The following is a 288,358-nucleotide window of genomic DNA, read 5'->3' as shown; positions in this document are numbered from 1 at the left end:
TAGGCTAATAATGAATTGTCTTTGATTAGAGATACAATAAGATAGGACATGACCCCATATCTATGATATATTACAAGAACAAAAAACAAAACAAAAAATTAATATATTTTAACGTTTGACTTTAGGATTTATTTATATTTACTTTTGTTTAATGAACAATTTGTCTTGGGTTGCCATTTGAAATGAAATGAAAAATCTGGGTCCTTTAGAAAAATGAATGGAGAACCACTGGATTTTAGGTCCCTATTTATAAAATGGCATTTATGTTAAAGCCTGTACAGCCGAGCATTTTCTATGAAACATAATTTGTCCTTGTGCACCACTGCTATTCTGGTGTCTTAATCATAGACCTTTCAGATGTACTGCAATGAAGCATCAGATATTACACAGAGCTGTAAAAGCCAAGAGCCTATAAGACAGGCACAAGACTCTATCTTGACACACAGTATAGAGTATCCATCTATCTCCAATCATGGTTCCTTTGCCTTTCTGCCAGGTCAAGGGCTTTCTACTGATGACTGGGCTGCAGGAAAGCAGTGCTAAATCAGGGAACGTATGGACAGCAGTGGGCAACTCGGATGGCTGTTGAGCTCAGCAAAACATAGAGTCACACCAACACATACACACATGCTGACACATGCACACATACGAGTCAATGCAAACCCCAATAGCAAGAAATCTGTGTTCTCATTACCTTGAGCTCAGCAGGACTTGGAGAATGTGGTGGGGTGTCAGTATTGTGCTCTGGACTGCTTGCATCGTTCCCTGTAAAATAAAAATTATTTAGCAAGTACAGTTAGTTCCAGTCAGGGTAACATATTAACCAGGGTGCAGTGCAAAAATGCCATCAAAAGTGACAAAGATGCCCCCATAAAGAATTACTCAATGTTCTGTTTTGTAACATTTTATACATTTTATTTCATAACAGTATTCTACAAATGTTCTATTCTATTCTAAATAATCACATTCTATTTTAAACCCAATTTAGTTATGGGTTTAGTATGAGTTTAGTGCCTCTGCATTATTTATAGCTACTTTTGTATTAGATGTCAGTTTTATTTTATAGGTAACAGTCATACATTTTCAGACTGGGAATTTATTTACATTAACAGATTCAATTGAAATCTTAAAAAAAAATGGACGAAACACTATGACCTTGATTATGACCAAAAAATTTTGCAAACTTGACTGCACACGCAAAAAAGTCTACTAACGTAGTCTTTTGAGGATTGCGTCTTTCAGATGAGCAAAATAGCACTTCTCGGCAATTTTTGCGTGTTTCCCCGAAATTAATATGCAATTTAGGAAGTGCCTTCAAATGTGCATAATAAAGAGAGGCGATGAAGCAAATTAATCAAATTGAAGCAACAAAGTGATTTATCAAGCCTGAAAGTCATTTCAGAAACAGAAAGAGTGAGAGCAAATTAGCATGAATGAAAGCCAGGTGTTAATTTGATTCGCACTGTGCATCATGCTGTAATTGTGGCAAGAAAAAGATACTTTCAGAACTGAGAAATTTTTTTATAAAACACATAAAACTATTTCTCATGAAAAAACATTTTATTCTGTTATTTTAGAACTCGATATCATTCCTGATAACATTGCTACTGATGATCATAAAACTCTATGACTTAAAAAAAAAAAAAAAAAGAGACTACTTACAATGCATGCCCAAAATCTCTATGACCATGGACACATTTCACTGTTGCACACTGTGTTTTCATCCTGCTTATGTTTACTGAGTACGCTGAACTGTGTGTCTGGGTGCCGCAAAATGAACACCAGTCTGGCACTGGTTCTGGTCCTCCAATAGTGGCAATATTTAGTACAACAGCACTGAGGTATTTTACTATTTCTGTCACTCCACTTGTCTGTGTTTGCAGCATTCCAGATGGATCAGTCTGTGCATTGTTTGGTGACACAATGATTGGTACTATTTTGGTTTCGTTTGAAACTATTTTCCAAGTGGAGTGAAAGTAGATAAACTTATTGGATTTATTGTGTCTAATCTGTAAGTTAGTCCTTCTTGTTTACAGGACTTTCATTTACAATCATAGCTATGCTGATATTTAGTACAACAGCATTCTACCTTGTATGGTATTGCTTGAAGTTGAAAAACAATTAGTGGGCTAATGCATTTTTAAAAAGCTATTTTCAAAATACTTTTTGCACTCAAGCTCAAAATTATGCACTTCTATCGAGCAAAAAAAAAAAAAAAAAAAACATTCAAATCCTGAAAACAGTACAATCCTTACTTGATTTAGTCTGTGCCTTGTGAGCCAGAGCCACGAGAAGTTCATTCTGCACCTATTAAAAGAGAAAATTGTGACATGGTTCTTCAGAAAATCAGACGTCATGTCTAATTATCTGATCAAACCTTACTGAAACCAAACCTGACAAAAACCAAGCTGAACATGTAATAGAAGCAGCCTAATCTCACATAAAAATCGGCAAATGTGTGCCGATGTTTCTTTAGCCGAAATGGGTATGAAATCGGTTGACTGAATTTAAAAACCAAAGAAATTCTGCAGTGAGCTCTGAAAGCACAGTTTTTGAATGTAGCTTGATCAATCTCTGAAGATATCTCTATAGTTTAAAAAGCTATATGGGGTGGGGGGGGGGGGGGGGTGTTGCAGCATAAAGCATTTACATATTTCCATTGATCATGGTATAAATATTGGGGGGGGGGGTTGTACTTGCTTGTTTTGATTATTGGAGGGGTTACCTCCCCCATCCCCCCTGGAATCTATGCCTCTGCATATAACAGCATTATAACCCCATAGAGCTATACAGTCAATCATCCATTAAGCCAATTATTTTCATTTATCTTTACAATTTTTTTTTATTTTTTATGTGACTTGGTGAATTTATCATCAATCACCGTGCCTTCCCGTTTGAAAACCGTGGGTTTAAAGCAATAATTTACAATCATATGCTCAGCACTGCATTTCAGATCTATTTTACACAGGGTGTTGTCTTGTTTGACTCATACTTGGACATTTTTAGCAGGAGATATAGAGGAATTTTCTATTCCTATTTATTTTTTTGTTTACCTTTACTGCCTTTGATTTCCAATCTACCATACAATATATTTGAGGATGAAGACTCAGGACCAGATTATGGATCCACAAGGCCCAGGGGCAAATGTCTTTGGAGGCACATGTCAGTCAGAGGCCCCTGGGCACTGGCCCCACTGGCCAGTGCATAATCCACCCCTGTGAAAACTGGACCCAAACCTCTAAACAGATCTATTAGAGATCTGACTGCACTCTTGTCAAATCCATGTATTTTGAAGTAGTGACAAAACTCTGGCTCTAAATCCCAGAGTACACAGCATATTATGAATACAAATGCATCCTATCCATCAAGCACCTCAAAGGAAATATCACTCAGTTATGTAGGGCAGTCCATCTGCCCTCTGACAATGGGAGGTATGTGCATTAGTAAACCAGGTGTGTATCAGCAAGTAATGGAGGTGTTTAACTGTGCTTAGTGGCCCATAAACACTACATGTCCTATGAGGCCGTCTGATGTGGCAGCTCCTAGCCAGATTGTACAGACTCAGGGCAATGAAAAATGAAGCTGGACTGGGAAATGTGCCACAGTGACCCTGCACAGGCCAACTACAAATGCTCGCTTTAACCATCAGAGACCCACTGTAAAAAAAAAAAAGCATATTAGAAATGGTAAAAAATAAAAACACAAAACAAATACTTCAATACACCTCTCCTATGATAAATATGTTTTCAATTACTGAGTTCAAAAGTCATTTTGGCATTTCTTTCTGGGGCTTAAAGTAAAGAGTGTCATGTGGTGTAACTGTCTGGAAAAAGAAAATAAATAAATAAATAAATAAAAAATCTAAGTCTAATTAAAAGCTTAAATTTTTGAAAAAAGAAAAGTTGGCATGGGTAGTGTAGAATATGTTATTATAATTATTTATTTTATATATATATACAAAAAAAGCAGCAATTCTGTTTTTAAAATATGATCAATACTTTAAAAACTTTTGTCAACCAAACCAAAGTCATGTGGTGTAACAAACATGTATGTAGCCTTTATAAATAAAACAGAGAGGACCCTGTCAGACCCTGAAGACTGTGAGTGAAATTTAATATACAGTGTGTGTGTGTGTGTGTGTGTGTGTGTGTGTGTGTGTGTGTGTGTGTGTGTGTGTTATACATACAGTACTGTGCAAAAGTCTTAGGCACATAAGATGTTTCACAAAAACATTGATCTTAAGATAGTTGTATATCTTCAGCTTTAGTGTGTCAATAGGAAATATAAATGTTAGACTCCCAAACATTACTTTTGCAAATAGAAAAGATTAGAATAGAAGAACAGGGGAGCCCTACAACAGATGTCATGGCCCCCACAAAGACCCCCTACTGAACATCGAGTCAGTCTGGGATTAAATGAGACAGCCTAAACAGATAGAAGAACTGTGGCAAATTCTCCAAGAAGCTTGGAACATCCTATCAGCCAAAAACCAAGAAAAACGTTGTCCAGGGGTACCTAGGAGAATTGGTGCTGTTTTGAAGGGAAAGATGGTCATATCAAATATAGATTTAGCTTTTTTTCAGTTTACTGGGCTTTGCATGACATTAATTGATAAATGAAAACTATTTATGGCAGTATTTTTGAAGATATCCTTACTATGCAACGTTTTTCACCAGTGCCTAAAACATTTGCACAGTACTGTATATAGTTGAAGTCAGATGTTTACATACACCTTAGCCAAATACATTTAAACTCAGTTTTTCACAATTTCTGACATTTAATCGTAGAAAACATTCTCTGTCTTATGTCATTTAGGATCACTACTTTATACACCTCACCCTTATTCCTCCAAACATAACGATGGTCATTATGGCCAAACAATTAAATTTTTGTTTCATTAGACCAGAGGACATTTCACCAAAAAGTAAGATCTTTGTCCCCATGTGCACTTGCAAACTGTAGTCTGGTTTTATATGGTGGTTTTGTAGCAGTGGTTTCTTCCTTGCTGAGCAGGCTTTCAGGTTATGTCGATATAGGACTCGTTTTTACTGTGGATATAGATACTTGTCTACCTGTTTCCTCCAGCATCTTCACAAGGTCCTTTGCTGTTGTTCTGGCATTGATTTGCACTTTTCGAAGCAAACCACGTTCATCTCTAGGAGACAGAATGCATCTCCTTCCTGAGCAGTATGATGGCTGAGTGGTCCCACGTGTTTATACTTGCGTACTATTGTTTGTACAGATGAACGTGGTACCTTCAGGCATTTGGAAATTGCTCCCAATGATGAACCAGACTTGGGAAGGTCCACAATTTTTTTTTTCTGAGATCTTGGCTGATTTCTTTTGATTTTCCCATGATGTCAAGCAAAGGGGCACTGAGTTTGAAGATAGGCCTTAAAATACATCCACAGGTACACCTCCAGTTCAGTACACCTCCTATCTGAAGCTAATTGGCTTATTGTCTAAAGGCTTGACATAATTTCTGGAATTTTCCAAGCTGCTTAAAGGCACAGTTAACTTAGTGTATTGAAACATCTGACCCACTGGAATTGTGATATAGTCAATTAAAAGTGAAACGATCTGTCTGTAAATAATTGTTGGAAAAATTACTTGTGTCATGCACAAAGTAGATGTCCTAATCGACTTGCCAGAACTATTGTTTGCTAATATTAAATCTGTGGATTGGTTAAAAAATGAGTTTTAATGATTTCAACCTAAGTGTATGTAAACTTCTGATTTCCTTACAGGAAATACTGTAAGACTTTCTTGTGACATTTCACTTTCCAGCTCAGTAGGTGGCAGTAATGCACCATAAACTGGATTGTCCACCGGCAATAAACATCACCAGAAGAAGAAAACTTACTTTCCTGTAACAGCACTATGAATCATGAAAAACATTTAACTAAACAGTACATAAATAAACATCAATAGTGTTGATGTCGGAGTTGTTGTGTTCAGTCGACAGCTGTTGTATTGCATTGTCAGTGCTGTCTTGTTCGCAACACAATGATATTAAATTAGCCGGACAAAGCTTTGAATGGTCTAGTTCCGCAATAATTAAGTGACCTTCTACCACACTATATTGCATCACGTTCATTACAATCGCAAAATTCTGGCCTGTTAATAGTACCTAGAATATCAAAATCCGCAAAAGGAGGTAGATCCTTTTCCTTTTTGGCTCCTAAACTATAGAACAGTCTTCCTAACACTGTTCAGGACTCAGACACACTCTCTCAGTTTAAGTCTAGACTAAAGACTCATCTATTCAGCCAGGTATACAACTAATTTATCCAACAACTCATAGTTATTCTGCTTTAGTTATGTCTACCGGAACCGGAAACATTTCTGTTAATCTATAACTTTGCAATAAATTAAATGGCATCTATTCTAATATTATTCTATTTGTTTTCCTGTCTCAACCTCTGTATTCATATCCCAAGGTTACCAGAGCCAGCCGGATCCAGCTCCATTCATGCTTGGTGTCTGACTCCACTGCTACATGTCGCTGAGTGATGACGACTAACTGCAGCCGGTGCGAGCCAGACATCACTTCAGTCTACTAAGATGGACTTCAGAGGATGAACTGATGCCGACTCCAACCTTAAGACATGGGATACTTCATGTGCCACTGCCTGAACATTGGACTTAGGATGGACCTCAACAAACCTCACCAAAATGACCTGCCGGTTCAACTACGATGCACCTCACTGATCTCTGCCTGCATCACCTTGGTCTAATGATGGACAACATTCTTAAAAAGGAACACACAGACTATCAATTAAAGGTGCAGTATGTAAGATTCAGAAACCCTTGTTATTAATGACACCTGTGGCCGTTAAGTGAACTGCAGCCTGTAGCTCGTGATTGTGCGCACTCCATAGGGAACAAAACAAAGAGACTAAATGTGATTCACCGGCTTCATGGTGACAGATGAGGTAGCATAATTAAAATGACACAGTTATGATTGTTTTACTACAAACTTTGAGACTGCATATTATATTTGACTCTCCAGTGCTGGAACAGGGCTAAAACAAAGTGTGGATATAGGTCTGACTATGCGAGACTGTAGATTGAAGTAATCACTTTTCTTTGCATGATACATTGACTGCATTTATATGATAGCCTATGTCGGCGTTAGCTAGCTAGCCAGCTTTATCAATAGCTGCTAGCTAAATTTGGTGGATGATGACAAATCAAATCAAATCAAATCACTTTATTGTCACACAGCCATATACACAAGTGCAATGGTGTGTGAAATTCTTGGGTGCAGTTCCGATCAACATAGCAGTCGTGACAGTGATGAGACATATACCAATTTACAATAACATCAAATTAACACAACACAATTTAAACATGTGTTATACACATAATTACACTCAACAATATACAAATAATAACATACACTGTACAGTATAAAATACGCTGTTTTTTTTTTTTTTACTATATAGATACACATTATTCAATAAAAATTAAAAATAAAAAATATATAAAAAAAAAGTACATATATATATATATATATATATATATATATATATATATATATATATAGAATGTACAGTATTGTACTGTATTGACATTCAGGCTGTCGGTTGATAGTCAGTTGTTAAGAGAGAATAATAATAATATAATTTTTACTATCCGGTGTGAGATATAAGAGTAAGGGTAATAAAGTGCAGTGCTGATGTATTTTGATCGTGGGAGATCAAGAGTTCAGAAGTCTGATTGCTTGGGGGAAGAAGCTATCATGGAGTCGGCTGGTGCGGGTCCTGATGCTGTGATACCACCTACCTGATGGTAGCAGTGAGAACAGCCCATGGCTCGGGTGGCTGGAGTCTCTGATGATCCTCCGAGCTTTTTTCAAACACCGGATTGTATATATTTCCTGGAGGGAGGGAAGCTCACCTCCGATGATGTGTCTGGCAGTTCGCACCACCCTTTGCAGTGCTTTGCGGTTGTGGGCAGTGCTATTGCCGTACCAGGCGGAGATACAGCCAGTCAGGATGCTCTCCACAGTGCTGGTGTAGAACCGTGTGAGGATGTGGCGGTTCATTCCAAAATTCCTCAGCCGTCTCAGGAAGAAGAGGCGCTGATGAGCCTTCTTCACAACAACTTCAGTGTGGACGGACCATGTGAGTTCCTCAGTGATGTGGACACCCAGGAACTTGAAGCTGCTGACTCTCTCCACTGGTGCTCCATTGATGGTGATGGGACTGTGTTCTCTCTCTTTTCTTCTGAAGTCCACCACAAGCTCCTTTGTCTTACTGACGTTGAGGGAGAGGTTGTGCTCCTGACACCAGTGTGTCAGAGTGTGCATCTCCTCTCTGTAGGCTGTTTCATCATTGTCAGTGATCAGACCTACCACCGTCGTGTCATCAGCAAACTTAATGATGGCACTGGAGCTATGTGTTGCCACACAGACATGTGTGTACAAGGAATACAGTAGTGGGCTGAGAACACAGCCCTGCGGGGCTCCAGTGTTGAGGGTTAGTGATGAGGAGATGTTGCTGCCTATTCTAACCACCTGGCGTCTGCTTGACAGGAAGTCCAGGATCCAGCTGCACAGCGAGCTGTTTAAGCCCAGAGCCCGGAGTTTCTCATCTAGCTTGGAGGGCACTATGGTGTTGAATGCTGAGCTGTAGTCTACAAACAGCATTCTCACATAAGTGTTCTTTTTTTCCAGGTGGGAGAGAGCAGTGTGTATTGTAGATGCAATGGCATCATCAGTGGAGCGGTTGTTGCGGTATGCAAACTGCAGCGGGTCAAGATTGAGTGGCAATACAGAGCAGATGTAATCTCTGATTAGTCTCTCAAAACATTTGCTGATGATGGGGGTCAGAGCAACAGGACGCCAGTCATTTAAACAAGTTATTTTTGATTGTTTTGGTACAGGCACAGTGGTGGATGTTTTAAAGCATGTGGGGACTACAGACAAAGAGAGGGAAAGGTTGAAAATGTCCGTAAAAACACCAGCCAGCTGGTTCGCGCACGCTCTGATGACACGGCCCGGAATGCCATCTGGGCCCGCGGCTTTGCGGATATTCACCCGTCGGAAGGATCGGGTTACATCCGTTACAGAGACGGAGAGTGAACTAACCTCTGTAGCTTCAGCCGCGAGAGCTCTCTCCGCGAGGGCGGTGTTATTTCCCTCAAAACGAGCATAAAAAGTATTTAGCTCATCCGGTAGAGAGGCAGCGGTGTTCATGGCGGAGTTTTTATTCCCTTTAAAGTCCGTGATGATGTTAATTCCCTGCCACATGCTTCTAGAGTTGGTGGTGTTAAACTGTCCTTCAATCTTGCTCCTGTACTGGCGTTTTACTGTTTTGATAGTTTTTCGGAGGGCATAACTGGCTTGTTTATGCTCCCCCGCGTTCCCGGAATTAAAAGCGGAGGTCCGCACATTAAGTGCCGTGCGAACATCGCTATTGATCCACGGCTTCTGATTCGGATAGATTCGTACAGTTCTGGTCGGAATCACTTCCTCTACGCACGTTCTGATGAAACACATTACGCTATCAGTGTAAAGCTCGATGTCGTCATCAGAGGCGGACCGGAACATCTCCCAGTCCGTGTGATCAAAACAGTCTTGTAGCATAGAGTCTGATTGGTCCGACCAGCACTGGATCCTTCTGAGGGTGGGTGCTTCCTGTTTCAATTTCTGCCTGTAAGCGGGCAGAAGCAGAATGGAAGAGTGGTCCGATTTGCCAAATGGTGGGCGGGGGAGGGATTTGTAGCCATCCCAGAACGGAGAGTAGCAATGATCCAGAACCCGGTCCCCTCGTGTGTTGAAACTAATGTGCTGGTGATATTTTGGTGCGACTGATTTTAAACTGGCTTTATTAAAGTCCCCGGTCACAATGAACGCGGCCTCAGGGTGCGCGGTTTCCTGCTCACTAATAATCCCATACAGTTCCTTGAGTGCCCGGTCTGTGTCGGCTTGTGGGGGAATGTACACAGCTGTGATAATTACCGCTGTGAATTCCCTCGGTAGCCAGAATGGTCGACACAGAAGCATAAGAAATTCCAGATCAGGAGAGCAGAAAGACTTGATAGAATGTACGTTCCTCTGATCACACCAGGATTTGTTGATCATAAAACATACACCACCACCTCTGCTTTTACCTGAGAGGTCTTTCGCTCTGTCCGCTCAGTGCACGGAGAACCCCGCGGGTTCAATGGCTGAGTCTGGAATCTCCGCAGACATCCAAGTTTCTGTTAGGCAGATAATGCAGCAGTCCCTCGTCTCTCGTTGGAAAGAGATCCGCGCTTTCAGCTCACAGAGCTTGTTATCCAGAGACTGAACATTTGCCAGTAGAATAGTGGGTAGCGGGGGTCGATTTGTGCGGCGTCTTACTCTGATGAGAACGCCGGCTCTTTTTCCCCTCCTGCGTTTCCGCGGCCGTGCTGCCCAGACAAAGGGCTCCGCTTGCGTGTTTGTAAACAGCGGGTCGGCATTGAGGAATGTGAAGTCCGGTTTTCGGTGTGAGATCGCTGAACCAATGTCCAAAAGTGTTTGTCTGTCGTAGACAATAAGGCAGACAACATCCAAGACAAAAAACATAAGAATTGTGAACAAAACAAACAAAACATTGCTATGTTGTGTCGGAACTAGCAACGCAGCAGCCATACTCGGCGCCATCTTGAGTCCAGACAGTAGCTGTTTATAAAATAGATTGTACATTATAAATATGTTGACACAATTCAGTATTGATGTGATTCCATCACAACTGTCATTTTAATACATCGATGCGCTATTGTTTTATAATAATAGGATGTATATATTTTCTGTATAACCAAGTTATGTTACACTAATAAATGGAGCTTTTTGCATTGTCTTGAACATTGTCTAGAATTCATTTAATGTATTATTGTAGTTTACCTTGCTGCATAATTACAGATTAACATTATGTCAGTTACTGTCAGTTACAGCATAGCTGACTTTTGGTATAAAGAGAAGATCGTTGAAATTATTTGAAAGTTACGAAGCAAGGTAGCTTGCAATTCATCAGCGTTAGCAGGCAAGGTCAAGTTAGCTAATATTACACAGATCAATCCTTATGGCACTATATTTCACATGCTTTGCAGTTATGTAAGCTTACCTGTCCAATAAGAAGAATGCCAATTCAGGGTCGGTTTTGATCCTCAAAACCGAACGAATGTCCCTCCAGGAATCAAATACCCTGCTGATGTTCACTCTAGTTTTCGCTCAACCACGATCACGTTTCTGATTAGCCAGACGGGAATGTTTATTTTTTTTTTTTGCGCATAAACGTCACATCCTTTGGATTTTCCCGGCAAAAGCGACCCGCTCCCTTCGCATGAAAATCAGTCCACAAGCTTTAATAGGCAACCTAGGAAGACCGGGAAGGGCTCATTTTTTAAGTTGCGTTACAAGCCGTTCACACATTGGCAAAAAAAGGTGAATATTACATGAGAAAAGTTACATATTGCACCTTTAACTGCCAACAAAAGCCTTCATCAGTCAACAAACAAAGGACAATGCATCTTTGTGAACTTCTGCAGTTAATCAAGGATGGACTTCAAGACATTAGTCATTAATCTTACAGTTCATAAAAAATATTTGTTTAAACACTGGCCCTTAACACTTACTTATTATACAAATTTTAAACAATGACTTGCACTACACACACAAAAAAAAACAAAAAATAAACAAAACAAAAACAAATATTATATCCATGTTGTTTAGCCAGAGGGGAACAGAGTGAGCCTGGTTTCTCCCAAGATTATTTTTCTCCATTATCCGCAACAATATATTACGGTTTTACATTTAACTATTCAGATTTTATGTAATTATTTATTGTTTGGCCCCCCATAATATACTGTATTTGTATACCTGTATATAGTTTGTGATATCATTAAATGTTAATATTTTGACATTTTTATGAAAAGGCCCATTTTGTTCAGGTCATTGTAACCCTGAGGAACCTTGATATTCTTTACACAGAAATGCATGATAATTGTAATCTTTTTTTACCGTAATGATCAAGCTGTGTACACATGTATTCAAGGTGCAAGGAATGTATTTTAATACCTTTTACTGGACGATTAAACTACATTACATTTTAAAAGTCATTGAATATGCAGTATATATATGTATATGTAAATATATTTGTGAGTGCCAAATCTTTGAAAATGTCCTTTTTAAGTGGTCCTCGCTAGTTAAAAAAAAAAAAAAAAGGCTCATAAATAGGCCAAATCATGTGTAGCTTTAAATCTACTGATGTGCACAGGTTTCTGTGAGGGTTAGGTTTAGGGGTAGGGTCAGGGGATAGAAAATACAGTATCATTAGCTGGCTATAAAATGTTTTAAACTAAATTTTTACAAGATTTCTAATTTTTATCACCTCCTCTGGTGAAAAAAACAGCATTACTGGTCACCTGCTTATGTTGTGTTCTGGGTGCTGGTCCCCCAGCGTGTGATGCCGTGCTTTTAGAAGAGCTCAACCAGCTACGTCAGAAAGACCATGCTGGTCAACCAGCTTCACAAGCTTGGTTTTGCTAGTGGAAAGCAGGGCTAGTGTATGCTGGTCCACCAGCTAGACCAGCACCAGACCAGCACCAAACCAGCACCAAACCAGCACCAGCCAGCATAAACCTGCCTAGACCAGCATGGGAATTGCATGCTGGTTGAGCTGGTCTTTTCAGCAGGGTCAGACAACATTATTTGTCTTTAATCAAAAAACATGATCAAGGAGGAAAAAAGAAAATGTATAATCAATATCAATGCTTGTGTCTCTGATGGTTAAAGATGTTCCTTTTCCTACAAAAGGTTTTTCACCTAAAGAAATTATTAGTACTTTTGACAAATATGTTAAAATTATATGACTCTAGTCTAGATTGCCAAAAAATAAAAATATTATATTTTTATTTTATTCTTAAACTGTATGTATTTGGATAGTGGTATTGCTCAAAAACCTATATCTACTGAATGTGTTTAGTTGTAGGACAGCCACAACCACAAGCTATACACTAAAGGTAAAGCCCATTGATGAAGCTGTCTAATTGAGCATGTTAACTCTTTAGCTGAACACAAGATTCAGGTGAAATTTATAGTATGCATCATCAGTTCCCCTGGGTGTCCGATGCAAATGCCAACACTCTCAGAATCACAAGAAAATTACTTCATATTTCTGTTGCCAAGGTGACTGCAGGTGTTCAGGCCATCTTGAGGAAAGGTTCTGCAACATTACCTTAATAGCCGGAAGCTAAGCATGCACCGCATGGCAATAGTAATGTACTGATACAGTCATTACACCAGAGCTGCTGGCTCTCAAATGGACAAAGCACAGGTGTGAGAGAGTTTGCATGTGAAAGGTCTCTGCACCAAACCACTAAACATGTATACTGTGGTTCAAAGAGTGCTTAAAAGCAGGGAAACATCTAGTGTCATTAGATGTTTTGATTTGAAACCTTCAAATGAAATAACAAAATGAAAGAGTTGTAAATGATAAAAGCTCATTAGCAGCAGTTAGTATGGAGATAGTAATAGTAATAGCTTTCTTACCGTTGAGGTGAGATGCTCCAATGCTCTCATTTGAAGAACAGGATTACAAACATCAGAAGTATTCAGTGTATCTTCTGTACAACTACAGACCAACATAAAGCACAATTTAATCTCAGTCAAAAGTGCAGTTTAAAGAACAAACAACTCATTATCATGGTATTACCATATTTTTTTTATGCTATGTTTTTTACACACCACACAACTGTGATGGTAAAAACTTATTAATACTATAGTAGATGAACAAAGTAATTATGCAGCACCATGGTGGTAAATATTAAACTATCATGGTATGACCATCTAATAACATATTGTCCCCTGGTTGTTCCACAGCACTTTTTTGTAAAGGTCAAAACAATCTTTCATTGTGGTACTGAGCAGTTAAAACTGAAAATCATTAGCTACTCTGGACAAAAGAGATTTTCTGACATTGACTGTGTTGGCTACCAATGAATATCAATCTAGACAATCCTGGGAAAATAAATAAGTATGAAATTCACTGAGTGAATTTTGCACTATCCCAGAACTTCAATTGGGCCATTTGGAGGTGCAAGCAGAGGGGCCTTATAACAGATTTCATCTCTCTAAAGATGAACTTCCTATTCAGACATTAGGATAGCACCTAACTGACAAACTTTCCCAGCAGACAGGAAATGATGCAGAGAGACACGGCCTATAGACTTCAATTTACATCCACTGACACCCTGCTTACGTACTGTTTACCAAAGAGCTAAACATTATTGAATTGGGGAAGTGAGGCCACATACTCTGGTTTAGCGGTAGCCATTAAGAGGTAAAAATATTTTAATTTTTCTTTGTTAAACATATAAAACAGAAATGATGACTTTGATTATTATACTGGGGTGATCGAGCTGACAAAATAATAAAATAATTGCTATCACTTTACAATAAGGTTCTATTTGTTAACATTAGTAAATATATTAGGCATCATTAACTAACAATGAACATTATATTATACAGCATTTATTAATATTTGTTAATGTTGATTCATAAAAATACAATTGTTAGTTTGGGTTAGTTAAAAATGCATCAACTGTTGTCGCTAATGTTTACAACTTCATGATAATATGTACAGTATATGTTGACATTAACTTTAACCAAGATAAATAAATGGTGTAAAAGTATTGTTCAAAGTTAGTTCATGTTAACAAATGTAGTTAACTAATGTTAATGAATTCAACCTCATTATAGTGTTACCATACTACCATCTTATCATATTCAGTTCCATTTTGAGGAAAGAAAACAAAATGTGTAACAAAAAGTGCCAGGTTTGGTTCACTTATATACAGTACATTGATAGTTTTTAGTTTAAAATTGCATCAGTAAAATACTGTCATCATGTATTCCCCTTCATTATATTCAAACCTGTATGACTTTCTCCTGTGGAACAAAAAAAAAAAAAAAATACCTTACAGCCTCAGTAACCATTCACTTTAATTTCCAATTATTAAATATATATATATATATATTTATATATATAATATTCTGCCCTTTTGTGTTCCATAGAAGAAAGTCATATAGGTCTGGAACCTGTATGAGGGTGAGTAATTAAGGAGTGTTAATTTTGGGGTGAACTATTCTTTTTATACGATAATGCTAAATTATAATATATAATATATTAATATATAATGAGTTAAAGGAATACATTTCTGGTTTGTTGTTGATTAAATGGGTACTTGAGCCTTACTGATGGGGCTGTGGGGGTACATGAGACAAAAAAGGTTGGGAAACATAGCCATCAATGACACTGCAAAACTTTTGAGAGACCTAACGAGACCGACAAAGCACCAAAGAGAAAGAGAAAAAGTGCAGAGCCAGTGAGCAAACAGACAGATAGCCTGCATCATATACTGACATGTCTGTGAGCTTAAGAGATGTGCTTTGACAGACAGTGGAAGGTCAGAGGGAAAGCTCTGTGCAGTGGGGCAACACTCAGAACAGGTTGGGTATGTCTAAATATCTGAGAGTCAGCCAGACAGAGACTGGAGCAACATCACTCTTCTCTGTCCTGCAATCTGTGGTGTGTTGTCACATAGACATCTGCTGGTAAATGTGGGATCTGCAGATCGCATTACTGAATTGGTGTGCTCATGGAATGCTCCTGAATGATGATTCTAAATTAGATTTCTCATCCACATTTAGCCTTTGTCATCTAGAAGCCCTCTCCAAGTTTTGTAAAACATGCACAAGAACATGCATTACAAATTTCGTCAAACCTGCATTGATTATTGTGATTAGTTGTGCTTGGTACGGCAAGCATCACTATTATTATTGCATATGGATTATTGCTTTGGATTAGGGTCTGTTTAGGGTTACTAGGGGTCAGGGTTAGTTTGGGGTTAGTGTAACTTGGGGTTAGGGTTAGTATCACAGTTGGGTTAGGTTAGGTTAGAAATTTAAACAAACCCCTAACCTCAAGTATTACATTTCAGCTTGTAACTAGTAGTGTCCGAACGATTTATCTTTTTGCAGCTCAGCAGACAACGGTGTGGTGGTGGATTGTGTCTGCAGAGTGTTGATTTCACGCTACGTTGTTACCTATTTGGTGAGACGCAATGCTGGAAAGTAAATAATGTCCAACTTTAACTCTCCGTGACAATGAGCATATAGCTAACTAGCTAACCACATAGCTTCTTTCATTGCTTGTCAGCTGACTGGAAGCTAATGTGTAAACATGTATTCACCAAACTGTTTTGTTCAGGATTCACAGTTTGGTACCCCCTTCAACCGAACAATTCCAGTCATTGCATTTACAAAATGTAATATTTAAACGGTTTTCCACCGTTGATAGTTTCCCCTGAATTTGAATAGCAGAATATGGTGTAACACCGCTGTTGCTGTTTATCTCATCCCGGCAGGTGTTAATGCTTCTCGTTTTACATCCTGCCTCTAATTGACTGGCAGTATTAAAATAGTCTGCATTTGACTGATACTAAACAGTACTATTAATGTTTATTTAGCTATTTATTTTATATTTATTTATTCTTTATTTAAATGGTCAGCAACTGACATACTAAACATACAGTACTGATTTTTATTTAGCTATAATTTTTATTTATTATTTATTTAAATGGTCAGCAAGTGACTGATATTGAACATACAGTACTGATGTTTATTAAGCTATTTATTTTATTTGTATTATTCTTTTTTTAAATGGTCAGCAACTGACTTATACTAAACATACAGCACTGATTTTTATTTAGCTATAATTTTAATTTATTATTATGTTAAATTGTCAGGAACTGACTGATACTGAACACACAGTACTGATGTTTATTTAGCTATTTATTTTATTTTTATTTATTCTTTATTTTAATGGTCAGCATTTGACTGATACTAAACATACAGTACTGATGTTTATTTAGCTATTTATTGTATTTTTATTTATTATTTATTTAAATGGTCAGCAACTGACTGATACTGAACATACCATACTGATGTTTATTTAGCTATTTATTTTATTTGACTTTATTCTTTATTTAAATGGTCAGCCATTGACAGATACTAAAACATACAGTACTGATTTTTATTTAGCTATTATTTTAATTTATTCTTTATTTAAATTGTCAGCAACTGACTGATACTGAACATACAGTACTGATGTTTATTAAGCTATTTATTGTATTTTTATTTATTCATTTCTAGAATTTGTTGACAATGTATAATAATATAATATTTGTTTGAGAAAGCAGCCTTCTGAATACCTTTGCATAGTCATATCAGTTCACATTGGTGAAAAATCCACATAGAAAATGTCTGTTTTCATTCCAACTAAAAAATTACCTATATCGGCCACCATATCGGTAATCGGTGAATTTTCCCCCTCTAAAATCGGTATCGGTCTCAAAAACCCCATATTGGTCGGGCTATAGTAATTAGTCCTACACTGCTTGGGTTGCCGACATAAATGATACCTCAAATCAAGTGTTTTGTTATTTTTTGAGCTATTAGTTTTCTAAGCAATTAGACTTATAATTGTCTCCAAGCAGATGATAAAATTCCAGTGAATTCCAGTCATTTTTATTTGTATAGCACTTTTCACAACAGACGTTGTTTCAAAGCAGCTGCACAGGAAATTATGCTATAACAGAAAACAAAGCTGTAATATCTTAGTCATCATTGTGCTATTTGATAAAAATGTGATTGTAGATTGTGCCTTAATAAGTAAATAATATTTGTATTTAGACCCCCGGTGAGCAAGCCATAGGCGACCATTGAAAGGAACAAAAAACCCCATAAGATGCTGGTTAATGGAGAAAAATAACCTTGAGAGAATCAAGGCTCACATTGGGGGCCAAAAATGGGTGAAAAATAAAAAAATCCCATGGACCTACAGTAAAGAAAGGACCAGGATAAAACATTTTAAAAAAACATAGAGACTTAGGCCAGTAAGCAATCACCTACTGTAGTAACCACCCAGAACACCCTAGCAACCCCATCGCAATGGTATGGTCACTGAAACTGGCTTTACCATCTTTCTGTAAACATGTGAGACACATTGTGAGAGATGTGAACTACACTGAAGGGTACCTTCTTTTTTTAGTGTGCTTCAGAACAGTGCAAATGGGTTCCAAGTCAGGAAATCTATCCATGAGGTACAGTGCGTGATCACAACTTACATAGTTATTAAAAGCATTTTTATATATGTTTGTTTAATTTGAACTCAGTTTAGGTAATCATTAAGGTCTGTTGAAAGGATCAGGCAAGTTCTGTTAGGACTGCATGGTAAATCATGGTAAAAGCAATACACTTTTACAATACAGTGAGACAAGGTTTGTGGCAATCTTCAACATCAGAAAACAACAGCATCAAGCTTTTTGTGTAAACATGTGCTCACCGTCTCTGGGTTCCAGCTCGGAGCTGAACATGAGGCAGCTGTTGCAGGAGCAGATGCACTGCACTCTGCCAGTTTGCCTGGTTTCTGAAATCACAGCTCTGAGCCTCACATTCTTCAAAAGTGAACTGGTATAAAGACCTGGAGTCCTCAAATCCATCCTGCTGCTCCACTAGACACAACAGGGTTTAAAGTTAAAGATCTCCCTGCTGGATAATACAAATAAAAATAAAAAAACCCAACTAAAACCAGCATAAGATGGTTGGCTGGACTTCCAACCTGGTCAGACTATTTTAGATGGCATGTTTTAGAGAAGTTGTGGGTGGTTGTCAGATGGCCAGGCTGAGAGACCAGCTTAAGCCAGTGAAGACCAGCTTAGGTTGGTTTTTGCTGTTTTTATTTTCAGCAGGGCTGCCCTATTAAAATCTTTAAAGCAAGCATAGACAAGCCATTTTAAATGTATTTATCACAGTGGTTTAGTGATGAATTTCATAATTTGAGTACCGGATTTTTTTCTTGGACACTCCATATGATGCTCTGTAGTATTACAGATTCAAAATGTATACAACTCTTTGTCAATAAATCATCTTAACTATGTCCACACCATCTGCTTGGGGCTCAATCCTGAAAGACCATTCCTATTATTCACAGCAACAGTGTTGTCTCATCTGTGTACCTGAGAGCAGAATACCCAAGTCCAGAAGAATGTTCCAGATTCTGGAAGCTATTGCCCTGTTCTGTATAAATTCACAGTGATCCATCAGCCATTCCACCAGCTCCAGACCGATATATGTCCTCCTAGTGGGCCAGATAAGCACAGGAAGACTTTAAAAAAATTATATGAACAAGATACAAACAATAATGTTAAAGGTTTCTTTGTTTAACCAAAATAAAAGTGATCAGAAAATATCAATGCTTTGCTTTGATATTTCCATTTCCATTATATTAAAAAAAAAAATTATTCATTATATTATTTTAAAAAAATTATAATGCAAGGGATAATGTACAGTCAGCTGACCGTTATTGCAAAATAACCCTAAAAGGGTGATTTGCAGGACCCCAATCCAAAACGGAAGAGGCAGTTCCAGAGAGCCAATAAAAAGCAGTTAATAAAAAGTTGTTTATTTACTGTAGCATCCCATTTACTGTTAAAGGGAGAATTATGCTGTAAGTCACTTTTGAAATTTCAGTCACTTCGTAAGCCTCATGTTACATTGCTAACTCATGTCTGAATTATTTATATTCAAAATTATTTCCTATGTATTTTTGATTAGTACATCTATGAGTAATTCAGTAGAATCACAGACTTGCATTTACTACATGTTATGTAAGGGACAATGTACAGTCAGCATGTTATTATTGCAAAATAAACCCTGACAGGGAGATTAGGACCCCAATGCGAAACAATGGCTCACAATACCTGAATGAGTGGTCAGATATGTGGATGTGCGGTTGTTACTGAGAAATATCAGAATGCTAGATGGTGCCATTGACCAATCAGAATGGAGTATTCCAGAGAGCCATGTAACAAGGTAATAAAAATGATGTGACACAATCCCCTCGTATTAAAGGGATAGTTCACCCAAAAATGAAAATTCTCTCATCATTTATTCACCGTCATGCCATCTAAGATGTGTATGACTTTCTTCTGCAGAACACAAACAAAGATTTTTAGAAGAATATCTCAGCTCTGTGGGTCCATGCAATGCTAGTGAATGGTGTTCAGGCCTTTGAAGCTCCAAAAAGCAGATAAAGTCAGCATAAACATAATCCATCAAACTCCAGTGGTTTAATCAATGTCTTCCAATTGAGATCCAGTTGGTTTTGGGTGAGAACAGACAAAAATGTAACTCCTTTTTCACTGTACATCCTGACATCAAGCTCAATTACACTTCCTACAGCACCATCTAGCGCTCTGCACATGCATCAAGCACTAGGAAGTTTAATCGAGGTTGAAATCATGATCATGCCTAGAGACTGCAATGGTAAAATGTACAGTGAAAAAAGGAGTTATATTTTGGTCTGTTCTCACCCAAAACCAACTGGATCGCTTGGAGTCTTATAGAATACCTTTATGCTGACTTTATCTCCTTTTGGAGCTTCAAAAACCTGGTCATTATTCACTTGCATTGTATGGACCTACAGAGCTGATATTCTAAAAATCGTTTGTGTTCAGCAGGAGAAAGACTTACACATCTTAAGTGGCATGAGGGTGAGTACATGATGAGAGAATTTTCATTTTTGGGTGAACTATACCTTTAAGCCTATATTTGATCTATAACAGGAAAACACAGCATATTATGGTGAAATTACCTGATGATTCTTGCCAGTTTAATATGTGCTTTCCAGTTATCCAGGCCATTGGATAAGAAAGCATTTCTGAGTGCTCGGCTAGCACATGGCACATTTTTCACGCAAGCCTTAATAACACACAAATAACATTCTTAAAGTCGTGATTAACTGGAAAGATTTAGTTACAATAAAATATGATAATGCTGCCAGCAATAGGTACAGGAACAACACAGGAAGTGCACTGTAAGTGCAACAAGAACCAATGATGATACTACCTTTTTGAACTGTTGCCTTCTGGATGGCTCTACAGAGCACTGAGCACCAGAACCGTCAGGCACAGGAACAGATTTTTTCTTCAGGCTATCCATCTCATGAACAGTTAAAACTGCCCCACTGAGCAAGAATTATGTGCAATACACAGCTTAGTCTATTTATATTTATCCAACATACCCTACCTCTTCTGCCATACATTCCCTTGCATCTATATATATATATATATATATATATATATATATATATATATATATATATATATATATATAGTCTTATTGCGTATTTCTATTTATCCTTATATTTTCTATTTTTTATTATTCTATTTATATTTATTATATTATATTATTATTTATTATTGTCTTGTTGCTGTATTGTTTGTGCACTGGAAGCTTCTGTCACCAAGACAAATTCCTTGTATGTGTAAGCATACTTGGCAATAAAGGTAATTCTGATTCTGATGCACACCACCAGCAATGTGAACATGAAAAACTATTTGTCTGCATGGTCTTAAAATGTTACATCAAAGCTTACATCCTGAGCACATAAACAGGGCAAATACAGGACCAGTCAAAAGTTGGAACACACATGACTGAATTTATGTTAATCATGATCTAAACCAAAGGTTCCCAATCTGGAAGAGGGGGGTCGATAAAATGCGCAATTCAATTAAGACAACATGTCAGCTTCCTTGTCTAACTCAATGTGATAAGCAAATCTCAACATAAAAAACTATGCAAAGACTTGACACCCTGGCAACTGTAGTAAAACTTCATGAAATGTCAATCAACCAACCAAAGCCTCTTTACACAAATGAGGATGAAGCCCATCAAATCAACATAAAATATATTCTGCAGAGGTGCGCTGACTGTCGCATGGCCAAGTGCTTGTGAGTTTATTTTTCTTGGATCTTAAAAATTCATGCAATAACTGCAACATCATAACCATGCACTGCAAGACTGCAAAAACGCATTAAAACTGCATACCTTGTTGATGTGTTAACGCATTATAATAAGACCATCAAACGGCTGCAGGGCTCTGCATCGGGGTGGACGAAATACCAGAAATGTGTTAACAGCAAGAAATGTTAAAGTATCGTGTCTATCGCGGTTATGCAAAATCCCGCCACGTCAAAAAATGCACTTTCCAAAAAATCATTATTTTGTAATCATCATATTATTTTTATCAGCTGCTATACTTTTGCGTTAATTTTACATTTCTCACGGCTTTGGATGATAGCACGCACGCACGACCAAACAGTGAGAGATGAGATAGGATACATAACCCCACTTCCCTTATTTACTGACGCCTTCAAGTTTTCCTGTCAGCATTTGTTTTGCCAGAAAGCACAGAGAAGCAATCGCATAAGTAAATTAGCTCAGCAATTATTATAAAACACATTCGTCAACCATTATGTATAAATGTACACTGGTGGCCAAAAGTTTGGAATAATGTACAGATTTTGCTGTTTCGGAAGGAAATTGGTACTTTAATTCACCAAAGTGTCATTCAACTGATCACAAAGTATATCAGGACATTACTGATGTAAAAAACAGCACCATCACTATCTGAAAAAAGACATTTTTGATCAAATCTAGACAGACCCCATTTTCAGCAGCCATCACTCCAACACCTTATCTTTGAGTAATCACGCTAAACTGCTAAATATGGTACTAGAAAATCACTTGCCATTATATCAAACACAGCTGAAAGCTATTTGGTTCGTTAAATGAAGCTTAACATTGTCTTTGTGTTTGTTTTTGAGTTGCCACAGTATGCAATAGACTGGCATGACAATATTAGGTAAAAAATGGCAAAAAAGAAACAGCTTTCTCTAGAAACTCGTCAGTCAATCATTGTTTTGAGGAATGCTTGAAATTGCCAAAAAACTGAAGATTTCATACAAAGGTGTACACTACAGTCTTCAAAGGACAACTGGCTCTAACAAGGACAGAAAGAGATGTGGAAGGCTCAGATGTACAACTAAACAAGAGGATAAGTACATCAGAGTCTCTTGTTTGAGAAATAGACACCTCACATGTCCTCAGCTGACAGCTTCATTGAATTCTACCCACCCAACACCAGTTCCCTATCTGTCACTCACTCGACGTTGGTGTCGATGTAGTGACACTAGGGGTCACTCTTGGGAGCCCGAGACACCTCTGGTCTTTGATAAAAGGCCAATGAAAATTGGCAAGTGGTATTTGCATGCCACTCCCCCGAACATACGGGTATAAAAGGAGCTGGTATGCAACCACTCATTCAGATTTTCTCTTCGGAGCCGAACGGTCATGCTCACTGAGCTGAATAGCACTGTTCATTCACCTCTGCTGGATCTGACGGCGCATTTCAGCGGCTTCTCCCTCCTCTGCACTGGTGCACTGCAGAGAACGCCCCTGGGCGCTTCGGCAATAAAACTAGAGAGTATATTTTCTGAAAGAGCATTTTTCCCCTCTAAAAGAGTATATATTTCTCTAAAAGAGCGCACACACGGAACGTCTTTTTAAAGACGCGTCTTTTTAAAGATGCCTTTCCGTTCGTGTGTTATTCCTGGTTGCGGTCGTTTTCTCTCAACTTCGGATGGTCATGATCGCTGTCTCTAGTATCTGGGCGCGACCCACACGGAGGCAGCGTTTATGAATGGCTCATGTTCTCACTGCGAGAACATGACCATGGCAACGTTGCGGTCGCGGCTTGCTTTCGTAAGAACAGCGGCTCCCCGCCTTGGTCCTCCTACCTACGGGTTTGAGGTCAGCGCGGCTGGCGCTGGGGGCGATTTAGGGACCTCAATGGGATCGCCTCCGCCGGGTATCCCCCCGCGGACCTCCCATTCCCCAGCACGCTCGTCTGCCCCAATCGGGCTTCCGGATGAGTTCGCCGGCTCGTCGCACAGCGAGTCTGGCTTCTCGTTCGAGGCCCGCGAAGATGATGAGCTTTCGAGCGCAGCATCGGAGAGCGGGCTTGTCCAGTCGGACGCAGAAGCCTCAGCTGGGCTTCCCCCTTCGGGGACGGTCGCCCAGTTACAGGCCGACGCCAAAATGACGGACATGCTTTCCCGGGCGGCCGCGAGCGTCGGGCTAGAGTGGAACCCTCCGCTCTCCCCTGAACCCTCGCGGCTTGATGATTGGTTTCTGGGCTTGCGGCGCCGCTCAGACCGGCCGCGCCCCGCTCCAGTGCCATTCTTCCCGGAGGTGCATGAGGAGCTGACGAAGTCATGGGAGGCACCTTTTACTGCCCGACCCCGACTCCGCAGTTCCCCCGCTCTCACTACCCTCGATGGCAGGGCGGCCAGGGGCTATACGGTGATTCCCCCGGTGGATAAGGCGCTCGCAGTGCACTTATGCCCGCAGAGCGCCGCCACCTGGCGTGGACGCCCTAAGCTCCCCTCCAAGCCCTGTAGGCTCACGTCGTCCCTGACGGCCAAGGCCTACAGCCCTGCTGGACAAGCCGCCTCTGCCCTGCACGCCATGGCTCTCCTGCAGGTCCACCAAGCCAAGGCACTGAAAGAACTGCACGAGGGTAGTTCCGCCCCAGATTTGATGCAGGAACTGCGCTCGGCGACCGACCTCGCCCTCCGGGCGACGAAGGACACAGCGCGGTCTCTCGGGCGGACGATGGCCACACTAGTGGTCCAGGAGTGCCACCTGTGGCTCAACCTGGTCGAGATGGGCGAGGCCGACAAGACACAGTTCCTTGCTGCCCCCATTTCCCAGGCGGGCCTATTTGGCGACACCGTTGAGGACTTTGCCTAGCAGTTCTCGACGGTAAAGCAGCAGACGGAGGCAATCCGGCACATCCTGCCCCGGCGCGGCTCAAGACCCCGCACCCCGTCTGCGCCAAGGGCGTCCCCCTGCGGTGACTGCACCGGCTCCGCCGCAGCCTGCCCCTCCGGCCCGGCCCCGGCGTGGAGCCCACCGCAGGAAGCCGACGCCACCCGTCTCACAGCCGGCACCGAAGAACCCACGGAGGTCTTCGAGGCGCCCCTGAGACGGGCAACCCAGGGACGAGGGAACCCACTCACCTGGAGCTGGTAGAAAGACCACTCCATCCCCCGGTGGAGGGCCGGGTGGAAAATCTTTTGTTGCCTTTTCGTTTGATTTCGCCGCACGCCCAAGTGGCTGCGGTACCCAACAGTTCAACAAAAGAGCGGCTTCCTTCCTCCCTGGGTCACATAACTGGTGTGTACGGTCGTCACCACGACTACCGTCCACGGGTTTTATCTTGCAGGATTGGCGCTCCAACGGTGCCCTTTTCGCCCCTGAGCGCCCAGCTGTGGCACAAATCCACCCCCGATGTGACAGCCTCCACAGGTCGCGAGGACAGGCCTCTTCCTCCCCCGTCCCAGGCTGTTCCGGGGGTGGTCACAAGGAGCCAGGTAAGTGCTTCGATGTCCCTAGACTCAGCACGGCCACGACGTGCTGTGGCACCTCGCGCTCCGCCCCGCCGCGAGGCCCCACCTGCCGGTACGTCCGATGACGTTGTCCCCTTGGTCCCCCTTGCACAGAATTTGGACGCATGGCTTGCGCTTCCCAATCCGTCGCGGTGGTTGATCCGGACCGTCCGACTCGGCTACGCGATTCAGTTCGCCAGGCGCCCGCCCAGGTTCAGCGGTACTCACTTCACCTTCGTCAAGGGCGAAAACGCTGTTATTCTGCGCGCGGAAATCACTAAACTCCTACGGAAGGGCGCGATAGAACCTGTCCCTCCAGCCGAGGTGAAGAAAGGGTTTTACAGCCCCTACTTCATCGTACCAAAGAAAGGCGGTGGGTTGCGGCCAATCTTGGACCTGCGAGTACTGAACTGGGCTTTACACAGACTCCCGTTCAAGATGCTGACGCAAAGACGCATTTTAGCAAGTGTCCGGCATCAGGATTGGTTCGCGGCGGTAGACCTGAAGGACGCGTACTTTCACGTCTCGATCCTTCCTCGACACAGACCCTTCCTGCGGTTCGCGTTCGAGGGTCGGGCGTATCAGTACAAAGTCCTCCCTTTCGGCCTGTCCCTGTCTCCTCGCGTATTTACGAAGATCGCAGAGGCTGCCCTTGCCCCGTTAAGGGAGGTAGGCATTCGCATTCTCAACTATCTCGACGACTGGCTAATCTTAGCTCACTCTCGAGACGTGTTATGCGCACACAGGGACCTGGTGCTCTCGCACCTCAGACGACTAGGGCTTCGGGCTAACTGGGAAAAGAGCAAGCTCCTCCCGGTTCAGAGCATCTCTTTTCTCGGTTTGGAGTTGGACTCGGTCTCCCTGACGGCGCGCCTTACGAACGAGCATGCCCAGTCGGTGCTGGCCTGTTTGAAGGCGTTCAAACAGAAAACAGCGGTTCCACTGAAACTTTTTCAGAGGCTCCTGGGTCATATGGCATCCTCGGCGGTGGCCACCCCGCTCGGGTTGATGCATATGAGGCCGCTTCAGCACTGGCTCCAGACTCAAGTCCCGAGACGGGCATGGCGCCACGGGACACACCGCGTGGCCATTACACCGGTCTGTCACCGTCTTTTCAGCCCTTGGACTGACCTCTCGTTTCTACGAGCAGGTGTTCCTCTAGAACTGGTCTCCAGGCGCATTGTGGTCACGACAGACGCCTCCAAGACGGGCTGGGGCGCTGTTTGCAACGGGCACGCAGCCACCGGCCTCTGGACGGGTCCGCGGCTGCATTGGCACATCAACTGCCTCGAGTTACTGGCAATTCTGCTCGCCCTGCGGAGGTTCCGGCCGTTGATCCAGGGCAAGCACGTGCTAGTTCGGACAGACAGCACGGCAGCGGTAGCATATGTCAACCGCCAAGGCAGTCTGCGCTCCCGCTGTATGTCACAACTCGCCCGCCGTCTCCTCCTCCGGAGTCAGCAGCACCTCAAGTCGCTGCGAGCCACTCATATCCCGGGCAACCTCAACGTTACAGCGGATGCGCTGTCACGGCAGGTTCCCCGCAGGCGAGAGTGGAGACTCCACCCCCAGGTGGTCCAGCTGATTTGGAGTCGATTCGGTCAGGCTCAGGTGGACCTGTTCGCCTCCCAAGAATCCTCCCACTGCCCGCTCTGGTACGCCCTCACCGAGGCTCCTCTCGGCATAGACGCACTGGCACACAGCTGGCCCCCTGGCATTCGCAAATACGCGTTTCCCCCAGTGAGCCTACTTGCACAGACACTGTGCAAAGTCAGGGAGGACGAGGAGCAGGTCGTCCTGGTAGCACCCTACTGGCCCACCCAGACATGGTTCTCGGACCTCACACTCCTCGCGACAGCTCCCCCCTGGCAAATTCCCCTGAGGAAGGACCTTCTTTCTCAGGGACGGGGCACCCTCTGGCACCCGTGCCCAGACCTCTTGAATCTCCATGTCTGGCCCCTGGACGGGACGCGGAAGACCTAGGTGGCCTACCACCTGCGGTGGTAGACACGATCACTCAGGCTAGGGCCCCCTCTACGAGGCGCCTGTATGCCTTGAAGTGGTCTCTGTTCGCTAAGTGGTGTTCTTCTCAACACGAAGACCCCCAGAGATGTGCAGTCAGATCAGTGCTTTCCTTCCTGCAGGAGAGGTTGGAAGGGAGGCTGTCCCCTTCCACCTTGAAGGTGTACGTTGCTGCCATAGCAGCACACCACGACGCAGTTGACGGTAAGTCCTTAGGGAAGCACGACCTGATCATCAGGTTCCTAAGAGGCACTAGGAGGCTGAATCCCTCCAGACCGCTCTTCGTTCCCTCATGGGACCTCTCCGTAGTTCTTCAGGGCCTACAGAGAGCCCCCTTTGAGCCTTTGCAGTCAGTCGAGCTTAAGGCACTCTCCCTGAAGACTGCCCTCCTGACTGCGCTCACTTCCATCAAGAGGGTAGGTGACCTACAAGCGTTCTCTGTCAGCGAAACGTGCCTAGAGTTCGGTCCGGGCTATTCTCACGTGATCCTGAGACCCCGACAGGGCTATGTGCCCAAGGTTCCCACCACTCCTTTTAGGGACCAGGTGGTGAACCTGCAAGCGCTGCCCCAGGAGGAGGCAGACCCAGCCCTGGCGTTGCTGTGTCCGGTGCGCGCTTTGCGCATCTATTTGGATCGCACGCAGAGCTTTAGAATCTCTGAGCTGCTCTTTGTCTGCTTCGGTGCACAGCGGAAAGGAAGCACTGTCTCCAAGCAGAGGATCGCCCACTGGCTCGTTGATGCCATATCTATGGCATATCTTGCCCAAGACATGCCGCCCCCGGTAGGGCTACGAGCCCATTCTACCCGTGGTGTAGCGGCTTCTTGGGCCCTGGCCAGAGGTGCCTCTCTAACAGACATTTGTAGAGCAGCGGGCTGGGCAACACCCAACACCTTTGCAAGGTTCTACAACCTCCTGGTGGAACCGGTTTCGTCCCAGGTAGTGGCACGCAACACAAGCGGATAAGCCCGGGATAGCTGGCCGGGTGTATCGCTTGCACATAGCGCCTCCCACCTCCTTTTGAGCTGAAGATGTGCGCTGTTAATTCCCAGTAGTGTTCACAAAAGTTGTTCCCTGGTTGATTTCCTCCGAGCCCTGTGGCAGTCGAGTCTTCGGAGAAACTCACTGCCGGCCCAGTACACGCGCTAGCTAAGAGCCCGGTGCTGGGGTAGGTGCTCCGCATGTGGCGGTTCCCTGTAAGGCTAACCCCATGCGATCTATATCTTCCGCTAGCTCGTTTCCCTGCTGGCAAACTGCGTCTTCCTTGGGCAGAGCCCCTCTGCCCCAGTCTCCATGTTGTAGTACCTCCTCCCCCATTGGGCAGGATCTACCTTGAAGGCTCTCCACATGGTTGGAAAGACCATGTGATGTATTTTTCCACTTAAATATCCCCCCCCTCTCTGGGGTTGGGTGTGGTCTCCGCGGTGTCCTCCCCTTGGGAGGGACACCCCCCGACTAGACCTGGCAGCCCAGTCAGATAATCCCCCTTCTTTTTTTTAGGGAGTGGAAAAAGAGAAGGGGAAAAGAGGCCACGACTGGGTTAAGCCTGTCTCTATCTTTGGGTAGTCGACTTGTCCCCAAAAAGGGCCGTTCGACACTCATAACTATGTTGGGGGAGGTTACGTGTCGACCTGGTGTGCTGGCTATGAGGCACACAGCAAGTCTGCCCACCACACACCGCCAGTTCACGTAACACAGTTCAGCCTTGTGGCGTTTTGTATAGGGACCCCTAGTGTCACTACATCGACACCAACGTCGAGTGAGTGACAGATAGGGAACGTCATGGTTACTGGTGTAACCTCCGTTCCCTGATGGAGGGAACGAGACGTTGGTCCCTCCTGCCACAACGCTGAACTACCCGCTGAAATGGCCGGATCTTATATCGGCTCCTCAGCGTAAAACCTGAATGAGTGGTTGCATACCAGCTCCTTTTATACCCATATGTTAGGGGGAGTGGCATGCAAATACCACTCGCCAATTTTCATTGGCCTTTTATCAAAGACCAGAGGTGTCTCGGGCTCCCAAGAGTGACCCCTAGTGTCACTACATCGACACCAACGTCTTGTTCCCTCCATCAGGGAACGGAGGTTACACCAGTAACCATGACGTTTCATGTACAACAGTAAAGAGAAGACTCAGGGGTGCAGGCCTAATGGGAAGAATTGCAAATAAAAAGCCACTTTTGAAACAGAAAAACAAAAAGAAAAGGTTAGAGTGGGCAAAGAAACACAGACATTGGACAACAGATAATTGGAAAAGAGTGTTATGGATCTTAACCCCACTGAGCTTTTGTGGAATCAGCTAGACTGTAAGGTGCGTGAGAAGTGCCCGACAAGAGAGCCACATCTATGTCAAGTGCTACAGTAAGTGTGGGGTGAAATGTCACCTGAGTATCTGGACAAACTGACAGCTAGAATGCCAAGGATCTGCAAAGCTGTCATTGCTGCACGTGGAGGATTTTTTTTATGAGAACTCTTTAAAGTAGTTTAAATTTTTTTCAAATTGTAATAGTAATTTTTCACATTATTAATGTCCTGACTATACATTGTGATCAGTTGAATGCCACTTTGGTGAATAAAAGTACCAATTTCTTTCCATAAGAGCAAATTCTGTACATTATTCCAAACTTTTGGCTGCCAGTGTATATATTTAGGTAGCAGTCAGCCACTTCAAATCCTTCAGAGAAGGGGTGACATAAATGGAGACGGAAAAATTATTAAAATTATGATACACACACACACACACACACACACAGTGATGATGTGCAGTATAAATCAAATACAAATCAAAACTAAAACAGTTTTGATTTGTTTAACACTTTAGCTCATATTCTTATACTTCTATTTGTGTTTTTCATAGTTTTGATGACTTTATACTATCATTCTAAAATGAGGAAAAGTGATAATAAAGATGACTAGTTGTGTCCAAACTTTTCACTGGTTGTGTATAAATTTATCAACATGTATTTTAGGAGGGGAAATAAAATCTTGGTCTCAAACTCACAGTTCGGAAACTGCAACTTAATGCATATATCCCACCCAAAATAAATGTCGATTGCAGACAATAACAATAATGTTCTATCAGTCTAATGAATTGCATTTCAACACCATGAGACAACCAGATTTTCAAGTCACTAAATGATTGAGAGTTATGACAGGGGAAATAAATGCCTGATTTACCTTTTGTCTAGACTGTCCTGCATTTGAACTGCGGATGGACTCAGGTGGCGTCTTCTGAGATATTATCTAGCAGGGGGGAGAAATAGGTTAAACATCTAAAAAAAATAAAGCTCTGTATCTTCAGACAAAACAATCTGTCTACTGTTTCTTATCTAAAGACATCATCAGTTATATGAAGATTACAAACAAGTGTTCTTTAAGATCACCATCATGTCTAGCTTTTCTAAACTGTCTATTTCGACAACAAATTTTGACACAAAAACAAGAAGTCAGTTTGGGTGAAACATCAATTGAATAGTGATAAAACCTGCTAGAACATCTACAGAATCAATTACTATGTTTTGGATTTGCAGGCCAGTATAAAGATGAAAGAGTGATCTATGAAAGGAAACAAATGACCACACAAGTAATAAGCTTTGTTTAAAAGTGAAACAAAGGCCTGAGACGTAATTGTGTGTTATACAGGCTATACAAGACTTCAAAAGCTGCCAGCATTGTGCCTCCAAAGAATCCACAGTTCAACATAGCAATGCGGACAGTAGTAAAAGCCTGACTACCCATTACTCTTTGTGTACTTTAGCTAAATGGCTCATGTGGGTTGTTGGAGAAACACAAAATGAGTCATTTGTGTTGACAATGTCAACTGCTGTTCTTAACCTCCAATGGTGGAGCATTTTTAATTATGACATAACACAGATATCAGCACTACTTCATGAACTGAAAGCCGTTTTGGTTATTTACCTGTGTATAAGACAGATGTTAGAAAATTACAAATATAGTTTGGAAACCAATAAGGAGACATTAAAGAGAGTTTAACGTCACCACATAATTTGAGTACCAATTCCTCTAAAACGTATCCCTCTCTTCGAGAGAAAAGCAGACAACATTTAATATCATAATATTTGTATCTTATGTGCAAGACAAGCAGCCAGTGACAGCAGTGTGACATCATATATTTAAATTAAAACTTTTTCGTATAATTAATTACTACAGTTTTTATGACCTCATTTTCATTTGAAAGAAATTGTGACCACTTATAACACCTAAAAAATATGCACATTTTTATCTTAGACAGACAGTATATATAAAAACGTTCATGATCGTGCTATTTATCAGCTACCCATATATTCAGAGTCGTTTATTTTTGTAATGGCAAATGGTTTTCAGTGGCTATGATACAGCAGTTCAGATTTACCATTAAACTTATAGCTAGAAATTAATCTAGACAATATTTATTTCACATTTGTTATTTTTAAATAGGTCTATATCTTTTAATTGTCACTGTCTTTGTCCTGCAGAAACATTCGCCTCATTCAAGGTTTAAAATCCCACCCAACCCAACAGGTTTCACTTCTCATATAACAGCCTGGCCAATACAATTATTTACTTCAGCACTGTTCTCAAAGTCAGAATTGCGAGCATTTTTTTATTTAAGAGACTTTATACAAATACTAACTTTACATGTATCAAAAGTACAATGTAGCCACTTTTAAATGTCTCAAAGTACACCTACAACTTCCAGGCTCTTCTTGAACTGAGTGCCATTCTTCATTAGTAGAGGAGGGTCATTTATGCTGCTGTGATCTTTAAGGTGTTTTCTCCAGCGCCACTTCACTGGACCATCCTTAACCACAAGCGGGCTGTCAGCCACCTCCATACCCGGGGGTCCAAGACACAAGAAGGTTCACAACAGGTTGAGGGAAAGCTTTGATTCATGTGCCGAGAATCCTTTAGAATCTAAAGTTTACATCACGGACGAATGAAGACTCGTCACAAGTGAACACATGAAATCGACATAAGTCTATAACCGGTCCGTACAGCGTTAGATCAGTAAATGTGCAGAGAGTGTGTAAAGACAGCGGACATCATGACAGTGGCAGACACGTGAGTAAACATAGGTGCGGTGCTGTAAAAGGTATCACATGACCTGAGTGGGCTGTACCTGTGAGATCACTGATAACACCTTTTGTTGTAGTGTTAAAAGGATATATAGTATAAAATAAGTGTTATAAGGCACATTTGTGTTGTCTAACCGTTTCAAACTCAGACGCGAGATTATCTAGTCACACTTGCATTTTTATGTAAATGGGACCGTATTTATAAATATGCCACTGTAACTACGGGTATAAACCTTATTCACGATAGTGCCATCTTTGGATTGTTCTGCGGACAACACATTGATAAAATATCTGTCCAAGAACATTCAGTATACAAAGAACTCCAGACAACATGAGCTGTGGAAAATCAGATGTGATCTATGAGCTTTATGCAGCTTTATACCGTGTGTGCCATTGAAGAGAAAAAGTCTATCCCTCACAGCCTTGTTGTCATTCCCATTAAAAATCAAAGAAGGCGCTAGCGTGAATAAGGTCTATAATTATGTAAACTATGACTCTACTTTCTAACAATTCTAGTCCATGTAAAGTAGTAAATTAACTATCGGTGATTTTAAGTTTTGTGTGTGTGTGTGTACTATGTGGCGATAATGTTCTTTGGCTTTGGTTTACAGTGACATCTGGTGGACACAGGGTGGAGTTACACACCAGCCTATTTAAAGGAATAGTTCACCCAAAAACATAAAATGATCATATACTCACCCTCATACCATCCGAAATCTGTATGACTTTGTTTCTTCTGCAAAACACAAACAAAGATTTTTAGAAAAATATCTCAGCGCTCTAGGTCCACACAATGCAAGTGAATGGTGACCAAAACTTTAAGCTCCAAAAAGCACATAAAGGCAGCATAAAAGTAATCCATATGACTCCAGTGGTTTAATCCATGTCTTCTTAATTTATCTAATTGGTTCTGAGTGAGAACAGACCAAAATATAACTCCTTTTTCACTCTAAATCTTGACATCAGCAGTCTCCTTGGTGATCCTGATTTCAAGCCCAATTACACTTCCTAGCACTTTCTAGCACTCTGTGCATGCATCAAGAACTAGGCAGTGTAATCAAGCTTGAAATCATGATCGTGCCAGAGACTGCAATAGCGAGATGTACAGCAATGGCAAGATGTACAGTGAAAAGGAGTTACATTTTGGTCTGTTCTCTTCTCACACAAAACTAATCGGATCACTTCAGAAGACATGGATTAAAACACTGGAGTCGTATGGATTGTTTTATGATGCATTTATGTGATTTTTGGAGCTTCAAAGTTTTGGTCACTATTAATTTGCACTATATAGACTTACAGAGCTGAGATGTTCTTCTAAACATCATGATTTGTGTTCTTCAGAAGAAAGAAAGTCATACACATTTGGGATGGCACAAAGGTGAGTAAACGATGAGAGAATTTTCATTTTTGGGTGTCCTTTTAGGTAATTGACAAATAACATGGACAGTAACTTTTTTCAACATCAAGATTTTATGTTAAAATTTGTCATATCAACTACCCGTTTACTTTGCAATTATGCAATGGCTATTTTTTGGTGAGATTACAGATTACCCCATTAAATCCATTATCTGAAAGCGCTTTGTTTATCATTGAACTTTCTAACACTGAAAGAGACCTAAACAACATTTAACGTAATAATAATGATCCATGAAATAAAGATGTTTAATAATCCATATAATAGATTATTAACACAATTTAAACAGATGCAATGCAGTCTGAGTACTGTATACGTATATGTTAACCATTACTTCTAGAGTTACCTTTCACAAATAAGTTCAAACTAGAGCTCAAAACAAAACAGTTAAGTGCTGAGGTAAGATTCTGTCTTCATCCATTTTGAACTCAAAGAAAGTTGAAGTAGTGAATTTAAGACTTTGGTACAATACTTATATAAACAGCGGACAGGGAAAGTCTTGTGAAAACTCACTAATTTTTCACCTGAAGAGTTAGGCATAAACTAAGTGATTAATCAGTCAGTCAAAAGCACAAATAATAAAAAGGGCTGAGTAATGAGAAGTAATGCTTTAAGAAGCAGTTTAGAGAGGATTGTTCTCTCTTTTTGTTGGATGAGATGTATTGCTTGCTTGTGTGCTTTATTCTGAAACCAAGTAATCTTTACAGTATAAGTGAAAGGTGGACTGTTTGTCACTTATATGATTTATAATCAACTGTAGCTCAGGTTACTGATGTTTCATTAAATTTTGGTTGTAGCATCTGTTTGTCAGCATGCTGTTTCTGGCTGCAATAGGATAAAACTGAGAATGCTTTCAAGAAAAGTGTTTGCTTAGGTAATAATCCATAAAAAAATATGTTTTGTCAGCTATGTTCAACTATGTTCTTGTAGAAATTCTGTGCGTTTTAAGACACTTATTAACTTCCAGCGTGAATGTTGGCTCTCTAGGTGCCAACTTGTCAATGATGTTTGCGGTTCCCTTTACTGTCAGCAAGAGGTGCTATTTCCTAGTCGAATTCACCTGAGTACTGTGCTGCTGCCAAACTTTTTTTCTTTTTCTTTTTTTCACGCAGAGATCAACGACATCTTTTTGCTGAAAAATAAAGAGCTTCAACCAGCCTAAACCTGTTCTTAGCTGATTTAAGATGTCCAAAATGGTCTCACAGCCTGGCCAAGCTGGTGTTTAGCTGTTTTAAGCTGGACTCTCATTTTGACCTGCTGTAAAGTGCCCAAAACCCCTCTAAAACCAGCCAACAGAGCAGCCTGAAATGAATCAGCAGTCAAAAGAGTAAAGCAGTTTTGTATGAATCCAAGAATTGCTGCAACAAACAGCACAGGGATGGAGACACGTTCACAAGCTGGTGACAGAGTCTGTAACAGAGAAGTCTGCAGAACAGTACATCTGTGTTGTTTATGTGTTTGTACGTTGTTTCCTCTTAGCCTTCCTGGCGTACAGAAAGTACATGGTGTGTCCTGTGAAAATGAACAGGATGGAGATAATGACAAGGATGCCGAAGTGTTGTGGCTGAGGTGCAGATATGACCATGAGGAAGTGCAGCAAGTCCATTAGGTAGTTCATGGAGCTCTGGACTCCATTGACCACCCCACGCTCTGATTCACTTATCGTTTCCTGCAAGAGCTGAGTCACTGTGAGGTCGAAGGACCAGAGGCCTGTAAAACATTGGAAAAGCATCAGTGGTAGTATCTCTAACTTGTGTGTTTTTGATTATTATTTTATTAAAGGTAAAGTGAACCCAAAAATTAAAATTCTGTCATTATTTACTTACCCGGGTGTCATTCCAAACATGTATGCTATAATTATTTCTATGGAACCAAAAATATATTTTTTTCACACAGCTCTTATCCATACAGCGACAGTAGTCCCTACAACTCAAGTGCTATTTTCCACATTTTCTGAAGCCAAATGATAGCTTTGTGAAGTGAACAGATCAAAGTTAAGTAATGTTTCACTGATCAGCTTCCACTCTTAATTTAATTTATTTATCATACATTATATGTTTGCACATATACAGTGAAATTCTTTTCCCCCCACATATCCCAGCCAAGCTGGGGCCAGAGTGCAGGGTCAGCCATGATACAGCACCTCTGGAGCAGATAGGATAGGGTTAAGGGCCCAACAGCGGCATTTTGGCAGTGCTGGGGCTTGAACCCCCAACCTTCTGACCAATAACCCAGAGCCTTAACTGCTGAGCCACCACTGCTCTGCAGCAGCTCTCAGATCAAATATTGTATGACTTCCAAACTGTGCCATAGCAGACAGATTTAATTTATATCTGTGAATAAGGGAAGGTTATTCGTGAATAACAATGACTTAAATTTCAGTCTGTACACCACACACAGCAGTATATATAATGTATGTAACACGATGTAACACTCGCTGTATGTAACACGATGTAATCACCCAGGTCGAACAACACTCCACTTGCCCCCACCCCCGTCAGACGATATAACACTTGCACACAAAATTTTTAGATATAAAATTATCTTTATTTGAGGGCCTTTTTCAGTAAATATTGATATGCGATTAATTGCGATTAATTCATTTAATTAAAGGTGTACTCAGTAATTCTAATCCAATACACTTTTTGTAAAATTCTGCAAATATCTCCTCACAGTCTGCTAGCTGTCCGTTCTGTGGGTGGGCTGAAAAAAAATTTTAGTATTTGTACAGAGCCCTGGCTCTGTAAATGGGACAAAAACAAAGTGGATCGGTCCGATCCACGCAACACTACTTCAGCCAATCAGAAACAGGGGGTGGTTCTTGCGTGTCAACAGGATGGGGGGTGGGGGCAGAGCAAGAGGGAAATTCATTAGAAGAGTGATGGCAAATCTGGCTGATGTGAACTTTCTAAACTACAAGGAGGACAAATGGCTGAGAAACAGACCAAGAGAAAAAGGTCAGACGAATATAAACTAAAAAAGAAGGATTATGATAAGTTGAGGGCGGAGCTTCCAAAGGAGCACTGAAGGGAGTGATGTGTTCGATTTGGCAGTTGAGTTTGAAAATCAACAGTGTATCTCAGGAATTGCTGAGTGCACCTTTAATTGGCACATCATGTAACTCATTTGATTTAAAAATATTATCGATTGACAGCCCAACTAGAAATACAGTCAATAACAATAGTATAAATTATAAAGTGTATTTACTAGTTACATAAACACATTAAAGTCGAACCTATTACTCTCATAATAAAAGTTTTTGGTCATGATGTGCACAATTTATAAGTGTAAGCTATTCTGAAGAAAATAGCTTGTGTCAAAGCCTTGGCCAGGGTGATAAAATTTCGTGTTCGACTCAGACTCGCATAATTTCCAAATCCCATTCCCCAGTCCTTCATCATTTCTTGTCTCCTATCTTGCTGTCCCTATCAGTGAAGTGCCCCCAAAAAGCCAACAGATGCTTTATTTTCCTAATCTATTTTTCAGTTGTATTAACTTTCTCTGGCTCCAAAACTGTTCTTTTCTGGTGATGAATTCAAGGCCGCATTCTATTACTGACCATTTATTTTTCATGGCTCTCTGGAAAACTTGATTCAGATCAATATTGGTTTCAATTATGACATTCTACAGTCAAATATTTTTGTATATTTACTATCATTAAACTGCATAATTGACCATTTTTTATTATTTGACAAGTAGCCATGTAAAAAATAGGATAATTGCCAGCTTACGCTACATTATCCCTACATATCCTAGCCTAACAAGCTTCATCCTCTCATAATCCAATCAAATCCAGATGGATATAATGAACTCTCGCTCTGCATTGTTTCCTACTGAATGTTCTGTTTTGCTTATAAATACAGTGCATCCGGAAAGTATTCACAGCGCTTCACTTTTTCCACATTTTGTTATGTTTCAGCCTTATTCCAAAATGGAATAAATTCATTATTTTCCTCAAAATTCTACAAACAATACCCCATAATGACAACGTGAAAGAAGTTTGTTTGAAATCTTTGTAAATTTATTAAAAATAAAAAACGATAAAAAATCACATGTACATAAGTATTCACAGCCTTTGCTGAATACTTTGTTGAAGCACCTTTGGCACCAATTACAGCTTCAAGTTTTTTTGAGGATGATGCTACAAGCTTGTCACACCTATTTTTGGGCAGTTTCTCCCATTCTTCTTTGCAGGACCTCTCAAGCTCCATCAGGTTGGATGGGGAGCGTCAGTGCACAGCCATTTTCAGATCTCTCCAGAGATGTTCAGTCGGGTTCAAGTCTGGGCTCTGGCTGGGCCACTCAAGGACATTCACAGAGTTGTCCCATAGCCACTCCTTTGTTATCCTGGCTGTGTGCTTAGGGTCGTTGTCCTGTTGGATGATGAACCTTCGCCCCAGTCTGAGGTCCAGAGCGCTCTGGAGCAGGTTTTCATCGAGGATGTTTCTGTACATTGCTGCATTCATCTTTCCCTCAATCCTGACTAGTCTCCCAGTTCCTGCCACTGAAAAACATCCCCACAGCATGATGCTGCCACCACCATGCTTCACTGTAGGGATGGTATTGGCCAGGTGATGAGCAGTGCCTGGTTTCCTCCAGGCATGACACTTGCCATTCAGGCCAAAGAGTTCAATCTTTGTTTCTCATGGTCTGAGAGTCCTTCAGGTGCCTTTTGGCAAACACCAGGTGGGCTGTCATGTGCCTTTTACTGAGGAGTGGCTTCCGTCTGGCCACTTTACCATACAGGCCTGATTGGTGGAGTGCTGCAGAGATGGTTGTTGTTCTGGAAGGTTCTCCTCTCTCCACAGAGAAATGCTGGAGCTCTGTTAGAGTGACCATCGGGTTCTTGGTCACCTCCCTGACAAAGGTCCTTCTCCCCCGATCGCTCAGTTTGGCCGGGCGGCCAGCTCTAGGAAGAGACCTGGTGGTTCCAAACTTCTTCCATTTACGGATGATGGAGGCCACTGTGCTCATTGGAACCTTCAATGCTGCAGAAATTTTTCTGTACCCTTCTCCAGATCTGTGCCTCGATACAATCCTGTCTCGGAGGTCTACAGACAATTCCTTGGACTTCATGGCTTGGTTTGTGCTCTGACATGCACTGTTAACTGTGGCATCTTATATAGACAGGAGTGTGCCTTTCCAAATCATGTCCAATCAACTGAATTTACCACACGTGGACTCCAATCAAGTTGTAGAAACATCTCAAGGATGAGTAGTGGAAACAGGATGCACCTGAGCTCAATTTTGAGTGTCATGGCAAAGGATGTGAATACTTATGTACATGTGATTTTTTTCATTTTTGTTTTTTTTTAATACATTTGCAAAGATTTCAAACAAACTTCATTCACGTTGTCATTATGGTGTATCGTTTGTAGAATTTTGAGGAAAATAATTAATTTAATCCATTTTGGAATAAGGTTGTAACATAAAATGTGGAAAAAGTGAAGCGCTGTGAATACTTTCCGGGTACACCAGAAGTAACAGAAGCATAGTTAAATGCCGTAAATGCCATTACATGTTGCCTTTTCAGTACAAGTTGTTCATTTGTCATTCTTAGTCCTTACTAGTGTATTTACAATGTAACACACATGTATATCAATGTAAAAGTCTGACCATACTTAAAATGTAAGCACCTTTCTACTTACCAACTCTAGCCATAATGACTCCAAGGAACAGCAAGATGATGGAGATGTAAGATTCAGGTTCAGTCCCTGCTGGTGCATTCTCAAACAACACAGTGTTATTAGTCCAGTGAATGGAGGAGCGATCCGGCAGCAGAGGCTGGTTGCTGCCTCCACGCAGTGGGTATCCATGCCTCTGGTGACCTCCTGTCATCCCACCCACATCCGATGCATTCCCCATATATAGTATACTGAGGTCCATGGGGCTACCGGGGGCAAACACAGAGCACACACAAAGCAACAGGCAGCCAAGGTGCAGACCGCTGGAAATGACCCCAGTGTTAACCAGGCCACATGCTTTCCGCAGCTTTGTGAAAAGGACAGTGCCCAAAAGCCCTGCTACAGCTGACACGCCCATTAATATGCTGAGTAGTGAGCCGCTGATGCCCTGGGTGTAGGCGTAGCCTGTGGTGATGCAGTCAAAGCCTAGCACTGTTGTGTACAGGAAGGCCAGGCCCAGGCCGGCGAGGAAAACAGGTTGTTTGTAATATGCCCTCCATCCCTCTTGGCAGGTGCTGAGGAGCCTGCGCAGGCGGTGGAAGCACACTGGTATTCTAGTTATCTCTTGTAAATGCAGGCTACTGGTGATCTCTGCAGAGATGGCTGCAGTTGGACACACTGAGGTCGTATCTGAATAAAAGAGGAGAAATGGGATATTTGGCCATCATGCAATGTTATACAATCATACTTATCAGAAATAGTAGCAAGACTTTTCAAGAGCTTACAAATTAAAGACCCCATATATTTAAATTTTTTGTTAGTTTTGTGGCTTTTCATTCATGTCTGTTATCTTTGAGGCTGACAAAAGTCGACAAAACAATCTTTATTTCTCTCCTAGAATGGACCAAAAAGATACAATGACTCATTCTGATGCTTGTTGATTATTTGAGCGCATTCTCAGGGGTGTATAAAACAGTTTGTCCAATAAAATACTTTTATAAAATGGTTTAAGGACGAGCCCTTCGATATGTCTTGCCCCAACTTCCTTTTTTAATAGGAAATCTGTCAACACAGGAAAGAAATTGAGTTTGTCAAACCATTTCATGGGGTCTATAATATCTATTAATTATAAATGTATTCTCCAGAATATTAATCGTTTGACTTTTGATCATTTTAAACCATTATCAGTCTTTGTAATTAACCTAATATCAGTTTTTGCTCAAGATTAACTTTACCTTGTGAGCGTTTACTTTCTCTTTTCTTCTCTAAATAGCTTTGATGTTCCATTGTTGGCGGTTTGACAGACAGTTCTGGTACGATACGGTAGACTCTGGAGAGGAAGATGAACTCTACAATGAGGGACACCAGATTCCATCCCAAGATGAAGCCACAGCCAACCACATTAGAGGCTAGGGTCATTACTTGACCCACTGCCAGCGGAGCCAGAATATTAGTCACCTGATCGATCCGTCTCATTGTTGCATTCATTCCTGCATTAGGAGGGAATCAAAACTTATTTCTAGAATGATCTTGTAAAAGTAATAAAAAAATTAGTTTACCAAAGAAACAAGCATGTATTTTATAAGTATTTCTATTTGTTGCACTATGCTGTTAAAGAAGTGTGTGATTTTTTCGATGTTTAAATGCCTTCTACTGTACCAGCTTAATATGCAAAGACAACTTCAGCCATTCATAAAACCAGCCATTTATAGGTTGATTTCCCAGAAAAGTGTAAATACTGTGGCTCTGTTGCATTATTAAAACATTGCTCTGTTTGTGTGTGCACCCCGACCAGCCTGACACAGTAACTCAACCAATGGCGTGAGTTTGGGGCGGGACTACTCGGCCAATGGCAGTAGAGGGGGAGTGTTCAGGAAACACGTTTGAAAATAGTCATTACTTTTGCCATTCCATTTGATAAAGCAAGTGGCGCAGACATTACACATTTTACCTTTTAAAACTAACACCTAGTGATGATGTCCATCATGCAGATAAATAATAAAAAATATACTCAAATAGACCATGATGATTCTACACTGAATACCCCTTTAAACTTAATCAGAAATAACAGTCATACCTGCGAGGTGACCACGGTTGTAGCCTGTGATTACCACTATCCAATCCCTCTGGATGGCAATGGTGAGAGCTGTGCTGGCAAGGTTTGCCACATCTGCCAGGACGATCACCACCGTATAACAAACCACCTTGTGTGAGTTGTGTAATGCAACATGTTACTATGTATGCTATGTCATAACAGCAGGAATGCTAATTTTCAGCAGTGACTAGCCAGTAGCAGAGATAGCATTCAAAAATGTTACTCTAAACACATGGCTGTATTCCTATAAGAACTGAAGGGATAGTTCATCCAAAAATGAAAAATCCTTTCATCATTTACTCACCCTTATGTTGTTTCAAACCCATTTGACTTTCTTTCTTCCTTGGAACACAAAAGAACAATGTTAACCTCAGTCACCATTTACACTTTCATTGTTTGAAAAAAAAAAAAAAATGCAATGAAAGTGAATGGTGACTTAGGATAACATTATGCCGAACATCTTTCTTTGAGCTCCACAGAAAAAAGAAAGTCATACAGGTTTGGAACAACATGAGGGTAATTCAAGGATCAAAATTCAAGTTTTTTTTTTTTTTTTTTCTTTTGTGAAATATCCCTTTAAGATCAAATGCAACTTAAATCTTTTAGGTACAGGTGAGAGTACAAACAATGTCAGGGGGACTTACAGTTAACCACCCATCCCAGATTTCCTCAATCCACTTTTTGTAAGAGAACACCAACATGAGCACGATGCTGCAGACAGTCACTGAAACATTCTGAATGAACAGAGATGCGTGGGCCACTATAGTGAGTGATAGAGAGGAGATTAGATTATGATACTTTGCTTGAAATAAATACTGGTAGGATAACAGGCCTTCAGTGATTGAAATATATTTGAAACAAATCTTCAAACCAGCTGCTGGCATAAGATGCTTCTGCTTATGTTATTTAAACTATCATGCCGTTCTCAATCATGTTTATTGAGATTATCATGTAGGTGAATTTCTCAAAAAAACATTTTCGAGTCATATTTCACACCAAAAAATATAAGTATATATTTTTACATTGTAACATTATTTTCATGACAATCACACACATTTTCCCCTAAAAATTGCATTGCACTTCTCAGGTTTTTTTTTATTTTTTATTATTATTCTCAATCATTATTTTCAATCGATTTTAATTACTGCAATAATTGTTTACTGTATTTTTTTTAATTTTTTTTTATTTTTATTTTCTCCCCTTTTCACCCAAATTTGGAATGCCCAATTCCTAATGCACTCTAAATCCTAGTGGTGGTGTTGTGACTCGCCTTAATCTGGGTGGCAGAGGATGAATCTCAGTTGCCTCCGCGTCTGAGACAGTCAATCCGCGCATTTTATGTATTGTTGAGCGCATTACCGCGGAGACCTAGCGTGTGTGGAGGCTTCACTCTATTCTCCGTGGCATCTACACACAACTCATCATGTGCCCCTCCGAGAGCGAGAACCACATTATAGCGACCACGAGGAGGTTAACCCAACATAACTCTACCCACCCTAGCAACCGTGCCAATTGGTTGCTTAGGAAGCCTGACTGGAGTCACTCAGCATGTCCTGGATTCGAATTTGCGACCCCAGGTGTGATAGTCAGCATCTTTACTTGCTGAGCTACCCAGGCCCCCCAATTGTTTACTGTATTAAAGTAAAAATGGAATACAATGGGGTTTTTTTTATTATTAGAATTAGCATAAATTAAAGTCTGTACAGCAAATACTGCCATGATGTAAATAATACATTTAATAACTGGGTTGAAAATTGTCCTTTATTGTCATGGAAATTATGTCACAATGCAAAAGAAATCTAATGGTCCTAAAAATATGCTTCATTTAATAAGGTAATTTCTTATTTTTATTATACTGAAATGGCGGATTTCATGTAATTCACCCATGTATAGGCTACAGAGTTTCAGTCATTTCAGAGAAATCATAGAGAAGGATATTTTTGTACCCAACCCAGTGATCATTCCATAAAGAAAATACGTATGTGGTAATACTGTAAGTCTTTCACCTTTGTTTCTTGGATTGCGGTCAACCCAATCTCCAATCAATGCTCCTAGAAAGAGCACCGATCCAGCCACCACAAGTCCAAAGATGGCCGTTAACAGCAGGTTATGCCCATACAGCTCAATCAGGAAGACAGAAATGGCGAAATGCCACATACGATCACCCTGGCACACAAAGAGAGAGACTCCATTCAAAATATCATACTTCATATATCATATTTCACATCTTTTGTATGCTTTTACAAGCATCATGAAAAACATTTAATGCTGTGCCAGCCTGCCATGGCATATGCCCTGCTTACTGAGTACCATCCCAGCATGGAATATATAAAAAGGCTCCTTACCCACATAGATAACGCTCCACTGACATAGATGAGAAACTTCGGGCCCTTGAGGTAGATGAGGGCTGATCCTAAGAGATAAATGTTATCAGAAGATTTATTGCTTGGATGCACTGTAATTATAGAATAATACACAATTTCATGCCAGCCAGCAAGAACAAGCAAGATCTGCAGACTTGTTTTAAGCATCCTCTAAAATAGCAGATATAAAACGGTTTTCCCGCTTCTATTTTTTTATTGTAGTGAAACTATTCCAAATTAGAGGCATAGTTCGCCTAAAAATTATAATTCTGGCACCATTTACTTGCCCTCATGTTATTCCAAACTCTGAAATTTGAGAGCTGCAGCAAAGGGGAAGATTAACGACTTCAGTTTCTGTCTGTTCTTCACACAAGTTTGGAATGACATGAAGGTAAGTAAATGATGACTACATTTAATTTTTGTTGGGGGGGGGGGGGGGTGGGCGACTAATCCTTTTCAGCTTAATGGACTTTTAACTTTTAGTTTAATGGAAATTCCACCATATAAATTCTATGGCAATATATTGTCTAAAAGGTGAACACTGTAAGTTTTTATGGTCCTTCAAGATTGAGGCTTGTCCTGGAGTTCGCTAGTTCGAATCCCAGGGCGTGCTGAGTGACTCCAGCCAGGTCTCCTAAGCAACCAAATTGGCCTGGTTGCTAGGGAGGGTAGAGTCACATGGGGTAACCTCCACGTGGTTGCTATAATGTGATTCGTTCTCGGTAGGGCGCGTGGTGAGTTGAGCGTGGATGCCGCAGTGGATGGCGTGAAGCCTCCACACGTGCTATGTCTCCGTGGCAACGAGCTCAACAAGCCACGTGATAAGATGCGCAGGTTGAAGGTCTCAGACGCGGAGGCAACTGGGATTCGTCCTCCGCCACCCGGACTGAGGCGAATCACTACGCGTCCACGAGGACTTAAAAAAGCACATTGGGAATTGGGCATTCCAAATTGGGAGAAAAAGGGGAAAACCCCCCCCCCAAAAAAGATTGTGGCTTGTCAGACTGTACAAAATGATCCCAGTGAGATCTTGGGTAAAATCCATGGCACACTGTGCGACATCATGTCAAACTGTACAATGCAAATCGTAGCCAAGACTTTGGTCCCAGTCGTCCTGATTGACAGCACTGACTGGGTGTTTTATGTCTTCTGGCCGTAGCAGTCTCACTGCATGTCTGTGACAAAAAAAGTTTACACTGCCGGAACTTGCTTGGAGGCTAAGATTCATTTAATCAGCCATCTGTGGTCATGTCACACTAAGGGATCAAAGACTGCCGATTTTGCCTTACGACAAAATTAATTTTGTCTCAGACGGCAAAATCTTGTTCAAAGTTATACAGTCTGAATCCCACTTAAGGTGGATGGTTGGGAAGAGCTGTTTCCGATCTCTGTCACCTCAGGGTATTAAACCACTTGGTATACTGTACTTCAACTGAATGAATAGTTAGATACAAGTGAAGAAACATACTTGGTATGCTCCTGGCTTTCATCACAGGTGAATCTCTGTTATTATCACCATCAAACTCCACAACACCACCACACTGGGCCCCCTCTGTTCGAAGAGACATCCTGCATGAAGAGCATGACTCTTTCTTAATCAAGTGATTCGATGATTTCACAAAATCTCAAACCCACTTTCTTTAAATTCTCTGTTTGAAGAAGATTTAAATTGTTGTCATGGTTGCCATACTCTACAATGAGGCCTACTGTATGCACCTGCAATAAAAGACAACTTGAAGTATACAGCTCAAAAATATCACAATATGATGATGCAAGTAAATTATTAATCAAGTAAGGGATAATTAACAGTAGTCCATCGATCATTATTCATGACAAAATAAACCATCTGGACCCCGACTTGAAGTGGTGGGGTCTTGTATTACCCTGAAGGACCGATAATGACTGTTTAATTGCACATTAATTCACTTATTATGGTGCTATTTACCATATAAACAATGGACATGAAATACTGATTTGAGTTTAAATTTACATGAAAAGAAAGCAACAGAGTGACAAGAGAAACATACCTAGCACAGCTGTGTAGGAAATGTGTTGCCTTGGAGAATGGTTACTCATATAATTTAGTGGTGAATGCAATAACTGACCAGAATTTATCAGAATCAAGTATTCCAAAGAACTGTGTAATAGTAATTAATAATAATATCACAAATAATCAACGCTATGTGTATTTACAGTGAAGGTTTAAAAAATATTTTGCATAATCCCTGACATTGAATTTTGCAATTCAGCATTTTTACGTTTTTGTAATGTTATTAAATAAATATAATTTACAAAAAGCGAGCCTAAATAAGGTACAATGATTATATTCACATACACAGAAAACCAGAGAAAACCACTCAACTATAAATCAGCAAGCCACAGAAGACAGACAGCAATGAAATTCACCTGCTATTTGACACCTTGAGGTCCTCCTTGTTATGAGAGCTGGCTGTGTCTCAAGGATGTGCTATCCTTTGCCATTTGTCCCAGGTAAGGATGCTTCCATGCACGCCTGTACTCCAGCAGCCGTACTTTGAAGGGCTTGATAACATCACAGTGCATGAGGGCACCATTGTATGAAACTGCCAGAAAAGCAGAACGAGCCCAAGCTGACAAAGGCAGCCAGCATATTCCACAGCACGGGACAACAAGGGGGGACAATGTCACGGTTCACCCCCCCACATCACAAAAAAGGACCACTCTGTCACTCAAATCACATACACACACATGCACACACACACACACACACACACACACACACACACACACACACACACACACACACACACTCACACACTGTTACCAAGCACTTGACATCCTTATACACCAAAATATGTTTTTTATATATGTTAATTTAATTGCAGTGCCATAATTATGCCTTTGTTATAATTGTAATATGTACCATACAATTTTACAACAATCAGACAGTCACACAGTACTGCCTAAACAATATTATTCACAGATAATATGACAGAATGCATGCAGCACATTGAACCCTTTAGATCTAAGGGAAAATAATGTTCTTTATCTTACATGACACATCAGAAAACAAAACAATGAAGGTTTAGCTCACAAGCAAGCCTTGCTTTATTATTTAATGGCTCTGTACTTTTCATTCATGAAAGCTACCAATTGCTGTTGAATACTTATAGTGACATACCTGTTCACACCATAGATATAAACCATGGCTTTGATCTCGAAAAAGGCAACGACTAGCAGTGGCACAGACTAGCCAGTAGTTCCCAGACAAAATATCAATGCAATACTGAAGGAGATCAGGCATGTTAGACCTAGGAGACGAATCTATGAATTCTATGTCATTCAGTGGGCATACTGTACATATACAAGGCCAAAAGTATGGACAAAACCACATTCACACCCCATTAATATGTGCTTAAAATCACATGGCTGAAATTTCACAAAAGGTCACCTGCCAAAATAATTCTTACCAGTGTCTCACCAAATGAGTGAAACCTTTTGACTCCTACCTGTAAACAGCTCTTTGGGCATCCATTTGGGGACAATGTGCAGGTCTAACAGAGGGGTTAGGACCCCTTCCAGATTTCCAAACATGGAGGACATCCCCAAAGCATGACAAAGAAAAAGCACAGCCCAAACCTGAGAGCCTGGCATCTTTGTCACTGCCTCTGTGAACACAATGAATGACAGGCCAGTGCCTGAAGCACTCTGAGTACAAAATGAAGACACATAAACACATATTAAATGATTAATTATTTGTTAATGCTACTGTATCTTCCATTACACATTCAAAAAATAAAAGGAATGTTTGCTAATTTGCAATCAGTTCGGTACATTTAAAATTACTGTTATGATTTAACCAAAATTAGGAGGAAGTACTGCCATTACATTTTCTGATAGTACGACTAATCAAATGCAACTGTACCTGATTAAGAAATGTAGGAATATCACATGTTGTCAAGTTAAGACTTGCAACAAGCCCATAATTTGTAGCAGTCAGATATGTTAGCCGCTCTTTATAAATTGTCTCTGTAATGTTCTGATCCAAAATATTAAAAGTATTTCAAGTTGTTTACATTACTAAAAAGAAATAAAAAAAACAAGGTTAAAGATTTTGCACAACACCATAAAACTTTTTATTGTGGTCCTACTGTTGTGCTTACCTGTACTACATGCACTCTCTGTAATTGGTTTGTGCCTTGAAGCCCAGGATTGCAAAGATTGGAATAGATGCATAGGTCGATGTTGCACTACTGATGCAACCACCGATGACAGCATCTCTTTCACAGTTGTTCCTGAGCAAACAGACAGATATACAGTGAAGCTGAAAATGCACATTTTGTTTTATAGCCTGTAGACAGTGTTAGAGGCTTTGGGTGATAACAATTTGATTTTGTTCAGTTATGATTTTTTATGAAATCATGCGCTGCATCATGAAATATGAAGTTTGGTCATGATTAGGTTTGATTTTGGTGTAAATTATAATTCATTTTCAAAAATATCCTAGACATTAAATGTAACTGGAGAGAAATTCAAATGTGTATCCACTAGCAGATTGGGGATCTGGATTTGGTGGATTTCTACATGGAAAATTGGTAAAGAATTGTATTTTGGATATTAACTGAATGAGTAATATATTGGGTATTTTTATAGTAATTATAATTTATTGTTAAATTCTATGATCAATGCATGTATTTTTTTTAATTACATATTGATGCATTGTGATGCATTGTGATGCATTGTGATGCATTGTGATGCATTTTTTGCATTTTTACATCCCTTTTAGTGGCCAATATTAATAATTTTAGATATGATGTGTGACATTTGATGCATACAGGAAAAGTCTGTTTTGACAAGTAACATACATTTTTTTTTACTGGTTTTATTGAAGTCAGAAATATAATTTAATATCACTGTATCAACCTGAATACATTAGGTTACACCTACAAATGCATATTTTATACAGTAGGTTAAATCAAATAGAAATCCTTGAGATAACAATTGCAGTTGACCACTTTTTCAGTGTAGTATTATACCATAGAAACCAGGACTTCACACACTATATAGTTAGTTTCATATACAGTATTTATTCCAGAGGAGGGAGATTGACAGTTTTTCACATGAAAAACATGCATGTTTGTCACTTACTTTTCTGGGTTATAACTGGAAAATGCAATAAGCCCACCAAAGGCTAATGACAGAGAGAAGAATATCTGAGTTGCAGCATCTAACCACACTTTTGGGTTCTTCAGTGTTTTCCACTGTCAGAAGAAAAAGACAAGTTAAATTTTATTCACATAATTTACATTCACATAAATTGTCAGATTTAATTTTGTGTTGGATTTGGACCTACATTAGGGATGAAGAGGTGCATTAGTCCAAAAGTAGCACCTGGGAGAGTCAAGGACTGGATCAGGAAAATGGTGAGCACCACAATAGGAAAAGTGGCTGTCAAATATATTGCCTGCAGAATCAAAAAGGTAGGAGGTTTCTTAACCTAGAGTGTGTTTCATTGAACAAAAATGTGTGTAGTGCAAGATGAGTCACCAATATTTTTTTTTTTCTTTCATTTTCCCGGATGAAAGAGACTAGGTACAAATTCATTTTGTACACTAGCATATACTGTAGATGGCTTTAAAGCTGATCTATCATGGACTAAAAGCCACAAAACTCCAATTTTGATTGCATGGGTTCTTTAACAAGGAAGAACGAGACAAAGGCCATAGTCACCATACATAAATGTGTAGTGTGTAGCTTTCCAATGGTCTCAATTCCACAGATAAAGCAGACATAGACTATACACCAGGCTATGGCCAGACACATCACCAGCTTCCATTGTATGATTCCACTGCTCTCAATGTTTGGAGAGATATTTAGAGTCTCTCGGTACCAAAAATAGTGGACAGGTGTGCTCTGTTTGCACTCTTCATTGTGTTCTGTAGCAAAAAGTCACAGTGTATTAAGTTGCAATATACCCCACATGCTCATTGAATATTACTATTGGTTTATTACTTGCCTGTGTGGTTGGTTTTAGTAGGACAGTGATGCCAGGGATGTGGGTTATAGAATGAATGAAAGGAGTACCACAAGACCCATGCCAAGATGGTGTTGTAGAATAAACCCATTAAGAAGGACACTGTCATAGAGGCCAAACCTGCATGCACAAAGAAAGGTCTTCTCAATGGTCACTTCTGTGTCAAATTTAAATTAAAATCCTAAAATTAGCTAAATCCCCAGGGATTAGATTAGTGTGATAATTATTATTATGGGTTGAGTTAGTAGGCTATAGACATGAAATGCACACAGTCTATTTGTCATGGTTTGGGCAAAGATTTTTTTTCCCATTTCCTTGTGTTTCCTTGTTTTCCCTTTCCTTGTGTTTTTTGTGTTTGTCTTTTGTTATCCCCCCGTTTGTTTGTGATTGTGGTTTGTTCCGGGCATGGGGCTCCACTCGGCTTCTCCTGATTCTATCAGCCAACTCATCTGTTCCTCATCTTCTCATCAGCCTGCAAGTACTTAAACCCTGGGTCTTCAGTCACTCGTCGCAGATCGTTCAGTCAGTCAGTGTGGTACTAACATTTAGGCCTCCTAGTGATTTTTGCACAGCTCTTTCTACCTAGAGTTTTGAACCCCCAGTCTCTCCTATATTCCAGGACCACAACTCAACCGGCCTGCCTGCAGCTCCACTCAGCCACTCACCGCCAGCCCAGTTAGTCTTCTGCCTCCTCCTTTGCCAGCCCATTTTCCGCTACCTGTGTCTACAAACATCTTGTAATAAACCCGTTGATCCAACTTGCTTCTCCGTGTCTGTGTTCTGCTTTTGGGTACAGAACTGTCGTTGGTCATAACACTATTTCAAAATCTAAATAAAAATGTTGTGTGACCCAACTAATTAATTTAATTTATACATTTATACTGTACATCATTCACATGTAAAACAGCAATGGATTATAACAGCAATTTACTGTATTGACAATATACTATACCATTTTCAAAGATGATTCTGGGTGTCTATATTACTTTTGCACATACTTTATATTTTAACCTACAGATTGCAGTAATATATAACAATAACTTTTAATTTTTGATTGGACTTTTTTGTTATAAATGATGGGCACTGAACAGTCGCTTGTCCCATTACCCACCTACTCCACCAAGGTATGGTGAGATCGAGTTCCAGACTCCAGTGCAGCCGGTCCGGAGCTTTTGTCTGATTGCAAGCTCCAAATGAAGCAGAGGCAGACCTTCACAAACCAGGGCTATGAGGTATGGGATCAGGAAGGCACCTGTGTGTCCAAAACAACATCCATATTTACAGCTTGACCCTCTCATAATGTGTTATGTAAACCTCAACCAGGTACCTTTTCAAAATACCTCAAAGACACCAAAAAGGCAATGATTAGTTTGTAAATTAACCCCACTGATAATGTCAAATAGAGAATAGGTATAATGCATCAGTAACAATATTGTATTGTGCTTTGCATAATGAGCCATTTCGCATATGATACACCACAATGGAAAAAAAGGCTGTTTATCTTCACCCAAAAATGAAAATTCTGTCTTTATGTACCCACCCACATGGCTTTCCAAACCTGTAAGATTAAGTAATTTTTAAGTGATTTTTCATTTTCTTTGCACTAAAAATCAATGCAAGTTCTCACGTGAACACGCTATCCACTGTGAACAATCTTTTCCCATACATTTGATCGATGCAAAGGCGAGAAGCAGCACAGTCTTAAGTGAGAGTATGCGTAAGCTTACTTGCTCTAATGGATCAAACGGGAAACCCGTAAGCGCTTCCAACACAAGCACTAAGTCCCAGACCAGGACAGAAGCGGGTCCAAAGGGTCTCAGCCGTCTCACACCCTGCAAAAATTGGTTGACCAAAGGATGTTTGCCTACAGACAAGTCACCACAGAGGTAAAGTGATGCTGCTATAGCAGCCAAATATACCTTGAGCGTGGGTAGTGTGAGACCTGCATCCAGTCACTCCTGTATGAATCAAAGTATCGTCTGCATGGAGCAATGCTTTCATTTCATTTATTTATTTGTCAGGGACAATACGCATTAATCAAACATCTCACTGATGTAAATGTACCAGATTTAGCCAGTGGCTCATTTTAATCTGCTGTCACTGGGCAGGTTGTTGTTAATGGGCAAAATTACATTCAAAAATCATAATTTTAAATATAAAAAATGCACACTATACTTTGGGTCCTCACCAGATTGTTCTTCATCACAGGCCATTCTTGAGGTTCGCCTTCAAGGATTTGGTATACCAGTTCAACGTCCTACCCTTTGAGTTGTCCCTGTTTCCTCGCAAATTAATTAAATATGTCACTGCAGCGCTAAATTACTGAACAACCTCAATGATTGTTGCTCATGGCTCAGTCGCAGGAGTTAATGTGCGAACACAGGAATCGGTTGCTAGCACACTTAGAGCAGTTGGGATTCAGGGTCATCTGGATGAAGAGTGGTTGGTACCCAGTCAGCAGATTGCATTCATAGGTTTGAAACTCGACTCCATAAATGTGTCCATAAAAGCTTGACTCACTGATGAGTATGTTCAGTCCATTCTCTTAAACTTCATAGGGCTCAGTTTAGGAGAGACCTGTCCATTGCAACAGTTCCAGCAGGCGCTGAGCATTCTGGCAGCAGCAGCTTTGGTCACACCACTGGGCTTGCTGCAGATGAGACCTCTCCAGTGCTGGCTCAATTCGAGAGTTCATCATCATGCTTGGTGACACTTTCCATTCTAGTGACGTGTTGCTGCCTAGCCATGTTTGTGTTTGGAGGAGACCCAAATTCATTCGGGCAGGTGTTGCACTGGGCCAGGTAGGCAGTCGTGAGGTAGTTAATGCGGATGTATCGGGCACAGGCTGCGTATCCCTGTGCGATGGACACCCGCCGTTTGTCAGATGGACAAGTCTTTCTGGCTCTAAGAGCATTTTGAGCAGAAGAGAAGAGGAAGAGAGAGAGAGAGAGAGAGAGAGAGAGAGACCCTCACACTGAAGCAGTATCAGGTACAAATAATTAGCTAAATATATGTTGCCATATGCCCCTAAAAATAAGGAATCATCCCCTAATTGAGGGAAAAAATTGCGTTCCTTATGACATCCATAACGACACACCCAAACTGCTGAGAATGTTTCACAAATTGAGAGAAATTAACACACCTTTCACGTGAGTTGTGTGAGATATCAAATGTACATGGATGCTACACTTGAAAGAAGCGGCTGGGGGAAAGATCAGTGACAATCAGTGGATGTCTTCTGTCGTGTTTTCTGTCAGAAACAAGGTAATTTTTTCAAAATCATATAGCATTCGAGTGCATGTTAATTGATTTCCATCATTGGGATTGTAAAACACCAGTAAATGCACCTATTCATGACATGCCATTACATTTTATTGCATGTCAGAGCTCGTTCTGGAAGAGAGAGAGAGAGTCTCACTTACTCAGACTGCCTGAAAAAGTACAAAAGACTCATATGCAACAAAAGAGAGAACTATTTTAAAGTTAAAATTAATGAAATTGATCAATCAATAGACCAAAACACATTTTGGAGTCTGTATAAAAAAAAATTAAAGACCCAAATCTGAAACACCACTCCAAAACACCAAAATTTGGAAATCTTACTTTAAAAAGCTATATAAAAAAATAAAAAATAAACCAACAGGCCTCAACCAGTCCCAAAAAATATAAAGGAAAAATTTGAAGATTTCATGAAAACAGCACTTTTAATTCAAAATATTTCATGATTTTCTTTAATTTCCCTTGTACTACCAGAACAAAGACACTAACGCATTTTTTTTTCTTCTGTCTGCTCTGTAATTTCACAATTTGGTGACATTTAAGTCCCCAGTACAAGTGTGTGTGGAATTTATATTGTTTAATTTCAACTGATTATCATTTTAATAGGCTTGTTATAAAGAATAAAGACTATTTATAATGTGGGCTTAAAAGCTAAATTTTAAATAATTGAATTCCTTTTCAACTATTGCACTGTGTAATTTCCTCATGTCCCCAAAACTGCACATCAAATATCTTTGACAAAAATAAGTGCTAAATCATTGTATTTCTATTTTTTCCCCATATATTAAGAGTTTAGTATTACATTCTATCACTAAAATGTATTAGTTTGTGGTAAATGTCATGATACTATGACCTTTCATTGAAGATATATGTTATGAAATTACATCACACACTGGAGGTGGACATCAGCCATTCTGCAATTTTTTTATTTTTTTTTCATTTTGATATTTTATTTTTATTTTTTATTTGACGTTTGTAACTTTTTGGTTTTATTTATGTTGTCCTTCATTTTGTGGTTGTCAAGCATAACACTGGAAGATATGTGGGAAATTAATGTAATTTTAAAATTTCAATATACAGTCATAATCAATATTTTTTACAAATATGTTTGCTAGATATCAATCACAGACCATGTAGGGGCTCATTTATCCACTGAATGTCCACCCTGTTATGGTCCACCCTGACGCTGCCCATTTAACTGCATGTACTGCATGAATTTTTAAGTCAGTTAGCTTGACCAGTATGACTAATACAATCTTTAACATGTCCCTGTAATGATGAAACATGAAGATACTTGTAAAAGAATGTTTAATTTTTCAAAAGTTTCAAAGCCGGAATATCACCGAATTGTAGGAATTACCTATATATGATATTTACAGAGTTGCAGTTTCGCCGCTCCTTATACACAGATTACACAGTGTATAACAGATCACCATTTATTTAGTATTGCCTATTTGTTCATAGGGAATCAGAGAGTGCGAGAGGGCATGGAGAATCTGAGGGGTGTTGCCAAAGGTTGTTTGCAAACATTCTTTAATTTGTAATTCAGTTCAGTGCCACTAGTAGCGAAGAAATAACACACTTCACCTTTAAAGATAATGAAGGATAGTCACTTGTCAGGGGCACAGCATAATAAATAGACAAAGATATTTCTCCATATAGCATCCATGTAATAACTTTACAACTGTTTGATTGTGAGCTTACACATATTTTTAGATAAATAGATGCAAAACTACGTGCATATTAACTGCGTGCACATTCATTAACCTCTCGCAACAGATTAGTTCTAAGATAAAAGATGATTTAATGTTAGTAAATTAGGAGTATCAACAATAATATATCAAAGAAGAATTATATTTTACCATTAATGTGAGGTGAAAATGAGGATTTACTCTGCCAGTGTCACTCAGTCACCGTCTATATGTTCTTTCAGAAAACAGCATGTAGCACATTCGGACGTGTTTAGATCTGGTTTGGATTATTTATAAAAACTGGGAAAGATAATGAACTATGTTGCGCTGTGTCACGGCAAACATTTGAAAATGTTTCTAGTATTGTAGTTTTGATGAAACACCAGGGGACCTCCCAAGTTACAATATGTTGGTTTTATGGGGGTCCCTAGACTCTAATTGTGGCCATAAGGGGGAGGTAGCTTGAACCCCCATATGGTATACAATCCCCTAGCCTCAGCTTCTGACGCAGCGTCGAAGGTCTCAGTTACTCATATAAACTTGGTTCCCTATCTGTCACTCACTCGATATTGTGTCGATGTAGTCACACTAGGGGCCACTCTTGGGATCCCGAGACACCTCTGGTCTTTGATAAAAGGCCAATGAAAATTGCCGAGTGGTATTTGCATGCCACTCGGCATTGAGATGGTATTTGAGCTGGTATGCAACCACTCATTCAGATTTTCTCGTCAGAGCCGAACGGTCATTCTCACTGAGCTGAATTCCCACGACTGTTCATTCACCTCTGCTGGATCTGACAGCGCATTTCAGCAGCTTCTCTCTCCTCTGCACTGGTGCACTGCAGAGAATGCCCCTGGGCGCTTCAGCAGAAATAAGAGTATATTTCTCTAAAAGAGTATATTTCTCTAAAAGTGCGGCACACACGGAATGTCTTTTTAAAGACGCGTCTTTTTAAAGATGTCTTTCCGATTGTGTGTTATTCCTGGTTGCGTTCATTATCACTCGCTTTCTGACAGTCACGATCACTGTCTTTCGTGTCTGGGCACTGCTCACGTGGAGACAGCATTCGTGGATGGTCATGTACTCATTGCGAGGACATGTCCATGGCAATGATGCGGTCGCGGCTCACCTTCGTAAGGAAGCAAGCCACCCCAGAGGCTCCCCGCCTCAGTCCTTTTACCCACGGGTACAAGGCCAGCGCGGCTAGCACTGGGGGCGATTTGGGGACCCCAATGGGACCGCCTCCGCCGGGTATCCCCCCACGGACCTCCCATTCCCCAGCACGCTCATCTGCCCCGATCGGGCTTCTGGATGAGTCCGCCGGCTTGTCTCACAGCGAGTTCGACCTCTTATTCGGAGCCCGTGAAAGTGATGAGCTCTCGAGCGCAGCATCGGAGAGCGGGCTCGTCCAGTCGGATGCGGAAGCCTCAGCTGGGCTCCTCCCTTTGGGGATGATTGCCCAGTCACAGGCTGATGCAGAGATGACGACATGCTTTCCAGGGCAGCCGCAAGCGTCGGCTAGAGTGGAACCCTCCGCTCTTCCCTGAACCCTCGCGGCTCGATGATTGGTTCCTGTGCTGCTCAAAGCCACGCCCTGCCCCCGTTCCTTTCTTCCCAGAAGTGCATGAAGAGCTGACAAGGTCAAGGGAGGCACTTTTTTACTGCCCGGTCCCGATATTTTCAGCTTCCCCGCCCTCACTACCCTCAATGGTCGGGTGGCCAAGGGCTATTCGGCAAACCCCCGGTGGATAAAGGTGCTTGCGGTGCACCTATGCCCGCAGAGCACCGCCACGTCGTCTCTGACAGCCAAGGCCTACGGTGCCACTGGACAAGCCGCCTCCGCCCTGCACACCATGGCTCTCCTGCAAGTCCGCCAAGGTGCTAAAGGAACTGCACGAGGGTAGTTCCACCCCAGGATTGATGCAGGAACTGCACTCGGTGACCAACCTCGCTCTCTGAGTGACGGAGGTCACGGCGCGGTCTCTCAGGCTGACGATGTCCACATTAGTGGTCCAGGAGAGCCACCTTTGGCTCAACCTGGTCGAGATGGGTGAGGCCGACAGGTCACGGTTCCTTGTTGCCCCCATCTCCCAGGCTGGCCTATTCGGTGACACCGTCAAGGACTTTGCCCAGCAGTTCTCGACGGTGGAGCAGTAGACGGAGGCTATCCAGCATATCCTGCCCCGGCGCGGCTCAAGATCCTGCACCCCGTCTGCTCATCGCCAAGGGCGTCCCCCTGCGGTGACTGCACCGGCTCGGCTGCAGCCCGCCCCTTTGGCCCGGCCCCGGCATGGAGCCCACCGCAGGAAGCAGACGCCACCCGTCTCGCAGCCACCAAGAACCCGTGAAAGGCTTCAAAGTGCCCTTGAGACGGGCGACCCAGGGACGACGAAACCCGCTGCTCTGGAGCTGGTAAGCAGACCTCTCCATCCCCCGGCCAAAGGGGTCTCCCGCCCCTGAGCGCCCAGCTGTGGCACAAATCCACCCCAGATGTGACAGTCTCCACGGGTCACAAGGACAGGCCTCTTCCTCCCCCGTCCCAGGCTGTTCCGGGGGTGGTCACAAGGAGCCAGGTAAGTACTTCGATGTCTCTGAACTCGATGGCGATGGCTGGTCCGGACCGTCCGACTTGGCTACACGATTCAGTTCGCCAGGCATCCGCCTAGGTTCAGCGGTATCCACTTCACCTCGGTGAAGGACGAAAACGCTGCTACCTTGCACGCGGAGATCGCTACCCTCCTACGGAAGGGCGCGATAGAACCTGTCCCTCCGGCCGAGATGAAGAAGGGGTTTTACAGCCCCTACATCATCGTACCGAAAAAAGGCGGTGGGTTGCGGCCAATCTTGGACCTGCGAGTACTGAACCGGGCTTTACACAGACTCCCGTTCAAGATGCTGATGCAAAAACGCATTCTGGTGAGCGTCCGGCATCAAGATTGTGCAAGCATATGTTCAGACAGACAACACGGCAATGGTAGCATATGTCAACCGCCAACGTGGTCTACGCTCTCATTGTATGTCACAACTCGCCCGCCGTCTCCTCCTCTGGAGTCAGCAGCACTTCAAGTTGCTGCGAGCCACTCACATCCTGGGCAACCTCAACACTACAGCGGAAACGCTATCATGACAGGTTACCCTCAGAGGAGAGAGGCGATTCCACCCTCAGGTGGTCCAGCTGATTTGGAGTCGATTCGGACAGGCACAGTTGCACCTGTTCACCTCCCAAGAATCCTCCCCACTGCCCGCTCTGGTACACCCTGACCAAGGCCCCCCTTGGCATAAATGTGCTGGCACACAGCTGGCCCCCTGGCATACGCAAATATGCGTTTCCCCCCAGTGAGCCTACTTGCACAGACCCTGTACAAGGTCAGGGAGAATGAGGAGCAGGTTGTCCAGGTAGCACCCTACTGGCCCACCCAGACGTGGTTCTTGGGCCTCACGCTCCTCATGACAGCCCCCCCCTGGTGAATTCCCCTGAGGAAGGACCTTCTTTCTCAGGGACGGGGCACCATCTGGCACCCGTGATCAGACCCCTGGAATCTCCCTGTCTGGCCCCTGGACCTGCGGTGGTAGACACGATCACTCAGGCTAGGGCCCCCTCTACGAGGTGCCTGTATGCCTTTAAGTGGCGTCTGTTCGCTAAGTGGTGTTCTTCCCGATGGGAAGACCCCCAGAGATGCACACTCGGATCAGTGCTTTCCTTCCTGCAGGAGAGGTTGGAAGGGAGGCTGTCCCCTTCCACCTTGAAGGTGTACGTTGCCGCCATAGCAGCACACCACGACGCAGTCGACGGTAAGTCATTAGGGAAGCACGACCTGATCATCAGGTTCCTAAGAGGCTGAATCCCTCCAGACCATGCCTTGTTCCCTCATGGGACCTCTCTGTAGTTCTTCAGGGTCTACAGAGAGCCCCCCTTTGAGCCTTTGCAGTCATCAGAGCTTTAGGCACTCTCCTTGAAGACTGCCCTCCTGACTGCGCTCACTTCCATCAAGAGGGTAGGAGACCTGCAAGCGTTCTCTTTCAGCGAAACGTTCCTGGAGTTCGGTCCGGGCTACTCTCACGTGATCCTGAGACCCTGACCGGGCTATATGCCCAAGGTTCCCACGACCCCTTTTAGGGACCAGGTGGTGAACCTGAGAGCGCTGCCCCAGAAGGTGGCAGACCCAGCCCTGTCATTGCTGTGTCCGGTGCACGCTTTACGCATCTATTTGGATTGCATACAGAGCTTTAGGATCTCTGAGCAGCTCTTTGTCTGCTTTGGTGCACAGCAGAAAGGAAGCGCTGTCTCCAAGCAGAGGATCGCTCACTGGCTCATTGACGCCATAACTATGCCATATCACACCCAGGACATGCCACCCCCGGTAGGGCTACAAGCTCATTCTACCAGGGGTGTAGTGGCCTCCTGGGCCCTGGCCAGGGGTGCCTCTCTAACAGACATTTGCAGAGCAGCAGGCTGGGCAATACCCAACACTTTTGTAAGGTTCTACAACCTCTGGGTGGAACCGGTTTTGGCCCAGGTAGTGGCATGCAATACAAGCGGAAAAGCCCAGGATAGCCAGCCGGGTGTAATCCCCCCTTCCACCTCCTTTTGAGCTGAAGACATGCGCCATTAATTCCCAGTAGTGTTCACAAACTTTGTTCCCTGGTTGATTTCCTCCGAGCCCTGTGACAGTCGAGTTTTCAGAGAGACTCGCTGCCGGCCCAGTACACGTGCTAACTAAGAGTCCTGTTCTGGAGTAGGTGCTCCGCATGTGGCGGTTCCCTGTAAGGCTAACCCCATGCAATATATATATTCCGCTAATTTGTTTCCCTGTTGGCAAACTGCATCTTCCTTGGGCAGAGCCCCTCTGCCCCAGTCTCCATGTTTGTAGTAACTCCTCCCCCATTGGGTAGGATCTACCTTGAAGACTCTCTACATGGTCGGAAAGACCATGTGACGTATTTTTCCACTTAAATATCCCCCCCTCTCTTTGGGTGAGGTGTGGTCTCCGCGGTGTCCTCCCCTTGGGAGGGACACCCCCCCGACTAGACCTGGCAGCCCAGTCGAATAATCCCTCTTCTTTTTTAGGGAGTGGAAAAAGAGAAGGGGAAAAGAGGCCATGACTGGGTTAGCCTGTCTCTATCTTTTGGGTGTCGACTTGTCCCCAAAGGGCCGTTCGACACTCATAACTCTGTTGGGGGAGGTTACATGTCGACCTGGTGTGCTGGCTACGAGGCACACAGTGGTCTGCCCACCACACACCGCCAGTTCACGTAACACAGTTCAGCCAGTTGTGGCGTTACGTATAGGGACCCCTAGCGTCACTACATCGACACAATGTCGAGTGAGTGACAGATAGGGAACGTCATGGTTACTCGCGTAATGAGATGTTGTGTCCCTCCTGCCACAACGCTGAACTACCTGCTGAAATGGCCGGACCTTGTCTCGGCTCCTCAGCATGTAACCTGAATGAGTGGTTGCATACCAGCTCCTTTTATACCCGTGGCATGCAAATACCACTAGCCAATTTTCATTGGCCTTTTATCCAAGACCAGAGGTGTCTCGGGCTCCCAAGAGTGACGCCTAGTGTCACTACATCGACACAACGTCTCATTCCCTCCATCAGGGAATGGAGGTTATGCAAATAACCATGACGTTCTCTGAAAAGAGGGAACAAGATGTTGACTTGAATGTTTAATCACTCACACATCACACTGCCCACCACAAGTATATGTACATTACCTGTTTGCTGCTTAGAACAAGAAAACATGTCAAATGAGCCACCACATCAATTTGTTATGTAATATAATCATTTATCGCTTTGATGACATTTAAAGTTTTGTTCTATTTTGTTTATCTGCATTCAGAGAATTGTGTGGCTTCCTGTGCAACACCTACAACACGTTTAGTGAAAGGCAACCTCAGTAGTGTCCTGTGTGTTATTGTGCCAAAAATGAATTTATCCTCTCAAGCATGTTCATCATTCATATACAAATTGTACTAGGCAGCACATTTTGCAATGCAAATCTTCTTTTCTTTGTTTAATTTAAATCAGTGTAACTTTCCAATGGCACTAGTAAATGCTTATCACTTCTATAGGTTTGACATAAGTAGGGGAATCGCCATACATTTCCTAGACCAACAGCAAATTCAATACAAGTCAGCAGGTACTGAATTTTGTTGTCCCATTTGGGTCTTTCATCAGCATTCTTGACCTCTGTTGTCTGGATGTGGTCTGTGCTCTTTTTGTCAATGGCATCCATCATTTGTGTCTAAAGTTGGACCAGATATCAAACCTTTCTTTCCTCTTCACACTGTGGTTATGCTTGACTCTGCCTGTGTGACATTTTCAGAGTTTTGAAGATGAGGAGGAGTTTAAGTGTGCGTGTCAAGTGAGAGCTTTCTTTTGGCTGGTGGTAAATTTAACCAGGAAGCAAATGTCACTGTTACAGTTTATGCTGCATCCATTGATTTCTATGTTAAAGATTGCTCAGTTCTAGTAGCATCTTTTTAACAGGTTGAATGATTAGCCATTGCTATGAGAGCAGTGGTGTCTCAGAGCTGGATGTTGGCAGGTGTTTGTAAATGGCCAGAATGTACAAAACAACCTGATTTTGAGTAATTACTTGGACTGTCAAAAAAAAATTAAAAATTAAAAAAATAAAGTTACATGAGTTGCTGACTAATTTACCTAAATAATTAGTATATTTTACTGTATATATAATTTAAAGACGTTACATGATTGTGATAGATGAGTAAAGCATTCATTAGATCAGGGGTCGGCAACCTTTTTGACATGGAGTGCCATTTTTTATGGCTGTGCCAATGTCCACAACTTTGCATGCTTTCCACCAATCTTTCACATTGCTGACTTTATGCCACTCCTGGCACAAAGATTCAAGCAGGAATTCATCAGATACTGGATTGGAATATCGCATATCACGGTGCCATTTGCGGCCCTCTTCAGCCTGTCATGACCCGTTCAGCTTATCACGGCCGTTCGCACTGTTTCTCGGCCGGCCCACCAGGAAAAGTTCCGGTTCTCCCCATGGCCAGTCCGGCCCTGTGTAGAGATACTGTTTTTAAGAAGCATTTGGAGTGGTCTCTTAATTTTTTCCAGAGTTGTATATATATGTGCATGTATGTGATTTTCCGAAGTTTGAGTCCACTTGTGAAAATGTTTCTATTTTGCATTTTTCTAATTTAATCATTTTTTTTTTATTATTTATTACAAATGATATTATCAGCATAATAGTTTGAGTGAAAACCCGATGATTATGATACAATCATGATCCGGCATGTGAATTTTCACAGAGCATCTTAAATGCTTTAATGAAATAAAACCTGTCCTTTTGTACAAAATGAGTTAACACAGTTAATGTCACAAATATGCTTATTTGATTCCTGATCACGAAATTGTGTAGAATCTTAAATATTTCTTATATTATGTCATACTACTTTTTTCAAAATCACACAGAGGGGTAATTACTAGCACGCAATCAACAGCGAGAGAGGAGCAGGCTATTTTACTTGTATGAAGTTTTTTGCACCTGCATTCCAATCTACATCTTGATGTAATCCTTCCTCATGATCACGCAGTGTGTATTCATCAGCTGAATGGGAGGCTAAACACTATTAAAGTGCGAGGAGACTCGTGCTGCACGTGAAAGCCATTCGTGCATCACAAGCCGATCAACTATTTAGCCATTTTCAGTGAATTGCACCTGCAAAATCCTAAAACTTTATTTCCAGGTTTAATTTATATTTTATGTTTTCTCTTTTAATAGTTTAATGTAATTTTGAGTGTGACTATGGTTTAAGGAGGGTGTACCTGTATGCTGGGTTGGAAATCTCAAGTTTTAATAGTGGTGTTTTCCTTATTACATCACATGTTGTTCGAAAGCAAAAAAACAAACAAATGAATGCAGGCTGTCATCCGCACAGCCTGACCGAAGCAAAGCGGGCACGTTTCTAAACTTTCTGTTTAGTCTCCCATTCAGCTCATGAAAAAATTTTGTGTGATCATGAGGAAAGTTTACGTCAAGATGTAGATTGGAATGCAAGTGCGGAATTTCATCTAGTCAGCTCCTCTCTCGCTGTTGCTGGGGTGCCAGTGATTACCCCTCCATGTGCCATAGGTTGCTGACTCCTGCATTAGATAATATAAAAAGTGGCTTTAAAAGTAAAAATATTTTTTTGGTTTTCCATCCAGCTGTCAATGCAAGAAAGTGTCTTGCTGTGTGTGGCTCATTTTGTGCAAGAAAGTGTCTTTGCTGTGTGTGGCTCATTTTGTGCAGAATAGAGTATTCAAACAGACCATGGTATAAAATTAATTTAATCCAAGAGTGAAAGTGTCCAATAACAAGCCGGTTACTGAGATTAAGTGAGTAGTATTTATCTGATCATATTATTCTAAAATGGCAGCCCCCAAGAGGAGACCCTCTCCATGTAAAATAAAACAGCTTTTATAAGACAAGATAAGTGTGATTTGTTGCCTGTACAACTGGAGTTGCACCAACTACCCCTGCTGATTGTGGTTCGCAAAAACATAGAGGTATTTTAAAGGTGCACTCAGTAATTTTTTCCCCATTAAAAAAGTTTTACTCCTAAAGAAATTAATTGTAATTTTGAAACATATCTGTAAAATCATGACCACTGACATGAGATGAGGACTCTAGTCATATCAGTAACTTTATAAAAGCTGTTTTATTTTACATGGAGAGGGTTTCCTCATGGGGGTTGCCATTTTAGAATAACATGATCAGATGAATACTACTCACTTATTCTCAGTAACCGGCTTGTTATTGGACACTTTCACTCTTGGATTCAATTAATCTTATACCATGGTCTGTTCGAATACTCGATTCTGATTGGCTGGAATCCGTGTGGTTCAAACCGTTGAATGCACAGGTAGTTCCGGTCAGTTTTAACCACCGTTCAATATTAATGTACTGTTTGTAACCCTAGGAACATAACATTACAGAGCAATCAGACTGAGCTATAGCAAGTGAAAACATTACACGCTGCATTTTGCAGTAAATTGCTACCAATCAAGAACAAATTGCGATTTCATTCTTAATTCAGTCAACCGTGCAGCCTTGATGGATACCATACCGATGTCTCAGATGTCAAAATCTGCAGGTTTCAGAGTGTTTTGAATGGTTTTCCCCTTATCATTCAGTAAGTGCTACTTTTACTGTCAATGACACATTTATTATGTCAGTTTTTCCACATTTATGTGGAAATGACAATGAATAAAAATGAAATAATACATTTTCTCTGTAGTTCCAACACCTATACGTTCCGTGGATATTATTATTTCTGGATTGTGCATTTAAATTCACAGTTTTGACCAAGTGTGTGGTCTCTGTGCCTGAATAGGAAGAGCTGTAGATCTAATGACCCTTAGATAAAATTAACTGTTTTTTTTTGTTCTTCCTGTCAAAAATTGCACTGCAAAAAATGTATGACAGCTGTAACTAATCAATTCTGGCAAGGAACCATGATATAAGCGGGATAATCCACAGCTAGATGTGCATCAAACGGTTTTAAATGCCCTTCGCTGAGGCAACTACAAGACGCGAAGCCTCCTCGTCATGCATTTGAAATCGTTTAACACACACCTAGCAGTGGATTATACCTTAAATGGCTTATTGTGAATAGTGAATTTCTACAATGGCATTTCTACCTGAAAACTATTGACGTTGAATGATGCTGCATCCACAGTCCAAGATGACACAAACTAAAAGTTAATGAGTGCACCTTTAAGCTTAAACTCATCTCATTTAAACTCATCTTATTTAAAGTTCAACAACAACAAACCGTGGTTTACAGCAGAGCTCAGGCAGCTTCATCAGGCCAAAGAGGATGCTTACAGGGGTGGGGATAAAGCCTTGTACAATCAGGCCAGGAACACACTGAACAAGGAAATCAGAGTGGCTAAAAGAAGATACTCTGAGAAGCTGAAAAATAAGTTTTCCGCTAACGACCCTGCATCGGTGTGGAGTGGCATGAAACAACTCACAAATTACAGGATTCCTACCCTCAACCCTGTGGTGGACCAACAACTGGCTGACGACCTGAATGTGTTCTACTGCAGATTTGAAAGGCCCAATCTCACACCCCACACCCACTCTGACCTTCACTTCACACAAACACCTCCTGCAACCTCCCTCCTCCCCCCTCCTGCTACTCAACCTGCACTTAAGATCTGTGAAGATGATGTGAGCCAAGTCTTTCGGAAACAAAAGACGAGGAAAGCTCAGGCCCAGATGGTGTCTCACCAGCGTGTCTTCGATCCTGTGCTAACCAGCTGGCCCCCATCTTCACACAGATCTTCAATAGATCACTGGAGCAGTGTGAAGTCCCATGCTGCTTCAAATGCTCAATCATTATTCCTGTCCCAAAGAAACACAGGACTTAATGACTACAGACCTGTCGCCCTGACGTCTGTGGTCATGAAATCATTTGAGAGACTGGTGTTGGCCAACCTGAAGAACATCACTGGACCCTTTCTGGATCCCCTTCAATTTGCTTATCGAGCAAACAGGTCTGTGGATGATGCAGTCAACATGGGATTGCATCATATCCTGCATCATCTGGACCGACCAGGGACATATGCAAGAATCCTTTTTGTGGACTTCAGTTCGGCTTTCAACACCATCATCCCAGCTATACTCCAGAATAAATTACACTAACTCTCTGTTCCCATGTCTGTCTGTCAGTGGATTACCAGCTTTCTGACAGACAGGCAGCAGCTTGTGAGACAGGGGAAACTCACTTCCAGCACCTGTACAATCAGCACTGGTGCCCCCCAGGGACGTGTGCTCTCCCCACTACTCTTCTCCCTCTATACCAATGACTGCATCGCCAAGGACCCCTCTGTCAAGCTCCTGAAGTTTGCAGACGACACCACTGTCATCGGCCTCATCCAAGATGACGATGAGTCTGCATACAGAAGGGAGGTTGAACAGCTGGATGTCTGGTGCAGTCAAAATAACCTTGAGCTGAACACACTCAAAACGGTGGAGATGATTGTGAACTTTAGGAGGAACACCCCAACACTGACCCCCCTCACCATTCTAAACAGCACTGTGGCAACAATTGAGTCATTCAGGTTCCTGGGCACTACCATCTCACAGGACCTGAAGTGGGAGACACACATTGACTCCATTGTGAAAAAGGCCCAGCAGAGGTTGTACTTCCTTCGCCAGCTGAGGAAGTTCAACCTGCCACAGGTGCTGCTGATACAGTTCTACTCAGTGGTCATTGAGTCTGTCCTCTGCACTTCAATAACTGTCTGGTTTGGTTCAGCTACGAAATCAGACATCAGAAGACTACAAAGGACAATTTGGACTGCTGAGAGAATTATTGGTTGCCCCCTGCCCCCCTTCAAGAACTATACACTTCCAGAGTGAGGAAAAAGGCTCGAAAAATCACTCTAGCCCCACTCACCCTGCCCACTACCTTATTGAACTGTTGCCTTCTGGCCGACGCTTCAGAGCTCTGAGCACTAGAACCATCAGGCACAGGAACAGTTTTCTCATGAACAGTTAAATTGCCCCATTGAGCAATAACTATGTGCAATACACAGTTTAGTATTTTTTTTATATTTATCCAACACATCCAACCTCTTCTGCCATTTCATTCCTCTGGGAAAAAGAAAAAAACGTATGTGTGTGTCTGTGTGTATGTACGTATGTGTATAACTATTTTTTATTTTTTATTATTATCTATGTCTTGCTGCTGTATTTGTATTGTTTTTGTATTGTTGTACACTGGAGGCTCCTGTCACCAAGACAAATTCCTTGTATGTGTAAGCATACTTGGCAATAAAGCTGATTCTGATTCTGATCTGATGGTAGTAAAATTCCTTTTTATAGAATTTACGTATGTTCAAGGGGAATGATTAATTTCACAAATTTTAAAGGTGTTATTTTTTAAATAATTTATTGCACAAAATGAATGCTTTAAATTGACAGCCTTAATAATTACAAATTATTCTAATAATGAATTGGCTAATTATGTTCAAATTGTTTTCTGAGGTTTCTGTATGTATTGCACAAAACAAGCCCAAAAAATCTTTCAAAATCCCAAAATATCAATATCATCATGGAACATACTGTTTGTCTTAGCAAAAAAAAAAAAAAATGTTTCTGTATAGTCAAAATACAATATCATTAAAAGAAAAAAAAATTTTAGTTACAAAATAAATACACAGATCCATACATTTTCCTGCCAAATGCCAGTCCTAAATATGATATAGAATCTTCATATAATTATATTCTCCAATAGCATTATATAGCAAATATATTTTTTGTAATAAAATGTATTAAAATGTACATTATTTTAAACAATATATTGATAATAAAATAAGAAACTTAAACTCTTGTCATTTCATCAGGCTCTAAATTATTACCTTCTTCCATACACAGCTTTTAAAGGTTTTTGAAAAGTTGTGGTTATTAAAAAATGCTGGAACTACCTTAAAATTAGGACAAAAAGAAACAGAAAATATTGCAATATTCTCACAGTTCTGGAAAGGGCAGTTAGTTAACCCCTGAATGTTTGCATTGGTCTACTGTATGATATTCTTTTGAACTATGTTTAAATTATTTCTAAGTCAGATCTTATTTGTGGGGGTTTTGGTCAGCCTTTTCTGACTTGTGGGTCTTCTGTTCTTCATCCTGCATATGAATTTTGTAAGATATGGAATTGAGTTCCTGAACTGGAGCACCACGATCTTTTCTGCAGCAGAAGTCTTGTATGGCTCTAAAAATCGCTGTTCCAGGTACAGCCAAACTGGGGATCCCAGCCAAGAAAAAGATAATCACATAGATCCATGAAGGATAAGGTTTCTTCTCGAGGGTTGGGAAATTTTCCTATAAATGAGACAACAAGGTTATTCAGTTATTGTAATTGCTAATGTCTTGTGGCGCAGTATACACTGCAAAAAAAAAAATGTGTCAGGTAACCTAAAATGTGTTTAGTTACATCCAAATTAACTGGTTTTATTCAAATATATTAATTAATATACATTGTTATTTAATTATCAACCTGACTAAGGCTACACCAAGAAATTTTAAAGGTCAGACCAGGTAGAAATAGTTCCTTTTTATGGCCCTTAAATAGTTCTTGTTTTTATGACCCAAATGAATCAAAATAGCTTTAAGAAATCTATGGTAAATTTTGCCTTGCATATTACAATTCATGAAATGAGAACCAAATTGTGGTTCATGATTACTGTCAATTATGTGTGCATTTAGGTGTCCTCACCGATTCAGGGTCCCAGGCACTGTAAAAGATCTCCTTAGTGATAGTAGTGGAAAAGTAGAAGATGAAGATGGCTAACATGATTAGGGGACTAATGACTCTCCATGTGGCTTGCCAGAATATGTTAGGTTTGTGTCCAATCATGAACTTCAGGTCTTCATTGAACCTGTTGATAAAGAGGAGAAGATAGCAGTCATTTGTGGCTGATACCAAATCATTGTATCTAATTAGCACTGTATAAACTCATTATCTAGACTCTGTGAACACGTCTGTGAATTACTCACATGTGCTTAAATTGTTCTTTATGAAATAATTTATCTTCTTTATCCAGTCTTGTTTTGTCCTATAACCAATTCCCAACATTATCAAATAGTTCCATTCAATCTAATCCATATTTCTTTGACCCATTGAGCATTGTTGTTATAGTTAAACAACATTTCATTGCATAACTGTTGGGCTCCAACCTACCTGTCAATCCCATAGACGTACACAACTCCAAACATCTCAGAGAAAGCTATGATGAGGAGTGGGATTGAGCCAGCAAAGCTGTCAAACAGGGCTAGCCAGTAGTTCCCTGAGCCCTGCACAAATATCAGTCCAACCAGGCAGCACACCAAACACACCAGTCCTGCAATGAACAATTAATTTAAGGTTTAAACTACATAGATGGAGAAAGATGGAGAAAAGTGGAATCCACAATCAGTCACAAAGTGATTAGACATAACACCTGAAAGGACCTCTTTGGGCCAGCTTTTAGGAAAGACCTTCAGGTCCTGCAGGGGAACAAGAACACCCTCTATGTTGCCAAACATGGAGGACAGGCCGAGGCAGAAGAGCATGATGAAGAACAGGACAGACCACAATGGAGACAGAGGCATTTTAGTGATGGCCTCAGTGAACACAATGAAGGCCAGACCTGTTCCTTCCACACCCTGTGTAAAGATAACAGCATGCAGGTTTGGAACAATATGATAGTTGCAGAATTTTCATATTTTGGGTGAACAATCGCTTTCAGTTCAAACCTTATTTGCAGAAAAAATCTAAAGATCTAAAGCTAAAAGATTACTGTACCTCACTGAGGAAGCTGTTTAGATCACAGGCCTTCAGGGTGAGGTTGCCGATGATGTCAGGGTATGTGGTGTTAAGGCTCTGAAAAACAGCTTCGTAGTTGCTCTCAGTGATGTTTCCCTCTGGCAGTTCAAATGTGTTCAGAAGAATCAAGATGTTTCTGCAGGGCAGTGATAAGATTAGTGCATACGATTATACCATAAAGGAATATTGCACTTTGAATACAAGTTAAGCTCTATCAGTTTACAACATATAATGTGCAGTGATTTCCCTATAGACTTTCATTGTAAGTTGCACTTTGGTTCAAGCATTTATTTTTTTACCTGAGGAACATTAACTTTTATTTAAAGAGGAATATTCTTTTAATTATAATAATCTCATGATTGATTCTCATTTGATCTATCTACGATAGCTTTCCCAACAATCTGAGTCACTCCTTTGTCCATCTTCACACACCTTATCTAATATGCAATGAATATTGTTTTCAACAAAACAGAGGGTCAGACGTTGTGACCATACTAAGCACTTACCCATTTAAACAGTCATCAAATCTCTCTGTAGCTCTAAAGCCAATGATGCTATAGATGACAGTGGCAGCATAGATTGAGGTAAAGGCATTGATGATGGAGATGATGACTGCATCCTGCTCACAATTATTGCTGGAAAAGAGAGAGAGAGAATAATTAGATTGTTGATCCTTGAAGAATTTGCATTGAACCTTGTGTGTAAATCTCTATTGCACTGATTGAGTTGACTGTAAGAATGCACTTTTCAGAGTCAATGTAATCTGCTCCATAATTTTGAGTCACTTTGACACAGAAACTCATTTTGGGTTTTTTGCACTAAAGTAAAATGTTAATTGTACAGAAACGATATCCATATTTCTGTCTCCAGTATTTGCAGTAAGCTTACACCTTAAAAACACTGTTCAGGCACAATTTATTTGCATACTTTAATAAAATAAGATGATCTTTGAACAAATATACTGATTTGAGCCATGAATGATGCAATATTTGTTTTTAATCTATATAAAATTCCAAGTACCGTAAAAGTGCATGTCCCTGAGGTCATGCATTGATGTTTAAGGGGCAATTTTGAGTTTAAAAATACATTTCTCTCTCATCTAAAATATGAGAAACAAAATACAAAAAAGATACATTTGTCCTAATGTCCTAATTTGTCTCATAATTTACTTTGACGCTTTTAGGTGAAGTCACTGCTATTTTATTTTAAGGGAATTGTAAAAAAAAAAAAAAATACAAATGGATTAAACAACATGATTTATAGAGTACAGCATGATTAGCAACATGTGCTTTGAGGTATTTTAGCTGCCTTTTTATAAAATTTATATTTCATGAAAATTGTTACTGGTGTTGCCGCTCCTCAGTTATTATGACCAGTCACAACTTTGTGTAAATAAGCTTTAGGAAAAGTTGTTCATGGAGTTATTATGCATATAATAGTACTTACGAATATATATTTCATGATTATAACTTGCCTTTGTTGTTCTTCCCGTAGTCAGGAATGGCCAAACATGGTATAGAAGTGTTTCTGGCCAAGATCTAGAATTGATGTTTATCAGTATGGTAACAAACAGATTATTTGCTTAATTCCAGAGTCCCTGGCACTGATTAAGTGATCATTTCAGATTGAGCTGGGGTTCTGGGAGTTCAACATGGGGCACCTGGACATTTAAAGTGAGGTGGTGGATAGGCACCTTGTGCAGAGGAGAGCAACAATCTGTCAACAGTTTCACTAAATAATACTTTAGATTTCGGTTTGTTTCTTACCAAAGCTCATAGTATGCTTTCATTACAATCATGAGTCTCATGGAATAATTTATTAGACTTCTGAATTATATTTTTGCATGCTTTTGAAGCATGAAGAGGTGGTCACCATAAACCACCATTTATTTGTGTTAAGAAAAAGAAAGAAAGTCATATGGGTTTATAATAACACAGGGGTGAGTAAACAATGACTGAATGTTCATTTTGGGGTGAACTATCCCATTAACTGGTCATATATCTGCAGCGGTTTGGAGTAAAAACATAATTATTATATCATTAAAAATCTGAAATGTTCCTTTTTTAGAGTAACAGGGCATAAAAAAAATTTTTAAAAAGTGTTTCTGGGTCAAACTGAGTCAAAATAATGGAGTGGGACAGAAATGTTTCAAAAATATTGAACGATGATGAACAGTTTTGTTTTAGAAAAAGAATCAAAACTGATGTATGTGTGTGTGTGTGTATATATATATATATATATATATATGTATGTATATGTATATGTGTGTGTATATTGTAAAAAGGTTCCACCCACTAAAATTGAAAACTTAGGTTTAATTGTTGTTTTAAACTTACATTTAATTGCAGTTTTAAATAAAATCAAGGTAGTGCAAGGTTACAGGTTACAGTGATAGGTTTATTGCACTTTATCCAACCGCTTTCAATTTATGAAGAGTTGACATTTTAAAACCTAAAAAAGTATAGCAATGACAGAAAATATTGTGACACATTAAATCGATGAAAAGGTAACACTTTACAATAAGGTTCCATTTGTTAACATTAGTTAACAATATTAGTTAACATGAAGTAACGATGAACAATACTTTTAAAGCATTTAGCAATCTTAGTTAATGTTAATTTCAATATATACTAATACATTTTTAAAATCAAAATTTTTATTTGTTAACATTATTTAATGCACTATGAATGAACATGAACTAACAATAAACAATTGCATTTTTATTAACTAACATTAACAAATATTGATGAATGCTGTAAAAAAATATATTGTGAATTGTTTGTTCATGATACCTAATGCATTTACTAATGTTAACAAATAGAACCTTATTGTAAATCGTTGCTGTTAAAAAAAAAAAAAAAAAAATGATGATGATGACAATTTTTACAGTGTATATTGCCAAAAACCAACCCCCTTCAGAAAATAAATAAATAAACTACATGAACTTACTGTACAGAGTTATAGCTGGAGAAGGAGATCAGACCCCCGAAGGCAAGAGAAAATGAATAAAACACTTGTGCACCTGCATCAAGCCATGTGGTGGGGTTTGCTAACTCATTTATCTGCACACACATGCATACAGTTTGTATTTTCTGACAGTGCTAAATGTTGTAAAAACTTGATACATTATGAAAACAAAGTCACTGTTTTGATTTTGGCACTCACATCTGGGGTGAAGAGGAACTTAATGCCATCAACGGATCCTTTTAGAGTCAGTCCTCTGATCAGGAAGATGGTAAGAACTACGTAGGGCAATGTGGAAGTCACATAAACGGCCTTTGAGGAGAAGAGACACTTTTAGCACATGTGAACCTACCACATGTTTCTATTTGCTATTTAAATGTTTTAAAATCAACAATTTTTTTTTCTTGTGAAATATATATATATATATATATATATATATATATATATATATATATATATATATATATATATATACAAAAAAATCATATACTTTGGGTATGTCAAAATGGTTTCAAACTTAGGCAATGTTTTGTGGCTCTTGAATTAAGAGATTAACACTAAGGACATTCTGGAATAATAACTCTTTTATTGCACTAGTTGAAACTGTCTGCTTCATTGTTCACACAGAGTTGTAAAGCTGTAAATTTGTTCTGTTTCAGATATCTTTACAAGCATATTCCTTTTGATATGTCAGCATAATCTTTATTTATTTTTTTATGACTAAGACATTCATTTATAACATTCCTATGATATTGAAAATGTACCCTTATTGTAAATTACTCCAGTTCATGTCCTCCTGTCTTCCCTGAACACTGTTTATTATAAGTTAGCAGATTAATAAAAACTATGAGTGTGCCGTTATTCTTAAATTCAGTGCAACTATAATAATGAGACTGAAGTATAATTGGTTTGTGTGTGCAGCTGCTGTAAAGGCTGTGAACCAAGCTATTACATTACTAATGCAGTCAATACTTTAAAATGGATCATTCCTTTCTTATTTAGTATTATTGAAAGTGTTTATGTATAGCTAGGTAAGGCTTTAAACAGTAGTTGTTGTTGTGTAGCTAGTGCATTGTACCAGAGACATTATAAAAGGAAGGATATGGACAACTCATCTAAAAATTAATGGGAGAAATTGTAATGCTCAAAATAAAGGCTGTAAGAATGGAAGTTCCACCTTTCACTGAAAAGAGTCATGATTTTAATATTCAAACCAGTCTTTTAGCATGATTTAAGCTAAAGAATTTAAACATATCATACCATTGTTGTGGAATGTTGAAATGAAATCTTGACAGTATGAATATACAGATTTGAAGATTTTGGTCTTTATTCAAGTAGATAGGGACTATGCTAGTTGTACTTTATGCCCATTACCTTCATGGAAAATAGCTGCCAGAGGGTGTTACTGGTGTGCCTTAAAGGGACTTTGATTGTACAGCTACAAACAGTGGCAACATTTGTAACACACTCGAACAAAGAGTTGCCTTATACCTTTCCAGTCGTTTCTATTCCACGGATGCAGCAGACATACAGCAAAGCCCAGGCAGAGGCCAGACAGAGTATCATCCACCACTGCAGACCCCCTGTTTCATCTATGGCTGGAGAGGAGTTCAGAGTCTCTCTATACCAGAAATAATCCACAGGGGAGCTCCTCTCACACTCTGAAATGAGTCCTGCCAGCAATCGACAACAATCATCAGCTATGTTACTCTGAAGAAGTCAAACTTTATTTACAGTCATTTTTTAAAACAGTGGATTTTCCCAGTTCCAACATTCAGGAAAACTGCCCATAGTTGCACATAACTGAATCCCTCATTAGGGTGTACTGTATGAGCAACTCATATGTATACCTGTCCTGTTGGCATTGACGGGGCACTGGCTCCAAGGCAATGGCTCCTGGAAGGAGTTGAAGAAGTACCACATGACCCAGGCCATAATGGTGTTATAGTAGAGACTGACCAGAAAGGACACAGACATAGATGCAATACCTGTGAAACAAAACATGTTGTTAGTTTGTAGGCTACACTGAGGTAACCCCCCCCCCCCCCCCCTCAGTTGCTCACCAACACCAAGCATGTAGGGGTTAATTGTTCTCCACACTCCCACACTCCCTTTCCTTAGCCGCTGGCCAATGGCAAACTCCAGATGGAGGAGAGGGATGCCCTCAAAAACCAGAAGGATGAGGAAGGGAATCATGAATGCCCCTAAAAGGAAAGGGATGGATTAGTTACAGCTTGTATTTCTATTTTTAAAAAAATAAGAAAAAACATGTGAGATATGTCGTTGATGCTTGTCACATTTCCCCTTACCTAGACTTTGAACTTCCCCCTCTATAATATGTTTGCACACCTCAGATCAAGTCACAATTTGAAGATAAATGAATTTTTTACATTTTGATCTGTAAGAGGCTTTATTATTATTATTATTTTTATTTTTAAAGAATTTGAAGTCAGAAACAATCCATTTCTTTTTTAGTTTTATAGCCTAAAATCAAAGTTTATTGACAGCTAGCTAGTTAGTGTTAGCAAGTCCAAAGCTTGCCCAACTTTCTCACCAAAAAGTGAAAAATGTCCCCATTACACACAATATCAAAAATGTAATTTTATTTATTTACTTTTTATTTTATTTATTTTATTATAATTTTTTTTTAAAGAATTAAACTGCTCAAAACTGCCCATAACTGAGGAATCACATGTTCAGTTGTAAATTTCCATTAGGATTTTTGTTACACAAAGGCAGTAAAGTAATTTCCAAAACAAATGCCACTGTCAGCAATTTTCACCACAGCTGAGTTAATAGTTGGCTGGGAGACTGTGACACTTCACACTTGAAGTGATATTACCATGCTGTCTAGTTAACCTTGAGCTGAGGTCTGTGGTAAAAGAGTTACGTACATTTATTGCACTTGCAGGAAACCTCTGAAAATTAATATCAGGCATTAGGATTAAGGGCTAGGCAGGTAGATATCATCTCATGAAAGAAGATATATATATATATATATATATATATATATATATATATATATATATATATATATATATATATATATAGATGTACTGTGTTTAAGTGTACACACACACACACACACACACACACACAGTAGTATAGTCATATTTATTCAAATTTCTACAGTCACTTCAATTACTGTAAAGCCATAAGGTTACTCCATTCCTTAACGGTGAAACAGCTTACATTTCCTCCCCAAATTACTATGGAAACCATAGTTTCTGCTTAAATACCACTGCAGTCTATATTAATGTTACTCCTTCCAACAGTGTAAGAAACTTTCAGTATCATAATTTCTTTTGCTTTTCTTTTATTCTTTGGTAAAAATGTGAAAGTTCTATGTGTGTTTTGTTATCTTTAGTGTCTGTTCAGTTGTATTAAAGGCTGTTTGCAATTTATATTTTAAATGGGACATGCACATAATGATCAAAGGCAAGACTAATTTCATATTCTTCTCTGTAACTCTGTCTCTCTTTAGTTCTTTTCTTTACCAATCTTTTGAAACTTGAAGTTTACAGTGTTACTTAAAGATGCCGTGTTTAAAAAGAAACTGCAAAATACATACATCTTAAAATTCATTTGTACAGTTTCAGCTGCATGAAAAACTGCTGAACCATTTAACAAACTGTACATTTAATTCAACTTGGGACTGGGAGAGACCAAACGCATGCAGGGGACTGAATCTTGCCAGAAAATGTATTACCTCATTTCCTCCTTTTTAAAATACTCTTCAGAACAATAATTCACTTTATCTTACTTAAATTACTTTTAATTTGAAAATATCAGTCAACAACTACAGTGAATATTGGTGGAAATAAGCGTCATAAGTGAGGGGGCTTAAAAAAATAATTTAATATGAAATACTTCAAATAAGTATTTGAATGTTTGATAATCAACTTGCACAATTATTGTAAAATAAGTGTTTGTCTAAAATGCTGTGGCAAAAATCATCAATTCACTTTTTTAAATTATGGTCAACCCACGTAAGTCATGCCTTCCACAAATAATTTGCTTTAAACTGAAAATGTAATCATCCACTTCACCATGCATAAAACTCACATTAATTTTTTCCTGTGTAACACAGTTAATATTATCAAAAGGGATGCTATTAAAATGTTAAAGCTGCTGCTCTTTTCCATACAGTGAAAATGCATTTGCAATAACATATGCAATAACTGGCTGTCAAGCTCAGCTTAGTTTTTGCTTGGTTTATTAAAACAAGACACCAATATACAAACATGTCTTGCATAAAAATCACTTTTCTAATTGTTTTTTACTTCTTCTTCTTTTGTCATGTCTTATTTTGTCTAAAGCACCAAGTGAGTCAAGACTTATGCCACAAAATAAAATAAAACTAAATAAAGTGCCCCTAAACTTTACTTTTTTTTACTTAACGTGCCCCTAAACATCACTTTTTGCGGGGCAGGGAATTTTGGCTAGTGACTTTGCAATAGCACAAGCCACAGTGTCTGGTGAGCCAAAAAGTTAATGTCAAGCCCTGGTCATGTAAACGCTTTAGTCCAACTGAAATTTTACCAATCTGATTTTCAGGGTTGGGGAGTAACGGAATACATGTAACGGGATTACGTATTTAAAATACAAAATATGTATTATATTCCACTACAGCTACAATTTAAATAATTGGTATTTAGAATACAGTTACATTCAAAAAGTATTTTGATTACTGAAGAGATTACTTTGCATTTTATTGTCATTTGTTTCGTTTAATATTTAGTCCTTTCAGATGGAAAACATTTATACATTCACACAAGCAGACAGAGAAGTAAGTTTGAAGTAAGTTTGGAGCAGAAGAAATAGAAACAAACCTTGTGTAAATTGTCAGCTTTACGCTAAGCTAAAATGATATTTCTAGACATTTTACATGCACGTTACCAGGCATGATCATATTTTCTTATCAAGAAAATTCACGTTATCTCATAATTTCTTTTTTTCTAGTAAGACCTTTGATATAAGGGCAAAAACCATATTCTTGATTCATATTTTTGTATTGTTTTCCTGTAAAAATATATAAAAATCCTTAAAACAAGATCAATTTGATTTATCTTGTTTTAGAAACAAGACTGCATAAGATATTTAGGTTTTTCAGAGAATATATTTTTAACATGTGTATTTTGTCTTACTGTACTGGCAGAGTTTTTATAGTCAAAACAAGTGAAAAAATCTACCAGTGCTGAAGAAGTAATCCAAAGTATTTAGAATACGTTACTGACCTTGAGTAATCTAACAGAATACGTTACAAATTACATTTTTCAGCAAGTATTCTGTAATCTGTAGTGAAATGCATTTCAAAAGTAACCCTCCCAACCCTGCCGATTTTTCAGAATCAGATGTTTGTATATATGTATATATGGTTGCATTCTCTTTGCACTGAAAACTTCTGTCACCATTACAAATTCCTTCTGTGTGTAAGCATCCTTGGCAATAAAGCTCATTCTGTTTCTGATTCTAAAGGACTATGGTTGTTACAGCAGGGGGTCACCATAATTCGACCCCTCATAATTCCAAGCAAGCACTCACCTCCTCCATGGCTCTGGCACAGGTAGGGGAAGCGCCAGACATTGCCCAGTCCCACACAGAAGCCCACGCAGGTCAGCATATACTGGGCTTTGTTGTCCCACTTGGGCCTGTCACCTGCCTCCTCCACCTCCAACTTTTCCAGCTCCTCATGGTTCAGAATCCTGTCCTCCAGGCCTGGATTCGGCAACTTCAGATTCCACTTCATGATCTCCTCTGCTCACTGCTAGCTCACTGATGCTTTCCTTGGCAGTGGGTGTCTTCGGGAGAATCTCTGTGAGTTAGGGTAGGTTGCAGGGATCAGAGCAGAGATAAGGATTTCCTGCATGGATGGGATGAGTATATGTAGTGAACTTTGGCATCCCTCCAGATGCTAGGGTCATGGTATGTGTTGGAGAAGGGAAAAATGTCTTGTCAGCTTAATAATGTGAAAAGAAAGGCTGTGACTCAGAAGGTGTGTATGTGAATAATGAATGTCTTATCGAGATTATCGGCTGATATCCACATCCACAAGCATACATGCACACATTCTCTTCTATTCATTCTTGTATTTAATAACTAAAGATACTGATCTTTATGGCACATTGAAGGAAACTTAATACGCTAACAAGGGTCCAACATTCAATGTCAAAGATCCTTTTGAGTTCCGAGAACACTGTACATGACAGTAGAAAAAATTCAGATCACTGATAATGTACAGTATGTTCTGAATAAAAACACCATAATTTGCTCCACAGTGACGATTTTCGATTTGAGAAATGAGAGCAAACACTGAATGAGAGGTCTAGGCTGTAGTTCTTGTTTTTACATGAAACTATTTGTTCTCACTCATACTAACTCTTGAATGAGATTATATAATATTTGTTATGCAGCCATCAAGTCATCATTAAAAATCACTTTAAACCAACTTGATAAGTGATGATGTTAGTGTCACAGAGAAACTCAGAGGCAGAGAGATGGACTCAATCACGGGGTTAATTAAACTGGTGAATGAAGCAGTGATGTAAACAACAGGTGAGGCAATCCAGAAACAGATATAATGCAAACAGCAGGTGAGTAAAATCCAAACAGGGAAATATTGCAATGTGCAGATGAAAGGTTAACTCACAACAGTCTTTTGATCTTTGCAGGAAATGTAAACAACACAGGAGATTCCAAGCATTGGGGAATAAATGGAGGATGAAACAACACAAAATTCAGATGAGGAGAACAATAACAAGGTAAGTAATTAATCAGGTAAGTATAGATAAAATTTGGGAGTCTGTAGACTTATGGAGAACATAGACGAGAACAGACAATGACTGTGTGTGAGAGTGGGGTATAAATGCAGTCCTTGATTAGATACTGATGATGTGCAGGTGCGTGTAATCAGAACTCAGGGGAGAGTGAGTGCTGTGTTGGCAGTGAGGGAGAGGGAGAGCCTGGTGGATCTGTGACAGTACCCCCCCCCCCACCCCTTTTAGGGACCGCTCCTGAGGGCCGGAGTCTCTGATGTCGGGGCCGACCACGTCCACGTGGAGCTGGGTGAGTGGGATTTTCCGTGTGAAAGGTGGTAAGTAAGGTCAAATCCAGGATGTCATCTCGTGTAACCCAGGACCTCTCCTCATGACCATAACCTTCCCAGTCTACCAGGTACTCCAGATATCCTCTCCGATGGGAGTCTAGGATGGTTCGAACCTTGTAAGCCGAACCATCCTCCAGGAGTAAAGACTGAGGGGGTTCCTCAGTCACACCAGGGAAGAAGGAGACAGTGAAGGATATTGAGGTTTGAGGAGAGAAACATGGAATGGAACATGGGATTAATTCTGTAATGTGAGGGTAGTTGTAACCGGTATGTGACTGCATTTACTTGATGTTGTATTGTGAATGGACCAATGTATCTGGGACTTAACTTTCGACAAGGCAGCCAGAGCCTGATATCCTGAGTGGAGTGTCAGACCTTCTGCTCAGGACTGTAAGTAGGAGTCTCTGATCTCCTAGTGTCGGCCTGGCTCTTCTGGCACCAAACTGCCCATTGCAGATGGACATGAGCTGAGTCCCAAACCCTCTCGCTTTCCTCGAACCAGTGGCTCACAGCTGGAATGTCCAAGGATCTCCAGACCAGGGAAACAGAGGGGGCTGAAAACAGAGCATGCACTGGAATGGGGAGAGTCTGGTGGCTGGTTGATGAAAAGAGTTCTGTGCGTACTTGTCCCAGGGTAGGAAACAGTTCCAGCTGTCCTGGTGGTTGTGGCAGTAGGTCCACAAGAAACTACCAATCTCTTGAATCTTCTGCTCCATCTGCCTGTTAGATTGTGGATTATATCCAGAGGTTAAACTCACTGATACACCCAGGAGGGAGAAGAAAGACCTCCATACCCATGAGATAAACTGGGGACAGCGGTCAGACACTGTGTCTTCTGGGAGGCTGTAGTTCCAGAAGACATGATGGAATAAGGTTTCTGCAGTCTCCAGCACCGTGGGGAGGCCCTTCATTGAAACCAGATGACATGCCTTGGAGAATCTGTCAACAGCAACTAATACACAAGTGAAGGAATCCGATGCAGGTAAGTCAGTTATAAAATCCACCCCCAGGTGTGACCAGGGGCACTGAGGAACGGGCAGAGGGAGGAGCTTACCAGATGGAAGATGGCATGGAGATTTGGAGATGGCACAGTATCGATTCTGGAGAAACGAGAGGGTTTGATGGTAGCCAGGATGACAAGAGCCCAAAAAGGAGTGGACAGAAGTGATGAGGGAAGTTCGAAGGCGTGAGGGGATGTATTTGCGTCCCTCAGGACACCCCGGTGAAGCAGGTTCTTCCTGGGTGGCCTCTTCTATTTGGTCATCCAGGTCCCACTGGATGTGGATTAACGCTGGTGGTAGAATGGACTTAGGTGTTCCATAAGTAAGTTCTGCAGCATGCAGTCAAGATAAAGCATCCGCTTTGGTGTTAAACCATGTAAAGAACAAGGCCCACCGGGCCTGGTGGGGGTTCAACCGTTTAGCTTCTCTCAGGTATTCAAGGATGCGATGATCCATGATGACCAGAAATGGATGACGTGATCCCTCCAGCCAGTGGCACCACTCCTCCAGCAGCAGCTTGATGGCGAGTAGCTCCCGGTTGCCGATGTCATAATTTTGCTCCGCCGGAGATAGCTTCCACGAGAAGAAGGCACATGTGTGAAGCTTGGGTGGATTCCCCTGCCGCTGGGATAATGCTGCTCCTACGCCGGAGGTGGATGCACCTACTTCCACAATGAACGGTCTTTCCGGATCAGGATGAAATAATTTGGGAGCTGCCGTGAATGCTTCTTTTAGGTGTTGGAAGGCCTCCAAGGCGGGCTGGTTCCAGGACAGGGACTTAGGCTTAGACTTGAGAAGAGAGGTTAAAGGAGCAGACATAAAACTGTAATTGCATATGAAGTGTTGATAGAAGTTTGCAAAACCTAAGAATCTGTGAAGCTCTTTAATTGTGGTGGGTTTGGGCCAGGAGTGAACTACACTAACCATCCCTGGTCCATTTCCACCCCTCTGGGACTGATGATGTATCCAAGGAACCAAATTGATGGTTGATGAAATTCACATTTCTCTAGTTTCAGGTACAGTTGGTGCTCTCTAAGCTTCTCCAGTATGAACGCCACATGCTGACAATAGTTGGTCTCATTCCGGGAGTAGATGAGGATGTCGTCGATGTAGACAATGATGAATTGTTGGAGATACTCCTGGAACATCTCATTCATAAAGTTCTGGAATATGGAGGGGGCATTTGCCAGGCCATAGGGCATGACACAGTATTCATAGTGGCCAGTTGGGGTCATGAAGGCGGTCTTCCACTCGTCCCCCCTCCGGATACGAACGAGGTTGTAGGCGCTACGCAGGTCAAGCTTAGAGAACACAGTGGCTCCTGTTAGGCGTTCTAGAGCTGCTGGGACCAGGGGAAGGGGATACTGGAACTTGACAGTAACTTTGTTCAGTGCACGGTAGTCGATACAGGGCCACAAGCCTCCAACCTTCTTGGCCACAAAGAAAAAACTGAAAGCAGCAGGGGAAGTGGATGGGCGGATGTAACCTTGCTTCAGAGCCTCATCGATGTAATCCTCCATGGCCTTTTGTTCAGGAAGTGAAAGTGGATAAATCCATCCCCTGGGCAATGGTGCCCCTGGCATAAGGTCAATGGCACAGTCCCATGGTTGATGAGGAGGTAAGTTAGCTGCTTGTTGTGGACTGAAAACATCTTTGAATGCATGATATTCCAGGGGCACGTCTACTTGAATCTCACTCGCAGGAATCTCTACTGAGGTGGCAAACACAGACACAGCTTTGCTGGAACATTTAGGACAGGGAAGTTATAAACATCCATGAAAACATTCCTTACCCCAAGCCATCACTTCTCCTGTAGTCCATTCTGTTTGCTGATGCAGGTCTTCATTCGCTGGGACACACATATGGAGAGTTGAATAAAGCTTTCAAGGCCAATGGAGTCATCGTGTGCCGCCAGCTGCAGCTGCAGAGAAGGTTCTAGCTCCTGTCGGTAGGGCGTTAGAAGAGCTGGTTCATTCCAGCCACTCGCGGCTGCAAGCGTGTGAAACTGCAGGGCATAATCTGTGATTGACTTCTTTCCTTGTTTGAGATGATAAAGTTGTTCACTCACCGATGAATCACCAGTGGGTAATCCAAAAACCTCCTTAAAGTGTGTGAGGAAAGCATCCAATGACTGAGTGACTGGGCCGTCCTGATGCCACAAGGTGTTTTCCCACTGCAGTGCACATCTGGTAAGTGTCGAGATGATATAGGCGATCTTAGCTCTGTTAAAAACCTCTGAGACTGCGTCTCGAGCATCAGCGAACACTGCATCAGGAATCCACTGCAATCCTCCGCTGCACCCGAATAAGGAGATGGATTGACCATGGGACTGGCCAGCAGAAAAACCGGGGATGGAGATGTGGATGAGGAAGGAGAAGCGGAACTGGCGTTCGAAGCTCCAGATGGTGAGATGACCCGATGAAGCTCATTCACCAGCTCCTCTATGATTGTCTTCATAGTGTTGGTGGAAAATTGGAAGCCCCCGCTGAGTCCATTTAGGTGGTCTGTTCTTCTGTCACAGAGAAACTCAGAGGGAGAGAGATGGACTCAATCGCGGGGTTTATTAAACAGGTGAATGAAGCAGTGATGTAAACAATAGGTGAGGCACTCCAGAAACAGATATGATGCAAACAGCAGGTGAGTAAAATCCAAACAGAGAAATATTGGGATGTGCAGATGAAAGGTTAACTAACAACAGTCTTGATCTTTGCAGGAAACGTAAACAACACAGGAGAGTCCAAGTGCTGGGGAATAAACGGAGGATGAAACAACACAAAACTCAGATGAGGAGATCAATAACCAGGTAAGTAATTAATTAGGTAATTATAGAGAAAACTAGGGGGTTCTGTAAGTCTTAGAGAGAACATAGACAAGAACAGACAATGACTGTGTGTGAGTGTGGGGTATAAATGCATTCCTTGATTAGATACTGATGATGTGCAGGTGCGTGTAATCAGAACTCAGGGGAGAGTGAGCGCTGTGTCAGCAGTGAGGGAGAGGGAGAGAGAGAGAATCCGGTGGATCCGTGACAGTTAGTGTCTCAACGTGATTATTTCCGGTGATTCATTTTTGATAAATGTTTCCATTATCAAAACACAAGAGACAAATTTGATTCATCATTTTTATTTAGTGCAGGGTCTGCAGCTGGTCCATGTTCATCAGCAACTTTCAAAACATCTTTTTCTCACTCAGTTGTGAAGAAATAAAGGAGAGAAGTTTTATTTGTTTTATATGAAAATATTTCTATTAAATGTGAGTTTGATGTAATAACTCAAATGTAATAACACAGCAAAATATTAAAACTGATTGGCATAAGTTCTTTGTTATGCATATGGTAAAAGACGTGAGAACACACTCAAACATTCACACTCACCCACCAACCCACATACACACTTCAAACCTTTTTACTATAAAAATACAGAATAAAGGACACAAATAAAAAATAGGCCCTACCACATACAGTATTTATCCTCAAAAGAATTGTGTGGCTCCATATCCTCATTTGAGAGTTTTGATATGGTTGTCGTGGTCACTCTGTCATGTCTACATTGACTGGTGATTTGTTCTTTGAACACAGAAAAAGCAAATGGCAGGGAAGCTACTATTATTATTTTATTGTATTTTATTTGCATATACATATATATATATATATATATATATATATATATATATATATATATATTTAACAGACCATTCTGAAACAAAAATGTGACATTTCTTGTTACTAGAGGAACAAATTTTTTTTCTCCCCTTTTCTCCCCAATTTAGAATGCCCAATTCCCAATGTGCTCTGAGTCTTGTAGTGGTGTAGTGACTCGCCTCAATCTGGGTGGCGGAGAACGAATCTCAGTTGCCTCCGTGTCTGAGACGTCAATCCGCGCATCTTATCAAGTGGCTTGTTGGGCGTGTTACTGCGGATGATGTATGTGGAGGCCCGCACTATTCTCCGCAGCATCCACACACAACCAGAGGCGGGTTTACGATTTCTGAGGCCCCAAGCAACTGACCAAGCTGGGGACCCATTTTGAACATTTTTGCATATAAAATTACATACAGTTTATTTTAAATCATAATTTTAAATTCATCCTATCAACCACTGTAGCCAAATACATTAAAAATGTTTAATGAAATAAAAATCTAGTTAAAGATAATTAATGCATGTTTTCCAGTTTTTCCACAATACAGTAATAAAAAAGCGATATTTACCTACATAAATTTGTACAAAACGATTTTTTTGAACAGGGTGTGCAAAACCTATTACTTCACCCAGTAACATTTTGGAATTCAATTGTTATTTATTAATTTTATAACCCAACAATTATTTATTGTTGTCCAGATTGCCATTATAATATGATACAGTATTTTTATTATTTTGAGGATTTGTTGTATACAATAGTAATATATTCCCATCTTATTTACTTTACTTTCACCTGGAGCTTATATTCTGACGCTGAGGCTGTATTTTATGTAAGCATTGTAGGCAACATTTGTAACTAACAATAAACATACAAAGCACGGCGGCCCCTCAGCACACTAGAGCAGAAGGCAAAAAATCAAGGGCTGAAATTTGCTTGTTGCAGAACAATCTGGAATGATTGTTACAGTCCCCTCTATGCAACCTGAACTTGTTCAGAACGTTAAATCTTTGTGACGCCTGTGCTAAAAAAACAACAACAATCTAGACAGAACGCAGGTGTCTCGGCATGCATTTTTTAAATCTGAAGCTCTTATTAACTTGACACAGTGTCTAAAAATGTGCCAGTCCTCCGTGAGATATTGAAAAAACAGAGAGACGTGGTGCAGCAGGTATGGATGTTCGTCCAGCACGTGTTTACACAGGAAAACAATGGCAAAACAGAGCAGACACAGGCAAAAAAACATTTAGTGTGAACAGCCCCTAACTCATCCGTTTGCGTGTATCTGTGAGTGTGAGCACGTGCACAAAACAATTTCAGACGGCCTATATATTTTTTCATAAATTACAAACCCGAACTCTACTCAGAACCCTACCCTAAAACTCAGCTGTCCCGACCCCGGCGGCTTCTAACGTGAACTGCTCTAAGAGCGCTGACAACAGCGTATTCGCGCGTGTACGCAGAACAACATGTCACCCCTCAAGCATTTTTTGCAGAGCTTTCCTAACGGGGCGGGGGCCCCCCAGACATCCGGGGCCCCACGCAATTGCGTGGTTTTCGTGGTGGTTAAAACCGCTACCGCCCACTAGAGGAGCAAAGTTGAGATTAGTTTACTTCTCTTTTGATCATGAAGATAACAAACAGCATTTGTGTTACTAGTGTTAGCCTACTTCAATTCAGCAGTGACTTAGTTATAAACAGAATATTATTTTAATGAGTGATGTAATCTAACTGGTCTAACAGATTACAGTTTACTGATCAACTGCAGTTCATATAAACTGAGAGACAGAGGGAGGGTGCATACTACAAGACTTGCTAATATTTCAAATATTTTCAATATTTTTGTGTATTTATGCTGCCCCTAGTGTTGACTATTGGCGGAAACACAAAAAGCCACTGGAATTATAGGATTGACAAAGAAACGATAACACTTGGCAACATGAGATAAAGTTGCAGTCATACAGAGTTCATGGATGTTTCCTTGCCTGACGTTGAAATACTTTAGCGTTCACAACACTAAAACTAAGTTCACCACAGTAATGCAGCTGGTTCAAGGAATAGGGAAATAGTTCACTCAAAAGGGATAGTTCACCCAAAAATAAAAATTATCTCATGATTTATTCACCCTCATGCCATGCCAGATGTGTATGACTTTATTTCTTCTGCAGAACACAACAGAAGATTTTTAGAAGGATATCTCAGTTCTGTAGGTCCATAAAATGAAAGTGAATGGTGACCAAACATTTAAAGCTCTAAAAAGCACATAAGGGCAGCAAAAAGTAATCCATATGACTCCAGTGGTTTAATCCATGACTTCTGAAGCTATCCAGTAGGTTTTAGGTGAGAACAGACCAAAATGGAACTCCTTTTTCACTGCAGGCTACATCTTGCTATTGCAGTCTCTGGGTACAATCATGATTTCAAGCTCGATTACACGTGCTTGTCTTGACGCATGTGCAGAGCACTAGATGGCGCTAGGAAGAAAAGAAAGAAATTTTGGCTCAGGGTGAGTAAGTGATGACAGAATTTTCAATTTTGGGTGAACAATCCCTTTAAGCAATGGCCCCTTGTTGTAACAATATCTGTAGTAACTGTGGTATTTTAGCGATTAACAATAGTTACCACGGTAATTTCTGTAAGGGTTGCTGTTTCTCGTGAAATGGACCCCTTGGCTTGTATACTTTACTGTTAAGCAAAACAGCGTTATTTGTGCTGTAATATACATTTCACCACTAGAGGTCGCCAAAACTCCTACTTTAGCACTAACACCTTCACTGCTGTGGAGGAGTTTTAATTTGAGCCGGAGGGAGTCCCCCAGTCCTGCTCACGTACTGCAGAGCTCTAGACATCAGACACAGGCAGTAGCTCACCCGTCCCGTCTGCAGCAGTCTGCCTCAGCACCTTGCCTGCCCGACATGACCTTGGATATTAGCGACCCTCCTCTCTCAAGAAACTATTGTAGAAATACAGAAACCACTAAATACTCGCATTAAACACTAGAGGACATCGGGGTACGGCGGAGTGTATCTGGATTATTGTCACTTTTACATTGCGTTTGAATCTAAAGGATTTGTTTGGCCGCTATATACACTTTTTGTTGTTGCTGTGCCGACTTTTCCTAAACCGACGTGTATGGATGTATCATGGCTACGTTTGCATGCAGGGTGCAGTTCTTAGATGATACTGATCCATTCAATAGCACCAATTTTCCGGAGCCGACCAGACCCCCGTATTTCACATTCAGAGAGGATATTCCGCTCATCAATCAGATCGCTGGAGTTCACAGACTTTTGAAAGCACCACACAAGGTATGAAACCCCTTAATGAAGAAAGACATGAAATTCAAGTGAAATGTGTGCTTAAATCTGCTGCAGTGCACTAATGTTTTTATATTGCAGTAATTCTGGAGGGCATCCTGCATTTATGTGAAGTGATATTTCAGGAGACTTGGGCTGCACTGCGCTAAAATTTGCGCTGTTCTGTGTACCCAGTGGATTGTTTGTTATTGTCAGTACATCTATCTATCTATCTATCTATCTATCTATCTATCTATCTATCTATCTATCTATCTATCTATCTATCTATCTATCTATCTATCCATCCATCCATCCATCCATCCATCCATCTTGTATGCTGCTTTATTCATACAATAAATAGAACTGAATTTCACTTTTATGATGTCATAATGAGATTTGGGGTAGATAAATGGTGTTGATAGTATCCTGACTCTCCTCACAGCCTGAAATAAACCTTACCTCTAAATGACCATGCTCTCCTTCATTATAGGCCTGCAAGAGCCAAAACAACCGAGGATCTTCTCCAACTGAATAAGATATAATTGTTGTCTTAAACTTGGTTCATTTCCACCACATAAACGGTGTTATCCCCTGAGCAGGCTTTTAGAAGTGCTGTTATTGTGGTCATTAGAGGAATGCACAGCAGCTGAGGGCCATTCTTGGGTGGACTCACTGCTTGAGCATGCCATGTCCATATACTCAGCAATCTACAGCTGTCATTGGCACTGTCAGTGATGACTGTGCAGATAAAAAAGGGTTCTCCTGGGGCCAAAGCTCCCCAAATGAAGCCCGTTTGGTGTAGCTGATCCTACTGTTGTTTGCATAGGGACATAATGGCTCTCCTTTGTTCTCCAAAGCTAGATTGTATTTTCCAAACAGGTGAATGTTAGTTTTGTGCTTTGTTGGTTTGTGAATGTAATTTCTCCATCATTGGGTGAGTGTAATTTTAATGCAATAGAACTTTTAGAGCATCACAAAGATGCCATGACAAGACTGCTTTATTATAAGTGGACCATTATTGAGATATGTTAAACTAATCCTTCCAAAACTGACATGTATGGACATATTTCTTGAACTCCAATTCAATCCCCATCATCAAACTCTTAAAGTCACTCAGATAAATGGTAAAACATCTTCAACTGATAGATAAAAAAGTCCAGAGGCTCATTCATTACTTGACTTTTGTATTAGAAGTAGGCCAAATAAAATGTCATACTTTCTATTCTAAGATGATCTAATGACCGGCAGAATCTTCATAGGCAAACAGGATTTCCTGTGACAGACATCGTTAAGTGTTTATCGTTCAAAAAGGGGACAAAATTCATTGACCATCATATGCTCTGATCTCTCTCTATAAATGCTGAAAATGTTTAGTTATGCTATACGACATGTTTATAATTTAAACATGTATGGCAAACATCTGTGTTTCCAAAGCTCCAGAGAGCAATAAGCATGTTTTAATCTGTCTTGACCACAAAATATGTGCAGTTTAGACACACAGGCACACCATATTGTGTTTAGCAGTGTCCATCATTAGCTCTTGCTGTCACCAAATAAGTAAATACACAAACAGGTAAATAAGTAAGTGACTAAATAATAACACAAATATCAGTTTAAACTTTGGGGACATGGTTGCTTTATTAAACCATTTATTTTTTATTTTTTTTTGTACCCAGTACAAAGTGTAGCCTACTGTCTTCAGCCTAATCTCATAAAAATTGTGTGACTGTGACACATTTTTGCAAAATGATACTATGTGGTCTCTTACATGTATTGCAGCAGTTCAGACGTCAAATGTCCACTGTGTGGGGCTAAAATCTAGTTTAATTTCTACCAAACAGATGAGGTTTTTGAGTTTTATGTCAAGTTTATCTGTAAAGTTTTAAAGAAAAAACCTACCTCCCAACCCTAAACCTTAACCTAACCGATAGGGGCAAAAAAAGCAAAAGTGACATGAAAAATTAAATTGCTGAGCCAACCACATAATTTTATAGTGCTTTTATGACACTTTCAGCTCACGTGCCAACTCACGTGCTCTTCAGGACTCGTACCCCAGCCCTTTGCATCACAAGTGCAGTGGTCTATCAGTTGAGCTGTGCAATTTAATCACGTTCGTACAAGCTTGTAAATGTAGTTGGGAATGAAAGGCAAACATTAAAGGTGCACTCAATAAGTTTTCCTTCATGTTGTCTTGGACTTACACTGACACCTCGGGCGTGGATGCAGCATCATTAAATCACAATCGTTTTCAGTTAAAGATGCCATTATAGAAAATCACTTTTCATAGTCAGCCATAATTAATTTAATCCATGAGTGAAAGGCGGCTACTGAAATTAAGCGAGCTGTATTCGGCTGGTCATTTGATCTCAACATGACAGCCCCCATGAGGGGACCCTCTCCATGTAGAATAAAACAGCTTTTATAAGGTTACCAATCTGAATGGAGTCTTCATCTCATGTGAATGGTCATAATGAGATAGGAAATAATCACTTAGTGCACCTTTAAAATGTACTGCCTTACAAGTAATAATATATTAGAGGTGTTTAGATGTCATAAAATAGCATTGTGTGAAGGACAGGGAGAAAAGTAGTAGTTTATGAACTGATAATCTGCCGTTTTACTTGTGATTTGTGTGAAAGGGAATAAAAGTTGTTGTAGAGCCTCTACTGTTCATTTCACCAGGAAACTGCAGTGATACGTACAATGAGCCATGTAAAATAATTTTGCAAAAATGTAGGTATAGTAATGTGAATAGAATTTGCTTACAAATCTCTCTTAACCTAAGGCACCAGATTTCCAAGGCAGGATAACTGCAGTCATTGCTATAATTTATACAGCTCTCATCGGAAAGTAAACTGTGTATATCCCTTATCCAGCAAGGGATGAATCCTCAGAGTTTTCAGTGGTAAATCACAGGTTCCCAGCAAACTCTCTCTTAAAAATAAATAAATAAATTAATAAATCCCAAGTGACAGGTTTTAACTGTAAAACAAACCAATTTGTCAACAGCTTGTGTGAGAACACTGACACAAATGCTGTTTGAGCAAACAATTTGTTTTCTCCAGATCTAGTATCAATAAACAGAACCACAGTTCTAATAGGAAGCATCAGAGCAGGAGGGAGCTGTATGTTGTTCTGTGAGAGAGAGAGAGAGAGAGAGAGAGAGAGAGAGAATAGGAGGTGATGAGCTGGCACATTATTTAACATCAGAAGCAAATGAGCCAGTTGACCCTGTTTGTTCAAACACTGTCCTTCATTGCTTCATTGATATATGGGTGGTGGATATGATATGCTTAATTATGTGTCCTGGGCTATGTAGTTAAAAAAAAAATAATAATAATAATAATAATTTAAACATCATGTATGTCGTTATCTGCTAACTATTCCAATAATATTCCATTGAGATTTTTCAATTTTTAATAACTTTAAAATGCTTATTTAGTGTGACATCGACAAATATGTCTGTTCACACTTGAATAAAATCAAGAAGGCTGTAATATTTATGTTTTGAAATATACAGACACACATTTTTGTTACATTATAAATTCTGAAGTCCATGCAGAATACAGGGGAGTGAAAAGGATTTTGGCTGAGAAACATGAACCATTTAGTGCGACACTATATTGTCAACTTTGAATGGCCAGTTATTTGGACCCCTTTGTGCTCTTTGCTCAACTACAGAGAGAACAAATAATGTTTTTAAGGACATTAGAGGGTCAAGATGATCAGTTTTGGGGTCGTATGATATGACATCATTTACACAGAAATGCAATAACTTTAATACATAAGATATGGTCAAGTGTAGGGAGAGCAAGAAAGTACAGGGAAAGAAAGACTACTGGTAGTAAGGGATAGGAGCGGTTTTGCTTTGTTTTGTGTTGTTTAAAACAAATCAATGCACATATAAGTTAATATATGCTACTTACAGTCTTAATTCCGTAGTCTGTATGCTGTCCTTATGGTGTCTTTTAAATATTTGATTAAATATATTACATATTATTATTATTATTATTTTGTTTTTTAATTTGTATCCCCTTTTCTCACAATTTGGAATGCCCAATTCCCACTACTTAGTAGGTCCTCGTGGTGGCGCGGTTACTCACCTCAATCTAGGACAAGTCTCAGTTGCCTCCGTTTCTGAGACAGTCAATCTGCGCATCTTATCACATGGCTCGTTGTGCATGACACCGTGGAGACTCCGCATGTGGAGGCTCATGCTACTCTCCGCAACCAATGCACAACTTACCACGCGCCCCATTGAGAACGAGAACCACTACCCTCCCAAGCAACCGGGCCAATTTGGTTGCTTAGGAGACCTGGCTGGAATCACTCAGCACACCCTGGATTCTAACTCGCGACTCCAGGGGTGATAGTCAGCGTCAATACTCACTGAGCTACCCAGGCCCCCAAATATATTCCATATTATTAATTTTATAATTAATATTTTATTCCAGCTTTAGTGGATGCTGTCATTGAAGTAAAATGGGGGCATAAATAAATACAAAGAAATTCTGAAACTTTTTTCACTCAAAATGTTATGCTGATAGTGTAATTTGTAAGTTAGCTATATCCAGTGTTGGGGGTAACGTGATATAAGTAACGTGTGTTACATAATCAGATTACCTTTTTCGAGTAACGAGTGCAGTAACACAATATTTGTTATTTTAGACTATAATATCTGAGTTATTTTTTAAAATAAGTAATGCGTTGCTTTTGCACTCCTCTCCTTTCCCCGTATTGTGATAAATCAGGAGTAAAAGTGTGCAAACTTGAGGAGAGGGGCATGATGGGCATTGCAGTTCTAGACAGTGGGAGGTTTACCAGAGATGTTCAATGAAGTTGTAGTATGTGTGTGCATGATGGGCATCTTAGTTCTAGAGAGTATGAGCCATGCTTATCAGTGATGGGCAGAGCACAACAAGTCTTCTTTTAGCCCACCCTGAGATTTATGTTTTAAAAATGGCAAAATATTGCTGGTAAAGGAATGTAAATCTAAACACTTCAGTGGAATCCAGTTGTACTCATAATTTGCAGCAGTGGATTTTTTTGTGCACTGGAGCTTAAATGAGCAGCCGTCATAAATGTTGCCATTGTCACTGCAGTCACAGCAAGAGTTAAGAAATGTGTTCTCATAAGGTAACATTTTGTCAAAAATGTAATATTCGGGTAAGTGATACTTTGATTCTCACGAATGATTCATGTAGGCTGCGTTTAAAAGTGTGTAAACACAAATTTTCGTGGTATAATATAGCACAGGCATAAGCCCGGAGAAGTCCTCCCGTGGCCACGGCATGATTATACAGATACATACAACGTGGAATTATCGCTGACTGTTTGTGCATCCGAATGCTTTGTTTTAAAGCTGCCCATAACTACTTCTCCAGGATCAGTTTGCATCAGAACTGCTCTGTGTTAAAGCATTTAACATTCAACATTCGGTTGAGTTAAACGTGATTGATTCATGTGTAAATACATGCTGCATTAAAAAAAATCAGTAAAAACATTTTGGCAGAGGGATTATAAGACTAGCATTCCACTGACCATGGCGTGATATGCAGGGTTAAATACTCGCTCAATTCACTGACTTATGTAGCCGAACTGCTCCGTGTTAGAGCTCCCTGTAACTGGGAGAATGGGATGAGAAAAGCTGTTTCTGGATCAGCAGCTGCAAGCAACATTCTACTTTGATTATGTACGCAGAGAAAATGTCTTAATTTCTTAAAAGATTCAACATTTTTGTTCTATAATAAACAAGTAATTTGATTCGTGAAACAAAGTTTTCAAGACATTTTGGTAGCATTAAAAACAATTCCATTCATGTTGTATCAACATGCACGTTTGCAGTTGTATGCGATCAATCAGTGGCGTCTGTATGCACCGTGGATCAACACAAAACAAGCGTGCACTGAGATGACTTAAGTGAAAAATATTCATTTATTCATCAGACTTATTCCTTGAACATGTTAGACTGGCATTCCCCACTGAATTTTATCCTGAAAAACTTCAAACTTCAACTTTCCATAAAAAGAAACTTTTTAATTAATTTAGTTACTTTTTAAGGAGTAATGCAATATTCTAACAAGTTACTTTTAAAAGTAACGTTACCCAACACTGGCTATATCAGAAAAAGAATGCAAAATGTATAGGCATTTTCACTAGTGGTCTCAGACTTTAGGACCCCACTCTATGATCCACTTTAGTGGTTGACCGATATATCGCCGAGGCTGATATTCTGACTTTTTTAATTATCGCATCGGCCGATAAATGTTCCCGTTTGGCCTATTTTTTCTTGAGGGTGCCAAAAATCGCCTGCTTGCATGTGAAGCCTCTGAGAAATGTCAGCGATCAGTCATGGTTTGTTTTGTTGTTACATGCCATTGTGTTACTACAATAATAAACCGGTGTGCATCACAGTGTCATTTAAACAGTCTGCATATCAGAGCTGCGGCAGATGCATTTGAGCTCATTATGTTAAAGTGCTCATCTATTTCATTCTCCCTCTCTCTCTTCAGCAGTTTCCTGTAACTTTTAACTGTCTTGTCTAATGATAAAAAGGCAAATATCAATAAAACTATTATCATATACCGTCTGCAAATATGCGCATATCTCGTTTAAACAGATGTAATAAACCAATCTAACAACTTGAGCAGATCCAGCATCCTGTGGAGCGCTCATAAATCTTCCTCTGAAGCACGTATTCTAACAGTCTCTCCTAAACAGTTCCCTTTAGAGCCCGACCGATATGGGATTTTTGAGACCGATACCGATACTGATTTTAGAGGGGGAAAATTCACCGATTACCGATATGGTGGCCGATATAGTTAATTTTTGAGCTGGAATGAAAACAGACCTTTTCTATGTGGATTGGTCACTGACTTTGCACCGATATGACTATACAAAGGTATTCAGAAGGCTGCTTTCTTAAACAGATATTTTTATCAAAGAATATTTGACATTATTATTATACATTGTCAACAAATTCTAAAAATGAACATTGAGAAAATAAAGAATAAATAAAAATACAATAAAAAGCTTAAAAAACATCAGTACTGTTTAGTATGTCAAATGATGACCATTAAAATAAAGAATAAATAAAAATACAATAAATAGCTAAATAAACATCAGTACTATTTAGTATGTCAAATGCTGACCATTAAAATAAAGAATAAATAAATATAAAATAAATAGCTAAATAAACATCAGTAGTATGGTTTAGTATCAGTCAAATGCTGACTATTTTAAAATACTGCCAGTCAGTTTGGGGCAGGATGTAAAACAAGAAGCATTTACACCTGCCGAGACAAGAGATAAACAGCGGCAGCGGTGTTACACCATATTCTGCTATACAAGTTCAGGGGAAACTTTCAACGGTGGAAAACATCATGGTAACTTGCATAACCTCCATTCCCTGATGGAGAGAACGAGACGTTGTGTTGATGTAGTGACACTAGGGGTCACCCTCTTGGGAGCCTGAGACACCTCTGGTCTTTGATAAAAGGCCAATGAAAATTGGCAAGTGGTATTTGCATGCCACTCCCCCGGACATACGGGTATAAAAGGAGCTGGTATGCAGCCACTCATTCAGGTTTTATGCTGAGGAGCCGAGACAAGGTCCGGCAATTTCAGCGGGTAGTTCAGCGTTGTGGCAGGAGGGACACAACGTCTCATTCCCTCCATCAGGGAACGGAGGTTACGCAAGTAACCATGATGTTCCCTATCTGTCACTCACTCAACTTTGTCGATGTAGTGACACTAGGGGTCCCTATACAAAACGCCGCAACTGGCTGAACTGTGTTACGTGAACTGGCGGTGTGTGACGGGCAGACAACTGTGTGCCTCGTAGCCAGCGCACCAGGCCGACATGTAACCTCCCCCAACATAGTTATGAGTGTCGAATGGCCCTTTGGGGACAAGTCGACTACCCAAAAGATAGAGACAGGCTAGTCCAGTCGTGGCCTCTTTTCCCCTTCTTTTTTTCCACTCCTTAAAAAAGAAGGGGGATTATCCGACTGGGCCGCCAGGAGACCACACCTCGCCCAAAGAGAGGGGGGGATATTTAAGTGGAAAAATACATCACATGGTCTTGCCGACCATGTGGAGAGTCTCATGCTCTGCAAATGTCTGTTAGAGAGGCACCCCTGGCCAGGGCCCAGGAGGCCGCTACACCCCTGGTAGAATGGGCTCGTAGCCCTACCGGGAGTGGCACGTCCTGGGCGTGATGTGCCATAGCTATGGCGTCAATGAGCTAGTGGGCGATCCTCTGCTTGGAGACAGTGCTTCCTTTCCGCTGTGCACCAAAGCAGACAAAGAGCTGCTCAGAGATCCTAAACCTCTGCGTGCGATCCATATAGTTGCGTAAAGCATGCACCAGACACAGCAACGACAGGGCTGGGTCTGCCTCCTCCTGGGGCAGCGCTCGCAGGTTCACCACCTGATCCCTAAAAGGGGTTGTGGGAACCTTGGACAAATAGCCCGGCCGGGGTATCAGGATCACGTGAGAGTAGCCCGGACTGAAGTCCAGGCACGTTTCACTGACAGAGAATGCTTGCAGGTCTCCTACCCTCTTGATGGAAGTGAGCGCAGTCAGGAGGGCAGTCTTCAAAGAGAGTGCCTTAAGCTCAGCTGACTGCAAAGGCTCAAAGGGGGCTCTCTGTAGACCCTGAAGAACTACAGAGAGGTCCCATGAGGGAACGAGGCGCGGTCTGGAGGGGTTCAGCCTCCTGGCGCCTCTCAGTAACCTGATGATCAGGTCGTGCTTCCCTAAGGACTTACCGTCCACTGTGTCGTGGTGTGCTGCTATAGCAGCAACATACACCTTCAAGGTGGAAGGGGACAGCCGCCCTTCCAACCTCTCCTGCAGGAAGGAAAGCACCGATCCGACTGCGCATCTCTGAGGGTCTTCCCATCGGGAAGAACACCACTTAGTGAACAGACGCCACTTAAAGGCATACAGGCGCCTCGTAGAGGGGGCCCTAGCCTGAGTGATCGTGTCTACAACCGCGGGTGGTAGACCGCTTAGGTCTTCCACGTCCCGTCCAGGGGCCAGACATGTAGATTCCAGAGGTCTGGTCGTGGGTGCCAGATGATGCCCCATCCCTGAGAAAGAAGGTCCTTCCTCAGGGGAATTCGCCAGGGAGGGGGGCTGTCACGAGGAGCGTGAGGTCCGAGAACCACGTCTGGGTGGGCCAGTAGGTTGCTACCAGGACGACATGCTCCTCATCCTCCCTGACCTTGCACAGAGTCTGTGCAAGTAGGCTCACTGCGGGAAACGCATATTTGCGTAGGCCAGGAGGCCAGCTGTGTGCCAGTGCGTCTATGCCGAGGGGTGCCTCGGTCAGGGTGTACCAGAGTGGGCAGTGGGAGGATTCTTGGGAAGCGAACAGGTCTACCTGTGCCTGTCCGAATCGACTCCAAATCAGCTGGACCACCTGAGGGTGGAGTCTCCACTCTCCCCTGAGGGTAACCTGCCGTGACAGCGCGTCCGCTAGTGTTGAGGTCGCCCGGGATGTGAGTGGCTCGCAGCAACTTGAAGTGCTGCTGACTCCAGAGGAGGAGATGGCGGGCGAGTTGTGACATACAACGAGAGCACAGACCGCCTTGGCGGTTGACATATGCTACCGTTGCCGTGTTATCTGTCCGAACTAACACGTGCTTGCCCTGGATCAACGGCTGAAACCTTGCCAACAACTCGAGGCAGCTGATGTGCCAATGCAGTCGCGGGCCCGTCCATAAGCCAGCAGCTGCATGCCCATTGCAAATAGCACCCCAGCCCATTTTGGAGGTGTCTGTCGTGACCACGACGCGCCTGGAGACCTGTTCTAGGGGAACACCTGCCCATAGAAACGAGAGGTCAGTCCAAGGGCTGAAAAGACGGTGACAGACCGGCGTAATGACCACGTGATGTGTCCCGCGGCGCCATGCCCATCTCAGGACTTGGGTCTGAAGCCAGTGCTGAAGCGGTCTCATATGCATCAACCCGAGCGGGGTGGCCACCACTGAGGATGCCATATGCCCCAGGAGCCTCTGAAAGTGTTTCAGTGGAACCGCTGTTTTCTGTTTGAACGCCTTCAAACAGGCCAGCACCGACTGTGCACGCTCGTTCGTGAGACGCGCTGTCAAAGAGACTGAGTCCAACTCCAAACTGAGGAAAGAGATTATCTGAACTGGGAGGAGCTTGCTCTTTTCCCAGTTGACCCGAAGCCCTAGTCGGCTGAGGTGTGAGAGCACCAAGTCCCTGTGTGCACACAACATGTCCCGAGAGTGAGCTAGGATTAGACAATTGTCGAGATAGTTGAGAATGCGAATGCCTACTTCCCTTAACGGGGCAAGGGCTGCCTCTGCTACCTTCATGAAGACGCAAGGGGACAAGGACAGGCCGAAAGGGAGGACCTTGTACTGATACGCCTGACCCTCGAATGCAAACCGCAGGAAGGGTCTATGTCGTGGTAGAATCGAGACGTGGAAGTACGCGTCCTTCAGGTCTACCGCTGCGAACCAATCTTGATGCCGGACTCTCGCCAGAATGCGTTTTTGCGTCAGCATCTTGAACGGGAGTCTGTGTAAAGCCCGGTTCAGTACTCGCAGGTCCAAGATTGGCCGCAACTCACCGCCTTTTTTCGGTACGATGAAGTAGGGACTGTAAAACCCCTGCTTCATCTCGGCTGGAGGGACAGGTTCTATCGCACCCTTCCGTAGGAGGGTGGCGATCTCCGCGCGCAAGGTAGCAGCGTTTTCGTCCTTCACCAAGGTGAAGTGAATACCGCTGAACCTGGGCGGACACCTGGCGAACTGAATCACGTAGCCGAATCGGACAGTCTTGACCAGCCATCCCGATGGATTGGAAAGCGCCAGCCATGCATCCAAGCTCCTTGTGAAGGGGACAAAAGGGACAATCTCATCGGACGTACCGGCGGGTGGGGCCTCGCGGCGGGGCGGAGCTCGAGATGCCACACCATGTCGTGGCCGTGCTGAGTTCAGAGACATCGAAGTACTTACCTGGCTCCTTGTGACCACTCCCAGAACAGCCTGGGACAGGGGAGGAAGAGGCCTGTCCTCGTGATCCATGGAGACTGTCACATCAGGGGCGGATTTGTGCCACAGCTGGGCGCTCAGGTGCGGGAAGACCGCCGCTGGAGCGCCAAACCTGTCAAATAGAGTGGTGGACGGTGGTCGTGATGACGGCTGTGCACACCGGATACGTGACCCAGGGAACAAGGAAACCACTCTTGCTGAACTCTTGGGTACTGCAGCCACTTGGGCATGCAGCGCAATTAAATGCAAAGGTAACAAAAAGATTCTCCTCCCGGCCCTCGACCGGGGGGATGGAGTGGTCTGCTTACCAGCTTCAGAGCAGCAGGTTTCGACATCCCTGGGTCGCCCGTGTCAGGGGCACTTTGAAGCCTTTCACGGGTTCTTGGTGGCCGCAAGACGGGTGGCGTCTGCTTCCTGCAGTGGGCTCCACGCCGGGGCCGGGCTGAAGGGGCGGGCTGCAGCAGAGCCAGTGCAGTCACCGCAGGGGGATGCCCTTGGCGACGAGCAGACATGGTGCGGGATCTTGAGCTGCGCCGGGGCAGGATATGCCGGATTGCCTCCGTCTGCTGCTTCACCGTCGAGAACTGCTGGGCAAAGTCCTCAACGGTGTCGCCGAATAGGCCAGCCTGGGAGATGGGGGCAGCAAGGAACCATGTCTTGTCGGCCTCACCCATCTCGACCAGGTTGAGCCAAAGGTGATGCTCCTGGACCACTAATGTGGACATCGTCTGCCCGAGAGACCGCACCGTGACCTTCGTCGCTCGGAGAGCAAGGTCAGTCGCCGAGCGCAGTTCCTGCATCAATCCCGGGCCGGAACTACTCTCGTGCAGTACCCTCGTGACGGACTTGCAGGAGAGCCATGGCGTGCAGGGTGGAGGCGGCTTGTCCTGTGGCACCGTAGGCCTTGGCCATCAGAGACGACGTAAACCTACAGGCCTTGGATGGGACCTTTGGGCACCCGCACCAGGTGGCGGCGCTCTGCGGGCATAGGTGCACCGCGAGTGCCTTCATCCACTGGGGGAATTGCCGAATAGCCCTTGGCCACCCCACCATCGAGGGTAGTGAGGGCGGGGAAGCTGAAAGATCGGGACCGGGCAGTAAAAAGTGCCTCCCACGACCTTGTCATCTCTTCATGCACTTCCAGGAAGAAAAGAACAGGGGCGGGGTTTGGCTTTGAGCGGCGCCGCGAGCCCAGGAACCAATCATCGAGCCGCGAGGGTTCAGGGGAGAGCGGAGGGTTCCACTCTAGCCCGACGCTCGCGGCTGCCCGGGAAAGGATGTCGTCATCTCTGCGTCAGCCTGTGACCGGGCGACCGCACCCGAAGGGAGGAGCCCAGTTGAGGCTTTCCTCGACGTGAGACAAACCAGCGGACTCATCTGGAATCCCGATCGGGGCAGACGAGAGTGCTGGGGAATGGGAGGTCCACGGGGGATACCCGGCGGAGGCGGTCCCATTGGGGTCCCCAAATCGGCCCCAGTGCTAGCCGCGCTGGCCTTATACCCGTGGGTAGAAGGACTGAGGCGGGGAGCCTCTGGGGTGGCTTGCTTTCTTACGAAGGTAAGCCGCGACTGCATCGTTGCCATGGACATGTTCTCGCAATGAGTACGTGACCCATCCACGAACACTGTCTCCACGTGAGCAGTGCCCAGACACGAAAGACAGTGATCGTGACCGTCAGAACGTGAGAGATAACAAGCGCAAGCAAGAATAACACACATAGGAAAGGCATCTTTTAAAAGACGCGTCTTTAAAAAGACGTTCCGTGTGTGCCGCTCTTTTAGAGAAATATACTCTTTTTTTCTGCTGAAGCACCCAGGAGCATTCTCTGCAGTGCACTAGTGCAGAGGAGGGAGAAGCCGCTGAAATGCGCCGTCAGATCCAACAGAGGTGAATGAACAGTCATGGGAATTCAGCTCAGTGAGCATGAACGTTCGGCTCCGAAGAGAAAATCTGAATGAGTGGTTGCATACTAGCTCCTTTTATACGCGTACGTCCGGGGGAGTGGCATGCAAATGCCACTCGCCAAATTTCATTGGCCTTTTATCAAAGACCAGAGTTGTCTCGGGCTACCAAGAGTGACCCCTAGTGTCACTACATCGACACAACGTCAAGTGAGTGACAGATATGGAACCAGACTTTTAAATATTACATTTTTATAAATGCAATGATTGGAATTGTTCGGTGTAAGGATGTACTAAACTGTGAATCCTGAACAAAGCAGTTTGGTGAATACATGTTTACACATTAGCTTCCAATCAACTGACAAGCAATGAAAGAAGCTATGTGGTTAGCTAGTTAGCTATAAGCTCGTTGTCACTTAGAGTAAAAGATGGACCAGCATTGCATCTCACCAACTAGGTAACAACGTAGCATGAAATAAACACTCAACAGACACAATCACACACAATCCACCACCGCACCGTTGTCTGCTGTGCTGCAAAAAGATGCTCTGATGTTTACCTTTTAATCTGCTACATTACTTACTGCACTGACAAACTATAGCTGGCTTAGCTAACATAACAAACAGATGTGATAAACATGAGTGACATGGTCAGGGAAAGGGTTAACGTTATATTAGTTATATTGAAAAGGGAAAATGATGGGGTCATTGTTTATTAACTTTCCAGTATGTATTTCACAAACTAGTTAGCAACTTACAGAGAAGACACTGCTTAACTCCACACCACTTAATTCCACCCTGTCTGCAGAGCCAATTCAGAGTCAGCTCTGTAAACAGTGGAGTCGGAGCACGCTCTGCTGGACAAACTACATTATGACACCAATTCTAAAGCATTGTTTTCTGCATTATATGTTCAGAAAAAAAAAGTTTTCATATCTGCGCATATCGGTAAACATATACGCTGATACTGATATATCGGGGAAAGGCTAATATCGGCCTATAATATTGGCCGACCAATATTATCAGTCGGGCACTAGTTCCCTGTAACTTTTCTAATGATAAAAGGCAAACATCAATAAAACATCTATTATATACCGTCTGCAAATATGCAGATATCTCGTTTAAAAAGATGTCATTCACGAACCTCATGAAAATCCAGTGTTTTCTTCCCATCGAGCGCTTATCTAATATCTTCCTCTGAAGTGTATATCAGCCAGAATCAAAAACTTCAGGATCAGGATCAAAAGTTCCTCTCATTCACAAATCATGACAGTCCATCTGTGACAATCCATGTAGGCGATCCAGGCCGTATAAACTGTCAGGAGATCTGCACGAGCGCGTGAGAGCAACTTCAAGGTTGTGTCCGAAACCAGGAAAATGCTGCCTCCGGAGGCTGTATATGGAGGTACGATGAAAATAAGGGGCTTTTCAAACTGTTTGGAGACCAGTTTCCTTAAGAGTTCCATTCATTCAAAACATCTGTCAGTTAAGCCATTAACTGATTAGGCAGCAAGGTAGCAAGTCAACTGCCTACGTTTTCGGATGCAGCCCAAGGTAAAAGTGATTCATGTGTGCTATGAATAAATGTCTTATTCACTTTACACTGTGTGTACAATTGGATTGATTCTATATTTTTTTAGTAAATGCGATTGCTAACGCGGACATGCCATCCGTGGTTGCTGGACTACTGTGTGTACTGTTATTTCCTTCTTCCTAATATATTAACAATTTCTTCATGTGCAAATAAATTACTAATATTTTATGACTAAACAGAAATTTGAAGAAACTGCTATCTACCATTTAAAATACGATATTATTTTTTTGTTTTGTGTGAAATTGAGTAAATATAGTACTAAATAAGAGTTTATAATTTTTTTTAGCAATTCTATGTTTATGTTATTTACTATATTTAATTGTGTGATATATCGGCATTCAGCTTATCGGCCACCTTGCTCTCTGGATAACGGCATCGGCCATTAAAAAAACCATATCGGTTGACCACTAATCCACTTTGTCAAAAAAGCCAATGGTCATATATTTTTTCTAGGTATGCACTATGTGAAGTATAACTATATGATATATCATGCCTTACTGGCAATTTGGCAAAGATTTTCCTTCTGCATTCTTTTTGCTTCCATTCCCCTGATTTCCCCTAAATAGGCGTAATGTTGTGTCAACGTAATGTAGCTGTTGTTCCAGCTCCAAATTCTAGTAGTGATATGGTTTGGCATATGTGCTGACCTTATTGAATAAAACGTATTTTAGATGGTTTAGTTATCATCTTTCTGGATTGATTAGTTTCAGTGAGGGATGTGCTGCATTTCTAAACATCTATTATCTAACATCTGGGCCAGAAGATGCTACCCTTGGTGCTGTATTATCTTTCAGATTAAAACATTCGACAAGCTGATTCATTGTTTTAGACAGAGCCTGAAAGGCCTTGATAGGCCTTTAGCTGAGAGGCCTGTATCCACTGCCTTAGACCTCTGACTGGTGACGCACAGGTCAGACTGGAATTAAGAGTCCGCTGCTGAGATTGTGCTTCCACGTGAGAAGACTGAGATAAACTAAGATTGAAGAGCACAAGTTCTTAAACTCTAGTCTAGACCACTGAAACTTTGAACCATGATGACGATTTTTTTTTTTAAATGTGTTGTGTAATTTATTTGTGTTGCCTTTGCAAAATAAAAAAGCTCTTTCACATGTCAAAATACAGTGAAAATCAATATATATCAGCTAGATGTGTATTACATGCATATGGGATATATACTGTATAATAGGGATTATCCACTGTAGGTTGTGATGGGCCGGTTTAGGTCCAGGGCTGTTTTTTTAGTCCCAGTCCATCCCTGTGTATACACATACATCTCTAACTTGCTTATGCTTGATGGATGTGGCGCTTCACTGAGATACTTTTTCGGGAAGACTTTTCTGTCTGCACATGAATTTTGCCGAAATTACAGAGTCTGGTAATGAGAAGTTATGCTAATGCTGTAAAATATAGGCTAGCCCTTCATGTCTGTGGTTGAACTCTGGATTAGCCTTACACATTGTTATGCAGAGTTGAGGCTTTTGCAGCCCTGAGACTTCCCTCTGTATTTTTCAGCACTGACTGCAAAAAAAGCTCCACGTTTCTAGTTGGCTTCGCACGCCACTGAAATGCATAAAATTGCCGTTGTGGTCCATATACATGCATCAAACCCTTTTTAATGTGTTCGCTAATTGCGCTCTCCATATTTAAGGCGACCACAGACACTGTTCTATTTGTAAATGAGCAACAAAGTGGGCGAAGCGTGTCAACGAGAGATTAATTTAGCTACTTCACATCGTTATGTTATTTAATTGCGCCTTTGATGTAGAACTAGAGACGCATACTTGAACTCTTTGGAACGCAGGCCGCACTGTCTGTTTTACAGTTCATGACTTTAATAAAAGCAGCAAGGTTAATATGCTACACTGCAGTTATGAGTATGTTGTTTTATATATATTTTTTTCCCATGACCTGAGGTGTTCTCTCAGACAACCCTGCTGAAAAGACCATCTTAGACAGGAATGAGAATCATGTGGAATTTAACGATTACAGTTCCGGCTCTGATTCCTCTTTACGATTCTGGTGGATTAAAGGTTTTAGTTACTTAAGAAATATTTGGAAATAAGAAATGCAATTATTATTTAATTTACTGCCCTCAGTAGCCTGTGACCACATGATGAGATTATTTCTTATTTTAACAAAACAGATTCTTGCAAAAGGTGTTTTTACATTTACTTTTTAATTAAGATATTTTATTAATTTTTATATTTGTATAAAATACCACTAATTGCTACATGACTCATAATATGTATCTATCCACACATTGTTATGTCACACATGATGAAATAAATGACTTGTAGTTAAGTAAGTTTTTGATTCACTAAAAAGAATGGGCTGATAAAAGTAATTAGTTAGGAAACGCTGTATGTTTTGCATTGTAGATTCAAAGGAACTGGCCAATAAGAGGAATTCATTCGAGAACCGGACTGCACTGGTCGCACTGTATGTTTTGCACTTTAGCTTCAAAAGAACCGTCTCATAAGAGTCAATCATTGGAAAATCAGACTACACTGGTTGCTCTGTATGCTTCTTTCTGTATGAGAACTGGCTCATAAGAGTCATTAATTTGGGAATCGAACTACACTGGTCACACTGTTTCTCTGTGCCGCTGAGTGGTTGCAGGAAACAATTTATTTTTCAACAGTGTTTAGCATTGGTGGAAGAATGTACGTTTGAGAACCATTAACAGAACCCAAAATCACAAAAATCATTCTGTTCTGGTATTTAAAAAAAAAGAAAAAAGGAACCTGTTTTGAATATGAGCTGGTTCTTGGTTCCCAACCCAAATCTTATAACCCATTTCCACCAACATGGTTTGGGGGGCCCCAAAAGCTTGCTGGTCTCCACGTAGGAACCGATTACGTCAGGGGGCAGAGGGCGGGATAATGTTTCATCACCAGGTAAAGTTTTCCCAGACAACAACACCGTCTGCAGCAAGGAGAACTCCTTCGCTCTATAACAACAATAAAAAAGAAACTACAAAATTATCAGACATCAAAAGCTTTCTGTTAACGCATATGAAACGAGCACTCTACTTGCGGTCTTTACGGAGATCCGAGATAAACTAGAGCAGTGGTTCTCATCCTTTTTTGATGAACGATACCCTTCCCCAAAAATAAAGAATTAATGCATTGCATAATTTTAAAGTTTTGTTAATACATTCAGCAGGCTTACACGCCATGAATGGGAGACCATGCCATGTTTAAATGTTTTAATGTTTTAACTGATGTTCTTCATTTAGTCATGTCTTTTATTTTAAAATTTTGTCATCATGCTTCCTGTTTCATGTCATGTGGTCTTTGGATTTGTCTTTGGATTTGTAAATAAACTGCACTTGGGTCTCACATCATCATTGTCCTTGTCCGTTCCTGTCTTCAGCCTGTCCTGCCTGCAATGTTACAGAGCAGGCAGGAAAGGCTGAAGACAGGAACGGACAACGATGATGTGAGAACCCAAGTGCAGTTTATTTACAAATCCAAAGACGTGAGTCCAAAGTGAAAACAAGTCAGAATATACAGTAAACCAGAACAAACTAAACTTGAATAAACTTCACTATAAACAACAACTTGAGTTGATGATCAGCATGAAGACTAACAGCAATACTCAACCCTGGACAAGAGAACATGAGGGCTATAAATACACAGACAAGGGTAACATGACAACCAATGGGAAAACTGAACTAATAACAAAATAACTTGGCAATGAAACAAGAACCAATGATAAAACAGAACTGATAACAAGACTCATAAACATAAACCAATGAAAAGACAGGACTAATAAACATGGTGAAACAAGAGGGTCACATGGCAGTCACATGACATGAAACAGGAACAGGAAGCATGACAACAAAATAAAAAAATAAAAGACATGACTAAATGAAGAACATGAATCAAAACATGAACAAAAACACTTTTAAATGAGACAGACCAAACCTTGCGTTTCTTGAATTCAAGCAGATGGAGGGCTATATCTGGGGCCTATAAAATGAAAATGCGAAGACAGAAACTAATAATAAAAGTGATATTGTTCATATATTTCAAAAATAGGTGAAAAGACCAATAATATTGCATATTTTGTCCCACTGAAATGCTCATTATACATTACATTATTGATTTTGAGTTGGATGCAGATGTAAATGTATTCGTATCAACAAAATTAAGGTTATCTATAACATCTATAAAAAGTAAACTAGTTATTTTTTCTTACACTTAAAAATATTTTAGCCTAGTTTTTAGGATTTACACATTTCTATTTCATCTTTAAAAGAATAGTGAATTTTGCATTTGCCCTTTTGAATTTTTTTATTTATTCATTAATTATTTTATAGTTTTAACAATGGTATTTGTAACAAGACCATAGTAAACACATGGAAGCATGGATCTTCATCACTACCATGGTTAGTTGTAATATGATTTCTATCAAACAAACTATAGTGTTACTATAGTAAATTCAAGGGTGGTGATGTAGGATTCTGTGCCGAATTCAAATGGTTTCCACTTCTTGCGCCTTGCTTCCCACTGATTCTCGCAGAGCTGTGCGTTTAAGAGCTTGAAACCGGTCTGAGAGTAAAAACGCACCTGCTTTGCGCTCGCGCTGCTCTGTCCATTGAGCCGTATCCACCTACAGAGTCATACAGGTGCATTAGCGGAGGTTGTGACTTTGCCTGTGTATTTGACGCTGCTAAACCAGATACTTCAGACGCGTCACTAGACTTCAAAATCAGTTGAACCGTGGTACAAATGCGTATAATTAAGAACCAACTGATGTACTCCAAGTCTAGATAAACGTTTAAATGCAAAGAGGAATTTGACAATAGATTTGATTATTATGAGTGATAAACGCCCCCCATTTGTAACCTAACGCCCCCCTCTCTACTAATTTGCTCTCAGCGCCTCCTGGCATCCTATTGAGAACCCCTGACCTAGAGAGATTGCAAAGGAAAAAAATAGTCTACGAGGAGATCCTGCATGAAATGATGCATGCCAGCTTAAATTGGACAATTGACCAAATCATAAATAAATTGAAAACATTGGGAGTACATGGACCATAAGAAGGACCTAAGCAAAATTGAAAGTGGACGGAGCAATGATGACTTGGTCTCAGACACCAACCAGCCTGCTATCTAACCGGGGCATTGAATTCAGTCAATAATACAAACACACATGAGATAAACACCTAATTACCTGTGTCCTCTGCAGCCGATCTCAGTAAGTTATAATATTTGCCCACTTTGTTAGCTTTCCTTACACTGTTGTCATCTTATTTTGTGCATTGTTTTGTTCAGTAAGGGGATTTTTGACCAGCTACTTGCTAAATTTGGAAGATCATGGCTATCTGTTCAGTAAAGTGGTGGGATTCTCAATCAAGATGTAAACATAATATAATATACTTTGGCAAAAATCAAAATATAACCATCTGCTACACCAATGTTTATAACGATTCTACTGTTACAGTTTACAGAACTTAGCAAATTAAGTGATAGTTCATAAAAATAATGTAATTACATTAGCTGTTGTCTTGGGCCTATTGTCATATCTGACAATCTTGTTGAGCAATGTAATAACGTTGGATTGTTTAACCATATGTTTAAATATGTCCTCAAAAACAAGAATAAAAGTTGTATTCAAACACTGTGACGTAGCCTGTTACGTCATCGTTCAGTTCTCAAGTCAGTAGAAAAGATAGCCGGTTTATAATAGGCTCCAGATTGCCCCGGCCATGAACCAGCGGAGCACAGGCTCGGCACGAGTTTCCATGATGTTGAGTTAATGCAGGTTAGTGCTGGCTTGGTGCTGGTCTAGCTGGTAGACCAGTGTAGCTATCCTGTTTACCAGGGAAGCTTGACTTGTGATGCTGGTCGACCAGCATTGTATTTCTGATGAAACTTATTGACCAAGGTTGTCTTGCTGGTTAAACCAGTTAAGCAGCACCAACATCCAGAACTATATGCTATGAGCTACGCTGGTCTTTTCAGCTTCGAAAGAAAGGCACAAGTGCATATTTCAAAGGCGTCTAAAAAGAAGTAGGCCCGGCTACTATTCTGAATGAGAATTTTATTCTTTCCAACTACAACTATACCCAAGCTGGGAGATGAAATTGAGGATGATGTTGTGTGTGTGGATTTGGAGAGCAATGCTTGTTCCCAGTGTACTCTTATTTTTAGGCCATCTCCAGATCTGTGGTTGCTTGCCAGTGCTTGATTCTGTGGTTGGAAGAGGAAGGCCAGGCCTGGCTTTCCAGCCCCATGACCACAGGGTCACAGGGTCATTGGCTGGGCGGGGACCCATCAGTTGTAGTGCTAATCCAGGAGCTCTGTGCTCAGATTAGCAGTTCTCCATGACCTGGAAACCTTTGCTTCAGCTCTAATCCTTGCACTACAGTATATTCAAGAGTTTGTGTATTTATCCCTGCCTGTATATTCTGTTTATTCACAAAGATAGTTTAATACTGTATATTAGGGTGAATTCAGGTAATTCTCCCTACATGCATTCTGTGTATATTGGTCTCTGAATGTGTTTGTGTGTGTGTGATGCCTGTCAGAGTCATAGATAGTTAACTATTTCCAGACTGACTTCATATTAAACTGGAAACAGAAGGCAGACTTTTCTTTAGCTAAAATCTGTCTGTGTTTACCGAAATGCGAAACACTGCCCCAAGTGGCTGAAATGGTAATTCTATCTCATGTATTCAGATAGAAGACAAAGGCAGGCCTTACACAGTCGTAAAACCTAACTCAGGCCCCCACATACCAGGTCATAAATTATACTGATAAAAATCGTGCCAAAATCAAACAAAGGGAGTCCAAAACAGACTACAAATCCCATGAAGCCTTGCTCACTAAAGGATCGAACTCTCAAATCCTATTGGATGAGGCACACAACAGAATGTCCCTCAACCTTGACATCATCAGGAGTAGAAATACCTCTGAAATGCTTCCGGGATTTGCTTCCAGCAACTTTGTTCGCCGAGTATAGACGTAGCTCATTGCTGCTCTCAGGTGCAACCTCGTGGCACAAGGAAGTAACGTCCGACTTGAAACTGTGGCCATACAATCTCCATCTCGCTGGATGAGTTGAAATTACTCTGTGTTCAACCGAACACTCTAACGGATCCGAAGGAGACCACCGAGCAATCTGCATCTTCATCCATTTGCCTGCAGAAGTGAAGAGATTAAAGATTTCTCTTCCATCTTCAATCAAGTCGACATTTCTGAAGTTCTCCGCCAGCCCGCCGAGAATCAACAGCTGTGCCCACCAACAGAGCGACGAAACGGCCTCCCGTCATCACACGAGCCTCAAGGAACCGGGTCGGAGTTAAAGGATGGAGGGACACACATTTTACCTGCATCCTCATGCGATTCAAGTAAGAATATTAGAGATAGAATATTATAGTGTGTTATTCTTGTGTTTCAAGGTTTTTGCTTGTACAGTTTACGGACCGCCATGTCCGCTCATTATTAATACTCAGGGTATTAATTATCACAAATTTGTTTTGCTGTATTGTGGTCCAACCAAATTGGACTGTTGTGCATCGCGGGTGAGACCGGCAAACTGAGTTATCCATTAAAGAGTCAAAGAACGCGGGACTTTTACGAGCCGTCCACCGCATCTCTGAGCGATAAACTAACAGCTGCTTTCTCTCCCACGATCGCGAAATCGGCTTTAGGGCCGTCACTTTATTTTCTCTCTCTCTCGTACTAACCACACACACACACACACACACACACACACACACACTCACTCTCTCTCACACACACACACTCATGTGTTATAGAATTATTTCCATATCAAATCATATCACTGTTTAGTTTGTAGTTGTAAGTCAGAAGTTTATTGACTGCATTGTATTAATTATTAATTGATATTACTGCATAAATAAACTTTGTTTATATTACAAAGAGAAGTGTTTTGGTTTGTTTTGCATATGCCTGTGTCATGCTGACGGGATGTCAGTGCTCGGATTCAAGCCTTCATTCATTGTTTTTTTTCCCGAAAATCCATATTCTTCGGATGTCGATTTTCCTAAGAAAACAATCTAATTTTGAGACTGTTATACTATCTGGTTATTAGTCCCTGATTCCAGGGTGGTGCTCCGTCAATGTTAATCCTTATTAATATTCTATTTATTTTTGATAATTGATAATTATCTTTGATGATTGTTGAATTTGAATGATCAGTAAGCTAGTGTTAATTTTAATTAATGTTTCATCGATGTTAACAATTAACGATTATCTTTGATAATTGTTGATTTAAAGGATTAGAAAAGCTAACATTGATTCTCATCAATGTTCTGTTGATTTTAATAATTGATAATTGTCTTTGATAATTATTAATTATTGCTAATAACCAAACCCGCTCCTAAACGTAGCGCACTACATTTACTGGAGCCCAATATGAGGTTTTAATGAGTTAGATTCAATTAATTAATTTAAATTTTAATTAATAACTAAAGAAATAATTATTAATTATTTCTGATAGTAACACTGATCTAAACAACCAGTAAAGCCCTACAGTAAATGTTGTTGGGCGTATGGGCATGTATGAGCTCCATTTTTGGGGTGTAATGCGAGTTGTTTTCAGCCCCCAAACCTAAACCTAACCATTAGTGGAGTAAAAATGTCATATAAGAGGGAAAAATACAACCTCTGATTTGCGCTCGTCACTGATTATGCAAACACGATTACTACCTGGTTTCAATGTGTCATCCGAACACCAGTCCCCACAAGATGCTGCTTGTCAGTGAGTTGGCATAGTGTGGACGATCCTAGGGTACTTGAACTCTTGGAAACATTATGCAAACTTCCTGTGTGTTCATACTGGCAATTTCTGCGGCACCAGAAGGAATTGCAAATGGCTGTTTTCAAACAAGATTCAGGCTCGGAAAGACAAAGCTTTATAAATGATTTTTGAGTGAACTATCCCTTTAACTTGCACTGAAAATCTACAAGGCTGTCAATTTCAGATTGATTTCAGATTGTTTCCAACTTAATGCTTTTTCAAATTCTATCTAAAACTTCATCTAAAATTGTGCTTGTTTGACTTGATTCATGCGTTAGTTATTTATTATTGCCCTGTCATTTTTAAACCTTGTGTTTCAGTCACAAGGGTGACAAATGTGAAAAATGTTGAGTGTGCATTTTCAAATGCAATCACCTCCCTATTAAAGGGGCTGATGTCATTCTATAGATGGGTTGGCAAATCTCACACCATCACTCTGTGAGCTTTACAAAACTCTTGGATGAAGGGCACAAAGAGAGAGATTGTGGAAGTGACAAAAGGAAGACCATTGGGTGACTGTTTCACAACAAATGCCAGCACATTATTATTTTTTTATTTTTTTATTTTCTCCCCTTTTGGAATGCCCAATTCCTAATGTGCTCTAAGTCCTCTTGGTGGCGTAGTGACTTGCCTCAATCTAGGTGGCGGAGGATGAATCTCAGCTGCCTCCACGTCTGAGACCGTCAACCCGCACATCTTATCACGTGGCTTGTTGAGCACGTTACCGCGGAGATATAGCGTGTGTGGAGGCTTCACGCCATCCACCGTGGCATCCACGCATAACTCACCACGCGCCCCATCGAGAGTGAACCACATTATAGCAATCACAAGGAAGTTACCCCATGTGACTCTACCCTCCCTAGCAACCGGGCCAATTTGGTTGCTTAGGAGACCCGGCTGGAGTCACTCAGCACACCCTGAGATTTGAACTAGCGAACTCCAGGGGTGGTAGCCAGCGTCTTTACCACTGAGCTACCCAGGCCCCCCCAGCACATTACTTTTAAAGTTGGGTCCTTTTAAAACTTCTATATACTGTTGACAGTAATGCAAGGCATCTGGCAGTCAGCTCAGCAGTGGACCGGAATGCTGTTAGCCGCTGCTGTCTGATTGATCGTACGCTACAGCTGACATGAAAGCGTGTGGAACAGAGCCCACTGCTGGAACTCCACGCTGGAGACCGCATCCGTCTGATGCTTATCAGAGTCCCACTCACTCCTGGCCGGGTGACTTATCTGAACTACCTGCACTGGGTCTCTTGCAGTTAAATATCTGGGTCAGCCTGAGAAAGATGGAGCACAGCTGGAGACTGTGAAGAGGAGGAGGAAAAAAGGAACAACATTTTTTTTTTTTTTTGCCCCTCTAAATTATCCTGCCAAGTTCTTAGGAAACAATCTACTTTCTGCCTCTTAAAGTTGTAAATACATTGGAACCCTCAAGCCAAGACAAGGGAGTTTTGGCATGAGAACGAAGTGCAACATTTTGGTTTAAGGGTCTAAAATAAGGGTCTTATAATAACATAATGGGCTATATATAACAAGTGCCTATTAAGCACTTTAATGTTTGCAATGTTTTAAAAGGAAGAGTATTGTCTTTAGATCTAAGTCAGTAATTTTAAGCTAACAGAGCCTAAAGTTACAAAATTATTGAGGATCAGTTCTCGTTATTTTATAAAGAATTAGGTGATTTCGGTTCCACTATGCATGGCATCTCTGATCTTATCTATAACCAAAACCCTTATACCGTGTCCTAACCAAGCATGATGAGTACCAAACAATAAATTAACAATGTGTTAATCTTTTTTTTTTTTTTTTTTTTTTTTTTACGAACCAGCTACAACCATCAACAGCCATCAAAGACAATTACTCTGTATTTAGTAGCCCTGTCCACAGTGCTACTGAAAATTCTGTCATCATTCACTCCTTCTCATGTCATGACTTTCTTTTTTCTGTTGAACACAAAGAGAGGCAGAATATTAGCGTCAGTCACCATTCATTTTCATTGCATCTTTTGTCCATACAATGAAAGTGAATGGTGACTGAGTCTGTCGGTCCCTAAAATTCTGCCTAACATCCACTTTTGTGTTCCACAAAAGAAAGACAGTCCTAGGGGTTTGGAACAATAATAAAAAAGAGTTTATATCTCGCAATTGCAAGAAATAAAGTCGCAATTGACTTGCAATATATCTAGGAATTGTGAGTTTATATCAAGCAATTGTGACTTAATATTTTGGAATTTACAGTTTATTTCTTGCAATTGCAACTTTACAGTATATCTCGCAATTATGACTATATCTCACAATTCTGACTTCATCATGTATCTTGCAATTATGATTTCAGATCTCACAACTGAAACTTTATTTCTGCAATTATGAGAAATAAACAGAGGGAAAGAACAAAAAAGGTAATTCTGACTAGATTTCAAAATTTTGAGTTTATGTCTCACAGTTTACTTTTACATTATATCTTGAAATTGCAAGATATAAACTTGCTAATGTTTATATTTCGTAATTGCGGTTTTATTTCTCACAATTGCAACTTTATATCTGGCAATTATAACTTTATATCTCACAATTGCCACTTTTATTTTTAGTGTTTATGAGATATAAATGGAGAAAAAAAGGTAATTCTGACTTGATCTTGCAATTTTGAGTTTATGTATATCTCACAACTGTGATTTTATATTTCACAATTTCTACAATATATTCTGAAATTGCGAGAAATATACTTGCAAAGTCATAATTATAAAAAATAAAGTCACAATTGTCAGATATAAAGTCAGAATTTCCTTCTTTTTTTCTTTTTTTTTTCACCATGGCGGGAGCAAGGCACCATAGTATATTGCTTTCATTAAGGACAGTAAATACATCTCTTTAATTATTAAATTGTTGCTCAAACTTGTCAAGTCTTGTCTAATTACTGTAGAATGAGGTGTTATGATTGACATTGTGTGCTCACTTTAAAAATGGCTCTAAAACTGGTTGCTAAGGGATGAGAGAGTGAGTGGAACATTCTTGTTGTCTTTTTTCTTTTCTTATTTTGTATACTTCTTGTCACATCCATTCTACAACTTTAACAGGCAATTCTGCTCTGTTCATGGGCCCTAAATATAGTTGGACTAACGTTGGCTTTCATGTCTGGATTCCTGTCAGTGTCAGATCCGGGATGTGTAAACTTGTGTAGCACTCTATCTTAAGAACATGTTACAGCTGAAGTCAGAAGTTTACATACACTTAGGTTGAAGTCATTAAAACTTATTTTTTAACCACTCCACAGATTTAATATTAGCAAACTATAGTTTTGGCAAGTAATTTAGGACATCAACTTTGTGCATGACATGAGTAATTTTTCCAACAATTGTTTACAGACAGATTGTTTCACTTTTAATTGACTATCTCACAATTCCAGTGGGTCAGAAGTTCACATACACTCAGTTAACTGTGCCTTTAAGTAGCTTGGAATATTCCAGAAAATAATGTCAAGTCTTTAGACAGTTAGCCAATTAGCTTCTGATAGGAGGTGTACTGAATTGGAGGTTTACCTGTGGATGTATTTTAAGGCCTACCTTCAAACTCAGTGCCTCTTTGCTTGACATCATGGGAAAATCAAAATAAATCAGCCAAGACCTCAGAAAAAAAATTGTGGACCTCCACAAGTCTGGTTCATCCTTGGAACCAATTTCCATATGCCTGAAGGTACTACGTTCATCTGTACAAACAATAGTACGCAAGTAAAAACACCATGGGACCATGCAGCCATCATACTGCTCAGGAAGGAGACGCATTCTGTCTCCTAGAGATGAACATAGTTTGGTGCGAAAAGTGCAAATCAATCCTAGAACAACAGCAAAGGACCTTGTGAAGATGCTGGAGGAAACAGGTAGACAAGTATCTATATCCACAGTAAAATGAGTCCTATATCGACATAACCTGAATGGCTTCTCAGCAAGGAAGAAGCCAATGCTCCAAAACTGCCTTAAAAAAGCCAAACTACAGTTTGCAAGTGCACATGGGGACAAAGATCTTTCCTCTGGTCTGATGAGAAATTTCCTCTGGTCTGATGAAAAAAAAAAAAGGGAACTTTTTGGCCATAATGACCATCGTTATGTTTGGAGGAAAAAGGGTGAGGCTTGCAAGCCGAAGAACACCATCCCAACCGTGAAGCATGGGGGTGGCAGCATCATGTTGTGGGGTTACTTTGCTGCAGGAGGGACTGGTTCACTTTACGAAATAGATGGCATCATGAGGAAGGAAAATTATGTGGATATATTGAAGCAACATCTCAAGACATTAGACATGAAGTTAAAGCTCGGTTGCAAATGGGTCTTCCAAATGGACAATGACCCCAAGCATACCTTCAAAATTGTGGCAAAATGCTTAAGGACAACAAAGTCAAGGTATTGGAGTAGCCATCACAAAGCCCTGACCTCAGTCTGATAGAAAATTTTGTAGGCAGAACTGAAAAAGCATGTGCGAGCAAGGAGGCCAACAAACCTTACTCAGTTACACCAGTTCTGTATGGAGGAATGGGCCAAAATTCCAGCAACTTATTGTGAGAAGCTTGTGGAAGGCTACCCAAATGTTTGACCTAAGTTAAACAATGTAAAGGCAATGCTACCAAATACTAACAAATTGTATGTAAACTTCTGACCCACTGGGAATGTGATGAAAGTAATAAAAGCTGAAATAAATAATTCTCTGTACTAGTATTCTGATATTTCACATTCTTAAAATAGAGCAGTGAAAAACTGAGTTTAAATGTATTTGGCTAAGGTGTATGCAAACTTCTTACTTCAGCTGTAAATAAGACTCCTCTCTTTATTTGTAAATGCACTCACCCCTATGCCTCAACTCCCTTCTCCAAGGTGCCACGTTGAAGTTGTTGTCAGATGTTGCATATACTTTGTTTTCACTCTTTGGACAGTGAGTGCAGACCCAACGCAGTACCAAAAGTGTTTATCATACATAAGTAAACAAAAATGTCCTTACAATTCCATAAAAATGCTATTATTGTATATAAGTAGGGTCTGTTCCAAAACTTAGTGAGCTGACTTTGGAGGCAGCTTTTTAAGACATCATGTGCTCCTGACACAAAGGCTGTTCCAATAATCCTAAGATATCTTGTTTTGGCCAAATTCTAAGGTAGCGTTGTATGTATCCTTCCCCGGGTAGGGGATCCCCAAATGTACCGTGATTAGTTTGGTGGAAAAATCAATCCAAGATGGCGGACAAAGCGAGATGAATTTTGATTATAAAGATACTAATAATCCATTCCATACTAAAAAATAGTTTAAAATTATAGAAAACTGAGTATTTTACCCAAAATGTATGTGTGCTATGCGTATTTATGCTCATTAGAGTATCATCATTTGATGTCAACAACAAAAGATATGGTAATCATTTTCTCATCCCTTTTAAAAGCTGCTTGTTACATTTTATTATTTGCATTTAGCATTGTTTTATTCCTGCTGTTTGCAACCCCAAGAACAAATTGGTGGCCCATTTTGAATCTCAGTCCACCAATTGTAGACCATTGATCTAGAGTACAGATGATAGTTAACTTCACCCTTTGAGGCAGTGTAGTCAGCATTGCCATGGTTGATCACATGCTTTGTGTCAGTTCCCCAACATGATACAGTGTTTGGGTGCTACAGAGCACTTTCAAATGAACAGAGTGGCGGTGGGATCAAAGCTTATCTGCCCTAAATGTCTTTACTAGTTTGCATCCTCCCTCATTCTCTCTGTTTCTTTCTCCCACTCCACTTTTAATTAAGTTACTGTAATTCATGGCAGGAAATGACAGTGCCCATTAATGGATAAGCTCAAAACCAGTCAAGTTTAGGGCATTATTTCACGTTTATGTATTATATTGTCTTACTGACATAATTTTTCAAATGGTACATGTCACAGAAATTTCTACAACACATACAATGATATTTACATGGGAATGAATGGCTGAAATAATGTTCAGCTTAGAATGAAAAGCTGACTTATTTCTTGCATTCTTTTCCTAAAATCCTATAAAGCTGAAGTGTGTAATTTTTTCAATAATAAAATAATTTCTACCAGGGTAATATGCAACTACTAAATAAGTAAGCCATAGGTTGATTTCAGTGGTGTGGGTTTGGGGTAGGACTGTCTTTATACATGACCAATGGCAAATAGGGGTAGTGTTCGGGAAGCCTGTTTGAAAAAATAATAATTCTTTTTGAATTCTGTTTGATGGTGCTACAGACAAAAAACTTGTTGTAGTTCTCTTTACAGAGAGTAATCATAGTATTTATCCCCTGTATCTAAGAATGGAGTTGTTATTGAGCTATTATCTTTTTGATTAATCACAGGAAGTTCTGCACAGTTCTGCAGATCTTTCCCATCCCAGAACAGATTTCTGTCTACAGGAATGGCTGCCCCACATAGTGTGGTGTTGAAGTTGTGGCAGACAGGCAGTCAAAGATGTTAGGAGGTGGAAAAGAGAGGTAATCATGTTGCCACACCACACACTGTCTTCTCAGTGTTGCCTTGGTACAGATAGAAACGGAGACAGTTGCTTTATGAAAATGCACAAACCAGTTTGATGCCATAAATTCTGGATTGGATACATCCTCATACACAGAATTTTATTATTTCTTGCCAGAGTCAGGTTTAGACAAGATGCTCAGTGCAGGGCAGCATGAATTATGATGACTAATATAAATATGTTTGGTCCAAATTGTATCCCATGCTCTGTATTAAGACTTGACAAAGGAATTTGTTGAAATAGTTTGGCCTAATTTCGCACTACAGTGAAATTTCACAATTGTCAATACAGTTTCAATACCTTAACAGGAATACCACAACAAGAACTAACATGCTAACAAGCATGGTTAAATATTAATATAATTCTTAACAAATTAAATTAAAACAATGGTTTTTAATTAAGTATTTATTAAATTTTTTCCAATGAATTATTCAAGTAAAGTTTAGTAAGTGTAGTAAACGTTGTTTTCCAATGAATTATTCAAGTAAATATTCAGTATAATAAAGAAAAACCCTGAAATTACCATAAAAACAACGATTTAAACAACTTTACAGCTCAAGTAATACACAAGTTTTAACAGAATAAATAGTGTAAGTGCTTCTACAAAGGTGCATGTTTTCACACTATATGAGGTAAGTTTTCACAATAGTAACCATGCCACCATTAAATAGCTTTGTGTAGGCTTTATTTAATTTCTGTCCACATAACAACCACGCACTGGTTGTTTTTTGTTTTTGGCACCATTTGGAGTAAATTCAAGAGACTGTTGTGCATGCAAATCCCAGAAGATCAGCAGTTACAGAAATACTCAAACCAGCCCATCTGGCACCAGCAATCATGCCACGGTCCAAATCACTGAGATCACATTTTTCCCTATTCTGATGGTTGATGTGAACATTATCTGAAGCTCCTGACCCATATCTACTTGATTTTATGCACTGCACTGCTGCCACAAGATTGGCTGATTAGATAATCGCATGGATGATTGTTGGTGCCAGATGGGCTGGTTTGAGTATTTCTGTAACTGATGATCTCCTGGGATTTTTGCACACAACAGTCTCTAGAATTTACTCTGAATGGTGCCAAAAACAAAAAACATCCAGTGAGCGGCAGTTCTGTGGATGGAAACACCTTGTTGATAAGAGAGGACAGCGGAGAATGGCCAGACTGGTTCGAGCTCACAAAGTCTATGGTAACTCACATAACCACTCTGTACAATTGTGGTGAGAAGAATAGCATCTCAGAATGCTATTCTGAGATGCGGGTTGGCGCTGTTTTGGCGGCACAAGGGGGACCTACACAATATTAGGCAGGTGGTTTTAATGTTGTGGCTGATCGGTGTGTGTATATTATATATAGATATATGTATATATATATATATATATATATATATATATATATATATATATATATATATATATATATATATATATATATACTGGCAGCAAAGAGTTTGGAATAGTGTACAGATTTTGCTCTTATGGAAACTTTTATTCACCAAAGTGGCATTCAACTGATCACAATGTATAGTCAGGACATTAATAACGTGAAAAATTACTATTACAATTTGAAAAAAAATGTCAGAACCTCTTAAACTACTTCAAAGAGTTCTCATCAAAAAATCCTCCACGTGCAGCAATGACAGCTTTGCAGATCCTTGGCATTCTAGCTTTCAGTTTTTCCAGATACTCAGGTGACATTTCACCCCACACTTCCTGTTGCACTTGCCATAGATTTTTGTTTTTCTGTTTCAAAAGTGGCTTTTTCTTTGCAATTCTTCACAGAAGGCCTGCACCCCTGAGTCTGCTCTTTACTCTTGTACATGAAACTGGTGTTGAGCGGGTAGAATTCAATGAAGCTGTCAGCTGAGGACATGTGAGGCGTCTATTTCTCAAACTAGAGACTCTGATGTACTTATCCTCTTGTTTAGTTGTACATCTGACCTTCCACATCTCTTTCTGTCCTTGTTAGAGCCAGTTGTCCTTTGTCTTTGAAGACTGTAGTGTACACCTTTGTATGAAATTGTCAGTTTTTTGGCAATTTCAAGCATTGTATAGACTTCATTCTTCAAAATGTTGATTGACTGACGAGTTTCTTGAGAAAGCTGTTTCTTTTTTTCCATTTTTGACCTAATATTGACCTTAAGACATGCCAGTCTATTGCATACTGTGGCAACTCAAAAACAAACACAAAGACAATGTTAAGCTTCAATTAACGAACCAAATATATACAAACCAAGTATATATATCATATACTATGATATAATGGCAAGTGATTTTCTAGTACCATATTAGCAATTTAACATGATTACTCAAGGATAAGGTGTTGGATTGATGGCTGCTGGAAATGGGGCCTGTCTAGATTTGATAAAAAATTACTTTTTTCAAATAGTGATGGTGCTGTTTTTTATATCAGTAATGTCCTGACTTAAACTTTGTGATCAGTTGAATGCCACTTTGGTGAATTGAAGTACCAATTTCCTTCTGAAACAGCAAAATCTGTACATTATTCCAAACTTTTGGCCGCCAGTGTGTATATATATACTTAGTTATATATATATATAAACTAAGTAATATTCCTGTCAGGATCCTGCCATCTCCGTTTGGTCTTTTCTTACTCCTTATTGGCAGGATCCTGACATCCTTATTCTTTGTTGTTTATTGTACTTTCTCTTTGTATTTTAGTCTCTCAGATGTGTTTCTCTGCCCTGCCTATTTAATTTTTTTTTTCTCGTTCCCTATCCCCACCCTCTCATTTCACTGATTATTCTTTATATTGTCATTGTGTCTCTTCTCTTGTGCTGGATTATTTCTCTTGGTTCCCTCGTTTGACCTGTTTCCCAGTTTGAGGTTGGTTTGTCGTGCTTTCCCAGTTTGTTTTGTTTTTTGATCTTGTGCTTTCTTTGTTTTATTAGTTGTTAGTTTTTGCATTGTCTTATTTTCTTATTTTTGTTTTGTTCTACCCTCTAATTTTTTTTTAATGCCCTGTTGCTTTGTCTGGGCATTTTTTTTTTCTTCTTCTTCAATAACATTTTTAGAATTTAATACTGCCTGCGCTTGGGTTTTCTGAACATTTCCTGTCAAATCTGGGTACAAAATTATTTGTGGCATAGTGTGATTACCACAAAAAAGTAATTTTGACTCATCCCTCCTTTTCTTTAAAAATGGAAGTGAATTGGGCCAATTTTTGGAGGGTTTTAAGGCAGAAATGTGAAGCTTATAAGTTTATAAAAGCACTTGTATTCATATTTTTATTTTTTTTATTTGAGCCCTAAAGTTGTTTAAATGGTCATTTTTACTGTTGCTTTAAGGTTTTAGGGTTTACAGCGTTATGTCGTCAGCGGCAAAGTTGTAAAATTGGATAGGCCTATAGCTTAACACAAAAAACGGTGAGTAATAATTTTTTTATCACACTAAAAAGTATTTTAACGTTTATGAATTGGACTCATTCACTTCCATTTTATGTTCCTCACTGTAAACCAAATGTTTGCTTTTTTTTTTTTTTTTTTTTAAAGAAAAGGAGGGAAAGGTCTAATTAATTCTTGTGGTAATCAACATTATGCCACAAATGCTGTCAATTGAACTTGTATTGAAACAGGAATATTCCTTTAAGAGCAGTGGGTGGTTTTCTCTTTTTAATCTTCTTGTCAATATTGCTTTTTATTTAATATTAGCAAAATAGACAATGACAGGTATTAGGCTGTATTTATAATGCAAGGCACACAGTACAGATCCAGTATTTCGACACATCTGATTTTTTTGTACCACCTGTTTACTGTTTACATTAAAACATTGCCAAGATGGGCATTTTGACCAAGACATTTAACCATTTTCACATGTAGGTGCATCACAACAAACACTCTTCACAAATACATGTACGTTCGAAAGCAGCCATCTGTCAGTAATTCAGCATACAGGTACTGAATTGAGTCGGTACTACCGATACTACTATAGAAAGACTGGTATCATTACTGTTACTTTTCACAACTGTCCCAGCAGGTGTTTTCATAGCGATGCAAAACAAAACAGCATTAAGGATTCCAAAGATCTTAGAGATGGAAGACTTTGAGTAAAAACCCCTTTGGTATTTCAGACAAGCTGGCAAAAGCAAACTCCACATGGTACCCTTGAATGAAGGATATTCTTACCTGTCCCTGGGGCTGGATATGGCTCAGTAAGCCAGGCAGGGGCTTAAAGGCCTTACATGGGACTGCGAGAGTCTAGGCTTGGGACAGGGAATGTGTGTAATTAGCATGTTTGGAGTCGTGAGTGACCCTGTTCACTCGTTGATTGACAGACCAAACCACTGCTCAGTAACAGCCCCCTGGGAGGTTTAAATCCCATCACTGGGCTGTAATTTAGTGTCAATAAACAGGCAGGCCTCCAACAGATCGGCCCTCTGAAGACTGAGGCCAATCTCCAAAAGGTGTGGATGGGTGTCTCACAACACTTCTGTAAAGGTCGATAAACCTGATAATCTGCACAGGTGGTGTGCACGCAATCTTGAATGCTTTGAAGCTATTAAAGTTATGACAGCTAAGCTTGTAAATACCTGAAGTTCTTTTGATGCCTCGGTGGATTCACAGATATGAATCCAATGTTTTTTGAAATTATGTCCTGGCAAAATGTGCACAAGTATTTTTTCTTCTTTGCTAACAGTGTCTTAACAGTGTTAACAAGACAGCATAATTGCTTTAAGCATGTTTAAGCTTTAATGACACCCAATGCTTTACAGTATTTGTGTCAAAGAATTGTTATTGAGGTGAAATATGTATTAGATCATGAATGGACTGCTTTAAGTGTTCTATGTCACTGTTTATTTAGCAATGTGATGTTATGATCTTTTCGATGGAATGAAAACGAGGTGCAATCCTGTAAAGCACATAGCTGACATGTCAAGGCTCAACATGAGATCACCCTGATGTCATGCATATCAAATGCCTCAGTATCTCTATTTATGTTTTACTTGAAAATGTATTGTTATTATTGGACAAAATCATGAATATTTAAGGAATATTTAACCTAAAATCTAAATTCTGTCATTATATGCTCATGTTGTTCCAAACCTGTATGTTGGTAAATACTTCTGTTGAATACAAAAGGAGAAGTTTGAAGACTCTTTATGCAGCTGTAGCCCATATAAAGACAGATCATTGTGATCAAGTTCCAAAAAGAACAAAAAACACGATAAACAGAATAAAAGTTGTCTGTACAACTCATGCGCCATATTCCAAGTCAATTGAACAAATATGATGGCTTTGTGTGATATTTGATTTAAGAGTGAATAATGACTTGATTTTTAGACTGTTTAAATAATGACAGAATTAAATTTTTTTGGGTGAAGTTCTCCTTTAACATAATCATACATTTCAAGGTGTATGCAGAAGGACTGTACTTTGATTCATGGTGCATATTGATATTTCTTGTAATTTTTTTGTGTTTTTCATTTTGTCCCTCTCAGCTCGATGACTGTGCTTTACAGTTGTCTCATAATGGCAGTTATCTGGACCTGGAATCCACCTTGGCCGAGCAGAGAGATGAACTTGAAGGCTTTCAGGAGGATGGAGGGTAAGCAATTTTAATTTATCCTAATAATTTATATTATATTCAAGGCACGTGCAGAGGGGGTGGCTCTAGGGGCTTGAGCCCCTGCCCTTTTGCTGAGGTGCCCCTCCTACGTAGCGGATGCATAGTGCAAATGTGCAAATGCCACTCAAAAGGAAAGCTTGCACACCCATATGAAATAAAGTTTTTGTTTTTACACGTAATAATAGTATGTCGATTATGGAATTTAATAATCAATTATAATGACTATAATAATACCCAATGTTTTACAGAGGTCTCTGTGTTCAATGTGCTACTCAGTCTCCGAATACACACACACACTCTCGCAACAGTGAATGAGGTAACAAACGCACACTTTAAGTTAAGAAAGTTTAGTTCAGATTTCTGCCTTATTGTTCAAAATTGTATGCATCTAAATAAGCTAAAAAAGTTAATTGTTGTTCTTTTCCCCCCCAATTATGATATATTATGCATATTGTGGAATATTTTGAGAATACACTGGGAAAGGCAGGCAATACTGTACTGTGCCTTTTCTTCGCGATCATACATTTTTCTTAACGTGTTACACGCCATTAAGTTTTTAATTCTGTGAGCCTGCATGGATAAAGATCAGACTTATCTGCATGTACAGAAGACAGATTTCATTTATATTTCAATTATTGGTTCATGGTTATTGGTAAATGTCCCCGTGATGATATATATCTGTTACGCTAATCAGCAGTCTACTTACTGTTAGTTTGTGTTGTGTTTTGATAAAGTCAGACATTACATTATCCTTTATTCATATTAGTTCAATAATTAACGTAACAACAGTATTATGAACCAAAACTCCCTGTACTCCATAAATTCAAAGAATGTTCAGAATAGATTTTTAATCTTCCTTCAGTTGTGCCTTCTTCTGTTCAACACTTCTTATCAACAATTAAGTTTTTGAACCAGTGAATGGAACATAACCCAGGTTTATTTATTTATTTATTTGTCAATTTTCCTTTATAGGGCAAATTATCCCACCATTTATATTTTCATTTTTAGCATATTTTGGAAAATAATTATGAATACAAAATAATTTAATCGAATTCTATGGCTAATTATTAAGCCTAATATTTTGATACATTAACAGGCCTACTCTGGCTAATGATATTGACACCTCCGCCTCCTTAAAAAAACAAATAAACAGTGAAGTCCACTCAAGTCTCATACTTGTAGCATTCATGTGTTGCCATTTATGAAGTTTAATATTGCAATAGGCATTAATGTGTTAACTCAACTGAATACACCATTTGGTAACGAATCACTTAGTTTGAATCACTTAGTCTGCGTCACTGAATCACTTGTAGCTAAGTCTGCTGATGATCCATGACCCTGTTTTATATGGCTGTTAATGCCTAAATTGTAAGTGACACACATCATCCTAATTAAACATGTGACTACACAACTACTCAAGCCTTTACATTCAGGCATCTGTGTAATGTTTAGTTTTTGTTGCCCTGTACTTCTTAATTTCATATTATTAAGCATAAACTAGTTTGCAATAATAGAAATTGGTATGACCTGAAAGACTGCAGCAACCATTTCTCCTGGTCCATGTTGAAAAAAAAAAAAAAAGCCTAAGCTGGTTTAAGCTGGTCTCCCAGCCTTGTCTAGTTGGTGCTCAGCAGGTGTAGCTGCCCGGCATCAGCCTGACTAGCTAAAACATGCCCAAACCCCCTCTAAAACGAGCCAACTGACAAGCCTGACTAGTTAAGGGAGACCAATTAAGACAATTTAACCAATGTTTTAGCTGTTTTTTTGTTGTTGTTGTTGGGACTTGGCACAACTGAAAATGGTGTTAGCTTGATTCTCAATCGCCTCATCATCTTAATATTTGCTGTACATTCGGATATGTATTTATGTCTTTTTACATTGGAGCCAACTGTAAGCACAATCTTGTCACTTGCATTCTCTTAAGAATCCATGAAACATTCCATCTAAAGTAGAGGTCGACCGATAATGGGTTTTACCGATTCCGATAACTAAGTTAAGATAACCGATTAATCAACCGATAGTTTTTCAAATTGATTGAAAAAATAACACTCAAAATAAAATATTGCTGAACTTTATTACAAAAATAACAATACAAGACTGAACCGTGAAATGGAATAAATATATAAATATTAATATATATGAACTAATAATTGAATTTTAAGTCAGCTGATTTTCTTTGTTTCCCTTTGTTTTTGTTGATTCAGCGTCTCGTGCAGGAGCGCTATTTTTTAGATGATGTGTCTAATTAAAAATAACTTTAAAAGCATATTGTGACACCTGCTTTCTGTTAAACTGTATTTGTTGCACTGTGTCTAGCCTTTTTAGCACAAGAATGTGATCGATCTGAAGTCATCGTATTACAGTGAGGATGATTTTTTTATTGAAATCAGATGCGTTTCTGATTTGTTTATACGTTTCTCTCGGCTGCATGAAGATATTAATTTGCTTTCTCACGTCACTAGCTTTAAATATGCAACTTAGCTGGCTAACAAATGCATATATGTGACCAGCTGGATATAAACTAATGCAAATAGATGGTAATAGATGGTAACCATCGTGACATTTAAACATTTGGGTAGGACTTGCGTGTATTTTTGTAACATTGTTCTAACCGCTTGAGGTTATCTTTAATGTTAGCGTCCTCTCAGCATTGTCAGCAAACATACTGCTGTTCTCTACTAATGCAGCATCTAGTCAACAAATTAATTACTTTATAATGATATGACAATGTGTACTGTAGTGTATTGTATACATACTTTTTCATTGTTGATGTTTTAAATCTGCATCTAAAGTGTTCCACTCCATGCAGAGTGTAGTCTCACGTGCCAAAACAAACACCACAAGGCATCAGTGAAGTGATAGTTTTTATTTTGCCTCTAGAGGCCACTCTCATATTGTATAATGACAGCGGGCCCTTCCCAGCTGCTCCAGCACTGGACGCAACGGGGAAAAACTATCGGTGTGGATTTTTGCAGATAACCGATAGTTCCAGAAATCTGTTATCTGTGCCGATTAATCGGCAAAACCGATATATCGGTCCATCTCTAATCTAAAGCTATCAGAAAGACCTTCAAATCTCATAGCACAAGTTCTTTTATCTTGGGCACATACCACAGACTTTCTATGACAGCCCTCTTTTCAGCTAGCCCTTAAAATACCTGGCTGGCTGGCTGGCAAGGCCACCGATGAGTCACCATGAAGCCTTAGGAAAGCTGGCAGGGTTCAGACTTAATTGTCTTGGTGAGCAGTCTCCAAGATTAGATGCTTCTCTTAAAATGTAATCATGGTTTTAAAAGCTATTTAACCCCTAGATCACAGTTTTATATCAGTGGCATCAGTGAAAAGAGTAAACATGTAAACATAAAAGCATTCCTTTGATCTCAATGAATGGCTTTTGACTTGCACTTTTTTAAGACACACGCAGTTATCTTAGCACCCGCCGAGTTGACATGAGCTGCAGAAACTGCCAAATTCCAGTGATTGAAGGCTAACTCTTGGCATGTGAGGCCGTTATTGGATAATGCCACAAATATTTAGGGATGTTTGTGTAAGTGGGAAGGCAGGTCCAATTACTATTTTATTTCCACTGGATTGGGCTCAAAGTGTCTCACTGATGCAGTTTAAGAAGACATGGTGACAGAATGGATGTCTTTTCAAAGTTAAAAGCTTAATTGGTAACACCTTACAATAAGGTTCTATTCGTTAATATTAGCAATAGTTCTGAGACTCATTGAATATACAAGAACAGCAGTACAACTGGATGAGCGAAGGAGGGCCTCTTCTTTGCACTTTGAGAGAGTAAAAGTAGTGCCAACTGGCATGCTGTTTTTCTCTTTGGTCTCTTTTCATGCCCCCTCTCTCCCAGGAGGCTATCAAGGGTGAGCATTATTAGACCCATGCAGAGTGTCTGAGTGGGCTTTGGATTACTGGAATGGAGGACTACATTACTGTTAATAACAGGGTAATTCAGCTCAGTGGGCTTTTATGGCCTGGATGGGCTGGAGTTCACAGCCCCCACCATTTACTGCAGTTGTGCTTTATTACTGGATCTAAAAAACTTGGACGGAGTACATCATTAAAACCGAACCCATTTCACCTTCGTCTTCCATGTTTTACGGTTTTCTATCTCGCTTAATGTGTCATGTCTGACCTACATTTCATCGAATGCTGAAAACACAAAAATTTGCTCTGAATAATTTGAGATCAGTTTGTTGATGCTTTATATTTGCTACTTTATGTTTTTACTGTTTACTTTAGATATGGAATTCATTCTCAGGCTCTTCTTAATTCCCAAAATATGCCCCTCCCCACCCCTTCAGTTGTTTTAGGACTGATATGAAGTGTTCATAGCACTGATAATATGTGTCACAAAGAAAGCAATGGTGCTGTCTGGCACTGTGATATGCCACTTTCCACAAATACTTCCCCTTTTAACTTTCCCCTTAAAGTGGTGATTTTGGCCTGTCCCAGCTCAGAGGTCTTGACCTTCTCGACTGTATCCAACAATTAAAAACATCATAGTTTTTAGACAATCTGTTAAATTGATGTTAATTTTTTTGCAGTATTTTTTATTTTATTTTTTATTTTACTTTAAATACCAAAAAGTTTAAAGTTGTTTAGCTATGTTTCAATAAGAAAAAAATATTAAAATAAAACATGTATATTAAAAATATAAAATTATAAATGCATTTTATAAATTATGTCTGCTTACTATTGATGTTTATTTCAGGGTTTTAAGCTGTGTTTTAAGTGTATGTCCCAAATTTTGGTAACTGGGTTGCAAAAATTGCAATCTGATGTAAAATAGAATATTAAATAGCTCATACTGGATATTATATAGTATAGCCTCCTTTCACTGCTTTCTGGCCCTACTTTGTGTTCTATTCATGATGAGTGCTACAGTATAAACAGTACAAGTCTTATTTGGTCATAAAAATAATTGAAACATTATTATTTTTTTTAATTTTTTTAATTTTATTTTTTTTGATAACATTTTGTGTTGCTTCTTAATGTTATTGAGGTTTTCTTTTGAATACTGACAATCAGACCGAAGATCTCAATTTGGAACTTGAAGGTCTGGGATTCCCTTGGTACAATCAGCAATGGATACAGATTACAAGCTGTATACCACAGGTGCCTCTGTCATATGTAGTCATTTTGGATGCTGATTGAGGAATGATCCTCTAACGCCTCATTTTGTAAAGTGGATATTTCCATGTCACAGTGGCTGAACCACTCTAATCATTACCACACCACCTCATGCAGCAAAAGCAGACAAAGAGCCCTAACTTTAATCACACACTGCTGTTAGTACTAACCTCCAGTTCTGGCAAACCATCAACAAATTTTCTCTATTTCTCTAACACTCTTTTGCTGCTATAACTATAGACAATCATTAACAAATGTGTGAAAAATCTGTCTTTCTGTAAATACGGACTGAATACCTCTCTTTCTCTCTCTCTCTCTCTCTCTCTCTCTCTCTCTCTCTCTCTCACTCTGTTTTCTTACTTTTACTTGAACTCATTTTTTTCCTGGCCGATGTGCCTGAGGAGCTGTCGTCGGGATCGGTTAGCCTCTGGCCCTGGAGAGACGCCTAGTTCCTTTAATGGGAACGCTTCAAATATTTGTGCGGATTACATGGATAGAGGGATAGGAGGCTGCTCAGCTGGACTGCTGTTTTTTTTCCCCTTATTGCTGAAATAAATGGCAGGCAGAGAAGCTGTGGTCCAAAGTGTGGAAACACTGAGTTGGTGTGTGTTGCTATGCTCTTTGTCTTTAGAGAACCTTATGACAAGATCGCTGGTGAAAAACATGACGGGATAGTTAATCCAGAAATGAAACATCTGTCATCATTTATTCACCCTCATATTGTTCCAAACTCGTATGACTTTCTTTATTTCTTTACAGAATTATAGTCTCAGTCTCCATTCACTGTCATTGCATCTTATTTTCCTTACAAAGAAAGTGAATGGTGACTGAGGTTGTCATTCTGTCTAACATTTCCTTTTGTGTTCCAACGAAGAAAGAAAAGTCAAAGGAGTTTGGAGCAACATAGGACTAAATAAATGATGACAGAATTTTCATTTTCATTCTAAGTATCCCTTTATCAGCATTTGATTTTGACATATTTAGGATACTTTCAATACACTTACAGTTCACGTGGATAAAATGTCAAATTATGCTTTTTGGGTAATTTTTATGTGGTTTATTGATTTTGGCTACTAGTAGTTGCTATAAATGAAAAACAAGGTCAGGTGAATGCTATTCAGGGTTATTCAAAAATAATAAATAGTTCTGGTTCCCCAAAATATGAAATTAGTCATGTATTTTAAAGAAATTCTCACTTCATCAGTGAACTCAGTATACTTTATGAAGTTAATGTAATGTATTTAATTTAAAGGACACTTTAACGGCAGGTTCACACATCCTCAGTGAGCGGCGCATTTTTGTTTCAGCACCCATATTAACAGATTACACCATTCCCACTTTTGGCTGAGCTCAGCGGCCCTGGGTGCAGTACAACACTGAAATAATCAGGAGATTATAGAAAAGACACAAAAGCTAATAAAAATTATTCAAACCAAACCTATAGTACACTATAATTTATATGTCTGCATGCACGTCAACTCAATAAAATAACTTAATAAAGGAAATAATTAATAAACTGCTGGACATTTTGCCATTCTGTGTATATAGGTGTACAGTATAGATGCAACATTAACAAATCACAAACAAGTGTGCTGATAAAGATGGAGTGCAAGTGACTGCCTGCTGTTATTCTTGAAGCAGCAATAACCAAATTTTTTGTAGTAGGACCCCATAGATAAAAAAATACTCTACGCAGGGGCGCTGCTGAGGATGTGTGAACCTGCCGTTACTCACTTAAAGTACACTTATTACAGGGTCTCGGATCAGATACAGTACATCAAGTGCCTTGATCAAATGCTCCTTTGAAGAATCGAACCATCAATCCATTTACAAGCCCTGTGCTTTAACCACTACACCACTCAATCCCTAAATGTACTGTCAAAGTATTCTTTTATTTTACCACAACTTTTATTGACACCACATTGTTTCCTTTTGCGTTGAGAAACACATAAGAATTTAATTTGTGTTCTGAGAAGTAACCAGTGGATGCTTACAATTCAGATTCTGGGCCATAGCTATGGACCGTAAATTTGCCTAACATAGTCTATGTTTTTAGTGCAAAACCCATTGCAGTCTAACATGTTTCTGTTCTCAGAATCCCTCTTTTCTAGCTTATTTGCTGAGTCATTGCTGTTCCATGAGGCCCTGTAATTTGCCATTAATTGCACTATAGACAAATGGTTGGTTTTGAACAGGGTCCAAGTATGCAGGGCAGCAAGTATACACTACCTGTCAGCAATTAATCTTCTCTTATTAATTCTTGCCCTCTACCTCTCGATTTTTCACTCTTGTTGTGTCTTTATGGGAATTCATAGTGTGATATTCCATTAAAAATGCTGGTAGTGAACAGTCAAATAAAGTTATAAAGTTGGAGAGAGTGTGTCTGGCAGTACTCTGCAGATCCAGGAGAGACTGCATGGGGGTGGGATCAGGCCAGCGAGGGTTTATGGGGCATTTGGGAGTAAATAAAGAACTCTCTGCCTTTAGCCTCTGCTCTCCCTGTAGACATGCATTTGTTTTTGATGGCGTGACAGGTTTGTTCGTAAGCTGTGATCCAGCTGTAGCACTGTGATGACTAACCTACAGACAAGGGTTAGGTTTGTTAATTCATTTACCAGTGCTGTGACCTACCTCTACCCCTCTCTTGCTAGTCTTTAGTCATGCCATATTTAATTGGAAGTGAATGAAAATTAAGCTGTTAGGGATTGAAGAAAGGGTTAAATTGGGATTCTGGTGGTGGGGGAACCCTACAATCCAGGGATAGTCTTGGTAGTCGGACAAACTGCTCTCCTCAAAATACTTTTAGGATGTATTTTTATTTTTAATGAAAAATAAGGATATGTAATGCATCATGTATTCTAAATATCTAAATGTATGGTAGAGATGGAAGGATCAATCTTGACAAATTGATAGTTCAGATACTGAATCCTCACAAAAAGTATTGATCCTAAATGCTTTTTAAAGGTCATGACATGCATATTTTTCTTTATTTTATTTTGTTCCTTGGTGTTCACTTATAATGTTAGTAAAGGTTTTTGCACAAAAAACATAATGTAGCATTACATGACCTTTTTCTACCATGTCTTTGCCCTCTGTTTGAAACGCTTTTCTGTGAACTTTACCTTTAAGACACTCCCACTGCTATGATACTGAAGAGCAAATACCCCTCCATTATAACTAGTGTGGAACTGTATTTTCCAAGAATGAAAGCATGAAATCTTGCAAGCGATTTACAAAATCTCAGTCCAGGCAATCATTGATAGATATACTGTATTTCCCAATTTATGTAAAGCACACAATTAAATTATAGCAGTTGTTGGACTGAAATAACAATAGAAAACTGAACGAAGTCATCACACTCTTTCTTCCTAATACTCTTCAGGCATACAAGATTTGGTGATAAAATAATGCAATTTAAACAGCGGAAATAGTCTAGTCGAACACGAGCTGAGAATGTGAAGTGTTAATAAATGTGGATCAAGCTGTAGAGAGAGTGTAATAAGGTACGGTTGGCCCAGAGATTCCCCTGTTTGATCTCCTGGCTTAAACATGCATCCTGTGTCAGGAAACACGAGATGTTTGCAGGTTGGGGTATCTCCCTCGAATGATTCGCCGGTCAACCAGGGGAAGAGGTCTCCCTTGATTAATTCGCTGCTTCAGTACGGGAAAATGGGCGCCCCGATGCGTTAATTTCAGCCAAAATGCTGCATGACATCATGCTAATACGAGACAGATGAGAAAGCAGGCAGACGTAATACCATATACTTCACCGTTTTTCGTTGCGCTCTGCATTCTTCTACCATATTTAAATAATTGTATAATTTAATCTCAAATCGATATGTATTTCTTTGGGAAGTAACCATGTAATAAGCACGATCCGCTCCCCTTTGGAGTCATTATCATGGTTTATTTTGCGATAAAAACGGCAGACTATACAATTCCTTACATATCAAACAAAGACAGGCAGATGAAGCATTAGAATTACACTTGTTACTCACCGACAGTATAGTTGATACTGCTACATCTTACAATACAAGTTTCTTTGCAAAGCCTGAACCCTTGGTTCACAAAGAATTCATCCCTGTATCCAAATTTATAATCCAACATTGACACGTTCAGGAGCTTCGTTTGAATTAGCCAGTCATTCCTAACATTGGGATCCTACAGAAGGCTATGCAAAGATGCAGTTTTTCCACAACCAGGAACACAACAACATCTGGGGAACTACTCTTTTTGCTGGTAAATAGCAAAATACAGTTACAAGTTACAATAGTACCACTCTCTCAGTGTTGCAGTATAGCAGCTATATTTTCTCTGTCCGTCAACTCACCACAACGATTAAGTATGTATTAAAGGCGGGGACTATGCAAATGACACTACACTGTGGTGTCACATTCTAGCCGATTTCAAAACGAGTTGTTTTTGCAGGGTGAAAACAATGAATGCTCTTTTTGGACTGGAGAGGAAGCTTTGAGTTCTAAAACTTAATAGTAAGTTTTATAGTACAGTGACCTCTTATATGTCACGACCCCAATACTAATGATTTAATTATTTATTTATCGTGAAAGTTTAGCATGAGTTGTAAATCTATTTTAGTTGTTGTACAGTTGTAAATCTAAAGTTGTTAATAACTGGTCATTTTCTGTAATTGTTATTAATAATAATTTATAAAGTTTATAAATGTATACATTTATCCACCTTATTTTGCAACGCGGAAGTAAGCAAGCGGCTGCGTTTCCAGCAAGTGTGACAGAGTTCCGCTGTCTTTGATCACAATGTAAATGACTAGAAGGATAATAACACAAGAATTTAGTGATATGGGCTTATAAACTATCACACAACCACAGGATGTACAGCAGAATACTATCCTAATGTCGGATAATTTTCTAACATCAGAATTTATTGTAAAGGAGTAAGAAGTTCATTGTTGCTGTGTGTTGTATTGAAGAGACAATAATACAGTCTGCTTCTTACTTTACCGAGAGCGTGACAATGCAGTTTTTTAATGTCTCAATGTAAACCTCCATTCATATTTATCTGCAGAACCTCCGATGTTGCCTTTATTTATTTGTTTCAAAAGGCCTACGTTCAAGGTGGATAATGGCAGCTCCGTATTCTTGCCGAAAAATAAAGGTGGATAAAGTCTGATAATTTGCTCTTAACGCATATTAAATGTTTAAAATAATGGCTTTCATATATTTTGTTAAATGGCAATATTAACCACTTTATCCTCATAAATCACAAAACATTTCCATATTGGTCTTGATAGTACTTGGTATCGGACTGAAAATAAATTAAGTGGTTTCCCCCATCCTTAATGCATGATCCAAACTTAACTTTTTACCACACTTTACCACTTTTTACTATATATATTCTATACTGTATACTGTATATAGTACTGTGCAAAAGTTTTTGGGAGTTGTGAAAAATTTTGTTTAGTGAGTATGCATTTTTAATACATAATGCCATGAATCAATTAGTTTCATACAAAGTGCAGTAAACATACAGTATATATATATATATATATATATATATATATATATATATATATATATGAACTAAATCAATATTTAGTGATAACCTATGCCATTAAAACAGCACAAATTTGTATGCCTGCACAGAGATTTTAAGGTTGTTCGCAAATAGATTCCTCTATACTGTATATTATATTATATAATTAATATTTAATGTATATTATTATTTAAAGTATATAATATATCATTTGTGTTCTTGTGTAACTAAGCACCGCTGTGAAAGGTCTGTAATTGAAATTCTGAAGTCAGGCTCATTTGTCTTGAGTAGCTCAGTGAGAGTGTATCTCTGTGCCTGTGTTACGTGGCTGATGTTGGGGACACTTTCTCCATGCTGCCCCAAATAGATCTCAGGTTGCAGGGTCTATTCTGTTTCACAAAGCTAGGCACATTGTTCTGGGCAACTTAAATCATTGGGCCCTGAGCTGTGGAAAAAGTCTGAGTCATCAGCCTGAAGATCTTCTCTCCAACAGAACTGAACTCTGGGAGATGGTGTGGACAGCAATGCAGAATGATGCACAGTTTGTCTTCCATAGCCATGTAGTCGCTTGGCAAGCACCCATGAGCAGAAATTCTCACAGGATTCAGCCAAGACATAAAGCCAAGACATACAGCTTGTCAGATGTTGGCTTTACCCTCAGAATTTAGTTCTGTTGGGCTTTTTTATGAATTGTTCCAAAATTGTATTGAATTGATTTCCCTCTGGGTTTTTTATGCATATTCTTAGACTCTGTTTAATTTGATAATGAGTATGTTGGGCTCTGAGAGTAAGCTTATGGTTAGTATCTAGGCTAATGTTGCTGTGCAAGTTCATTATGAAATAGATCTTGTTACTCATTAGCTTGAATGGTAGAGAGATTAGGTTGCACTTGTTATCATGTTCCTTTTAGGAAAGGCCATTCTGACAAATATTGTCTGTGTCTGTTGTTTGTTTACACTACCATTCAAAAGTTTGCAATCACTATAAAATTTGTAGACCTTTATTCGCCAAGGTTGCATTGAATTGATCTTATTACATGACTCTCTGGAATACTTCATTCTGATTGGTTAATTACATCATTCAGCAGCAAAATATTTCTGAATAATTACCGTGGTCCTTAGCAACACTGAATTAGTCATCTGTGTCCTACATAGCTGTGCTCGTGTCACTTCATGGTCTCAACAAACTAATAAATTAATTTAGACTCATCAATATTTCATGTCCATTTATTAAGTTATTTGGTAATTATCCATGTAAAAAGTGGGATAATGTACAGCCAGTCATTACTGCAAAATGAACCTCAACAGGGTGAATCATCCTAAAGGGGTTTATTTTGACTGTACATTATTATCCCTTACAAAGTACATATAATGTTTCAAATGACCAATTCTATAATAGACAAATATTGTATTCTTAAAACTTTCTGTTCATTAAATAATTATCCACAGCTGTGCAGCATTTGTTTACGGGTCTCACTGTTCGGTGGGGCCCCATCTGACTTTGGGAAGCATACCTGCGGTATCATACATTATAGGTTTGTGGATGTGAATCTATCAAACACTTCTATCTCTCTTTATCTTTTCTCCTGTCTGTATGAGTTTCTGTTTTGTCTGCTTTTCTTTACTGTGTTGTTTCTTGTGCATTCAATGTGTTTATCTCTTTTCTGGTAAATAGTGGTTTCAACCCACCTGGATGCTCCTCTAGAGTCAGTGCAGATCAGGATTGTGGTTGGTTGAACTGTTTTAAAGGAATAGTTTGCCCAAACTTAAACATCTTGTCATGTCTTGTCATTATTCAGTTACCCATATGTCATTCTTAGTCTGTATGATGTTATTTTCACTATGTAACACAAAAGGAGAATTTTAAAGAATCTTTCCACAACTTGTTTCCATTCTATGCACTATATATATATATATATAAAGGCATGTGTAAGGGGGTTAGAGTGAAAGGAGAACACAGGGAAGTGGGTTTTCCATGCTCAGGTAAGACTTTTAATCAGACACTTCAGTGCTTTACAACTTCACAAACTCATCAGCTTCACAGGCACGTAGTAACTTAAACCCATCAGCTTCACAGGCATGTAGTAACTTCAACTCATTAGCTTCACAAACATAACAGAATAAATGTAACATCTTCAGGAGCACCGTGACTCTCTCTCTCCCTTCTGCTGGTGGCGTGGCTGCTTATATGCCACTCTGTTAAACATAATCTAGCTCAGGTGCAAGCACCCTTACCGCTTTTTCTCTCTCTGGATGGATGCTTGACCATGCCCCCGCTGCCACAGCATGCAATATCAAGTGACATATTTGAGGTTTGATGTTATTGATGTCCAACCTGTCCCATATTGAATCTTAGGGAATAATGACTTAATTTTAATCTGTTCCTCAAACAAAAGGTGAACTATTCTTTTAAAGCTGAATTAATGCTTAAGAGCTAAACAGTATTCGTCTTCATCTACCCATCTTCAGCCATCTCCATCTCCAGTGCAGCTGCATTTCATTCCATTGTGTGTATTTACTGAAATGTATTCATGAGACAAACAATTCCACTGTTCATCAGGCCTTATAATCTAAGGAAGGGGGGAGGTTGGGTCTGTGACCGCACTAATCCATCACTCTTTATATGGATGCCGTGACCTACATGTCATTCCCACCACCACTTCTGCTCTCGGGTCAGGGGAGCACGGACGCTGTGCCTGTGCCCTCCCTCCCCACACTGGCCCCTTCCCCACAAACAGAGATCTCCTCTACCCTCTCAGCCTATTCTGAGTCTGGTCATTTATTTGCACATGCTGTCAGGTTTTGGATGCGGAGAGAAGCGAGGACTCATGCGCAGAATTAACTAAAATGGGCTTTTATTGATAAATAAACAAAACAAACAAAAACACAGTCCAGGGTGACAATCTGCTGATGGGCTGGGCTGAAGAGAATGTCTCATAGGTAGTGTGGCTCCATACCGCACAACAGGAACAAACAGGATCAGACTGACAGGAAACAACCTAAACAGGGATAACATCCACAACGAACTGGCACGTGACAGAAAGCACAGGGAGGTTAAATAGGGAATGAAATGAGGAGGGTAATGAGGGTAAGGAGGGAAGATAGGTGAAGCAAATTAACTAATAACAAGGAAACGAGGGGACAGGGTCTAGACGAGATACAGGAGAGTACATGGCAAACAAACCAGACAGAAGCCATGTGCTCACACCAAACACAATGACGAGACAGTAGAGCACTTGGCAAATGAAACCATCATTGACCATGTGCTCAAACAAAACACAAAAGATAAGACTGAGGAGCACATGGCAAAAGAGCTGAACCTAAAGCCTTGCGCAAAGACAAGACATGGAGCATGAGTATCCGGATACCGACTCAGAAACAAAACTGAACAAGACCGAGGAGTCAGGATCCAGACACGATGCTCCGAACATGAAAACACAGACTGGACAGAAGAGCGCATGGCAAGGAATAAAACACCAAAACCGTGCGCTCACACGAAAAACACAGAACATGAGTGTCAGGATCCTGTCACCACAATAAAAATAACTGACAAGGTGTCAGGACCCTGACACATGCAGTCTGTGTTGTTTTAGCAACCTATTCAAAAGATTAATTATTGTATTTGTTATTAATTTGCAGAGCACGATTCCCTTAGTAGGGAGTAAAACTTAAGGGTATAAATGAAGTTCTAAGACTTTGAATGGGATTTGGGGCTAATAGTGCGAGAACAGCGCCCCTCGATTTAGATTGCGGGGAGAACAGTGTGTGGAGTTGTCTTTGCTGGAGAGAGAGAAGCATGAGATGCACACTTTAACCCAGTGGGATAATTTACAGTATTCATCACTGATCGTTCAATAAAACAAGTGATGTGTTCACAAGAACTTCTCATCTGGGTCCTCCATTGAACTGTGGTGACAGATTGACAGAATAAGCCAAGAACCCATGCAAAAGTGCTTGGTAAGGACCGTGAAGTGTTCGTTGTGATGTTACGCTCATAGCTCCCCCATAAATCAAGCATTACTCCTTTCTTGCAGCATTGCTTCATCACTGTGATCCAGGTACCTGAATCAGCTCTTTAAAATGCTGAAAGTCAACTACACTCAATGTCTGGATATACATGTATACCAGTTATAACCTTTGTCTCCATCATTTGAATTACTGGTTCACAATATATACACAAACTTTTACTACAGTTCTATTGCATGCTTTCTGCTGGCGTTAAAGGAATGTTCCAGGTTCAATACAAGTTAAGCTCAATTGACAGCATTTGTGGCATAATGCTGATTACCACAAAAATGAATTTCGACTTGTCTCCTCTTTTCTTTAAAAAAGCAAAAAAAAACAAAAAAAAACTGAGGTTTCAGTGAGGCACTTACAATGGAAGTGAAGGTGGCCAATTTGTAGAGGGTTTAAAATCAGAAATGTGAAGCTTTTAATTTTATAAAAGCGCTTACATAAATTCTTCAGTTATTATTTAAGCTGTAAAGTTGTTTAAATCATAATATTTACAGTCATTTTAGGATTTTAGATTTTGTTAACATTACATCATGGCAACAAAGATGTAAAATTGGCTATAACTTTACACAGAAAAGGTTAGCAAGTGATTTCTTCACAATAAAATCATGTTAACAGGTATTTACATCTTGTGACTATACTTTTGAAATAGTGAGCATTTTAACATAAAAAGTTGGCCGCCATTCAATTCCATTGTAAGTGCCTCACTGTAACCCAGATTTTTGCTTTTATTTAAAAAAAGGAGGAACGAGTCAAAAATAATTTTTGCGGTAATCAACATTATGCTAAAAATGCTGTCGATTGAGCTTAACATGTATTGAACCCGGAACATTCCATTAATAGTTCAATGTTAATTGCTTCAGCCAAATATGACTGAGTTTTGTGAATGATGCGCAACATTTAACCCTTTCGCACGTGAGTTTCTCCTGTACTGATGGATCCCCCAGTGCAAGTTCTTTAATACGTGCTGTAATTTAAAAAAATGTTACCGTGAGAATAATTTTCTAGAAAATGGAGGCTTGTTTGTGTTGAAAAGAATGACAATGACTGAAGGAATAAATGAAAATTCAGTTAAAATGTACTTACCCTCATGTTCTTCCAGACCCAAATGTTTCACCCGACTTTCTTTCTTATGCGGAACACAAAAGGAAAAATATTTATAAATATCTCAGTCCATCTTTTCAATAAATTGAAACTTGTTGTTTTGTTGTTTTTGCGCTAGGCTAAACAACACAAGGTCTTGCAAATGAAAAATGGCTTTGTTTTTTCACCAAAGCCTCTCATATGTCTTCAGAAGACTTGGAATATGATGTACAAGATGCATGTACAACTTTAATGATACTTTTTTTTTAGCTTTAAAATCACTGCAAAGTCACTATCAACTGCCATTTTATTGAAAAGAGGGGCTATATTCATTTGTGTGTTTTCTTTTGTGTTCCCCATAACAAAACAAAAATGTCATACAGGTTTGGAAGAACATGAGGGTGTAAATTATGACCAGAATGAAACTATTTGAGTGAAGTATTCACAGTTTTTGCACTGAAATATTGCATGTAAAGTAGGCACAACTGTTTTGTGAAGTCACCCTCCCCTTGAGTGTTCTGGAAACTAGCAGGAAGTCACAGGAAGTTGGCAGGGTCTGTACTGTCTTCTGCAGCTCAAGGCCACACATGACTCTGGTCCCTCAAGACCATACAGCTTAACTAACCTGACCTACATATAAGAACAGATGTAACACAAAGCATCAGGCTGCTGATGTAAACAGAAGTGCTGCAGAAGTTTTACTTCCATGAATGCTTTTCTTATGCAGTATATAAATAAAGCCTGATTGTTTTATGCTGTAGCAAAATACTGCCCCATACTGTATATGGAGTTTTAAATGTAAGTTGAGGAGACGCAAATATTATTTGTGATCGTGTTAATCACAACATTAGTATGTGTAAGTGGAGCTTAATTCACTCCAGTTATTTCTGGCATCCCTTCACCATTTTATATATATATATATATATATATATATATATATATATATTATATATATAATATATATATATATGATATTGAGATATTTAGAATGTTTAGAATATTTACAGTTTTAGAAATATTATTTGTAATATTTTCATTATGTACTCTTATCAGATAAAATAATACTACTTTGATATATATCATGGTCCTGAAAGATTACCATATTCATGTACCATGGTATTTACATGGTACTCAAAGGTAATGATTAGAATACAAACTATTCCTTTAAATAATAAAAACAAAATGCCTATTGAAATCTATATATTAGTAAGGAATAACTGTGTATTGTTCAATGATATAGACATAACAATAACATTGTCCTGTTAATTTTACTTTTTCATTAGAGTTTCTGAATGATGATCACTTATTTTTGTGTTTGTTCCTCAGGAGGGGAAAGAAACACAGTATAGTGCTGAGAACACAGCTGTCTGTCAGAGTTCATGCCTGCATAGGTGAGTAACAATATGTTGTTTCGCCTAAAAAAAAAAACACATGTTGAAAGAAAACATATTCCACTCTATCTTCATGCATGTACATTTCTGAATTAGTGTGGAGTGTCTGGTTGTATCATATTCTTTAGAAATTATTGTCTCATTTGATGCTTGTTGAACTGATGGATGTGTGAATTATACTGAAGCTCTTGCCAGATTTTTACAGTGTGGTAAAGTTTTCCTGTTTCAAATTGGCCCTCCTGCGCCAAAGTTTATGATCTTGTTTAAACATGTTCCATGCTTGATTTCTCAATTAATACAAAACAGCTAAGTTATATGAATTCCAGAGAAGTGGTTTTGAGAAACACACATCTCACCTTGATTTAAACATTTTGCGGTTTAGAGCTATCAAATTCCATTTTGGCTATATAGGCCATTTTATGGTTGGACTGTAGTAACTATTGTATATTGGCAGAAACATTAACATGGTAAATGTGTTTTGTAAGGGAATATACTGTAAGCCTAAATTAATGATATAGTAGCATACATTGCAGATAGCATGTGTGGGCATACTTTAGATTGTGTAGTTACTGTATATTCCTTTGCAATCTCACTACAAACTATAAACATAAACTACAATCTTATGTCACTAAGCCATGTTGACAGAATGAGGCTTCGTTACCTTCTTAAGCTTTATCCCAGATTAACATCTGTGTCATTGTATAGTAGCAGGATGGCAGTGGCTATTTCTGAATCACAGAGGATTAAGTGTAACAGACAACACCTTCAAGACCCATCAAGCATATAAAAGTATAGTATAGTATAGTATAGTATAGTATAGTAAAATAGTATAGCCTCTCTGGAAGCATAGTATGCATGAAGCTCACTTTAGGGGCTAACGTTACCTTGGTGATTCATAGTATCTGCCTCAGACAGGACACCCACAGACCATCTGATGCATTTTGCAAATAAACAGGGCAAGAGATTTTTCAAAATGGTAAGATCCAATCAGATTGGCTGGCTTTGCGCAATTTGCATGAGTTGAGGTTTCAGTCTTCAGATTTTATCAGTCCGCCGGGAAGCAAAGTTGGGTTTGCGAGTTCCCAGGCTGCTACAATGTGCGCTTCTGAAGAAGAATTATTCGCTGAGTTTAACAAATTTGCAAAGTCTTTCAGTCGTTGTTTGAGACACTTAGCAAGCTAATAAAATGAGGACATCTATATTCTTAATATTTGTTTAGCTGTATCTGGTTTAAGATTTACTAAGTGTTCTGCCCCTAAATGTCAAATAAAAAGTGAACTGTTGTTGGTCATCAATGCCTAAAAAACACCTTCAAGTCAGTAAAACTTTTTTTATTTTTAAATGGGCTGTTCTTGGCTGGAATAAGCAGCGATGTGGAGCAGACTTTTTTTACCGATAGTCAAAAGTCTGGCTATGTGAGACTAGGTGACTCACTGTCGTTGTCTGCAGGAACCTGTAGTCAGTGGTTAAGACAAGTGTCTTTCTGTATAGCAAGCAGTATAGGCTAAACTTAGTGGTAAGATGCAGCCAAGCACACGTGGCTTGTACTGTTTTCCCTCTCCAAACTTCAGGGGAACATATGGCTAACCATCAGCCTGCAAAAGCCATTAAGCTCAGAACTGCCAGATTTTAATTTGTACTTTTCACAAAAGTGTTATTTAAGGGTACCAAGGGCAAAAATTGCCCCAAGAATGAAGTGGAGTTATCTCTCTCTAAACTTATCCTGCATACCTGAAGGAAACTCCAAAGATATAGGGCTTGTTATGTCCAAAAATAAATGTTCTTGAAACTGTTGGCAAGGTCTAAGAATCTGTTAAGATAAATGCTATGAACCAGACCTGCTCAGACATTTCCATTTAGACTGTTTTCTCTTTTGTTTAAAGCCTTTCTTTCAAAATTTGAGAGAGTCGAGAAAGAGGGCAGAACACAAGTGCCTCTTGTAACAAAACTTTCTGAGAAGCTTTACAGATCAACAGCTCTGAATGTTTGCGTCCAAACATTGCATTGATTTATGTCTTGATAACGTACTTTGAGTGACTATGTTGTTTGTCTTCTGTAGAATCAATGTTCCATAGCCAGATTATCTACGATTTCTGCCCTTATGGAAAGAACAGTTTGATAAGGGAGCCATGCTCTACACGTTGCTTTCCCTCTTTACAGGTTGTTGAATGTTTTGTTGCTATTCTATCCCACTCTGTATCCTCAGGGATAGATCACAATGGTTGACTAGTTCTAGTCCAATAACCAACTCATCAACTAGTGAGCTTATCTAAATTGTGTTATATATACTGTATACTATACAGTATAACAGGATTCGGATTGGGTGAATCTGAAACCAGCCTAATTATTCAGGACTTCCCTATATAGTTAAAAATAGTTAAATAGTAAAAAAAAAAAATTGTCATCATTTATTCACCCTCATGTTATTCCAAACCTGTATAACTTTCTTTTTTTTCTGTGGAACACAAAAGTTTATGCTTGGCAGAATTAAATAATATGCAGTGAAAGTGAATGGTGACCAAGGTTTGGCAAGTTACTCAAAAAGGTATCCACAAAAGATGACATTACTTATCTAAAAATGTAATCAGACTACTTTTCTGATACTTCATGGGGAAAGTAATCCCATTACAAATTACTTCACTTTTACGTAACTTTCTAAAACACTTTTCACAGAAAACTTAGTTTTTCTGCCAAACGAATTTAAAGTAATGTCTATATTTCCTCCTTGTTCATTGTTGCACACAAGTCATACACTCGACAACACACATTTCTTCCTTACAATGACTTGTTAGGGAGCCCTTCAGCTGTCACAGAAATGCAAACAGACGTATATATAAACATAATTCATACTATATAAATTATATTATTTTAGAAATAAGTGTAATATGTAATGTACTTAAAAATAACTAACTTTAATATGATCAAGAATTCCAAATGTAATGTGTTACACTCCTTTTTTAATGAAAGTAATTAGATTACATTAAATACAGTAGACAAGATTACACCCATCACTGATGGTGAGTGAGGCTAACATTTACCATTACAACTCGTTTTGTACGCTACAAAAGAAAGAAAGTCATACGGGTTTGGACATGAACATGAAGGTGAGTAAATGATGACAGAATGTTCATTTTTGGGGGAACTCTACCTTTAAAACAGATTAGTTAAGTAGTCATTAAAAATTAAGTAGTTTTGAACATCTCTACCAGGTCCTGGCCTGATCCAGGCTGCATTCTTTGTAGCAATGATGGGATCACTTTTCTGACCAGCTGTGTGTTTATGTGATTGAAGGGTGATCTGGGTCAAAGGTGGGACCTGTATGTGGGTGGTAGGGGATGGGTGAGACTTTTTCTCTTTCTCTCTAAGCGGATGACCCAAGATGACAGCTGCTTTTCTTCAGGCTTGGAGTGTTTCACAGTTTGTGTGTTTATGACAGAGAGGGAGAGATACAGAGAGATGCATGGACTTACCATAAATATTGTCCATCTGTAGTACGGAGGTTAATTTCCCAATGTCTGGCTCTGCTTTTGATCACACATTTGGGGGCCCTTTACCTCTAGCTTGATGAAAGGAACAAATTCAAAACCACTATGCTGTAGCTATTCATAGCAGGCTTCTGCGCTCCACACTGCTATAAATCAGCTCACCAGAGTGAACTGTCAACAGGGCTGATGACACAAAGCCATGATAACTATTTTCCTGCACTTGTCTGGGTTCATTAGTAGAATCTGTAGCACTTGTTCATTTAAGACTGATTAATAATTTCCGTGTCCATGCTGACTGCTTGATTAAATGACACTGCTGTCTGTAGTATCATGGGCAATTATAAGTGTCAAGTGTATAAGAGTGTTTTTACCTTGGATCTTTTGGTGCATACCAGAGCCTATTTGACATCAAAGTTTGTATGGTTGAAATGAAAGTGAACTGAAATTTCTTTACACTAAAGCTTCATGTCAAACCATTTTTATTGACCACATGGACTGTTTAATTCACAAGAGAACCTCTGATGACAGCAAAAGCATGCAATGACTGTAAGTTCCTCACTTTCTTTTTAGAACGAACATGCAAGTATTTGCTAAATCTGTATTCTACGATGTGAATGCACTTGATAAAAAATAAAATAAATAAAAAATGAATCAAAATTATTACTGTTTGCACAGATGTTAAAAGTTTCCTATTCTCATTTAATAGCAAGTGTGAAGCCTTCCTTATATGGCATTTTCATGGGCATGGATTATGATAATTGTGAATGAATGTGCACGTGTGCTCTATAGACCATTTCAAGAATGTAAGCAAAAACAAATGAATTATAATGGGTATTTCCGGATCCTTTCATCAAAGTCTCTTTTTCAAGGTAAGTCAGTCCACGCGGCGGCTGTTTTTGGAATGCTTTTTGTTAGTTTGTGCAGCTATTTTTCTCAGTAAACAAGCGTCATGACAGTGCAGCTCCTATCTACTTGAATGGGGAAAGATCGAAATCTCCAAAACAGTTGGTCAAGATTACGATAAAAAAACATATTTCAAATAAGCAGTTAAATTGTATTGTCACCGGCTTCACTCAAACAGCCCGTCCACAACACGTGCTCCAATCCCCGGCATCGCATCTAACTCGCGCCGGGGATGCGGGTCCGGCGACGCATCTAACTCGCATCAGACTCTTACCGCTCCGTTCCTGGACCTGTGAAGACGCCAGCAGGTAGAAACCGGTCTCCCGAGAAGAGGCACACTTGGTGTTTAAAGGCAGCGGTGATGAGGCAGTATTTTTTTTGTTGACCATGGCCATTCCAGTTTCTTTCATTAATTTTAATAGAAGTGGCCCGTCTCTGCTAAATGGTCTCTGTTACAAGCAGGAAATGTTCACGGAACAGTGACGTCACTTGACGTCACCAACGAACAGTCCTTGAAATGGTCTATTTACAGATGTTTGGAATTCACTTACATACACACGTTTTACTAACAAACCTGGGGAATACAAAGCATTCGTGAATCCGACAGAAAGTTTTCAGGAAGCTTCATTTTATGCAGAAATTACTCCCAATTTTTCATACATTTACGAAATTTTCATGAATGAGGCCCATAGAGTCGTAGTCTATCATAGAAATATCATGAATTCATATTCAAATTTGAAGGAATAGTTAGAGTTTTAGGTTCCAGGTGCTACGTAAATATGTCTCTGGCATCTGTATTTTGTGAATTGGAAGCTGATCTGGCTAGAAGGTTAGGAGATTAGAAAGCGTCCAGACTGGATGTTTTTCCAACTAGTGATTATGTAACAGTCAAGGCAGTGTATGAGTACATGGTTGATATACTCATCACACTAATAAACTTACTAAAAGATCTGGTCTTAAGTTATCAGTTAATATTGAGCTGTTGTTGTCAGTGAGTTAGCAGGGTGAAAGCCTGGCTTCCTGTGGGCCTGTTCAATTTGTGCCTTTATTTTAACTCAGTTTAAATGGAACAATCTGGCATCGGTAGTTCTGGAGCAGGGAAAAGATGGATCCTGACTGGAATGTTTCCTGGAGGCTACACCATGGTGGAACAAACACAAAATGTAAAGTCTGTCTTTCTAATTAATAAAGTCAGAAATTAAGAGTGGCAGTCAGCATCTTGTTATTCCATTAGAGATGGCTTGACTTTTTGGGTTTTCTGTGTGTCTTGCTCTGTTTCAAAAAGTAGTCGGCTGCCTATAGAGCCAGCATTTTAAGGCATTAAAAGTACAATCGTGACACGAAGGCTGTTCCAAAAAGTAGTAATCTTAATTCTCCCTCTCTGTCTCTTCCTCCCTTCGCAGCCGATTAAAGTGTTTGTGTAGCTTATCTTCAAATTGCAAACCTATGATCATCCAAATTTAAACAGGATTTCCTGAATGCGGAGGCTTAACGCTCCAAGTGTTAAACATTGGAGGAAGCTGCGTATAAATATTCTGCTTATTCCCGTGTTGGACATAAACACATGAATGATGAGTCTTTTAGGCCCTTGTATGTAATGCCTGTCATTTAGCACATTTGCGGAGAACCTCAGCAGTCAATGGCAGTGAGATTTAGCGGTGTGGTAATGTACACAACATAGCTCATGGTAGCTACAGCAGTCGTGTAAAGCAACAATCTCCATTAGATGGCTAATTTTTAGAGCCCAGAAACCCAGTGCTGCCTGCAAGGCTTTCTGACAGGGCATAATCCAGATGCCTTAATCATAGTCATTTACTCGCACAGACATTTGGCTGCAGAGGAGATGCTCATTGGGCTGATGCAAAGCCTGGGCTCTGGTGCTCTTGGCTTCTGCTGGTTGAGCTAATGGTTTATGAGAGTTCGCAGGTCTGGTGTAGCTCTTGACACCATTGTTGTTATACAGTAGTTTTGAATTGAGTTATTTCAATTGTATTTTCAATTTCCCCATCCAACCAAAGTTTTGTTTTGGTTTAGTTTTTATTCTAGTTTTAGTATTTTAGGGCTGCCAAAGTTAATGCATTACCTGATATGATTTAACTATCTTTAACAGTGTTACATTTCAATGTTTAAGGGCCTTTTAGTGTTATTGCGATTTTATAATGTGTGTATTTGTGGTGATTTAAAATTTTGTCCGTTTTTATAATGTTTTTATTTTTACTTTAGTTAATGAAAGTTTTTAATTTAGGTTTAATTTTAGTTTTTGTTTTGCTTTACAGTGATTTGCTATAAACAGCATGTCTGGGAGTCAGGAATGTATTTTGTCAAAATGGGCCAGACTCCTGATTAAACTCTACGATACCAACGTGTGGTCCCAATAAAACCAGTACCCATTTATTACCATTAGCCCTCACTGCAAATGAAGGCATAATGAATTTTCAAACATGTGAAATAAATCTACGGTAATAATGGTCTCGCTCTGTGGTTCTGGGGACATTAGTTACAAGCAGAACCCTAAACAGCCATTCCCTGATTGTGAGGTAAACTAAACTGCCTGAGTTTTCACTAATGATCTCAGCCAATAGCTCTGCCATCCCCCAGTCCCCACCCAAAAGTAATATTTAAAAGAACATTGTGGTTATAACCAAATTGTAGACATAAATTAACTGAGGTTGAGATTGTTTACTTGGTTTTGTGAGTTTACAGGGCAAATCACTAAACTAGGTCTGGGTTTTGTATAATGTACTGTACATTGAAGGATAATACAGTACTTTATAAGCCACAGAATGCGTCATATTCTGTTAAGAGCTGTAGGATGCGTTATATTGTTAGTGGTCAAACGATATGAGTTTTTTAATGGCCAATGTCAATATATAGAGATTTTATGCTTGTATTAATACTAGTGCTGTCAGCTTAATAACATTTTCCATCACAATTAATCGCATATTCTTTTGGAGTGTATAGAAATGAATCACAGATTTTGAATGTGCTGAAATTTAATTGTAAATATACTACTTTTCCTGTCCAAATGCATTTATTTCCTTCTCAGGAAACAAAAAAACAACAATAATTCTTTATTGACATTTTTCAAACAAAGCCTTCCACAGTATAAAGATAGAAATGTGCTAATATAGCAACAATCAAGTAACATTAAACGTTTTTCAGAGTGGGAGGTTGACTAATTGAAAGAACCTAATCTCTTAAACTCTCATCCTCCACAACATTAATCAGCTGGCAGACTGTGGCTATCTGCTTTGCCACAGCAATCGTGAAGCCTTGTTCATGATTCACGTCAAGCACTGCTTTGAACTCTACGTGAAAAGTGCATGCAGACAAAAATTCCTCGTTCTACGTTTTGGTGATAGTTAAGACTTGACGTGCTTCTGTAGTAATTAAAATGCGCCTTACTTAGGCTGAAAAATACTTTCTGTCACAAGTCCCATCTGGGCTTGTTTTGTACAACAAATAGCGTCAAGAGCTCCTTTCTCCATCATTTTAGCACTAAAATGGAAGCGATGTTGTGTGTGTGTTGTGGTGCGTGCATCAGTGTAATGACTTCGGGGGGACACATCACAGAGGTTCCGCCCTTCCAACCAGCGTTTATGCTGTTTTATGCTATATTAACCGTAAATGCATTAATTGTGATTTAAAAAAATTAACACGTTAAACTTTTTTTAATTAATCACATGCGTTAACACGTTTACTTTGACAGCTCTAATGAATGCAATTTACAATTTATATAAAGCTAGCAAATGAGTAACGATTAATTTCTTTTATACAACGTTTAATCAAAATTCACTTAACAATATTTTAAGTTCTTATATCTGTATGTCAGCTAAGCCTGCATGATTATTATCGACCAAGGCAGTAATCTCAAAATGCCAATTATTGTTTCCCAATAATGATCGATCTTAAGAACGTGTGTTGTTTTTTACGTGCGTTTCCCAAAACTGCACTTAAAATGAATGTGCGAGGATGCACTTTAAGTGCTTCTTAAGAGAGTCGCTGTCCGAGCGACAGTGCTTAAATGTGAATGTATAGTGCTGCTCATCATTGTAATTTTATTATATTTGTGCGTAACTTTACAATCATTTGTAATTTAACTCGCTAATATTTGTTTAAAAATGTTTTCTTAAATAATTGACCTAATTAATTACATATTTACATATTATTTGTACAGAACTATTTCTTTTACACAATCTGCTTCCATAATCAGGCGTGCATGTGTAATATTTCGTTTTCACACATTTCTCTCAATATGAAAGCTTCCAGGATTAGTGAAGACAGTGGAGGCCCTGTGTATTATCCTGCTAAGTACAAGCATTCATTGAATATTACAAGGGTCACTATGTTATCATGCAGCGCAAAATAAGGAGACGTTTAGAAGATGTGCTTTAGGGACATTCACCAGTAAAGCGGAGGTCTGCTCTTTACTCCCAAAACTGATAACGGTGACACCAATGCTGCATTTGTGGTGCTACACAACTTAACATGCTGGCGAGAGCATCTTTGGGTGTCAGATAGGAAGAGGAGACAAGGATCAGCCAATATATACAGATGATTTTCATGCAGTTATTTACTTTTTTCTTCTCTCACTGATTTTACTTTATACAGTTTTCCGCATCAATAATGCCACCACTTTGCTGTTGCCATTTAGCCCACACAAATAACTTTATTGTTTACTAATTAATCTATTCATCCATTTATATAGACTATATATTTTATGCATTTCATTATTATGATTATTATTTTATTTTTTATTTAATTTCTCCCCATTTTGGAATGCCTAATTCCCAATGCGCTCTAAGTCCTCGTGGTGGCGTAGTGACTCGCCTCAATCCGGGTGGCGGAGGATGAATCTCAGTTGCCTCTGCGTCTGAGACAGTCAACCTGCGCATCTTATCATGTGGTTTGTTGAGCACATTACCATAGAGACATAGCACATGTGGAGGCTTCACGCTATTCTCCGCGGCATCCACGCACAACTCACCACGTGCCCCACCGAGAGCGAGAACCACATTATAGTGACCATGAGGAGGTTACCCCTTGTGACCCTACCCTCCCTAGCAACAGGGGCCAAATTGGTTGCTTAGGAGACTCAGCACGCTCTGGATTCAAACTCGCGACTCCAGGGGTGGTAGTCAGCGTCAATACTTGCTGAGCTACCCAGGCCCCCAGGTATCCTGATATTAAAGTTTTAGCATAAAGTGTAGCTATAGGTATTTAAATTGTAAGAAGTGTAATTTCGTGTTTGTCCTGCAGGTGTTTGCATAAGTCTATGTGCTTACGTTGCTCTTAGCGCTTTATAAGTACTCAAGAGCACTCGTAAATTTACGAGCATTTTCAAGTACTACTTAAGTTACGATGCATTTGGGAAACAGGCCGCAAAACTAAGATGAATCATAAGATGGATTCTACGATCTATTTAGGCTTACGATGCTTTTGGAAAACGAGGCCCTGGCTGATGCAAACATTGCTGGTGAAGCTGCTCGACCAGCATAATTTTGGTGTTGCTGCTGGTTAAGTTAGTCAAGAAGCCTTAGTGTAACACCAGCATCCAAAACACAACATATTCTTGTGACCCACTAAACTGTCAGCAGGGTACTGTAGGATATTGTATGATCTCTACGGTACAGTGTATGCTATCTAAACTTTCAATAATTCCCGGTGCGTTTCCAAACAGTAAATGATGTAAAGGTAGGAAAAAAGCAGGACAATGGAACAACCTAAACTGATCAGGTTCACAGCTTTTGTATTGATAAAATGTGTAGCTTGAATGCACTCAGTCAGTCAGTCAGTTTAGATAAAATTGTCTGGCAAATGCATTTATGTAAATTTACTTTTACATTGACCCTTTTGTAGCTCTTAAAAGTGAATGTCTTTCAAATTGTGACTGCTGTGTTGATGACCACAGACTTCTAGCCTGAACATGTGTAACAATGGGCAGATTATATCCTTTATATTATATCGGGGAAGCAGATACTTAAAAACAGTTAAATGATGACAAACACATATAATGGGTGTATTGCCTGTCCGCACGCACACACACACACAGCATCTCCACCAAGCCATCTGGTTTCTGTTGTAACCCTCTCCCTCACAGCTTAAAGAGGAAAAGATTAAAACTGTCTACATGTTGATCCGTGGAGGTATTTTTATCTGAACATTCAGCAGTAACCGGTCTCACTGGTCTCCATTCACTCACTTTCTCTCCCTCCCTCTTTTACACTGTTTTTTTTTCTTCCCCCTTTCATTTCTGTCAGTTTGGACTCAACATCCTCTCATTGGACCTTTTAGCCTCCTTAGTGCTAATTTTAATTCTTGTTTGGTCAATCCTGACTTAAAAACACACTGGAAACAACACTAGGGCTAGAATTCAAATAGAGAGGCAGGATGTTACAGGCTCTGCAGTGGGCCAGTGGCATCTTGTCACTCACAGATTCAATACTGTTTCCCACTGTTTATTAGATGAAAATCCAGTGAACCCTTTTAAAATGGACATCTATGACAAAGCCTAAATTTTGATCTGCTTCTATGTAATAATTTAATAATGCATGCCATAAGGGCTCATTTCATTAAAGGTTTCTTAGCAGAACATTGTGTTCGATCTGAATTTATCTGAATTACCTATGAATCTAATCATTAATACCCATTGAGTCTAATTGTCAATTTTTCTAATAAGATTTAAATGAATATTTCAGGTTCAATTCAAGTTAAAGGGATAGTTCACTGAAAAATTACAATTCTTTACTCACCCTCCTGACATCCCAGATGTGTATGACTTTCTTTCTTCTGCAGAACACAAATTAAGATTTTTAGATCTGTGGCTCTGTGGGTCCTCACAATGCAAGTGAATGGGTGCCAAAATTTTGAAGCTCCAAAATCCACATAAAGGCAGCATAAAAGTAATCTATATGACTCCATTGGTTAAATCCATATCTTCAGACACGATATGATAGGTGTGGTTGTGAAACAGATCAATATTTAAGTCCTTTTTTATCATAAATTCACAAAGAATGTTAATCACCAAAAACAGAAGAAGAAGAATGGAAAGTCAAACTGAAGTGAAGATTGACTGAGCAGGGAGGAGAATTTATAGTAAAAAAATACTTAAATATTGATCTGTTTCTCGCCCACACCTATCATATCGCTTCAGAAGACATGGATTTAACCACCGTCTGGAGTACTCTGATGTTGCCCTTATGTGAATTTTGGAGCTTCAAAATTTTGGCACCAATTCACGTACATTGTATAGGCCTACAGAGCTGAGATATTCTTCTAAAAATCTTTGTTTGTGTTCAGCAGAAGAAAGAAAGTCATACACATCTTGGATGGCATGAGGGTGAGTAAATGATGAGAGAATTTTCTTTTTTGGCTCAATTGACAGTATTTGTGGCATAATGTTGATTGTTTTATTTTATCTCACTAAAATTATGTTAACACACATGTTGTTTATGTCTTATGGCTCTACTTTCAAAAAAGTATTTTAACGTTCACAAATTGGCCCCATTCACTTCCATTGTAAGTGCCTCACTGATAACCCAGATTTTTTCTTTTTTTTAAAGAAAATGAGGGGCAAGTCAAAATGAGTTTTTGTGGTAATCAACATTATGCCACAAATGCTGTCGAATGAGATTATATTGTATTGAAACCGGAATATCTCATTAACTCAGAATTCACTAACTAAATTGATAGATTCAAGGATGTAAGCTATAAAATTATACATTTTCAACTTGACTAATCAATTTATGTCATGTTTAAATTACATGAAAACGACATGTTAAAAGAGTAAAAATATGTATTTTATCAACTCGTAATTACATATTGAAAACTCTTTATTCTTCCTTGACCTTTGTGATGTCAACCAAAACAACCAAAATGTAAAAACAACCAAAATGGCAATGGTAGCAATCTCTGTTTTATTATATTATAGCAAACATTATCTTGTGTGCTTTCTTTGGTCTTCAGTATTTTGCATGAGGTAAATTTAAACAAATGGTGTAAATAGAGTAGAAAAATAGAGTTGTCATCTCGTAATTATTGTAAATCCGACACAACATGAATAAAGCATTAGTATATTTTTGATGATTCAAAATTGTATTTGTTGTTCTTTAAATTCCTCTTCTATTCCAGTAGATATGACAAATGATAAGTAATTACAGCTATTACTTTTTGGGATTTCACAGGTGTAGGCATCTTGTCCTTGGCGGTTTACCAAGATAAAATCACCGACTGCTGCAGGATTAGTATAATTATCCTGACATTTGAAATGGAATTTTCCACGATTAACCCAAAAACTTGGATTACTTGTGAAATTGTGCAAAGATCGTCCACCTGTTGAATTATTTCCTCCGATGTTGAAAGCCTCTTATGGGAAGTAAAATCTTCCTTCACATTAATAATGTAATGACTGTATGTTAGAGGCTGTGCTGCAGCTGGAGAGGCTATGAATATACTGTAGATATTTCAGAATAGTTTGGACACAATGCTATAGTGGTAGCATGGCATTTGGATATCATGTGAGGCCTGCTTGAGCTTGGGATGGGAGAAAAGCCTCAATTTAATGACTAAGTACCGTAGGCTTAAACCATCCGCCACTTTTTTCACTGTTTTTCTCTCTCTCTCCCTCAGTTTCTTGTAGTAGACCCAACATCCTCTGAGTAAAATTTCTGTTTATAAAACTCTGTCCAAAAAGACATTGTAATTACAGTATAGCTAGAAGTTTAAGCCTAATTCTTAATCAGTGAGCTCTCTTTATTATATTGTTGAGAAAGCTGAAATACAATGAATGCTATGTATATGATGAATGTCCAAATTTGGGAGGTTTTTCTCTGTTAAGTACACCTGGCTTTGGGAGCACGATGGCTTTCTTTAGGCAATTGGAGAGTTCTGTTGATTTCCTGTTGCCTCATGGCAGAAGGATAGTTTGGGAAAATTTCCCTGTGCTTCAGTTGCTAGGCATCACCTTCATCTACTGTACCTCTCAAAGGCTTGGCTACACTTAAACACTAAATGTCGGTTTATACCACATCTAATGCAACCAAATTACAATAAAATATACAATGTTCACCAACAATTGTTTGCACAAATATCTAATGCCAGTTTTTCTTAATTATTTGAAAAAAGTTTGCATACCTGAATTAATTGTTTGACATACAAACAAATGAACAAAAAATAATATATGTAAGGGATAGTGTACCTCCGCTACACGTCAGGGTTTATTTTGCAATAACAACTGACTGACTACATTATACCGCTTATTACACGGCTACTAACCAAATAAATAATTAAATGGAAATTATATATTGATTTGCATTTAAATTATGCAATTACGTGAGAAAAAATTAATTCCTGAACAGCTGAAATCCACTTCTGGTTTGCATCTGAGTTCTATTGTTGTTTATTTTGTTAAAACTGCCTTCTGACTCCTCATTATTATTAACAAAACTACTTGCCAAATAAATAAATAGACACAAAACATTGATTTGAGTTGAAATTATTTTATTAGCTTACTTGTAAAGATCACACAGTGATCTGAGAAGCAGGAAAGATAACTCGCAATACCCGGATGAGCGGTCTGATATGTCTTAATCCCCGGATGTGCGGTTGTTACTCAGAGATATCAGACTGCTAGATGGTGCAATTAACCACTCAGTATTGAGTATTCCAGAGCGCCGTGCAATATATGTCTGTATATACAGCTCTGTAAAAAATTAAGAGACCACTGCAAAATTATCAGTTTCTCTGGATTTACTATTTATAGGTATGTGTTTGAGTAAAATGAATTTTTTTTGTTTTATTCTATAAAGTACTGACATAATTTCTCCCAAATTCCAAATAAAAATATTGTCATTTAGAGCATTTATTTGCAGAAAATGACAACTGGTCAAAATAACAAAAAAGATGCAGTGTTTTCAGACCTGAACAATGCAAAGAAAACAAGTTCATATTCATTTTTAAATGAATTTAGGAAGAGTCCAGAAATCAATATTTGGTGGAATAACCCTGATTTTCAATCACAGCTTTCACGTGTCTTGGCGTGCTCTCTACCAGTCTTTCACATTGCTGTTGGGTGACTTTATGCCACACCTGGCGCAAAAATTCAAGCAGCTCGGCTTTGTTTGATGGCTTGTGGCCATCCATCTTCCTCTTGAATCACATTCCAGAGGTTTTCAATGGGGTTCAGCTCTGGAGATTGGGCTGGCCATGACAGGGTCTTGATCTGACAAAACATAAATTCAAAAAGAGACAGATTCCATTAAACCAAAACAAAGTGAGTGCGATACTTTTTGAGCAATGGCAAAAATTAGTTAGCTGTGTCAGTTTTTAAAGTGTTGGCTTTGCTATCAAGAGGTGACCCAGAATAATTGACACAAAACAGACATTGGTATAAGTTGATGGGCTAAAGCGCTACATTGTAAAACATTACTCACCCATCAAGTGTCCGTTTATCAGAATTGTAAGTGTTGAAGGCCAAATTGCTATTTTTAGGCTTTTTAGTTCTCTCTCTATCTTGGTACAGTTAACATCCGCAGAAAAAAATGATTTAAGGAAGGTTATGTCAGGACATTTTCATTGGAATCTGCACCTGAAATCAGCAGCAAGATTCACAGGTTTCTTCAGAATGACAGATTTTTTTCTTTCACAAAGCTCTACACATCTTCAAAGATCCGCCCCTTACTTGTTCATTGATTAAAAATGTTGGCTAATTTGATGGTTGTTTTCAGCTATTATCATGGGAAATGATTATTCCCCATTGCCATACACTATGGAATGACCAAGAATCAAGTGAATATAGAAGAAAGGTTAGCAAGTTTACGTCCTGAATACAATTGTGAATCAGCACGCCTTTCTGAGACCAAACAAAGGTGTCGCATATTGTGTTCTTTTGCCTGTAAGATCAGTAACCTATTGAAGCTGACACACACAATGTCTTTATCTTCTGTTGTTGAGTGTGTTATAAACACTCTGCTCACATTAAGACCTTTCCTGTGTAGTAGACCCTCCTTGCCCCACCCTTGCTTTTGAACATTTCCACTATGTTGCCTGAATGACTGAAAATTGAGAAACCTTTGTTAGCCGTCACTAGTGAGATGAAAAGGATGGTGAGTATAAAAGGACACAGGCCCCGGTTCTTTGTGAGAATGACGGACGAGTGACACACCTAATCTGCCGGGTCATTGTTCAGGAATCACTTCATTAACCTCTCGCTCAGCTCCAAGAGCGGTAAAGGTGTCAGTGGTGGGATTCCACTCTCATGAGAGTCTGTCACTTCACTTTGTACCACGGTACTTAAGGAAGTGAAGGGCTTGTTTCCATTTCACAGAGAAGACAGAAAACTCAATACAAACCCTTTAGGTTTTGTTGGCACCAACAATTAAGTTTACATTTTAAAGTGTCATGAAACCCCCTATTTCAGCATGGAACAGTTCTCGCCACAGTTTTGAAAAATGCTTAAAAAGGTAGGTGTGGGGGGCCTGGGTAGCTCAGTGGTAGAAGACGCTGGCTACCACCCCTGGAGCTCGCTAGTTCGAATCTCAGGGTGTGCCGAGTGACTCCAGCCAGGTCTCCTAAGCAACCAAATGGCCCGGTTGCTAGGGTGGGTAGAGTCACATGGGGTAACCTCCTCGTGGTCGCTATAATGTGGTTCGTTCTTGGTGAGTTGAGCGCGGATGCCACGGTGGATGGTTTGAAGCCTCCACACGCGCTATGTCTCCGTGGCAATGCGCTCAACAAGCCACGTGATAAGATGCGCGGGTTGATGGTCTCAGATGCGGAGGCAACTGGGTATCATCCTCCACCACCCGGATTTAGGCGAATCACTACGCCACCACGAGGACTTAAAAGCGCATTGGGAATTGGGCATTCCAAATTGGGTAAAAAAAAAAAAAGGTAGGTGTGGAAAGCTGTCGAGAAGTGGGGGGTGTCACAACAAGCTGTTTATGTTCCAGCCAGTTTTATTTTGCTTAACCCATCTGTGGAACTCAGGGTCAGTTTGACCCTTTTTGGATTTTAAAACTGATGCACATAAACTTTACTTAAACTTTTTGGCCTGAAACTTATTAACATCCTCCACAGAGGTGATCTGCACCTGACGATGTAATTTGTTTTTAATTTCATGTGTTTACAAAAAGAGCTATATAAAAAAGTACCTACGTTGTACTTGCAGTGTCAATTTGACCCTGTTAAAATAAATACTTATGAGAAAACAGTCAAATGTTAAAACAGTTCATAATATTATTCAGAAGTACTGTACACTCAAACTCATAATTGCACACACAAAGCAACACACACACACACACACACACACACACTCACCCCACATACATATTCGATAACAGACACACAGAGCCAAACACACACACACATATTCGAAAACAGACACACAGAGCCACACACACACAAACATACACATATACATGCACACTATACATACAGTACATACATACTGTACGTACGCACACACACACTGCCACACACACACACACACACAAAAGTCAACCCTTTTTTATCTAGAAGCACAGACAATACAAATCACTTAGTATGGCCTGAAGATCATAAAATCAAAGAAGATTTAATAAGCATATAAACACACCTGTTTGAATAAAATGTTGAATAAATGAAAATTAAATTTCTTTTGAGCAAAAAATATGACTTATTGTTTTTGATTTTCATAAAACTCAAAACAATAGAAGTGCAATTATAATTAATATCTAAATTAATAAATGTTTGACTTATCATACATAAAATTAGTGAAATATGAGCTAGGAAATTAGTAGCTGTAACTAATCAAGGAGGGTCAATTTGACCCTGTAAGTAGCAACTGATTGCTAAGACCAAGAAAGGGTTAAAGGGATAGTTAAAAATTCTGTAAACATTTGTTCACCCTCATGTTGTTCCGTATCCCTTTGACTTTTACTCTTCCATGGAACACAGAAGGAAATATTTGGTAGAATGTTACTGTCAGTCACCATTCACTTTCTTTGCAAATCATTTGTATACAAAAAAAGTGAAAGTGAATGGTAACTGTGATTGTCATTCGACCTAAAATTTCCTTTTGTGTAACACTCACTGGTCATTTTGTATCTGTAATATAATGCTCAAATAAAGTGTATGTCTGCATTGCATTCAGTGACTTCTTACCTGTAAGAAGAGTATAACATAAAAATCTACAATTCGATCTTAAAGTAATAGTTCACCTAAAAAAAAAAAAATATATGTATATATATATATATATATATATATATATATATATATATATAAATCTGTCATCATTAACTCACCCTCATGTCGTTCCAAACCTGTATGAATTTATTTATTTATTTGTTTATTTTTGCTGGGGAAAACAAAAAGAGAAGTTAGGCAGAATGTTCAGTCTCAGTTACCATTTACTTTCAATGTATGGAAAAAAGATGCAATAAAAGTGAATTGTGACTGAGACTAACCTTCTGCCTAACATCTCTTTTGGTGTTCTACAGAAGAAAGTAAAGGCTTGGGGTGAATTTATGAAAATGGCAGTCAAAAACAGATAGAATGAATATTGTCTTCCATCACGTGAAATACATATACTGTATATCTGTTAACAACTTAAAAATGTGTTTTAGTGTTTCATGTCTCTTTAAAGATAGCATTTTGTATGCCATGACAGACAAAGGTTTTAAATAAGTGTTTTTGCACACATTGAGTAATGAGTAAGCTGTCAGCACAAGTTTAGAGATGAAACAGAGTTGAGGCAAAGCATTCAGACACTTCTCATCTGTCAGCTAATGCAATGAGTGTTTTTTCATCGTGGCCACGGATCTGTTGTGTTTTTTTATATTGTGGTTGTGGTAAGACAAGACACATTAAGGACATAAAATGTTTTCCAAGTGGACTTATAATATGCTTTTCTTGAACTGCAACCTTTATTCTTTGTTTGTAAAAGTAAACAATGGTAAGAAAACACAGAGTCACTGTTTACCAGAAATTGCCCTCAGTGGCATCATCACTTTCAACTGTTCAGCACTAGAGTTTGATGCTGGAATACTGACATCCGCTTCATGTATTTATGGATTTGTGGCTTTTAAAGTATCAAAGCAGAACAACTACACTCCAGTCACAAAAACATTGTCACTCAGTAGATGATACAGCAGAGATATATTGTCAAACATCAAAAGTAATTGAGCTTCAAAGCCTCTCAACAGATGTTCCATCGTTCTCTTGAATCATGAATAAAGAACTCACAGAGATGTGGCTATATCAAGATGTTGCGCCTTAAAAGGGATAGTTCACCCCAAAATTAAAGTTCTGTAAATTTTGTACTCACCCTCATGTTATGACTTTCTCTCCTCTGTGGAACTCAAAAGAAGATATTTCAAAAAATGTTGCGTTCTGTAATTTCCATACAATAGTAGTTGATAGTGACTCACTTCAAAGCTTAAAAAAGCACCCAAAAGTAGTCAGTGCGACTCGATCGTCTCGAGTGTCATATTCCAAATCTGCTGAAGCCATAAGATCACATATGGCGACACGTCAGTAACATCAATCCTTTTTGGTTCTTGTGCGTTACATTACTGAATGCACCAGAACCAGTGCTGTTTAAGTGTTGTTTAATGCTGTTTTTATTGACTTTGATGTGCCATTTTTGGATCTGATTGTGGATATTTTAGAACTTTTTAGTAAATAACATCATATTGGTTTGGCACAACACGAGTGAGTGAAAATTCTATCTATTCACATGTCTTTCCAAACCTGATTTTTTTTTTTTTTTTTTTGCTTTGGGGAATACAAAAGGAGAAATTTAACCGAATACCCAAGCTGCTTTTCCCCATAGAACGAAAGTGGATAATAACTGGAGTGGTCAAGCTCCGAATAAGACAAAAAAGTGCCATAAAAGGACTTTGATCCAGATTGAACTTGAAAACTGAAGGACTAGTTCAGGAGTGGGGCATAGCTCAGGGTCTGGCCTGTGTCTATGTTAAACTAACCTGTGTGAGCTCTGTTTTATGCTGCCTGTTGCTTTCATACTGCAGTGTGACAGTGATGGACCCCACAAACATACATCCAAAACATATGTATGGCCTGTATACTTCCAGTCAAACTTAATTTGTCATGTTGAAGCCGTGGTCTTGGGTTTACACGCCCCAGACATGTCAAGCTGTGGTGATTGTGTAGGAGATGCAGGTTTGCTTTCAGCCAGTGTCTTGTCCCATTCCCCTTCTCTCCACATGGTTTCTTGGTTTCTTTTCTCGACTGCTCTGTCTTTGCCTTAGAAAGGGGGAAGATATCTAATCTTTTTTAATGACAATGTCAATACCCAGACCAGACTCCCCAAACTGAAGTTCTTGACCTTGTACTGGGTAGCGCCTGTGGCATTGAGTTTCCCAGCTGAAGATACTGACTGAATTGAGGTCTCATGGATAATATACCATCTTCCAGGCCTGATTACCACTGCAACAAATGTTTCAACTCTCCTCTTCACCATGAAGAAATCATTAAGCTGTGAATTTCAGGGAATTCACTGACAGTCATAGGCTTCATTGTCACATGTGTTTCTCAATGAAAATAGTTTGTTTCTTTTTTTAAAAAAGCTTCTAACTGTCTAAGTCTTCACTGCAGAAAAAAAAAAAAATTACTTTTACATTTTGAATTCTACGTTTTGTCGCAGTTTCCTGGTGAAATTTACACTAGAGGTTCTTCCACAACTGCGTTTTATTCACTTTAACTCAAATCATGACAACAGTGGCTGATTATGTATTTATAAGCACTTATTTTTCCCACTATTACTCACTCACTGCTGTGTTATGATATCGAAACATTTTAACTATAATGCATTATTTGAAAAACGATACATTTTAACACTTGTATTACAGACCCACCTACATTTACACACTTATTCCAATGTGGTTAGCTTCCACGGTAGCTCAACTGATGGAGTGTTGGACTTTGGACTCAGAAGCACACTGTTTGAGACCAGTCAAGCACGAAAGCTGACACGTGAGACGAGAGTGTCATAGAAGTGACACAAGATGAAGTGGTTGCTTCAGAAAATGTACTTTTCATTTCTCATTTTGTTTTCAGACACTATATCAGTTAGGTTTGGATGTTGGTTGGGGAATGGATGTCTGCTTTGTGTCTACCTCACATTTGATTTTAGGCAACTGTTGGTTAGGTTTGGGATAACGTTTTAGGTTAGGCAGGTACATTTTACTCATTAAAACCTCTATGTAATATTTACCTTGAAATCCTCGTCTGATTACGACACCATGTCACTCGTTTTTGGTGCCCCCCCTTGGACATTTCAGTGGGAAACTGCAGCCAAACTCCTTTAAAAGTCACTGTCACACATACAGTACATTCTCACAGCGAAATTTCACAGGAGAAGATGGTGTGGGCGGATGTAGAGTGTGCGTGAAACCAGCAAAAATATAATTGTCAAACAGCCTTTTTTAATGCTGCAATTTATACTCACTGAGTTCTAAGTTAAAAAGAGTTCAGTAAAAAACTCAGCAAAAATTATATCCTTATCCATTGTGAGTATTCAGTGTAGCTGTTTACGAAGCACCGCCCACACAGAGGTCCCTGCCAAACCAAGCAACCTCCTACCGGTCAACACGGCAATTTTGCCTGTTCACCAAAAGTAGTTCACAAAACTTGAACTTAAGGTGAAATCAGCGTGAGGAAATTCTTCGCCACAGGAAGTCCATTGTGTGAAATTCACGATTGAGTATGACTGCGATGACTGTATTTTGCCTGCGGAATTTCGCCATGCAAAAGTATGTCTGAAAGCGCCTTTAAGGAATAGTTCACCTGAAAATCCTCCCATGATTTACTCACCCTCATGTCATCCCAGATGTGCATGACTTTCTTTCATTTGCTGAACACAAATTAAGATTTTTAGAAGAATATCTCAGCTCTTTAGGTCCATACAATGCAAGCGAATGGGTTCCAAAATTTTGAAGCTCCAAAATCCACATAAGGGCAACATAAAAGTAATCCATACGACTCCATTGGTTAAATCAATGTCATCAGAAGCGATATGTTAGGTATGGGTGAGAAACAGATCAATATTTAAGTCCTTTTTTCATTATAAATTCTCCTCCCTGCTAAGTCAATCTCCACTTCAGTTTCACTTTCCCATTCTTCTTCTTCTGTATTTGGTGATTCACAGTCTTAATGTATATCGCCCCCTACTGTGCAGAGGGGAGAATTTATGATAAAAATGACTTTAATATTTATCTGTTTCTCACCCACACCTGTCATATTGTCAGTAGCGGTTTTAACCACCACACAAACCATGCAATTGCGTGGGTCCCCGGTAGGAAAGCTCTACAAAAAATGCTTGAGGGGAGACATGTTGTTCTGGGTACACGCGCGAATACGCTGTTGTCAGTGCTCTTGGAGAGGTTCACGTTAGAAGCCGCTGGGGTCGGGACAGCTGAGTTTTTTTTAAGTTGTGTTCGGGTTTGTAATTTATGAAAAAATATATAGGCCGTCCAAAATTGTTTCGCGCACGCGCTCACACACACATATATGCGCAAACGGATGAGTTAGGGGCTGTTAACACGAACGTGTTTTTGCTTGCGTCTACTCTGTTTTGCCATTGTTTTCCTGTGTAAACATGTTCTGGACGAACGTCCATACCTGCTGCACCGCATCTCACTGTTTCCTCAGTGTCTCAAGGAGGACTGGCACATTTTTAGACACTGTGTCAAGTTAATAAGAGCTTCAGGTTTAAAAAATGCATGTCGAGACACCTGCGTCCTGTTTCAGTTGTTGAACTGTGTCTAGATTGTTTTTTTTAGCACAGGTGTTACAAAGATTTAACTTTCTGAACAAGTTCAGGTTGCAAAGAGGGGACTGTTACAATTATTCCAGATTGTTCTGCAACAAGCAAATTTCAGCCCTTTGCCGCCGTGCTTTGTATGTTTACTGTTAGTTACGAATGTTGCCTACAATGCTTACATAAAATACAGCCTCAGTGTTAGGATATAAGCTCCAGGTGAAAGTAAAGTAAATAAGACGGGAATATATTACTATTGTATACAACAAATCCTCAAAATAATAAAAATACTGTATCATATTATAATGGCAATCTGGACAACAATAAATAATTGTTGGGTTATAAAATTAATAAATAACAATTGAATTCCAAAATGTTACTGGGTGAAGTAGTAGGTTTTGCACACCCTGTTCAAAGGGTGTTTTGTATAAATTTATGTAGGTAAATATCGCTTTTTTATTACTGTATTGTGGAAAAACTGGAAAACATGCATTAATTATCTTTAACTAGATTTTTATTTCATTAAACATTTTAATGTACTTGGCTACAATGGCTGATAGGATGAATTTAACATTATGATTTAAAATACATTTTATGTAATTTTTTAAGCAACATTTTTCAAAATGGGGCCCCAGCTTGGTCGGTTGCATGGGGCCTCAGAAATCATAAACCCGCCCCTGCATATTGTGTCTGAACACATGGATTTAACTACTGGTGTCATATGGATTACTTTTATGCTCCCTTTATGTGGATTTTGGAGCTTCACAATTTTGGCACCCATTACTTCCATTGTGAGGACCCACAAAGCTGAAATATTCAACTAAAAATCTTAATTTGTGTTGTGCAGAAGAAAGAAAGTCACACATCTGGGATGCCAAGAGGGTGAGTAAATCTTGAAATAATTTTCATTTTTAGGTGAACTATCCCTTTAAGGCACATAATTTCATTTTGCAAAAACATTTCCATGCACAGTCACGAAAATGTTCTTAAGAAAAAAATTAAGAAAGTTCTTAGGATAAATTATAAAAAGTTAATAAGAACGTTCCTGAGTGCAGTTCTTGAAAAATTCTTAAGAAGTTCTCAAACATATTCTTAAGATCATCTTAATTTTTTTCTTAAGAATAAAAAGACAGGCTTTGACATTGTCCGATCAGCCTGCTCATGAAGTTGCCTTGTCTAATAGCCTACAACAAATTCAGTACTTCAACACTGGTAAATTGTATCGATAAATTTGTGTGAGATGTGTTAGTTTAACGACACTACCCGTCATAGGAGAATTTACTTGCTGCTAACCATTTGATAACTTTTAATTTGACAAGAAAAGAAACAAAAACTGTAGTAGACAAGAGGTTCTTGTTGAGGAAATTGCTGCAAGGAAAAAGTTCTCTTTGGGAAGCTTGATTATTATATCACGTCGGAAAGAGGCGGGTAAATGGGAAAAGGTGGCGGAGGCTGTCTCCATTGTGCCCAACTCCAAAGTGAATGGGGGGTGAAAAGAAAGTGTCAGCTTACTAATGTTATAATTATTACAGTATGTTTCTATGAACTCTAAAGATCACGGAGAGAGAGTGCTATATGTAGCGCATCCATTTGAATTAGCATGATTGGTCACCACATTAAGAAGCTTCAAAACAACATTTATTGTTTGAATTTGGTGATAACATTTACATGGTTTACAAGCTGAAAATAAAAGTATCATTAAACACAAAACAATCAAAAACGTTTCTACGTAAACAGCCCATTGCGACTTGAGACTTCAGTAAATTCATTAAACATCTTGACTTTTAGAATTTAAGACAACTGTGAAGATATCCTAACTTTAAGATGTTATTTATGACAATATTTAAGATTTTTTTTTTTTTTTTTTTTTTTTGAGAATTTGAATGCTTCTGAAGTTTTTTCATAAGAACAAAAGAAAAAAGATAAGAACTTTCTTAAGTTTTTTCAGGAATACAAAATATTTGTAACTTTTTTCTTAAGATAGAAATTAAGAAGAAAATGGTCATTTCTTCTTAAGAACATTTCGTGAATCCGGCTCCTGGCTGATCTCAACACTCTTAACAACTCCTGTCCTGACCCCTTGAAATGGTCATCAATTGACCTTTATAGTGTTTTCAAATGTAACTTCTCTTCAGGTTTATTGTATACCTCTTACATTGTAGTCATTAGATTCTGGGTTTGAAGGATCTTATCTGGTGTTTCTAGAAATGAGTTCACTAAAAATTAGTTAAAGGCATTGTTTAACCAAAAATTAAAGTTATTTTATAATTTACTCACCTCTGACTGTCTTTCTTCTATGTTACACAAAATGAGATATTAGCAGAATGTTAGCCTCAGTCACCATTTACTATTATTGCATATTTTTACCATCAAAGTGAATGGTGACTGAGGCTAACATTCTGCCTAATATCTTATTTGTGTTCAATTGAAGAAAGAAAGTCTTTCAGGTTTTAACAACACGAGGGTGAGTAATGAGTCCTCTCTCGTTAAATATGCACTCTTCTACAGATGCTCTTTACAGAAATGCAGTTTTTTGTTAAAGAGACAGTACCGGGGGGCCTGGGTAGCTCAACGAGTATTGACACTGACTACCACCCTTGGAGTTGTGAGTTCGAATCCAGGGCGTGCTGAGTGACTCCAGCCAGGTCTCCTAAGCAACCGAATTGGCCCGGTTGCTAGGGAGGGTAGAGTCACATGGGGTAACCTCCTCGTGGTCGCTATAATGTGTGGTTCTCGCTCTCGGTGGGGTGCATGGTGAGTTGTGTGTGGATGCCACGGAGAATAGCGTGAAGCCTCCACACGCACTATGTCTCCGCGGTAACGTGCTCAACAAGCCACATGATAAGATGCGCGGATTGACGGTCTCAAACGCCGAGACAACTGAGATTCGTCCTCTGCCACCCGGATTGAGGCAAGTCACTATACCACCACGAGGACCTAGAGTGCATTGGGAATTGGGCATTCCAAATTGGGGAGAAAAGGGGAGAGAGAGAAAAAAAAAAGACAGTACCGGTTTTAGCACATGTTCAACAAATCAATGCAAATACTTGTAAATAGTGCAAATTATGCAATGTAATAATAAATATGTAACAAAAATAATATATGAAATATAATATCTTATTTATTGATTGAATACATTTATTTGTTCACTTTTAAAAAGCCAAAATGATGAAAAAGTAATACAATATAATTAGTAAAATTAGTTTTTTCCTAATGTACCTAGTTAAAAGGTCCCCTGTATACTTAACAGCATTAGCTGGGAGATAATTTGTTTTATTTGTAAGCAAAAGGGACATTATAACTGAAATAAACCCATATGAATCGATACTGAATCGAATCGAATCGAGTGCTTGTGAATCGGAATCAAATTGAATCTGGAAATATGTATCAATACCCAGCCCTAGTTTTTGGTAATGTTTGTCTTGAAATTGTAAGTTCATTTTAACAACCATATTTTGTTGCATAGCAATGTTCTGTTATATCAGGGATTACATCTGAAGGAAGGATGATCACTTAATGAATATGCTTAGAATATTTTACATTTGTGTTCTCAATATTTTATTATGTAGTACCCAGACTTGGCTGTGTGTGGGGCCTCACACCCTTTAGCTGTAACTATATTCATAATATATCATGGCCACTTGTACCTTCTTGCTTAAACATAGTTGAGAACCTATGTGGACTTTGGTTTGGCACATGTATGTTTAGTGGAGGTTCAGATTCCTGTCCCAGAGTACTGAAAAACACTTAATATATGCAAAAAACACTTATTGTATGTATTGTGCATACAAAAAAACCTAAACATAATCGTATCTTTCAACATATATGTGTGTTAAAGAGACATTTTTATTGAATAAAATTAGCCTAAAAATTGTTTAGTGAATAAAAAATAAACAATTTAAAAAAGTAACTTTTTCCTGTATCATCTCGCCTTCAGTATTGTGTCATATAGAAGCTGCAGTACATTACACTGAATTTAACTATGGCAGGGCTGGGCTGGTTTCTTCATTGTTCTACTGAAAGAATAGCTGACTGCTGGATTTGTTTGCTATGTCAATAGTCACAGGTCTATCTTCTCTGGGTGACAGTCGTGATCCTGCAAGGTCATACCCTTTCACCTCCAAATACTGCTTGGTGACTCTACAGACTGTGTGTAAAGGATGAGAAACGCACACACATATGCAAGCACATTCAAGCAAGCATGTAAACAATCACAGATGGTCCTGCAACACATTTTGTCATGCTCGTAGCAAGCTAACAGCACAAAGCTATAGATTTTCTTGTCTAGTCATTACATTTACATTACTAGCTTGCTGTGCTTATAAACTATTTTAATTGCTTGGAAACTTTTTTGTAACCATGCCAAGGTTTAATGACTGTACAGTTTAAAATCAGCCCATCAGATTCTACATCTGAAAGAATGGACTACTTGCACTGAGCCTTTTGACGTACTTCCGCTTTAAAATAATGCGGCCCGCTAGTTTCCGGTTAAATGTGTTTACATGCACTGTAGTTCACTAGTTCCCGAAACGGCACTTAAAGAGATAGGAGAAGAAATATTCTGAACATTACCATGTACAGCTTCTTCAAAATTCAGTGGAAGAACAGTTTTCAGAGCTTTAATTCAGCACGAGCCGATCTGAGAAAGCAATGGCTGGTATACTGTATAGTCCAATCCAAGTGCATTCATTGTTTCTCTTCACACGGAGTTCTGTAGCAGACATTTAACCACAGATCAGCTCGAAATGCAAATGACAAAATGTGGAAGGAGACAAAGGGTGTCAGCACCAGCGTCGCTCTCTGAATAATTAATTATTTAATTTGATAATACAACTGCTTCATTCTGTTCTGGGTGATTTGTAAAGCATGGTCAGAGTCAGCTAATATATTTATAAATAAAAACATCTGGGACATTTTTCCAAAGAAAAGTCATTTGCAGTTATTGTATGGTGGAACTTATCGTTGAATCTCAACTAGTATGAAATATCATTAATGAATGAAAAGCGTGTTAATGAGATGGCCAGACTGCTGCAGGTATACATGTTTTATTAGTCAGGAGCTGAGTTTAGCTACATTTGGAAAGGAAAAAATATATATTTAGAGGCAAATTTCAGCAAATTATAACACTGAGACATCACGTTAGCGCCAAAAATATTATTTGTTGATTTAATCAACTGACAGCCCTAAAAAAAGATTAATAAATCTCTGCACGTAGGCACACCGAATGCTGTAACCGGAAACTATCTACTACTTAGAATGCGGAAGCAGTTGTGTATGTAGTTCATTCCCACTCAGACTCACACTTACACTATTTCAGAAAACCAAATTTGTCCCTCATTTCTTTAAACACTCATGCTCACACTGATTTTTATTATTATTATTATTATTTTGTTTTTGTCTTGTTTTCGATTAAAAATATTTAAACATAATTTAAACATGATAAATGTACTTGTGTAGAAAGTAGAAAAATGTAGAAAATTTTACACAATTTATTGAGGTTTGCTCAAAATAAGAAATAAAAAAAAGATTTGCCATTAGGGTAAGAAAAATAACTTGTTTTCTGTTTGAATTAAATTTATGCTTACTAAATTGTGTTAGATTTCTCTTTGGTTTCTCAAGTAAATCTTGTATCTGGTTTTAAGAATATTTAGACATTTTTGCTGAAAAACAAGACACAAACACTGAGTAAGAAAAATATATTTTGCAGTGCACACAAACACACACACACTGTTTCTCTCTCCAGGGGTCCTGGAACATGTCAGAGTGTGCTAGAAGCTTTGCTTAGATCATAGTGAGTATGGGTTTGGGGGTGTTTAGTTGATGAAAGACCTTTGGTGTGCAGTGTGATCTCGTAGGGCTCTGGGAGCTGGGTGCTTCTCCATTGTCCCATTGACCAGCAGAGGGACGTGCTGTCATTCCAAACCGACCTCGCCGAACCCACTCATCCTGGCTGCACTGGAGGGGGTGGACCCCTCCTGTCAAACCCCCTGATTGATGGTCCCAGAAAACAATCCCATCTCCTGTGAACACTGTAAGTGTTCTCTTTCTTTCTCCTTCTCTTCATCTTGCTCCTGCACTCCTTCGCTTTTCTTAAAGGAGACCTCAGCTCTGTGAATAGAGTTGATCATGTTAAAGAGCTTTGAGAATATCCCACAGTGGCTGAAAAGAGATGCGGACGAGGCCAGTGTGAGTCTTGGCCAGCGCTCATGACATCAGTGCCTAAACAGGAGATGCAGATGAAAATGCAGTCTGGATTATTTTTGGAGAACGGCTGAAATGTGAGCAGTACATGTTCTAAAATGAGAATATGGACTGTATTTTTACCTTGCCATTGATAGCAGCTACTTAATGTCAAAACTTGACAAGGCTGTTTATTTGCAAGACAGCAGATATTGGAACTCTTAAGGACATGCTTCACACATTGGTGCTGTTAGGAGAAGCCCCTGAAGTTCAAAATGTGGGGGCCCTGTAATTAATTTTTATTTTATTTATTTATATATTATATGCCTAATTATACACATTATCACATAAAATATAATCTGATGTTGATTTAAGTTTATGGGTAGGAGGTAATATATTCTCACTCTAATTATTTAGATTGAGAACCTATGTAAATTAATTTATTAAATTGAAGTATTTGAATAAAATAATGTCACAGTATGATTTGATATGTAAAAAAAAAAAAGCTCTTATAAACATAAAAAATGCCCCTGAAAATCAAATCCAAATGCCCATTTATGGAAAATGTTTACACTAGTGGAAACGTTTTTCTGACATTTGTTCGCATGTTGTGCTGATGATGAAATTTGCTTTGCGCACTATGCATGAGACATAGCACCATGTGGAAAACTGACATACAGTATACTTTGGCTTTCAGGGGCTGTTCAGACCAAATGCGTCCCTGCGCTAAATAAAAGCTAGATTCAGCAGATTGAGTACAACTATAACAGAACGCAGGTGTCTCGAGATGTGTTTTTAAAATTAGAAGTTCTGTTGAAATTTTTTCTTTTTAAACGGCGTCCAAAAAATGTACAATAGCAAACAAGACGTGCCACAATGGTGAAATACTTCTGTCTAAAACGTATTTAGTGTGAACGGTCCTTAATGCTGTTATTTGTGGCTCTCTGTTTTTTAATATAGTGTTGTAAATAGTTAAAGGTGCTTGCTTAGGCAAGCGTCACTATTACTATTGCTTATATTTAGAGATAGGCAATTGGCATTAGGCGTAAAAGGGATTAAAATGACAAAAATTTTGGGACCAGAATATCTTTTGACTTTGGCTAGTAAGCAACCACCTAGCAACCACCCAGAACACCCTAGCAACCGCAAAGCAACACACTAACCACCACTCAGAACACCTTAGCAACTCCCTGGAAACCACTCACAGCAACCAAGCATTTTGGTGTTTTGCATGAGCAAACACTTATCACATTGTCTTCAGAAATTGTTCAAATCTAGTTGTGAATACTCTTCGTTAACTCTTCATCTTTGAGTTACAAGCTCAAATGGACAGTTCTATTGGATGTTCTTCAAAAAACATCTTTATCTGAGATTGGAAAACACCTAAATGAATGGCTGGAATCCCAAAATGGAGATTTCTGGGGAGCAGCAGCCACAGCTTTTAAAGTGGAATATGATTTCACGTGTCCTGTGGAAAGTTCCCAACTCTGAAGAATGAATTTTCATCTGTTGTCTGTCTTACTCCCACAAGCTCTCTGTTTCACTCACAACATCTTGACACCAGTTACATTTTATACCTTTACATTAACTTGGCGAGCATACAGTTCTCAGAACCAATTTTCAGGTCCCCCCTCCCGGCAACCTCCTGAGTGAAAAGATGCAGGAAACAGGAACCTAAATGAAAGGAGTAGGAATGTTCTCATGCACGGACATCATGCGGCGTCCGATCCCACATACTTCCACGGCCGATTTCTCATTACTTCTCTTTTTGTTTCCTGGAAATCTCAATTTACCTTCTAAAGTAAACCAGGATGATGATCTTTCTCAGACCTGTTCCTTTGTAGACTTCGTTCATCTGGAGTTCAGCTTTTCATAGAGACTGAGGAGGAAATTCTTGAGAAAAGTGCTCCAATTTCCTTGATATACAATTCTGAAGCATTTTCAGTGGGAGCCACATAGTTGATCTGCTAAAAAAAGAACATATCAACATATTCTGTGTGGGTTCAATGAAGCTACTTGAAGTGCTTATTTAAGCTTTTTGCTTAGATACACAATCCCCAATCCCTTTTCAACTCTTATATCAGTGCAGCAAGAACAGGGTCATATTTTAACCAGCACATAAAGTCCATTCTGTGAGTCTTGCATATATTATCCACCACTGATTTCAGACCTGCAGGGTTGTGGGGTTTGGCCACATGAGGGATGCTCTGCGGGGCCTCAGCCTGGTGGTGAGGTCCATGGTGTTATCTTTGGAAAGTGTTGACAAGACTGAACTTCAGGAGCAGAGCGAAGTGTGTCTGCTCAGAAGATACATAGAGTTAGTGTTACAGACGAGCTTCCTGAGCACCACGGCAGTGAATAGTGAGAGACAGAGATAGAGGGACACAGACAGCCACCTGGGACAAGAAAAGAGAAAATGCAAAGCAGATCAAAACAGAGGCAGAAGTGAGACTGTATTCAACGATACAAACCTAATGAATTCTGAACTTTTAGAGTAATGAATTTGAACAAGGCAGCTTAAAGGGGAAATTCAGCCAAAATTGAAAATTCGGTCATTATGTGCTCATCCTCATGACATTCCAAATATTTTCACTGTTATTTTTCTGTGAAACACAAAAGTAGAAATTTTTGAAGAATCATTAAAGGAATATTCCAGGTTGACTGCATCTGTGGCATAATGTTGATTTACCAAAAATAATTCTACTCGCCCATTGTTTATAAAAAAACAAATAAAAACAAAAAGCAGTTTCAGTGAGGCACTTACAATGGAAGTGAATTGAGCCAGTCCATTAACATTTAAGCACACACCGTATCACAAGTATAGCCACATGACTTAAACATTATACATGTTAACATGCTTTTAGTGGTAAAGCCAGGGATTTACCAGTGTTACAGTATTTACCAGGTTACAGGGTTTACTGGCTTTACATGGTCATGACAATGAAGTTATAATATTGAATATAACTTTACACAGATAAGGTTAGTAAGCAATTTTATCACTCTACAATCATGTTAACACATGTAATGTTTACATCTTGTGCCTATACTTTTGAAGTGAGTATTTTAATGTTTATGTAATGGCCCCATTCACTTCCATTGTAAGTACCTTAATGTAGTGTGTGTGTGTGTATATATATATATATATATATATATATATATATATATATATATATATATATATATATATATATATATATTCTGAAACATTGCGCGTGGTGAGTTATAACGTGAAGCCTCCACACGCGCTATGTCTCCGTGGTATCGCGCTCAACAAGCCACGTGATATGCACAGATTGACGGTTTCAGATGCGGAGGCAACTGAGATTCATCCTCCGCCACCCGGATTGAGGTGTCACTATGCCACCACGAGGACTTAGAGCGCATTGGGAATTGGGCATTCCAAGTTGGGGAGAAAAAAAAAAGCTCCATAAAAGTGTCATAAAAGTAATCGAGATGACTTGTGCAATATATTCAAAGTTCTTTGAAAGATTATCAGTTAATAAACACTTAAATTTTGGGTTAGAAAACTTGGTATATAGTGCACGAGTTGTAGAGACTTTCATTGTGCTTTGTGGTGTTTTTTTTTTTTTTGTTATTTTTTTTAGGAGCTGGACAACGGTCTTTGTATTCTTCAAAAATGTCTACTTTTGTGTTTCATTTCTGTTTTTGTGTTCCATGGAGGAAAACTAGGATAGAAATGACATAAGGGAGAGTAAGTATTCAACATTTTCAAAGCCATGGATGCCGATTCACAAGAAAAGCTACTTTTAGTAATTTCCATTTATTTTAATTCTTCATTGTTCGAACTGATTCCTCACAGTTTGACCAGTGTGTTTAGTCTGCCTCTCACAGCAGCCCGGTTTAATCTGGTACTAAAGTATAAATGTTTGATCATTACTGGAGTTAATCCCAGACTTCAAACATAAAGACATCTTTTGTTTCTGCTTCTCACACCTTGTTGGTCCAATAGATCACTTAACCAAACAGACATCTTGTAGGACTCTGAGCTTTTTTCACTTCAACATAAACTGTTTGCTATTGAGTCTGGTTTCTAACAAAGAGCGAGTGAGAGAGAGTGGGAAAGAAAAAAGGGAGAAACAGAGGAAGTGAGAGCCCTCCATGTGGTGATGTGGGAGCTGAATGCATCCCAAGAGCTTGCCATGAGGGCCTCCTTCTCTTAATGCAGGAATTCATTCCTTTTATCCTCATCTGCGAGTCGTGTTTTATTACACCAGCTATCAGCCTGAAAGGACCCCCAGGACTCAGATGGCCGATAGATAGTTTTTATGGTTTTTGCAAGTTGTGTGGTGCATGACAAATTAGCACTTGGGAGAAGTCAAAAGTTGTATGGGCATCTGTTTCTTTGGAACATCATGATTGTTGCCCGCTCTGGCAGACAGAGGGTTCCGGCAACATTAAACAGCGCTCAAAAGGGACTCGAAGGGGAAGCTTCTCAGCTTGACAAGATTTTGTGCATATTACACATCTTCCTCTCTACAGTAACAACATTTTTATGTTGCACCCCCTTGAACTGCTGTGCAACAGGAACATTATTAGACTTTCTACAGTTCAAGTTTGTTTACAGTGTGATTCAGCATCTCAAACTGAATTTTATATAGTTTTTTCCCCAGTACTTTCAAATGTATTTTTAGCCTGTTTAAGATCTCTTGCCCAGTGTCCTGAGATGTTCAGAGATGGGAAGTGTTGACTTCACGTGCTTCCAAGACTCGTAAACTCCCACAGGAATGTCAATCTCTTTTGTTATATCCACTTTAACCAAACCAATTTCTTCTTACTCGCAAAAAAAAAAAAAAAAAAATAAAAAATAAAAAAAATTTCCCTTGGCTATTTTTAAAGTCTGTACAGAAAGGCTTATCCTCTTTTAAATATTTGCTAGTATTTTTATTTTAACAAAAAACAGAAAAACATCGAAAGGACTATACGCTGCATGCTTGTGAGAAATGTAATATCTATTAACTGTTTTAAACCAGCTGTTCTGTCGTTTTCCATGCAGGCAATATATTTAGCAGACGTCACTGTACTTAAACTCTGAATTAAATTTAGCTTGACTCATCTTACCCTGGCCTCTATTAGTGTAGTAGAAAGTAATGGATAAGTTTTATTTTTAATTTTATCTTGAGCACAGTGAGCCAGTAAAGTCTATTGAGACAAATCTTACTCATTTGTTTCACCAGTGGACTCAGGTTGCAGGTATAAATATATGAAGTTCTTTCCACAATCTATTCTGGATCTCTTAGATCCCAGAGCCAGATGGTTCTGTGGCCTGCTCAAGTTTTTCGGTTCCTTTTTGGTGAAAGCATGTGTGGATCCATGTGTTCAACATATAGAATGACAAAATATTTGAATACAATTTCAAATTATGTGCTATAAATGTATGTATATTATTACAGTTAATGTAGTTCTCTGTTCTCTGGAATAGTTTATTCTAATTGGTCAATCGCAGCATTCAGTTGTAAAATATTTCTGGTTATTCCACGGGTCTGTTGAATGTGATTGGTTGACCGACATTCTAAGGTGTTCAATTATTTTCCAATAAACACACGGCTATGAAGAAATTCCATGTCTTGACCGAGTAACATTTCCAGATCACTTCGCTAAATTATTTCAAAGAGCAGTACAGGCTACCACAGCAAAATAACCAATTAAAACAAAGACACTGGCTTTGTACATCAGATAAGAATGACAAACAATGTCTATAATTTTCTAAATTTATTTAAATTTCAGTTGAAAAGCGCCCTTGCGCTCTCACCAGCACCTACACTCACACATATATATGCACACACACACATCGAGCCATGACCAACAAACAGAGCCTTGATGTAAACACGCCCCCGTGACTTGATCAGTAAAACAGTTTCTATATTATCCAAAACAACTTTTAATTTCTGTGGAAAGTAGGGCTGCAACGGTACATGTATCCATGCCGAACCGAATGGATACAGGGCCTTCAGTACGGTACATGCAGTCACACGAATGATTACATATCTTAGCATGCGTGAAACCAATATTATAACAACATATAACGAACATCACAAACTGCATGGAACTAAAATAAAAAAAGATTGTGGAACAACACGGGACCGCACCGCACCGAACCAAAACTTAACAGAGCGCTGGGGGCCTGGGTAGCTCAGCAAGTATTGACGCTGACTACCACCCCTGGAGTCACGAGTTTGAATCTAGGGCGTGCTGAGTCTCCTAAGCAACCAAATTGGCCCCTGTTGCTAGGGAGGGTAGAGTCACAAGGGGTAACCTCCTCGTGGTCACTATAATGTGGTTCTCGCTCTCGGTGGGGCATGTGGTGAGTTGTGTGTGGATGCCGCGGAGAATAGCATGAGAATATGTCTTAAATGACTTAAATAAGCCAGGGATTGAAGACCCACCGGCGTCTCTAAAATCTGTTGTTTGGGAGCATTATGGTTTTGCAGTAAACTACAGTAATACTGTGCAATGAGTAGTGAGCAGGACTATGTGTTGGCTCTGTTTCACCGAAGTCGGGTATGTCTCACGAAGCACATCTAACATGATGACTCATTTGCGGCGACATCATCCACGTGTCTCTTGAGCTTACGGGAGCAAAGCATAAACAGCCTGTGCTCATTAGTCTCGGCAGCAGCCTCTTGCTGCAAGCTCAGACAGAGCTAAAATGATAACGAACGCCATATGAGTATTTATTGCCGCAGATATGCAACCATACTCAGTTGTCGAGAACACATATATATATATATATATATATATATATAATATTGATTAATATTTGTGACGAGGAGGAGGGCAGGCTGAATCGGGCTAATCAGCCGGGAGGGGGATAAAGACTAGCCGGAGGCACCAGTTCGAGAAACAGAGAGAGAGAGACGTATGCGGCCGCGCTGCATATGTTTATGTTTGTTTTATGTTGAGTTTTACCATTAAAAGTTTATGTTGACTGTACAGCTGGTTCCCGCCCCCTCCTTGCCCATCCTTATACTGTTACAGTGGTGCCAAAACCCGGGAGGTGGGAGGGATGCACTGTTGCGGAGTCCTCGCCGCTACCATCCACCAGGGGAGCAGCCGCGGCCGTCTGCCTGGGGACGGAGGGGTCGCTGCCAGCCACCGATATCCAGAGGAACCGCTGCCATCCGCCAGGGGCCGGAGGAGTGGTTCCGTCCACCAGGGGCCAGAGGACTCGCTGCCATCTGCCAGGGGAGGAGCGAGCTGGCATCCGGCAGAGGGCGGAGAGTGGTTGAGGACTGGGGGACAGCACGTCCGGGAGCCGGCGAGCAAGTTGTTCTCTCTCTCTCCTCTCTCTCTCCGGCTGACAGAACGGCCAGAAGGGCATCGTCTCCCCTCCAGTAATGGTGGGGGGGGTGGGGGGGGTGTTGGTCAGGCCGGTGGTGCCCTGGCCTGAATCAGGCGGGGGAGGAGTGTGACGAGGAGGAGGGCATGGTCAGGCTGTGATGATGCACGGCCGACACTGAATCAGCTGATCAGCGGGAGAGCAAGATAAAGGGGAGCCGGAGGCACCAGTTCGAGAGAGAGAGAGATTCACGTGGCCGCACTGCATAAGTTTATGTTTGTTTTATGTTGAGTTTTACCATTTAAAATTTATGTTGACTGTACTGCTGGTTCCCACTCCCTCCTTGCCCATTCTTATACTGTTACTATATTATTAATATCACTTTAATTGTTTTTATTATTATACACTAGTAATATTTTTCTACAATAAAATCTTAACTTGCACGGGGCATTGCCATGTAATCCGGTTAAATTAAGAGTTCTAAATCTTCAAGCGTTTATTTTGGCAGAAAAACGCAGGAACACCTTTTGGTTTGAGGGTATAGCTGTGTTCACAACAACTGAATACCGTGCTTCTCATTTTAACATCTCCTCCTCCGTCAACAAATACCAGGTGCCATGGGGTTCCTAAAAGGTATAGTTAATCAAAAAATAAAATGTCTCTCATCATTTACTCACCCTCATGTCATCCTAGATGTGGATGACTTTCTTCAGCAGAACACAAACAAAATTTTTTAGAAGAATATATCAGTTCTACAGTAGGCCCATACAATGCAAGTGAATGGTAACCAGACCTTTGTAGCTCCAAAAATCACATAAAGGAAACAGACATAATCCTTAAGACTCCAGTGGTTAAATCCATATCTTCAGAAGCAATATAATAGATGTGGGTGAGAAACAGAACAATATTTAAGTCCATTTTTTACTCTAAATCTCCACTTTCACTTTTGCATCTGAAAGTCTTTGTTTGTGTTCAGCTGAAGAAAGAAAGTCATCCACATCTGGGATGGCATGAGGGTGAATAAATGATGAGAGAATTTTCATTCTTGGGTGAACTATCCCTTTAACATTTGTATATTAAATTGTAGAGGCCAAATGCAATTGGAATTATGCAAAAGTGAAATTAAAATGAATCTGGAGTGCTTTACATTTAACATGCTCAGCACACGTTAGCAAATCGAACCGAACTCAGAGCACATTTGTTAATCTAAGCATGCGATGGAATTGTGAAGGGTGCACAGAACCGCTCTGAAACCGCTGAAAACACTATATCATGAACTTCACGTGTGCTCTTAGAATGTGTAATACAATAATACAATACAGACAGAACAGAGCAGCGCACATCAGAACACTTTTTTTTTTCTGCATTGGCGCTGTAGATCCAACTAAACAGCAATGCAGGAAGCACTGCCCTACCTCTCCAAACTTTTGGGTGAAAGTGAGGAAAATTAAGGGAAGGTAAAGCAAAGTATGGGAAAGTCTTTAAACATTGTGACAGGGCGATGTCATAACGCCACAACACGTGCACAATTCATCAAACCATTTTTTATATAGCCTCTCACTCTGGTAATGGATCTTACTCTGATTTTCTGCCTCATCTGTTCTATCAGTCAAGCTGTCAAAATGATTTTCATGTTCTGCTGGTCTGCTAAAGAGCCACAATCAATGTTCACCAATTATATGGGCTGGAAGAGGTTCTGTTTCTTGAAGAATCAGTTTTATGTAAAAGTATTATTAGGCAGCAGGGGCCACTGAGAAATGTAACCAGCAAAAGGGCTAATAGGCTTACAGTTTTACAGGGTAATTACTGGAAGAATTATATTACAAATTCAGGACTGCAGATGACTTGCCACAGTGGGTTAGCATGTTTAGCCCAGACAAAATGTTGAGACAAAACCAGTAAAAAAGCAAAACAGATTACGGTGACTAGGTTATGGGCTTGTAGTGACATGCAGTCCACACGCCACAACACATGATCTTTCCATCCGAGACATGGAGTGCCTTAAAAACCAGGGGGCTTATAACAACACTCTAACTAGATGCTTGCCAGCCACAAGCCAAACACTCAAAGCTCTGACATTAGCGTGTGGGGATGCGGTAGCACTATGTGTGCTGGATAGACTCAGAGTCTGTGGGACAGTGGTTAGACCACAGGCTGGTGCACAGACTACAGGTTCAGATCCAGCCTGGGGCAAGATGGCCAGATTTGTAAAGCTGATAGTGGTTTGATGTACAGACGAAAAGTGCATCCATTTAGGGTGAAATAAAGAACTTTTAATGGTGTTTTTTTTATATAAAGCAGTCAACAACAGCTATGTGAGACCAATAAGGCTTATTATAATGCAATATTTGCTGCTTTGGAGAACAGTTTTTATTTTTATTTTGTCTTGTGTCCATGGATACAGGAAATTTAAGAATTACACACATTATGCACACAATCTTTATAAATGAAACATGTATACTGTCCGAAGTGCATCATTTTTTAGACGTTAAAATACTTCTATCCCAGCTTGATATTCAGAGCACTGCTGATTTGAAGCAGAATCTTATTTAAAAATGTAAATCTTAAATAAAAAATTCCAGGTCAAAGCACCTGATTCACTAAAGGTCATGTAGGATTATGCAGATCAGGCAACAGTGCAAACACACGCACAAAATTGAACTGTTGCCTTCTGGCCGACACTACAGTGCTCTGAGCACCAGAAACGTCAGGCACAAGAACAGATTTTTCCTTCAGGCTATCCATCTCATGAACAGTTAAAACTGCCCCATTGAGCAATAATTACGTGTAATACACAGCTTAGTCAATTATATTTATTTAACATGTCCTACCTCTTCTGCATTACATTCCCTTGCACTGTATATAACAGATTTGTATATATATATATATATATATATATATATATATATATATATATATATATATATATATTTTTTTTTTTTTTTTTTTTTTGTATTTCTAGTTATGCTTATATTTTATATAGGCTTTTATTTATTTATTTATTTATTTATTATTATCTCTGTCTTGTTGTTGTATTTTTTGTGCACTGAAAGCTTCTGTCACCAAGAAAAATTCCTTGTATGTGTAAGCATAAAGCTAATTCTGATTCTGATAATCGCAGCTACACGCAGTTTGCTTGTTCAGTTCTGATCTTGCGGGCCGATTCTGAGTACTTTATAGTGGAGGATGCAGCTGAACACTGCGATCTGACACTCTGCCGGGACTGTACAGAATCAGCCCACTATATGATCGAGACACCTGAATGAATTCTTTAACATGCCAAAAGTGCACTTGACTACATCATGCATCTGGATATATATGTATATTTTGGTGAAAGAAGCGCAGTATAAAATGAGCCTAATTTACATAGGAAGGAGATGTGATTGCATGGAATGGAATGACAATTACTTAATTTAAAAATTCAAAATACAGTTCTGATTGCACCTGCTTAAACTTGATTGTGGGTGGTTAGTGAATAAGTGGCAGTTTTTTGTGCTGAAATTAGGGATGTCCCCGGGTCTGATACCATGCTCATGTACTGGTACTCGTACTCGTAAAAATGCTCCGAAACCAAATGCCGATACTATCTGATGTATGAATGTCATTACGCAAACATTCAGCCAACAAATTAAAATCAAGTTATGTCATAGTGAGCTTATTTAACCACAAAAGCTGTGTTTTAATTAGATAAATATGTAGTTTGCATGTGAATGTTGCTTATGAAATTGTGGAGACAGTGTTGTGCTGACACGAGCTGCTCATACCTTTTAAAACTCGTACAAGGCTCATACAGGGAAAACACCGTCATGAGCATCACACGCTCTGTTTGTAGCAGATGACAGTAAACAGAGTGCAAATTCACGTTGTAGCATGAGGCACATACAGAGTACATGCTTATATAATTAAATAGCAGCCTTTTGCGGTTTAATAATCACTTTGAGTCATGTAGCGACCAGCTTTTCCAGAGTGGGAAACTGCCTTGATAATGTCAGAGCTCCTTGATCAAAACAACATAGAAACACTTCAAAATAAAAGCTCTGTCAAAATGATATGTAATATCAATGTAATATTATGTAATATTATTTATTATACTTTATGTAATAGTTATGTAATTTTATGTAATATTCACTGTAATACTACTACTACTATTAATAATAATTATAATAATAATAAATCAGTAGTAATTGTATTTTACTTAAGCAGTATCTAACATTTGTGATGCTCTGTTATGCAGCACTTTATTTGACAAAATATAACTTCAGTGTTGTATTTTGGATTGTGCTGTGAGGTTCTGTATATAAGCACTTCATTTGATAAAAATGATACAATATTATGTTGAAAATTAATTGTTGTATTTTCATTTGATTAAAATTTTAATGAATTACTTTATTTAAATGGCATTTTGATGATGAAATTGAAATAAACTGTTGATATGGAGTTCAGAAAAAAAAGAAAAAATCAGGTATCGGACTCGGTATTGGCAAGTACCAAAAATGAATAGGTACTCGTACTCATTCTCATTCTCAAAAAAATGGTATTGGAACATCCCTAGCTGAAATACCACGCGCAAAAGTCATGCAAAAGTCACGTAAATTCGCCCCTGTGTACTTAATCTTTAATTGTCTTTAATGAGGGATTAAACTACAATCCCATGAAGCAATGGGAATTATATAATTGAATTAAAAATGATTGAATAATATAAAACTATTGATTAAAAGTTGTGTATTATACGCATAGAAACCATATGTTTTAATTTTATTGCAAAATATTCATACATTTAGAAATATATGCTTTAAGTAGTTTTCGAGTACAGGGAGACCGACTCAGTTGTGTCATTCGTAGTACATTATGGGAGTGGGCGGTCACTGCTGAGCTGTTTTGGCGTGATTTGTTTACCGTTATTCTCTGATTGGTGGATCTTTCTCTGCAGGATCATGGGTAATGTACTTCTTTATCAGGAATTCCACTATCATACATGATTACCATTGATTAACAACCTCAGAGCTCACAGCGATCTCTCTTTACAGGTTTATAAGTTATTGTTACATTTTTTTGCCTTTTTAGAAAATGAATAGGATTTTTACTTCCGGAACTAGCATTCTGTTACATTAAATGATTCAAGTGACATTACATTACTCACTTTACCTTTAATTTGCTAAAAATAAAGTTCAAAGGTTAGTTTAGTTTATTTATTTTATTTGCAACTTCCGAATGGTACTCAGATGTAACTCACTGTGTATAAAGTTGAAGAACTCCACTCTTAACCAGAGATCTAGACAAGTGAACAATGTTCAGCCTCTCAGTAAATAATTTGCATCACCTTTTAACAGAGAGACAAGGAGAAAAGGAAGTCCTTATAGCGGTTGAGTTAGGTTCTCCATTTTTAGCGCTTTGTCACTTTCTAAAATCCAACTGAAACCTTCCAGTCGGCAAAGGTTTCCTTTTCACATTTGCAAGTGTGAATTTTACAACAGACATTGTAGAATGGCATCAGTATGCTGGTGAGAGAGAGCCACACAGATCCTGTGCTCCTGAAGTGTTTTGAGTGGTCTGGCACGAGGGACAGAGGAAACCTCAAGCTTTCAACAGGAGCATGATCAAAGCTGTGCTACCAGGGTCTCCATTGTATAACCATTGAATGGAAAGTTGAAAATATCATCCGACACGACTGTCAACAATCCTGGAAAGCTCCTGGATTAGTCTACAGGGATGTCTTATTGGCCGTTTCTGTTGCTCCAGGGGAACAATCAGCCTCTGATTAAGGATTTTTGAGCTGTGAGAGCTGTTGATCCATTTGGGGTCATGGGTCATGTGGGTCACTGTTTGAAGATGGAGGGAGCGATACGAGCTGTGCTTCTGAGGGCAAACACATTAGCTTAGTTTTCCATATTTTTGGGTGCAACTTATGAAATGAAGACCAGATACCAGGAGCTAATGTTAATTAAAGATGTTTTATTAGAATGTTTCTCTGTTTTGTCACGGCGCTAGGTCATCTGAAATGATTACATCTTTGCTGTAGATGATGGTTCGACCAACTCTAGATTGAATGCAAACTTTCTTGTTTTGTGGTCCTGCTACATGCATTAATACTTTTCATGAGCTTTGAGTTCTTTCTCAGGGGATAACAGCTTTGTTCTATTTCAAGAAAATTGTAATTGTTTGATTACACTGTAAATTATTTTTGTTGTTTTGACAGTATTATTGCTGTATTTCCAACTGTAACTTACTGTAGAAACTGTTGACAGGATGTTACTGTCAATCTGAGCTGTATTCTTTAGGAAAAATGAGTGGGAAAATAATTACAGTAATTTACTGTTAAATTGCATGAGAACTGGCCCAATCTCAAACCTGCACATACACAGTTTAGAGGGGAAATCTGTGGTATTATTCAGTGATCTATTATCAAAAAGATGAAACCCTGAAGATGTCTTCTCTGCAATCACATAAAAAGTAGAACTGGATTGGAATGCACCTGGCAACTTGTGAATGTTGAGCCTGCACTCGACTCACTTCAGCCTTTAGAGGAGCAAATGCAAAGTGATCTCTTTTCAACTGAAACAGGTGAGCATCAAAAATTGCACAAAACATCTTTTAGCAGTTTATAATCATTTTTTCAAACATTCATTATTTAACAATGAAGATCTGCATGTAATTCATGACAAGTATCTTTGTAACGATAAAGTTGCATTCTCAAACAGATACTAGCATCAGTTATAACAGCCTGTTTAGTATTGGAGTAAGCACAATACAAGTTTTGAAGTACTATAAGTAACCAAATTACCTTGTTGTGAACAAATGTTATTTTTACACTGGTCGAACATGTGCAACTCATTGGACGGCCCATTTTTTTTTTTATTATTATTTTGATGTGCTGCGGAGTTATACCGGCCACTTTATTTGACCCGTGCATCTAAAACAAAGTTATGTACAAATATAACATGTGTAAATGTTTTGCTCTGAATTTTATTCGAGATGCATGTAAGTAACTTCCATCTCAGTCCTTTCTGAATGATGCAGAACCTTGGTTGTTGAGAGTGTGTTCTCTTCCTTGTAGCTTAAATGTCATGTTGATATAAAAACATGACTGAAGTTACATAATGTTAATTGATTTTTGTGTTTTTGTTCTCTAGGTCTGGACAGGCAGAGAACTGGAGAGTGTTCTTTCAGTCATTTGGACATCTGATGAGCTCAATATTGAAGTTTTTGATTGGACTTTTATGTGTGTTGTCATAATTTAGCTTTATGAGTAACATTTATGTGATACTTGAGTTGTCATTGTGTAATAAAACATATGTTTGCAAAAAGGCCTCAATTGTTTCATTCTTTTTTTTACTTGTAATAGATAGAAGTTAGTTGCTCTAATCTGTAAGCTAAAACTGTGCTTACTGTGGTTAGTTCTACGATATGGACACTGCAATTTAATATGCAATATACAAACAATTACAGTAATGAATTTTACTGTACAGCTAATACTGTATTTTAATATACATCATACAAACAACTAGCGTAATTAATTTTACAGTACAGCACATACTGTAAATCATTATACAGTATGCTGTAAACTACTGTTGATAGTTTTACAGTAATTTTACTGTGGTATAGAATACAGCAGCTTGCAGGCTATTTGTTGCTAGTAAGTTATTGTTAATTTTACATCAAATTTTTTACAGTGTATTGTTTCCCAGCTGAGTAATGTACATTCTAACTGAGGGAAGTGCAGCCGTTTTGAATCAATATTTAAGTGACTGGCCAAAAAAGTCTTTCAGGGACTGTGTATAAATTGTGTAAATGTGTGAGAGTCACTCAAGCCTTGTTTACTGAACCTTTCTAGCCCCACCTATCACCATAATTAAAAAAAAAAAACATTTTGCTTTGCCTGAAAACCCTACTGGGGAAAAAAATAAAATAAAATAAAACCCAGCGTAAACCATCCTAAGGTGGTTTTTTAAGGTCTTAGCTGGTCTCAAAGGATTGTTTTTAAGAATCTTTCCAATCCGATTGGTCAGTTCCAGTTATCATAATGAAGGAACCATATTCAAACACAGATTGACAATTTAATATTAATATTAATATTTAAATACAAAACATGTATTGCATTTTAGTTTGTAAATTTCTTTAAACCGTACATTAAATGCACCGTGTGCAACAAATGACATTGTAATGTCTAATATTACTCTTTTCTATAGAATTATGTTTCCTACATAATCAGATGACATGGATAAAAGGGCTCTTTAGTCTTCAGTCTGACATTTTAAAAAAAACATGGCTTTCTCACCGCCCGGTAAGCCTAACCATGTTGTTTGTTTTACTCATTAACTAATGTCCTCCTCTTTTCCGCCTTCCTCTCGGTTTAATCATATGCAAATCATGTTACATTCATTGACTGCCACTGTTCTCTGTCCAAAAACAGCTCACATCACACAGGCTTCTAATTGTGGAGTTTACTCTAGCCCTGCCAATCGAAACTCCTTTGTTTTTAATCATATAATATAGAGGTTGAACGGGCAGCACTGTAAATCCTGTGGCTCTCAGAGGAAGATTGTTCCCCTCTGTGGCCTTTATGGATTCCAGCTGCATATATGCGCTATTGTATAACTCCAGGGAATGTTGAGTTGCAGTAGTAGTCTTGTGCCTTGCAATGTCCTAGGGATGTTGATCTTTGAATGTTCAATTAGATGTTTGTTCTTCAACTAAATTATTTTACATGTTGTTGTTTTTCTATTTTGTATTATGTCCTTTAAAGCAGTGGTTCTCAACCAATTTTGCTTCATGACCCAGATTTTACATTGGACATCAGTTCGCGACCCAACAGAGTACCAAACTTGATCGCATTGTATTTTTTGATTGTTGATTTTACAATAGCAATAGTAATCATACCAAAATATGTTTAGTAAAACATGGAAATGTATTAATATTAGCATTAATATTAGCAGATGCTTCTAGCTTCACAAGCTCAATTTTGTTTGTTTATGTTCTGAAAAGTTGACCAGATTCCTTCTTGTGGAAAACGGGACAGCCCCCTCCCAGCAAAAATTAAATTGATGTATCCTTACCTAGGCGCAGATCAATGCGAAGTAAAGGGTGCATCCGCATCTGTAACTGTTGTCACCTGGTACAGCAATTTTTCTCAGTGTGCGCTTGTCTTTAAAGAGTTTATTGTAAAAAGCAGAGCAGTCCAGTCCAAAATTAAGACATACGAAAAGCATTGCCTTCATGACTGTTACTCTAAGTCAAGATTTATCCGGTGTCCATGCTGCGTTCATTAATGAGAACACACGATCCACAGATGCAGATGTCCCAGGCAGGCATAAAACAAACTCCAAGACCTTGGCTAAGACTCCGAAGTTGATAGTCTTGCTCTCCAGCTCACGATAAACGTCTGTCCATTTTTCTGACACGGCCATCTTGTTCATGTTCCACTCAGTGAAGCGACGAGTGACAATGTTTTTTGCGCAAGCCCACTCATCAAAGAGCGTGGTTTTGTCAATCAAACTGAGAGCAGGGATTCTGGAGTTGAAGTGTTTGTGGCTGCTCTGAATGTCTTTCCACTCTGGGATGTCTCTCAGGAGGGCCCAATCAAGTTTTTCTGTGTTCTCCAATGAGCGGCTCCAATTTTGGAGGTAATCCACCGATGCTGAATAAAAGTTTCTGACTGCACAAAAGAAATCATCTGCTTACATATCACCAGCTTCAACCAGGGCATCCAACTGCTTTTTAATGTCAGAGGGTATGAATGGCCTGCAAGACTTTTCTCAGGTCATGAATGTGCAAAGCCACTTCTGTGGCTGATATGTGGTCTTGCTCTACTATCTCCAGTGCCATGTTAAAAGTGGCTGTTTGCTTGAGTGTGAAGCCAATCCAAAGTTTAGTGCAAGGATCACTGAAAATGTCTCTTAGAAACTTTGGGCATTTTTCTCGAGAAAGAAAGTATGCACGCAGACCATTGAAAATGTGTAATATTCTTTCAAGAGCTGGACCAAGAGAGAGGAAACGTGTGTTGCCATGCTGCAGTAATTTCTGATAATCCAGCTGCACAAAAGCGAGTATGTTGCATATGACAGCTTCAGATTTGGTGAGGGCAGAAGAACATTTCAGATCATACAATTTCTTGATCAATTTCGCAGTGCAGTCAGCTGACTGAAAACAATGGCCATGCACAACAGAATGATAAGCAAAAAGTCACTTGTGTGCACCTTGTCAGATTCGGAAATTTGCTTCACAAAAAAATTGCTAACACTTGGTGTGGTACACTTACTTTTAGCAGCATCCACATGCTTTTTGTATGTGCATGCACGCTTCCTTGACATTTTTCCAGCCGCAATTTAATCTGTGTGTTCTTTCAAACTGACTCTTCAATCTGTTCACTAACTGGACGTCTGTTGATATGGGATTGTGATTGGATAGTTTAATCCAATCATGTACTTCAAATAACACAGTGTGATTTTATTAGTTTTACAAGCCGTATCCTTGGCTACCTTTGATTAGGATACTCACGTGACTGAGAAAGCCACATAGGCTGTAGAGAAATTTTAGGAGAGGGGAAATACAGGACAAAACACAATTTTTTCTGAATAAGTCGGGACACTCCAAAAAGTGCTTAAGTACAGGATGTAAAAAATGGGACATCTGGCCACCCTAGTTCTGAAATGTGTCAGACAGCAATTCAAATTTCAATATGTTGAATTTTTCAGCATTGCCACAAGGGGCGCTACAGCGTACATTACCTTGAACTTTCTTCTTCTACAGTCAGTATTTTCTTAACTACAGTCATGGCAGGAAACAGATTGAAGAAAATCTGCGTGAGCAAGTTAGTTAAAGTCAATATGTTTATATCAATTTACCTGAATAATAACACAGCGGGTTGAATGGCACAGACATTTGAAAGTAACTCTATTGCCCCCTTGAGTACTGAGGTTTGTTACGGCATGAGAACACTTTAAAGGTGCATTAAGTAATTTTTTTCCTAATTTAAAAAGTATAGTAATTTTGAAACATACATATAAAATCATCACTACTCTTGTGAAATGAAATGTTCAGTCACTTGCTTAATCTCAGCAACTGCCCTGTTATTGGACACTTTCATTCATGGAATAAATTGATCCTGGCAATGATAAGTGAATGTGCATAGTGAATTTCTTCAGTGGCATTGGTAACTGAAAACTACTGTGTTTGAATGATGCCACATCCAGGCCACTAGTTGTCAGTGTAAGCCATAATTCGACATTCTTAAAAAAATTACTGAGTGCACCTTTAATTATGTTCAACAGGACCATGCAATTGCAATGCATAGACTGTAAAAAAATGTTTTGTGAGGCAACCTAAATAATGTGTTTCATGTGGTAAGATATAAATTAACTTGTTTTATTTCATTTAAAAATGTTACTTAATCTGACAAATACGTTTTTTATTGGTTAGATAAAGTAGAAATTGATTGCAGGTTACCACTTTTTTCAGTATAGGCCAAGCGCTTGGGTTTGTGTTTGCCTACTTGCATAGTAGAGTATGTTTCTTGCCTTAGGCTGAATAGGAAAACTGACAATTTTGTAAATGCATAAACAACAGCAAAACTGTAATTTGGCATTATACAAACACTGAGCCGAATATTGTGTTAGTATTAGCCATATTACAAAGTGACAGATACATTTGCACCAAAATACCATAAAGTTTGTTTGAATGCATGGCCTTTGAAATCAGCAACAAAGATACGGATAAGATAAGCCTAAAATATTAAGAGGCCTATTTATTTTGCTCTATGCACAATTTGTATATGTTTAGTTGCATTTAATTATTTGCATATAGCATTGAAATGACCCGAGCCAGATTCGAACTTGGGTTGCCTGAACACAACCACTGTTTGATCTGTATTACGTTTTTTTACCCAGCAAGCCCCATAAAAATCATAAGTTCTTATGCAGGGCAGTTATTTTATTGCTAGCTGTGAATCGTCAGTCACACACAAGCATTAGACTCTGATGTGGATGTGTTTTCTGCTACTGAAGCATGAAATGTGCATGGAACCAGTGCTATTATAACCTGCATCAAGTCTTTGATTTAGCAGCTGAATGAGAACAGCTCTACCAACAGAGCCCAATGATCTAAAACTGGAGAACCGCCCAGTCCAGGTGGACTCTTCACACTAACTATGTCTCCTGTTAACTTTAGCAGAACTTACTAATTTACGGCACATGTATCGTGCCAGGCACACCCCAACATATATTTCGGTTTTTGGTCAAATTGCATTTTACTGCAATATGCTTTGCTTGCTTTTTACTCTTGTTAAAATAAAATTGCTGAAGTGTTGCTAATCTCACATAACTAATCTACACCTAGCTACTTGTAGTGATTTAATTTCTGTGGTAGGTGTTTGAATGTGTTTGTGGGAAGAATGTCCAGCTCACTTTGTGTCCTATAGGCTAGAGTTCAGTGCTGGGGTTTGCTGGCTGCAGTTTTGACATTGTGATGTGATTGAGTTTAACCACTAGCAGGTGAGCTGAAAGGCTTGCGGCATGAGTGGCACAATGTGGTGGGGGGCGGAGAGGGCCGCTGGTGGAAAAGAGGCCAGTATGTGTGTGTGTTTGTGTGTGTGCGTGTGCACAGTAAAAAAGCAAAAAAAAAAAAAAACATCAAATGGGAATATCGTGGAATGGTGTGTTTGGGCTGAAGTAAGATTCTGCTGGATGTGGACCTTGTGGATTAGACAGGTGTATAGGTTTGTATTTACATTTATGCTTGTGTGTACTTTCTGTACCACTCACATCACCAAACTGAATGTCATGTCACCCCCTGTCTTCCACTTGGCCTACTTAACTGAAACTTACTTCATTTTCTCGACATACAAAGCTTGGTAAGGAGAAAGTATTTTAACATTGAAAAAAGACAACAAGGATAGTGAAGTTTCAAGCGGACACTTTCATGTGGAGAGAAAGGGGGGTTGAAACCAGAGGTGGCTGATCAAAGCGGCCAGGCTGGGGGTGTATAGCTTGATGAGGAATTGAATGTAAAATGGGAGGCTATGCCATTTATGGCGGCATAGGCCAGGAACAGTGTCTGGAATTGAATTGTACCAGATAGTGGCAGCTGGTAACAGGACCTTAGCAGATGTGTAACATGAGAGAATTTCCAGAGGTTAAAGGCAAGTCAAGCAGCAGCCTTGTGGCAGCATTCTAGGGTATTATATGCTGGTAACCTGGGAAGGAGGGAGCATGGTCATAATGTGATTACTTAATGGAATCTGAAGTTTTTTTCTGCATTTTGTAAGATGATTTTGGGAAATTTCTGGAATTCTGTGGAATAGATTTAAACATAGAAAAAGTTCACATGAAATCAAAATTGACCCCATTTACTTTCTTATTATAGGCTACATTCCTGGTCTTACTGTGCACAATTTATTGGTGCAGGTTCTTGTTTCGTAATCTTTTATCAAAATGTATATGAATTAGGGATGTGCGAGACTAGTCGACTAGTCGACTAAACGGTTCTGATGCTGCAAGTCGACACTGGAATTACTAGTCGGTTAATATTTCCCCCCATTAAACTGATAATAATTTTTATTTATTTTTGGTGGTTTTATTAATTTTTACAGAGGCTGCAATTAAATTACTGTCATATTAATGTTACATATTTTAAATGGAATTAATAATACAAATATTATTTTTAAAAGAGGATATCTGGAACAGATACAAAGTTTCATTTCACCTCAGGCTGCGCGTGCTTCTTCCCTCTCTCACTCGCGGCGCGCACAGGAAAATGTCCTCTCACTAGACAAGCAAACTCAGCAAAGTATTTAGGAAATCACTTCGGTGGTGCGGGAATCAGCTTTCCAAATGTTTGAAAGTCCCTATGAATGTTTTCACATTTGAGTCTTCTTTACATCTGTGCATGCTTGGATGTTATTTTTCCGCTGAGCAGGCTTTTTCAAGTGCAGGATAGCCGCCTCATGTGAGTCAAGTCCCGTCTTTCACCAGACCATGTCGACGGGTTAATTTTACTCATCAAAAAATTTATGCTTTTGAGTAAGTAGCCTAGAAAATAACTGTTTTAGACTAGGTATGCAATTTTTTTAATCTGCTGATTAAGAAGGCTATTTTCAACGAGGTGTCGACTGCTTAACGGGTTAAACTATCTTTTATTCTGTGTGCACGTCATGTTTAGAATACATTAGGTTTAATGCAGGCTACATCACAGGCCTATTTTTTCTATCCTATAGCTACTTTTTTTTTTTTTTTTTTACATCGTAACTGTTATTGGTTAACGTTCTTTACCGAACAGCTGTCATATTAGATCAATGGCTAATGCACGACTGCACGGCGTGAAATACGCGTGACTTTTCAGTGCATTTTTTTCTCTCTCATAGATTTTGCTTAGTCTACCTGTTAATTATTTTCAACAATAACTTTTAATAAAAGTAACTTTTACTTGGTGATTTCCATTTAGAACAGGCTTTTTGGGTTGTTCCATTGATCCTGCACTCTTCATTCAATTGTTTTCAATAAATATGTCTATTAAATATTCGCTAATGTTGATTCAGTGAATGCGTGTCATGTTCTATATTTAATGTACAATGATCATAATTCAAGGCGAGCACGTCGCAGATAAATGCCCCTTTTCAGTAGAATTTAGCATCGGATTTGGGATAGATTTAAGTATTTTAAATGGGTCGCATAAAAACGCCCTGGTTACTTTCGTAACCTCCGTTCCCTGATGGAGGGACGCTAGGGGTCACTCTTGGGAGCCCCAAACACCTCTGCTTTTTTTTTAAAAGGCCAATGAGAATTGGCGAGTGGTATTTGCATGCCACTCCCCCGGACATATGGGTATAAAAGGAGCTGGTATGCAGGTTTTGTGCTGAGGAGCCGAGACCAGGTCCCGGCCATTTCAGCGGGTAGTTCAGCGTTGTGGCAAGTGGGACATCTCGTTCCCTCCTTCAGGGAACAGAGGTTACGAAAGTAACCAGGACGTTCCCTATCTGTCACTCACTCGACGTTGTGTCGATGTAGTGACACTAGGGGTCCCTATACAAAATGCCACAAGTATCTGAACTGTGTTGCATGAACTGGCGGTGTGTGATGGGCAGACTGCTGTGTGCCTCGTAGCCAGCGCACCAGGCCGTCACATAACCTCCCCCAACGCTCTTATGAGCAACGAACGGTCCATCAGGAACAAGTCGACTGCCCAACTATAGGAACAGGCTAGCCCAGCCGAGGCCTCTTTTCCCTCTCTTTTCTCCCCAAAAAGAGTGGAATTTGTTAACTGACTGGGAGCCATAAGTGTCTGTGTCGGGGGGTGTCCCTCCCAAGGGGAAAACACAGCGGAGACCACACCTTGCCCCAAAAGGGGGGGGGGGATTTTGAGTGGAATACGTCACATGGTCTTACCAAGTCTTGTCGGAAGTATGTCATGTGGAGAGGTCCCGTGGTAGGTCCTACCCAAAGGGGTAGGAGTTTCTACAGAGCATGGTGACCAGGGGCAGATGGGCCTCTGCCCAAGGAAGATGCAGTTTGCCATCAGGGAAACAATTTTGCGGAAGATATCACACGGGGTCTCCTTCAGGGAACCAGCACATGTGGAGCACCTACCTCAGTACAGGGGCTCATTAACGCACGTACTTGGCCGGTCAGCGAGTTTCTCCGCAAACTCAGCTGCCAGAGGGCTAAGGAGGAAAGTCATCCAGGGATCACAGTCTGTGAACACGACTGGGAGTCAAGAGCGCACGTCTTCACCTCAGACAGTTCAACACCGACTGTGCGTGCTCGTTCGTGAGGCGCGCTGTCATCGAGACTGAGTCCAACTCCAGACCAAGAAAAGAGATGCTCTGAACCGGGGAGAGCTTGCTCTTTTCCCAGTTGACCCGAAGCCCCAGTCGGCTGAGGTGCCGGAGCACGGGGTCCCTGTATGCGCACAGCAACTCTCGAGAGTGTGTTAGGATTAGCCAGTCGTCGAGATAGTTGAGGATGCGGATGCCCACTTCCCTTAGCGGGGCAAGGGCAGCCTGTGAGCCGTGAAAGTACGCGTCCTTCAGGTCTACCGCCGCAAACCAATCTTGAAACCGGACGCTCGCTAGAATGCATTTTTACGTCAGCATCTTGAACGGGAGTCTGTGCAAAGCCCGGTTCAGTACTTGCAGGTCCAGGATTGGTCGCAACCCACCGCCTTTCTTCGGTACGATGAATTAAAGGCTGTAGAACCCTTTCTTCATCTCGGCTAGAGGGACAGGCTCTATCGCACCCTTGTGCAGAAGGGTAGCGGTCTCCACATGCAAGGTAGCAGCGTTCTCACCCTTCACTGAGGTGTAGTGGACACTGCTGAACCTGGGCGGGCACCTGGCGAACTGAATTGCGTAGCCGAGTCGGACAGTCCGGGTCAGGCACCGTGACGGGTTGGAAAGCCGAGCCACGTGTCCAAACTCTGGGTGAGGGGGACCAAGGGAATGATCATGTCAGACGTACCGGCGGGTGGGGCCTCGTGGTGGGGCGGAGTTTGAGGTGCCACGTCGAGGGGATTCGAGCCCCGTGGCCATGCTGAGTCCAGGGACATCGAAGCACTTACCTGGCTCCTGCCACCCACCATAAGATTGGCCGAGGGGGGGGAGGAGGAGTCTCGTCCCCGTAGTCCACCGGACCCAATCCCGTGTGGGCGTGTTTGTGCCACAGCTGGGCACACAGGGGCGGGGGTACCACCGCTGGGGCGCCATACCTGCAAAGATGGGACGGTGGACGGTGGTCATGATGACGGCCGTGCACACCGAACATGTGACCCAGGGATCAAGAAAACTGCTGTTTTGTTGAATTTTTGGGTACCGCAGCCTCTTGGATATGCGGCGAAATTAAATGAAAATGAAACAAAAGATTTTCCTCCCGGCCCTCCAACGGGGGATGAAGTGGTCTGCTCACTAGCTCCGGAGAAGCAGGTCTCCTTGCCCCTGGGTTGCCCGTCTCAGGGGTGCTTCGAAGCCTTCCTCAGGTCCTCCTGGACCACCAAGGTGGACATCGCCTGCCCGAGAGACTGCGCCATGACCTTCGTCACCCAGAGAGCGAGGTCGATCGCCGTTCCTGCATCAATCCCGGGTCAGAACTACCCTTGTGCAGTTCTTTTAGTGCCTTGGCTTGGTGTACTTGCAGGAGAGCTGTGGCGTGCAGGGCGGAGGCGGCTTGTCCAGCGGCACTGTAGGCTCTAGCCGTCAGGGTTGATGTAAACGTACAGGTCCTGGATGGGAGTTTCGGGCACCCATGCCAGGTGGCGGCGCTCTGCGGACACAGGTGTACAGCGAGCACCTTATCCACCTGGGGGATCACCGAATACCCCCTGGCCGCTCCGCCATCGAGTGTAGCGAGAGCAGGGGAGCTGAAAGACCGGGACCGGGCAGTAAAAGGTGCCTCCCATGATCATGTGAGCTCCTCATGCACTTTCGGGAAGAAAGGAACTGGGGCGGGGCGGGGCGTGGCCGTGGGTGGCACCCCGAGCCCAGGAACCAGTCGTCGATCCGCGAGAGTTCAGGGGAGAGTGGAGGGTTCCACTCTAGCCTGACACTCGCGGCTGCCCGGGAAAGCATGTCTGTCATTTCCGCGTCGGCCTGGAACTGGGCGACCACTCCCGAAGGAGGAAGCCCAGTCAAAGCCTCTGTGTCCGACTGGACAAGCCCGCTCTCCAATGCCGCGCTTGATAACTCATTTTCTTCCCGGGCACCGAATGAAATGTCGAACTCGCCCTGAGACGAGCCGGCCATCTCATCCGAGCGCCGACCGGAGCAAGCGAGCATGCTGGGGAATGGGAGGTCCGTGGGGGGATACCCGGTGGAGGTGGTCCCGTTGAGGTCCCCAAATCGCCCCCAGTGCTAATCGGCACGGCCTCATACCCGTAGGTAGAAGGACTGAGGCGGGGAGCCGCTGGGGTGGCTTGCTTTCTTACGAATGCAAGCCGCGACCGCAACGTTGCCATGGTCATGTTCTCGCAGTGAGGACAAGATCCATCCACGAACGATGTCTCCGCGGGGGCAGCCCCCAGACACGAAAGACAGCGATCGTGGCCGTCAGAAGTGGAGAGATATCGACTGCAACCAGGAATAACACACAGACGGAAAGACATCTTTAAAAAGATGCTCCGTGTGTGCCGTTCTTTTAGAAAGAAAATATACTTTTTTAAGAAAATAATTTTTTTTTTTTTAGAATATACTCTTTTAGTTGTTTCTGACGAAGTGCCCAGGGGCGTTCTCTGCACTCCACGGGTGCAGAGGGGGAGAATTCAATTAATAGAACCGCTCAGCTCCGAAGAGAAAATCTGAATGAGTGGTTGCATACCAGCTCCTTTTATACCCGTATGTCCGGGGGAGTGGCATGCAAATTCCACTTGCCAATTCTTGTTGGCCTTTAAAAAAAGCAGAGGTGTTTGGGGCTCCCAAGAGTGACCCCTAGTGTCACTACATCGACACAACATCGAGTGAGTGACAGATAGGGAAATTTTTTTTTTAACTGTTTTCTGAAGGTTGGTTTCTTTTTAGACTAGTCGACTAGTCGGTTACAAAACTTCCGTTTAAACAACAGTTAAATTAGTCGTAGCGCACATCCCTAATATGAATGAATAAAATCAAGTCCCAATCCACATTATTTTTCCTTACTGACAATCCTGTTTTATTAGTAAATTCATCACATTATGGAAGTAAATGCGTTATGAATGCCATTTCATGTTAACTTTAAAAAGAGCTGGGAGTATTGTGCTTTTATTGGTAGTTGAAAGCATTGTTAAATTAGCAAATATTATCAATAAACAAACACACAAGGGGCAGCTGGACATGTAGAATTTTGTGCATGATGGCTGTTTGGTGATCCTCTGTGGAACTGTCTGGTGAGTTCTGTGGGTGCAGATTCTGTGTGGGTCTGGTCATTGCTAGCATATTTGTTTATTGGACTGCACCAATCCAAACACACAAACATATAAGTAGGAAAATAGCCATTTTAGAAGGGTTTACCAAAAGAGATACACGCAGATTTGAGGTCACATCAAAGAAGTTTCACAACAGTGAGTCCTCATACAGTGCAACTATTGAATGCAGGGTGTAGTATGTTGTTGTGTGATCATACACTGTAGCATGTGGCCTTGTGTAAGCAGTGTAAGCATGACTTATTCATTTCATTAAGATAAACCGAGGGATACTAGAATAACCCCTTTTTAAATCCAGCATCTACTCAAGGGTTTACAATCTCGATGTTATTGAGTAATCTGTTTGATACTCAAGAATGAGTCTACAAATAATGTGTTTGTGTCTGATAATAAATAACATATTTACAGATCCACCGGGTGTCAGGAAGGGCCACACGGTTATCTAACACATACAAAACACTTTCTGCATATTGTGATAACCTCTGCCTCCTTTCTTTTTCTGTCTATCATTCTCTTTTTCTCTCTTTACAGAGGAAAAGCTGTAGCAATCTGAGCCTATATACAGAGTTACAGCAAATCTTTCCTGTATCAGTGTGTGGTGTTGTATATTATGGTTCCCTATCTGTCACTCACTCGACGTTGGTGTCGATGTAGTGACACTAGGGGTCACTCTTGGGAGCCCGAGACACCTCTGGTCTTTGATAAAAGGCCAATGAAAATTGGCGAGTGGTATTTGCATGCCACTCCCCCGAACATACGGGTATAAAAGGAGCTGGTATGCAACCACTCATTCAGATTTTCTCTTCGGAGCCGAACGGTCATGCTCATTGAGCTGAATACTACTGTTCATTCACCTGCTGGATCTGACGGCGCATTTCAGCGGCTTCTCCCTCCTCTGCACTGGTGCACTGCAGAGAACGCCCCTGGGCGCTTCGGCAGAAAAACTAGAGAGTATATTTTCTGAAAGAGCATTTTTCCCCTCTAAAAAAGTATATTTCTCTAAAAGAGCGCACACACGGACGTCTTTTTAAAGACGCGTCTTTTTAAAGATGCTTTTCCGATTGTGTGTTATTCCTGGTTGTGCTCGTTATCTCTCGCCTTCTAACGGTCACGATCACTGTCTTTCGTGTCTGGGCACTGCTCACGCGGAGACAGCGTTCGTGGATGGTCACATTCTCATTGCGAGAATGTGTCCATGGCAACGTTGCGGTCGCGGCTCGCCTTCGTAAGGAAGCGAGCCACCCCAGAGGCTCCCGCCTCAGTCCTTTTACCCACGGGTTTGAGGCCAGCGCGGCTAGCACTGGGGGCGATTTGGGGACCCCAATGGGACCGCCTCCGCCGGGTATCCCCCCGCGGAACTCCCATTCCCCAGCACGCTCGTCTGCCCCGATCGGGCTTCCGGGTGAGTCCGCCGGCTCGTCTCACGGCGAGTTCGACCTCTTATTCGGAGCCCTCGAAAGTGATGAGCTCTCGAGCGCTGCATCGGAGAGGGGGCTCGTCCAGTCGGAAGCCTCGGCTGGGCTCCTCCCTTCGGGGTCGATCGCCCAGTCACAGGCTGACGCGGAGGTGACGACATGCTTTCCCGGACAGCCGCAAGCGTCGGTTAGAGTGGATTTCACCGCTCTTCCCTGAACCCTCGTGGCTCTGTGATTGGTTCCTGGGCTCGCGGCGCCGCTCAAAGCCACGCCCCGCCCCGTTCCTTTCTTCCCGGAAGTGCATGAAGAGCTGACAAGATCGCGGGAGGCACCTTTTACTGCCCGGTCCCGATCTTTTCAGCTTCCCCGCTCTCACTACCCTTGATGGTGGGGCGGCCAAGGGTTATTCGGCAATCCCCCGGTGGATAAAGGCGCTCGCGGTGCACCTATGCCCGCAGAGCGCCGCCACCTGGCGTGGGTGCCCAAAGCCCCCTTCCAAGGCCTGTAGGTTTACGTCGTCTCTGACGGTCAAAGCCTACGGCGCTGCTGGACAAGCCGCCTCCGCCCTGCACGCCATGGCTCTCCTGCAAGTCCGCCAAGGCGCTAAAGGAACTGCACGAAAGTAGTTCCGCCCCGGGATTGATGCAGGAACTGCGCTCGGCGACCGACCTCACTCTCCGAGCGACGGAGGTCACGGCGCGGTCTCCCGGGCGGACGATGGCCACACTAGTGGTCCAGGAGCGCCACCTTTGGCTCAACCTGGTCGAGATGGGTGAGGCCGACAGGACACGATTCCTTGCTGCCCCCATTTTCCAGGCGGGCCTATTCGGCGACACTGTCGAGGACTTTGCCCAGCAGTTCTCGATGGTAGAGCAGTAGATGGATGTTAGCCGGCTTGTCCTGCCCCGGCGTGGCTCAAGATCCCCCCATCTACTCATCGCTGAGGGCGTCCCCCTGCGGTGACTGCACCGGCTCCGCCGCAGCCCGCCCCTCCGGCCCGGCCCCGGCGTGGAGCCCACCGCAGGAAGCAGACGCCACCCGTCTCACAGCCGGCACCGAAGAACCCACGGAGGTCTTCGAAGCGCCCCTGAGACGGGCGACCCAGGGACAACGAAACCCGCTGCTCTGGAGCTGGTAAGCAGATCTTCTTTTTGTTACCTTTGCATTTAATTGCGCTGCATGCCCAAGTGGCTGCAGTACTCAAGAGCTCCGCAAGAGTGGTTTCCTTGTTCCCTGGGTCACATATTCGGTGTGTACGGCTGGCATCACGACCACCGTCCACCACTCCATTTGGCAGGTTGGCACTCCAGCGGCGGTCTCCCGCCCTGAGCGCCCAGCTGTGGCACAAATCCGCCCCCGATGTGACAGTCTCCACGGGTCATGAGGACAGGCCTCTTCCTCCCCCGTCCCAGGCTGTTCCGGGGGTGGTCACAAGGAGCCAGGTAAGTGCTTCGATGTCCTCGGACTCAGCACGGCCACGATGTGGTGTGGCACCTCAAGCTCCGCCCCGCCGCGAGGCCCCACCCGCCGGTACATCCGATGACGTTGTCCCTTTGGTCCCCCTTGCGCGGAACTCGGGTGCATGGCTTGCGCTTTCCAGTCCGTCGCGAGGGCTGGTCCGGACCGTCTGACTCGGCTGCACGATTCACTTCGCTGGGCATCCGCCCAGGTCCAGCGGTGTCCACTTCACCTTGGTGAAAGATGGAAACGCTGCTACCTTGCGCGGAGATCGCTACCCTCCTACGAAAGGGCGCGATAGAACCTGTCCCTCCAGCCGAGGTGAAGAAAGGGTTTTACAGCCCCTACTTCATCGTACCGAAGAAAGGCGGTGGGTTGCGGCCAATCTTGGACCTGCGAGTACTGAACCGGGCTTTACACAGACTCCCGTTCAAGATGCTGACGCAAAGACGCATTCTAGCGAGCGTCCGGCATCAAGATTGGTTCGCGGCGGTAGACCCGAAGGATGCGTACTTTCACGTCTTGATCCTTCCTCGACACAGACCCTTCCTGCGGTTTGCGTTCGAGGGTCAGGCGTATCGGTACAAGTCCTCCCTTTCGGCCTGTCCCTGTCTCCTCGCGTCTTTACGAAGATCGCAGAGGCTGCCCTTGCCCCGTTAAGGGAGGTGGGCATTCGCATTCTCAACTATCTCGACGACTGGCTAATCCTAGCTCACTCTCGAGACGGGTTATGCACACACAGGGACCTGGGGCTCTCACACCTCAGCCGACTAGGGCTTCGGGTCAGCTGGGAAAAGAGCAAGCTTCTCCCGGTTCAGAGCATCTCTTTTCTCGGTTTGGAGTTGGACTCAGTCTCCTTGACGGCGCACCTTACAAACGAGCGCGCCCAGTCAGTGCTGGCCTGTTTGAAGGCGTTCAAACAGAAAACAGCGGTTCCACTGAAACATTTTCAGAGGCTCCTGGGGCATATGGCGTCCTCGGCGGTGGCCACCCCGCTCGGGTTGATGCATATGAGGCCGCTTCAGCACTGGCTCCAGACTCGAGTCCCGAGACGGGCATGGCGCCACGGGACACACCGCGTGGCCATTACGTCGGTCTGTCACCGTCTTTTCAGCCCTTGGACCGACCTCTCGTTTCCACGAGCAGGTGTTCCGCTAGAACTGGTCTCCAGGCGCGTCGTGGTCACGACAGACGCCTCCAAAATGGGCTGGGGCGCTGTTGGCAACGGGCACGCAGCGGCCGGCCTCTAGACGGGTCCGCGGCTGCGTTGGCACATCAACTGCCTCGAGTTACTGACAATTCTGCTCGCCCTGCGGAGGTTCCGGCCGTTGATCCAGGGCAAGCACGTGCTAGTTCGGACAGACAGCACGGCAGCGGTAGCATATGTCAACCACCAAGGCGGTCTGCGCTCCCGCTGTATGTCATAACTCGCCCGCCGTCTCCTCCAACGGAGTTAGCAGCACCAAGTCGCTGCAAGCCACTCACATTCCGGGCAACCTCAACACTTCGGCGGACGCGCCGTAACAACAGGTTACCCTCAAGGGAGAGTGGAGACTCCACCTTCAGGTGGTCCAGCTGATTTGGAGTCGATTCAGTCAGGCACAGGTGCACCTGTTCGCCTCCCAAGAATCCTCCCACTGCCCGCTCTGGTACGCCCTCACCGAGGCCTTCCTCGGCATAGACACGCTGGCACACAGCTGGTCCCCTGGCATTCGCAAATATGCGTTTTCCCCAGTGAGCCTGCTCGCACAGACCCTGTGCAAGGTCAGGGAGGACGAGGAGAAGGTCGTCCTGGTAAGCACCCTACTGGCCCGCCCAGACGTGGTGCTCGGACCTCACGCTCCTCGTGACAGCTCCCCCCAGGCAAATTCCCCTGAGAAAGGCCCTTCTTTCTCAGGGAAGGGGCACCATCCGGCACCCGCACCCAGACCTCTGGAATCTCCATGTCTGGCCCCTGGACGGGACGCGGAAGACCTAAGCTGTCTCCCACCTGCGTTGGTAGACACATTCACTCAGGCTAGGGCTCCCTCTGCGAGGCGCCTGTATGCCTTTAAGTGGTGTCTGTTCGCTAAGTGGTGTTCTTCCCATCAGGAAGACCCCCAGAGGTGCGCAGTCAGATCAGTGCTTTCCTTCCTGCAAGAGAGGTTGGAAGGGAGGCTGTCCCCTTCCACCTTGAAGGTGTACGTTGCTGCCATAGCAGCACACCATGACGCAGTCGACGGTGAGTCCTTAGGGAAGCATGATCTGATCATCAGGTTCCTAAGAGGTGCCAGGAGGCTGAATCCCTCCAGGCCACGCCTTGTTCCCTCATCGGACCTCTGTAGTTTTTCAGGGTCTACAGAGAGCCCCCTTTGAGTTTTGCAGTCAGCCGGGCTTAAGGCACTCTCCTTGAAGCCTGCCCTCCTGACTGCGCTCACTTCCATCAAGAGGGTAGGTGACCTGCAAGCGTTCTCTGTCAGCGAAACGTGCCTGGAGTTCGGTCCGGGCTATTCTCACGTGATCCTGAGACCCCCGACCGGGCTATGTGCCCAAGGTTCCCACCGCTCCTTTTAGAGACCAGGTGGTGAACCTGCAAGCGCTGCCCCAGGAGGAGGCAGACCCAGCCCTGGCGTTGCTGTGTCCGGTGCGCGCTTTGCGCATCTATTTGGATCGCACGCAGAGCTTTAGACTCTCTGAGCAGCTCTTTGTCTGCTTCGGTGCACAGCGGAAAGGAAGCGCTGTCTCCAAGCAGAGGATCGCCCACTGGCTCATTGACGCCATAACTATGGCATGTCTCGCCCAAAACATGCCGCCCCCGGTAGGGCTACGAGCCCATTCTACTCGTGGTGTAGCGGCTTCTTGGGCCCTGGCCAGAGGTGCCTCTCTAACAGACATTGCAGAGCAGCGGGCTGGGCAACACTCAACACCTTTTGCAAGGTTCTACAACCTCCGGGTGGAACCGGTTTCGTCCCAGGTAGTGGCACGCAACACAAGCGGATAAGCCCGGGATAGCCGGCCGGGTGTATCGCTTGCACATAGCGCCTTCCACCTCCTTTTGAGCTGAAGACGTGCGCTGTTAATTCCCAGTAGTGTTCACAAAGGTTGTTCCCTGGTTGACTTCCTCCGAGCCCTGTGGCAGTCGAGTTTTCGGAGAGACTCGCTGCCGGCCCAGTACACGTGCTAACTAAGAGCCCGGTTCTGGGGTAGGTGCTCCACATGTGGCGGTTCCCTGTAAGGCTAACCCCATGCGATCTATATCTTCCGCTAGTTCGTTTCCCTACTGGCAAACTGCGTCTTCCTTGGGCAGAGCCCCTCAGTCTCCATGTTGTAGTAACTCCTCCCCCATTGGGTAGGATCTACCTTGAAGGCTCTCCACATGGTTGGAAAGACCATGTGATGTATTCTTCCACTTAAATATCCCCCCTCTCTTGGGGCGAGGTGTGGTCTCCGCGGTGTCCTCCCCTTGGGAGGGACACCCCCCGACTAGACCTGGCGGCCCAGTCGGATAATCCCCCTTCTTTTTTAGGGAGTGGAAAAAGAGAAGGGGAAAGAGGCCATGACTGGGTTAAGCCTGTCTCTATCTCTGGGTAGTCGACTTGTCCCCAAAAAGGGCTGTTCGACACTCATAACTGTGTTGGGGGAGGTTACATGTCGACCTGGTGTGCTGGCTATGAGGCACACAGCAAGTCTGCCCACCACACACCGCCAGTTCACGTAACACAGTTCAGCCTTGTGGCGTTTTGTATAGGGACCCCTAGTGTCACTACATCGACACCAACGTCGAGTGAGTGACAGATAGGGAACGTCATGGTTACTGGTGTAACCTCCGTTCCCTGATGGAGGGAACGAGACGTTGGTCCCTCCTGCCACAACGCCGAACTACCCGCTGAAATGGCCGGACCTTATATCGGCTCCTCAGCGTAAAACCTGAATGAGTGGTTGCATACCAGCTCCTTTTATACCCGTATGTTCGGGGGAGTGGCATGCAAATACCACTCGCCAATTTTCATTGGCCTTTTATCAAAGACCAGAGGTGTCTCGGGCTCCCAAGAGTGACCCCTAGTGTCACTACATCGACACCAACGTCTCGTTCCCTCCATCAGGGAACGGAGGTTACACCAGTAACCATGACGTTACCCACTGTTATACACGTAGGTCTGATGGAACTTATGGTTTTGAACATTCATAAATCATTCTGGTAGGGGGATTAAGAATTTCTTCCCTTTCTTCTGGCAGTTTTACAGGGTTTTTATACATCCCTACCCCCTGCAGAGGTACAGTTTTGCATGCACAACAGGCCCCTCCAAAACAGCCATATTTGAAACTCAATCAGAAGAAAATGAACAAGCTCCACAACATTATAAAACTAAATTTTAGGGTTTACACATGCACACCCAACATATTGTATCCAAATATATTGAACTGTTTACTCAAGCATAGCACCATAAACCATCAAACAGTCATGACATGGAACTTTCATGAATGGCATTGGTTTGCAAAGCTTGAGTTGTATTATTATGAGTTCACAAACAATCCACGCTGATATGAGCTGAAAAACCACATAATCCTTGCTGAAATACGCTGGAGACACATCTACATGATGCACATACAGGTGCATCTCAATAAATTAGAATGTCGTGGAAAAGTTCATTTATTTCAGTAATTCAGCTCAAATTGTGAAACTCGTGTATTAAATAAATTCAATGCACACAGACTGAAGTTGTTTAAGTCTTTGGTTCTTTTAATTGTGATGATTTTGGCTCACATTTAACAAAAACCCACCAATTCACTATCTCAAAAAATTAGAATATGGTGACATGCCAATCAGCTAATCAACTCAAAACACCTGCAAAGGTTTCCTGAGCCTTCAAAATGGTCTCTCAGTTTGGTTCACTAGGCTACACAATCATGGGGAAGACTGCTGATCTGACAGTTGTCCAGAAGACAATCATTGACACCCTTCACAAGGAGGGTAAGCCACAAACATTCATTGCCAAAGAAGCTGGCTGTTCACAGAGTGCTGTATCCAAGCATGTTAACAGAAAGTTGAGTGGAAGGAAAAAGTGTGGAAGAAAAAGATGCACAACCAACCGAGAGAACCACAGCCTTATGAGGATTGTCAAGCAAAATCGATTCAAGAATTTGGGTGAACTTCACAAGGAATGGACTGAGGCTGGGGTCAAGGAATCAAGAGCCACCACACACAGACATGTCAAGGAATTTGGCTACAGTTGTCGTATTCCTCTTGTTAAGCCACTCCTGAACCAAAGACAACATCAGAGGCGTCTTACCTGGGCTAAGGAGAAGAAGAACTGGACTGTTGCCCAGTGTTCCAAAGTCCTCTTTTCAGATGAGAGCAAGTTTTGTATTTCATTTGGAAACCAAGGTCCTAGAATCTGGAGGAAGGGTGGAGAAGCTCATAGCCCAAGTTGCTTGAAGTCCAGTGTTAAGTTTCCACAGTCTGTGATGATTTGGGGTGCAATGTCATCTGCTGGTGTTGGTCCATTGTGTTTTTTGAAAACCAAAGTCACTGCACCCGTTTACCAAGGAATTTTGGATCACTTCATGCTTCCTTCTGCTGACCAGCTTTTTAAAGATGCTGATTTCATTTTCCAGCAGGATTTGGCACCTGCCCACACTGCCAAAAGCACCAAAAGTTGGTTAAATGACCATGGTCTTGGTGTGCTTGACTGGCCAGCAAACTCACCAGACCAGAACCCCATAGAGAATCTATGGGGTATTGTCAAGAGGAAAATGAGAAACAAGAGACCAAAAAATGCAGATGAGCTGAAGGCCACTGTCAAAGAAACCTGGGCTTCCATACCACCTCAGCAGTGCCACAAACTGATCACCTCCATGCCACGCCGAATTGAGGCAGTAATTAAAGCAAAATGAGCCCCTACCAAGTACTGAGTACATATACAGTAAATGAACATACTTTCCAGAAGGCCAACAATTCACTAAAAATGTTTTTTTTATTGGTCTTATGATGTATTCTAATTTTTTGAGATAGTGAATTGGTGGGTTTTTGTTAAATGTGAGCCAAAATCATCACAATTAAAAGAACCAAAGACTTAAACTACTTCAGTATGTGTGCATTGAATTTATTTAATACACAAGTTTCACAATTTGAGTTGAATTACTGAAATTAATGAACTTTTCCACGACATTCTAATTTATTGAGATGCACCTGTATATAGTCCACAGCATAGTGAAACAAGACGCAAACACGTACAGTATCATCCTGCACTGATGCACACATCAAAGATGTCCTACTGCATGTTGACATAAACCAATAATTAAGAATAGTGCAGATGGGCACAGAAATGGGACATGTTTGTGCTCAAAACAGCAAGAAGCAGTGCAGCTGAATAAAATAGAAATAGGGTCTCCTTTTCAGAGTTGTAACTTGACACTGCATCTTTTAAATGCGGTGTGAGATACATGACAACGGTTAAAGATGTCTGTCTACTGCATGTTTATTTACAAAAATAATTAAAAATAGTCCAGATGGGCACAAGGTGTCCTGTGTTAATCCCATCTGGTGTTCAGGAATAGTTAGTAGGCCACACTAGGCCTGTCTATCCTGCTAATATTTCCGTCTATTTCCAAAATAAGCGCCAGTGGGCAGGGCCAAGGGTGAGATGATGTAAAGTAGCCGTTGATGTTGAAAACGGATCAAAAATATTGATTGCACTACAGATTTGTATCCAGTCAAATGCTTTGGAATAACTGACTAGCAAGTAGCAAATCATGGTTTATGAGTGTGATGACACTAAAGCCTATTGGCCAAAAAACTAAAACAAAAAAATGTACGAGCTCTTTGATATGTCCTGCCCAGACCAGACAGAAAACTAATATCATGGGAAATGAGTGATCTTGTCTGGCACTGAGCCAGCACTATGTAGTGACACCCAGAGGCCAAGAAGGGAAGTTATATATTTCCAAACATTACAAGAGGCTTTGGCCATGAATGGTGAAGGGATTGTGTACATTTCCTGTACATCTGTCTCTCCCTCTCAACAATTTCAGTTAGGTTTGATTCATTACTAAGTGTGTGAACATACCAGAGCTCGACTCAGGTCAAAAGCCTGTGTAAATAAGACTGTAAGTCCACATAGATCATAATTTTATCTCTGAAACATCAGCCAAATTTCTGTGGTCGATATTTCCTCTGACAATCGATTTGCTGTAAATGTGAACCTTGCAGGCTAAATCACATTTAATGGCCTTGAATATTGCCCTTCCAGCTAATAATGACAGAGAAGGAGACAAAAGAATGGGTAAATATGGAAACTGGCCTGTCAGACCATAGCCAACATTAAGTTATATTGCCTTAAAATATCTGACAAGGAAAGTCAGGCTGCCTTGCCAGCCCTGGCGTGTGTTCTGCGTTCCTAATGTTCCTTTCTCTTTTCATATTTCATGGTTATCATCTGGGCGCATTTTGTGTTTTCTTTTTCCTGTCTGCCCACAGATGGTTATGATAAAGAAAATCTGTATCTTCAGTAAAATGAGGTCTAATTCCAGACAGTTTGTTTGTTCCTTCCTTTTAAAGAGAGCCAGGAGTTTAATGATAACCGCTCCCCAGCATTCATCTTCTAAGCTGATAATCTAGTTTGGTCATATCACCAAACTTTATATTGTCATATTTCTGTAGAGATAATGTTGTGCATGAGCTTTATTATCAGTTACACGCCACTTTCTCTGGTGCACAATTGTTTTGCTCAATAAGGTGAACAACATTTTCTGAACACCTTTTTGAAAAGACTTGAACTTAAACTCTTGAACTCGTCACTAACAGGTTATATTGTAGCTTTACCAGCAAGACATATGTAAGGGGGTTCAGTGGAAAGGAGGAGGCGAGAACCGGCTTAATAATATAAATAATAATTTAATAAACAATTTAAACAAAACACACAACCAAAAACACACAGTACAGCTGCCTGCAATTCTCTCTCTCTCTAACTGTCGTCCCTGGCCGCCTTTATCCCTCGCGCGCCCCATCAGGCTGATTGGGGACTGGGTGTGTCTCATTCCAGCCCGGCCCCGCCCTCCTCGGCTCTACAACGTCCTTGGTTAGACAAGCACTTACCAGCATAATGGAAATTAATGGTGGTCAAAGCTGGTCTTTTTAGCACGGACATGCCAGTGGTTCAAGGCTTGGCTGTAATGCTGCATTCCATTCAAAGTCGGATGCGGGATATTCCTACTTTATTTCTCCAATCTCCGACCATAAAGGTGTTCTATTACCCGGTGCTTGGAAGATGACGTATAAGGAAACAAAACTGCAATGCTCCCACTAGCTTAGCAGGTATTCGATTGTCAACGAAGAAGTCTCCTGCAACCAAATTTTGGAGGATAAACAATTCTCTGCATTGCTAGCATTTGTTGTACAGGTGTTTGATTATCAAAAGAGAGGAATGCACCATATTTCATGCACTTGTTTCTGCAAACATTTACCAAATAAGTTTTATGATCATCAATTAAAGAAACTTGACATCATTTATGCATTTTTTATTTATTTTTTTTTAGATAAAAGTGAATGTTTATCATTAACTGTGTAAATCTCCCTAGGTGCTGTGTTTGCTTGACACCATACAGCTGCATCTCGGCGGAATCTGAGTTCTAGATTTCTGCACGAGTTTCCAAGTTAGAAGTCCTTCAAGTGGTGTTCCATTTGCACATTTAGTAAGTTGTAAGTTGGAAAATCCGACTTTCCCAATTGAATGAAACACAGCGGAACTGGGCCCAAAAAGTATCTTTACCTTTTTGATGGCCATTCAAAAGTAGTGGCATATTCAGACAAAATAATACTTTTTTCAAGCAACATATAAACAGCAAATATTTAATTATATTAGTTAAAGTTTTGCCAGTGCCCAATTTTTTTGGAGGGCTCTTAAAAATGTGAAATGGATATTTTTTCTTTGTTTGCTGTCTTTCACATCAAAGTTCAGGATAGTCACAAGTGAGGCGTTTAGGACCGTGCACGTTCTTGTGGTGCCATTAGTCAATCAGTGTTGTCATGACAATTTTCCTTTGGCTCCAAAGTGATTAGTCACAGATCATTTACGGCTCAGTTGATTGGCTCACAAAATCCTGGATGGAAAACTGAGTGACATTGAGCAAAAACGTCCTGGTTACTTTCGTAAACTCCGTTCCCTGATGGAGGGAACCAGACGTTGTGTCGATGTAGTGACACTCCTTTTTTTTATCTCTTTCAAACTAGTTTGCACTCTCTCCCATCCTTCGGTCCGCTCATCATGGTGGTCATGCTAATGGGCTGAGGCTGATATTCAAGCCATCTATCCAGGTTTGTGAGTTTTGTGGCCGACCAGGGTGGAGAGATGTGGTTTGTTTTGGAATGGAAGGCTGCGGTGAAGAGGTGGGAAGGGCAGATCCGCCGCGGGAAGGCTCGCCCTGTTTCCTTTTTACATTTGGCACTTTTATGAGAGAAAATTCCTTCTCCGAGATTCAGGCAATCTACAGCACATTGTGTAATGGTGGGGGGCATGCTCAGGAAGATCTGTCTTCATAAACTCAGACTTTAGAGACTGCTGGGTCTGCTCCCCATCCTTAGATACAGTAACCTAAGCTCAAGCCAGAGACTTGGATCTGCCAGCTTAATGGATGCCTGTGTTATTCTCCTTGTGTGGCTAGCAAGGAGGAATTCCACACAGCACCTTTGTTTTGCTCATAAATCTCTGCTTTGAAACAAAACGGTAAGCTCTTCAAATACCTGTCAGTGAATACTAAGCATCATCCATCTCTCTCGCTCGTTAGTTTTATGTTTCTTGTTGTGGTTATTTTCTGAATCCAGGTGAGTTTACACTGTACGATTTTGCCATTTGAGACAAATTTCAGGGATCCCAAATGATCCAAAAAGAAATCTTTGATCCCTTAATGTGACAAGTTCACAGATGACTGGTTAATTAACATTCCAATGAATTTTAGCCTCTGGCAGTGTCAGAAAGTTTGCGTCACAGTTGTGCAATGTAATTGCTTCTGCAACGTCCAGAAGAGATGCAACACCCAGTCAGCCCTGTCAAGGTGAAGATCTCCCTTAGATCGTATTGTACAGTCTGACAAGCAACTATCATAAAGGACCACATAAATCATATAGTGTGCACCCAACGCTCTGAAAATGTACAGAAATACAGTAATCTCTCCCCATTTCTCCTTGTGAAATCTTTTGCTAATGATAGCCTGTTCTTTACAAATATGTTGTAAGGCTTCAGGAAACTTGGAATATAGCAGACAGTTCACTTGACAGCCCCTGGTCACTGTGTGCTTTTGTTTTATGGAAAGAAAAACGTGATAATTTTACATTTGTGTTCCATGAAAGAAAAAAAAAGAAAAACATTCAGTGACTTATACATATTCAGTGAAACTTCTTTCAATTCTTTGGATAATTCGGTAAAGTACTAGGCTTATTCCTTGTCCTATTATTCTAAATATACAGGTGATGATAACTTGGATCGAATACAACTTTTCAGGCACAGAGATAGCATTATGTCAAGATTGTTTTTATTGAGATTTTTTTTCCATGGGATCTGTTCATGAGAGGAGGAGACCAAGGAAAGCACAGTGATTTGTTTTCATTTGTTTGACTGTGATGATTACTAATTAGGTATCTCTTGCCATCTGAGGTCAGTTCTTACCAGGCTATGCAGAGAAATGTACTTTGTTTTTGGAAGATCTAGCTGGAAACTTTATGTTGGAAGGACATCACTGGGTTGGGAGGGGAGGGAATGGCCCAAACTGACACAAAGTCCCTCTTGAGTAAACAAGGGCATAGGAATTAATCAGAGAGCTATGCTTTCTTGTTTTTTTCTCAGAGTTGTGAAATTGGCTGGGGTACTTTATTAATTCAAATTTGAGAACATGCATGGGAAGAAAACATATCACCACATTGACTTTAAAGAGCACACAACAAACACATTTTTAGACATGTTTTTCCCTATCACTTGATGATTTTTTTATATAATTTTTTTTACATCAAGATGTTAGGTTAAAATATATTATTATTATTTACTGCCAATGCCAGCATATTTTTGTAAACACACAACACCACCAAAAGATTTTCATGGTATGGATTAAATAGCAGAGTGGATAGGTAAATAGCCTTTAGCTTATACTTTCATCCAAAGTGACTTAAAATATTTTTATTTTTTTACACAGACAATCCCTCATTTGTCGTGGTCAAGGACACAATGGTGATGGTTCATGTATCACCCCTTGTGGGATTCAAACCTCCAACCTTCCAGTTACCAGCCCATACCTACTCTGGCAAAACAGGCAGAGAAAAGAGAAAAACAGCGTTTGTTCACACAGCAGCCTGTTCTGCAATCTTGTCAAGTCAAGTATACATGTGACGGGGCTGTGATGGATGCTCTTCATCACTGCTGCTCTGGTGATTTGAAGTTTGGAGATCGCTCCTATGCCTGTATTTACTCAGTTTTAAAGCAAATAAACCCAGAGTAGCTGATCGGATCTGGGACACATGACACAGACTTTAGCTTTCTCAATGCCTCCTACCAAGCTGGGTCAGATCCGTCAAAAACTCAGTGCCTTTTGTCCCTCCATCCAAAACCCTCTCCCCATCTATTAGCACTTCAGCCCCTTGCTGTGTCTTGGCCATGTGGGCATCCAGTTAAAGATGTTGAATTTACTGACAATAACACAAAGAAAAAAGGACAGAAAGACAAAGATAAAATTTGCTCCTGCTGTCTGCATTGTTTTACATGCTTAAAAAATTGGTGCAAAATGCCATTTCCACAGTGCAATTCACAATCTTGCAGGATGGTTCTGAGTGTGAAGTTATGGATTATGTAGCAAATGAATGTGATTTTGCACACTTTACTGGGACTATATGGTATCACTCCATCATTGCAGTCCAGGCACCTTAATCAGCTCTATAAAAACTTAAAGTGCAATCAACTACACAGCACGTCTGGAAATATGGCCGGTTATAAAACTCTTTACCAGTTGATGAACTACTGCTGTCATGATCAAGAGAAAATATACACAAACATCCCTTTAAAATAAAATTCCATTCACCCTCTGCCTTCCGTGGGCAGTAATAGCGCGACAGTAATTGCATTAATCAAATAGCGCTGAGTTTTGTGAATAAGGCACAAGCTATAAAAAGCCTTATAAAACTCACAGCACAGTGCTATTTCAGCATAGTTAGTTTGGTTAAACTGGATTTCAGGTGGTTAGTAAATAGGACCAGGGTTTTGTGTTGAAAAACAGCACACAAAAGTGGCCTAAGGCCACGTGCACACTAATATGTTTTTTTTTTTTTTTTATTGATTTTGCCATGTTTACGACTCTCATCCACAGTGGAATGGCATTTTCCTTTATCGAAAGCAGAGAATTTGGAAAACTCTCCCCATGATGGCATACTTGGAAAACAATAATGTTAGACAACTGAAAATTTGGTTTTCTAATCAAAAAGTATTAGTGTGTATATGGCCTATAAGAGAGAGAAGAATTAGATAGTAGAGGAACATCTCTGCAAAAATATGCAGAAGGCTTCAGAGTGAAAGATCTTCTGAAAGGAATTCTTGGTCTGGAAGAAAACTGACAGTATGTTACACATATCTTCAGGTGAGGAGGATATTGTTTTAAGTTTAAAGATAATCTCAGGGTTAGGGAAGAAATTTCTTTTAGGCAAGAAAGAATTTCTTGGAGAGATTAATTGGTTTTAGGTTAGAATTTCTTACTGTCTTCCAGGTTGTTTTTCTCGACTTTATCCATCATGATTACGCTTGTCACTTTCCTCTCTTTTCCCATCAGCCCACCCCTCTCTCTCTCCCTCTGTCTTTGAGGGCTGTTATTGTGCAGGAGACCTATACTGTAGTTTCACTCTCTCTTTGCTGCATATTGCAACAAGTGCTCATGGAAGTGATGCCATCTGAGACTATTCATCTAGACTGACTGAAGAATGAAGATAATGGGAGTGCACTGTTTTACCCACAGTATTCAGTCAGTCTGAGAATGTGCTAATAGATTAGTTTAGGTTCTCTCTTTTTGAGAAACAGCCTATTGTCTCTAGAGTGCTACATTTCCAACACACTGAATGAAGTGAGTCTGTAGCGGGGGATTGCTGGCAGGAACATACAGTAAGCCCTATGGCAAACTGACTTGGTAAGTGTTTTTTTATTTATTTATTTTTGTATGTGAAAAGATTAAATAAGAAAATTAACTTAGAAAATGTATTTGCTATATGATAAAAAATCATCTAAAATATATGATTTCTTCATATGGGAATCCACAATCTTCAACTGTTTTGCATTACTATATACACAATTAGTATATGCAATATACGGTGGCCCCAAAAAAGTATCTGGACACTTGATCCACACTAGATGTATGAGTTTGTATTACATGTCTTTGGATTACACTATAAAAACATCAAACCAAAAGGCATTTATGTTAAAGAAATTTAGCACAAACAGTTTTTTCAAGCAAAAAATATATCGTAAAATGAAGTTTGTTAGGTTTCAAATGATAAAAATATAGATAAATCGTTCAAATCAAGACAACAAGTATTTGTTTGCTTTCTGGTTGTTAAACGTTAATGGAACATGTCCACAGTTTTGGTGTTTAGTGATCACTTTGCTAGGACACCTGTGTGAACTTGTGGGGAACTTAATTCATCCAATAAAAATCACATTGAGACCTTGAAAAAGATAATTAAAAATAAATCAATTTGATGTTAGTTTTGCAGATTCCGCTCAGTTGATATTTTGTATCTATGCAATGACATTTTTAATGTAACTCATTGTAAGTGTCCAAAAGTGTCCAAATACTTTTGGGCCTACTATATGCAAACAAACTATTTAATTTACTTAGTCCTATGAGAGTAAGCATGATATTTATACTAGGGTTGTAACGGTTCTCGTAAAAAAAACGAACCGTACGGTTCGCCACCAAAGGTTCAGTAAGCATTGGCGCCAAGGTTCACCTCAAGTTTAATGACGCATCTGGAGCACAAGGTTTGGCGAAGAAAACAAAGTGTCAGATAGACACGCACAGTTACAACCACCACTAATGCACCTGAATGGATCTGTAAATGGATATGCTCTGTCTGTGTTTCACATGGGTCAACTTGATGACATCACTGTTCTGCATGCATTGTGTGTTGCTGAAAATGGCAAGCACCATTCAAGTGGAGAAAACAAGCCGCTGATAGAGAAGCCCCCTGCATTATTCAAGTATCCTGTCTGGGAACATTTTATTTTGCAGTCAATTACAAAAGCGATGGTCAAAAAAAATTTACAAAACAGGCACTGTTTGCAGACATTGCTCGACGTGAGTGCCGTATACTGGTAAAACATTAATATATGATTAATCATGTACGCCGATATCACCCAGAAAAGAAAGCAAAGAGCCGCAGACGGCGTGCAAAGAGCCGCAGATGAGCCAAAACTGCACACACTCCCATCTGTTTTTAAGCAGGCACTCAGTGTTAATTCAGACATACATGAAACAATAACTAAAACGATTGTGGTGTTCATTGCCATGAAGTTTTGTTGCCATACTCTGTTGATGAAGATGTGGGAATTCAGCGTATGATTAAAACACTCGAGCCGCGACATCCCAGCTCATATCCATATTAATAGCAAGGTTCCTTCTATAGTGATGTAAAGCTTCACAGCACTTTAAAATGCACTTTATGTTGATGCATGTAGCGTAATAGTGCAGGTATTAAGTTAAAATATTGATTTAGTCATCAGAGAAAAGTTTTTTTATAGTTCAGGTCCCTAAAGAAAATTAACCATAGTTTTACTATAGTAATATTGTAGCAATCATGACTGAAGTAACCATGACTGCTGTCACCAGGGTTTTCTTAGCAGAAATCATGGTTTTGATACAATTAACCATGGTTTTGAACAGTAATACTGTAATTTCCATATAGTAACCATGACAGTAACCATGTTGATTTTGTGGCTACTATGATTTTACTACAAATACCATGATTAAAATATGGTTACTCTAGTAAAACCATGATTTTTATTAAGGGCAAACCTGTTGAAGTGTTTGTGACCAAATACAGTATTCTTACTTTGGATTTGGAAGTAATATATATATTATTTTCTGAACATATCAAATACCAAACCGTACCAAAACCGTGACCCTAAAACCGTGATACAAACCGAACCGTGAGAAACTTGAACTGTTACACCCCTAATTTATACTTCATACATCTGTTTGTGCCCAAGAGTTGGTTCAGTATATAGAAATTATCTGACTGAATTATCTGACCACTATTTCTAATAGGAAGAGCTGGTTTATCCCCATAGAGTGTCTATTCTAATTGACAGCTGATAATTTCAGCTGCTGAAAACAACAGTCAAAGTCACTGCACATCAGATATAATGTTATTCATCAGACATGCAATTCTGTTCAAACATGATGTTACCTTCCCTTTAGGGATTTGTTTAGGGAGAAAATGTGAGTGCGTGAGACAGTACTGACTGGTATACTTGATGTGAATCTGTTCTAAATTGGCAAACACAACTATGGACACAAAAGCCTTTTGAGTGTTGAGTGCAAGTCCCTTTGCCAAGAGTGGATTATGTCCATTTCAGTGACATCACAAAATAAAGCAGGCTATTCCCCAAGCAAAGCTCCAGTGAATGGCATTGTTATCAGCGCCTCAGTATGCAGTTTGGCTCGATTTTGCTGCCTGGGGGTTTGGGGTTCCCTGAGGCACAAAGATGGCCTTAATACTCTTTTCTGTACTCTACTTCATCTTTATTTATTTGGTCAATGAGGAAATTGTTTACTGTTGTTTATAGCAACGTTTTTAGCCTAATTGGCTGTCAGAAACTTGTAAAGGCCTTTGGTATTAATAGGTGCCAGTTGGCTATGTATATTGCCAATAAAATCACCCTCCTCTGAAATGGCTTTGAATAAGACTGACTGAATAATTGTTTGAATGCCTTGGGAGTTGGTTGTCAAAGCTGTGTGTGGGATGGAGTGGTACAGGGTATGCCGGGATTGATTATCTCACCTCAATTACACCAAAAGACATGTAGCGTTACACTGTCTACAATGGAAGTGAGCAAAGTAGCATTGCATAATTTCACATCACATCACACTGTATTAGCCTGAGGTTACTATAAGTTGATACTAGCTTTGAACATGCTTGTCGCTATTATCATATTATCTAGAACTAACCAATCAGCTGTAAGTTCGAGGCTAGACTTCAGCAACAGTACAGTGAATATACAGTTAGTTGAAAACAAAGTCTAACTTTAACAAATTTCCTATGTAAATTCATTGGTATAAAAATGGACGCTGTATGGGTTATTTTAGAAAAGTGGAAATTTTATGCATAGGCCTAATGATTAGGGCTGATTAAAAAACATAAATTGTCCAATTTATTGTGATGTTCTTTGAATAATCCCAATAGCGATTCTTAAAATATGAAGATAAATCTTTTACTTTCGTTCTGTTGATAATTATATTGGTTAAATACTGTACATACAGTAGCAATTGAACTGCATAGTTTGCACCCTTTTTTTTAGTTTTTCAAGCTTTAATTTACAGCATTAGCTAAAAATGTATTTCATATGTAAGCAAAATGGCATATAACTAAAATATATCCAAAATTATTCAAACTGAAATCAAATCAAGAGCTTGTGAATTGGAATCAAATCAAATTGGGAAATCTGTATGGAATCCCAGCTCTAATAACTATTAAAAGTATTTAAATTAGAAGTTCAGAGGTCAGAAATGTATAACGAATAAAATTCATAGCAATCAGCCCACTCTTATAATATCTGTAAGTAAAATTATTTAAAATCAGACAGATGGAAGTTGCTGATGTAGCTGTACAGTACATCAAAAGTGAATGTCCTTAAACTGAAGGTTTATCATATATCGCGCTTCTAGTTTACAGACAGCTTCATTGACTGTAATGGCTGCGATCTAATTTTATCGTTTCATGATGTGCCGCTCACATAGATACGTGTTTGTCAAGGGATTGATGAGATGCTGCAAGACGTTTCTTTAATTTATATATAAACTACAGCTGCTGTGTGCCATGACTTTTCAGACTACTGTCCTTACTCGGAAATGAACTGGGTCTGTACCTTAATTTTGGTGGATGGAATTTATGTGCACCCCCTAATAACCTTTTCATACTGACTGCAATCATACTGTTATTTATAGATTGCTTATTAATGAAAATGCACACTGCTGCATATTGCCTCTTCAAGGTCTGATTCTTAGTCTGAGTATTTTTAGCCTCCACACTTGCCCTTGACCGCGTTCTGGGTTAAATCAGATCTTGATTGTGCCATCCATTTGGATGGTGCTTCGGTTTGCTCCCTGAGCTGGACTCCTAACCCCTTACTGCTCTGAGCTGTCAACATCATTCCCTCGATTACAACTCACATGAAGCAATTCACCTCCTCGCTTGCTTGCCACATCAACACCCTAGCTCAATTGGCCTGTCGGTTGATATTATATTGCACAGTATGTCAATTAAATAGACTAAACTTTGATGTACTTCAATAAAAACAGGTGCATCTCAAAACATTTTAATATTGTGGAAAATTACATTTTTTTCCGTAATTTAATTCAAAAACTGGAACTTTCATATATTCTAGATTCATTACACATAAAGTGAAATATTTCAAGCCTTTTTTTTTAATTACGGCTTACAGCTCATGGAAATCAAAAATCCAGTATCTCAAAATATTAGATTAAAGAATTTATAATACAGAAATGTCGACCTTCTGAAAAGTATGTTAATTTATGCACTCAGTACTTGGTCGGGGCTCCTTTTGCACGATTTACTGCATCAGTGCGGCGTGGCATGGAGGCAGTCAGCCTGTGGCACTGCTGAGGTATTATGGAAGCCCAGGTTGCTTTGATAGCGGCCTTCAGCTCATCTGTATTGTTGGATCTGGTGTCTCTCATTTTCCTCTTGACAATACCCCATAGATTCTATATGGGGTTCAGGTCAGGCGAGTTGGCTGGCCAATCAAGCACAGTAATTCTATGGTCAGCAAACCAGTTATTAGTAGTTTTGGCACTGTGGGCAGGTCCTGCTGGAAAAGGAAATCAGCATCTCCATAAAGCTTGTCAGCAGATGGAAACATGAAGTGCTCTAAAATCTCCTGGTAGACAGCTGCATTGACTCTCAACTAGAGAAAACACAGTGGACCAACACCAGCAGATGACATGGCACACCAAATCATCACTGACTGTGGAAACTTCACTCTGGACTTCAAGCAACTTGGATTCTGTGCCTTTCCACTCTTCCTCCAGACTCTGGGACCTTGATTTCCAAATGAAATGCAAAATATACTTTCATCTGAAAAGAGGACTTTGGACCACTGAGCAATAATTATTTGCAGTAATTCACGCAAAAGGAGCCCCGTCCAAGTATTGAGTGCATAAATTAACATACTTTTCAGAAGGTCGACATTTCTGTATTATAAATTCTTTATTCTAATATTCTAATTAGAATTGAGATATTTTGGATTTTTGATTTCCATGAGCTGTAAGCCATAATCATCAAGATTACAACACAAAAAGGCTTGAAATCTTTCACTTTATGTGTAATGAATCTAGAATATATGAAAGTTCCACTTTTCGAATTAAATTACAGAAAAAAATGAGTTTTCTAATTTTTCCACGATATTCTAATTTTTTGAGATGCACCTGTAATTATCTGCAAACAACAATCCACCTACAATGGTAATCTCACAAAGCCAGACCTTTGACGATTGGCATAAAGTTTGGTCCACTTTGCCGCTTATTTTTGTTTTTTTGCAATGTTTATTGGTGGGTAAACCTGAAATCAGGCAACTCTAATAAACAAAGAGGAATATACAGTGCCTGTGACTACGTCCATACTACCAGTAATACATTGTCATTTGACAACGCATTGATTTTGCTACATTTACGCCTCTAATCCACACTGGAAAGCCCTGTTCTCCGCTGAAACTTTCAAAAATGGTGTCCATACTTTAGAAAATAATCATGTTAGGACACTTTGAAAGATCTGGTGCCAAGAACCTTGAAAACCTTTGCAAATACAGCAACTAGTTCTTCTACATTAGTAAAAACCTGTCTACAGGGAAACTTCTGGAAGTTCCATAATTGCCATCCAATCAGATTGGAACTTGCCAGTCCTTTTTAGCCAGCTCTTAATCGTTTGTATGCAATATGCATCAGATGGTTCGTGAACGGTCTTTGGGCATTTTGTCTGAGGATGAGTCTATGTAGAAAGGTTGAGTTTTACTGCACAATGTCATCAAAAAGGGACATTTCCAACCAGAAAGCCATTAGCATATGGACATGCTTTTGGAATGCCACTATATACTGTTAGTCTTGATCCTCAGCAACTTCCAATAAGATCATTCGTTTCCTCATGGTCCCCTTAGCAGTTTGTCAGTACAGGCCTGCAGCCAATCCCAGAGCTTTGTCCCGAGACAGATGCTTGTTTAGTTGACAAGCAGCGGAGTACATACTTAACAATTAGCAGTGGTCTTCTGTGGACAGACAAGTCGGTAGAAATTGCCAGCAGTTCAGAGGATGTTAAAAAGAGTTTTTTTTAATTAGTCTGCAAGAAAAACTTGTGTTTACCTTGATTAATAAACTCACTTTGCCGATCCTAGGGTACCGAAACTATCGGAAATATCATGCCGACTTCACGTGTGATCAAGTTGCAGTGGAACAAAACAGATGAAGCTTGGTTAAAAAAATAAAATAATAATAATAATATTTCTTGGACCGTCATCATTCTGTTTCTTCACATTCTGTCAGTGCTGCCCTGTTTCCTCCTTCTATCCACAAATCTATTTTCCCCATCACACTATTCCATTGCTGGAAAATTGGAGACCTGTTTGCTTTTTGACAGGTGGAAGTTCTCTCATCTCACAGACTGAACGAGACCAGGGAACTCTGGGATCTCTTCTTTAACAGTTTTTGTGGCTACTGCACGTGCCTAGTCCAGTCATCTAAATCTACAGTCATCCAACATGTGTCTTTGTTTATTCCTCTGTGGATTCCCAATGGAAACACGGACCCTCCCATGGCCTGATTTGCAGATGTACCCTGTTTATGACTGTGTTTGATCCCAAAGTCCCATCTTAAAGACTCTGCATTCTTGATCCGAGCCCCAGCACAAATTACAGAGTTACTGTCTTGTATTGTTCTGTATATAACAGAGTCTGGTCATGTGATTTATGCCAGGGCTGCTTTTGATAAGGGGTTGGTTAAAGAGCAGGGGTCTTTTAGCTTTACAGAAAGAAAAAAGCAATGCAAAAGATGTTTTTGATCAGGACGAATCCCAGTTGCCTCCGCGTCTGAGATCGTCAACTCGCACATCTTATCACGTGGCTTGTTGAGCGCGTTGCCACGGAGACACAGCGTGTGTGGAGGCTTCATGCCATCCACTGCGGCAACCACCCTCAACTCACCACGCGCCCCACTGAGAACGAACCACATTATAGCGATCATGAGGAGGTTACCCAATGTGACTCTACCCTCCCTAGCAACCAGGCCAATTTGGTTGCTCAGGAGACCTGGCTGGAGTCACTCAGCACGCCCTGGGATTTGAATTAGCGAACTCCAGGGGTGGTAGCCAGCGTCTTTACCACTGAGTTGCCCAGGCCCCCCATTATAAAAATGATTAACACTTTACATATAATAAGGTTGTATTTGTTTACATTAGTAAATGTATTATGTATCATTGAATTAAAATTAACAATATTTTCAAAGGATTTATTAATCTTGGTTAATGATAATTTCTGAAAATACAATTGTTTCTTGTTAGTTCATTCTTCATAATGCATTAACTAAATATATACAACTTTTAATGTAAAAACTGTAAAATAAAATTTAAACACAACAACTTTAATGTAAAGTGTTACCTAAAAAATTGTTGCAGAATGCCGCGATTGACCAATCAGAAAAAAAGTTTTCCATATAAGATCAATGATTATTACATTCCAACAATAAATAGGTGTTAGCAACTTTATGTACTGTATGTACCAGTAATTATTGTATTGCTTCCAATAGTAAATACAGTGGATGTGTTACAGTCAGTATCATATTGTTCAGAGCCACACTGTTTTATAATGTCATGTTGTGTCAATGGATCTGTTTGGAAAAATAATCTTGAAGCTTATCAGAGCTATCTTTCTTCTGGATGACTTTATATTCCATTATGACGTCATCTAGGAAAAGGAGTAATCGGTGCCTTAAGCAAAAATTCCAGATTAGTCTATCGTAGACCTAAATATTGGTTGAGATCTGCAGAGATTGACAGTTACGTATTGGAAAACTGGAGCAAACTTTTGGATGATTCTCCAATATCACCAGGTGTCTGGTGATACTACTCTGTCATCTTGTGTGTATATTTATAAGATTTTGTGTAAAAGTGTGTGTGTAAAATCCCCATCTGTTTTCCAAATCATGGCGTGTGTGTGTCTCCATTTTGGCAAATTTTCTCGGTGTTGTGGTGGCTTATAATTCATTATCTCAATCTCTGACTGGATCAGAGGAACCACTGCACTGCAATTCAGTTCACATTCAGCAACAGAGATCTGACCATCAAATATGTGTAAGGGATAATTGATGACAGACCATTGAATTACTGAAAATCAATGCGTACCTGAGGTGGTAATGTGGTCACGGCATACCTGCTGTGGCTCTAGGCAACAATTAATGCTAATGGGCAATATAAATAGTGCTGCAAATAACTAACCTATTAGTTTAAATAAATTTCTTTGTTGTGACATTGCTATTCTTAAATTGGCATGGCCAATGTCTTTTTCTGATCTTTTGCTGTAGTAGGCTGTAAGGCTCTTTGGAATAACTGGAATAATCCAGGTGATGTGATATGGAACTGTAATGCGGTCAACAGCACTGGAAATACTGCATAGCCATGCAGAAGGTCTGTCAGCTAATCAGAATCAAGCATTCAACAGTGCCATGGTATCAAGAGAGAGAGGGAAAACAGGTTGATGTTACTCTTAACAGCTTGTCAACTGAAACCCAGGCCCTCTCAGTGATTAATCTCCATTTTGTGGCGGTGAGCACCTGCTTTTTTAGGGACAGTGTTGCTTTACGAGGCTCCAGCTATTAAAATAAGTGCATGCAGGAGTGGGCCATGCACTGCAGGGCTTTGAAATGCAATTAAGTACTTTCAGCATCTGTTACTGCAGCAAGAGCACTACAGCTTTTGAGGATGACAGAGAAGCCGCCAAAGGTTCTTACTGACTGGACGCTGGCCAGGCGTTTGATGCAGCACCCTGTGGATGTGTTGTTCTTGAATGACACTCTTAAACATACACATACAGTAAATCTAAAGTTCTCTCTGTGCATACGCCCACATGTCCCTGTATGTGAATGTGAATAAGAAGGTCTACATAGGAGTTCAAACTTGCTGTGCTTCACCACTTCTGTGGGCCAATGCATTAACAGATTGGCGGCATCTTTTGTGTGTGCATAAGGAATAAATCATGTAGAGATTGGTCACAAAGGTTGACTAGTTATCCAGCATAATTGCGTCATCTCTTTTGGAACTGTGTGATTGCCCAAAGCAGACTTCTTACGTAAACACATTCTGACTAGGGATGTGCACAAATAGTCGTTCTTTGGTTAAAAGTTCATAGTGCCTGTATTCAAATACCAAAATCAGTATTTGGTTATTCTACCCGTGCAATAGAGGTCTTCAACCCGACCCAAACCTGACGGGACCCTACAAACCGGTGAGTTAGGATTTTGTGTGCGTCTACAATTTTTTTGTTTTTGTTTGTTTGTTTTATTGTTTTTCTATGTAAAATCACACTGGATTAATGTCTTTGCTCCGCATCTCTTTTTATTCGTCTTCTCATGCAGAACCACCACATTTTTTCAACACTGTGTCAAGTTTAAAATAACTTCAATTTTAAACACATCTCGAGACACCTGGGTTCAGTTTTATTTGATGCGCTGTGTCTAGCTTTTTTGTAGCACAGGTGTCATGGGGCAGAAATGAGAGGGTTTACTCACCTGTTGGCTCAAAGATCCATCTACAGTAGCAGTGACTGCAGAAAGGTGTGTTTGCCTTACTCTGTACTCCGTCCTAACTGTATATGTCTGTGTATGAGAGAGAGAGAATGAGTGAGGGAGAGAACCTTACACCAAACATTTCTCAAAACAAGGAGGACAGACCCGTAACTTGTGATATCCTGGGAATGTATCCCCCTTATCACAAACAGCTCCGTGTTTGACCTAGTAGCAATTAAGAATACTAGACTCTCCCCCCCCCCTCCCCTTTACAAGTCAGCTTCCTAACTATTCAGTAGAAAACCACAGATGTAGAACTTTTACCATACAAGCAATCTGTTAACACACAAATAATGTGCAGCTCAGGTTTCATGGATTCCTGAGAGACAATAACGACTTGTATGAGGATTTCAACAGTCTGATGGGAATCTCGCAAATATATGCCGGACTAGCACTATCCCAGGCTAAGATATCAGAATGGGGAAAGGTGATCAGCTCTGGCTTATTCAGCAGGGGTTTCAGGTTCTGCAGTCCATGTTGGCAAACAGAGAACTGCAAGAGAAAGCTTTTGTAAATATGTGCATTTGAGTCAGCATTTATCAGCATGGTGCATTTGTGTTGAAACTGCATCCTACAGCTAGAGAGTTTTTTTTTAGTGTCTGTTTGTCATAAAACAGCCCTTACAGATTTGTTCCAAAACAAGAATCGGATTCCTGACCAATTGAAGACCATATTTTAAATATTGTACGTAATGTCTACAATCCTATAAAACATACTGGCCTTCATTATATTGTAGTAAATGTTTTACCAGTGCCCAATTTTCTTTGGAGGGCTCTTAACAGTGTGAAATAGACTTTTTTTTTTTTTAATCTGTCTACTAAAAGGAGTAATAATATAGAGTGATTAGTCACATGACATTTATGGCTTAGGTGATTGGCTCAAAAAAAAAATAAATACAAAATAAATCCAGGACTGAACCCCATGAAGCACAGATGGCGGCATCCAGGTTGCATACTTCGCTAGTGCCAGCTAAGCAACTGCTATTAAGTAATGGATTATTTTGCGTAAGGGGTTTATTTTGCCATAACAACTGGCTGACTGTACATTATCCCGCTTATTACATGGTTAATAACCAAATAAATCTATACATGGACAGTAATATTGGTTTGCTTTGAAATTATGTAATTTGAGAAGAAAGAAATAGCTCAACAACTGAAATCAACCTATGGTTTGTATCAGAGTTCTGTTGGTGTTTATTTTGTTAAAATTACTATCTGACTCCTCATTATTCAGCCTATTACAAGACTTGCCAAATAAACAAATAAATGGACATGAAACATTGATTTGAATTGAAATTATTTTATTAGCTTACTTGTAGATATCGCACCTTGATCCGAGGAGCAGGAGAGACGGCTCGCAGAACCCGGATGAGTGAGCTGATATGTGGATGTACTGTTGTTACAGAGCAATATCGGACTTCTGGATGGTGCCATTGACCAGTCAGAATTAAGTGTTCCAGAGAGCTGTGTAATAATATATTATAACATATTAGACCTCTATGGACAGCACTATAATGCACTGTTTACGTGGGACTAAGTTCTACAAACCCTGCTCACTTCAAAGATTTGGATTCTAGACCAAATTCACGAATGACCTTTGGTTATTGCAATTGTCCCTTCGGTAAGCCCCGCCTTAAAAGTATTACCGACTTTTGCCATCTGCCATTTTAATTTGACAAGCGTTTGCTTTTTTCTAATGAGAGTCTATGGGAGTTGTGTGTGTTTGAGTAGTTTTAAGCTGAATTTTATACAAATTATCCAAAAATATGGAAAAAAAAGTTACACTGTAAAAAAAATATAAAAAATCCTAAAACTGGCAGCTGTGGTTGCCAGAAATTCACCATAAAAAATACGGTAACCACGTTTCAGTATATTTTAAGGTGCATTACCGTCCTTTATATTATTAAATAATAAACTTGATATATTAACCTTCTGAAACTGTAAAAATCTGCTTTTTACTTTATATGGTATTTGTTAATCCCTGTAGTAATTACAAAAGGGCACAGGATGACATGAAGTTAATCAATAGAGGCCCTTCCTGGAGCAATGACCAATAAACATGTTGAGACAGTGTTCAGTGTCACTCACACAAACACCAAACACCATCAGGGTAACACATGCGAAATTTAAATAATGCAGTAAACATTAACTAAACTACATTAAATATAAAACAGAACAGAATTACAGTGTAGGGTCCAGGGTTCCAGACTGCGGCTAAATGGTCTTTTTTGGAATGGAATTTTGTGGCCGTTTGTCCTCTAAATTTTGTTATATGTCATACTGGTGCAGCTACAGAGTTGGTATCAATGGTAACTAGGGGGGGCTTATTGAAGGGTCATTTGGATACTTTGAAATGTTAATGGCTGTATTTAAAGTACTGTACGTAATGTTAATTATACTAAAAAACTTTTTTTTTTTTTTTTTTTTTTTAATTCACACGTTATTTAAATTCAGGCATGATAGTTTTTTGATCCTGAAACAATAACGGCACCTCTGTTCTCCGTCAAAATGTTCCCACTTGACCCAAAACTTCTCAGTCTCTTGTTGCAGTTGAAGTAGGGACTAAAGAATCTTTGTCTTCTTTGCTACCTATTTTCTCTCCTCTTTAATGGCAGAAAGTAGAGGAAGAGCATGGCCTTCTGGGTAGGTGATGGCACAACTTGTGGAAGCAATGACTAGCATGGATGCTCTCTATATGTGTGGCCTACGCAAAGCTAAAACTAATTAAATGCAAAGTTCCAAACTTCCAACTGGCTCTCATCAAAGCATACCATTCATCTTAACAAACTTCAAGTGGCAGTAACAAATTAATTAAAAAGTTGCAGGGCTTCCATGCACGCTGTGTTGTAGAGCTGGCAAGCAAACATCAGATGCAAATGCTTACACACAAACGCACATAGACATACATACAAGTTTAAAATGCACTTTCACACACAATCTCACACATAGCAGCTTAATTATCATGCCGCCCCACCCAGTAAATCCCTTACAGTTTTGGTTTCCACCACTTCTCAGTGATCTCATCATTACCTGCATTTTTCCCTAATGTTTTCCACCTGACCGTGTTTATTTGTATTCTCTGACCTATCACCCGCTCCATGTTTGGATCGACAGAGAGGAGGAAAGCAGAGAAGCCTGTCAGGCTGTAAATGTATGTTACAAGCCCACACTCATGTTAGGGAGGTTTTCACTGTAATTACTCCTGTTATCTCTCTATAAATGGAGAACAGAGCAGCGGTAGAGGGAGAGAAAATGAGTGCAGGTGGTATTAAGAGATGGTCTTGTGTCCATTCCGGCTTGCTTAAAGACAACATGAATGGCTTGATGAGTGCAGAAAATTGGGGTGGGACAAATCAAAAAGTTTGTCCCTTTTAAAAAAGGCTTTAGTTTATACCACAGCCATGAACCAAGGGTGCATCTCTACCATATAAATGGCCTCAAATCTAGACAACTAAATGCCACAAATGTTGATTTCATGGGGTTTTCAATAAATTTAGTCTTTACTTCAGTATTATTTAATGAGGGTTGGGTGTGCTTGTTTAGTTGGTCTGTTTATTTTTTGGTCAAACAAGAATAAAAATGTTGCTGAAGACCTCATTTGTTGCAAAGAAATACATATTTTCCTTTTTGTGTGACTGCAACTTTGACAATGGGAGTGGAATCTTTTAATCAATGTATGAAGACATTAAAGATTATATACAGTATATATTTGTAGCTACACAGGGACAAATTTATCCCAAGAAGTTAGCTAAATCTGACAGAACTTCCCGTGGGGACATTTGGGAATACTTGTTTGGAAAAATTATTCAAAGATAATTTAAATCTTGTTTGTTTGTTTATTTTTGAATTCTAGTAAAATTGTATTTTTAGTAGTAGGGGTTTTTTTTTTTTTTTTTTTTTTTAGATTAAGATTATTCTGTAGACATAATAATTAGCTTTATACGAAAAGTGTGTGTGGGTGTGTGGGTGGCTTTGGGTGGTTTACAAGGACATATTTTTAGGTTACAAAATGGTAATTACAAGGATATTATGCTATAAATGTGGTTTATGAGGACATTTCTAGTGTCCCCATAATTCAAATCACTAAAAAAAAACATACTAAATTATGTTTTTTGAAAATGTAAAAATGCAGAAAGTTTTTTGTGAGGGTTAGGTTTAGGGGTAGGGTTAGGGGATGGAATCTATAGTTTGTACAGTATAAAAATCATTATGTCTATGGAGAGTCCTCATAAGGATAGCTGCACCAATGTGTGTGTGTTTGTGTGTGTGTGTGTGTGTGTGTGTGTGTGTGTGTGTGTGTGTGTGTGTGTGTGTGTGTGTGTGTCCAGGTATTCCCTACGTTGTGGGGACCAAATGTCCCCACAAGGATAGAAAAACCTGAAATTTTTGACGTTGTGGGGACAATCAGTCAGTCCCCATAAGGAAAACAGCTTATAAATCAGACTAAATTATGTTTTTTGAAAATGTAAAAATGCAGAAAGTTTTTTGTGAGGGTTAGGTTTAGGGGTAGCGTTAGGGAATAGAATCTATAGTTTGTACAGTATAAAAACCATTATGTCTATGGAGAGTCCTCATAAAACATGAAAACCCAACGTGTGTGTGTGGACGGATTTGGGTGGTTTGCGAGGAATTTCTTCTTAGGTTACAAACTGGTAATTACAAGGGTATTATGCTATGAATGTGGTTTATGAGGACATTTCTTGTATCCCCATAATTCAAATCACTTAAAAAATATACTAAACGATGTTTTATTGAAAATGTAAAAATGCAAAAAGTTTTTTGTGAGGGTTAGAGTTAAGGGATAGAATATAAAGTTTGTACAGTATAAAAACCATTATGGCTATGGAGAGTCCTCATAAAACATGAAAACCCAACGTGTGTGTGTGTGTGTGTGTGTGTTTGACTGACTTCATCGCTTCCCTGCAACCCCTACGGCAAAAGGGAGAATCAAAATTGAACTCCTCACACTTTTATTGTTGGTATAATTATTATCATCTTCAGACGGGGGCGTTCATACTGCAGCTTCAGATGAGACATGACTCTGTGTTCAGAGAGTACTGAATGGAGAAAAACCCTAAAATCGGAGAAGCTGTTTCATGTTGTGATCGTTGAATTTCCTGCCTTTATGGTTTATAAGTGCCACTGAGGGGGGAGCAGGTGTCATGAGACGTGTCATAACCAGCAATGATTACTGTGAATTTCTCCATAATATTTGAACTTCTTCATACACTTTCACTCATGGGCTGTTTTCACGCTTGGTTGTGACTTGTGACTTAAACTTGTTTCACAAGTGTGTACCTGAGTTCAGAAAATAGCTTTGACAGCAATCAAACAAACCAAATTTCCAGTATTGCCAAAGCATAGGGTACTTTTAGTAAATAATGCAAATAAGAAGTTAGAAGGAAAATAAGTGCAAGGGACATTGCAGAAAAAAGAAAGAAAAAAAATAGAAATTAAATGTCATACAAAAGGAATTAATTAGATAAAAAATAAATATGCTAAAGAAAATATTGTGAATGACTTATATCTGCAGGTTGTGTGAGACAGTAGAGAGGATTAGTCCCTTGTCCCCTGCTGTATGTCTGAGGACCTCATTAATCAGCTGCTATTAAAAAACAACACTTATTGTTTGACACAGTGCATATGTTTACATGCACTTTAAAATTCTGATTTTAGTCAGACTAAAGCAATAATTTGTCTCGTTAAAATGTCATGTAAATGCATTAGTCCAACTGAAATCGTACCAGTCACATTTTTGCGAAAATCGAAAAATGTGTTTCTTTAATAAAACTTTTTTCATGATCTTACGTGGACTATTTTCACACATTCCATCATAAAATACAATTAAAAAAAGGGTAACATAATGCACACTATGGCCAAGGTTAGCAAACTAGCATTAATGCCATGAATGCAGGATGTAACATTACAAATTACACATTATCTACTGCATATATCTTGCTTTCAGTTATTGAGTGGTTATAACAGCTTCTTTTACTGATCTCATGTGGATTCCATACAAAGAATGAGGAAGAAAGTATGATTTTTATTGAACATGTAGCCTGAAGTAAACGAGACGTACAGATGAAGAACTGTTCAAGTATTCAGACAACATGGGTCTCGCTGTAGCTGACGTATTTGATGCGCTACTATGATGCAAAAGTACAGCCGGAAACGATCTATGTCACTTCTTTAGCTGACGTCTTTTTTTCACCTGTTCGATTGCGCATGGTGTCACGTATAGTTGGACAGAGAAATGAAGACTGTAGATCCACAACGAAAACCCGCAGTCGCTTATTATAACTGCCCATGCAAACATACTCAAAGGCTTCATGACCGTGTGTCACATGTCTTTGTGTATCAGTGGCCTGACGTCAGTTTGGCTAGTGGCAGCCCCCATTAAGTGACCTGCTCCATGTTTCCTGTTCATATTGGCAAACTGAGGCACAAGTTGAAATTAATGTTTGTGCTAATATACAGCACGCCACAGACGCTGTCTGTAGACATTGAAAAGTTGAGAACTTCACCTTATTGAAGAAAATATGAGTGCCTCTTGCCTGTGCAAAACTCGCCAACACAATGCTACAGTGGTTGCCTGGGCATTGTTTTGTTGTTGTAAGGTGTTCTGGTTGGGTTTTAGCACATTGCTGTGCATATACAGTATATGCATGTCAAATATAAATTAAATATATCTCTTCCATCCCTTTCTCTGTGTGTTTCTGTCTCACTTTCTCTGACTGTCCCCTTTGTCTCTCTCTCTCTCTCTCTCTCTCTCTCTCTCTCTCTTTCCATTATTATTATTTTTTTTTATCCTGAACGTGATGAGACAGAGAGGACAGTACTGTGGGCACTTATCCCTGCCAGCTGGTATGGAACTAATCAGAGCTGAAATATTTATCAATAAAGGAGGGCCTCACTCTCCCTGTGAGTGTATGTTTAAGTGTGTATCATTCTACAGATATGCATGGCTTTGTGACAGACAGGAATAACTTTGTGACAGGTTTATTGTGGAGAATGTGTGTAGGGCTGAATTAGAAGGTCTTGGCCCCCATACAGTAGGGTTCAAAAGTCTGAGCCCACTTTAGGGCTTTCCACACTGTGCTTAACCCTGTGTTATCATCTTTTTAAATCCCGCTTTTAACCATGGGTAAAGCAACAGTTTACTCTAGTAATTATAAAAGGTTAAGAACACCGCATTTGCTTTGTAACACAAAGTTGTTTAGCAACACACAATCAATCATATAATGCCCCAGTGCTTATCTCATTTAAAATACATGCACTTCGTACAGTCACAAAAACTTTTACGCGCTGTTTACGTTCTCCATCTGAGGGAAACCAGTAAAATGCTGAATAACAGTAATGGCAAACGCAGTAACCCGGGGTTTACGAATGTACAGTCTGAAACCTCGGAACATGAATAATCATGATTATTTATTTAATCAGGGAAAGTATAAACAGTGTAAAACATGAAACAAGGTAACCCAGGATTTTGTTTACCCAGGGTTAAGGATGGCCCTGGTTTAACAATTTTGAGTGTGAAAAGCACTATTGAAAATCTGGTATATCTGCCTCCTATGTTATGGGAATTCTTCTTCTTCAAACTTCTGAAGTCGTAATTATGAGTATGTTACATTCAAGTGCTTTGTTGTCGGAAACATGTATGACAGCAAGTTCACTCTTGCATATTTATTTAAGATTTCTTATTTTGATACCATAATGTATGTTAGTTATCTTGCTGATAACAGTGGAATTTTGGTCAAATACATGCAATTTGTTCTCTGTAAAAAATTTACAATATGCATAAAATGGTTTCAGATATCTGTAAATGTATATGCCCAAAACGGCAGCAGTAACAAGGTATGTGCATTTAGGAAAATTAATAAAATAGCAGTGCACCGGTCAGGAAATTTGAGGCTGATACCGATCACCAATATTTTAACACTGTGATTGGCCGATACCCATCTGATCACCGACTTTTCATTTTAAAGTGCCCTTTGCCACACTTTCACAAGTTATATTTTGCAGTTATATGTTAAACTGTAAACTAACATTTAATTTACATTCATTGTGAAATGCAAACATTTATTTGAATTGAAAACAGGTATAAATAGTTCTTTTGTCACTATCATAGATCGTTGTGACATACTGGCAACCAGTAAACAACATAAGAACCTCAGACACAGCAGAGATACGTTCAATAATAAGAGAAATATGTCCATTACAAGCTTCAAAACTGCTCCAGTGAGAAATCATAAGTATCAGTAATTTGTTTACCATCTTGCCATTTTGTTGTAATGCATATCACTAATTATTAAGCAACTGCGTGAAGACGCAGTGCCGTTAAGTTTAAACTGTGATTGCTGTTATTACTGTTATTGTGACAAACATACTGTACAGTATGTATCTGATTTACACCAGGGTTCTCACAAAATAGCGCTGGGATGAGTGAATGATGAGAGATTGAGAGTGTGCATGTTCAGTTGACACCAAGAGCGTGCGTGTTGGAGAGAGTGAAACTGGAAGCAGGCATAATCGCTCAAACACTCTCTTTCGCTCCACACACCATCCGTCGCAACTCACGTTACATCAAGTATACTCAGATTTGTGTTTGCATGTTTATTTGTTGTTTAATTTATTTTTACATCTGTATCTTTTAGGGGTGTAACGATTCACTCGTTTTCTCGATGCATCGATGAGTAATCCTGCCGATTCATATGCATCGATCTTAAAATATGATTTTTGATTTGAGAAATGTTAGTGTTGGTCAATAATCGATTTAAACTGTTAAAATCGAATGATTCACGATTCAGCAAATCAGTATACAATATTTTAGAATATATAAATATTAAATTAGTTACAGGTGCGATTTAAATGACATGTGCGGCTTCCTTCTTTTGCGCATCCCAGAGTGCGCGCCCTCACAGCTCTCTATGGCAAGCCACGAGTCTCAGAATAACGTGATAGCTTTAACGCATGTACATCTAAAACGGCATAATTTGTGGCATTCTAAACAACCATAAAGCCGTAAAATATGCCGTAGTAATTTCAAACGCCATATTGGAAGGTGTTTAAACATCTGAAAAACTGTTTGGCTTGGCATATGACGCTGTAAAAAAGCAGTTTTTGGTTGCACAAAAGCGCCGCTTTTCACGCCGTTTTCTATGTAGTATAATGAGCCCCGCCTGCTGGTTTTCACAGCCAGTAAAGTTTGAGGTGTTCTCACCCAATCAGTGATGATCTGAGTCAGGCCAGACCAGTTCGCTGCTGCAGGTTATTTCTGCCAATTGCTCATTCAAGTCAAACAAATCAAGATTGCCAGAAGAAACTTTATTTTGCGTTGCTTTGTGTATGGTTCAACTGGTTTTCTAACTGGAGACCTTCCGTTTTACACCAGATTTGAATGACCGGCGGTAGATTAGTTAATTCCGAAAATCATGCTTCTGACTCAATATTTTGCTCTCCATTAAATTTAAACGTACTAAATGATGCTGGCATCATTGTACAGGTTAAAATAAGTGGTATTATTAGATCGAATGGCAGAAGTATGCAGGATAAAAAATAAAAAATAAAAAACTCATGAGATTCGAACTCAGCCATAATTAATATGATCATCAAAACACTTCAGCGCATTATCAATTTGAGCTACTAGACTCTGAACTTATTAAAGGGTAAAAAGACAAATGACTTCCATAAGTCAGACATGGAGACTAATTTGTTGATAAAAATTATATATATATATAAAAAAAAAAAAAATGTTGTAGATAAAGTTAGTAATGTATCTCAAAACACTAAGAAACTATTTCATAATAATGACTAAGTATCTCATTACAATGAGAAACATTCTCATTTTTATGACTTACAATATAATTTTTTAGCAACTGTGGTGCAAACCAGCTTCAATAGACATTCAACCGTATTCAATTTTTAAAAAACATGACTAAACATGTTCATATTCTTTTGATATATTAATATGCCTTCATATGTGATAAGTTATCACAATGGTATGCCAGTGTAATAATGCCTTGTTAAAAAATGTAACTCTTTGATACTGTAAAAATAACAATGTAATTTTACTACAAATAGACCATTGCTGTGTCCAAAATGGCCCCATATCCCCTCATTCACTAAAATAGGGGATGTAAGTGCACAATATTAGAAATGAGAGACTGAAAAAGGGTGAGCAACACTTACGTAATATACTTTGTGCATCGAGGATGGCTGCGGAGCTATCCTAGAAACAAGTTAGTCACATATGTACTTTCCATGTGCGTTTTCGTCTTACACACACTGTAGCTTACTTTGAAAAAGAATGATTATGATGATAATAATAATAACAGCTTTATTTTGTATCTATACATATGGCACGTTGTGGTTTCATTCATGGTATATTACAGTAATACAGTAAATCTTCATTCTATTTGCCATGTTTAATATGTTCATAATAATTAAAAATAATAACAAATTTCCAACAAGAAAAATCACACATGAACAGGTGTATATTATTAATTTATTTAATATAATTATTTATTTAATATCACGAAACTCTCCCATCCAAACTGTACTGCGTTTAGAGAAAAGATCACGGGCGCATTGTGTCCTCATCTGACCACAAACAGTACTGATGTTATCAATAACAGTCATTAATAAGATGAATACATTACCTACAGGTTATAACCCATTATTTGAATAATACATCTTATTATAATTTCCTCTGTGTACAGTTTTCTGAGTTCAAAATGTCACCTCAGAAAAATAGAGAAGAAAAACATTGGTGCATTAAGATATATTTTATTGTTTTATTTTTTTATTGATTAAAAACATATCCTGTGAAATCACCAGTACACTTTTGCAGAAATCTGCAGTTGATTGGGTGAGAACACCTCAAACTTTACTGGCTGTGAAAACCAGCAGGCGTGGCTCATTATACTACATCAGTGGTTCTCAACATTTTTTGGATGAACGCCCCCCTACGTCAATCCCTGACCCTAGGCCGACATAACTTGAAAGCTAGGACTTTGTGTTATAAAAACAAAAAATCTCCCAATTTGTAATGCACAATTCCCACTACTTTAGTAGGTCCTCGTGGTGACGCGGTTAATCACCTCAATCCGGGTGGCGGAGTACAAGTCTCCGCTTCTGAGTCCGTCCATCCGGCATCTTATCACATGGCTCATTGTGCATGACACCGTGGAGACTCCGCATGTGGAGGCTCATGCTACACTCTGCGAACCACGCACAACTGACCACGTGCCCCATTAAGAGTGAGAACCACTAATCGCGCACAAGGAAGTTACCCCATGTGACTCTACCCTCCCTAGCAACCGGGCCAATTTGGTTGCTTAGGAGACCTGGCTGGAGTCACTCAGCACACCCTGGATTCGAACTCGCGACTCCAGGGGTGGTGGTCAGTGTCTGTACTCACTGAGCTACCCAGGCCCTACAGTTTTGTTATTAAATAATATTTTTCAGCAGGCTTACGCATCATGAATATGAGAACAAACCTTGCGTTTCATGAATGCAAGAAGATAGTATATATCTGGGGCCTATAAAATTTAAATTTTGAGGACAAACTAATAATGAATGTGACATTATTATTATATTTCCAAAATAAGTGAAATGACCAATAATATTGCATACTTTGTCCCACTGAAATGTTCATTCTACAGTACGGCATTGATTTTGAGTTGGATGCAGATGTAAATTTATTGATATTAACAACATTAAGGTTATCTGTGACATCTATAAAACATTAACACATAATTTATGTGCTAATTTTGTGTTATGCTAATTTATTCTGACAGTTCTAGCTCTCCTTTCATCAGGTTCTTATTTATTTAAATTCAGTCATCTCTTGGAATGTCTGAAGGCAAACAAAACCAGTTATAATTTCTTTCATTCAAAAAAAAAAAAATATTTTAGCCTGTTGTTTTTTTAATTTTTTTTAGGATTTAGGCATTTCTATTTTATCTTTAAAAAAGTGCATTTTGCCCTTAAGAAAATGTATCTTTATATATATATATATATATATATATATATATATATATATATATATATATATATATATAGTTTTAAAAGTGGTATTTGTAATAAGTCCATGGTAAGCACATGGAAGCATGGATGTTCACTATCATGGTTAGATGTACAGTTGAAGTCAGAAGTTTACATAGTCCATAGCCAAATACATTTAAACTCAGTTTTTCACAATTCCTGATATTTAATCATAGAAAACATTCCCTGTCTTAGGTCAGTTAGGATCATTACTTTATTTTAAGAATGTGAAATATCAGAATAATAGTAGAGAGAATTATTTATTTTTCATTTTTTATTTCTTTCATCATATTCCCCGTGGGTCAGTTTACATACAATTTGTTAGTATTTGGTAGCATTGCCTTTAAATTGTTTAACTTGCGACAAACATTTTGGTTAGCCTTCTACAAGCTTATCACAATAAGTTGCTGGAATTGTGGCCCATTTCTCCAGACAGAACTGGTGTAACTGAGTCAGGTTTGTAGGCCTCCTTGCTCACACACATTTTTTTGATTCTGCCCACAAATTTTCAGATTGAGGTCACTGGCCACTCCAATACCTTGACTTTGTTGTCCTTAAGACACTTTGCCACAACTTTGGAGGTATGCTTGGGGTCATTGTCCATTTGGAAGACCCATTTGCGAACGAGCTTTAACTTAATGGCTGATGTCGAGATGTTGCTTCAATGTATCCAAGTAATTTTCCTTCCTCATGATGCCATCTATTTTGTGAAGTGCACCAGTCCCTCCTGCAGCAAAGCACCCCCACAACATGATGCTGCCACCCCCATGCTTCACGGTTGGGATGGTGTTCTTCGGCTTGCAAGCCTCACCCTTTTTCCTTCAAACATAACGATGGTCATTTTAGCCAAAAAGTTCCATTTTTGTTTCATCAGACCAGAGGACATTTCTCCAAAAAGTAAGATATTTGTCCCCATGTGCATTTGCAAACTGTAGTCTGGCTTTTTATGGCAGTTTTGGAGAATTGGCTTCTTCCTAGCTGAGCAGCCTTTCAGGTTATGTCAATATAGGACTCGTTTTACTGTGGGTATAGATCCTTATCTACCTGTTTTACTCCAGAATCTTCACAATGTCCTTTGCTGTTGTTCAGGGATTGATTTGCACTTTTCACACCAAACTACGTTCATCTCTAGGAGACAGAATGCGTTTCCTTCCTGAGCGGTATGATGGCTGTGTGGTCCCGTGGTGTTTATACTTGCATACTATTGTTTGTACAGATGAACATGGTACCTTCAGGCATTTGGAAATTGCTCCCAAGGATGAACCAGACTTGTGGAGGTCCACATTTTTTTTTTTCTTTTTTTTTTTTTTTTTGAGATCTTGGCTGATTTCTTTTGATTTTCCCATGATGTCAAGCAAGTTTGAAGGTAGGCCTTAAAATACATCCACAGGTACACCTCCAATTCAGTACACCTCCTATCAGAAGCTAACTGGCTAATTGTCTAAAAACTTGATATAATTTTCTGGAATTTTTCAAGCTGCTTAAAGACACAGTTAACTTAGTGTATGTACTGACCCACTGGAATTGTGATATAGTAAATTAAATGTGAAACAGTCTGTATGTAAACAATTGTTGGAAAAAATTACTCATGTCATGTTCAAAGTAGATGTCCTAAACAACTTGCCAAAACTATAGTTTGCTAATATTAAATCTGTGGAGTGGTTAAAAAATGAGTTTTAATGACTTGAACCTAAGTGTATGTAAACATCTGACTTCAACTGTAACATGATTTCTATAAAACAAACTATGCCATTTTTGTAATTATTAACAGTAGGTCTACCCTAAATTAATATGACTGAAAAATGCCCCCCATTTGTGACCTAACGCCCCCCTCAACTAATTTGCTCTCAGCGCCCCCTGGCATCCTTTGAACACCCCCACCGCCCCATTGAGATCCCCTGTTCCCTATCTGTCACTCACTCGACGTTGTCGATGTAGTGACACTAGGGGTCACTCTTGGGAGCCCAAGACACCACTGGTCTTTGATAAAAGGCCAATGAAAATTGGCGAGTGGTATTTGCATGCCACTCCCCCGGACATACGGGTATAAAAGGAGCTGGTATGCAACCACTCATTCAGATTTTCTCTTCGGAGCCGAACGGTCATGCTCACTGAGCTGAATACTACTGTTCATTCACCTCTGCTGGATCTGACGGTGCATTTCAGCGGCTTCTCCCCCCTCTGCACTGGTGCACTGCAGAGAATGCCCCTGGGCACTTCGGCAGAAATAAAAGAGTATATTCTCTAAAAGAGCATATTTCCCTAAAAGAGTATATTTCTCTAAAAGAGCGGCACACACGGAACGTCTTTTTAAAGACACGTCTTTCTAAAGATGCTTTTCCGATTGTGTGTTATTCCTGGTTGCGCTCGTTATCTCTCGCCTTCTGACAGTCACGATCACTGTCTTTCGTGTCTGGGCACTGCTCACGCGGAGACAGCGTTCGTGGATGGTCATGTTCTCATTGCGAGGATATGTCCATGGCAACGTTGCGGTCACGGCTCGCCTTCGTAAGAAAGCAAGCCACCCCAGAGGCTCCCCGCCTCGGTCCTTTTACCCACGGGTATGAGGCCAGCGCGGCTAGCACTGGGGGCAATTTGGGGACCCCAATGGGACCGCCTCTGCCGGGTATCCCCCCGTGGACCTCCCATTCCCCAGCACGCTCGTCTGCCCCGATCGGGCTTCTGGATGAGTCTGCCGGCTCGTCTCACGGCGAGTTCGACCTCTTATTCGGAGCCCGCGAATGTGATGAGCCCATCTCGGCAGGTGTTCCTTTAGAACTGGTCTCGGCAATTTTGGCACTCGCCAATTTTCATTGGCCTTTTATCAAAGACCAGAGGTGTCTCGGGCTCCCAAGAGTGACCCCTAGTGTCACTACATCGACACAACGTCTCGTTCCCTCCATCAGGGAATGGAGGTTACACAAGTAACCATGACGTACTACATAGAAAACGCCATAAAAAGCAGCTCTTTTGTGCAACCAAAAATGGCGTTTTCTACTGCGTCATATGCCAAGTTAAACAGCGTAAAAAGCGGCGCATTTCATATACACTAAACATTGTCCAATACTGCATTTTAAACTAATTTCGAGTTTTTTACATCATTTGAAATTACTACGCTGTATTTTACAGCTTTATGGTTGTTTAGAACGCCGCAAAATACGGCATTTCAGATGTACACACATTAAAACTACCGCGTTATTCTGAGACTCGTGGCTTGCCACAGCTCTCCCCTCACAGACACGCGCTGCAGTCCTTTATCGCCTTTAACGGGATCGTGCCTGCTCTCCATTCCATCCGTAACTCTCACTGAAACTCTGAGCAGCTTTCCAAATCTTTCAAGCGCTTATGTCCGATATCTCCTCCGGATGGTCACTAAGAGCAAATGACAGCTCACAATAGTGCTCTTGTTGCGAGTTAAACGTGCATAAAACATTTGATAGGTTAGCTGCCAACTCGCTGCATGGCCACTACATGGTCTCAAATTAAGGGGAGCTTGAGGCAAAAATGGCTTTAAAAATGCTTCTGAAATGTGAAATGTGGAAGCAAAAAATATCCTCGTAATGAATTCTTGTTTTTTATTTGTAACCTCTGATATACAGCAGTTGATGTTGATGTAATTTTTTGGGTAAGACGTAATACATTCTCAGCCTTAAGAATTTGTATAAATGAATTGATTAAATTTACATTTTGACATTAACGGATAAGACACAGTTTTATGTTTTAAATTGTTAGAAAAAAATAATCCCTCATGAAGGTAAAAATGCCCCTGAAAATCAAATACAGGGGTCAAATATTGACCATAAATGTAAAAGCTAATTTCTGAAACTGGGTCACTACTGAAATAAAGTGATAAACTTATTAGTGAGGAAACGTATTAAGCTGTTGTTTTCTATAAGATAAAATAGTGCCATTTTATGGTATCATTGTTTAGTTGGGGACTTGTTGTGCAGAAAACAAATTCAAGTCATCAATTTGATTGCTTTTCTCTTTTTTTTTTTAACTGAATGTAGTCTGATGTTATCTTAATGTTGTAATATCTGAATTAGTTTACTGATTCAGGGTCCCCACGATGATAGAAAACCTGGAAATATTAGGGTATTTTAAAATTGTGATTTCAAGGCCTGGAAAAGTAATGCAATTTAATACAAATACTTTTTTATAGTGAAATATGGAATATGGAATACTTTTCTAGCTATGTTCAGCTCTGAAATATTTTATTGGCACATTGTACTCTTGTACTAGTATTGCATTCCAAGTAGCCTGTATGTACAGTACATGTATTTAATGTGTTTCTTTCAAGTTACTTTTGGTGGAATAAACAATCTTAAGTAGTTTGCTTTTCTTTTTCTTGCTTAAGACACATTAGGGAAAGTATTTAAAGAATACTATAAATGCATTTTTTTATTTTTTTTTTAAATGCACAATTGAATCATTAATCGAATTGAACTTCAATGTGAATCGAATCGAATAGTTTTGAATTTGCAAAAATCTTTCTTGAATCTTTCTTAAATCCATGTCTAACTGTACAACAAGTCAGAATTACTACCGCAATGACTCTTGAAAATGGGCACCTTAATATTTATACACTTAATCAGGGGTGGGGCCGGAAGGGTGGCACGGGGTGGCAGCTGCCACCCTAAAAATGAGCTTTGCCAGCCCACCTGCCACCACAACTCGGACCCCGCTCGCATACTGGAGATGGTGTGAAATGGCTTAACCTGTCTGTGTTGCGCATGGTTCCGTGCAACGTTGTTCTCTGCACAGAGAGATCATAGTTGCACAGTAGCAAAATTCCTGAGCCTCATACCATCGTACAATTACTGTGAATAATCTCGCAGTCAGGGAAAAGAAGGCATGATATTGCATGATATAAGATGTGAAGTGTTGTGCCGTGATCATGGTTTTCCATGTCTCTGGAGAACCTCAGTGTGTTTGTCACAATCATCACCACATAAAACACATTCAGCAAACTCGTCCAGCAACCACAGAGGAACTGGAGATTAGCTGAATCACTGCATGTCTGATTACGGACTGCTAAAGCTCTCTGAATCCATTGTACCATATTAGCACATGAGTGCATGAGAACTGAATCCCATCCTCACCCTCCTCTTCAGCAGCCTTCACCCTCCAGTGATCAGAGAGCTCTGCTGCCACCCTGCCAGTTCACAGGCTCAAGGCAGGACAGAGGTAGAGGGGTTCAGTGCAGGGAACAGTAATGTGGTGTAGAGGACTAGTTCACATGAGGAATGCTAAGTAGAGACAATTAGAAATTCTTACGTCAGTGGCATGAGGTGCGATTTCCTGCACTACTATTCATTGGAATGTACGTCACAGCAAAATAAATTAAATTGATAACACGTTACAATAAGGTTCTTTTGATTAAAATCAGTGAAAGCATAAGGCATCATGAACTATTACATTATTTATTAATCTTTGTTCATGTTCATATTGCATTAACAAATGTTTGCGTATACAGCTTTTAATGTAAACATTTAGTAGTATGTAGAAATGATCATTAACAAAGATAAATAATTGCTGTAAATGCAGCGTCCATTGTTAGATCATGTTAACTATTGCATTGACTAATGTAAAGAAATACAATTATTTTACCAGAGCATTCTGAATTATTTGTGATTAATTAAAATTACTGGTAATTAAAAAATAAATTAAAAAAATACCAAAATAACACCAAGGTAGAACAAAACAGAGGGAGAGTTGCTGACTCCAGACAGGGTGGCTACAGAAAATTCTAAGTGTATAAGAAAATTATTCAATAAAAAAGTAAATGAGGGCCACACAGTGACATCCCTCAACAAAGGTTGCAGTTCTGGAAGGATGAGGCCTTTAGCTATGTTGTTTTTAAGGTTCCTGACAGCAGATGGAAGAACTTTGCCGTCCAAGTTTGCAACAGAATGTGCTTTTATTGTTATTTGTGTTAATTCTGAGAGATTTTATAAGAGATGGTTTTGTTTGTGAGGGGGAAAGTAAATTACCACCAGATGCTATTTGGTCTAAAGGTAATTTGTCAGCAGCGTCTTTCAGTACATCTACTCTTGGTGAAAAGTAACTAAGTACAAATACTTCGTTACAGTACTTACAGTACGTATCTTTTTTCAAAATTTGTACTTTCTTATTTAAATGTGTTGCAACTTTTACTTCACTACATTTTTAGACAAAAAAATACTTTTTACGCTAATAAAGACCCTCTCGTTTCTCAGCTCTTAACATCACCACACAACAATTAACTAACAGCGGCAACAAAAACAACAATAACAGCATAAATAAAATCAGCAAACAGCAAACAAATAAGACTACAACACTAACCGTATAATTTATTCATGTTGAAATGCATGTTGGGATCTCTTAAATCAGTAACATTGTTCACTAAGAAATTGTTCATTCAAAGAACTTTATTTGGAATATTGGTCTAACAAGTGTTTTTGACAAAAAAGATGAAAAGTAATTCTCATTTCGTACTGTCTGTGACAAAAAAAAAAAAAAATAGCATAAACTGAATAAAATGTAATTACATTTTTTACAGTGTATTTAATACTGATAGTTATAGATATTTTAAATAAAGATAATACTTCAGTGTAATTAGGCCCTATTGTTAATAGCTTGTAGTGAAACTAACTATTTTTTAAAAAGGTAGCTTCAACTCAAAATTGCTCTGGGACAGAATAAGTAAATATGTTAAACTTATACATAATACATTCATCCATCCATTTCCTATAGCCGCTTGTCCAATGCAGGGTCACTGGTAGTGCTGGAGCCTATCCCAGCTGTCTCGGGCTGAAGGCAAGGAATCACCCTGGACAGGTGGCCAGTCCATCACAGGGCAACACACACAGGCACACACATTCACACTCTCACTCACAACTACGGGCAATTTAGGGTCTCCAGTTAACTTAACCTGCGTGTCTTTGGACTGTGGGGGAAACCAGAGCACCTGGAGGAAACTCATGTGAACACAGGGAGAACATCCAAACTCCACACAGAAAAAGCCAGGACTCGAACCCAGGACTTTCTTGCTGTGAGGCAACAATGCTACCCACTGAGTGGGTTTTCTGAACAAAATGCCCTGTCCTTGTTGTACTGAACTCTCATTTATTTTATCCAATATTACCTTCATATATAATATTATATAATATTAAATTTCCCCATTATGTGGCTTTAAAAATAACAACATGAATGGGCTGCCTTTTATAAGATGAACAGATTTGAATTTGCAGTATTTACATTTACTTGTTTTTTTAATGGATGATTTTTACTTTTACTTAAGTAAAAGTTGGTGTGGTATCTGTACTTTTATATATATATATATATATATATATATATATATATATATATATATATATATATATATATATATATATATATATACACATGATCTTGGAAATCTTGGATTTTTCTTGCTCTTTTTACATAAAGGAGTTTGTGTAATATATTAGTACAGTATTATGTAGTATGATCTGTAGGCTCTGCACCCAAGTCCACCCAGACTATTGATCAAAACCTAAGCTGTGGTAAATAAAAAAATAAATTAATTAAATAAATTCAAAAAAAATATTACTTGGCTCAACAACAACAATGTATTAACATAAATAGCTTTTTCTAAAAAAAAAAAAAAAAAAAATCGTATTTCTGACATTTTTTGTTTTATTTAAAATGCATTGATGTGTGCACCACAAAAAATTAAATAACAGGATGAACTCAAAGTAATGCAAACAATGAACAAATCTCTCCCAGGAGATCAGCAGTTACAGAAATACTCAAACCAGCCCATCTGGCACCAACAATAATGCCACAGCCCAAATCACTGAAATCACATTTTTCCCCATTCTGATGGTTAATGTGAACATTAACTGAAGCTCCTGACCTGTATCTGCATGATTTTATGCACTGCACTGCTACCACATGATTGGCTGATTAGATAATAGCATGAATGATTTGTTGGTGCCAGACAGATTGGTTTGAATATTTCTGTAACTGCTTATCTCCTGGGATTTTCAGCACAACAGTCTCTAGAATTAACTCCAAATGGTGCCAAAAACAAAAAACATCCAATGAGCGGCAGTTCTGTGGACGAAAATGCCTTGTTGATGAGAGAGGTCAACGGGGAATGGACAGACTGGTTTGAACTGGCAAAGTCTACAGTAACTCAGATAACCACTCTGTACAATTGTGATGAGAAGAATATCATTTCAGAATGCTATTCTGAGATGCGGGTTGGTGCTGTTTTGGTGGCATGAGGGGGACCTACACAATATTAGACAGGTGGCCATTATTTGTTAAAACCCCTTAACATTCGGCCTCTTTTTGTGCATGAGCTTGAAAACGACATACCCAAAGTAAAATTCTTCCAGTTCTTGAATTCTTTGGTCTACAAACACAAACTTGCGCGCGTTTGAAAGCAGACACTTTGACATTTGTTATTCAAGAGTAAAAAAATTATCATTGTGGTATAAATAAATTAGTTAGAGCTATTCAAATATTTTGAATAATGACCGCAAATATTATTTATAAAATATGCCAGTCTATGCGCAATGACCCAAAAACACATCTGATACAAAGCCACATATCTGATGAAGGTCTGACACAAGTTTGAAGTCAATATTACCAAAACTCTTTGTTCCATAATGATTTATGTAAGTGTACTTCCAAAAAAAAAAAAAAGGCCACTTGGAGGCGCCAATAGACCACTTGTAGTAACTCCATAAACCAATGATCAAAGTGGTTCAAAACACAATTTGTTTATATTTCAATGTAAAAAATACCACACAAACCAAAATATACATGAAGATATTTATCTTTTTTATTATTATTTGAGAAAATATTATAATGCATTCCATATATATTTATGAATTTTATAAACAATGTGAAAAGAATATTACAGTTTGAAATGTTGCAATGGAAATAAACTTTTACTTACAATTAAGATGCTTCTGTTCATTTTTTCCCCATACAAATGTAAATTGACTAAGACATTTTTCAGAGCTTTTACTCTGCTGTTCACCCAAGGTCTTTAGCCACTGCCTCAAGCCAGGGAGCCTCGCAGCACACCTGCTCCAATGCAAAATTGAACAAAAATCAGTGGAAAAAAATTACTAAATCAATGCATTGAGAACACGTGTGCTCCAGAGTCTAACTCTTGGTGAGCGAAGCAGGGGAGGGTGGCTCATCTCGGCTTGAATGACATGTGCGAGCCCCCTGGATGTGCAGTTGAACAGGAGGTTTGACAAAATATGCATTCAGGAGGAGCGGTTCCTCCAAGCCCTCGTGATGGTGACTGAAGCTGAGGAGGGTGGTTCATCTCGGCTTGAATAACATGTCTGGGCCACCTGGATGTGCAGTTGAACAGGGAGTTTAATGAAAAAATGCAGTCGGGAGGAGCGGTTCCTCAAGGCCTTCGTGATGGTGACTGAAGCCGAGGAGGGTGGCGCCTCTCGCCTTGAGGCAGAGGCTAAAGGCCCTGGGTGAATGGCAAAGAAAAATCAGTGAAATACATTGGGAGCGCATGTGCTCAAGGGGCTAACTCACGGTGAGCGAAGCCGAGGAGGGTGGCTCATCTCGGCTTGAATGACATGTCCGAGCCCCCTGGATGTGCAGTTGAACAGGGGTTTTGATGAAAAAATGCATGTGTTCTCCATACCCTCAATGCCGAGGAGGGTGGATCAGATCGCGGGTCCAAAAGCTGAGTTCTTTGTGTACAGTATGGCAGTAACACGCTATAACTGTACACCATGCGTAAAGGTGCAAACACAAATAAACACAGTCCACGGTTTTCCACTCCGAACCTTCGTGAATCGGCATCAGGGATATATACGACCCTCATATCGTTGTTTTCATATTTTCATTAGCTACACGACCCATCAGTCAAAAATGTTCTAGCTTTTCACTGGCCGGCTTTATCCAGAGACAACCATGGATGACGCAGCTCTTTACATCACTCGTGTCGACTGTCCTTTTTGACTATTTTGAGTGACTATCCAATCACAACTGCACAGAAAATTTTGAGGCAGGGCTCATTTTGTTTGTAAGACTTTCCCAAAAATCATGTTTGGGTGTTTTGCTACTGAAACACTACACAGAGTGCAAGATTTCACAGAGAAAGGACATGAATGATAACGTGTTGAATATGTAAAACCTGAAAAAAGACAGATAATCAATATTTCTTCATATTTGTAAATTTTTTGACTAAAATCTCTAATGGATTTTATGTATTGGACTCTTGCAATGAAGAACATACCAACATTTGGAGGATTGTGCTCATCTGTGTTTGGCTGGAAGACAATAAAGGTCAGAACTTCTGATTTCATTTTCCGTGTTTTGATTTTCACTCTTGACACGTTTAATAAAATCCTATTATTTTAACTTTGCGATCGTCAAAATCGTTTTAAAATATCAAATCTTGAGACCCAGATATTTCAAATTATATATTGGATGTCAATATTAGTTTACAATTTCACAGTTTAAACATGCATTAAACATAAATTAAATGTAAATAAATACGCAATTGGGTCATTTTTGAACCACGCGTCATTAAGAGGTTAAATAATTTGGTGTGACTTAAAAATTAAGTTAAGGAAGTTGAATGATCTCAAACATTTATGGCTATCTAACGTCATGGTTACTGGTGTAACTTCCGTTCCCTGATGGAGGGAACGAGATGTTGGTGTCGATGTAGTGACACTAGGGGTCACTCTTGGGAGCCCGAGACACCTCTGGTCTTTGATAAAAGGCCAATGAAAATTGGCGAGTGGTATTTGCATGCCATTCCCCCGGACATACGGGTATAAAAGAAGCTGGTATGCAACCACTCATTCAGGTTTTATGCTGAGGAGCCGATATAAGGTCCAGCCATTTCAGCGGGTAGTTCAGCGTTGTGGCAGGAGGGACACAACATCTTGTTCCCTCCATCAGGGAACGGAGGTTACACCAGTAACCATGACGTTCCTTATCTGTCACTCACTCGACGTTGGTGTCGATGTAGTGACACTAGGGGTCCCTATTCAAAATGCCACAAGGCTGAACGGTGTTACGTGAACTGGCGGTATGTGGTGGGCAGACTTGCTGTGTGTCTCATAGCCAGCACACCAGGTCAACACGTAACCTCCCCTGACACAGTTATGAGTGACGAACGGCCCTTTTTGGGGACAAGTCGACTACCCAAAGATAGAGACAGGCTTAACCCAGTCGTGGCCTCTTTTCCCCTTCTCTTTTTCCACTCCCTAAAAAAGAAGGGGGATTATCCGACTGGGCCACCAGGTCTAGTCGGGGGGTGTCCCTCCCAAGGGGAGGACACCGCGGAGACCACACCTCGCCCAAAGAGAGAGGGGGATATTTAAGTGGAAAAGTACGTCACATGGTCTTTCCAACCATGTGGAGAGCCTTCAAGGTAGATCCTGCCCAGTGGGGGAGGTGTTACTACAAACATGGAGACTGGGGCAGAGGGGCTCTGCCCAAGGAAGACGCAGTTTGCCAGCAGGGAAATGAACTAGTGGAAGATATAGATCACATGGGGTTAGCCTTACAGGGAACCGCCACATGCGGAGCACCTACCCCTGAACAGGGCTCGGAGGAAGTCAACCAGGGAACAAAGTTTGTGAACACAACTGGGAATTAATAGCGCATGTCTTCAGCTCCAAGGAAGGTGGAAGGCGCTATGTGCAAGGTTGTGTTGCGTGCCACTACCTGGGAAGAAACCAGTTCCACCCGGAGGTTGTAGAACCTGGCACAGGTGTTGGGTGTTGCCCAGCCCGCTGCTCTGCAAATGTCTGTTAGAGAGGCACCCCTGGCCAGGGCCTAGGGAGCCGTTACACCCCTGGTAGAATGGGCTGGTAGCCCTACCGGGGGCGGCATGTCCTAGGCGACATATGCCATAGTTATGGCATCAATGAGCCAGTGGGCAATCCTTTGCTTGGAGACATCGCTTCCTTTCCACTGTGCATCAAAGCAGACAAAGAGCTGCTCAGAGATTCTAAAGCTCTGCGTGCGATCCAAATAGATGCGTAAAAGCGCGCACCGGACACAGCGATGACAGGGCTGGGTCTGCCTCCTCCTGGGGCAGCGCTTGCAGGTTCACCGCCTGGTCCCTAAAGGGGTGTTGGGAACCTTGGGCACATAGCCCGGTCAGGGTCTCAGGATCACGTGAGAGTAACCTGGACCGGACTCCAGGCACGTTTCGCTGACAGAGAACGCTAGCAGGTCACCTACCCTCTTGATGGAAGTGAGTACAGTCAGGAGAGCAGTCTTCAAGGAGAGTGCCTTAAGCTCAGCTGACTGCAAAGGCTCAAAGGGGGCTCTCTGTAGACCCTGAAGAACTACAGAGGTCCGATGAGGGAATGAGGCGCGGTCTGGAGGGATTCAGCCTCCTGGCACCTCTTAGGAACCTGATGATCAGGTCGTGCCTCCCTAAGGACTTACCGTCGACTGCGTCGTGGTGTGCTGCTATGGCAGCAACGTACACCTTCAAGGTGGAAGGGGACAGCCTCCCTTCCAACCTCTCTTGCAGGAAGGAAAGCACTTATTCGACTGCACATCTCTGGGGGTCTTCCCGATGGGAAGAACATCACTTAGTGTACAGACGCCACTTAAAGGCATACAGGCGCCTTGTAGAGGGGGCCCTAGCCTGAGTGATCGTGTCTACCACCGCAGGTGGGAGACAGCTTAGGTCTTCCACGTCCCATCCAGGAGCCAGACATGGAGATTCCAGAGGTCTGGGCGTGGGTGCCAGATGGTGCCCCTTCCCTAAGAAAGACGGTCCTTCCTCATGGGAATTCGCCAGGTGGGAGCTGTCGTGAGGAGCGTGAGGTCTGAGCACCACGTCTGGGTGGGCCAGTAGAGTGCTACCAGGACAACCTGCTCCTCGTCCTCCCTGACCTTGTACAGGGTCTGTGCAAGCAGGCTCACTGGGGGAAACGCATATTTGCGCATGCCAGGGGGCCATCTGTGTGCCAGCGTGTCTATGCCGAGGGGGGCCTCAGTCAGGGCGTACCAGAGCGGGCAGTGGGGAGGATTCTTGGGAGGCGAACAGGTGCACCTGTGCCTGTTGAATCGACTCCAAATCAGCTGGACCACCTGAAGGTGGAGTCTCCACTCTCCCCTGAGGGTAACCTGTTGTGACAGCGTGTCCGCTGTAGTGTTGAGGTTGCCCGGGATGTGAGTGGCTTGCAGCGACTTGAAGTGCTGCTGACTCCAGAGGACAAGACGGCGGGCGAGTTGTGACATACAACGAGAGCGCAAACCACCTTGGTGGTTGACATATGCTACCGTTGTCGTGTTGTCAGTCTGAACTAACACGTGCTTGCCCTGGATCAACGGCTGAAACCTCCACAGGGCGAGCAGAATTGCCAACAACTTGAGGCAGTTGATGTGCCAATGCAGTCGCGGACCCGTCTAGAGGCCGGCGGCTGCGTGCCCATTGCAAATAGCACCCCAGCCCGTTTTGGAGGCGTCTGTCATGACCACGACATGCCTGGGGACCAGTTCTAGAGGAACATCTGCCCATAGGAACAAGAGTTTGGTCCAAGGGCTGAAAAGACGGTGACAGACCAACGTAATGGCCACACGGTATGTCCCGTGGTGCCATGGCCATCTCGGGACTCGAGTCTGGAGCCAGTGCTGAAGCGGCCTCATATGCATCAACCCGAGCGGGGTGGCCTCTGCCAAGGATGCCGTATGCCCCAGGAGCCTCTGAAAAAGTTTCAGTGGAACTGCTGTTCCTTGTTTGAACACCTTCAAACAGGCCAGCACCGACTGGGCGCGCTCGTTCATAAGGCGTGCCATCAAGGAGACTGAGTTCAACTCCAAACTGAGAAAAGAGATGCTCTGAACCAGGGGGAGCTTGCTCTTTTCCCAGTTGACCTGAAGCCCTAGTCGGCTGAGGTGTGAGAGCACCAGGTCCCTGTGTGCGCACAATACGTCTCGAGAGTGAGCTAGAATTAGCCAGTCGTCGGGATAGTTGAGAGCGCGAAATGCCCACCTCCCTTAACGGGGCAAGGGCAGCCTCTGCGACCTTCGTAAAGATGCGAGGAGACAGGGACAGGCCAAAAGGGAGGACTTTATACTGATACGCCTGACCCTCGAACGCGAACTGCAGGAAAGGTCTGTGTTGAGGAAGAATCGAGGCGTGGAAGTACGCAACCTTCAGGTCTACCGCCACGAACCAATCTTGATACCGGACGCTTGCCAGAATGCGTTTTTGCGTCAGCATCTTGAACGGGAGTCTGTGTAAAGCCTAATTCAGAACTCACATGTCCAAGATTGGCCTCAACCCACCGCCTTTTTTCGGTACGATGAAGTAGGGGCTGAAAAACCCCTTCTTCATCTCGGCTGGAGGGACAGGTTCTATTGTGCCCTTCCGTAGGAGGGTAGCGATCTCCGTGCAGGGTTGCAGCATTTTCATCTTTTACCAAAGTGAAGTGGACACTGCTGAACCTGGGCGGATGCCCGGCGAAGTGAATCGCACAGCCGAGTCGGACAGTCTGGACCAGCCCTCACGACGGATTGGAAAGCGCAAGCCATGCGTCCAAGTTCCGCGCAAGGGGGACCAAAGGGACAACGTCATCGGATGTACCGGCAGGTGGGGTCTTGTGGCAGGGCAGAGCTCGACCACCTTGTGACCACCCCCGGAACAGCCTGGGACGGGGGAGGAAGAGGCCTGTCCTCGTGACCCATGGAGACTGTCACATCAGGGGCGGATTTGTGCCACAGCTGGGTGCTCAGGGGCGGGAGACTGCCGCTGGAGCGCCAAACCTGCCAAATAGAGTGGTGGACGGTGGTCGTGATGACGGCCGTACACACCGGATACGTGACCCAGGGAACAAGGAAACCGCTCTTGCTGAGCTCTTGAGTACTGCAGCCACTTGGGCCTGCAGCGCAATTAAATGCAAGAAGGTAACAAAAAGATGGAGATCTGCTTACCAGCTCCAGAGCAGAGGGTTTCGTTGTCCCTGGGTCGCCCGTCTCAAGGGCGCTTTGAAGCCTTTCATGGGTTCTGGGCGGCCGTGGAACGGGTGGCGTCTGCTTCCTGCGGTGGGCTCCACGCCAGGGCCGGGCCAAAGGGGCGGGCTGCGGCGGAGCCGGTGTAGTTACCGCAGGGGGACGCCCTTGGCGATGAGTAGACGGGTGCGGGATCTTGAGCCGTGCCGCGGCAGGATATGCCGGCTAGCATCCATCTACTGCTCTACCATCGAAAACTGTCTCCGCTCTCCGATGCAGTGTCGCCGAATAGGCCCGCCTGGGAAATGGGGGAAGCAAGGAATCATGTCTTGTCGGCCTCATCCATCTCGATCAGGTTGAGCCAAAGGTGGCGCTCCTGGACCACTAGTGTGGCCATCGTCTGCCCGAGAGACCGCGCCGTGACCTCCGTTGCTCGGAGAGCGAGGTCGGTTGCCAAGCGCTGTTCCTGCATCAATCCCGGGGCGGAACTACCCTCGTGCAGTTCTTTTAGCGCCTTGGCGGACTTGCAGGAGAGCCATGGCGTGCAGAACGGATGCAGCTTGTCCAGCGGCACCGTAAGCCTTAGCCATCAGAGACGACGTAAACCTACAGGCCTTGGACGGGGGCTTTGGGCACCCGCGCCAGGTGGCGGTGCTCTGCAGGCATAGGTGCACCGCAAGCGCCTTTATCCACTGGGGGATTGCCGAATAGCCCTTGGCCGCCCCACCATTGAGGGTAGTGAGGGTGGGGAAGACCTTGTCCCGACCTTGTCAGCTCTTCATGCACTTCCGGGAAGAAAGGAACGGGGGCGGGGCATGGCTTTGAGCGGCGCCGCGAGCCCAGGAACCAATCACCGAGCTGTGAGGGTTCAGGGAAGAACAGTGAGATCCACTCTAACCGACGCTTGCGGCTGCCCGGGAAAGCATGTCGTCATCTCCGCGTCAGCCTGTGATTGGGCAATCGACCCCAAAGGGAGGAGCCCAGCTGAGGCTTCCGACTGGACGAGCCCGCTCTCCGATGCTGCGCTCGAGAGCTCGTCACTTTCGCGGGCTCCGAATAAGAGGTCGAACTCGCCGTGAGACGAGCCGGCGGACTCACCCGGAAGCCTGATCGGGGCAGACAAGCGTGCTGGGGAATGGGAGGTCTGCGGGGGGATACCCGGCGGAGGCGGTCCCATTGGGGTCCCCAAATCGCCCCCAGTGCTAGCCGCGCTGGCCTCATACCCGTGGGTAAAAGGACCGAGGCGGGAGCCTCTGGGGTGGCTCGCTTTCTTACGAAGGCGAGCCGCGTCCGCAAGGTTGCCATGGACATATTCTCGCAATGAGAACATGACCATCCACGAACGCTGTCTCCGCGTGAGCAGTGCCCAGACACAAAAGACAGTGATCGTGACCGTCAGAAGGCGAGAGATAACGAGCGCAACCAGGAATAACACACAATCGGAAAAGCATCTTTAAAAAGACGCGTCTTAAAAAGACGTTCTGTGTGTGCGCTCTTTTAGAGAAATATATACTCTTTTAGAGGGGAAAAATGCTCTTTCAGAAAATATACTCTCTAGTTTTTCTGCCGAAGCGCCCAGGGGCATTCTCTGCAGTGCACCAGTGCAGAGGAGGGAGAAGCCGCTGAAATGCGCCATCAGATCCAGCAGAGGTGAATGAACAGTAGTATTCAGCTCAGTGAGCATGACCGTTCGGCTCCGAAGAGAAAATCTGAATGAGTGGTTGCATACCAGCTCCTTTTATACCCGTATGTCCGGGGGAGTGGCATGCAAATACCACTCGCCAATGTTCACTGGCCTTTTATCAAAGACCAGTGGTGTCTCGGGCTCCCAAGAGTGACCCCTAGTGTCACTACATCGACACCAACGTTGAGTGAGTAACAGATAGGGAACAAAGGTTTTCCAGCTAAGTTTACTTAAAATGACCTTAAGTTGAATTTTCTTTAAAAGTGTGATACAAAAATGCTATGTATATATTTTAAGTAAATCTAACTCATAATTTTTTTCAGTGTGTGCCATTCAGAATTGTGACATCAAAACCAATAGCACATTAACATATGACCATGCACATTTACATATCAACATGTATGACACATAATATGACATTGTCAAAAATATTTTCTTACAGTGATAATAGCCCTTTCAAGTTTATTTGGACTCTCTTGCCTGGAAAGTTATTCACAGGTTGTTTGAAACAGGCTATGTACAGTATGTGTGTTTATATGTATATATATATATATATATATTTGTTTTTTCAAATCAGAGTTTCAGACTTCCAGGTGTGCCAGAGTTCCTTTCTCTCTGGAGGTGGCTTTGATTTACACTTGAGCAAAGACAGATTAAAGTCCTGACACATTGGTTGAAAAGTACGATGGCTGGCTTTGGTTCATGCTGGTCTTCTCTTAGCTCAGCATGATTTGTTGAGCCCCACAACAGAAACATATGCCTTAGGTAAATCACTGTGGTGTGGTCCTGTCAAAACCAACAAAAAGTCATGTCGTTTCTGTGTATGAAATAATTTCTGGAAATATGTGCCAGCCAATCAAAAAGCCGAACCAGAAAAAATCCTTGCTGTAGTGGCACATAAACACAGGCCTCAGAAAACGTAACCTTTAAGGTTGTTTATAAAGAGGGTGTGCATATTGTGCTTCTGTATGGAGGATATTGTGGTGTATTTCTGTAGTACTTTGCAAGGTAGAGTTACTCCAATACCTTCATCTACCTCTCTCTTTTTATTTCTCGTTTTTTATTTGTTATCACATTATTCATTTGATAACTAAAGTAATAATTAAAATATTGAATTTGGAAATGAGCACAGTAAATGCAGATTTAATCACTAGCTAACTGCTTTAAGAACTTCCAGAAGGATCCTTGTGTCTGTCCAAACCTATTAGCAGTTTCGTATTTTCCTTTGGAGAGAAATGTGCAGAACTTAATTATTACAGAGCAACTGAAACAGACCGTTTGTCTGACAAATTGAAGAGGGAGCAGTGTTTGGGACAATGAGACATTTTTTAATTTAACCTTATTTGTGCAGAAATTATACACTTCACCTTTAATTTTATACATATAAAATGTGGGTAGATGTGAGGAGATCCTCATGTGCACTATACATACATAATAGTGTAAACATACAAAAACGTGCATTGAAACACAGTCAGACATATGCAAACACACACTCAGCAGTAGGCAGGAATAAATTGGGCTCTCAGGCTGCCAATATTGAGGTCGGAATGTTAATGAGAGTTCTCTTTGGGGACATGTTCAGAGAGAGAGAGAGACAGACAGAGAGACAGAGAGAGAGCAGCACATTGTGAGGTTTGGCCTGTGGTTGCAATATACAGTTCCTCAGCGCCATCGATTAAGAGATAAAACGAGAGAGAGAGAGAAAGAGAGAGAGAGAGAGAGAAGAATTGTCAGTAGAGAGAGGTTCTGCCTACGCATTATTTCATATGGGTGCTGCTGAGTCAGAGGCTGCAGTCTGGCTGCCACATACTGGCAGACTGAAGAACTTCAGTTTAGACAGTAAACCCTGAGAGAAGCACAGCTCTTTACCTGAGCACTTATAGCCAAAGTGCATTTTTAAGAAACCGTCCGAGAAAGCATCCAAACCTGTAATCACTTTTCAGTAAAAAAAAAAATATATATGTATAGATATAGATATATATACAGTATATATATATACACAGCTAAACTTTTAAGCTGTACTTGTTATCAATCACAACAGATCAGTTTCTGTACAACTGAGGTGGATAAAATTCTTAAATAGTGGGAATATTAAGGAAACGAGCACATGTACTAGCATTGACTGTGTCAGAAACCGAGGGGAGCTACCTTGCTTTCCAGGCAGCCAATGACCATCCACGGTTGCTGCACCTAAGAGTGGAATCTTTAAGGATTGGATGGTCAAACTATACTGTATCTCACTCAAATCTGTTTTTTTTTTTGTTTGTTTGTTTGTTTTTGCAGAAAAGCTCTACAACTCGACCGGACGTGAGTTACGAAGAGCGCTCTTCTCTCTTAAGCAAATCTTTCAGGTAAGTTGCCGCACATTGGCTTAGCTTTAACACACAGCACCTGCTTATGTCTTTTTCATCAGCAGCACATATGTGTGTGTCTGTGTGATTGTGTTTGCATGCATGTTTCAGCTGTTTCTCATTGCGCAAAAATGGCCAAATACTAAAGCTGGAGTCTCCATCATTGATTGATTTTAAAGCTGTGCTGGAAGCTACTGTTTTTCCTCTAGAGCAACCGTGTCTGACAACAGTACAGTGTGTGTGTGCGTGCGTGCGTGCATGCGTGTGCATGCATGAAAGAGAGAGAGAGAGAGAGAGAGAGAGAGAGAGAGATATTAAATGTCTTTCCACCAATGTTTCAGTGTTTTTTAATGGCAAAAAGGCCTGAAACTTTCACACCTGTCAACAACTGTAATTTAAACCCACCAGAGGTTATGCAAATAGTGCATGTGAAAACATGCACACATGTTTGTTTTTCTATCATGACGGGAACTTTCCATTGACTTCTGTTGTATTTGTATTTAGCTAATTATATTTTCTGTCCCTTAACCCTACATTTTCTTTAAGATATTATTTAGTATGTTTGTTAAATGGATAGTTCACCCAAATATAAAAATTCTGTCATTATTTACTTAATAATGTTAATTATTCACAAATGTTGCTTAAACCTGAACAAAAAATAAAATAAAAAATACATTTTGATAATAAGAGTTGTTGTCTTGTTTTCTATTTAAAATATCTGTAAGTCTTTAAAACACTTTTAATATAATGCATTTACAGTACTTGGGAAGGAAAATGACAGAAGATATTGAAGGAATGTCATCTCTCATCGTTTACTCACCCTTATGCCATCCTAGATGTGCATGTCTTTCTTCTGCAGAACACAAATGAAGATTTTTTGAAGAATTCCTCAGCTCTGTTGGTCCATACAATTCAAGTGAATGGGTGCCAAATTTTTGAAGCTCCAAAAATCACATAAGACAGCATAGAAGTAATCCTTAAGACTCCAGTTGTTAAAGCTAGTCATCTGAAGCTAAAGGGTAGGTTTGGGTGAGAAACAGATCAATATTTAAGTCCTTTTTTACTATAAATTCTTCTCCCTGCTCAGTCAATCTCTAATTTTAAATTTCACTTTTACGTTCTTCTACTTTTGTTTTGGTGATTCACATTCTTCATGCATATCAGCCCCTACTGAGCAGGGAGAAGAATTTCTCACAAAAAAAAGACTTAAATATTTATCTGTTTCTCACCTACACCTATCATATCACTTCTAAAGATATGGATTAAAACACTGGTGTCGTATGGATTACTTTTATGCTGCATTTATGTGCTTATTGGGGTTTTGGCACCCATTCACTTGCATTGTGTGGACCTACAGAGCTGAAATATTCTGGGATACACATCTGGGATGTCAGGAGTGAATGATGAGAGAATTTAAATTTTTGAGTGAACTATTCCTTTAAGTGAGGTTTATCCTTTAAAAAAAAAAAAAAAAAAAAAACTTTTTACCAGGAGGGTAGGAAATATAAACATTTTACCCCAATGGCAAGTAGTTTATTTATTAAAATCATAAACCTCACCATTATTTATATTTATATTTATATTGACATTTTCTCTGAAATTAAGACTTAATATCTTATATCACTTTGCTTTTTAAGTAAATGTATCTTGTTTTATTTTTAACTGTAAACAAAACAAGAGAAAATTATTATTATTATTATTTTATTTATTTTTTTTTTTTTTTTTGCAATGTGATTTCAGGTTTTATTATCCTTGTTGGTAACACACACACACACACACACACACACACACACACACACGGAGCCAGGTCTTGGACAGAATTCCAGTGAATCTATTCCAGTTATTGAAACCCATCTCATAATCCTCCTAATCTCCCGGAATTTTCATCGAAGATGCTGTATATGAATCACTTGAGAACACTGTGTATGAGCAGTCATGTAATTGATCGCTGGACTTTGGAAGAATTGTGGCAGGAGTTGCATTCTCAATGCTGTCATGCATTTTTAGTATATTTTGCAAATGCAGTAAAGTGTATCTATGCAGACATGGGCATACTGTGTCTATAGACTGTGTGTGCCAATATAAATCTCACAAGCCCAACACCCCTAATCATTTTCAGATCAGGCAATTGGGTGTGTCCACAAGAATCTTAAAGCAGGGGAAATATTGGACATCAGTGACTGCTGGAACCCAATTCACTTGCATACTTGACAAAATGACACACTGTATGGAGGAAGGATGCATGCTGTAATCGGAAAATTTAAAAAGTGGCCCAAACTGTAAGCCTGTGTGAACATGTGCAATAAATCATGTAGAGATACCTACAGCTCCTCACACCTCTTCTACAGTGTGTTTAATGAGGTCTTTACAGCAGGGAAGCAGTCGATCAGTGCTTAGCAACCTGAATTTACTGAGGCCCAAACACAAAGGGTTTCCATGGGCAGGAAGTCAAGTGGATGTTAAAATGAGTAAGTGCTCAGGGAGAGACATCTGGAGTATCACTAATCAAGTTTAAAGGGATAGTTCAAAAAATGAAAACTCTGTCATCATTTACTCACCCATATGCATTCTCAATGCGTATGACTTTGTTTCTTCCATGGAATAAAAAGGAAGATGATGAATGACAGCATAGGTCACCATTCACTTTCATTGCATTTTGTTTTCTTATAATGGAAGTGAATGTTGACTGAACATTCTGCCTAACGTCTCCTTTTGGGTTCCATGCTAGAACGAATGTATTTTGGGTTTGGAACGAAAGGAGAGTGATTAACTGATGACAGAATTTTCATTTTGCGGTGAACTATCCCTTTAGCGGTTCAAAACAAGAAACTGTGTATCTGCACACTTTTCCAGTTTAGCTTTTAAAGAAGTTAATAAACTTAGGTTTTAAGTCAACATGAAATCAAAATGGACCCTATTTACTTTTTAATGCATGTTTCTGGTCTTATAGTGTAGATTCACTACTGCACGTTATTCAAAATACTTTTTTGTCTGTAATCATTAATCAAAACGCAACTTTGAAAACGAAATGTGGCATTAAGTCTGTGTGGGCTACATTAGGTCTCCAGTAGCCAAAAAGCCATATAGGCATTGTTTTAGAAACCGTACTTACAGTTCTGGCTTCATTCTGGTTAGGAACACCCACTTTTCACAATCAAATGAATTCCTGATGGATAAAATTCACCTTACATTTATTTATTTTTTTAACAGAATATCCTGTCGCACTTGGAAATGTGTCACATTACACTTGACTTTAATAAAACAATAATATATATGAAATAATAATATTTTTAATAATTACATTCTTTAATTAACCTTCCACTTCTTTGCACAGCTCACTGAGCTACTTGTATAAAAGGTGCTCCATAAATGAAATGTATTACATTATTTTTTTCACAGTAGTATAAAGCTACTTGTATGCTCAGTTAAAGGTGCACTCAGTCATTTTTTTTATATGTTGTCTTGACACTTATGGGCTGGATGCAGCATCATTCAAACACAATAGATTTTAGTAACGGATGCCATTATAGAAATCGTCATGGTTACTGGTGTAACCTCCGTTCCCTGGGAACAAGACGTTGGTGTCGATGTAGTGACACTAGGGGTCACTCTTGGGAGCCCGAGACACCTCTGGTCTTTGATAAAAGGCCAATGAAAATTGGCGAGTGGTATTCGCATGCCACTCCCCCGGACATACGGGTATAAAAGGAGCTGGTATGCAACCACTCGTTCAGGTTGTACGCTGAGGAGCCGATATAAGGTCCGGCCATTTCAGCGGGTAGTTCAGCGTTGTGGCAGGAGGGACCAACGTCTCGTTCCCTCCATCAGGGAACGGAGGTTACACCAGTAACCATGACGTTCTCTATCTGTCACTCACTCGACGTTGGTGTCGATGTAGTGACACTAGGGGTCTCTATACAAAACGCCACAAGGCTGAACGGTGTAACGTGAACTGGCGGTGTGTGGTGGGCAGACTTGCTGTATGCCTCATAGCCAGCACACCAGGTCGACACGTAACCTCCCCCAACACAGTTATGAGTGTCGAACAGCCCTTTTTGGGGACAAGTCGACTTCCCAAAGATAGAGACAGGCTTAACCCAGTCGTGGCCTCTTTTTCCCTTCTCTTTTTCCACTCCCTAAAAAAGAAGGGGGATTATCCAACTGGGCCACCAGGTCTAGTCGGGGGGTGTCCCTCCCAAGGGGAGGACACCGCGGAGACCACACCTCGCCCCAAGAGAGGGGGGGATATTTAAGTGGAAAAATACGTCACATGGTCTTTCCAACCATGTGGAGAGCCTTCAAGGTAGATCCTGCCCAATGGGGAGGAGTTACTACAAACATGGAGACTGGGGCAGAGGGGCTCTGCCCAAGGAAGACGCAGCTTGCCAGCAGGGAAACGAACTAGCGGAAGATATAGATCGCATGGGGTTTAGCCTTACAGGGAAACACCACATGCGGAGCACCTACCCCAGAACAGGGCTCTTAGTTAGCGCGTGTACTGGGCTGGCAGTGAGTCTCTCCGAAAACTCGACTGCCACAGGGCTCGGAGGAAGTCAACCAGGGAACAACATTTTTTGAACACTACTGGGAATTAACGGCGCACGTCTTCAGCTCTAAGGGAGGTGGAAGGCGCCATATGCAAGCGATACACCCGGCCGGCTATCCCAGGCTTATTCGCTTGTGTTGCGTGCCACTACCTGGGATGAAATCGGTTCCACCCGGAGGTTGTAGAACCTTGCAAAGGTGTTGGGTGTTGCCCAGCCCGCTGCTCTGCAAATGTCTGTTAGAGAGGCACCTCTGGCCAGGGCCCAAGAAGCTGCTACACCACGGGTAGAATGGGCTCGTAGCCGTACCGGGGGCGGCATGTTTTGGGCGAGATATGCCATGGTTATGGTGTCAATGAGCCAGTGGGCGATCCTCTGCTTGGAAACAGCGCTTCCTTTCCGCTGTGCACCAAAGCAGACAAAGAGCTGCTCAGAGACACTAAAGCTCTGTGTGCGATCCAAATAGATGCGTAAAGCGCGCACTGGACACAGCAACAACAGGGCAGGGTCTGCCTCCTCCTGGGGCAGCGCTTGCAGGTTCACCACCTGGTCCCTAAAAGGGGTGGTGGGAACCTTGGGAACATAGCCCGGTCGGGGTCTCAGGATCATGTGAGAATAGCCCGGACCGAACTCCAGGCACGTTCCGCTGACAGAGAACGCTTGCAGGTCACCTACCCTCTTGATGGAAGTGAGTGCAGTCAGGAGGGCAGTCTTCAAGGAGAGTGCCTTAAGCTCGGCTGACTGCAAAGGCTCAAAAGGGGCTCTCTGTAGACCCTGAAGAACTACGGAGAGATCCCATGAGGGAACGAGGCGCGGTCTGGAGGGATTCAGCCTCCTGGCGCCTCTTAGGAACCTGATGATCAGGTTGTGCTTCCCTAAGGACTTACCGTCAACTGCGTCGTGGTGTGCTGCTATGGCAGCAACGTACACCTTCAAGGTGGAAGGGGACAGCCTCCCTTCCAGCCTCTCCTGCAGGAAGGAAAGCACTGATCCGACTGCGCATCTCTGGGGGTCTACATGTCGAGAAGAACACCACTTAGCGAATAGACGCCACTTAAAGGCATACAGGCACCTCGTAGAGGGGGCCCTAGCCTGAGTGATCATGTCTACCTCCGTGGGTGGTAGGCCACTTAGGTCTTCCGCGTCCCATCCGGGACCAGACATGGAGATTCCATGTCTGCAGGAAGGGTCTGTGTCGTGGAAGGATCGAGACGTGAAAGTACGCATCCTTCAGGTCTACCGCCGCGAACCAATCTTGATGCCGGACGCTTGCTAGAATGCGTCTTTGCATCAGCATCTTGAACGGGAGTCTGTGTAAAGCCTGGTTCAGTACTCGCAGGTCCAAGATTGGCCGCAACCCACTGCCTTTTTTGGTACGATGAAGTAGGGGCTGTAAAACCCTTTCTTCATCTCGGCTGGAGGGACAGGTCCTCCCCTTCCATAGGAGGGTAGCGATCTCTGCGCGCAGGGTGACAGTGTTTTCGCCCTTGACCAAGGTGAAGTGAATACCGCTGAACTGAATCACATAGCCGAGTTGGACGGTCCGGACCAGCCACTGCGATGGATTGGAAAGCGCAAGCCATGCGTCCAAATTCCGCGTGAGGGGAACCAAGGGGACAACGTCATCGGACATACCGACAGGTGGGGCCTCGCAGCAGGGTGGAGCGTGAGGTGCCACAGCATGTCGTGGCCATGCTGAGTCTAGGGACATCGAAGCACTTACCTGGCTCCTTGTGACCACCCCCGGAACAGCCTGAGACGGGGGAGGAAGAGGCCTGTCCTCGTAACCCGTGGAGACTGCCACATCGGGGGCGGCTGTGTGCCACAGCTGGGCGCTCAGGGGCGGAAAGGGCACCTCTGGAGCGCCAATCCTGCAAGAAAAAGCCCGTGGACGGTAGTCGTGGTGACGACCGTACACACCGGGTATGTGACCCAGGGAGGAAGGAAGCCGCTCTTTTGCTGAACTGTTGGGTACCACAGCCACTTGGGCGTGCGGCGAAATCAAACAAAAAGGTAACATAAGATTTTCCACCCGGCCCTCCACCGGGGGATGGAGTGGTCTTTCTACCAGCTCCACGTGAGTGGGTTCCCTCGTCCCTGGGTAGCCCGTCTCAGGGGCGCTTCGAGGACCTCCGTGGGTTCTTAAGCCGCCGGCTGTGAGACGGGCCCCAAACAAGAAGCCAGACTCACCGTGCGACGAGCCGGCGAACTCATCCGGAAGCCCGATTGGGGCAGACGAGCGTGCTGGGGAATGGGAGGTCCGCGGGGGGATACCCGGCGGAGGCGATCCCATTGAGGTCCCCAAATCGCCCCCAGTGCTAGCCGCGCTGACCTCATACCCGTAGGTAGGAGGACCGAGGCGGGCAGCCGCTGGGGTGGCTTGCTTTCTTATGAAAGCAAGCCGTGACCGCAGTGTTGCCATGGTCATGTTCTTGCAGTGAGAACATGAACCATTCACAAACGCTGCCTCCGTGTGGGTCGCGCCCAGACACGAAAGACAGCGATCATGACCATCCGAAGTTGAAAGAAAACGACCGCAACTAGGAATAACACACGATCGGAAAGGCATCCTTAAAAAGACGTTCCGTGTGTGCGCTCTTTCAGAAAATATACTCTCTAGTTTTTCTGCCGAAGCACCCAGGGGCATTCTCTGCAGTGCACCAGTGCAGAGGAGGGAGAAGCCGCTGAAATGTGCCGTCAGATCCAGCAGAGGTGAATGAACAGTGCTATTCAGCTCAATGAGCATGACCGTTCGGCTCCGAAGAGAAAATCTGAATGAGTGGTTGCATACCAGCTCCTTTTATACCCGTATGTCCGGGGGGAGTGACATGCAAATACCACTCGCCAATGTTCATTGGCCTTTTATCAAAGACCAGAGGTGTCTCGGGCTCCCAAGAGTGACCCCTAGTGTCACTACATCGACACTAACGTTGAGTGAGTAACAGATAGGGAACAAAGGTTTTCCAGCTAAGTTTACTTATAACAGGATGGTTACTGAGATTAAGTGAGTAGTATTCAGCTGGTCATGTGATTCTAACATGGCAACCCCCATGTGGAGACCATTTCCATGTAGAATAAAACAACTTTAGTAAGGTTACTGATATGACTGGAGTCTTTATCTCTAATTAGTGCTTATAATTTTTTACATATGTTTCAAAATTACAATTCATTTCTTTCAAATAATTTTGTTTATTTATTTTTTTTAAATAAGGAAAAAATTACTGAGTGCACGTTTTAATCAATAAAACAGATTTTAAAAGTTATTTTCCAGGATCATTATGTTTCTGTGCAGGACACACAACACGTGCTGTGTCTGTATAGATGTTGTGTCTCTTCTGGATTTGACATTTATACTTGTGCAGTATTATGGCTGTGCTTGGATTGAGTTTCTGCTTTCTGTGTTTCCCCTACAGGATGATAAAGATCTTGTACATGAGTTTGTGATGGCTGAGGGGCTCACGTGTCTTATTAAAGTGGGAGCCGAGGCTGACCAAAACTACCAGAACTACATCCTTAGAGGTACAGAACAAATTACCAAAACATTGCATATACTGTACTACACCATAAAACACATTCTAAAATAACTACCAAGTACAGATCACTCTAAAATAAGAGCACTATAGAGCTACGCATTGCTATTATGACTACAATACACTACATAAACATCCAAACATTATATAGTCTATAAAACAGCAGGGGTCCATGGACAATTTTTAAAATCTGTATATTTGAGATTTTATTTCTAAATGTGGTCCATTTATTGTTATTAATGACAATTATTATATTAATTATTATTATATTATGTGTAACCAAGAAAATCTAGCATTTTATATTGGGTATCCGTGGTTTTGCTGGGAGTCTGGATGGGGGTCTGTAAAGTTTGAAAACATCCCTGGGTAATGCCATTTACCTTATTCCTTAAACCTACCAAGCCTACTGAACATTTAAAAGCATTATGTCCCTTGTACACTTTATTGTGATTATTCGTAGTGATATATCTTATTCACATTATACTGCATTCATAAGGTAACTACCAGTGCTGTGTCACTACAACCTTTTATCCTATACCAAATACCTACTGTATACATCAGAGCAACCAAAACCACATTGCAAGGACTTAAATTGCTTAAATTATTTTTTAATTTATTAATACAATAAATCTTAAGCTAAGGCCCCAAACATTTTCCAATCTGCAATATTAATTGGCAATAAAGCATCAAAATGTCTTCTTTTGGGGCAGCAGGGGGGTTGTTGAAATTCGTTTTATGATCTGCAACATCCTGCCAGGCCATTTTTTTGGACGCTTAAGCATGTGAGCCCTGCCCTCTCGCAGTGGGCTGTGAAATGCGGGTGACCTCTCGGGGAGGGTTTCCGGTCCTCTTAAGACTTCCCCACCGGCCTGCAACTTCATCCCCAGGCAGAGGAAGTTCTTAGCATCCTACTAACATGCCTGACCTTTCTCCTCATATGCATGGGGAGAATAAATTTGCCAGTGTTAACGCAGGAACAACCCATTTGTGAATGGCAATTATTGGGGTCAGTGAACCGCATTCATGATGGTGCATTTCTCAGCCTGGTTTGTTTGTGTATGTTTACATGAGTGACTACATATGGGCATTTGAAGTGTATTTGAGTTTACTCGTATGTTTATGCTTGAGGGTGTCAGCTTCCCTTTGTCAACAGGTTGTTTGTGAATGTGTTTGGGGCCATCCATGTGTATATACAAATACACAAAATCAAAACATTACATTAGAATGGTGTGATATACTGTATTTATGCACTTTTACATACAGTATGTAATGTAACTGCTTAAGTACATTTACATTTACACATACTTCTTAGTAGATGTTTTCTTACCAATGTGATTAAAAAGAACATATGGTGGGGTCCAAAAAGTCTGAGACCACATTGGAAATCTGTTTATTTATTTTTATTTTTTTATCTAAACTTTTAGGATACTATTTTTGTGAGTGCGGAAAGCGCTACAAGCAATGTCATGGTTACTTTCGTAACCTCCGTTCCCTGATGGAGGGAACAAGATGTTGTGTCGATGTAGTGACACTAGGGGTCACTCTTGGGAGCCCCAAACACCTCTGATCTTTATTTAAAAGGCCAATGAGAATTGGCGAGTGGAATTTGCATGCCACTCCCCCGGACATACGGGTATAAAAGGAGCTGGTGTACAACCACTCATTCAGGTTTTGTGCTGAGGAGCTGAGATAAGGTCCCGGCCATTTCAGCAGGTAGTTCAGCATTGTGGCAAGAGGGACACAACGTCTTGTTCCCTCCATCAGGGAACGGAGGTTACGAAAGTAACCATGACGTTCCCTATCTGTCACTCACTCTATGTTGTGTTGATGTAGTGACACTAGGGGTCCCTATGCAAAACACCACAACTAACTGAACTGTGTTACGTGAAGTGGCGGTGTGTGACGGGCAGACTGCTGTGTGCCTCATAGCCAGCACACCAGGCCATCACGTAACCTCCCCCAACGTTCTTTATGAGCATCGAACAGTCCTTCAGGAACAAGTCGACTACCCAACAAATAGGTGGACAGGCTAGCCCAGCCGAGGCTTCTTTTCCTTCTCTTTTCTCCCCAAAAAGAGTGGAATTTGTTAACTGACTGGGAGCCCAAAGTGTCTACGTCGGGGGGATGTCACTCCCAAGGAGAAGACACCGCAGAGACCACACTCCGCCCAAAAAGGGGGGGGGGGGGTATTTTGAGTGGAAATACATCACATGGTCTTTACTAAGCCTTGTCGGGAGTATGTCATGTGGAGAGATCCCATGGTACATAGCCCAGTCGGGGTCTCAGGATCACGTGAGAGTAACCTGGACTGAACTCTAGGCATGATTCGCTAACAGAGAACGCTTTCAGGTCCCCTATCCTCTTGATGGAAGTGAGTGCAGTCAGGAGGGCAGTCTTCAAAGAGAGTGCCTTAAGCTCAGCTGACTCCAAGGGCTCAAAGGGAGCTCCCCGTAGACCCCGAAGGACTACAGAGAGATCCCACGGGGGGACGAGGCGCAGTCTAGAGGGGTTCAACCTCCTAGCGCCTCTCAGGAACCTGATGATCAAGTCGTGCTTCCCCAAGTACTTACCATCTACCGCATCGTGATGAGCCGAAATAGCGGCTAAATACACCTTCAAGGTGGAGGGGGACAGCCATCCCTCCAACCTCTCCTGCAGGAAGGAAAGCACTGATCTGACTGCGCATCTCTGGGGGTCTTTGCATCGGGAAGAACACCACTTAGCGAACAGACGCCACTTCAAGGCATACAGGCACCTCGTAGAGGGAGCCCTAGCCTGAGTGATTGTGTCTACCACCGCGAGCGGTAGGCCACTTAAGTCCTCCGCGTCCCATCCAAGGGCCAGACGTGGAGATTCCAGATGGTGCCCCGTCCCTGAGAAAGAAGGTCCTTCCTCAGGGGAATTCGCCGGGGGGGCTGTCATGAGGAGCGTGAGATCCGAGAACCATGTCTGGGTGGGCCAGTAGGGTGCTTACTAGGATGACTTGCTCCCCGTGCTCCCTGCCCTTGCACAGGGTCTGTGCAAGTCGGCTCACTGGGGGACCAGCTGTGTGCCAACGCGTCTATACTGAGAGGTGCCTCGGTCAGGGCGTACCAAAGTGGGCAGTGGGAGGATACCTGTGCTTGACCAAATTGACTCCAAATCAGCTGGACCACCTGAGGGTGGAGTCTCCACTCTCCCCTGAGGGTAACCTGATGTGACAGCGCATCCACTACGGTGTTGAGGTTGCCTGGGATGTGAGTGGCTCACAGCGACTTGAGGCACTGCTGACTCCAGAGGAGGAGACAGCGGGCGAGTTGTGACATGCAGTGGGAGCGTAGACTGCCTTGGCGGTTGATGCATGCTACCGTCGCCGTGTTGTCTGTCTGGACCAACACGTGCTTGCCCTGGATCAACGGCCAAAACCTCCACAGGGTGAGCAGTACTGTCAACAACTCTTGGCAGTTGATGTGCCAATGCAGCTGCGGGCCAGTCCATGAGCCGGCGGCTGTATGTCCGTTGCATACGGTGCCCCAGCCCGTCTTGGAGGCATCAGTTGTAACCATGACATGCCTGGAGACCTGCTCTAGGGGAACCCCTGCCCATTGAAATGCCAGGTCGGTCCAAGGGCTGAAGAGGCAGCGACAGACCGGCGTGATGGTCACACGATGTGTCCCGCGGTGCCATGCCCATCTCGGGACTCAAGTCCGAAGCCAGTGCTGAAGCAGTCTCATATGCATCAACCCGAGCAGTGTGGCCACCGCTGAAGTTGCCATACGCCCCAGGAGCCTCTGAAAGTGTTTCAGTGGAACCACTGTTCTCCATCTGAACGCCTTCAGACAGTTCAGCACCAACTGTGCACGCTCGTTCGTAGGGCACGCTGTCAGAGACTGAGTCCAACTTCAAACCAAGAAAAGAGATGCTCTGAACCGGGGAGAGCTTGCTCTTTTCCCAGTTGACCCGAAGCCCCAGTCGGCTGAGGTGCCAAAGCACGTGGTCCCTGTGTGCGCACAGTAACTCTCGAGAGTGAGCTAGGATCAGCCAGTCATCGAAATAGTTGAGGATGCGGATGCCCACTTCCCTTAGCGGGGCAAGGGCTGATTCTGCGACCTTCGTGAAGACGCGAGGGGACAGGGACAGGCCGAAGGGGAGGACCTTGTACTGGTATGCCTGGCCTTCGAAGGCAAACCGCAGGAAGGGTTTGTGTTGAGGTAAGACCGAGACGTGGAAGTACACATCCTTCAGGTCTACTGCTGCGAACCAATCTTAATGCCAGACGCTTGCTAGAATGTGCTTTTGCATCAGCATCTTGAACGGGAGTCTGTGCAAAGCCCGGTTCAGTACTCGTAGGTCCAGGATTGGTCGCAACCCACCGCCTTTCTTTGCTACGATGAAGTAAGGGCTGTAGAACTCTTTCTTCATATCGGCTGGAGGGACAGGCTCTATCGCGCCCTTGCGCAGAAGTGAAGTGGATGGCACTGAACCTGGGCGGGCGCCTGGCGAACTGAATCGCGTAGCCGAGTTGGACGGCCCGGACCAGCCATCGCGAAGGGTTGGAAAGCGCGAGCCACGCGGCCAAACTCCGGGTGAGGGGGACCAAGGGAATGATCATGTCGGATGTACCGGCGGGTGGGGCCTCGCGGCGGGGCAGAGCTCGAGGTGCCAAGTCGAGGGGATCTAAGCCTCGTGGCCATGCTGAGTCCAGGGACATCGAAGCACTTACCTGGCTCCTGCCACCCACCATAAGATTGGCTGAAGGGGGAGGAGGAGGAGTCTCGTCCCCATAGTCCACCGGACCCAACCTCGTGTGGGGGTGTTTGTGCCACAGCTGGTGGACGGTGGTCATGACAATGGCCGTACACACTGGACATGTGACCCAGGGAACAAGGAAACTGCTCTTTTGTTGAACTTTTGGGAACCGCAGCCTCTTGGGCATGCGGTGCAATTAAATGAAAACTAAACAAAAGATTCTCCTCCCGACCCTCCACCGAGGGATGGAGTGGTCTGCTTTCCAGCTCCAGTGTAGCATGTCTCCTTGCCCCTGAGTCGCCCGTCTCAGGGGCGCTTCGAAGCCTTCCTCAGGTTCTTAGCGGCCGGCCATGAGACGGGTGATGTTGGCTTCCTGCGCTGGGCCGGGCCATGGGAGCGGGCTGTGGCGGAGCCGATGTCGTTGCAGCAGGAGGATGCCCTTGGCGATGAGCAGACGGGGTGCGGGGTCATGCTCCCCGCCGGGGCAAGATGTGACATATGGCCTCCGTCTGCTGCTTCACCACTGAGAACTACTGGGCAAAGTCCTCGACGGTGTCGACGAATAGGCCAACCTGGGAGATGGGGGCATCAAGGAACTGTGCCTTGTCAGCCTCTCGCATCTCAACCAAGTTGAGCCAAAGGTGGCGCTCCTGGACCACGAGGGCGGACATCATCTGCCCGAGAGACCGCGCCGTGACCTTGCCATGGTACGCAGGGCGGAGGCGGCTTGTCCAACGGCACTGTAGGCCTTAGCCATCAGGGACGACGTAACCCTACAGGCCCTGGACAGGAGTTTCGTGCGTCTGTGCCAGGTGGCGGTGCTTTGCGGACATAAGTGCACCACGAGGGCCTTATCCACCTGGGGGATCACCGAGTACCCCTGCCACTCCGCCATCGAGGGTAGCGAGAGTGGGGGAGCTGAAAGATCGGGACCGGGCAGTAAAAGGTGCCTCCCATGATCTTGTCAGCTCCTCATGCACTTCCGGGAAGAAAGGAACAGGGGCCCAGGAACCAGTCATCGAGCCGCGAGGGTTCCACTCTAGCCCGACACTCACGGCCACCTGAGAAAGCATGTCCGTCATTTCCGCGTCAGCCTGGGACTGGGCGACTATTCCCAAAGGAATGGTCTTCAGAAAGAAAATATACTCTTTTAGAATATACTCTTTTAAATGTTCTGCCGAAGTGCCCAGGGGTGTTCTCTGCAAACCTCAGTTGCAGAGGGGGAGAAGCCACTGAAATGTGCCGTAAGATCCAGCAGAGAGAGTTGAATGAACTCGGTGGATGAATTCAGCTCAATGAATAGAACCGCTCGGCTCTGAAGAGGAAATCTGAATGAGTGGTTGCATACCAGCTCCTTTTATACCCGTATGTCTGTGGGAGTGGCATGCAAATTCCACTCGCCAATTCTCATTGGCCTTTTAAAAAAAAGTGTAATAATTTTAAAAAAAATGTCTAGACGCTATTAGATTGCCACTATGCAAAATCATTCTATTGTACGCTTAATATTATGCAAGTTTTAATCATAATTTGTGCTCTATGGTATGCTTGTGTAGGCCCTACATGTAAATAAAGAACAGGGTATTTCACTCACAAAGAACTCTTATAATGGAACAGTAATGCATCTTATACAAAATATTATACCCATTTATTCACATTTTTATTTTTTTGACATTCATTCCGTGGCACTGCAAAGAACATATAGATCTGCTACTGAGTGTTGGGTGTGACTCTTCACAATAATCAGAATCAGATTACATTTTATCACTTTATGTAGAGATGCAAGGAATTACTCTTTATTTTTCAATGAATTACTCTTTATAGCTTCTGTATTCAATTATAACTTCTGTTCTGTTATTACTTACATTAAAAATAAGATTTTAATTTGATCAAAATGATTGCACCATTTTATTTTGTAGACGTGCATGTGCACATGTTTTAAACTCTCTCATCTTGCATAGTATGTTCATGGTTTTCAAGTACAAGGGCATGCATCAAGTGACATGATTTTTGTTGTTGATATCAACAACAAAAGCTGCAGGAAGTTTTCTCTCCCCCCTTTCAAAAATTGAAGAGCATATTTATTTATATGAGCCCATTATTTTCCTGTTTGTTTCCTAATTTCAAACATCATTCAAACAGAACATACATATTACACAGGAGGAAAGGCTCCTCATTAACATGGTTATGTTAATGTAGCTAGTCTAATAGTAATAATAATAATAAAAAGTTATAGTGTTTATGAAATAAATACTAGCCAAAACACATTTTGAAACTTTAACTACAACTGCCACTGTTGAAATAAAAATGAGGTCTAATAGATTCTACCTATAGATTATTTAATATGTCTCTCTTTGGCGTAAGCCCCATCTGGCAGTCCGAAGATGTTGTACTCAGAACCGTCATATCCTGCCGGAGATAGGAGGCAGGAGCGAAGAGCCTACCCCAGTGCAGGACGGGACTCGACTGGTGATGGTTGGGTGGTGCACAGTATTAGCACACTGAAACAGCAATGTGATAGAATGTGAGCAGACTTATAAAGCAATGGCTTACATGTGATTGGCTAGGAGTTACCTAGCTAATGGTGCGATGATGTACAGCCGCTAGTCTTCCCGCTAAAACTACACTGCGCTTACATTTCTATCAGGAAGACTTGCAGACTTGAGTGGAATTCAAGATGACATTTATTTGATGAATATAAAACAGAAAATGTAATGTCTCTCTTTGGCATAACCCCCGTCTGGCGGCCTGAAGAAGTTGTACTCGGAACCGTCATATCCTGCCGGAGATGGTAGACAGGGGCGAGGAGCTTACTCCAAAAGAGAGAGAAAGCAGAATATTACCCCCAAAAGAGAAGATCCAGTCAGGTACAAACCAGGTCTTGTGTTAGGTGTTCATTCTGGAGAAGAGGAAAAAAAAACACCTAGATTTGACATGGTGCGTGATATCTCTGGCATGGTTGTGCAACACCTTTGCAATAGGAAAAGCCGTGGTTTTTTTTCTTTTCTTGATTTTGTTCTTGTCCTGTGTGTTTGTTTTTTTTTTTAGTTTAATTTTATCCTTGTCCTTGAGTGCGAGTTTGGACTCTCCGTTGAGGAGCCCCCGGTTGTGCAGAATCTTTGCCAAAGACAAACAACGTGGTATGAGGCCCTACGTAAGGCCAGCGTTGTTGTGCAGTATCTTTGTTGAAAGATAAACAACATTTGATTATGAAAACCCTCCGACGAGGGAAGAGTTGTTTGAGATATCTTTGCCGAAAGGTGAACAACGTGGCGTAAAGCCATACGATAAGGGTACGGTGCATGTAATCCCTTCCTTGAAAGAAAACAACATTTGATTATGAAAACCCTCCGACGAGGGAAGAGTTGTTTGATATATCTTTGCCGTGTTAGCACAACTGAAACAGCAATGTGATAGAATGTGAGCAAAATTATAAAGCAATGGCTTACATGTGATTGGCTAGGAGTTACCTAGCTAAAGGTGCGATGATGTACAGCTGCTAGTCTTCCCGCTAGAACTACACTGCGCTTACATTTACTTTTATTCATGTAAAATTATGAAACAATTTTGTAAAGGTGATGATGTCTAATGATTTTTGTTTTGTTTTTTAGCGTATAGCACAGTGTTGCTCTTTTCCTCCTCGGTGCTATTTGCCAAGTCACGGCTGCCTACTGTTTGAGAGGTTTGACTTGACTTCCTCCGTAACACTTTAAACTAGAAAAGTCTCACTAGAATTTAAATGGGTTACATCAGTTTTGAGGTCTGCGCGCCGCAATATCGATGGAAGCAGGGTTGTTGCGCACGCGTGCCAGAGAGCAGAGCAGAACATTAGTGCGAGCTGGTTCCGTTACACTCGTGCAAAAGCTTTAATCGCACTGTGAAAATATCGCAGTGCAGATGAGAAGCTTTTAGCTGTATGCGAGATTTGAATTAAATTTGCCTCGGCAGTCCTAAATGGGCTATCAATCGGCCTAAAAATCTTCAATGGGAGAACCATGGCATTCTCCCTGCTGTCAGTGACTCAGTCCAAATAGACCTGCGACCCACCAGTTGAGAAACACTGATCTACAGTACAGTATCCTCACTCAAATGATGTTGAGAAGCCTGTGAATCATTTTCCTTGTTTCAACAAAATATCAAAACAAACCAATTAATTACAGTATATTTCCCAATGCTGCAGAGGACGTTCTGGAAGAGCATGCTCGGTTAACGCGTCTCTGTGCGTGCTCAATAAACTCGCACAGCTCTACTCAGCTGTATGATGAGATATCGGGACATTTTAACAAGAACGTGTACATGAGTAAATAATCTAACCTGATGTCAATCCTTTAATAAATGTATAATTCTTTCTGTGGGGCACTTCATCCTTGGAAATAAGGAGTATTCCAAACTCCTGTTGAACTCTGCCATTGGATGAAGCTGGTGACAACACAGAATGCACTAGTGGAAACTATACATTTCTCCATAGCAGGCCTAATTCTGTTCTATTTCTAAAGTCTCTCGTGGGCCGCATTGGATCAGTCGGAGGGCCACAGATGGCCCAAAGGCCGGACTTTGGACACCCCTGATGCAAATGAAGTGGCGCAAAGCGCAATTAACTATTTTTGTGAGAAATAGGACATTGCACTCAGACATTTTAAAAGCTGTTCTATTTTCACTGCGAAGTCCAAACTCAGTTCCTGCATTTGCAGTTTGGAGTTCATGTACAAACTCTGGAAATACTGTGTAGTGGAACATCAAATTATGCTTCTGACGATCAGAGTTGTAGCCGTCTTATGAAACAAAAATGTACGAGTTTTGTGTTAAACTATCTTTAAGTCATTGTTTATTTCTTAATATTATGTTTAGAAGTAGAAGTAAAGTGCCAGTACAATCACTATTGATACTAACCATGATTTGTTTGTCAGTAGATGAAAATGATTAATAATACTTAGATTCCCTATAATTATTGGAGTGTACATCCAAGTCCTGACAAGAATAACATTTTCTAAGCATATAAAAGGAGCGTGTCCATATTTCTATTATTCTAGTTCATAGCATACAGTCCATTTACACCACCAAATTCTTATGAATGTGCTGTCTTTGTTAATATCGCTGGTGCTTGAGGGAATGGGCTGTATAATATGTTGCAGACCTGCAATAACCAGAGAAGAATTGATCCAGCCAATTAGCGCATTGTGCATACAATTTCGCCAAACCCACTTGCACCTAAACTTAGCGCATGTTTGCATGAAAACACCAAAACTTCATGGCCATGCCAATTGACTTTGTGCTTGTGACTTATGGCATAGTGCTGTGCTTAGCGCTAGCACTCTTAAAATAGGGTCCTTAAAATCCAAATTTTTTATTTTTTTTTTTTAATGGATTTTGGAAAATCTTTAAAGAGAAGCTGTGTCTCAAATGATGCACTATACACTATTCGCTTTCAATATACTATGCACTCAGACATGTAGTGTATGAATTTTCAAAATCCCAAATGGAACCCTGAACAGATTTTTTACTACACGGAAGCATTCGCCGTTTAACAGCTGACAGAAGTGATGTTTCAAATGCACGTGATCTGTTGCCACTAGCTATAGCATGTTAGCCATCCTCAGTTCAACACTTGTATCTCAAATAACATATTCACATATTCACACAGCATGGGGTGATGATAATGCATTCAACTTACATTTGTAAGGTGCTGTCTTCACTGTAGTTTCACTAGGTGCCACAATTACCATTAATTACAACTGTTTTGTCAGACCAGCGACGCAGCCAGGTAACTCCACCCCTTCCATTACAAATGGCAAGCCGCGAGCGCTGAGTGCGTCAAGTGTCCAACATTCCACAGTCCGTTTTGACGGTTGGAGAAGTGCATCAGAACTGTGGGTACTTGTAGTATACTTCTTTTTGTTGCATTTTCATTGTAAACATACTACTCACACTACTTACACTTGAAAATGATGTAGAATAATGCAAAAGTGTGTGGTTTTAGACGCACCTAAAGAAAAGTTATAATGTAAAATGTATTTCATATCTTACACTATTTTAAGATCACTATCAAATGTAAGCAAAACTGTGACATTGACCGTGTTAACTACTCTGTATAAAGTCAGATTTTCTTGCTTCCATTAAAGCATACAAGATGTTTTTTGGAAAATTCTCAAATCATGTTGAGATAACATGGATCAGGTTTCATACAAACTTGTGGAGTCCATGCCTGTTCGAGTGCATGCTGTCATTAAAGTAAAAGGGGGGCATAACAGTTACTAAGGTATTCAGAAATGTGTGCAAATTTTCAGTTTAATTTTCCGCTTACATTTTTATGCTGATAATATAATTTGTAATTAACAATTCTGTATTAAATTAGAAAAGAACAGAAAATAGAAGCATTTTCTCTTGTGGACTCAGACCTTTGGACCCCACCATATATATATTTGTGTGTCAGATGAGTATGTGGGGTAAAATGCTGCATAAATTAATTGTTCATGTGTGGTTTGAGAGAGCAGGAGACATTTACATTAGAACAAGTGCGATGTGATTTCTTGACTGAGCCTGCTTGTTTATAGTCAAACCTACTGGTTCATGGTTCTCTGGCACAGAGGGCAGACACCTAAACACTAAATCCATGTGCTGAGACTTACCAGCAGTCTGTACGATTTACAGTCTGTCCACAATGACAGCGGCCTTCTGTAGCACTACTCGAGCACAAAAGCAAAGCTACACATTACTCACCATAGTACAATATTTCAGCTATCCCAAAATGGAAATACATTTTGTGAAATAACATTAGAAAGGCCAACTGGTACAACAGTTATGATGTATGGTTCTATTACACTTATATCGACTATGTTTTTGTTGAGAATGTGAAATAATAATAAAAAAATAACAATAAATAATGGTAATAATAATAATAAAAATGAACATTATTTGAGATAAGTGTTGGACTGAGGCCGGCCAATGTGCTAAATCTAGCGGCAACACGTCGCGTGTGTTTGAAACGTTGAAAACAGCGAATACTTCCGTGCAGTAAAAAAGAGAAATACATTAATATTCCATTTGATACGCTACTACACTTGGACAAATTCATATGCTAGGTGGCCGAGTGCATAGTGTATAGTATAATTGCACAGTGTATTGTGCGTTATTTGAGACACAGCTATTGAGATGCATTGTTTTGTTTTAAAATCTGGTCTTTTTGTGACGAGGCCTTTCTCTGCAGTTGTGGAGCGGTATTGTGGCTTTGAGGATGTGGTTCAAGTGTATTATAGAGTGAGGTAGTCTGAAACATGAGTGCTAAGTAGACTGACAGCACAGATCCGGTAAAGTTTGACTAAATGTGGTATAAATGTGGTATTCCTTTTTAGACACAGTAACATGTAGTATGTGCGGAACTTCCGTGTCTACATTTTATGTTCTAGTTTCCACACCCAGATGATTCATACTGCAGCTTTGCTTTTATGGCCTCTCGGTAAGTCCCAGCACACTTTTGGGTAACAGGATGCCATAATTATCTCAAACTGAGCCTGTGTGGTTCTACCTAACCATCATTCTGGTTCCCTACCGGGGTAGCAGTGACTCCAGAGGTACTTGGAAAGATTTGGATTTTTCGTTGTTAAAAGAATATTCCAGGTTCAATACAAGTTAAACTCAACTGACAGCATTTGTGGCATAATGTTGAGTACTACAAAAATTTATTTTGACTTGCCTTTACTTATCTAAAAAAAAAAAAAAGCAAAAATCTGGGTTGCAGTGAGGCACTTACAATGAAAGTGAATGGGGGGGGGGGGGGGGTGCATTTTTTGAACATTAAAATGCTCTGTTTCCAAAGTATAGCCACAAGACTTAAACAATATGCGTGTTAACATGATTTTAGTGTGATAAAATCACTTATATTAACCTTTTCTTTGTAAAGTTATAGACAATTTTACAACATCATTGCCATGACGATGTAATGTCAACAAACACTAAAACCCTAAAAAAGACTGTAAAAATTATGATTTAAACAAATTTACAGCTCAAATAATACATGACAGGGGTGTCAAACCTGCCAAATGTGGCCCGCAAAGGACTCCAATGTGGCTCGCGGGATGATTTGAGGAAAACTAAAAATGCTTAAAAACATTCACGTTGATTTAAAATATTAATTCGGTACAATGATCTTTTAAGCTACAACAGTGTAGATAAACATTTTAATTTGCGATGTTGCATGGATATTATAACTTGCATCATCGGTGGAAATTCTTTTAATTACGCACGACATTCAGCGCTCGCGGATTCACACCTATCAGCCAATGCTCCGCATGTCTTCACAACAGTCCTATGACAACCCATCCCACTATGAAAGTCTCTCACATCAATAATGACAACATGGACACATATAAGGATAAATATTAGTGGTAATAACTTTTCAATTATTATAGAATTATTATTTTTACTAAGCAGGTTTGTAATTTAAAGTACAAACAGTTTCTTTGTGTTAATGTTCGGTTTTTGGTTTGAATAAGTCTGACAAATCCTTCACTGAATTAACTCAATCAAACACAGCAGCTGAATTATGTCTGATTTACTTACGTCTTTGCTCTCTGTCATAACAAAATGAAACAAGAACTGTTTTGTGTGTAAAATTCAGTCATCACACTTGTTGTTCAAATGATATCATTAAGATAAATAATTTTTGTAATAAATGGTTTTATAATTGTAATACATGAATATATATACATATGTATATATACATATATATATATATATATATAACCTATTTCTTGTTTCATGTCAGTGAATGGGTACTTGAGCCTAACTGATGGGGCTGTGGGGGTGCACAGGACAAAAATGGTTGGGAAATAGTGCCCTAAAGGTTTGTCGTTCATCGTTTTTATTTACAACTAAATCAGTCTCAAGATAAAACACACAGCAGAAATAGAGAATGAGTATTACAATGGCACTGTAGCTGCATTGTTTTTGTGTGACCTGATTTCAACGTGTTTACAGCGCTTGTGCCCTAGTTATAGGTTTGAACCCACATCGACACAAACAAAGGAGTTGATCAGAACACCAAATGCCAAACTTTCATCTGGAACCAAAGAGAGATCAAGATGATGATGATGATGACAAGCTGTTTTACTGGTCGTTGCCTAAATGATAGCACCACTTCAAAACAAACCCACCCGCTCATTTGCACTCTTGCTTTCCTTTAACTTCATTTGTCTCTGTTTTCTGGTTTTGTGCGAGTGTATGTTTGTCTGTTTGGAAAGAATTGCTCCAGTTGTGGGAAAGAGCTGGTGTTGAAGGCTCTCTCTGGAACATGGCTGTAACCTGGCTCACTGCTGACCTAGTTTCTCACGACCAGCAGAAGAAACTTGTTGAGGAGATCCTTTCCTTCCAGTTTTCTTTTGGAGAGCATGTACAAATGCATTCTCTCAAAGCCACAAATTACCTTCATACCAGGGGCGTTTATGCTGAGGAAGCAAGGGAGGCAGTGCTCCCTTAAAAAAAATTGGATGAGAAAATAATCAACAGTCCAAAAAAAAAAAAAAAAATTTTACGAAATGTGTCACTTATAATATTAGCATAGTAGTAAAATATGATCCTTTTCCACCCACATTCTAACCCTCTGTCAGAGTTTTGGTGCTGCTTCTCCTTTAAGACTTGACAGTAAATGGCCACTGTTATGATTGGCTCTCTGCTCTTGATTGACCTGCTATCTCTCCTTGCCATCTTACTGCTCACCACTAGTGGGCAGGGCTACGGAAGTAATAAGGTAAAGTAGTCTTTGATGTGTGGTTATGGAGGCAGTCAGATGCAAATGTCTACCACAGTGTAACATCACAATGTGGAGGAAGTAGAGAATGATTCATTTCAGCAGCTTGGTATCAACAAATGCCCTTTTTGCAATGAAGAGGAAGTTTTGAGTTCTGAAACTTACAGTATGTTTTCATAGTACAGTGAACTTTTATATGTCAAAAGATCAAGGAAATTTAGATTCCTCATATCATGACCCCTTTAAGGCAGAAAGGTTCAGAGGGAAGCTGCATCTTTTGCCTCCCTTGATCTCATTGTGTTCTCATTGGGGTCTTCAGCGCGGCATGAATGTAAGCGAGGTAATTGCAAAATACATGCGAAAACTCTTATGCAATGCCTCCACTCCAATAATGGCTGTATATTGTGTTTGCAACCGGTCCACAAATGGGACTGTATAGGTCAAACGTCCTGGTTACTTTCGTAACCTCCATTCCATGATGGAGGGAACGAGACGTTGTGTCAATGTAGTGACACTAGGGGTCGCCCTTGGGAACCCCAAACACCTCTGCTTTTTGAAAAAAGGCCAATGGGAATTGGCGAGTGGAATTTGCATGCCACTCCTCTGGACATACGGGTATAAAAGGAGCTGGTATGCAACCACTCATTCAGGTTTTGTGCTGAGGAGCCGAGACAAGAGCCCGGCCATTTCAGCGGGTAGTTCAGCGTTGTGGCAAGAGGGACACAACGTCTTGTTCCCTCCATCAGGGAACGGAGGTTACAAAAGTAACCAGGATGTTCCCTATCTGTCACTCACTCGACGTTGTGTCGATGTAGTGACACGTAACTGTGTTACGTGGACTGGCGGTGCGAGACGGGCCTGGTGCGCTCACTACATCGACACAACATCTCGTTCCCTCCATCAGGGAACGGAGGTTACAAAAGTGACCAGGACGTTTGCCCAGAACAGAACCATTCCACCAACACAGCAGATGCTTAAATTGTGTACAATCAGTAAAGTAATCATTCAGTTATTCAAGTTTGTTTTCATTTGACGGAAGTGGTCCTGACTGAAGTATGTTTATGTGCCCATGTGCTGTATTTGTACATCTTCCGTACATCTTCCTATTTTATTTTGGGTTTGTTTTAGACCAATGTAAAGTCCATTTTCATTTGATTTTCCGACAGTTTCAAGAATAAAGGTATATGAAACAATATTTACCTTACAAGAGAGACTGTCAACAAGCATGTCAGAGTTATGAGTTGTAAACTCCATAAATAGTCCTTCCATTTCCACCCGCCGGTACGTCCGACGCGATTGTCCACTTGGTCCCCCTCGCCCGGAGTTTGGACGCATGGCTTGCGCTCTCCAACACGTCGCGATGGCTGACCCGGACCGTCCAACTCGGCTATGCGATTCAGTTCGCCAGGTGCCCGCCCAGGTTCAGCGGCATCCGCTTCGCCTCGGTGAAGGGCGAGAACGCCGCTGCCTTATGTGCGGAGATTGCGTCCCTTCTACGGCCTGTCCCTTCAGCCGAGATGAGGAAGGGGTTTTACAGCCCCTACTTCATCGTACCCAAAAAAGGCGGTGGGTTGCGGCCAATCTTGGACCTGTGAGTTCTGAACCGGGCCTTGCACAGACTCCTGTTCAAGATGCTGACGCAAAAACGCACTTTAGCGAGCATCTGACATCAAGATTGGTTCGCGGCGGTAGACCTAAAGGACACGTACTTCCACATCTTGGTTTTACCTCGACACAGGCCTTTCCTACAGTTTGCTTTCGAGGGCCGGGCATACCAGTACAGAGTCCTCCCCTTTGGTCTGTCCCTGGCACCTAATGCCTTCACAAAAGTCTTCCCAAAGCGAAGGCCCCCAGAGATGCGCAGTCGGATCGGTGCTTCCTTCCTGCTCGAGAGGCAGGAGGGGGGCTGTCCCCCTCCATCTTGAAGGTGTATGTAGCCGCTATATCGGCACATATGATGCAGTAGACGGTAAGTATTTGGGGAAGCACGACTTGATCTTCAGGTTCCTGAGAGGCACTATGAGGTTGAATCCCCCCAGATCGCGCCTCATCCTCAGTTGGTAAACTGCGTCTTCCATGGGCAGAGGTTCCGACGCGGACACATATGGCCCCCAGTCGGTAAACAATTTCCACTCTTTTTTGGGGAGAAAAAAGGGGAGAAGAGGCCATGGCTGGGCTAGCCTGTCCCCATTTTTTGGGGCAGTCGACTTGTCCCCGAGTTGCAGGGGACCATTCGATGCTCGTAGGAGCATTGGGGAGGTTACGTGCCGGCCTGGTGTGCTGGCTACGAGGCACACAGCAGTCTGCCCGTCTCGCACCGCCAGTCCACGTAACACAGTTCAGCTTATTGTGCCGTTTTGTATAGGGACCCCAAGTGTCACTACATCGACACAACATCGAGTGAGTGACAAATAGGGAACTCTCTACCCATCTATGCAGTAATGCAAAGATGGAGCAGGGAGAGCTGCGAATAAACCCTGTTGAATTGTATTGGTAGAAGTTATGATCAGTTGAGCATCAGCTGATTGCAAGCTGACTTGCATGGTCTACCTGAACTGATGCTACAATTGATATTTGTCTATGCAGATCTACATGTTATTTTTGTTAAAACCATATATCATGGTGAGATAAGGCTGATCCTTTGCTGGGCTGATCTTGCCAGATGCTTTGAGCACCTGGGAATTTTCTAATAGGAATACTAGATTCAGCACCATCCTTCCCAGCCAAGCACATGAAAACACATGGAAAAGTTGGCTCAATGCCATGGTTTAAATCTGGTTTTACATCTTCTCTTTCAACACACTTTGTGATCTGTCCAGCACCGTTTGCACGCTTATGATATGATTTCACTCTGTCTGTGAAAATCAGTTGGATTTACACATCTGACTGAACGTAAATTGCTAGCCATGTATACATGTGAATGTGCCCACAATCTTATGTAAAATAGTATGAGTATATTATTGTTTGTAATAATTAGTAATTTCATAAAACCAAGTGAATGATTAATGTCTCAGAGGGGTTTAATTGGGATATTGGAGGTGGGGGAACCCTAAAATCTGGTAGTGATTCTGAAGCCTTAGCCAATATATGACATGATCATTCTTAATTAAAAATTGAAATACACAATGTACAAATATCAGTGTTCAGTGGTATGATTTCATGCAAAATTGCTACTCCATATCATTGGATGTATATTGGAAATGGTGGTGCATTTGGTTGCATTTTATTTTGTGATTTTACTGAAACAAAGAACGGTGTGTATTTATGTAGTGTGTATTTAAGAGAAATAATTTACTCTCTTTCAATTCTCTGTCCTTTTTTTAGTACACTCACTAAATGGAGACTTAATGTGTGCACTGGATCAAACAAAAACTCAAGTAAAGCAAAAACTGGATTGGAGCAAATAGGAAAGGGAATGGATTGACAAACAAACTTCCAATAATGGCGTTCTGGATTGTTTCAGCCTAATTTAACCCCTGGTCTCACACCATTTTAGTTCAGTGTTTGGTAATGGTTTTCAAACTTAAGAACTTTCAGTTCCCATCTATAACAACCTCCAACACACACACACCCTTATCCGTTAAGTGCTCCCTCGGAGAGTTAAGTGGAGTTTGGCCCTGTGATGGGGGCCCCTCACACCTGTGCCTTGGAGCAAGAGGCCTCTCAGTGGCTTCCCTCCTTTTCTAGTCCTGAGGGAGCTTTTCCCTTATAACCCCATCACAGTTGCTGAGCCCATGGGGGTCCCACGACCATCTGCTCTCCTCCAGAGCAGCAGGTCAGCACAGATAAACCTAAGAAGAGGATGGAGGAAGAAAAGGTGAAATAAGCAAGAAGAGAGCAAGAGACTGTTAATCACCCTATTTCTGATGACAGAGTTATGAAGTACTCAGTTGCACCAGGAGGCAGTTTACATCAGTTGTGACAGGCTATTTTTGTGACACCTTAGAGCCCCTGAAAGTTACAGTTAAAGTCAGAAGTCATTAAAACTCATTTTTAACCACTCCACAGATTTCATATTAGCAAACTATAGTTTTGGCAAGTCATTTAGGACATCTAATTTGTGCATGATCCGAGTAATTTTTTCAACAATTGTTTACAGACAGATTGTTTCACTTTTAATTGACTACACTACCAGTCAAAAGTTTTGAAACACTCATTCTATATTATATTTTTTTTTTCACATTTTAGAATAATAGCAAAGTCATTAAAACTATGGAATAACATAAATGGAACTATGGGAATTAACAAAATCCAAAATAAATCAAAACTGTGTTATATTTTAGCATCTTCAAAGTACTCACCCTTTCCCTAGAATTATCAGAAATGTACTCTTGACATTTTCTCAACCAGCTTCTTGAGGTATCACCCTGGGATACTTTTTAAACAGTATTGAAGGAGTTCCCATCAATATGCTGGGCACTTATTGGCTGCTTTTCTTTATTATTTGGTCCAAGTAATCAATTTCACAAACTTTTTTTTAAATTAAATTTTAGATTTATAATTAAATAAATTAATATGGTGGCACAGTTATATTTTTGTCTACAAAACTAATTTCAAACATTTAAGCATATGCCTTCAGATCAAAAGATTTTTAAGATCATGAAAAACATTTCGGTCAAGTGTTTCAAAACTTTTGACCGGTAGTGTATATCACAATTCTAGTGGGTCAGAACTTTACATACACTAAGTTTATTTTGCTGTTAAGCAGCTTGGAAAATTCCAGAAAATGATGTCAAGCCTTTAGGCAATTAGCCAATTCGCTTCTAATAGGCTAATTGGCTAATTGGAGTCAATTGGAAGTTTACCTGTGGATGTATTTTAAGGTCTCCTTTCAAACTCAGTGCCAAAAATCAGCCAAGACCTCAGAAATAAAAATGTGGACATTTACAGATCTGGTTAATCCTTGGGAGCAATTTCCAAACACCTGAAGGTACCACGTTCATCTGTACAAACAATAGTACACAAGCATAAACACCATGGGACCACGCAGCCATCATAATGCTCAGGAAGGAGAGGCATTCTGTCTCCTAGAGATGAGCGTAGTTTGGAGTGAAAAGTGCAAATCAATCCCAGAACAACAGCAAAGGACCTTGTGAAGATTCTGGAGGAAACAGGTAGACAAGTATCTATATCCACAGTAAATGAGTCCTATATCGACATAACCTGAAAGGCTGCTCAGCAAGGAAGAATCCACTGCTCCAAAACCACCATAAAAAAGTCAGACTACAGTTTGCAAGTGCACATGGGGACAAAGATCTTACTATTTGGAGAAATGTTCTCTGGTCTGATGAAACAAAAATGGAACTTTCTGGCCATAATGACCATCATTATGTTTGAAGGAAAAAGGGTGAGGCTTGCAAGCCGAAGAACACCATCCCAACCATGAAGTATGGGGGTGGCAGCATCATGTTGTGGTGGTGCTTTGCTGCAGGAGGGACTGGTTCACTTCACAAAATAGATGGCATCATGAGGAAGGAAAATTATGTGGATATATTGAAGCAGCATCTCAAGACATCAGCCCGGAAGTTGAAGCTTGGTCACAAATGGGTCTTCCAAATAGACATGACCCCAAGCATACCTCCAAAGTTGTGGCAAAATGGCTTAAGGACAATAAAGTCAAGGTATTGGAGTGGCCATCACAAAGCCCTGACCTCAATCCGATAGAAAATTTGTGGGCAGAACTGAAAAGGCATGTGCGAGCAAGGAGGCCTACAATCCTGACTCAGTTACACCAGTTCTGTCTGGAGGAATGAGCCAAAATTCCAACAACTTATTGTGAGAAGCTTGTAGAAGGCTACCCAAAACATTTGACCCAAGTTAAACAATTTAAAGGCAATGCTACCAAATACTAACAAAGTTCGTGTAAACTTCTTACCCACTGGGAATGTGATGAAAGAAATAAAAGCTGAAATAAATAATTCTCTCTACTATTATCCTGACATTTCACATTCCTAAAATAAAGTAGTGGTCCTAACTGGCCTAAGACAGGCAATGTTTTCTATAATTAAATGTTAGGACTTGTGAAAAACTGAGTTTAAATGTATTTGGCTAAGGTGTATGCAATCTTCTGACTTCAGCTGTAGCTCTGCCCTTAAACCACCACCTTTGTGGTTAACAGATGTGCTTATCGGTTGCTTTTATGTGTCCATTATTTTTTTATTAAAGAGCCTTTTTCAGTCGCTCCCACCTGAGAGAGCCCCTCCCTGGTTTTGTATTGAACAGGAAGTTCTTGCCCCTATTTCGCCATTACAAAGCCTTTCTATCAAACTAACAGGAGAAGTTAAGTTACACCCCGTTATCTCGCATTTGCACTCGGTATGGACAAAAGTGTCCAGAGTGTTTAATTTGGACATTTATTTAAATGTAGCCTCGAGCATATGGCTGAACCCAAAATTATGTATTAATAAGTCCCCTTTCTGCTGGACAGAGTGGATTGTGAGGGAGGTTAATTCACTCGGTGACCTATATGAGCGTAGAGTGTTGAGATCCTTTGAAAATATGGTTCAAGATTTTGGGATTCCCAGTTCTCAGTTCTTTAGGTATTTACAGCTGTGCATTTTTCTTTCCTGTGTTGACATATTTCTTATTGAAACCTGAGGTTTTTGTAAGACATGTTGTATAGCTCATCCCTCATTTTTTTACAAAGCCAAAAGCCTTTAGTTTACATCACAGCCATGAACCATGATTTTCAAAAGTAGGTGGTATTAGGGGGAGGGGCCTTGTAATTATATAGAGAATTTTATTGGACAAAATGGGTAAGTGCTTGATGACTCATTAATTTTTGTGAGGTTAGTTTTCCCAGAAGAGAAAAACTGTACAATTTAAATGTGTATATCTTCTATTATGGGCTGTTCAAAGAAAGCATTACATAGCCAGTGCTTACACTCATCAGGATAGTCAACCTACAAATGGCTTGATTCTATTTGTCTTCACATTAAACTGGGTTAGGAGATAGTATTTTAACAGCTTAACAATTTACACACTTCACCTTTAACTGCACAATTTCCCCAGCTGTATTTGTTCATTTACTTTTCTTGTGGGCCCCAAATTAGACAGGTCCTTACACAGTGACATGCCTGTTACTACACTAAAATTACTGAGCCTGCTTGGTACCTTAGAATCTGGGCAAGAGTGTGAGACAGAGAGAGAAGCTGAAGACAGATTAATCTTGGTGCTTTTACTGTAAATCATTGAGAGACAATGAACTGCTCCCTTACCAGCCCTAAGTCTCCTTCATCCTTTTTCAGAGAGCTGTTTTTCAAAGAGAGATTTGTTTGAAAGATGGCACAGGAATATAAGCTGCTTCTTTTTGAATCTGGAAATGTAATTTCAGTTTGCATATTATGTTTATACAGTACAAAATAGAGCAGGGGTCTCTAACTCAAATTACCCGGGGGCCACTGGCCAGATGGTGTTTGTAACAGGGTTAAGATGGGCAAGGAGGAGGCGGGAACCGGCTGAACAGTCAAAACAATGTTTAATGAAAACTTAAAAAGACATAAACATAAACACACACCTCATCCAGCTCGGCTTTATCCCTCTCCTCGGCTGATTAGCCCGATTGGGGGACGGCTGTACGCACTCACGGCCCAGCCCCGCCCTCCTCCTCGTCACAGTGTTATATACAGTATATACATACATACATACATATATATATATGTATATAACACCATATGACCAGTGGCCCCTGGGTAATTTGAGTTTGAGACCCCTGCTATTGTATATATATATATATATATATATATATATATATATATATATATATATATATATATATATATATATGTGTGTGTGTGTGTGTGTGTGTTTGTGTGTGTGTGTGTACAGTTGCAATCGAAATTATTCAACCCCCCCAAGGCAGTAAGGATTTACAAAGGTAAGCTTTTCTGATGACCCAGAATTTTTAAACATTACATCTATATCAGTTGAGTGACACATTCAAAGTCATAGTGTGAATATATAACCTAATATTTCTAAATAGCAGGATTTTTTAAAAATATAGCCATGTCATAATTATTCAACCCCTATTGCATGTAGCTGTTTCTTAAATATGTAAGGCTACAAAAGTAATTGTTTTAAAACAAAATTAAGTCATCAATCTGCAATGGCACTTATTTAAGTTTTAAAATTTAAGTTTAGCGTTGTAAGCAAAAATGTATTTCTATGTCTCAAAAGCTAATAGAGGAGATTATTTCATTACACAAGAAAGGTCATGGCTAAAAGTACATTTCCAAGGCACTTCAATTTCCAATAGACAAAGTTGGCAGCACCATTCATAATTTTTTTAAATATGGTACAACAGCAACCTTCTTGGGGTGTGGAAGAAAGCAAAACTTCACCAAGGGAAGTGTTGACTTGAATATTCAAGAAGTAATAGGAAAGAAGTAGGAAAGACCTGTGGAGTCCTGGAAGGAGGTTTTATAGACCCATGGATCAGCAGTACGTCTGGAGTAAGATGACAAGGTGATGACAAGAACGACACCATCCCCACAGTCAAGCGTGAAGGTGGGTCAGTCCTGTTATGGGGGTGTTTTGCGGCTGCAGGAAACAGCTATCCTGACTATGTGACTGACACCATGGATTCTTTCAGGTATCAGGCCATTTTGGCATGAAAAATGTGATGCCTTCAGTGTGTAAATTGAAGCTCGGTGATCACTGGACTTTCCAGCAAGACAATAAAATCAAGGATACATCCAAGTTGTCCAAAATCTGGTTCAGGGATAGGTCGTGGAATGTCCTTAAATGGCCCTTTCAGTCCATCATTAAAATCCCATTGCAAACCTTTGTTGGGATTTCAAGGAAGCAGTGGCAGCACAGAAACCAAAGAATGTCAATGAGCTGGAATCTTTTGCTCATGAGAAATATGTAAAAATTCTAATAGAGAGGTGTCCAAAGCCTGAGAACACTTACCTGAAACATTTATTTGCTGTTATTAAGGATAAAGGATGCTCCACAAATGATTGACTTTGGTGGTTGAATATTTCTGACATGACATTTGTGGAGAGAAATAGTTATTTTTTATTTTAAAATTTGGCTAAACTGAACTCTTTGTTCTCAGAATCACTCAAATGTGTATTAAAAACTTACTTTGACTGTTTACTGAGGTTTTAGTTGATGTGTTTTATTTCACATCACCAGAATGTATTGCTGGTCAGGGGGTTTAATCATTTTGATTGCAACTATATATATATATATATATATATATATATATATATATATATATATTCTGTGTTCTGTGGGGGCCATGCCATTTGTTGCAGGGCTCCCTGTTTTTCTGTTCTGTTCTATTTGCAAAAGGAACGTTTGGGAGTCTAAAATTTATATATTTCCTATTGATACACTAAAGCTGAAGATATAAAAAAAACATCTTAAGACAAATGTCACATGTTATGACTTTTGCACAGTACTGTATATACAGCTCTGGAAAAAATTAAGAGACCAATGCAAAATTATCAGTTTCTCTGGATTTACTATTTATAGGTATGTGTTTGAGTAAAATTAAAAATGTTGTTTTATTCTATAAAGTACTGACAGTATTTCTCCCAAATTTCAAATAAAGATATTGTCATTTAGAGCATTTAGATCCTCCACAAAATTTCACAGTGGGTGAGAGACACTGTGGCTTGAAGCCCTCTCCAGGTCTCCGTCTAACCATTAGATGACCAGTTGGAGGATTTTTCCAGCAGGACAATGCTCCATGCTACACAGCCAGGTCAATCAAGGTGTGGATGGAGGACCACCGGATCAAGACCCTGTCATGGCCAGCCCAATCTCCAGACCTGAACCTCTGGAATATGATTAAGAGGAAGATGGATGGCCACAAGCCATCAAACAAAGCTGAGCTGCTTGAATTTTTGCACCAGGAGTGGCATAAAGTCACCCAACAGCAATGTGAAAGACTGGTAGAGAGCATGCCAAGACACATGAAAGCTGTGATTGAAAATCAGGGTTATTCCATCAAATATTTATTTCTGAATTCGTCCTAAGGTAAAACATTAGTATTGTTTTTTTTTTTTTAATGAATATTAATTTGTTTTGTTTTTGTTTTTTTTTGTTTTTTGCATTATTCGAGGTCTGAAAACACTGCATCTTTTGTTATTTTGACCAGTTGTCATTTTCTGCAAATAAATGCTCGAAATGACAATATTTTTATTTGGAATTTGGGAGAAATGTTGTCAGTACTTTATAGAATAAAACAAAAATGTTCATTTTACTAAATGCAATTTTGCAGTGGTCTCTTAATTTTTTTCCAGAGCTGTATATATACAGTATATATATAAAAGTAACAAAGAAAGAAAAAGTAATTAAATATAAAAAATATGAAAAACTCTCCTTTGGCAGGTTTAGTGCTTGTCAGATAATATTTAGTATGAATGATATGTGAAAAGAGACGTTGGGCATGTTTCTCCCCTGAGAGCTTGCCTGACCTGTGTTCTGGTTCTTTGTGTTTTCTGACTTTTTTGCTATTGACATGCAAGTGACAGCTTTACAAATATCTGACAGACTGAGTTGTAAAATTTTCATCATGGTCTATTTTATCCATCATATTAGTTTCAATTTCCCTGTTACGCTGTGTAATTGATGTTGTCTGGGATATAGAGTCAACATTTTCATTAAAAAATAACAATAACTACGCAGTAAGCGTGAGTCTGATGAAGCAGGTGTTTTATTTAATAATATGCATCGCCCACACATAGAGTGAATGAGCGAGCGATAAAGAGCAAGATCTAATGCCAGAACAATCATATAAGGACATGTAAACACTTGAAAACTGATGTGAAGTACGAAATACACAGTGTCCGAAAAAGAGGACATGTCTGTGAAAAAGAGGGCGTTTGGTCACCCTACATTTCAAAACAAAGTATTATTTCTTATGCCGTGACACTGTAGACTGAGTGGAGATGGAGTGCGCCTGTGAACAGCGCACAGTAAACAATTTTAATTATTGGTGCAGTTATAGCCTACAGTTATTGATGCATGGACAGATGTTTTGGGAGTTGAGCGTCTCATCTCTCCCTCGTACCTAGCAGACTGCTCTGCATGTTTAGTGGAGTAATGAGATATTGTATTTCATGAGAATGGCAGACAGAAGAAGCAGTCCCGTTTAGAGACTTGAAACATCACAAGCTGCTTTGATGTAACGGTGAGAAGTTATTTAAGGACATAACTTACTGTACATATCAATCAGTTTACACATATCTGAACACTTGTCGCATCAATGGATGCTTCCAGAATAGACAGCTCCATAGATCATGATGGAACCAAACTAGTTTTGGTAAGTGTGTAAAAAGCTATGTGGAACATATTAGGAATATTAAAGACCAATACAAAATGCAGAAAATTCAAATTAATTTGCAAGTATGAAACTGTCGACCCGCGGGCCAGTGGTTTGACACCCCTGATACAGAGTTTTGCACTCTATTTGGAATACATCATAATATATTTGTGACGATTTTACAGTAGATAAACAATCAAGGGGTCTTGTATAAGCCTAAAGGGGTTTATTTTGTGATAATGTCCGGCTGCCTGTACATTATCCCAGTTATTACATGGCTACTTACCAAATCAATTAAGAAATGGACATGAAATACTGATTTGAGTTTAAATTATTTTATTATTTGAGATTAAAAAAAAGACCACGGTATTCCAGTGAGCAGTTATAATAAGAATTGTTCTTAATGCTCCCAGAATCTCTCTTTCTCTCTGCTATCTCCCTTACACATACTCACGTACACTGTGTGGTTAATCAGGGAGGTGGAGGCTTTTTCATGCAGTAGTCCAGACAGGCTGCTCAGCTCTGGTTCCAGGAGGAAATCTCCTAGACTAGGACGACAACAGCAACAGAACCTGACACCATGTACTCATAAGGATCTCCCAGGAGAAGTGGAGGATACTTTCCATATGCACTAACCTACAGCCTTCAATAAATTCTTTTGTGACCCTTTTCCCTTGAATTGTGTACACCTCCTTCTAAAAATCTCCTTCTAAAGTCAAGAAACAATACACAATATACAAGAAATTCGAGATCTTGTACTGAGTCAAGTTTTGTTTGTTTTTGCTGTTAAAAGCACATTAATTTCATATGATTAATTATAAAAAAATATGGGTTTTTTTACAATTAATTGTAATTATCATAATTTTAAATATAATGTAACTAAAGTAGTGCAAATGAACATTTCATGCCCCCAACCCGTAAAAGGAATTTTTCTATGATCTGCACACACATAGCTTGAAACACCTCCTAAATGCAAAGCATGTTTTTGTGAATTGTGTTGTCAGCTGATACTATTGACACTCTTATCTCACCAAACCAGAGCTCTTACCAATAACATACATCACAGTATGAGTCAGGAGCCGTTCACATTTGATGCATTTTTCCATTCATAAACAGCTGGACTGAGCCAAAGTCTCTTTCAAGGCTGACAGTGATGGTATCATAAATTGTGCTTCTTTAACTCAGATCACACTAAAAAACGCTATTTTTCAGGCTTTTCCAGCTAATGCGCATGCACGTTCTAGAGTTGATTGACAGGCAATGTCTGTTTCTAAAAGCTGATTGTTTTTTTGGTGGGTCTTCCTTTTCTACGTCCTCCATATTTGGGTGTTCTAATTTCTCCCATTCATTTTAAAACAAGTGGGTTAAACAGCCTTTGACAGAGCGCAAAAGAATGGTACAGAAAGCAGGATTATGTTTCTTATCTGCTGACCGCCAGGGCGGTGCTTTATAGTGGATGTTTCCCTTGCAGTTGCCGCAGATCGAGAGCTGTATACCCAAAAGTTCACTCCATGACATCTGTATATGACATCACCGATGTTATAATACGGGGTGTCACACAACAGACTTCCTAATTTTTCTTCTTGCGACTGAGCTCAAACAACTATAGCCTGGTGACTTTTTGTTGGAGCTACGGACTAGTTTGTCCTCCACAGGCTGTTGTTAGCAACCTTCTTGTATTGGATTCAAACTAACAATGTTATATCTGTAAAAACTGAGCGAAATTGATGTTAAAGATTGGTAGCAGCCATACTTTGAGCCTGGCTCGGTAGAGGGCGAGCTACCTCTTAAGCACGAACATTGACTGTCTTTCTTTTAGCCCAACTCAGCAACTAGCTCTGACAGTGTTGCATAACCATTACACTAGCCTTCCCTTGAGCCTAGCTCGGTAACAGGCTATTGTGAAGCACACAAACAGCGCCTCGTCTTGAGCCTCACTGGGTTGATGAGTTGATTATTTTTTGACTCATTTTCCTTCTAGTAGGTTATCTTTTATTTCATATTCCTAGATAGTATAATCTAAGTGGAAAATTATATTTTATTTGGAGAACTAATCTGATTATTATACATAATTGGTTTAAAAATATATAGTTCTAAGGTAGTTAAAAAATAATATTTATTAAAATAATAAAAAAGAAACAGAGATAGAATCACTGTGCCTGTATTGATCACTGTACAGCCATGGATATGCCAGGGCAGTGTACCCAATGCTCTAGTACAATGGAGCAGTATGATGGCCATCAACTTTGCCAACCATGCTTAGGATTGGACCACCTCCACGAGGCACTCACCAATCCTTGTATGAACTTCTCAATAATGTCACTGGCTCAGAGACAGTCTAGGCCAGTGAGCTTTCGTGGCGAATGCGAGGAGACTGTGCCCAGGCCCCCCAATGAGGTAAAGAAAGCTGTAAAGCATCATGCACCAGATAAGGTTAAGAGGCCTCAAAAGAAGAGGAAATCTACACAGGGCTTAGCACAACATGTCGAGTCGCTGTCGTCTGATATGGAACAGATAAAATCCTTCTTGCTATTGTTAAATAAGAACCCTGTCAATGTCTTAGAAGAGGATTCTAAGCCTGTTGTATCAAGCAGGGGCTATGAGGATTATGATGCCCTTTCCACAGCAGCAGCAAATGCCACCTTCCAACGCAACCTGTCAGAAGTGGAAGACTCAATGCCTAGTGCACAGTCTGCACCACCCACCAAGCCACAGTCAGATATCGCATCTCAGGGCTTTAGTGGTAGCTCACTGACATCTCAAGATACTACAAAAAGCCATACAACCCCTCTGCAGAGCACTAGAAAGGTAGATCTGGCAAAGCTATTCCTAGATACCCCGCCTGCTCAAGCAGCAGGAACCAGTGCCTTTTTTATGAGGGCAGCCACGGCTAGTGACTTCTCCGTGTCAGTTTGTAAAGACTTTGTGGTGGAGTTCTCAGCAGCCTTTAAATCAGATGCACAGAGAGCATGGGTGAGTCCGTCAGTCTGCAACTTTTCAAATATGGAGGAGGCTGAAGAAAACAACCTTGGTAACATGCCTGCGGTAGACCCTTGCATTGCAGTGCTGGTAGTTTCTCCGGACGAGGCACTGTGTCCAAACCCACATTGTCCTAGTGCTGAATGCAATTGCACAGATGACCTCATCGTTAAGGCTCACAACACAGCGGCCCAAATGGCTTGCTCAGACACCTTTGCCAGATGCTTGTAGGGCCATGATCTGGGCCTTGCCTCTTGTCCTTGACCATGTTTTTGGACCGACAGTGAAAGACGCCTGGACCATCGCGCTTCCCT

General features: G+C 40.7%; 4 protein-coding genes and 1 pseudogene across 4 annotated transcripts in view; 1 reads left to right on the top strand and 4 right to left on the bottom strand.

Annotated features, from left to right (window-relative positions):
• Window positions 1-32,398, bottom strand: part of LOC127453051 (rap guanine nucleotide exchange factor 5-like) — an 87,866-nt gene extending 55,468 nt beyond the window's left edge. The window contains exons 1-8 of the mRNA XM_051719059.1: window positions 32,040-32,398; window positions 30,527-30,592; window positions 20,688-20,794; window positions 19,051-19,172; window positions 18,378-18,546; window positions 13,523-13,604; window positions 2,256-2,307; window positions 695-765 (exon numbers count right to left, since the gene is read on the bottom strand). Of these exons, the coding sequence (XP_051575019.1) occupies window positions 695-765; window positions 2,256-2,307; window positions 13,523-13,604; window positions 18,378-18,546; window positions 19,051-19,172; window positions 20,688-20,794; window positions 30,527-30,592; window positions 32,040-32,183 (813 nt within the window). The 5' untranslated portion in view covers window positions 32,184-32,398. The remainder of the gene's footprint in view (window positions 1-694; window positions 766-2,255; window positions 2,308-13,522; window positions 13,605-18,377; window positions 18,547-19,050; window positions 19,173-20,687; window positions 20,795-30,526; window positions 30,593-32,039) is intronic.
• A 2,158-nt stretch (window positions 32,399-34,556) lies between these two features.
• On the bottom strand, window positions 34,557-45,488 carry LOC127453056 (solute carrier family 40 member 1-like). The gene is made up of 8 exons (XM_051719065.1): window positions 45,389-45,488; window positions 43,903-43,970; window positions 43,564-43,723; window positions 42,202-42,317; window positions 41,540-41,666; window positions 40,698-40,952; window positions 39,487-40,152; window positions 34,557-35,548 (listed from the first exon to the last, which is right to left on the bottom strand). The coding sequence occupies exons 1-8, from the start codon at window positions 45,486-45,488 to the stop codon at window positions 35,289-35,291; spliced, it is 1,752 nt and encodes a 583-aa protein (XP_051575025.1). The 3' UTR covers window positions 34,557-35,288.
• Window positions 45,489-46,840: 1,352 nt separating this feature from the next.
• LOC127452674 (sodium-dependent neutral amino acid transporter B(0)AT3-like) lies at window positions 46,841-52,634 on the bottom strand (annotated as a pseudogene).
• A 14,878-nt stretch (window positions 52,635-67,512) lies between these two features.
• LOC127452673 (sodium-dependent neutral amino acid transporter B(0)AT1-like) lies at window positions 67,513-77,960 on the bottom strand. The gene is made up of 12 exons (XM_051718299.1): window positions 77,756-77,960; window positions 74,275-74,415; window positions 74,062-74,199; window positions 73,703-73,884; window positions 72,413-72,523; window positions 72,197-72,309; window positions 69,754-69,882; window positions 69,227-69,383; window positions 68,883-69,087; window positions 68,624-68,783; window positions 68,159-68,321; window positions 67,513-67,764 (listed from the first exon to the last, which is right to left on the bottom strand). The coding sequence occupies exons 1-12, from the start codon at window positions 77,958-77,960 to the stop codon at window positions 67,513-67,515; spliced, it is 1,956 nt and encodes a 651-aa protein (XP_051574259.1).
• Window positions 77,961-86,957: 8,997 nt separating this feature from the next.
• LOC127452672 (FH1/FH2 domain-containing protein 3-like) lies at window positions 86,958-285,700 on the top strand. The gene is made up of 7 exons (XM_051718298.1): window positions 86,958-87,260; window positions 122,521-122,627; window positions 139,730-139,794; window positions 251,182-251,249; window positions 259,207-259,312; window positions 277,478-277,607; window positions 285,541-285,700. The coding sequence occupies exons 1-7, from the start codon at window positions 87,096-87,098 to the stop codon at window positions 285,698-285,700; spliced, it is 801 nt and encodes a 266-aa protein (XP_051574258.1). The 5' UTR covers window positions 86,958-87,095.
• The last annotated feature ends 2,658 nt before the right edge of the window (window positions 285,701-288,358 follow it).

This window comes from Myxocyprinus asiaticus, chromosome 15 (assembly GCF_019703515.2).
Source record: "Myxocyprinus asiaticus isolate MX2 ecotype Aquarium Trade chromosome 15, UBuf_Myxa_2, whole genome shotgun sequence".
Classification (NCBI taxonomy): Eukaryota; Metazoa; Chordata; class Actinopteri; order Cypriniformes; family Catostomidae; genus Myxocyprinus; species Myxocyprinus asiaticus.
The sequence above is the reverse complement of the archived record's forward strand: the minus strand, read 5'-3'. Positions and strand labels throughout refer to the sequence as shown.

What these genes read in the sequence shown, in the direction of transcription:
- LOC127452672 (XM_051718298.1), top strand. Translation starts at nt 87,096, where the DNA reads ATGGCTACGTTTGCATGCAGGGTGCAGTTCTTAGATGATACTGATCCA. An exon ending in TTTTGAAAGCACCACACAAG is followed by an intron (nt 87,261 to 122,520) that starts GTATGAAACCCC and finishes TGTCCCTCTCAG; the next exon opens with CTCGATGACTGTGCTTTACA. An exon ending in AGAGGATGGAGGAAGAAAAG is followed by an intron (nt 277,608 to 285,540) that starts GTGAAATAAGCA and finishes GTGGTTAATCAG; the next exon opens with GGAGGTGGAGGCTTTTTCAT.
- LOC127452673 (XM_051718299.1), bottom strand. Translation starts at nt 77,960, where the DNA reads ATGAAGTGGAATCTGAAGTTGCCGAATCCAGGCCTGGAGGACAGGATT. An exon ending in CCCCTACATGCTTGGTGTTG is followed by an intron (nt 74,200 to 74,274) that starts GTGAGCAACTGA and finishes TTTGTTTCACAG; the next exon opens with GTATTGCATCTATGTCTGTG. An exon ending in CGTCAATGCCAACAGGACAG is followed by an intron (nt 73,885 to 74,061) that starts GTATACATATGA and finishes GATTGCTGGCAG; the next exon opens with GACTCATTTCAGAGTGTGAG.
- LOC127453056 (XM_051719065.1), bottom strand. Translation starts at nt 45,488, where the DNA reads ATGTCTCTTCGAACAGAGGGGGCCCAGTGTGGTGGTGTTGTGGAGTTT. An exon ending in GAAAGCCAGGAGCATACCAA is followed by an intron (nt 43,971 to 45,388) that starts GTATGTTTCTTC and finishes TTTATCTCTTAG; the next exon opens with GATCAGCCCTCATCTACCTC. An exon ending in TCTGGGATGGGTGGTTAACT is followed by an intron (nt 41,667 to 42,201) that starts GTAAGTCCCCCT and finishes AACTCACACAAG; the next exon opens with GTGGTTTGTTATACGGTGGT.